This window comes from Numenius arquata, chromosome 10, assembly GCF_964106895.1.
Source record: "Numenius arquata chromosome 10, bNumArq3.hap1.1, whole genome shotgun sequence".
Classification (NCBI taxonomy): domain Eukaryota; kingdom Metazoa; phylum Chordata; class Aves; order Charadriiformes; family Scolopacidae; genus Numenius; species Numenius arquata.
Genome location: NC_133585.1, coordinates 15,926,529 through 16,189,865, shown reverse-complemented (window position 1 = coordinate 16,189,865; position 263,337 = coordinate 15,926,529). Strand labels below are relative to the sequence as shown.

Below are 263,337 nucleotides of genomic sequence, written 5' to 3'. Positions count from 1 at the left end.
GTAAGTCTTATCAATTATGCACTAAGTTATAACTGCTATGCATCTCTGTGTGGTACCCTCAAATTCAAAATAAGGCATAAGGAGTACCTGTAAGAATCCTATTCAGGAGGAAAAACACCCTGCAATTTAACAGAAAAAGTAAGACCCTCATGCCTGCCAACACCCCGAGGGTTACAATTGGGTAGTAAATTCTAGACTAAGCCAGCTATCTCCTGGGTTTTTACATGTCCAGAGAAACAAAAGCTCACCTTGCCATTTTTGTCCTGAGTGTTTTTGAAAGGCACTACACTAAACAGAGTCTCTCTGCAGCACCTGACAGGATTTAGCCCCATTTTGCTACCAGACAACATTCAGATATACAACACCAACCATAACAATCTACATTAAAAGACTACATATTCAAATAATTACAAAGAATACACTTAGACCATAATGCTAGTCTGTTACATGGACAGGGGAGAATGAGGATAAGCTCCTCAAACCAAACCGTATCCTACCTTTTCTTTCACCCCATCTTGGGCAAGGAGCAGGGGAAAACACATAAATCCTATTAAGAGAACATGTCTGCTAACAGTAGCAAACCTTAAACTCAGCAACTCCTTTAGCAGATTACAGTTACCAAAAGGCAGGAATGCGATCAGAAACAGATCTGTTAAAAAATCTTCATAGCATTCTTACATAGAGAATATCCCCAAAAGCCATAGAAAAAAAAAAGAAGTCTTAACAGTTGAAGAATATACCCAGAAGCACTGACAGATCCGAGTAAAGCACATTCTTGAGCAGAGCAAGGCAGCTATTAACCTTCCAGCTTCCTAAGCTGGAATTCTCCAAAGCAACTGCCAGATTATTCCAAAGCACAACATAAACACAAGTAATGCAATTACTCAAGCAGTCGAAAGCCACCTTAAAGTTTTAAGTGGTCAAGCAACCTCCCTACCAATTCCACTAGAAAGCAGGACTTTCCTATGTTAGCAACATTTATTTATTAAGTCATAAGTATAGTAACTACAAGCAGTTTGATAGGAGACAAGCCTTTCTTCCAATGCAAAGCTCCATTAAGTGTATGCTATCCACTCATGTTTATGGAATACTCCTTTATCGACTAACCCAAAATAGGGAAACTGTTGCCAGATATTCTTCAAGTTCCCTCAACACAGACAACAGCCCTGCCTGAACATTAAAAGAAGTCTAAAATGAGCACACCATAAAATTTAGAAAAAATGTATTTTGTAAGGGATGTTCTATACTGGAATCTGTGCAGAATCTTATGGGCAAGATAGATCAGCAAGATTGATTGATTATTCACATACGCTCACCAGGTTTCTCTCAAGAAAACAAGAGAACATACAAACCTTTAACCCATTTTCTCTGCAGAGTCTAAAATGAGGATTTTCCTTTCTTGTTGTTACCTTAAGCAAAATTCACCTATAAATGCATCCTCCCCAAAATTGCCTTTTCTTTCCTCCATATGCTCAAAAAGCACTGAAAGCACTGGAAATGTAGCATTTTCTATAGGTTGCCTGTTACTCTTTCAACTTGCTACTACAAAACCATACAGAACACAATAAATCTCAGAGAGAGGTCTTAATTAACAATTAGCTTGATCCCTGAACGCACATTAGATGTGCCACCTCCTTCAAAGAGTTAACCTTGAATTTCCAACTCACAGCCTACATAACAGCTTGCAGCTTATTAGGCCACTTCAGTTAGCCAGCCATATACCCCAAACAAGTGCCTGAAGTCCCACTCTCCCAGCAACAAACCCGCTGCACGTGTGTGGTAACAGCCCTCTCTCAGGGGCCTGCTTCAGTCTAGAACAAGGTACTGCTAAAAAGCAACTCCAGAAGCAAAATCAAGGCTATTCTCTCTAAGGAGTCAGCCTGGAGACTCTTTCACATGGACGAGCTGCATCAGTGTTCTAACACCACAGCTTTCCCAGCCACTCTCTTCTCAGAGTTGACAGGGAATTACTGGTGCTCAAACCCTGCGAAACAACTCGCCTCTTGTTCACGTACAGATCACATACAGTGCAGAAATACTTGGGGATAAGCTATTGCATATCAAACTTGCTAGAGGAATCTATGCCTACGTCCGGAGACAGTGTCTAAAACTTGTGTTCAGTACCAACCAACTTTTCTTGTGCTGCTGGATAGCCTAGGCATATTTTAACAGAAGGGCGTATGTCTGGAAAAACCATCACCGTGTCATTAAAAAAAAAAAGGGAAAAACACACCCACCAGCTCTCAATCCTGTTCAAAACATACAGTCACAAGGCCCAACAAACCCAATACTGCAGACAATTCCAAAAAGCTTGTACTAGAAAGCAAAACAGAACAAGTAGTAGGAATAGAAATTGTTACGAAACTTAGTCACTTCTCTGCATGCCTACCTATTCATCCCATTATTTTAATGCACGTGTTCGACCACTACTGTAATAGCATCCCAACTATCCCTGTACTATTTCCTGTTTACAGGCTTACTAAGCTCCACCACGTGTGCAGACAGTCAGCAGGTGAGCTCATGACTTTCAAGCACCCACACCAAGAAACTGAAACATGATGCATCTATAACACTTGTACGTGATTAGGAACAAACACTGAAGGCCTTCAATACCAAGCAATCCTTATTAGAGAACTTAAATCTTTCACCTAGCTCTTACCTCGAGCTCAATAGCAGAGTTTTCTCCCGGCTGAAGTAGTATTAATTTCCAAATTAAACCTCAAATAAGTTATCTTCTTTCAAATCTACCTTAAATAGTCCCTGGTTTCACATATTGCTATGCCTGTTTAACACTGGAAGCAAAATATTTGTGCCCTCACAGCAACCACCTGTGCCATCAGGCAGGAGCTGAAGTGAACACTGAGAATTAGCCAACAATTAGGAGTTACAGCACCTACTTCTCACAAAGCGTTTAAGAGAGCCTGGCATGACTTCGTTCAAAGAAAGAGATACGTCCTCATACTGAACTGTGCTTTTCTTTTAATGATCAACAAGGACTGACAGCTGGATTAAAGATGTCAGTTAGAAAAGAACTGGCCAATTTGTTATTTTTCTTTTCTTTTTTTTTTTTTTAATAAAAAAGGTTCAACCAACTCTAGTTTTCAGCAGATGTTTTTGATTTTTATTTAGACATGCAGGAACAGGCTTACTCCATGGAGAAGCTGAGCAAGAACATAATTAAGACTAAATTAATTTTTAAGTTTAAAGATGAAAGCTAACACTACCTACATGGAAGTCACATAGCATAAACTCTATTTTAGGTGATCATATTTTAAAAGAGTTTACATAATAAAGGTGATTGACAAAGAAACACATTTGTGAGCTTCCTTGTTTTTGAAAGTTCTTTACGCTTAGCAGTCTCAGAGGTTCTACAACCTACACATACAGTTCTCATGAGCAATGTGATGCTTTCAATGTAGGACAATTCTGATGAGCTCCTAAAAGACATCACTAATTTAATGTGGATGAAGTGCTAAACAAAATTAACATGAACATTACAAACTAAAGAATGAGGTGTTTAATTTTGTCATGAAGTTTAAAGTTAAATATGCATATGATAGTTTCTCAGCTTTGATAAATTAAAGTAAAAAAGAGTTACTAGCTCTCTTATTTACCTACTTACTACTCTTAGCTTTGTGTCTAGTGTCTTCAAAATAGTTTTGGATGCTCCTACAATTTTTTAATTAGGTCTTCATTTCTGTATAAGAATATGAAGTCCTTCATATCAAGGATACTGTAGAAGAATCCAGGACAGACCTTGCAAACACCTTTCATTTCAATCTAACTGGTACACTGAAAAATTGTTCATTACAATAACTTCAACCAACTCATGTGAAGTCAGTGGCCACTCCTTTTCAAAGGTTTCTCTGCTCCGTGCCACAGCAAGTTTTTAAATAAGCAAAGATAGATGGATGTTTGGAGAGCCAAAGCCAGCATAAAAGAATAAAGCAAATACTGTCATCTCAGTACTGCCAAATGCTGCACAATTTTAAAAGATGTTTAATATTCTTAAAGCTTCAGTTCTTGGAGATTTCAAAGACCCCAAATCCTGGTGAAATGACCAAGTAAGAATCAGATTTGCATATGAAGATGATCTTTTATCCAGTACAAAATTTGTTAACTGAAGAACAGCAATACTAACTAAGCAACAAAAGTTCTGCAGTAGATAGGAACATAATAAAACAAATGCTGTCAAAACCACAGGAACACCAGAATAAAACTCAGCCACCACCCCCAAATACATTCCCATTACAGCAACTGTATTTAGTGTTTAAAGTAGCCTCACTCATTAATGTATCTAAGTCCCAAAGCAAGATAGCTCAGTATTTTAAGTGGCAGTAATCTCTTTCAGTGATGGGAAAAAGAAATTTTTGGTTGTCTCAAAGGATCCAAGGCCAGCTTTTAATTTGCTAGCGCTAACTTGGGCATATTTACCCTAAGTTATAGTATCTTCAATCAATATATGAAAGTCATGATGGGAAGCCCATGAATAATTACACAATATAGACACCCAAGTCTCAACTGCATGAGATGGGGAGAAATTCTTTGTATTAAAGTGTTCAACCACATCTTCTCTCATGTCAGAAGCTGCAAAAGGAAAAAGTGACCTCACATACCCAACACAAACTATGGAAGTTCATACTTCCAATATTATTTTCAATTCTAGAGGAAAAACAGTTTATGTTCTCAAGACTATAAAGCTGTGCTCATTCTCAACCATTTTTGGAATCTAAAGCTTTCTTCAGCTTTGGAAAGTGGCTCTAAAGTTAGCCACTGGACTGGAGTTACCCATCTTGTCCTCAGCCACCGCTTACAGTCTAGACTCATTCCCTCTAATACCTCAGAATTCCACATAGTTAACAAAAAACAGATTTCCACTTGGATTCTTACTTTGTCAACTTTGCTTTTTCACCTTACATTGGTCTGCTACAGACTTCGGTGAATCTCACAAGTTAAAATCTATAATCATGCAATTGCTTGTTGGTCTAAGAGTATCTCAACATTTTTGGAGCACCATCAACACCAAAATAACTGGCTATAGGAAACTAACATTTAAAATAGGAGTGGTCCCAGCTAAGAATCACTTCTACTTGTTCCAAGGAAAACCACATTTTATTTTTGAACCGTTTGTAAGCAAATGGCAAACCACACGGCATGTAACCATACATTCATCATATGGGTTGATGGAAAAAGAAGTGTCCAGCTCTGCTACAGACCACAGTATATGGAATATTAAGCTGGCTGGTTTTAGAGAGAAAAGTGAAGTTCATAACCTAAAGGGCTGGAAAGCTCCTACTTAAAGCATTACACATCCTAAAAACCTAAGGGTGTTGTCACAGACCAGCCTCAAGGTCCTGCCTCTCTGAAGAAAATGCTATAAAAAGACAAGAGTTCAAGCAAAGAAAAAAGTACAACCACAGAACACCAACTCTTGAAGTAAAAATTAGCCTGTCTTCTCTCTTCCCCAGACAGCTAGACTTTTTTTGCTTTTGATCATCAGAAGGTATTTACATCTCAATTTTTGCTTTAAGGTCCCTAATTTTCAAACAATTCTGTTAATCTTATGACCCAGAAAAGCATTTCTGAAGCCTGTTAGAACGTTCAAAAAAACAAACTTCCCCACTGTACACAGGAAAAAGCTTCTTCTATGAAATCTGTATTTGACAGAAACTGTTGAGATAACATCTGGACTTGTCATTCCAAAGTATACGTGTTTCCTCAATTACAATCAGTACTTACAGAACTCTGAATAAGCTGCTAGACACAAGAACTGACAACACGCAGAATCTCTACCAAACTTATTCATGTAGTTGTGTTAGTAACTTAATGTCAAAAGTAACATGCTAAAAGATAGCTTCATTTCCTCCTTTCTGAACCCTAATCATTTCTTGATTTTTCTTTTAGAGACTCATGCATTAAAGTAGTTTGAGGGGTAGCTTTTTTTCTTAAAAACAGATCATGCACACTAGGCTAATTAACCAAAGGTTCATTTTTGAGAGTAGAATTCTGTTAACACAAAATGCTTGATTGGTAATGCATAAACAGACTAAGAAACTAGAAGGTACAGCGGGAATGTATGTGCGCCTCTTCAGAAATGTCATTTGCAAAATGCCAACGAGAGATAATTTGCCTGATTCACATTACCTTCTTTATACGAAAGTAAATTCCATTTTGTCTCAAACATTCAAGGTTAACTTTTATTCATAAGAAAACCTACCAAAGTTCTGTATGCAGAGCAGTAAAACTAACTCTGCTTATATTGCATCTATGGCAAACTAGTGACTGCCAAAGCAGTCATTTAAAACAAGCATTTTATGTTTCTGTGGATAATATTGTCTTCCAAGTAAACTTTAAGCTGTTTGCTGCTCAAAAATGTGAATAGGTCAGCTTCTTCTCTGGCTTCTAAAACAATCCAATAGCAAATACACTTCAACCAAGTAACCCTAGACATGCTTTTAAACATAAGGGAAACAATGTGTTCTAGAGCAAAGTCCTAGTCTGGGAAAAAAAGATTAGCAGACAAAAAAAGTGAGTAAGAGCACAAAGCCAAAGAATTAACTTTTTTTTTTCCTTAAGATTACAGTTTAAGGTAATGTTACTACACTATCAAAACTAATTAAGATCTCTCTAAAGCTAGTGACCATTTTCCTCACACTTCTTTCCATGGTTTTGATCAATGAGTTACAAAAGGAGGCGAGAAGAGGAAATCACAAAACCGGAGAGTGCTAGGAAGGTACAAGCACAAACTCTATTCTGATTTTTCCCTTCAAGCACTGCAAGTTCCAACAGCTTTATTAGCAGAAGAAAGTAAAGCATTATGTCAGACTTCGCACTTGAGGAAATATTCTGCTTAGTGAATCCTTGCATTTAAACACTGGGTTAAAGGCTTTTGAAAGAAACTGCACTTAGTTTTCAAGATCAAATGCAAGTTCCAACTGTCTTCAGGATACGTGAGCAATATTTCAAAGATGATACACTCAGGGAAAACATTCATCTCGTTAAAGCCACTTCCCTGTCAGTGCTTGCAGAGTAGCTATAAAACACAACAGAAATAGAAGTAACGCCCTATTATTTTGTCAGTGATAAACTGAACTGGAAATAACAGTGATAGCTGCCAAAAGGCTCAATATGGAGTTAGCTACTATGTGGTGTTTTATTCCCCCCCCCAGCCCCACTCCCACATCCAAAAGCATCTCATCAGATTATTGGTTATTTAGTGTCACCGAGGCCAGTCATGCTTAAAGTCAGACTGGTCAGGAAAAAACCTGCAATAATCTTTCCTACCCAGACTCAGTACACCTCATCTCAGCTGTCCATTAGCAAGCTGTTACAATCTAGTTTGGCAGGTCTTTAACATCTGAAAGATTCACAACAGAGAGATCATATTGTTTTCAGCTGTAATACCTTCTTCTCTAAAAACCAAGTACTTCCACATAACAGCACAGGTTTTGAAATTCCAAAATTTCAAAAGCAGAATAAAAAGGATCAAAAGGCTTAGATAAAGTTCTTCAACAAGAAGCACAAGAACAGGGGTCTTGCCAGACATGTTTTTACTTACTTTTTTTTTTTAATAAGTTATTATCAAGGATTACAAGTATTGAGCCAAAGCAACTTTTTTTTTTAAGAAAGAAATATAGCAGAATTTGGCTTGGGATCTTCCTCAGCCCTATATGAGCTTATCAGGAGTTGGCTCTATGTGCAAAATTATCAGGAAAGGCAAGCGGTTTTATCTAGGTTGCAGAAATGCTCAAGAGCCTAAAATATGTTCTGTCAAAGCAGACATTGGTTTGTGGAACACACAAGAGTGGAGATTGTTTGTTGTAATTAGAAACATCCTTTTGCGCCAGACCATGCAGCTCTTGGTATTTCTTTATCTACAATGCATAGGACACAGATGTGGATTTCAGCACGTTTTGTAACAGAGCACATGCCAAGATGATTAAGTACGAACGTCAGACTCCACAGCACGCCTCTAGTTGTGCTCCATCTGTTTTGAGCCAGCTTTAGTCTGCCCGCCTGCCATAGGCTATGAACACTGGACCACGCATGCTCTGCGCCTACACAGTCCCAGAAACACGGGAGAGAAGAGAGTGGCTAGGCTGCCTAGCAAGCACCGATTTAAGGAAAGGTGCGCCAGGCAGGCAGTGGGGACACATTTCTAACAAGTGGTCAGAGCTAGTCATTTTGCATTGCACTAACTTACAGAATAGGTATTACAAGTCAAGTTTAGTGAGCAGACACTTTTTGCTGTACATATTAGGATTGCATAAGTGAGAAGCTGAACTATTGGAGAGAAGTGCTCTGATGATTTCATTGTTCAATTATGTAAATAATTTAATCTTTCACACAGACAATACACTTAATCCCTAGACTTACATATGCTTACAAATTTCAACCTATAAAATGTAAAAGCCTTTAAAAAAATTTGACACCTTGTTTGACTAGAACAGCTGCACTGTTACTACTGGAACTAGAAGAAAGAATAAGCAGCAACGTGCAAGTGAAGAATATAGGTTCAGAGTACGCTTTAACCAGTCTGGTAATATGCTGATGCCAAAACCAATGCTGTTCTTGTCCTGCAATTTTTCATTCAACGCACCACTTGCCTAGCAACTACACAATAGCAGCATGAACTGGTACGGTTCACTGCAACTAACAAAAAAGTAACCCCTTTCAAGCATGCTAATTTTCATTTTGGTTGACGAAACAACCAGAGTCACCCTGTGGCCACACAACCTTTAGACCCTGTGGAAGGTAGAGAATGAGAGGAGGCCCAGCAACAGGCCAGCGAGATCTGTTAAAGCATAGCATGAAGCGCCAAGGATAACTGATACGTGGAGACTGAATCTTTGCAGTTCTGTGGCCAGGCGGAGATTTCGGCACATCTCTCCATCTCGTCACTCACACTATGACAGCAACTCATTTTTCCCCACAGGTGCAGCAGCAATTTATAGGCCTGGAAACTGGAAAGATAGCAGAAGGCATTCAGCATCTAACAGCACTCAACATCCTTAATCCTTCAGCTGGAACCATCCCGCCAGGAGAAGAACAGGCTACAAACACTTGAAGAAACTCTCCTACAAACGGCCCTTCTGACCCGAAGATGAGGCTGTAGATAGCTATTCCTTCCCCACAGCATGTGTTGGTACCTTTACTTAATTCCATCTGAATTGTGATTGTTTCAAGACAACATGTTTGACAGCACATTGTTTAGCAAACAAGAGGGTAAATATTTTTGTACTTACTGCTTTGAATTAAAAAACTGTATTCAAGAGCAAGACACAAACCAGGTTTACAAGGAAAGCATACACAGTTACATAAAATATCACCACCACACTAAGCCAGATATTCCTGATGACAATCCAATCAATACGCTATAATAATAAGCTACGGCTTCAGCCACCTGTTCTCATATGTCTAGTAATTCTAGGGGTAGCTGGATGTTTGGAAGTGTTGAAGAACAACAAAAGTATTAAAAATAGAGTAAGAGAACATCTTGGAAACTACAAGGAAAGAAACCGCTCCAATCTGTAAAGTAGCAAAAGCCAAAAAAGAATAATACTACTACCTGCCTTCAAGGTCATCTCCTGTGTGCCTCTGTCTTTGTCCATCTCTAACGTAGTTACAGTTAAAATCTAACACCAGAACCAGGGAATGCTTGCTCACTCTTCTACTTGTGCTTTTTTTGGTCCTTGCAAGGCTTAAAAATGGGGGTGGGGAAGGCAGGCATTATATGGACAGACAGAAAGGCAACCACCAACGCCCAAGACAAATACATCCTCCTGTGGGCCACTACAACTCCCTTCTAGTAGTCGTGACCGCTGACTAACTACACTGAAAACAAAACATGTACTTAAACACGAGGGTAGAGAGAGCATCACAAAGCAACACAGATGGGAGAACTTTCATTTTTAAGTGAGGAGGGGGAAAAAAAAAAAAAGTTAACAGATTACAGCAGACAGTCTGCTTTAACAGATTGCAAGAACAAAATGGCCATCTACTTTGTATTTAGGATGCTTCACATCTTTGCTTGGCACAAGAGGATAGTCTGATCTCATCCATACCAGGCTGTGACTGACAAGTACTCAGCATGTTTACTATTAAATACTGTCTCAGCAACTGATGTGTACACAATTGCTCAGAGCTTACAAATGAGAAGGATGAGCAATCAAAGCAAACTAAAAGTCAGGAACAGGCTCTATTAGAAGTTAATAAGATGGGCAGCCACAAATTTGAAAAGCTATTCCCACCATTAAAGACTAAGAACATGACAAGATGTACCACTTTCAGAAGTTTTCTGAGACTCTGAAAGAAACTACTATCTTCTTGTTGTTTTGGAAGTGAAAAAAAAAAACAAACCTGCAGTAATTACTCTTAAAACTGTTGCAATAGCCAGTGTTTTAGAATTAATAACGACCTATAGTTACTACAGCAGCGCTCCATAAACACAAAACTTTAAAATGAAAGGATGTTTTAATTATGTGCTTCAACTCTGTTTCTCGACAGAAAGAAGATGACATGCAATTAGTACAAGGTATTTCACATATTTAGAGACCTATGTATAATAGCATTTATAGAGCAAAGGGAAAAGATTTCATTAAAATGAAGTTTTGCCCAAGATTATTACGTGGAACAGTAAATTTGAACCACTCCCTGTTTCCTATGCATGACTCTTCAAGACAATTCACATGCAATTAAGAATTCTAATTCTCTACTAGCTCCATTCCCTAATGCTTTAACCAAGTTATTTTAGTGGAGTTGATTAACCCTAAACTGCAAACTCTCAAACTGAACCAGAAGTCGGTTTGCTTGGGACACGCATCAGAACAAGTCCTCCACGTCAAAAGTCAGCAGAGGGCACTGTGACACACCTACAAATTAATATTTTGCTGCTCTTTTGGCCCTGAAAAATAGGAGGTCACTCAGGAGAGGAGAATTCAACCGCAGCCAAAAACTGCTGCTCCTTCTAATCACCAGTCAAGACAACAGGTATTCCTGATGGCTGCCCCAAAAAAACAACAGGGCTTCTTGGACCTGCTACAGACAGCATATTATATCCATAGCTCTCATATGCAACAGAAAGTCACCACACCAAAATTAAAACACTACATTAGTAAGAGAGAACGTCAGGTCTTAGCAGCTACGTAGTGGTTAAAAATATTTCCATCTTTCTTATGGTGTTTAAGGAAAAGGTAGTACATGCCTTCCAAACTCATGACACACAAATCAAGAGAAACAAAGCCACTGGAACAGGTATGTCTGGAAAGGAACCAGGAAGGAAAACAGATCAAATAAAGGAAGATAACATAATGGACACTGAGAAAAGACAACAAGGAGGACAGTCTCAAGACCATTGAATTAAGACCTCTTGTGTCACACCACATCTACTTTTGTGCTACTTCCCACCTTCCTTTTCCACGTGAATTTTGCTCTATTAAGCCAAATTAAACAAGTCTAAAGCTGTCCGAGTTCTCATTGAACATTTCTACCTTCCCGGGAAGCTGAACACCAGCAAGTTAGTTAAGTTCCACAGCTAGGAGACAAGGGCACAAGAAGACGAAGCGGACTTATGAATAATATTAGGGACTCCCTTTTTAAGAAAATAATTAGGGCACACAAATGAGTGACCAGTGGCAACCTGAAAACCAAACTACACAGAACTGTACAATATGTTGTCCTTTTATTGCTTCTTGCAATAAACCTGTGGATAGCAGTAGCTGTTCTCTTCATTCCCTGTGCTATTGGTTAGGCCCATGGAGGACTTAGTCCTCAGAACACAAATACAATCCTTAACAATTCATTTAATGGAAAAAAAAACTAACTTCACAAGAATCTGGTCGTTACAAACTGAGGCGCTCAGCATCATTGGTATCACCCTTACAACCAACACAGTCTAAATTGTTAAAATATAAGTTCTCTGGTTGGTACCTTTACATAAAGTAGAAATAGGTCCAGTTATATTAGCTACATTTGATATACAGAAAACATGTGTGTGTCTCCTCCCTCTAGTGCTGTGTACTGCCTGTGCGAAGACCACATTGATAGAACGCACAAACAGAAATTCTCCCTGCAGTCTCTTTCTTCCAAACCAGCGTCGTCCTTGGTGAATCCTGGAACACAATGCTCTACTTTGCAAGTCTCAATTATCTGACAAGTCTCAGGGAGGGCAGGGAGAGGACTGCTACTTATCTAGGTGACCAGACTGTAGCAGGAAAACGTACATGGGAGCATGAGAAGGCTTCCTGACAACAAATGAAGTTTTCAGATTAAATTACACCAGGCAGCTTAAGGGAGATGTTTGTCACCAACAAAACAGGGAAATTCTATTATGCCCTTTAGGTCATACACTCCTGCTACATATTTTGCACTAATTCGGATGTTTGTTGGACTGCTTTGTGAGCATATTCATTTCATTTGCCTGGCAAAAATTCACACACAGCAAACCTCAGCTCGAGCAACCCAATAAGCACTGAGGCCCCCACAGACACAGAGCTACTCAGCAAGGAGCACAAGAAAGACTCAGCTGCTCAAATATTACTCAACATTTGTTAGGGAATATTATTCAAATGAGCAAAATAACCCACCAATTTCACGATGAAACAGCACAATGTCAAAAAAAAAAAAAAAAAGAGACCTGAGGTTGCACTGGAGTTTGCTCTTTCTCAAATAGAACGTGGACAATGCATAAGATGATACTTTTCACGTAATAAAGTTTGCCCCTCTGGTTGACAAAAAAAATCAACTTTACAAAGATACACAATACCCTGCCAGTCTATCTCTTCGTCAGCTGATAACCTATACTCACCACAGACCCTCATTTTGCACTCACAAGCGTTCTCCTAGCCCTTTCAGCTCTGCTGAGAAGCAAAACAGTTACCAAACAGACCTTATAGGTTAATTTGGCTCAATTTACATGCAACGGATACAATTTACGTGCGACAGGCACCAGCAGCCTGAGCTTCTTGGCTCTGCAGCCTTGGGAAACACTCACTTACGGCGGGAGAGGCACGGTGGGACCCGGGGAGACAAATCTGTGCTCACCAGGAGTCCGGTGCTGGTTTGACGGTGGCTTCTGAGAGCACAACGACCCTCTCAGGCACCCGGCAGCCCACCTGCTGCCAAACCAGCGTCACCCCTAGGCAGAGCCGCCGCTCCCGCCACCTCACGCCTTTTCAAGGCAGGGGCTCGGGGAGGGAGGGGGGGAACCCGCTCTGAAGTGACCGAATTCCTAAAAGCGGAGTGGTTGGGTTGAGCACAGCACTGGCCAAGCCGCCGGTTGATACAGCACGGCGGCACTTCGGCCCAGACACCCGCCCTCCTCACCGCCCCGCCGGCCCCCGCTGCACCGTGGGAAACCGCCTCCCGCCCCACCTGCACCGCCAGCGGCCAGGCCGCACCGGAGCGGCGGGGCCGGCCTCCCTACCGCCCGCGGCCCAACGGCGGCTCGACGGCCGCGCAGCTGAGGGCGACGGGGGGCACGGAGCAAGGGGGGGGGGGCGGGCACGGAGCAAAGGGAGCGCCACCTCCCTCCCGCCGCCCCCGGCGCAGCCCCACTGGGGGAAACCCCACCGCCGCCGCCGCCCACGCCCCGGGCGACAAGCCACTTCCCCCACCGCCCCCCCGCGGGCCAGCTCTGCCCGCTTTCCCCCAGGCCCGGCACTCACACGACGGCCCGCGAAATCATCCAGGAAACCATCGCGGCGGCCGCGGTGGTGGCGGCAGCGCGTCCCCTCAGCCAGCCCGGCCCGAATGGCCCCGCCCCCGCCCCATTGGCTGGGCGCATGCGCCCTGGCTGCCGCGCGAGCTCGGGCGCGGCGGGGTCCCAGCCCGGGGGCGGGAGGGGGTGGCATGGCGGCCTGAGGGTGTGAGGCACGGCGAGGCGTAGGTTTCACACATTTAGGTCTGTGCTCGGCACTGGCGAGGCCCCGCTTCGAACACTTCGTTCAGTTTTGGGTCCCTCACTACAAGAAAGACATTGAGGTGCTGGAGCGCCTCCAGAGAAGGGCAAGGAAGCTGGTGAGGGGCCTGGAGTACAAGTCTTCTGAGGAGAGGCTGAGGGAGCTGGGGTTGTTCAGCCTGGAGAAAAGGAGGCTGAGGGGAGACCTTATCTTTCTCTACAACTATCTGAAAGGAGATCGTAGCGAGGTGGGGGTTCCTTCTCTTCTCCCAAGTCACAGGTAATAGGACAAGAAGAAACGACTGCAAGTTGCACCAGGTGAGGTTTAAATTGGATATTAGCAAAAATTTTTACACTGAAAGGTTTATCAAACATTGGAATAGGCTGCCCAGGGAAGTGGGAGAGTCGCCATCCCTGGAGGTATTTAAAAGATGTGTAGACATGGCACTTAGGGACAAGGTTTAGTGGTGGACTTGGCAGCGTTGGGTTAGCAGTAGGACTTAAAGGTCTTTTCCAACCAAAACCTATCCTATCCTATCCTGTCCTGTCCCCTGCAGTTGGCCTTGCTGACCTGGCCTGTGGGACAGAGGGTGCCAAGCCATGGGTGCGTGGCTGGGGGTGAAAAATACGGGTGTAGTCCTTCCCCCGGCTCTCACAGGCTGCAGCCCTCCCTCCATAGCAGAGCTGTGGGGCCAGCTGGGTTCCCAGGGCTCCCGCACCCCTCTGACCCACTCTGGGAATATGCTTCTCCTCCACATTCCTTTACAAGCGCTCAGTCCCAAGGGGTGTCCAAGGACACATCCCGGTGTGGGCCACGCAGGCCGCTGCCTGCAGGTGGTCCAAAACTTCAGGTGACTGGGAGGACACGTGTGGGAAGGATTAGCGCCTGTGCGCCCTGTTACCTTTGTTCCATCCCTAGGCTCCTTGTTATCAGCAGCTGCCCAAGGCAGGACACTGGGCAAGATCATCCACGGAGTGACCCAATCCAAGCTTATGGTCTGGCAGGTTGAGATACGCAGGAGAAGCTGACTGCTCCCTTTTACCTCAGCTCATCCATTGCTATCGATTTCTGCCTAGCAGCTTTAGACTTGCAGAATGGTTTGTACGCATAAAATGACAGTATTTTCCTTCGTCTTTTCTCAGAAGAGGAGGCTGTAGAAAGTTCTGCTGGTGCCATCACTGGAATCAGCCAACTTTACTCTTCTGATACCAACAAACAGTGATACCTGAAACAATAGACACTAATGCTACCGAACGTGCCACTCAGCAGTCAAGGTAGAGAAAGAGGAGGTTATTGTTTTCAGCATTGCTCTTGCTGACTCTCGTGGTGAATGACATGTCAAGGTCAGCATCACAATCTGCAGCAGAAATTAGTTCTTCAACAGGTCTTTAAGTGGACATGATGCATAGTTTTTCTACCATACAGTGAGAAGAAATGGCCTCAACTTCGTAAGCTGTTGTCTTATTCAGATGAGAGGTGCTATCTGAGGGCAGAATGGTTTCTGTTCCATAGGCAAGCAACACATTTCCTCCTCTACTCGAACCAGTAAAACCCAGTCACAAGCATTGTCACTCCCTGCAGCCATCAAACACAACATGTTTTGAAGGCCATTTCAGAAGGCTGAGAGTGACGTGGGAAAGACAGAACAGGCTAAATAAAGAAGCACAGAACATTTCAACAATGGGAGTGTTTGAAAACTGTCACTATAGTTTTATATGGTGAAATTTGAAGCTTGGAATGGGAAAGTATACAATAATGCAAAAACAATTTTTGTTTTTACCATGCATGGATTTGGGTCTTGAAAATAATGATATTTGCCATCTTGGGTCTTTCCTTACCTCGACCTCTGCAGGGGGTATCTGATGCAGAAATATGTAGAGAGGAATTCGTTTGTGGGCAATTTAGAGCACATTTTTTGAAACAGGCCTAACCTGAATCTATTCTTCATTGCATTCAATGAAAGGAGAAATCTGAACCACTACTTATATGTGCCTTAAATAACAGACCTCTCCAGTGGTAGACTGTACAAAGCATGCTTGCACAGCAAAGCATTTGAAATATAAATTACATGGGAGAGATTACATTTTAGACTCCAGTTCTGTAAACGCTTACGCAGAGACAGATCCTGCTGCTGCATAACACTCCGCTGAAGTTTGTAGCATTCCAGTCCATCTAGAGCAAACTGCAAGATGAGAGCTCTAGTTTATAGCATATTGTCCTGGTTAAATCCTGTATAAATAAGTATACAATAGATTTCTTTACTGCAAGCAATTGTGTGTTTGATATTATCTCAGAGAACCATTCCAGGAAAAGACTGATACTCTTTTTTTACTGTCCGAGCTAGCGTATACATTAAGTCCATAGCTGCATGTTTTATTTCACATGGAGTATGCTTAAGAGAAAAGACACTCTTTATTTTGTATAAAGACATTTATTTTGCTTGCATTTGTTGCCATGGCAATACTGTCTCTGGTGGAAAGCTAAATTTACATTTAAAGAGGCATTTTTTAAAAGGTAAAGGCAGATGGCTCCTAAGAGTAATTTATCTTGCTAAGAAGATTATGCTTTATTTCATAGAATGTTTTGAGACTTAATTCCGTGCAACAAGCTAGGTGGTGTTTGCTGGGCCTCCAGCAGACAGGCACGAGGATGCCACATGGACTTCCCTGTATTCCAGTTCACAGAATGGTAATCCACGCTCCTGCACAGCAGAAACACAGGGAGTGGCATGGCAATTAAATCCATGCCGTGTACTTATTCAAACCTGGAGTGTCTTACTCATATGTCTGTCTATTTTTACATAAGGAAGAGACTTACGGCTATCTCATTATAGGATATTTTTAACCCCCTCCACAAAAGCCACTTAATATAGTTAAAAGTTGCTTTAAATAGTTTTAACAGTGTTTGGAAAATCACTTGTAAATGTCACCCACCCTTGATTTTCTTTGAACTTCTTTGGTATAATATAATGTATGTATACAGACATTAATGTTTAACTTTCACCTCCTTTACAGGTAAACAAATTTTTTTTCTACTTTGCAGCTGTGAAAACAGCAACTGAGCAACATTCAGGAAGATGCTACGTAGCTTCTGACAGAGCTTTTGCTGCTGACTGTGGGATTTGGTCTGCTGCATAAGAAGGATGAGCTCTCCAAAGACAGCACCGTTTTCAAGCAGCTCCCAAAAATGCATGTATGTTAATCGTGGTCCTGGGTTTTTCTTAATTTTGCTGTTTTATATTAATATAGTCTAAACAAGTCTCAAACATAGAACAATTTGAAAAAAAATTACAGAATTCTTTGAGTTACTGAATCATATCAGAGATGTTTGTAGTTTTGGAGCCAGAGTATGGAACAGATGATACCAGTTTATTTGTTAAAACAACAGAATACAGAATGGGTGAAGATGGTTATTTCTTAGAATACTCCAAGCTGGTGTGATTCCCATAACTGGTTATTAATGAATACGGTTGAAATTTATGGTTTATGCTACCTTCAGATGTTTAACTCTTCGTGTATCTTTCCTATGCATGAAGCGACAGCAAAGGTAGGCTCCGATCACCAGGCAAACAGCCCAGTAGTCTTACTGCCTTAATGGGATTTCTTCTGAGAATGATTGTTGGGCAATACTGTGGGCATCTTATGAAATCAAAGCAGCTGAAGATTTTGTGCAAAATTCTGAATGTGCCCCTTCTTGCTCACATGTGTGTTCCAACCTCCCAGTGCAGCATCTCACTGGGGAACATGGCAAAGCCAGTTGGTGTCTAAAACAGGTGTGTCATAAGTGATTTATACAACACAGAGGCAGACAGTATATCAAGAGACCATAAGTTTATTTTTTCAGAGATATGTTTATGTGAAATTTATTAACATTCCAAACTAGGAATGTGAAGCATTCAAATTAATGAAAAAAAGAAAACAAAAAAAGTTTAAAACCGGTATTTCTGCATTTTTTTAAATCTGGTAAGTTTAACCACAGTTGTTCTCACAGTTCTATTACACACAGTATGATGTTCCTTTTAAAGCTCTTGCTTCTGTATTAATGAATACAATTCTTAGGTTTTGACTTACTTCTTCCCCTCTTGTTAGCAGATATACCTCCAAAGGCAAAGCCTGAAAACTCAGATCGCAACACATAGTTAAATTCATGGTTTGGGGGGTTCCTTCAAGTTAGTTTCCTGACTTTTGGGGCCCTAACAATTTCAGTTAGTACGAAGTTTAAGCAATACAGAATTTGGAGTTTAAAAAGTCATCTAACTAGGGTTGTAGGATGACTGAACAACACAGTAGAAGATCCTTGCAAGTAGAGAAGTCAGCAAATGCAAGAACAGGCCTAGAGTATTTTTTCCAAAGAGTACAAAAGAATGATGTCTAGCACTCTTAATTCAGTGAGGTTAAGGTAAGGGAAAGCAGATAAGGCCAAGACAGAGCACTGAGAGAAATCCAGAACAGCCCTCCTGTCAATATAAAGCCAAAGCATTTTTATCACTCCAGCACTAGCCTGCCTTGAGTGCAGCATAATAGAATATAACGAGGCAATTCAAGCAGAATCTAATTAATCTGATTAAAAGTATGTATATTAAAGAGGTACTCCGCTTACTTTTTTTTTTGTAAGAAAATTCACCATGCTGTGAAAAGTCTTATCACGCAACTGTTGATTGTTTGTATCAGTTTTTGAAGACTGGTTGCAATGGATTAAATGGTTCTGGCTCCTTGTTTCTTTGCAGAAACATAAGAGCATCCCTTAGGATTTTTTTCTTAAGGGAAACGTGATCTAAAGAGGAAGGGGAAAGTTCAGAACAGCTCCGTCTGAGACTTGTTCTCCTGGCAGCAGTCCTGTGTCCATCCTACCTTATTGCTTCCATTTAGAGTGGAAGACATATGAGATGCAGCCCCACGTGCGCAGGCAGCAGCAACAGAAGAGCTGACTTCCAGGCCATCAGAAGTACCTGAGGGACTGTCCCAAAGCAGCAGTGTCGTATCTATCACTCCCCTATTTCTGTATTGATAAGCTATAGATAGAAAGGTTTTTGACATTTATTGTACATAGACCTGCAAACGTTACTCTGTAGATAAGCTTTACCACACCACCAGTGTATATACACCAGTGCATCTGAATAGGGCAGTCCGCTGGACAGATTAGTATAGTTTATTTTTCCCCTGTTCCGAAGTCGAGTGGCATGAAAGCTGTTAACTTGTTCAAACGCTGCAGCTGAATGCTACAGTAAATATATCCCTCTCCCATATGAGCAAACCCATTTTAAATGGTGGGCTAATCATACTCTGGTATCTGATGATCCACCCTCTCGCAGGGTTCTGAAATCTGTATACAGAGACACAGACCAAAGCCATATTCTTTCTTCCTGTCTGGGTAATATCATCTCAGCTATATTCCATCACTACTTGTGATGCATCACATTTAATAATTATAGCAATCTGTCGGAGTTTGGGGGTTTTTTTTAATACACTCTCTGCTTTTGATGTTTCTGATCACTATGGAAAGCTTATGCTATTTTATAGTCTGCTGACTAAGCTCATATGCACACCAGCTGCATTTTATCAGGGAACAATGTTTGCCTTTTGAACTGCCTTATAGATTTTACTTAAAATGAAGAGGAGATATACGTTCTTTGGCAACACTTAGAACCTTGTTCAGCACAATATTCATTTGCAGAAAGTCATAGCCTCCAGCTAAACAGTCCACCAGCCCATGGCCATCAGCCCAAGAAGGCAGAAAAAAAAAAAAAAAAAAAAAAAAATCTTAGAACCACAAAGGGCCACAAGTTTATCTGCTGCATAACAAAACCAGGATCAGCCCATGCCATTTGGGCAGATGTTTTGTCCTGCCTGTTGCTGAAGCCTTTCAGCAACAGAGATGGCACACCTTTTTTAGGCTATTTATTTACTAGTCCCTCGCATTATCCTGCTAGGAAGCTTTCCCTAGTACCAAAGTTAAGCTGAGTCAAGGGGTATTCAGGACTTTTTATCCCATCTTCTCCAAGCATGGAAGGAAAATTGTTAACTTCTTTTTGAAGCAACTTTAAAAACTGAAACCAGTACTTAAACGATTACATCTTCCCTTGAAGAAGCAGTCCCAAATTTGACCATTTTATGGTACATTTTCTAGACCTTTAGATTCCCTTATTACATCCAATTCTATTGAAATGCAGAGCCCAAACCCACACAGAGCTCCAGAGGAGTCTAATCAGTACTGAGAACTGAAGGGCTACTTCAAACATTATCCAGCAAGTGAAAAGGCTGCCAGCAAAGGACACCGAGATAGCAGGTTTCCCTTTCCTTCCCTCCCACCCTTCCAGGGCAGCACAGCATGATTATTTAGGAGAGCAACTCAGCTGGACCACTGCCGTGAGCCAGAATAGCCAAAGTTAGTCTTCAGCTAAATGACTTCATTATGCCTTCCACATGCATCCTGATAAAGGTCTAGTCAAAACTACTGACCACCAAATGCATTTAAGGAAGCTGGTTTATTAGCTAATATTCTGATTATTTTTAGAGCAATGCTTTCTTGTCCTTTTCTTCCAAGAATTGTCCTTTCTCTGCATTCTCCCCTAAATTGGGGAAGAGATCTCTTCTTCTAAATCTTAAAACTGAAGGAAAGTATCAAATAATTTAATCTGACTTAAACCCAAGACAGAAATCATTCATTCATGTGTTGTGTCAGATAACCTTTGTTTTCTAGAAGGGGTGCTGCCAACAAAGGATATTGATTTGAAGACATCAGAACACTGAATTATTTTTTTTTTTTTATTTTCATCAGTAAATTGTTTTTCCCTATATGAAACTGGACACGTGCTTTTAAACTTTGAATTTGCCTTTAGTTTTCAGTCTCTGGTTCTCGCTATGCTCTAAGTGATAGATTAAAGAGCTCTTTCGCACTCATTATCTCTTTGCAAGAATTTATGCACGCTTAAGTCACCTTTCAATCTCCTGACAAATTAAACCGCAAGTTTCTTGAAATGACTTTTTTTTTTTAACCTAGTCCCTAAATGCTTTATGGTAGATTTCTAGCTCTATCTCCAGCACTTTTCACATACAGACATTGTAACTTGATTTCTGTTAACTCTATATGACTTTGGCATAAGATAATAAATTTGCCACCTACTTTTCATTCTCATTAATAGAGGTAACAAATGTTATACTTTTGGCCACTCTGTCATATTGGGTGCTCACATCCAGTTGTTTGTGCTCTTTAATCCAGGCATCTTTCTTGCGTGCAGCTTCTCAATACCCTGGCTACCAGTCTGAAGGCTTTGTTCATACGTATATTTAATACAGCAAAGTCTGCTTAGCTTTGAAGAGCACGGGTTATTAAGCACTTACACAAGGATGCTGTTCTCTCTCACTGGAAGTTAAGAGGGTTAGCATGAGGCTCCCTGGGAATCTTCAGCCACCCAGGGAAGAGGGAGCTGGGACAGACCCCAAAAGCACAGCTGGATAGGAGCACCCTTGTGTCCTCACTCCTGCAAGTGACACACGGATTCAGGAACCCAACACTGTATGTGCTGGCTGTCCTTCCTCCCCACCTCTGATAAAGCCTCTCAGGCTTATCCTGGGGTCTGAAACCAAAGTTTAAGGCTTCTATGACATATAGCACAATCATACCCAGTGTGCAGGCAGATAAACAGCAACAGGATCATCAACCCTTATATTGTATCCAGCTTTCACAGTTTACAAAGCTTCTAGAGATAGCGTTCATTTTCACCCTGCAGGAGACACATACTTGCTCCTTCCTATATGGAGAGCAACTAAGGTCAGCACTGAAAAATGACAAAGGTTATATAGAAAATTATATGGAAAAAAAAGTTTGGCTTTTTTGTTTGCTTGCTTAGCATTGCCAAAACCAGCAGATATGCACAGGAAAATATATCTGTTGATCCACAGGTCCCATACTTTAAATGGAAATCATCTGTTTTGCATCAGAAAGATCCTTACCATCTTCTGTGGCGAGGAAGTCACCCTTTAGTCCTTTCCTCTGTTAGTTTAACAGGACATTACCAGCTAACAGGGTACATTTCTATGTAGTCTCGTATCCTTGCAATACAAGTGCAAGCTGTTTAAGACATTAGCAATAATTGTCAAAGGCTTGAAACCTCTCTGGGGAGCAGGGAGAGGTTTGCATAGGAATTTTGTGCACTGCTAGAAATCCCTACCAGACTGCATTACTCTCTACTCGTTTCAGAAGGCAGCCTGAAGATGCTTCTCGTACTAGGAACTCTGCCACCTTCTCTTTCCAAATAGCCTTTTAGTTCTTAGGAAAGTTGATTCTGAAAAAAATGGAGCACAGACAGTCTTTCAGCCTGTCTAGACATTCTGGATGCTGAATGTTTAATGTCCTGGTATAACATAGCTGGACTATAGCAGTGGAAAGTGATGAAGGCAGGAAAAACAATAGGCAGAACTTCTGGTTTAACAGGCATAAAAACACTGCTGCGTTAGCTGCTCTGGTAGTCTGCAGGAGGCTAGGGAACAATTATCTACATTATGTCAAGGAAGCTCTGTCTAGACAAATCAAAACTTCTTCCCACAGACATTTACGTTTTTTTGCATACCTCTTGTCTCCCAGAAGTTGCTAGAAAGAGCTGTTAGCCATCAAAAATTGACACCAAAAGTCACTGTCCAAGAAGTCAAAGATGCGAATCAGGAGCTACTTTGTTTTAGTCCCCTTTCCTACCATCTTCCTGTATGGACACAGTTCTTCCATATGCTTTTTTTTGTAACCTCTCAAGTTTGAAAAAAAATTCAAGGTACATGAAACAAGAAGAGACGCATGGGGAAAAAAACCAAAACCAAAATGCAACCCAAAACTCAGGAATCTCAGCAGATAATCTCTGAAGTGCTTAGGACCACTGACTTCCCAAGTGATGGATGTTTAACAATTAAGCGTGTTGAACGGCTGCATTAAGAAACACAAAGTCACCTTCATGGTTTTGAGTGGCTGTAAAGTTTATGTGGTTGACCCACTTGGTTCTCAGAAACAAGTCAAGTAGTCAAGTTCCATCAGCCTTGGCATAGAACTGGTCTTGTAGCTAATGCAAACACTGGAAGAAAGATATTAATATATTCCTTTACCTTATTTCCCTGTGGGTGAGTTGCATCACAACTGTAACTGCCACTAAGTCTCTTGTAGCAACAACTTCAGTCTTCAATTGGATTAGCATTTAACACAAAATGTGTGCTTTCAGCCTCATTTTTGTATAAAAAAAAACATTAACATGAAACACAAATGTTAAATTGATGGGACATAGCAGTCAGAGAGTTCAAAGCAGGCTGAGAGTTAAGAAAACTGGAGTCAGCACAAGGCTCTGAGGTGGTGTTCATTATAACCATTTCCTTGAACTTCCATTTTGCCTTCTGTTGTCGGTGACTTCAGATGAGAAAGACAGCGGATTTGCATTACATTCAGGCATACAAGAGTCCCAAATTACGGGTTTAATAAGAGCCATTTGAGGCCTCTTCCTGCAAAGGGAATGTCACCTTCCAGTCCAGGACAGCAGTGTAGCTACACAGGCTGGCTCAATACCCGCCTTGGACCTTGACCTTTCTGAATCATCTCAAGTACAGCTCCATGCAGTCATCTACAGGTAAATAACATTACTGGGATTACAGAGCCAGCAGAAATGACTCGCTGGCCTTTTCTGAAGTCTAGGTTACACACACTGCTTTCAGATACAGACTATCTTGTGCTGGGGTATTTTCTACACACTGTATTCTCTCATTGCAGTTACGATTGCAACTTGATGTTTTATAATTTGGGGCCATCTTTCTTTAGGTGTGGTCAAATAAGGACTATTCCCATATAGTTATTGCTGCAACTCAGTAATACCAGAACAAAGGTTTCTGGAAACAGCATTTTGATTAAAAGGAAAAAGATGGTAGGGAAGGGAAAAATAGAGGACTGAGACACAAAGATTTACCTTCACTTACTATTCCTGTTGCCTCCTGTCAGCTACTTCTAATATTAGAGCTAACAAGTATTTTTGCCAATTACTCTTAAAGCATGATCAGTATCTAAATATAGAAAGGCTAGCACAGTACTCCCTCTGGCAGTCATGAGGTTCTTGGATTTAGTACTTGATAGTGAGAGCAAGCCCGTCTTCACACCACTCACTGAAAGGAGGTAGGTCTCCTCCGGACCTGTGCACTTTGTGTTCAGCTCTGTGTCCCACATGCAACCACCCACCCACACATTACTAAATTTTCTTCAGCTTGTGTTGTATTAAGAGTGGTTTTTTAATGTTACAAATCTGCACAATCTAAAGCAGATTGTTCCTTCGTATTCCTGCATATCATCCTACAAAATAGTATGGGACAGGACCAGATAAATCCCTGTATAGATAAAAGTTTGAAGAGACTAATTTCTTACAATTAATAGAAACTTCAAGTCCAGAAGTCATATGCAACAGGAAAATAATCACACAGCGAAGTGTGATTGAGTGCCAGTTACACTGAGAATAACAGCAATGGAGATACCTGCAATTACTGAGGACTGAGCACATCTTTCTCCACTAATCCTTCTTTCCAAGAATGTTTTTCCTAATTCAGTCATGTTTACTATCAGTCAGTGCTTCACCTACAGTGTATGTGCTTTTCTAAATTTTAGACCTTTACCTGTATTTCAGACTTACTGCAAGGGGAGAGAGAACTCCCTGGTCTGTATGCTAGAATAGCTGGTCTGTGCTTGCATCCCCGGAGCTGATTTGCTGAAGGCAAGAGCTATCTGAACTTCAACAAACTAGAAGCCAATTTCTGCTCCTACCTTTTCCAGTCTCAGGTCACAAGCACTATGGGAGCGCAAGAGGCAACCTGAGCAGCAGTGAGGATGCAGGTATAGCGAGCAGGTAGCACTGCTGGGATGGGAACCCAAGGAAGATAACTTGGGGAGGTGGATCTGGACAGAGAAGTGGATGCCTTAGGCACAACAAAATCAATAATGAATATATAATATAGACTTGGTAATAATCAGGGTGTTATTAATACAAATAAGAGTGGTTTCTGGAATCTTTTTTTGAAGATGGAGTGAAGAAGGAGTCAGTCTCTTCTCGGTGGTGCACAGTGAAAGGGCAAGAGGCAACGAGCACAAACTAAAATACAGGAAATCCCATTTACACTTAAGATTTTTTCCACCGTGATGTTGAACACTGGAGCAGGTTGCCCAGAGAGACTGTGAAGTCTCTGGCCTCGGAGATATTAAAAACTTGACTGGACATGGCCCTGATCAGTCCACTGTAGGTGGCTCTGCTCTGAGCAGGGGCATCACACTAGACAATCTCCAGAGGTCTCTTCCAACCTCAACTAGTCCGTGACTCCTAGACAATGTCTTCATTCAATTAAATGACACAGCAACAATCAAACACAATCTTCTGCTCTTAACTCCAAGAAGATGAGCAAGTCCCTTCTCGTCTCTCTGCTTATGTAGGTCTGCGCCTTTTCAGATTGTCATTATAAGATGTAATGTTTCATTACAGTTCTTGCAGTAAGGACAGACTTAAATCAATTCCCTTTCCAGGACTAATTTTGAGTATAGCCTGAACAAATGTGACAAACAGACCCTGGAACACTCCTAATGGGAACAGTAAATTAGTCAAAGAAGTTACTGGCTCAGTAGAAAATTTGTGATTGTTTTAATTGGGTAACAGTGCCAGGAAAAATAAGAAAGTCCTCTTACTTGATCAGCATGGAATCAGTAACATCATTTGTTCACATCCTGTGCCATACAACACTATGAAATATTAAGACAATCCTTACCAAGGAGGTAAATATTGTTAAATAATAGCTATTACTGAATTGCAGGACACAATTAACACTAATTTGTTAGCCTTTCCTGACACAGAAACTTAACAAGACAGGCAGCTGGAATACAAGAAAGAAATCTGTGTATTGGTTTTAATCCAGTTTGGAGGCAGTTTGCTGGCAGGAGGAAAGAAGAACTAGCATCACAGAAAATTAGCAATAAGAAAAGTTTGTTAAAGGGTAGTTACCACATGCGATAGTTACTGGTTTAGACAAAGCTGATAGCAAACAATTGTGTTTAATGATATCTAGATAAAGGGAAAATACTACTGTTACATTAAGAAACTGCAAAGGAATTTGGATAGCAGAGCAGGAAGAAAGTGAGGGTAAGGCAGACAGAAGTAGTTGAGGAGAAAGGATATTACAGAACCTTACAAAAGGAACTTTTTTAAGTGATTGCCTGGGAGCTTTTCTTTCTCCCTCAGTTTCAGAAAGAGCCAGCTACCTTTCTGGCTTTTTCCAGCCAAGGCAGTAGCCATAAGTAACCCTGTCAAGTCACTTTCCCTGCCCACTGCATAGTTTAATGATAGCTAAACTTAGTTACTGCTCAGCTCGGCTTTAGAGCTTTTCTGGACCCCAAAGCATCCCATGAGCTTTTTATTGTGCATTATGCAGCAGCATGCTAAGTCATTTCCTTACCATAACCATTACCTGCTTTAGTTATGTTAGGATAAATAATACCAACATCCAAGTGATTTCAGTCTAAAGCTGCTGTTGGCAAGAGCCCCTGCTTCTGAGGGGGTCACAACCCCAACACAATTCATACAGAAAACGTATGCTCTGTTCAGCAGCAGGAGGGTACCTGGATGACAGCACCAATGCAGTTCTTAATAGCGATTTTTTGAGGAGGTATAAGAAACTTTGAGATAAACATTGAGGAAGTTACGTACAGAGTACTAATCAGATTAAGACTTCAGCCTCCTAAATTAGAGCTGTTAAAGGTGCTCACAGCACCCCACACATGGTGGATTGAAGCACTTGGAATAGAAGGTTCCAGGCAGCTGTAGTTGCTCATTTTCCCTTTTTTATCTTTACTACACAATATACCAGTGTTCTCTAGTGAGGATAAGAGTCCCGATGCAGGTCCCAGTTAATTTAAAGATCTATAGATTTATTTCAGTGCTAAATATATCTTATTATTTTAATCAGTAACGATATCTACTCATACAGTGATCTACTTAAACACCTTTCGTCCAACACAGAAAGAAATTCTTCTGCAAGATTCTGGGAGACTTTTATCCCAGTTTTGAGATGTCCTAAAGTCTGCCATAGAAGTAATAACTGCCTTCAAAGGGCTGTTTATGTTTTCAGGGATGTTTTTAGTTTGGGTTTTTTGGGTTGTTTGGTTTTTTTGGTGTTTTTTTTTTTTTTTTAACTGTTGTCCATCTGCTAATCTTAGAAACCTACTAATTGTAAAAACACAGAGATAGCAATAGCCAAAACATTTAGCATTAGGTAAAAGTAAACAAAAATACCCACGCACTGGATAACGCACCAAGTTGTTGCTCCAGGAACTTACGTAAGAGAAGCAAGCACTTCTATACAGCCAGATATACTGCTACCTCATGCTCTGCCAGAAGCAGCAGCAAAACATTTACGGGCCTTTATACAGTTTTGGTACAAGTGGGAGGAAGCACTTCTAGAGGTGAAGGTTCCTGGGAAGGTGATTAATTCATTTTTAAGGATGATTGGTTTCAGGTTTTATGTGTGAGCAATTGACAGAAGAAGGGAGCATTGTTGCTGGGAGCAGCCTGGTGAAAGACAGGGCTTCCTGGGAGGAACGTCAGCTGTGCTGAGGCTGCTCGGGCTCTGAACATGCCCCATCCCTTCAGGAATGTTGTTCTGTAGGCAGATCTCCTCAGCTAAATAATAACTTGTTTTCAGTTTTGGCTCTTTCTTCTGGGTGTTACAGCATGCATTGTCCCAGGAGAGCTCTGTTAGGGACTGACAGATGCGAATCCCTTCTATAATGCACCTAGTGCTCAGTTCGATTCCAGAGAAGTACCAGAGCATCAAGCTGGCATCCACAGCTCACTGAAAGGTGGGGAAGAAACTTGAATGGAGATCTAACATTATTAGGATGGCCACAAAAATGTTACACTGCTGCAGCTTGTGCATTGTCTTTGCTCTCAATGCTTGCACTGCACTGAGTGACCATTAGCCAGGGAAATGGCATCCTCTGGCTTGAAGGGACAGAGAGCATTTTTCCCTCAAGCAAATTCAAAGAGGTTGTTTTAGATGGGGATATTATTTGATAAGGCCAAAGCAGGGCCCTGAAGTTTCATCTGAGGAATTAAGCCTGTAGGTAATTCAGGGAAAGGTGGAGACTGACAGCCTTATCTCTGTTCCCCCACCCTCTGCTTTTTACCTTTATAGGGTGCAAACACATCAGAAGCAAGAGGGACTCCTCCTTACCAAGGTGTAGTGCTGGTCTAATGATGCTCTGTCCTCAGGCTGCACTTAAATACTTACAGCAGAAAGCCCTTGCAGCTGAAGGGAAGTGGCCCCATCCCCAGCTGGAGGGAGGTGGCCAGCTCTGCAGCAGAGTACAAGGGGTGAATGCATCTCAGCAGCTCCAGGGCAGGAGCCCCAGGGCTCAGCAGAACCCGCCCCTGCAGCTTCACTGGGCTGAGCTGGTCGGCTGTGAATTTAAAACAGATGTGAGATGTTTATGAGGTCTGTTTTGCTGGCTGAAGCATAAGGCAATGGTAAGTGTTTGAGGGTGACAAGAAGGAAGGGGGGGAATATGGATGGGTTAATATCTTAAGATGTCAGCAAGCTCCTGAGGAAGGGGATGTATTGAAGGCCATATTTATTTAATTTGTTCAGCCATCTTTTGGTGATACCTCATTAAGTAGAACAGAAAGAAATGTTGGAATCAGAGTGTGTTGTGAGTATTCATCTGTTCTGGGCTACAAATTGACTGTGAAACATCACATGGAGGCTCAGTAGTGCTCCTTACTGTTGTCAGCGTTGATGGAGTGGCACCCTGTGAACTACAGTGTTTTCTGCTGCAGATATGGCTGGAGTGATTCACAAATGCAATAAACTTAAATCTTCCTCCTTTGTGTCCTGTAGCAACAGTCAGGATGGTGTTGAGGCAGTCCCTGAAGGCAATACCTGGGCACGGTGGGGTGCTGCATTCACCTGTGGTGTAAATATAGCAGTAAATTTGCAGCCTTTTTACAAGTGAGAAAGCCAGGACGCAGGAAAAGATCAGGAGTGGTTGGTCAGTCGACAGCCCCAGATGGAGTTGTCGTGGCTGTAGGCAGCCAGTGATGCCAGTAATAGTAAATAACCGTCTGGGATGTTAGTGGTAAAGCTGGGGACGCAATTCCATGAACCACGACTCTTACTGTCATGCACCTTTGCACCCCCAGGTGTTCAATGCAGCATTTGCACCTGCGTTAGATAGCTGTCTTTAAATAACCATATTTTCCCACTGACCCTGTGTCCCATTCAGTGCTCAAGGACTGCCTCACCACTCAAATAACTGTGTTCAAGGAAGGTGTTTTTGGTAAGATGCCTTAGGGAAAGCCTTTGGACTCTTATGTGGAAGATAAGGCAAGACAGTTAGAAATCAAAAGTTAGCTTTGTAATATAAATAACTGATGTTTGAGGGGAAAATGATTTTATCTTGGCTATGAATTTTCAAGTTAGGAAATTTTTAAACCAAATGATGGAAGTCTGTATTAAATATTGATTCTTAATTTTCTGATGCTGAGCCCTGGAAAACATTAAATATGACTTTCCAAATTCCTGAAGAATTATGAATTCAGAGGAAACTGATGTTTGCTATCTCCCAAGGAAAGGTAAAATAAATCTAAAAGTACGCAACACAGAATTCTAGGAAGAGCTGATTCAATATTCATTCTGCTTAAGAGCAGTGACAGCGACAAGTCATTTTGCCTTCCTCTCTCAATTTGCCTTCCTGCAAAGTGGAAATAACCATTTCTAAATGCGGTATTTATCTGTATGGCGAAGGTGCAGTTACTGCCAATACAGGCTGTGCTGCGTTTCACCCTGAAAGTTAGAAACTCAGTAAAGTTAGAAGCTCTCAGTAAAGATCTTAATTTGGCAACTGACCAATGTGTGTACTTTTCAGGGAAGTGGGACTGAAAATATTTGGGGAAAAGCTCCTTTATTTAGCAATCTGTGCAATTTCAAGGATACTGTTAATACACTATATGCGCGACAGCCTTTTCAGGTGATTAAATGCCCAGCTGAAGTGGGGTATATAGCCACAGAAGCCATTCGTTGAAGATATAAACAGCCCCATCAATATTTTTTCAATTATAGCAAAAGATGGAAGATGCAGTGATTCTTGAAATTGTGGAAATCTCTTGTCTTGATGTTTGAAGCGATAGAAAACCGAGTCTTGTTTCCTCCATCTTCCTATTCCCATGCCTTTACGGCAGGACCGGGTTGCCTCTTCCAGGTGGGCTCAGGTGGTTAGTGCTGGCTCAATGTGCAATTTGGGTGAAAGGATGGACCCAGCAGGCCACGTCTAGCGTCAGTGTTGTTTTTCCTTTGTTGGGATGACTGAACTTTTTTGCTTTCCCTGTAAATCCTGGTGACTGAATTGATCAGCCACCGTATTTACTGCCAAAGCTGCACTGGGGCCACGGAGGAGTGAAGTGGGAAAGTTTGCCCATGGTAGATTTTCCAAGAAAAGTTTCCTTCCCTGGAAGGAAGGAAGGTTCAGCTTAGAGAGGTTTTTCCTTCAGTTTTTTTCTGCACTTCTCCAGCCTGGAAGTGTCAGCTCTGCTTTGGTTTTGCCCATGGGCACCCAGATCTACCTGTTGTTGTTGAGCTCAAAGAGGGCAATTCCTCTGGCCTTCTTGGAGCAATCGGTGAGAAGAGGCTTCCTTACGCCATTTTCTTTAGAAGATGCATCAATTCATACCATCCCTAATTCTTTCAATCCTGCAAATTATGGTTCTTTGAATTTGTGGTTCAAGTATTGCATAATATTTATCAAGAAAATGCTTTGTTTCTTAATATTTTGGTATTCTTTGATAAATTCACAAGTTCGGTCTATTAGAATCATGTATCTTGGCTTTTTTGGCATTTTTTATGGTTAGTTGCACGCTAATGTAATCTACTTAAGTATATCATTCATTAGTAATCTCAAATTACTCTTTGGCTAAACAAGAGGGAATCAAATAAAACTATAAAGACTTTTGATATGATTAATACTTACTTAGTTGTCTCTGTAACTTCTTTTTATACCCTTTATTTATAACTTCTCTGTACTTACATAATTTTTACCCATTCTAGAAGAGCACAGGATTTTTATTGTCGGTTGTAGCGCTACCTTGAAATGATAGAATCATGGAACGGTTTGGGTTGGAAGGGACCTTAAAGACCACCTAGTTCCAGCCCCCCTGCCATGGGCAGGGACACCTCCCACTAGACCAGGTTGCTCAAAGCCCCATCCAGCCTGGCCTTGAACACTTCCAGGGATGGGGCATCCACAGCTTCTCTGGGCAACCTGTTCCAGTGTCTCACCACCCTCACAGTGAAGAATTTCTTTCTGGTATCTAATCTAAATCTCCCCTCTTCCAGTTGGAAATGTGGGTGAAGATCTCATTCAGCGCAAAGGCACTGTGGTTTATTCCACAGCTTCTAAGCAGCCCACCTCCGTACATCCCTCGTCTACTGCCAGTGGGATGCCAGGCAGGTGTAGGTTCTTATATACGTGTTAAGTCTCCGAAGTTATTCTATACTGGGAACAAATTTATGGTGAATGATGGATTGATTTTTTTTTTTTTTTCTTTGTTAATTAACTTCTCTTGTACCAGAAGCTATTTGTTCCACTGAAATACATGGGAATGCGCTAAGTTGGCACTCTTGACTTATTGCCTTTTGCCTCTCCATCTATTTTTCAAAAACCCCACTACTCAAATTTGCTCTCCGCTGCTAGATGAGAGATCATTAACCCACTCCCTGCGGAGCCAGGGGAGAAAGGCAGAAGTTCAGGCACCTCTAGGTAATGCCAAGGAAAAACTCTTTAAAAAAAAAAAAAAAAATCCACAAATATGGCATGACTACAGGCTTTAGGGAATAAAAAAGCCGGTAACCGGTGGTGATTAGAACAGAACATGGCTTCGTTAGGTGTTGCAGCTTGAGCTCTCCATTGGAGCACACGTGTTATGCCTCTGAAAGCTTATGAGGCGACCTCGGCGGGGGACAGTCGTCCTGCGGAACCGGTTCCCGGGCTGGGGTGGCGCCGGGACCCCCACAGGGATCACAAGAGTCCCGGGGCCACCCCAGCCCGGGAACCGGTGCCGGACTCTTTGCCTCGCGGCGGCGGCGTCCGCGTCCGCTCGCCCCCCTCCCCGCACTCTGCCTGGCGGAGGGAGACGGCGCGTGGTGCCGGTCTCCATGGCAGTGGGCTGCGTGGGCGGAGTGGTCGGGGCCGCAGCGCGGCGGTGAGGGAGCGCGCGCCCCCGGCCGCTCCCCCCACCCTTCTCCCCCCCCCCCCCCGCCCCTCGGTGTTTGTGTCAGGCGGCGGCGGAGTGGCCCCGGCCCGGCCGAGGGGCCCTGACCCAGCCCCGCCGCTGAGGTGAGGAGCCCTCCCCTCCCGCGCCTGTCCCGTTCTGCCGCGCCGCTCCCCGCCATGGGCGGCCCGTAGAGGAGCGGGCTCGGCGGCTGGTGCGGTGCCTGCGCGGCGGCCATGGCGGTGGAGACGCGGCCGGAGCTGGTGGGGAAGCGGTTCCTGTGCGTCGGCGGCGGCGGTGAGGAGCCGCCGGAGAGCGGGCGCTGGCGGGCCGGGGTCATCCGCGCCGTCTCCCAGCGGGACTCCCACAGCCACGACCTGGCGGTAAGAGCCGCGTCCCGGGCCGGGGTGGGGGTGCGAGGCGGCGGTGCGGGGCCTGCGGGGGAGGCAGCGGGGAGCCTCGGGTGGGCCACAGCCCCTTCGCCTGAGGGGCGGCGGGTGCTGGGGGACGGTGCGTGTCTTCCCCCGGCGGCGGAGACGGCTGGCGCGGAGCCCGCCTCGCCCGGGGGTCGAGGCGCCTTTCGCCTCGGCCTGTGGGGGGACGGAGACGGCGGCCCCCTTCGTGCCCCTGGGATGAAGCGGATGCGGTTCCCGGCCGTGCAGCCGCCTCCGGTGGGAGAAGGCGAATACCTGGCCTGGCCAGCGAGAGGAAAACCTGTCCGCCGCTGGTAGAGCGGCAGGGCTTAGGCTGGGGGGTGAATGCCTCTGTTCCAGGGGAATGCAGAAACTGTCGTCATGTAGCACTGACCGGCCGGGTCCACCGTGCTGGACGCGGTGGCGAACGCTGTTATTAAAAGAATGTCATTGTTTCCCTTCCTTTTATGTCCGCTGTCACTGTTTTCCTAAGGGGTGTAGGAATGTGCGTGGAGGTTGGCGAAGGAGCTAGGGTATGTTCTGTTGTGCTCAGGCACACTCTCGCTTGGGGGGGGGGGAAACACACCAGGATTTCCTCGGGTTAGTGTTCTGAATGCATAATCTGTAAAATGGAGTTTTATTGTGTTCCCTGAACTCAGTCGTTGTTTTATTTGTGAATTCTGTGGTCAAATGAGTGCTATGTTACTGCAGTGATTTGTCTCCTTCCATGTTTTTATGTTATTTGGTGCTTCTGAAAGCACATTTAAAAATATCACGACTATGTAAATGGGCATTACGTATACTGGAAAAAGGAATCACCGAACTGTGCTGGGCAATCCATATTGCTGCTGGTAAGGGGGAGGCGTTTGCAGCCAAACACGGTTTGGGGTGGAATGTTGCCTTTTTTACAAAGCAAACAACTGCCTGGTTCTAGAGATTATTGTTTGCTTGGTGTGAGAAACGTGATTCACAAAATTAAGAATTCTTGCTTTCATACACCTCAGGCTTTAAGCTTTGATTTAGAAACAGAATGTATGTGACGCTTGAAATGCTACTTTTTTACTGTATTGTGGGGTTTTTTTTTTCTTCCACTCTCCAACTAGAATTCAAGTAGCGTGCTGTTCATGCCCTTCTTTATGAAATGGCCTGTGATTTCAACCTTTGGTTATATGTGAGAATCGTCTAGAATGCTTTATTTTTAGAACCTATTTTGGATGTCATTCTTGCAGGGTAGTATTCTCTAGAATCTATATACAATTATGGAAACACTGAGTAACGTTTAAGGAGATGTTTACTAACATTCACAAGTCAGAGCCATAATTTATAAACTCTCAGGGCAGAGCTGACATAAAGAGAGAAAGGGTGCTAAAAGGAGGTATTTCAGGGGTGGTATCCGTTATGTTAAATGGATAACGTATGCTGCCTATTGTAATTATTTACTCCTCTTCCTAACTTTGGTATCAGGGTGTTTTGCTCTTCAGATACTCTTTTATGTTACAGTTTGTGGTAATTTAGGGAAAAAATGTCATGTTATGGCTGGTTTCTGAGGCAGGATGACTAAGGATATGCCTACATGTTGTAATGGAGCACCATTTGGATAGATCCAAACTACCTGAGAAGCAGGGTGGATGCTCTGGCCTGGGTGCAGTGCAGTGCTAATGTGGCCATATTCCTTATGGTATTTGAGCTAGCTACACAGCACTGCGTTATGCTGTGTAAATATATTCCTAGTCTCACCTAGAAGTGCTGGAAGCCTGGGAAGGTTTTGGAAATACTGCCTAAGTCTAACGAGTCCCAGACTAGTACTTAACTACTGGAGCATCATTGCCCCCTTTAAGTGCAGTATTTGATTTTCCTGTTACCTGTTCTTTGTCCCCAAGGCACAAATGAGTATAAATCATAAAGGGAGCAGGTAGAGGAAGAAATGATAAGGTTTCTGTTAGCAACAGGTAGTTTCGGTGGGTTAGGCTCTCCTTTTGCGTTTGTAATGAGCATTAACCTCTCATTAATTGATATTTGCTAATATGGATATCCTCTTCCCCTGCCCCCAGTGAAGAACAAGGGTGTTTTTCTGTTAGCTCTGGTTCCACGTGTACTGCACTAGCTGGAGTTAGCACTGCTCTTCTCCTTCCCTGGCTTTCCTTTTGAGGTGGCCATCCCTATGAATAGCTCCAGACCCTTCTGCTACTCGTCAGTGGAGTGAAATGGTAATTCTTGTTGACACTTTCATTGCTGCCCGCAGGGTGAGGCATAAAAATGTTGAAATTGACTTTTTGTCAATTTTGTGTATTTCTGGTCCTTCCAAGCTGTATGGACTTGTAGAAATACAGGAGATGCCCTCAGCTGCAGGAAGGGAGGAGGGCAGCAGTGGGCATTTTGAAAATGCTTTGCAACCTACTGGAGCTGAGTTACCTTTTAATCCTGGCTTCGGAAGGAAGTATCATTTACAGTGCCTTTGTGTCTTCTCTTCCTTAGTAAGTGTGAAGCCGTAGTCAGTTTCAACCAATTTAAGAGCAGGGAGAGGTCTGAGAAAGACTACCTTCCTCCATTCTGTGAAAGCTGACATCGGAGGGGCTGTGGGAGCCCTCCTCCTCAAAAGCGATGAAGGCAAGGAGGTCACGGCGTTTTGTGCACTCCTCCTGGAAGCAAAGAGGTGGTCTCCAGCTGGCCAGCCAGCATGCACCAAGCTTCAAACCAGCTACAGCATATGCTGCCTCTTCCTTAGCACTGTACAGATAGGTAAGTGGTGGGGGATGGAGCTGATGGTACGTGAAGGTGGGTTTAAGGACACGAGAAAGCTGAGTGTTAACAAAGGCATGAGAGCAAGCGTGGGCATTTGGATGTGGGAATATATGGACAAATGGAGAGTTTTATGAGGTGAAGGATCTTAGGGAGACACGGGCAAGTTTAGAGGCTACTGACGTAATTAACCTTAACTGGCCACAGGGCTTGTAGGAGCAAATCTGCAGGAAACCAAGCTTCATTAGTTCTGCTGTAAACAGAGCTACTCATTAAATCAGGAACTCCAGACCTGAAGGCTGGACTAGCTGCTCTCCGCTGGTGAGCAGGCAAATGAAGACACCCGTTTTCATATGCTGCTAAGTTTGTTTCATGATTGTATTTTCATAAGTGAATAATTTCATAGTTGCAATTACTGTCCTGGTAAGAAAATGAACAAAAGAACCCAGTTATCCAGTATCTTCTTCCTGATCCTACTCCATGGAAGTATGTTAAATGACTGCTTCCGTATACTTTTCATGATTGCAGCATAGCTGATATGTAGTCTCTGTTTCTAAAATGGATTTAGTGGTTTTTTTATCAAAGAGAATAGTATCAAAGTCTTTTTTTTTTCTCCTACTGTTTTATGGAAATTTTGCCCTGCCCAGCTTTCCTATCAATTTATTGCTATTGGGGAGTACGGTGAGCACAACTGATACTGGTTGCGAGTGCTGTTGGTCTGCTGGAAGATGAATGCTCTTTCCACTGCATGCAGATCCTTCTTGCCAGGATTTGGAACCCATGCCTCTTAGTCATCCTGTAATGTTTACATATGTTTAAAAACACCTGCTATGTAGGTACAATGTATAAAATTTAATACAGGAGTTTTCTCGATGATTTTCATGGTCTGAGTTACAGCTTGATAGTTAGACCTCTTGATCTTTCATTCTTAAACATTCCTGTTGCATGAAAAGCATTTATTTAAAAAAAAAAAACAAACAAGCAAAAAAGAGTTTAATATACGTATATGTATGTGTGTGTGTGTGTTTCACTAGTCATTGAAAGAATTCATAACTATTTTTCCGCTTAAGTAACAGCGGGTGCTGTTAGAGGAAGCTGGGAACTCTTATTTTTCCTTACTGCTAACTGCCTGGAAAAGCCTGTGTGCTGCTCTGATTGCAGTGATAACTCTGGGCAAATAAAGAACCATCCGGGAGGAAAGAGGTGGAGTCAAGGCCATATGATCTTCCTGGTCTTTGCTGTCCCTTAAGAATTGTATTCTGGGCCAGAGGTTGCAAAATGTCTATTCATTCACTACTTCCAAGATTTGACATGGTGATGGCAGAGGTGTTTTCCTATATTGTGCATAAAAATTGCTTATTTAGAAGAGTAATTTTTTAAAAATGTAAATGAAATTATTAAAATTATTTTGCTTACTGGAAGTGCTTCAGAGTTCTGCAACTCTTCAGGGTCCTGCAGTTGTATATTGAATATAGTCATATAATCAGCTGTATATTTTCTCCACATGAAAGAGAAAATGGCAATAAGCTTTTGAGCACATAATGTGCAACCCTTAATAAAAGGTATAGCTGTAAGTTGCAGTAATTTGTAAGTACTTATTTATTGATGTGTGAAGCTTGCTGTCATAACATCCATGGATTGGAAGACAAAATCAAGAATTGAGTACTTTGGTAGGCTTTAATGTTTCGTGATAGGCAGATGTAACAGTGAGTAATTGGGCATAGGGAGATATATTGTGGTAATATATCACCATGTTAGATATCCTGCATAAATACCTAAATATTAGTGATAGTTTGAAGCAGATGTTTGATTTTTATTTAGAGCAAAATAAGTAAGCTATTTTAAAGGAAGCAATATGTTAAAAGTTTTGGTAAATTTTTTTTTTTTTTTTTTTAGTATCTCATCTTTGGTAATTTACAAACAAGGAATTATTAAAAATTCTCTACGTCTGGTAAAACCCATTTGAAGAGAATAGTGACAAACTTTGTATGTCTGTTTTAACTGAATTTGTTCTTGCTTAACAGTAAAATGGAAGTTCACAAAGTGTAATGGAAACTTACCAGTACAGTATTCCAGATAACAGGAAAATAATTTAAAATAATTGCTGATGATTTGAAAGTAAAAGATGTTTTAGAGAAGTGCTCCATATGCTGATAGTTTCTCACTAAAAGATGAAGTTAAATTTGCCTTAGCTGTGTGTGGAGCTCATCTTACCCAGTCTTTTTATGACTTTTAATTGTTTTAATCTTCCTGCTTCTGTATTCCCAAACTTTCTGAATGTGATATGGTTTTGTCATACAGGCACAGAACTGCATTTCTGTAGGTTACATTTGTTTTCTGCCATATATTGATTTTTACTGCAGCGTTTTGCGTGTTGTCCTCTGTTCTCCTTTTACGAAGCTAGCATATAAGGAGAAACTGAATGTATTCATTTTTTTGAATGCGTTTGAGCTAATCTGTTTAAAAATGAAAGTACATGCTCTGCAGCTTTGTCTCATTAACCTTGAAATAAACTGGAAGATGCAGAAAAATCTTCAGTAAAGTTATGGTATAAAGTAAATAAATATGCTTTAAACTGCTTGTGTATAGCTTGTTGGTGATTAATGGAATTTAAAAATACTGCATGTTTCTGTACTAGCATCTGGGTTAAAGATGAAGAGCAAGTTGTTGGTGAGGAGCCTGTCACGGTATTTAGTCCAGCTATTGGAGGTGATGCTAAAAACACGCCAGAGTTTATCACGTCACTGCTGCCTCTGGATCCAGACAAGGAGTGTTGTTGTAGGATGCATTTTGTGTGTGTTACGAAGTTGGTTTGAAAGGAGCGGGAGAAGCTCGAAAGTGCAACAGGGATTTAGATAACTTCCAGTTGTTTCTACTGTTCTGTATCAGTACTGAAGCCAACAAGAGCCTTATAAGTTTTGGTGCATATCAGCTGGGCAATCTTTTCTTGGCTCAGCAGTAAAGAAAACTTCCTATTTCCGTTCTGTGTTTCTAATAAGATTGAGCTTGTCATCCTGTGCCTGTGAATGTCACCTCATCTGTCTTCCAGAGTTAGTTCAGTTAGTGTTCAGGAAGGAGTGTCTCTTTCATAGTAATTTGACAAAAAGATCAAACAAAGTAGTGTTCCTATGAAATTGACTGCAGAGATTCAATGGTTTATACTCTGCTCTTCCCTCCTCTTTGCTTTTGTACTAATCGAAACCTGAATATAATGTAGATCAACAGGTAAATATACTTACACTGATGGATTTTGAGGGAGATTTGTTTGAGAGTCAAGATTGCAAACAGAATTTAGGTGTCCTAAGGTAGGGATTAATCAGTTTATTAGTTTGCTGCATGGTTGCAAAGTATGCAGCAGTGAACAAAAGATGGAAAATGGAAGGTTTGATCCTATACTTTAATCTTTCATGAGGCTTTAAGACAGATGTATCGGGTATTAAGTAAAAAAAAAAACATTCACTTCTGCCTTATATGTGCCGTGCATACAAATAATGTATTAGTCCACATTTCATAGAATCATAGAACGGTTAGATTTGGAAGGGACCTTAAAGATCATTGTGTTCCAACCCCCCTGCCCTGGGCAGGGACACCTCCCACTAGACCAGGTTGCTCAAAGCCCCATCCAGCCTGGCCTTGAACACTTCCAGGGATGGGGCATCCACAGCTTCCCTGGGCAACCTGTTCCAGTGTCTCACCACCCTCACAGTAAAGAATTTCCTCCTAATATCTAATCTAAATCTCCCCTCTTCCAATTTAAAACCATTACCCCTTGTCCTGTCACCACACTTCCTGGCAAAGAGTCCCTCTCCGGCTCCCCTGTAGGCTCCCTTCAGATATTGGAAGGCTGCTATGAGGTCTCCCCGGAGCCTTCTCTTCTCCAGGCTGAACAACCCCAGCTCTCTCAGCCTGTCTTCCCAGGAGAGGTGCTCCAGCCCTCTGATCATCTTCATGGCCCTCTGCTGGACCTGTTCCAACAGGTCCTTGTCCTTATATTGGGGACTCCAAAGCTGGACACAGTACTCCAAGTGGGGTCTCATGAGCGCAGAGTAGAGGGGCAGAATCACCTCCCTTGACCTGCTGGCCACACTTCTTTTGATGCAGACCAGGGTGCAGTTGGCTTTCTGGGCTGCATTTGCATTACATCAGTTTTTTCTTGTTCTAGAACTTTGTGTGAATCTTTGTAGGTGTCTCAAAAAAAAAAACCAGGGCATAGCTAGCTTAAAGAGTTTTAAAGAATGAGTAGTCATTTTGTAAGAAGCCATTCTTTCTGTGCACATGCCAAGATCTCAAAACCTGCTTGACAACAGCAGAACTCTTCATTAATATCAAATTGAGTGAATTTTAATAGCGTTACATCTAAAATTTGGCCAAAAATAAGTTCAACCTTCTTCTGGTCCTATTGTGAGTGAATTGTAGGAATGCTTAGTTCCATCAGTGATCTTGAAGCTCTGCTGGGATCAGGCTTGGCCTTCCCTTTTAGTAGGACTCAGTAAGCTGCTTCTGCTGGAAGAAATTAAGTATTGATCATCTGAGAAGTTAACCTGAAGTTGGCAACGAGGTGGTTGTCTTGGAAGAGATGCTGCTATCATATGCTATTATTGCCCACTTTTGTGCTTTGGGCACTGACATCCAGTGTTGCTGCAGAGGTGGTTTCCCTCCTAGGTAGGGACTGAGACCTGCTCCTCTTGGGGACATGTAACCAGCTTGTTCTTTGAAGCCTGTGGAGAATTCCAAGCTAAACTAGTGCTATGTTGCTTCATTATATTGACTTAGCCAGAAAGTTACTATCGCTAGTTGCTGTTATTCCCACGTACTTCTAATTTTCATGTTATAAGATGGAATGAGAGCAGGGGAACCAGAATAACTTCGGACATGTTGCTGTGTTTTGCTTTCTAGTAATTTTCTTAAAAATATTTCCATTGATTTCTTAACTTATCTTGCTTGAACTTTAAACAACTGTTACTGCTTTGCAGAATTAAGTAAATGGAGCAACTTAATCTGCTCATGAGGAAGTTGCCTCTGTGTACATACAGAAACTGGGTTTGAGCTAATTCATGTGTGCTGCTCACAGCTTCATGGGCACAAAAGATGCAGGGTAAGTGTTAAGGCTTTTAGCTTGACCTTCCCATGGCAACATTTTTAGAAGTTCTGGAGGCTGTGGTTCCACAAACATTTCTCTTGGTGGCACTGCTGGCTTAATTTTTTTAACCCTGAGCAGTTTCCTGATCCCTTCACCATATGGCACTTCCAGCAGTTGTACTGAGGCTGAGGAGATGTTATGGGATCAGTCAGAGGCAAATGGCTGAGGGTAGGAGCAGCTTAAGCTGCCACCGTTTCCAGGAGAAGTGTCTCTGGACCATGACCTGAATGAAGTAGTTGAAGACTAGCTTAAGTATCTTTGTGAGGGTTGCAGTTCCTGTAACTAGTAAATATGTCCTAACCTGCTCAGCTGTAATGCAGGGATTCTGTGCTGCAGTTGAATTAATGATATTTATTTATTCAGTAATTTATTCTTTCACCTGAATAAGGAAATATATGTTCAGAATAACCCATAACATGATCATTTGCTGTCTGCTGATGCTATACTCTACTTGCAAAGGCAAGTTTTGGAAGAATAGTTGTGCAGTTTCTTTGAGGGAAACTTAAGCATCTGTATGTTAAAATGCATACACCTCTAATGCCTTTGCAAAATACTGCATATAATATTTCTGCATAAATGTGATGATCTTTTTGAGTGTTCTCATCAGCACTGTAATTAATGTAAATGTTGAAATGATTGCAGTTAAGCTTCACTGCAAGTGACTTACTGCTATGCAGATAGTGTAGTAGTTGACTCACCAGGGTTTTACGATTTTGCTCAGGGAACAAGGCTCTTTAATAAAATGATGGTTTAAAATCTGGAGTGTGATTGCTCAGTGAAAGAGAGAACGCTCGCTGAGTCATTGCCAGGTGGCCCAAGTCAGATCTCTTTGGTCCTGCATGTCTGGTGAGGTGGGACTGAAAATCTGTATATTGGATGAGTATTGGCAAAGACATTTTGTTTTGAAACAGTCCTCTAGCTTATTTCCTTATTTCTTGCTCTTCTTAGCTTCTTTTCTTTCCTGAAACACAGAATGTAAATTTACTGCCTTTCAAAACCAATCAAAACAACCCAAAAGCCGATATCAAACAGACAAAGTAACTTGTTGGGATAATCTTAGGAAATGCATGATTTAAACTCTTCAGTTAGTATAGAAATCTTGGAGAAAGAGTGACAGGAAATTAGTAGTGAACTCTTAGACTGGAGTTTGTCATTAATGTGTAGTTTTTCTTGCATACTAATTCTTCCTAAAGCAAAACTCAGACTTCAGTTTCACAGCCTTGGTCATTGTCAAAGGCAGGAATGAATATGTGCAAGTAAGGCATGGTGTGAGCAGCTCTAAGAGAAGAGGTTGATGACTTTTGGGCTATAGGCTTATGGTGATATTTAAAGAATTAGGAGCTAACAGTGGTCTAGTGCCAACATTTCAGTCAAAAATACAGAAGCAGATGTAGTGAAAGACAGCATCTGAATGAGGTACCGTGGTCTTAAGAGCTGGTGTTGTGACACTTAGCTATCATACCCCTACAGTTCTGACACATAGCTGCACTTCCTCAGTCTTCCCTTATGGTGATTTGGAGCTCAGAGACTTCGTCCAGCAGAGGTCTTTAGGTTTTGTAGCCCTTGCTGGATTTTTTCTAAATGAATTTGTAGAAAACCTTTTTGGATACCTGTGAACTTGTCAGCGTTCTCTGACAAAGAAGGGTCAGTCTTTAACTGCACATTGTACTCAGAATTGTTGTTTCAGAGATGCTTTGGTTCCTGTGTTGTGAGGTACAAGTCAACAGTCACCCTTTGTTTGCTGTTTTCATGCCACTCATGATTTTAACAACTCTGCTCTTCTGATTCATACTCTTCTCTCAGAGCATATAAATGTGGTAATTTTCCTTTACTATTTCTTAACCTGAGAGACTCGGAGGTATCTGTTTTGTCTGTCAGTCCCTGCCAGCCCTGTCCAAATAAATGTCTGTTTGAACCAGATTATTTCAAAGAGGTGTGCAGTTTGTTAGCATATTTTAAATGGCTGTCTACACTGAGGTGCATATCTTTACATTATTTCCTTTCTGCAGATTGTTCTGAATAGATTAGATTTAATACTGTCAAGTTGAGTTTAATTTTTTTCCAGGAAATAAAGTAATATTTTAAATGAATTTTAAGTTGTAAAAACTTATTTCTCTTCTTATTTTTTTTCCAGTTATGGTGTCCAAATTGTTTATTGCAGGTCCATTTATATTTAGTATACCCAGATGCTGGTCAAACCTCGGTGATGATCTATTTAATAACAGTTAAGCAGTGAGTAAAGCGCTGCTTTTTTTTTTTTTTTTTTAAAGCGGGGTGGTGGTAATGAAATACTTCTGGCTTGCTAACTGTTAATCCAGGTGGGCTGTCCTAAATATACCTGATCCTTCTGTATTCTGTCATATTTTAACATTTGTATGTAGGTCAGAACGTGACGTGAATATTTTTAGACAATGTCATGACCACTTTTCAATTTGATGGGTGGCTTTTCTGTATAACGGGGTACTTCTCTCCTTCTGCATGATCTTTTAAAAGGGATAATCAATTTTGACTCATTGAAAGACATTTCAGTACCTTTATATAAATAGAAAATGTTCCAAGTGCTTTGCTACTTTTTACCATATTTTTCCTTTAGAAATTTGTAGTCTAGATTAATCTGTTCCTTTTGTTACCTATAGCTTTTTACAAAATTTCAATTTACTGAGTCTCAGGCCTAAGACTACATAAAGTATAAAATGAAGAATCTTGTTTGATAAATTATTCATTGACTAACATACTCCCTAATTTTATCAGATGGTTTCTTTTGAAATTGAATGTAGTACTTTCATAAAGCATTGCAGAGATTTTTATATTTTAAAATGGAAAGATTTGCCTTTCTTTTGACACCTGGCAAAATGGCTTGCTGCCACTAAAATTTTTTTTTTTTTTTTTAGTTCTGTAATAGCGTCTTGTCCAGGTAAAGTGAGAGGTGTGTGTACACTTTGGTATATTTTTTTCCTTCTGTCAAATATTTTTTGACATTGAAAGGATTTTCTGTTATCTAATTTTGATTATTTTTAAAAAATATTATAGCTTTCAGGTACATTTGAGTATGGCTCATGTTTCAGTAACATGGCAAAGTTGATTGCTGCTCACTGACTGGTTTCAAATGTGATAAACACAATACAAGTTAAGTCTTAAGTTTGCCCATATGTTATTTTTCTGCTAAAATAATGAGCAATGAAGAGCTAAGTAATGGCAGAGCTTAATAGGGCTCTTCAGTTGTTACCTTTGAAATGGATGAAGTCTGTGTCTCCAGAGGGTTCTTAGGTTCCTGTGCTGAGGAAAAACGATGGCATTCAATACCCTCTTACATTTTTTTTCCGAGATGTGTTTTATGTTATGGTAGTCTACCTATTTCCAGGTACCTGGAACTTGTGGGTTCAGGAATGTTTGCTGGTATATCTGGTATATTTGAAAGAGTTTAGATCTTTAGTGGAAACAAGCAATTAGTTCTATGTTTGCGTTTTTCCTTCCTTTCTTACAAAAGTCTGGTTTTGGTCTAGAGTTTAGCATGCTTGTGCCTTAAGAAGTATGTCTTCAGTTGAGAAGAGGGCAACATAAGGACGTGCAGAACGGCCCTTAGGGATCTTAGGACTGAGTTGGCCAGTATTTGGAGAGGGGAAAGAATGGAAAAGAACTTTTTCATTTATTTTATTTGCTGAAAACCTGTTGATCATTTCTTGAGTTTTCTTTGATCAGTGCTTCTTACGGAAAGACGGGGCAGGCACACATACAGGAACTAGAGTGTATGGGTCAGTCAGCGGAGGAGGCAAGGAAAGAAGAGAGGACCATGATGGTTTGGATGTAGAAACCCATGCATAGTTTGGTATAAATTGAGAAAAGGAAGACTCTTTCTCTCTGCACAAAAGCCAGCTTCCTTTCTTGTGAGGCTTCTGGCTCCTGAAGTAATGGGTCCATTCTCTAATACAAGGAAGTAGTAAGAAATTTGTAAAGAAAAAAAATCTAAATGTTGAAGTTCAATACCTGCATTCACAGTTGTACTCAAAGTTCCTTAAACTCAGAAAAATAAAGTCTCAAAAAGCATTGATTAGTTCAAGTCAGAGAGCAGAGATGAAGCTGGTATTGCTGTTTGCTGTTTCAGTAATCATAGCTTGGGCCATGTGCAGTTCTTGTTCTGAAGAGTGTCAGTTTGGCATTTCTTGGGACAGTTGTAGAACTGAGCTTTTTTGCAGCTCTTCTTAATTCCTTTGTTTCTGTCTCTTTCCAGGACTTACTTGCATCTACTTGTTACTTGGCAGATTTTCAGGGTAAGGGAGACTCATTTATAACGTAGCAGGCACACACTGCTCATCCATGGGACTGCATGTGCAGGATGGAGAGCCTGAGCTCAAACCTTACTTTATAGCAAGATAGCTGGAATACGTAACTAGGCTGGCGATCCAGGTACTGTGGAGAATTAGACAGTAGCGTAATTACGGGAGTTGGAGAGTTAGGTCTTATAAACTGCTTCCCTAATACGTATTGTGGAGGAGGGAGATGTTGCCTGATACCGTGGTAGGTTTGGACTACCTGTGGATCCCAGAAAAGTGATTCTAAGCATGTCTGTGCTAATGCAGTCGTCTCTGAATTTGTGCTTCTTGCTTGACTGACCTTTCAGCTGATCTTTAACTAAGGCTGCTGTTGAATTCTCTTAGTTATGAGAGCTCAAACAGGCAGGTAGCCTTGATGGGGATTAGTTTATCAGATGTCTAGTAAAGTGCAAACTCTTACTGCAGCTTTATCCACCCTCAGGCTATTCAGACTCTATAGTGTGAGCTTATTGTCTGAACCAATGGAGCTACAGAATTAACCTTTTCCTTCAGTGTGGAGGGGTTGTTTTTTTTTTTTCATTTGGAGCTTAGAAGACAATGGTATCTAACTTAAATATGTGAGTGTCTCACTGAGAGCTACTTTTAATTAATACCAGGTGCTTTCTTTACTGTATCACTGTTGACTTTGCCCACATGCCATACCTTTCTTTATTGGGCCTGTCAGCTGGGCAATGGCAGCACAAGGTTTGGAACTGCAGGCGTGTCGATTAGGCAAGCAGCTGGCTCGCCATCATTAAAGAGTACAGATTTGCAAGTCACTTGTTTTGCAAGCCTCTCATAAGAAATTCATATGTGGACAGAAACTTCCAGATCTTCTGAAATTTGGCAGTAGCTTAAAGCTAATGGGAACATCTTGATGGGAAAACATGCTTGAAAAAAATATATACTTAGAAACAATAGTAGAAAGTAATAAAAATAATTGTGTGGTAATGAGATATTGTCTACTAGTATTGGCAAAACTAGGGGTGTTTTTTAAGAAAATGAATATATCCACTTTGCTACAGAACTTGAAAGTTGCTGCTCCACTTGTGCTGTGGAGTATGCAGCACTTTACCTTTGCTATATTTTATTGGTATTGTTGATTGGGAGAAGAGAGCTGTGGTTGTGGGTTCTGTGGTGAGGGCTGTTATGGTGAGCAGTAGTGATGGACTAGGGGCAGTATATGCTGTTAAGTTGCTTCCTTATGCGTCCTTTTAACTGTTTCCCAACGCTTTATTAACATTATTTAAAATGGAAAATGCTCAAATGTTCTAACGAAAGATTTTACTAACAATCTGTAAGAAAATAAAGTGCTTTTTTAGCAGAGTCATGCCAAATCGGTTAACAGTTTGAAGGGTGGTTAGCTTGTGACATTGGCTCAGACTTGCAGTGGTTTATAACTTAAAGTATGTGTACATTATGGGAAATGACACCTGGGGAAAAAGATGTGACAAATTTTCAGGTTGTGATGTATAAAACAAATTACAAAGAAATCTTTGAACATTTTCACAGAGCAGTTAATATAATTGCTGTTTTAACTAAAAGGCATTGTGGACGTGCTTTGAAAAGAGTGCTGTAAAATAACATATCAATGCACCTTGCTGCATTCTGTGTTTTTTCTTCTAACAAACACATTCTGTGTTTGTTCTTCTAATGTTAGAAATACCAAACCACCAAGGTAGCCAGCATGAGAAAATTGGCAATGGTAGGTCTTATGCAGGGAAAGGATATCTTACTGTCATGTAAGTATAAACAGGAGAAGATTAGACTATGTTTTTTTCTGCATGAGTCAAAATTATTGACACTGCTTTTAATCTTCTCTTATCCTGTGCAAAGCACTCGCATCTGATGTTGTGCTAGTCCTGCTTAGCATTTTGTGTTTCATACCTACCCCACTGATGTGATCTAATGGGAAATTAAAATATAGTTCATCTCTTTATTGCATCTTTCCATGGTCAGAGTACTTTAGGCTTCTCATAAACATCTTGTCCTGTCCTCACAGTTGGAAGACTTCCAGTAAACCTCCCTTCTCTCAGGCAGTAAGATATTGTGAGCTAACTAATAACTTCCATTTTTAATGTGTAGCTCAAACCTGATAAAACTGTTGGTCCTCATCTTAAAAAAGACTGCTGCTATTAGCAGTAGATGGTTATGCAGGTCTGTTGGCTGTTTGGTTCTGTAGGTAATAAATGGAGCAAAGATTTAGTAGAGGTATGGTTTTGTTGAAGGTGATCTGAAAGTTTTGGGGGGTTAACTTCAAAAATAAACGTGTGTATGTGATTTTGTTTGTCTGAAGGTAAGACTGAGACTATCTAGGGTACATAAACTGTGAATCGTGTGATAAACTGCTGCCAAGTCTCTGTACTGGAATTGCTGAGATTACCCTTTTGTGTCCATGCAATTCTGTTTACTTTGTAGGACACTCTTTGACCAAGACCTCGCTGTGGTAGGTGCTGTGCAAACACAGAGCTAAAATTATCTGTGCCTCAGAGTTTATGAAATCCGGAAGGACAAGGAGCTGAAATGAGGTTATAATGATGTGTTGTTTGTGTACAGCAGCCTAACCTTTGGGAAATCTTGTGACAGCGGAGAGGTAGGAGAGGTTTTTGACGTGTGTAACAAAATTGCTCTACTGGTGTTTCTTGGTTACGTCTGTCAAACGTGAAGGATAGCCAGAGATAGAACTCCAAGGTGGCAGGTTAAAACTGGCTGCTTTGGAGAAAAAAAAAATTAAAAATCCAACGACAGAGGTTTTTGCTAAGTATGAATCAGAAGCAGGACTTGGCATTCTATAGCCAAGTCAGAAGACTTTGAAACCAAACCCCAGTAAGTCATGTAGACAGAGAGAGGAGGCAGAATGATGTAGGAAAGATGGGTGCTGTCATTGTGTTGTAGTGGAATAGTTATTGTGTAGCAGCATTGTGATAGGATGTGCATGGAGCAGAGTTGTGTGAAGTCCAAAGGAAAAAAATTATGTAGGAAGAGGGGTAAGAACCTAGATAAGACTTAAATATAGGTCTGAGGGTAAGGACCTTGGAGAACTTGATAGAAACAGCATTGGGACAAACACTGAAAACTCAGTCTTAGTCATGTTGTGCTTGAGGATACAAACCATGCAAGTTAGTGTCAGTGAGTGAGTTTAAATGGTATTTGTGACCATAACAATAGGGTTGTGCTAAGTAATCTGATTCGGCTCTTAATTTGGGAATATTCTGGATTATTTTTTTTCCTCCCAGCACAGAGAATGTATTTTTCATTTTCATCACATATGTTCTGTTTCTGCCTTATGAACTCAGGAAATAATTTTTGAAATGGATTACACTAGTGACTTTTGGACTGTGTGCAGACCATTTGTGGTCTAGGAAACTAAGCGGTAAGTGGAACCAGGGTGCCTTTATAGTATTTCTAGTGAAAGTTCAAGTGAGTACTGATTGCAGAAAGCTTGAATGCTAACAATGGCTTTTTAGTTCTAAAGGCTTTGGAATCACTTTATTTGAATGTTTTTCTGATGATTTAGTAGGCCCAGAGTCATTGACATCTTGATGAACAAAGGTTGGTGGCAACTTGAGTTGCCAGCAGGCTTTCTCATATATCACTTGCAATGTGAATTGTGTTTTATGCTATAGATGTGGCAAAGGCCTCTTGGTTTTCACTCTGTTGTAGAGATCTGAATAATTGGGAGTGGCAGAGGAGTTGAGTAATAATCAAATTAACCTGGATTGCCTAAACACATAATAGTTGAGATCCTTTTTCTGTGAGGAACTGACTAATTTGTCAAGATGTCAAATTGGTCACAAGCCAAGCTAATCACTTCTGTGGGTTGCATCAAGAAAGACAGAAGAAATGCTCCATATGTTCTGATTTGTATTCATTCAGTTTTGCCTAACAAAATTTTAAGTGTTAAGTAGGGTTTGTGACACCTTGTTTTAACATCTCCAACCTGTGAAAGTGGTAAAACATGATGAAATCTGGACTGTGCTGTCATTAAATGCCCTCATGATTTAGTTCTTAATTCTTCCCTGGGAGGACAACCTTATGGAGTTGCCAGAGGATGCAAAAGCATCAGTGTGCTTATGGTCCTCTGAGGTTTTATGCCTTTTGAATTGGGAGGGAATAATGATCCTAATTTGATAGATTTGGGGCTACAATGAATATTTTATATTGACCAAGTTATTGGAACGCTTAACTGTGTGAACATATTGGTTTAGTTTAATGGTGAAGAGGAGGTGGAGGTGTCTGGGGAAAAGAAGGCAGGAACAGAAAGATTTTTGTGTCTTGGCAGAGAATTTGAGTGCTGTTGAGCCAGGGACTCTGTCATCCCTTGTTGGTTTTTTTTTTTTCTTTGCTTTTTTTGGCTTCTTTGTTTTTAATTAAGCCTACAGGACTAGTGTTGTTCAGAAGAACCAAAGCTGGATATGTACAAGAAGGTTTTTATTTTTTTTTCACGTTTTCAACTCCCACTCAGAAGAGTGGGTTGTAATAATTCAGGGATTCAGACTGAGATGTAGGAGTCCTGAAAATGGGTGTGCCAGAAAAAATCGAGATAGCCTTAAGTGTCATCACAAGATGTTAAAATAGACATTCTTGAGACTTATTTATCAATCTTTCTCTCTTCTCTGTTTGGTCACAGGTTCCTAAAAAGATCATCTAAAGTATCAAAGTCAGTGAACAAGGTAGACCCACTAGGTGATGAAGGGTACTAATGATGGTTATCACAGGGTTTATGTCAAAGAGCACCACCGGAGGGACTGGATATATGTATAGGTTCTGTTGTATCATCTGAATCCTTGGAGGCAGAAGTGCTGAACCATGAATTACGATTCTATGAGTGGGAGTGTAAGCTAGTTCTGTAAGCTACTTTTCTTCAATTCTTTGCTTGGAGAATCGGTGAAGTTTTTCTGCCTTATCCTGCTATGATGGGAGGGAGTCTGCCTTTGTAAGGAAGAGCCTTTATGAACTGGATTGATGGCAGCTTTTGTACCCTCTGTTTATGGTATATAATATATAATTAAATATATAATAAATAATAAATAATAATTATATAATTATAAAATAATATATAATTATATAATATATAATAAGCTGTCAATTAAAAGGACAACTGAGAGGCAGATCATCTACATTTGGCAAAAGCATGAAGAAAAAATAAGACCCTTTGAAAGATGGATGTTCTCATGTGACAGTAGGCAAGCCAAGTTTCAAAGGTGGAGTAACTGTTATTAAATGTTTTGGTGTAGGTGATGGGGAAGAACTGGACAAACTTTTCAGTGTCCAAGTGTTTGTCTTTGAAATAGACGTGGGAATGACAGGATGGGAAGAGGGAGTGAAAAAAGCGCTAAAGTAAGTTTATCTTCCAGGGAAAGAAAAATAACGTAGTTTGATGTCTGGAATGTGAAAAGGTGAATGGAGGGGAGTAAAATTGCTGGGTTTATGGCACTTTACATCTACTGAGTTCATGGTTTTTGGTATTCGGTGAAGTTTGTTCCCAGGCTCATTTTTTGGGATACATTTTGTAGGTTTCCCTTGTGGATCAGGGCAGAGAGCACAGAGATGATTTTCTGAGTGATGTCCCACTCTGGCAGCTGGATATTTCTGTCCTTTGTAAATGTCTCTTTAATGAGCTTCACTATTACAGCGGCTGCTTAGCTTCCATTAGGCATGTAATGCCTTGGACGAGGAATGTTACATTCTGGAAAGTGCAGGTGCGAGATCCCAGGATTTTGATGTCTGTGTTGCAGAAAGTGTTTACTGTGGTGGCATTAAACATGCTGGCAAGTTATGGTCTGGCACTAATGTAGCTGCTAAGCGTTGGGAAAGGAGCCAGCTTAGTATTTTGTGTTAAAGAGAACCCTCTAAAACAAAAACGTAAACTGATTTATGATCTTGTGCTAACTACTAATCTATTTATTCACCATCAGTTCTACTCACAATTTAACTAGTTGTCATGCATTTACTGAGAATTTTGACGAACTGTTGGTTGCAGTAACTTGCAGGTTTGAATGCTCAGGTCCTGCTTGTATTAGTGTTCACAGATCACTTTGTCCAACTCCTTTCTAACAGTTTCTTAGCTGGTCTTTGCCTGCCTTTCTTCCAGGGTTGGTTTTGCTAATGTGGCACTCTAGACTAATAAATCTGTTGCCAGTTAAGTACCAAAACTCTTGAGTTTACTTAGGCAAATGAACTGCTGCACTGCAGATGCAAGGCAGCTGCAGATCCTGTGTAATTGGCGCTTGCTGGTATATTCTGTTGTGGTTTATTGATGAAACTAATCATAAAGAGGAAAATCTGGGTTTCTTATGTTATAAATGCCTATTTACTTGTCAGTGCAGTATATCGCACAGTGAAATCCTGAGCCATAATTAGTGTTCAGCACTGTTGACAGTAAAAGTAATCCATTTAGATGATCTAGTAACAGCGATCTCTTGAATAATTGAAGCTATGAAGCTTTATTATAGGTTGTCTTGCTGGGTTTTCAAAATACATTTAGCACAAGCATATTTTCAAGAAAAGGCATTTAGGCTTGATTTGAAGGCTCCGAGTAGTGAATCCATCTTCCTTTGTGAGTGATTAATCGTTGTTAAAATAGCATTGTGTTTCCTATTCAGAAGCACAAGAAAGTGAATTTCAAGTCCTACGATTCCCCTCGGTGCTCTGCTGCCTGCTACGAAGTCTCTTGTCTGTTATTGTGAGTCTCACTTTTACTAGTTGAGCAAAAGCCTTGTGATTTACAGATTGAAAAGTCCATGAGATCTTCAAATCCTCCAGTGCTGTCTAGAGGCAGGCTTTCAATAGAAAAGAGATGTAGCTGAGTCTTAAAATGAATAACCTTTTGTTAAAGTACAGAGCTTTTTTAAAGAAACAAAGCCTCAGTGATCATTGCTAGTGGTTGGCTTGGTTTTCAAAGCCAACTGTGTTTAGTGCAGCTGAGAACTAATGGAACAAATTTACAGCCTCAGTTCGTCTGTCAGGGTCTTCCCCGAACTGGAGTTCATGCTGTGACAAAACGTCTTTAATAAAATTGAATGTACATGTTTGCTGTGAGACTTCCTGATGCCCACAGTCTTTGTCATTAATTACTTGAGGATATCAATTTATTAGTGCTCTGCTAATGAAAAGCTGTCTGATGTAGCATTAGGTTTTTGTCATGCAAAGATACTTTTGGAAAAAGGTCTCAGATCCTGGCGGCTCAGAGAGCATTATCACTTGCCTTCTCAGCAGATGATTTGTTTGGATCATGCAAATATACCTTGTTTTCACAAATACCAAAGAAGAAAAGAATCTCATACCATTTTTCTGTGAAACTTAAGTATCTATCTATCTGTCTATAGCTGGTGAACTACTGACTGTGCAGGCTTTTTAATAGTGAAAAGAAATAAAGCTTACTTGTGGTTTTAGGCAGAGAATAAAGATAAGTTTAAAAAAAAAATAATTGGAAAGAGCCCCAGTCATGACTTTGTCATAGTAGCGTATTACTGTCTGGAGTTTTCCTGTCAAGTGTTTCCTGGTAATATTTGCAAGTTAGAGTCACGTTCTCTCTCTTGGTTAGTAATCTAAGCATATGGCACTAAATGGATTTTCCCACCTGTTTTCAGTAACTTTTCAGCACTCTTCTGCATCCTCCTCCACTTTTAGCCTGTTTTTAGAAGTGTGGATGTTGGGAGATGGATCCAGTATCCATCCTTTAGCTGGATCCTTTAGCTTCAGTCTCAAAACATATGTTGGATAAAATAATTTTGTTTCCTCTTTCTGATGTTCCCCAAGGTTTCATTAATCTGGCAATGTGTTTCTCAGAGGAGTGCTGCCCTGCTACAATCAACTGTATAGTTAGCAATCTCTGCTGTTTATGATCATAAACCATTTATCCTCTCCATCACTAAATTCTTCCTGTTTTGCCTTTTTCCATAATGATCTCCCGTACTCTAAATATAACCTTTCTTGTGTTTGAATGCATGACTGCACTTCTCCACTGTGGATATGTTAGAATTTTGACAAACAGTCCCTGAATGTGAGGGCCAAACACCAAATTTGGTCCTCCTGGAGGGACCCTGCAACGTCTGACATGGCAAATTCAGTGTTTTGGCAAACACTGGCTTGAGCAGTGGGTCATATCTTTTAGTGGAAACAGCTCTCAGATACTGATTTAGACTGAGCGTCTCAAAATGTCTGTGCACCTACTGTCAGTCAGCCACAAGGGCAGAAAGCTGTCACCTGGCTTCTGCTGAACTCCAGACTGGCAAAGCTGAGAGCAAGGAGTAGGTATCCACTATCTCTCACTAAGAAAAGATGCTGTAAATCATTAGTGTCTTTTGGTGTCCCGTGTCTGTGAAAGTTGGGCTTTGGGCTCCTGCTGAGTTCCAAACTCGATGGGAAAGGGAAGGCGGGAGGAAAAATGTTATCAGCATGGTTAACTTCAAGCGTAAGGGGAAAAATAATATGATCCCAAACACTTTGAGAAGTTGCCAGCTTCTGTTCTAGAAAAAGAAGTGGAGCAGTGAGCTGTGCTGGTTTCTCAGGCCTGAAAAAGAAGGGTTTTTTTGAGATCTTAACATTTACATTTTTTCCAGGGTTTTTACTTTTACTCCCAGAGGTAGTGAATTGCTACATTCAAATCCCCAAATAAAATAAAACACCAGAAAGAAGCAAGTTAACACTTAAGCACATGGACCATTTTTTTTTATGTGGTTATGACTCCAGATTTATTATCTTTCTTGTTCCATTTCTGTTCTAGTAAGTGGACCACCCTCTTAATATCTGCAGTTTTTGTTGAAGTGTCTTGATTGGCTTTCCACCCTGACATTTCTTGGTGTGGCTCTAGATGCTCTTATAAATAGTTCTCTATTTATGTTTTATTTCTGTATCTCCGACATATTTCTTGTATGGGTTACTTTGAGACCCTGTTAATTTCTAAATTATTTGTGAACTTAAGAATGTCACTAAAAATCTTCTGTTAATAGTTCTTTACCATGTTGTTTTCTGTCTTTATGCAACACTCATTTGTGTGGACAGCCTTCTACATTCCCAACTATGAGATCTACCTCGCTTGAGAAAGGAGAGTATGTAAGTGGTCATGCCCAGCACTAGGGCTGGGCTCTTTAGCTTCTTTTTGCTCCATGGAGCCTGTGACTGAGGCGACAGTAGGGGAAAAGGACTGCACAATTTCAGCTCTGTGAACCAACAGCAGCGAGGACATGGTGAGGAGAGTGGGGGTAACTGCACCACTGAAACAACTGTAGCTCTCCTTCCCATAGATAGCATCCCTGCTCTGCTTTGGCGCTGGCATTCTCATCCTGATTTGCTCTTTACTCATCTCCTCACAGCTCTGAGGTTGCCCATCGTATATTCTGACAGTAGCGCCAGTGTGATCTGGCCCTTCTCCCTTCAGACAGTCTCTCCTGTTTTCCTTTCGCCCTTTGTCCCCTTGTCATTCTGGAAAATAGATAGCGCTTACTCTGTATCTCACCAGAGAAGAGTGCACCTGAAAGGGCAGATCAATACGTTTTGAAATGTCTGTCCAGGGAATGGGAAGAAAGTGGGATCAACTACATAGATTTGCTTAGATGTGAATAGAGAGCTCCACCTAGACCACTAGTGTACTGAACATTAAAAAAACCCCAGCAAACAAAACAACCTCCCGCACTTGGCACTCAGCAAAATCCTCTTGCCATGCCTTGCTTATTAATACAGTATTAACTGCTTACTGATTGCCAGTTTTGTGAAGTGGAAAGAAGTTGGAACCACTGTCTGGGCATAAGAGGCTGGCTTTCACAGGACTCTTTCCAGAGGAAACTTACTCATCGTTTCTTCTTAGTGAAGAAACTTTGTTAGGTATGCATGACTTGCATTTCCTCCCCCTTTCCAATGTTGCTGCAGCCTAAGAAAGATCTGCACTCATGCTTTATTGAATATTGTCTGTAAACTGTTTGGCACAAAACATCTGGTTTCAGAAGGACCTACTTTTAAAATGAATCTTTAACTAGAAGAAATCTTTTTGAATTTTCAAGGAGTTCTCATCACAGTAAGTGCTGTATTGCTGGAAAAATGTGCTATGTGGTTTTCATCTAAATGTATGAATTTGTCACTGAAAGATTTCAAAGTAAGGATTCTGAACTGTGGAGCTATTACTGGTATACTGTAGTATAATGGTCTCATATGCAGTTGTGATTTAGTAAGCTGTACCAGATTTCAAGCTGTCTGCATTGCAGCCTTTTGGTTATTAATAGTTAATGATATTCTTCTCCGGCTGTAAGCAGATCCTTGCTTTCAACCTTCCCTCCCCCCCTAGTCCTTAGGACCTTATGTTTTTTCCTTTTAACTGGGAGGGGGGAATAGCTCTGAAAGCAATTGTAGCTATCAGAGCTGTTTTGTAAATGGTCTGAACAGATTTTGCTTGAGAACAAAGGGAGCTGCCCTCTCTCAGGTCTGTTAGGCTTGCCTTAGCTGCACGGTGCTGGCCTGTAGGCATGCTTATCATCCAAACACTGATCATCTTGCATGGCAGGGCAGTGTGCTGGCTTTAGCCTGCTGATGACCCTGGATTATGTTCTTGTTCATGACATGTCTGCAGCGAGTGCAAGGTTCCAATTATATTTGCCTTCAGGCAGTTCTCAAGAGATGGTGGGGGGAGGAGAGGGCAGGGAAGAAGAGAAATAATTTCTGTAACTTAGGAAAGTCTTTGGAAATAGTGTTTCAGGAATCAGAATTCAGAAATCTGAATTTCTAGCCTAATCCTTATCCCAGATTTGTAAGCCACAAATACAAATAAATCCAAAATTTGAAACGACCTCTTGTATTTTGAAGAATTTTTTTTTTTCTTCACAAAAGGAACGCTGCCAACTTGATCTGGTTTTGTTTTAAAGATAATTTAGGGAGAGACTACATCCCTGAAGAAAGACAAATGTAATGTCTTGTTCTTTAGAAACAAACAAGGCAACAGAACCCTGAACAGGAGCAGTGGAAAATGCTTTGTTTTGCCACAGGTTTTTTTTTTTTTTTTTTTTTTTTTTTTTTTTTTTTTCTGCTTGAATAATGTCACCAAAACTGCTTGGCCAATACATTCCTTTTCTTTACCTCTGTGCTTGCCTGTTATCTTTTCAGTTTCAATTTACTTCAGCTTTGCTACTGCTTTTACTGGTAAGCAATCTCTTTCAAGGCCTGGGGGCTGAGGAGGCGTGAACTCTTCACATAGCAGTGAATGGGTGATATTGTCATTTCAAATGCATGACGGCATAAACTATAATTGAGCCATCAATAAGACTTGGGAAATGACTATTCATAACTTGTACTGCAAACAGATACTAAAAAAAAAAAAAAAGACGTGTTTTCAGTTACAGCAGCAATCTTAGAAATTTGGTTTGTATTTTCAGATAGAAAATTATCCTACTAAAATTTTTAAGAACATGTAAAGAGAAAGACTTTGCAAAACTTTGTTTGGAACCAGTTGGTCATAACTTTCACATTACTGTTCAGGTGAAGGCTGTAGTTCCTTATTTGTATTTTGAAAACTAATTCAAGTGGAAAGATGTTTGCTGCTTTTGATTTTTTTTTTCCAAATATTTTCATTCTTATGCATAGAAATAATGAAAAAATTAGGTTTTTCAGAAGTTACTGTCTTTACTACTGGTGAATTAACCATGCAGCTAGTCTAAGTCAAGAGTCACTCTTGGCAGATAACCTTTGCGTTGGAGGTTTGGCAAGTTTTCACCAGCAATACCCTTAAAGAATTGTGTGTGGAGTCTTCATGTCATCATGCTGTTCACAAGGGCATAAAGGCCATTTTAAACTATCATTATGTTCTACAGTGCTTGGGCAGAGGATTGGAGTGAACTCATTGTGCCTTGTATCGGGAAGGTTTGCTCCTGTAAACAGTGTGGCTACAGTGAGTGTTGTTTCTGCATGTAGTTTTATGTGAACAACTAGAAAGAAACAGCCTTCTGGTCTGTGGCAGTGCACGGTTTTAGTGTACTCTGTTTAGAAGAGAGATCCTTGTGTCAATGGTGGACCCCAAGGAAGCAGCAAGATGTCTGTAAACTTCATTGCCTCTCTATTTGAAACATAATCTAAAGTTGATTAAGGTGCTCTGTGGAAGACGTATTGAATGCTGTCAGTGGCCCAGAACATTTGGGAGCCACTTAAAATAGATAATAAATAATTAGTCTTAGCCAGTTCCCTCAGTGAGTTGTTATTGACTGGTCCTCTTATTGAGCAGGACTCTTATCTCTAAAACAGAGTTAAGAGTTAAACTTGGAGTTTAGAGGTGCATTTCTAAGGGAACAAGTGCAGAAGGCAAAGGAGCCTTGTCTAGAAAGGTACCTCAAAGAGGAGTAAAAATTAAAGAATTCAGATGCAGAGAGTCATAGCCTATTTAACTTGAACTCAAATATTTATAACCGGCATGTCCATTCAAGCTCAGTGGATCAGAGGGGCTTTCAGAAGCTTCAAGGGGTTCTGGAGAAAGGGTTCTGTGATTGGTGATTTGATGGCTTTAATGGATTCTATTAATGATCAGTTTTTTGTAATCAATTATTCTGTTTGCTTTGAGGAGAGACAAGCAATCTTCAATGTTACAAATTTTGTCCCAAGGACAAAGGAAGAAAAGACGTGTTAATTGCAAGTTGCGTGTTTCATTGGCTAAGATAAAGAAAACCTGATCCTCTCGTGAGTGTTTGCATGTGCTTTGGTGTTGCAGACATCAGTATTACAGTCACTGTGTATTTGGAATTGCCAGCAAGGAAGTGCTTATTACTTATTTGCAGTGTATTAACTTGTGACATGCCCTAATCTAAACAACTTCATTCAGCAACAGGACACGCAGCTGCTTTTTAATTTGAGCAGCTTTAATTGGTACCACAGCTCTTAATACCTCAAAATTTGATGTGCGGCAAAAAAGTAATCTGCTTTCCTGACTTTGACTCTACCTGTAGCAGTGGTTTTGTTAGCTTTCAGGCACAGCAGAGTGTAAGGCTAGTGGTATTTGCTGACTGAGGATCTGTACCTTGGGGGAATGTGCAGCAATAGAAAGTCTGGGAAAATTAATATTTATGCAGTTAGGATGTAAGTGGGATGAGATGGGAAAGAAGCTTTGTATATCTGAACCGAAGACAGATTAATAAAAAGAATAGGGAGGAAAATACTGCTAACTTTTAAGGCTGAAGTGCTGTGCCTCAGTGCAGTATTCAAATCAGAGCTGTACAGCTAAGTGACTCAACTTAGAATGTTCCTTGATTGAGGTCTTTTTTTTTTTTTTTTTTGCTTGATGCTCTTTGATGGGAGGAGGATCTTTAAATCCCTCTCTCTTTACAGGTCTTAAACCAGATTTCTGGCTGTAGTTACCAAAGCAAGTTTTTTATGGTTCCCTCGAAGTTTACTGGTGAACCAAGACTTTAATCGTTTGTTCTCAGCTATGACCCCAATTAAGATGAGTGGTATCAGTGAAGTAAAACAAGCGGTTCATCAGAGTTGTTTCTTAGCCCTGTCCTGACAGAGTTGTCAATATGCAGATGACCCCTGTGCTAGGTAGGTAACTTTAAATAGAGGACTTTAAAGAGAGCTATTAAAAAGAGCCAAGGGTATTTACATTCTTTTAGGAATGGTGCAATCCTCCCCAGACCAGTAGACAGCAACCCAAATGCCTTATTAATACCTTTCAATCAGCCGCTTAAAATAGAGTAGTTTTACCATGAAAGACGATATTTTAAAGCCTGCCAAAGATCTGTGGGCCACGTTATCTTCAGTTTCCACATCATCACACCATGCTAACCACATAAATTGGAGACCTTCCAAGGGGTTTGAGTACTCTACAATTCTTTCTAGCAGTCATGGCAATTAGAAATTAAAAAAACACTGCACGAAAGTTTGATCTTGTAGGCAGTTGGATGTCAATGTGTTTTTTTCTCTTCCCCCCCCCCCCCTTATTTTCTACGCTGAACAGTTTATTATTAAGCTGTACTGTCAAAATTTGCTGGGGAAACAATCACTGATTCCTCTGTCAAACCAACAGGGAGCTTGATAGCAAACTTTGCCAGATCGTTAATTGTCAGAGCAACACTTCAGTCTCCTTGGTGGAGGAGATACAGGTATTATTACAAAGATAGATTCCCGATTAGCAGCATTTTGGTATTCCCCAAGAGATACTAGGTGACAATGCAGTAACTCTACTTTGAACAAATTTTTGTGTAGTGCAAAACCAGGTAAAATTTTGGTATGGTTTAAAGACTCAAATAATTTACTCATTGCAGATCTTTGTGGTTAAGCAGCTCACAATTTCATGGGCTATCTTTTGGTAGCAAAGTCTGTAGGCGTAGTTATCCATTGACACAGAGATGCCCGAATCATCCCTCATCAGAAAACAAAGTCATTTGTAATTTGTTTTTGCCAGAAACCTGCGGGTCGGTGTTAGAAGGTCAAATCTAGTTGTCCCAGTCTGTAATTTTTTACAGTGGTCTTGGGCTTCCAGAGTGTGAAAGATTTTCATCAAGGTGCATTTCAAATGCTAAGTTAGTTGTTGTTAAGCTTACAAGCCACCCACAACCAGCAATAAATAAATCTCATTGCATGCATTCAAATGTGTATATATATGATACTACTTTACAGGGGTTGCATTGGTGCATCAGCTATTTGTTAAAAAAGTCACTGTAAGACTGTTTTTTAACTATGAACAAAGTGAGAAAAAAATTGTCTTGGAACTGTATTCACTCTTTCATTCTCTGCCAGTCATTTGATCAATGTTTATTAAATTTCACACGAGCTTTTGTGAAAACAACCAACCAAATATGAAGATCCTTCCATCTGATTCTGTGTGGAAAATGGAGATGTTCTGAGGAACAGCTGGGTAGGTCAGTGTTACAGGAATGGGGAGGTAAATAACTTGTCCAGAGCGGTCCAGGTGTGGGAATGATTGGTTGTAAATCTGCAACATTTCATGTCTGTGGAGAAAATGACAAATTAGCTGACTTTCTTTGTGGTAGAACCTCTGGTTCATAAAATAGTCTCTAAGATGATCTGTTCTGAGCCTGGTGCCCCTCAAATGAATAATCCCTCAAATAGATCTGCTGCTTTTACAGAGATCCATATCCTGGCAGGAGAAAAGGCCCAATGTTGGTTGTGGATCTTGGCTCAGCTGGTGTGTTAACTTCTCTTACGGGAATGTTAAAGGCCCAGGTAATCTCACTGGTTCTGTTTATCAGACCTCATATAGCAAGATAGCTACAGTTACAGCATTATTTTTTGATGGAGTAACAATCACACGATGTCACAAACTGTCCAAGAACCTCTCTTTCTTCAGTCCAGAGCTTGCTCACCAGACTGAAGCAAAATGATGTAGTCTGGCTATTTGAAATGCTGTATTTGTGTAGAGTAAGATCTATTTACTTAATGCCTAGATTGTTTTGTTTCTTTTGATTGTAGGAAGAGCAGTTTTTGGCACACGCTACTGAAGTGGATTACAGACTGAGGCGTAACAAGGAATGATATCAACAAATGCTCCACTGTATATTGGAAGTTGTTCAGCAAAGTCTCAGACTGTCTTCATAGCTTATTTCAGTGAGGTCCCTGTGGTGAGGGGTTGGAGAGAGACTACGTGGTCTTCGTGTATGCACTAACTGAACAATGTGCTGATGGAAGCACTGAGAACAGATGCAGCGAGAGTTAGCTCTCTGATCTTTCAGCTGAATTTCTAGCTTCCAGCTCCTACACAACCAAGCTGCTAAGTGAGAGTCACATGCATGGATACTTGAGCAAAAAGCTGTTACTTAATATAACTATTGTACTTAGAAATGTTCTGTACTTGTCGATCCAGCAACTTGCCCTCTGATCGTGCAGCTCAGTTTTATTTGCGCTGGGGCCCATGTGGCAGTGTGGGTTGCCTTGACCCTTTTGTGATTGAGCTTGGGAGCGTGAGGGCAGGTAGGGTGCTTGTGTGACCCCTAACGGAGGCTGCTGAAGAGAATTTCCTGAACTTATGTAGGAGTATGATCTGTATCTATAAAATCATCTGAACTATAGTTACTACTTTAGCATAACTTTGACGTAATACCGTGATGTAAATGTTTATGGCAGAGATGAAGCAGATGCAAATGTTTATTTCAGTGGATTTACTGAAACTGCAGAATTGTTGTTGTTATCCTTTCATGTGGTTTTTTTTTTCTTCTTTATTTAATATAATCCTAGAATGTGAATTCAATACAAGTGTACCTGAATAAGCCTCTTGCAATTGATACTCTTTACTCCAATAAAAGAATTATGTTGCTTGCTTTAAGTTATGCTATTTAGGAAGTTTAAGCTCACTTTGGCAAGGAAATATGAGCTGGTCCCTAGGGATTATTTAGTAGATGTGGTAGACCATTCTGTTTACAAGTTTGTACAGCAAACACTCACAAATTTCTAAAAAACCAAATGAACCTTAAACTATAGTTGTTTTTATTGTTGTTCACTTCTAGGTCCCCATTTTACCACCTTCTCAATGTTAGCAAGCATTTTCAAAAGAAAATAGTGTTGGTATGTCAAGTCCTTTTTTGATGCATTATCCAGTTCTTTTCAGTTGCATTTGGATATACAGTGTTACAGAAACACACCATTCAAGTAGTGAATTTAACTTGTTTTGCTGACTTAAAATGATACTTGCCTTTCACATGCAAAACCTATCGTGTTTACTACTTGCTTACTCTGTCTTCTAGCAAGGGCTTTCCAAAGCGTATTTAATTCTTTCCACTCAAAAGGACACTTCATAGGTATTTTCCTAGTCATGTAGGCATATATTTTGTTCCTGTTGACTGCTATTGTGTGCCTGTGTTGATTCCTAGCTGCAGGGAAATCAAAGTATCAGCAGACTCTCTTTATAGACTGCTTTCAGCTCTCAAGTAAGGTAGTTTGCAGGCTAATGCAGTGATGATATAACTTTAAAATGCTAGCTTCACCTAATAATAAATTCAGTTTCTTCATCACAAACCTATTGCTGTTGTGGATATTTTTGTTCTCTGGGAGAAAGCTGATCAGTAGTTTCTGTCTGACCCATTTAATTGTTGGAAGAAATCTGATGCCTGGCTCTTGCCATTTTGGCAGTCTCACAAAAGGGCTAAATTATTCTGCGTGTCTTGACTTGCCAGATGTATGAAAATCTCTCTGCACACATAAATCAACAAGCTACTGCAGTGTTTTTGAATCTAGTACTGCTGGGCAGGTACAGTATTCCTAGGTAAAGAACCCCATGTCTTTTCAGAAGGAAACTTGCTAGGCTGTTACTAGACTTGCCGTTTTTCCTGAATTTTATACCTCCTGAATTTCTGGCTTTCTCAGACAACATCCTAACCTATTTCAAAATGTTTTAGGCTGCTGTGTCTGAAGGGGGAAGTGAGTTGTCTTGTGTGTGTGTGTGTATGTATGTATATATATGAGGTGACCTGCTAACAGCTAGCTATTCGATGTTATTGAGAAGAGGCTACAAGATAACCTTTTTTTTTTTTTTTTTTGAGGCTGTGAAAGTTACTATAGCTGCAGAAGTTAAAGTTTTGTTTTACTTTTTTTTTTTCTTGCTGAGAAAGTGTTTCAATCATTACTTTCATTGTGCCCCATATTTTTTCTTGGCGGTATGTCAGAACAACTGAGTGCGATCACTTCAAAAGTGCCTGGATCACTCTATCACCACGTCAGTGACGGTGCAGCACACAGGGGCTTGTGGTTCCAGCTGACTCCCAGCTGCTGTCAACTCAACATGCTGTCCTAGCATTGATGTATCACTCACATTCTTTGTGGGATCACCACTGCTGTTGGTTGACAAGCCCTTTTGCCTGCTTGAAAGGTCATACTTGAATTTTATTGGGTAGAGGAGCCTTTGAGAGATTGTGGAAGATGCTCTGCATACTGCTTATATGTAAGCCTGCGTATAGGTTTTGATGGTTTACAGTTGTTCAATTGTCTTGAAGAAGAGTATTTGAAGTGAGTTTGTACCTCTCCTACCAAGTACAGTCACCCACCCAGGTGCTTCTGATTCTGGTTTTCCAATATATTTTCTTGTAGTATTGCTGCCTGGACATCTCCCTTAAAATTATTAACTGGATGAACCATATCCCCACTCTTCAGGAGAAGAAAAGGTGGGGTTTTTTTCCCCCCTTCAGTTGGCAGAAATGTAATTTTAAAGGTCGGCTCTTTAAAAGTATTTGGGTGTCTGGCCAAGATTTTGTCAAGAATGCACAGAAAATATGTTCTTTCCTGCTCTATAAATGTTAACATAGGTGGGAGGCAGTTACTAGGTAGTAGATACACTGTCCTGGAAAATGGTTAAATAGTAAAAGAAAGGATTTAGACCTATTATGCGAAGTTTTTTCACGTTTCTTTATCCATTTTTACAGGCATTTCAATTTGTAGTAGCATGGTTTGAAGTAAAGATTGCATTGTCTAGTAGATATTGTATGTCTAAAAGTGTTTAGTCTGCTATTGCTGGTTTACCTCTGTTAACTTTAATAACAACTGCTCCATCTCTCCATGATTAAACTAGAAATTTGGGGAAGTTTCTAGACTTCATTGGAAAGAAAAAAACAAATGTATGTACTTGGAGAACCTCGATTGCTGTGCACATCTGTCTTCCTAGATAAGAATTTCCTCTCTCTGCCCCTACTCCTCCAGCTCTACCAGCTTCTTGTACTGGCAGTTTTGGAGGACACTACTGGTGGGCATGTCTTCCCATGTGCTTCAAGTGCAAAGCTCTCCAGCAGTTGTCTCATTATGTTTATTTCAGGTTTGTGTTCTTTTTTTCTTCCAGCCTGATGTTAGGACAGAGGCAAAGAAAATTCAGACAGTGGTGGGGAAGGTTAAACATTTCCATGCTTTTGTCTTGTCTGTCTGTCCCCTCTCACTGATATTTTAATCTTTTGACCATTTTCAGTGGAATATGTGCTGCATAAAACTATGATAACTAAAGACAACTTTTTTTCATCGAGAATTCAATGAGAACTAATGTTTAGGTAAGTGGACAGGAGTCCAGATTAGCACTTGGCATACAAAAGCATAGGGAGCTCAGCAGGTGATGATTTAATTTGGTCACAAACCAGTTGTGTGGAGTCATGCACATGCTTCAGCCACAGCGTGTGCTGTCAGATCCCCAGCAGTCCTGGCTGGAGTTGTTGTGAAGGTAAGCTCATGGGCTGAGAAGCAAAGAAACTTTGGGATGTAGTAAGAGGTTGGAGTGTGTTATGGGAAGGAACTGAATTTTGCAGCTCTATAGGGAGTTGAGTAATGTGATGAGAGTATATTTGGGAACATAAGAAACCATGCACTTGCCTTCTGCTTCTGGGAAAAAAAGTTAGTTAAAAACAGTTGTAAGAAAGCAGTGAGTGCTGTGGAAGGTGTGTCCTACATAAGTCACTGTTAATCAGTATAAACAATGAAGCAAGATCGCATCTCTAGAGCAGTTATGTATATGATGTGGAAAATGTCATCGGATTTTTTTTTTTAACACACACACCCAGGTAACATGGTTCAAAATTAGACCACCACAGGTGGCATGAAAATGTTGTAGAAACTCAGGTTTTACTGTTGAAATATCATGAGACTTCAGGATATGTAATAACAAATCAGAATTGCAGACTTTGTGAAATCTGTTCATCCTGTCTCAGCTGTCAGGTGCTGACTAAATCAAGCTTCAAATTATAGAAACATAAACTAAAACCAGGGATTAAACAATTATTAAATGAGCACAGTCCCAGACCCCCCTCCCCGTCTCCCCCCCCATAGAGTATTGTGTTTGTTAGGTCTTTGATGCTTTCTCTTCCAGGTGGAAGGAAAATTTGAATATTTCATTGGATTCCTGTAAGAGTTGGACTTGGAATATGTCCATCCTGCTTGTTGGGTTTGATCTATGTGCAAACGCAAGCCAGGCAAACCTGCCAAGGTAGCATTCATTGTTGTCTAAGATATGCCTTAGTATTTACATCCATGCCTTTATTTCTGTTAATTATTGAATGCTGAAAATTTTGGGAAGCCTTAGAAAAGGGCTTGAACTACTAATTTTTGGGACTTCCCCCCCTGCTTCAGATTTAGTTTACCATATGATGCTGTTTTGTCTGAGCTCATTTTGTCTGTGAAATTGTACTGGCAGGCCAGCTGATAGATGAATTAAGTCAATGATTACAGTTTGTAGGGTTATGTGATGCTACTCTAAGAAATAACTGAATGCTGCCTGGATATTTAATGAAATATGGAAAGGTGCTAATTCTGGGAGATAAGAATAAAGTGAGCGTTCTGTCAGACTTGGTAATTGCAATACTCTTGCCTGTCTGTCAAGCAATCCTGAATATGCTTGTGTTTCTAGAGTAAGGGAATTGTCACAACACTAAAAACGGTGAGATACTTAACAGATAATGGATGAACGGCAGTGAATCAAGAACTTTTACATATTTTTTAGAAAAAAAAGGCAGGCTCCATTTGAGTGTTTCCCCTCTGTTTTCTGGTGATGAAGTACTTGAGTGAAAGAACTTACATAGCTGTAAAAGTAAGTAGCTGTTGCCATTTGGAAGTTTGCTTGACTAGTCTGTGAGAGTCTGGGTTTGTTACTGGTAAATCACTTCAGCCACTGGGTTGCAAGGGGTAGATCTCTAATGCCTAGAGTTGATCACTAATAGCTTGTGAGTATGATTTGGTATAATGAGGATAACAATTATACTCATTTAAGAAATGTCTTAAAGATATTAATATTCTTCAGTTATACCACAACCATTGCTAGAATGTATGTCAACTGCATTCAGCCTCGCAGATATCAGTAACTTGTCACCTGCATTTGTGCATCTGTTTTAAGAAGATATTTTTTGTACTGTGTAAACAATACAAAGTTGATAATTCACTTTCCTGATCTCCATAAGTGGAAGATGTTACATCAGTCCCATTCTACGTCCAGTGAAATACTCCCTTGGTAGTTTGGAGACTTTGGTGGTTTCTTTTTTTTTTTCTTCTTTCTCATTCAGCTTTTTTATCTTCTGAAGGAGTAAATTGGTGTAATTATTATGTTATATGGTATACTTAATTAACTTTACAGATTGCTTTCTTTGCCAACAGTTTAACTAGAAATCTGACTATTCGTATGCTCATGGATTAGAGTGTAATTATGCTTTCTAAACTGATTTCTTTTTGATACTTCAATTAAATTTTCTTATAACTGAGTATTAATGTCCTTGCAAGTGGGGAGAGGAGGGAGTATTGCAAGTGCTACATGCAAGAATACTTAATGAAACAAAACATTTCAAATTAGCTGGCTGTCTAGCATGCTTCTCAAAACGTTTAAAGAAGTATGGAACTAAAGTGCAAAAAACCTGCAGGCATCTGAGATAAAAGCATCTTGGCAGCTCTAGTTAAGAGTGTCGTTTATGTCATTTCATATTGTCTTATATTCTTTGTTATTCCAGTACAAAATGTAATTAAAGATAAAGGCTGCAAAACGAAGCACTAAAATGTCAGGAAATGGTAATGTATCGACCCAACTGAATAATCCTACCTGCCACACTTTGTAGTTTTAATGCATTGCAGCAAAATCTTAAGGATTACTATATTAAGGTAGAGAAGTTGTTCAGTAATTTAGGATGGAGGAAGAAAGTAGCCATCACCCAAACAACTGGAGCAGTAAAACCATAAACTTCATAATAGTATTTTAAATGGACTATTGCATAGCAATTTTTAACAGAAAATTTCAAGGAAAATTGAATTGGCTGTGTCTGTTGTTAAAGCCTGCATTTACCTGACTTTGCAGTTAATTACGGTAAGCATAATTAATAACGCATTTTAAACTTAGGTTGTTTTGTGTGTCTGTGCTCCCCCCTCCCCAGTCTTCCCCCAGTAAAATGCTTCCTTTGATTCTAAATTAGTGACTTAACTCAGCCTTTATGTAGTTCTCTTCTGGCAATTTTTTGGGCTTGACCCATCTTTCATACTCCATGTCAGCAGTGTTCTTACCCAGCTCATACAAAAGAAAATCCCTGAAGACTGAATCTGTGTTAAATAAAGTAGACTCTTAACAATTCAGAGGGTCAGATTGACTGGCATGTGATAGCTGTTTTATGCATTGTGGGGCTACAAAGCAACTGGAGAATGCAGAGCCAGTTTAGACAGATTTACAGCCGCTTTGCCTCACTGACTCGGGGCAACAGGACTCACAGTTTATTTTCATTCTTGATGTTTTGAGAACTCCTGAATTTTCTCATTTCCTTTTTTTCCACCCTTCAAATATGTAGCTGTTTCCTCCCTCTGTGTATCCTTCGTGTTGGCTAATTCAGATGCAGCAGGTCTGAGGATGTTTAGGACTTGAGATTAATTTTTAGGGAAAGGATCCTACAGGCATGTTTCCCTTCATTGTGCCTGCAACTTCTCATTTTTCAGTCTGATTGAAGCCACAACTGCCTGAACAAAGATGGCCACTACTTGCCTTCTGTTTTTGCTGCTGGGAATGAAGCCAATTGCCCCCAGGGGAGAAAGTGGCTTCCTATCTGTAGGGATATAGATGAGAAAGGATGAAAGCGAGGTAACAGTTTTTCTTTGCTAAAAGGCAGCCTATGGCATCCGTCCTTCTGAGAATGCAAGTAAATGGCAGCTGTTGTGGAAAAAGGGCAATTGTTTTGAGAGGTTCTCTGGAGAACATTATTTTTCATTCTCGGAAGAACCATGAGAGAAAATTGCTGCTAAATCTAAATTTCTTCTCATAGCTTCTCCATTGCACTAAATAAACTGTAAGATATTAGTCTTAAATATACATGCATGGAGATAACTTGGGGAGCAATTGTGGTAGCACATATTTAAAGAACATTTTACATCCTTTGAACTAGTGAACTTTTGAGAATTCTTTAAAAAAATAAAATCCATTCAGTACAGAATAACTAAGTGCTATAATTCTATAGGGGATAACTATAGTTATGCATGACTGGAAGCTTTAAATCTTGGGTTTAAGTACTGAACTTCTTCCCAACTATTTGAAGCTAGGATAGTGTCTATCTAATGGTGACCTACTTGTGCTTTTCTTGGGTTAGTCATTGACTGTACAGCTCTGGTGGAAGCAGCATTTAGGCAGCTTTGTTCGCTCTCTTTCCTCTGCTTACTGAATAAATTTGCAACTTCAGTTCACTCACTGGTACAAGGTGACATCACAACTCAGGTGTGCTGCTGAGGGTTATTACTGATGATGTCAATAATTTGCTTCTCAGTGAATTACCTAAAAGTGGTGTGGGTGACCCAAGAGTAAAGCAAAGCAAGCTGGCAAGGCTTTGGATTTGTGTTGAAGTGCAGAGCAGATGTACTTGAGCTGGGTTTAAGTTGTTGTGGCCACGGTAACATGGAGTTCAGAGTAAATGCTTTGGCATTTGGCCTGTGCTGATAAAACTGGTCTTTGCAGATCTTCTAGCTCACTTCTAACATCTCTCTTCCTCATTCATTGGCTAGTATCCAAGCTGCACACTAAGTCAGTAAAGGTAGTGTAGGTGCACTCTACCTGTGCAGTTCATGTTTATCAGGCATTGCAAGCACCTGCTGTCTTAATTTACTGCTTTGTGGGGTTAATATTATGTCATCGGAAAACCTCTGGAAACTGGCATTAATGGCTTAAAACCTCTCTAATGGAGAGGTGGATCTACATGAACTGGAAAGGTGGAGAAATTAACCCTGTTTGGTGTCTTTTCCAAAAGTGAATTCCACTGACTGACTATAATACAGTTTTGTTTCAGTGCTGAGAGTAAATTAAGCATGCCTTTGTCCTCCTTTCTGTAAAAATGTAAGTAATAGGGATGCCAGGCCAATACTCTCTCACACATGTGTGTAGATGTGTACTAATGCAAGTAATTTGGATGCATATATATTCTATATTCCCATCTGTCCAGGCGGCTTCTTGAGTACGATATCTGTTTAAATAAAAACTGTACTCAAATATGTTATTGCAATTGGTAATGTTTGCATATAAAAGCACCCAAATTCTGTAAGCTGTCATGGTTATAGGATATTGTTCTATGATGCTTAGACTGAATTGCCATTGAAGTGTATGTTGTTACACTTCTGCCCTTGTGGGCGATATGCTGCTTATAAACATACTCCTTTCACAGAGGATAATACCTTTTCTGAACCACAGATAATACACTTTCCTGGCTCGGTAGTTCTGCTCCAATTTGCCGACTGCAAGAGGGAGTGTGATTCACCGTGGGCACTGGAGTTGAGAGGCCGTTTTGGTAGCTCTGTCCCAGCTCCCTCTCCCGGCAAGGAGGACTGGGGATTGGGAGCAAAGCTGTGAGCACCGCGGGGCTTGGACTGCAGCATTGCTCTGCGGGGGCTGCAGCACAAGACTGTTGACTGCGTGGCAACACAACTATCTAGAAATATCTGAATTGTTTTAATTAGATACTGCCTTTGTTTGGCATTGCCCAGCGACCACACCATTGCTATATGAGCTGTTGAGTTAGAAGGAATGCAGAAGAACATTTCTGCTGAATTTATTGGAAGGTCTACTTAATTCTGCTTCCCTTCTCTTATCCGTGTTGGCTCTGAAGTTAAAATGGATTTTCTTTAACCAAAAAAAAAATAAAATTATAGTTTGAGGATCACTTAGTGACCATTAAAAACATAATAATTCCCCAAATTCCATCAGATTGCTTTATTGGCCGTTCTGTGTGCAGAAGGCTTTTCTTGTAAATCAATACCAGATTATCCATATTTTTTTTTTTTTTTAATCTGTAAAATTAGAACAAGCTCAGCTTCTCAGCATCATCGGAATCAATCATTTATTTCTTCTGCTTAGGCTCTTGCTAAAGCACAGGTTTTATGGTATGTGATAAGCTGTTGAAATATAGAGCATGGTTTTTTTAGCAGGAGCCAACAATTCCCTAATCTGTTAGGATATTGGGATTATATTTCTGAGGTTGCTTAGTAAGGATTTTGGGCAGAATTTTATGATTTCAGGCTGTTTTTAAACTCTAAGGTCTGTTTTTTGGAACTCGGTAGGGGTGGGCTTTTTTTGAAGTCACTGAGTTAACAAAGGCACCAGATGTGTGAATAATCAGTTTTCTGAAACTTTTTTATGATAAGCGCTTAACATTTAAATAAAAATCCCCCTTTGTTTAAATATATGTTCATTTTTTCCTTGGTAACGTTTCTCTGTGTGTGGTATCAGCTGCATACTACTTTACAATGTGGAAAAATGGGTTAGCATTAAGTAACTGTTTCTGCTATAAAAAGCAAAATTAGAATAGATCTTAACAGCCATTGCCAGGTAGACGTGTTCTGTGTGGTGACCGGAGTGAAGACTTTGCTGGTAGTGTTTTGGAAGATTTCAGGCTGTGTTTCTTTGCTTATGTAAAACAGTGGTCTTTGTTTGGCACTTCCAATGGCGCTGGGAGTGTTGTGTAGCTTCATTGATTGGTTCCATGCAGTGGAAATCTGACCTTTAGCAGATGTTTGAGAAATTGCCAGCATTCAGTGTGATCAGCAGACTAGACAGTTTTTTCCTTGTTATGTCGATGAGAACCTCCATTAGATAGTAACGTGTGTGACACTGTTAAGCTTTTAAATGATTAGTAAACTTTCTGAAACAAGGCAGATTTTCCTGCAGTGTAGAGCTGCATCAAGTAATTTTTCTTGCAGACGTAGTTTTGCTAATTGGGTAGCTAATATAAATATTTTGATAATTCAAGTGTTTTGGGGTGGTTATTTTTTTTTCAGTAGTAATTTAGATTTTAAGTAAGTTTTGATTTGTCTGTATTTTTCTTAAAAGGTCAGTTTTAGCATGCTGTTATAGCATCAATTTGGGATAAATGCTTTCAAAGAAAAAATGAACAAGCTTAAATGGGCTGGGGAGGGGGAGGCAGCAGTGAAACATATCCCATCTGGAGCATTTGGCTTGGAACAGGATGTTGCATGACTCCATGTGAAGTCTGCTCTCACGAACAGTATCCTAAGTGATGTAGGAGATTCAGCTGCTTAGTGGTGGGAGTTTAGCATGAAACGAGGTCTGTTTTCTCAAACTCCAACGGTTAGAACTACAGGAAAGAGGTGGGACTTAATAAGAGATTTATGTGATGAATAACTCAACAACACCAGCAGTTGCCAGATTAAACCCTTTCCTGCAGGTGCTGGCTTTCCTCAGAGCTCTACAATTGTTTTTCAGTGTGTTGTATGTGGGAAGAAAAATTATTTAAAGGATTAGATCTTTAATATGAAAAAATATAATAACCAAGTTACCTATTTCTGGTTTTAAATTTAAAAATCAAATAATCACAGAAGGATTTTTTTGTGTCTTGGCATTAGATATCTTGCATACTTGTGTGCTTTCTTGGGGGGTGGGGGGGTGGGTTTTTTCCTTTTTTTTTTTTTTTGGTTAACGTCTTGGGTGCAGAAAACATGTTAAGAAACCAGCCTGTACTGCAAGTAAGGGATAGTCTTAACTGAACAACCAGTCCTGCTATTGTGGACTCCTGCGCAAAATGTATCCTGTGAATATATGTTTTCTTAATCACGGTTAGAAAGGAAGGGATGTGATGGTAAGAGAAGCCACACACATTAGAAAGCCTGGAAATCTTTGCCCTTTGCTCTCAGTGCTCAAGAACACTTAATTTTTCCAGTGCTATGGAACTTGTCAGGTATGTTTCTTTATTTTTATGATTCCCATGAATTTGTGCCAAAATTCCTTGGCAGGTCATTTTGGAATCTAATAATCTATGTACCAAATCATATTAAGTTTTTCTCAGTATATGCAGTACTCTGATCCCTTTTTATGAGCCAAACTAGAAAAGTTCTCTTTGCTTGTGTGTAGTGCGTTTAACATTACTTCTGAATCTTGTTTATTCAGCCTTCATTTGCTGATCTAAACATGAGGTAGTGGGAGACGGCTTACTGATTCCCTGAGTGGGTTAGGTATTTGTTTCTGTCTGGTTCATCAGTGATCCCCTCCTTCCCATCCTGACAGAGGGAATTAGGAATGGGTTTTACATGTGGCATTCCGTCTTCCCTCTTTTTTTTTTTTTTTTTTTTTTTTTTTTTTTTTTTTTTAATGCAGTGACTGGGGAATAAAGCATCTTGGCCTTACTGGTTGTGTGGAAAGTGAAATGCATGGGAGAAAAACATGATGCTCTTCCTCCCCCTGTGCAGTTAGTTTTCATACACACAGTGAATAGATATACTGGTATATGTATTTGTCTGGAATGTTGAGAACTATTATCTATTCAAAATATATTGAATATGATTGCAGGCTTTGGCTATGCTTAATACTTTTAATAGATTACGATACATGAGGTATTTTTATCACAGTGAAATAAATGTATCAAAAGCTGTGAGAAAGCTGATCATGAACATTACTTCAAAAGTATTTATTGCATAGTTATTACAGTGTTAATGTTTGTTGACAGGAGAAGACAGACATTGTCTTGCATTTTTATCTTGGATGCTAGGTGAATTTTCATATGAGTAAGAATTGTTCCTTTTTCATTCACAGTAAGTTTAGTGCAGCACAAGGTATATTATACATACAATTTACAAGGAAACGAGGCTGATTACTAGAAATAACATCCAGAGTTTAAGTAGTCTATACAGTAAGGCAGGCAGCATTTGGTAAAGCAAGGTAGAAGCCTAAGTTGTCATTCCCTTGTATGTTTTGAAAACAGATTGACTTCTTTGTCATTATCAATGAATACTTGTTATCTTACACCAGTAAGAGTTCTGCAGCTGGTGACTCCTTCAGTCAAAATCTTCTTACAGTGTGTTCATTTTCCTGAAGGGAACACTTGTCCCTTAACTTGAACAGTAATTTTATTGCTCATTCCCAAGGGGAATGGGAACAAGTATGACACAAGTATGCTCTATCTTATTTTGCACTGATTTATCATAATACAATATAATTTTCAAATGCAGATTCAGTCAGGGAAGGCTGTAATGGTTTGAGTTACATTTGGAGGTTATAAAGCCCTACTTAGTTGAATTTTTTCCAGAGGTCTTGTCTGTATTCCGTGTAGTTATAACAGTGGGTGCACAATATATTGCAGTATGGTGGGGGTTTTTGTTTTCAAGATGTTTCCTCATTCAGAAAACTTGAAGTAGATGAGGTGTCTTAATATTGTTACAAAAGAACTTGCTTTTGTTGATACATTTCTTTAAAGATAAAAATCTAAGTTTACGTGTTACTACAATTAGAAGGACCTCCTCAGAACTTGCAAATGCAGAATGAGTGCTAAAAATTTGGGGTAAGTTGTCCTTCATTTATTGTTTATAGCATAGGTTGAATCAGCTAATGGGTAAAACTATTTCTTAATTTTAAATCACCAAGATGCTACTGGTGAAGTAAAGGGGAGAAAGGAGGAGATGAAGAGTACCAGTCCTTTGTATTTGTACTTCAGGCTTCTTATTTTAGTCATTCACTTCTATAAAGGATTTAAGTAACTTTTATAAATATCAGAGTCAATTCAGTAGGTACGTTTATCATATGTATCACTTCTAGAATTAAAAACTGCCTTGAACATATAGCGTATTTTTTTTTGTTTTTTGTTCCAGAAACTTGCACAGATGGTGAGCAAATATGTACAGTTCTGAATTAATGCTTTTTTTTATTCTCTGTAGCATGCATTTTGAATTGCAGGGAGGGAATTTTTTTTTAATCCCAGGCACAACCCTTATACTTACGGCCTATAAAATCATTATGCATAAACAAACTTTCTTTTAATTTATCATTAAAATGCCATTTATTCAAAAATACTGTCCTTGCTGCTGATACAGGGAATGTCTGATTGAGTTTTTCACTAGTAAATTACCAGAGATAGCTAATGCATTAATTAAGCTTATTAATTTGGTTCATTAGGCAGCTTTTGATGTATACTCATTGCCAGTGTTTCGTTCTTATGTCTTTACTTTCTGGACTTTAAAGCATTAAGGGTTTGATTGTGTTATCTGTTGGATCTATTGTTCTGTTGGTGTTATCAATGCATCTGTTGTTCTTCCTTAAAAGGATCTTTGCAAGAAATTCCTAGGAGAGTAGAAAATGCATAACACTATGTTGCCTTCACTTATTTGTCTGAGTTGTAGTGCACTGGAAATTGCTAGGACAATTTCTAATTTAAAAAAGAAAGACTGTGCTGCAAAAGAGTATGCTTGTAAGCAGGTTTGGTTTTTTTTTTAATCATGCAATTAAAGTAAAGCTGGTAAACATTTCTCTGTAGTTTGCAGAATTGTGGTACTGAAATAAATTTGTTAATACTTAGGATATAAAAGGTTGACCAATCTTCCTCACATACTTGAGAAATTTTGTTGCAGGACAAAAAAATTGTTAGATGAGAGAGCAAAAGCATATCTTCTGAAAAACACTAGTAGACAAACATGTTGAGAGGGAGTTTTCATGTATGTATCATGAGTCATTTTTGTAACCTTAAGTGCTTTCCACCCCTATATTCCTGAAGCTTTTACACATCAATAATTCCGTTTATTTGAAATAGTCCTTCCTGTACTGTTGCTTTAGCAGCAGCAACGACAAAGTGGACAGTTGTTCAGAGGAGCTGGTTGTCATTGTATTTCTGTGGTCCAGCATGGTTTGTGTTGTAACACCTCAGTCCCACCTGAAAACCTGCTGACATAATACCTCCATTACATTTAGTGTCATGTAAATATACAATCTCAGTTCCCAAAGAATTTGTGGTCAAAACAGGCAACACTGGGTTGAAGTGATTGTTTTCCTCTTCTAGAGTATGAGTACTAAAGCACAGATTGCAACTTGACTGCTGTCATGAACTGAGTACAGAAACTCCCAATTCAATGTCAATGTTTACAGGTGTTTGGTTATGGTTTGCCTTTTTTTTTTTTTTTTTGATACAAATGAATGACTATTAGAAGACTTTTGAAACAAACTTACAAAAGATAAGTATTTGGGACCAAACTGTCTGTCTCTGTTACTAATGAGTCTTTATTCTGATATATAACACCTCCATAAGACTGAAATGGAAAAGATGATTGCCTAAAGTACTTATGGTACTGCTTTATTTCTTTATAGTTTCCATTTTATTTATAGAGTTGTAATTTTTTTGGTTGGACATTTCAGATATCTATGACTGAGGAGTGGCCATTATGGTAAAGAGGAGGTTGAGGACATGGATTATGACGGTCAGAAAACCCAGGAAGGTGGGGTTATGTTCCTCCTTTTGCTCCCAAAATGCTGCTTAATTTTGGCAGAATGTTTCTTGATGTCTTGTTTGCTCACATGCACCACTACCCCTGGTTTTTATCTCTTCTGGACTTTTAGTAATACTGGGAGATATCTCAGTTCAGTCTTAGAATGAACCTTGATCACTGTTTGTGGACCTTTATGCGCTGGCATACTATGAACTGTAGTTTACCCAGTTCTCTGTGTAAAGTCTGGCCTTGTCTGAAAAGGGAAATAAAGGAAAGAAAAATAAAGGAAGAACATATACACCTGAAAAATCTTAATGCTTTGAAGCTTCAGCTGTTAGTAGAGATACTATTTTTCTTCTCTAATGCTGCAGTTAATCCATAGGAAAGAAGATTCTACAAGTTTTGTTTCTGAATCCTTTATTAGTGTGTCTTCGAGCTTTTAGCTACATCAGAAAGATTATATGAGAGTCTGTTTTTGAACGAGTGATGGCTCTCCAGTATGAAGGACTAAACAAAGATCAACAATGTGAAGGAACTAGAGATGTGGTGTTGAAAGATGACTTGCAGAGGAGATTGAAACCCAAAGTCTGGAATCGTAACAAGAACCTATCTCTGACTAAACCAACAAAAAAGTAATTCAGCTTGCAAGATGGCACTGAGTCCAATCAATCACAACACTAAAGGGGAAGACTTTAAGAAGAGTGCAACTCAGATTTCCAAAAGTAAAAATCGAACACAACAGCAAAAGTGAAATACCTCTGTGCTTTAAATGGAACAACTTAGAAACTGTCTTTATTATACTGCTTAGAAGTGATTTAGGCAGGACTAGGAGAAACTTCCCTAATCAAATATTCTAGTCCTGTTATGAAAGAATAAACATCTGGAAAATATCTTCTAACATTTTAGTGGATAATCAATTAAGTAGATGAATGTTTCACTAAATTTCTTTTACCTTTTGGAATTCTTGTCTTGATGCTTTTTGAAGATTTTTTTTTTTTTTTAAATTTTCTCATCTTGTTAATGAGGTTTCTTTGGTTGGCTTGTTGCTTAAGGCTAATAATCTTGATTATAAGAGCAAACATTGCGTTGTCATCTGAACACAGAAATTTACCATGTTGTAGCTGATAATTTATATAAAATAAAAGATGGTGTCTCTATTTTGTAGGTGAACTTTTCTCTTGGTTTCCTGATTACTCTTTTACTATTTCTCCATAGTTCTCTTACTTCTTTTAAGCTGACCAAAGAACATCAATGAGTTGTGTGAGGTTGTCTGATTGTATTCCTGCTCTTGGTATGAACTAGGCCTTAGGAAAATGTCTCTGGTACAAACAGAATCTGCTGACTACCTTTCTCTGGTGTTGTCTGTCACTATGCTAAAGCTTTGCTGATGTCCTTTTGGTATTCCTAGTTTTATCTGACAAAAAAAACTGTGAACCCACTCCTGGTTTATTTGGCTTGCTGTCTGGAGAAAGTCGTGGACACACAGAGCAGCTGAGAGGCACTTGGTTTTTTTTCTAGTCTGGATTTCAAAGTAGAGGTATCAAAAGCTCAACTGAAAACCTTGCATTTCTTTTACTATCTCTTTTTTGTTTGACCTCAAAGAAAGATTTGCTGCTGAAAAATACGGTGTTTATTCAGGCTCTGCACTGTGGTTTTGGGAGGATGTTAGTTTTCATACCAACACACAAAACAGATTGAACCTCGGTATGGATAGATACTGATAAATACTTCTAGGTCCAGGACTAATCTAGAGTTTAGTCCTTTGAACCTTGGAAAGGTGACCGTTTTGGCTCCTTCTGTGTTGAAGGCAGCTAATTGCATTATCTTGGTAGAAAATGGGAAAGCCCTGAGCTTTTAGCACTTCTAGTGATTCCCTCTAGCAATGCTTCAGGTTTGGGCTGTTCAGCTGAAGCGAGGCATCAGAAAAGCTTGTGTAATGGTCGTAGTTCTCTGCTTAGGTCCTACTCATGTCCTTCAAGTTCCAGCTGTGTGTGTTCAGACAGTCTCAGGAGGACTGAAGTTGTCTTGTTTCTCTGTGATTGGTTTTACAGCCATACCGTGTTAGCTAAGGCTATAGCCAGGTGATTCGGTGAAGTTCCCTGCCTCAGGAGAGGTAGATTTCTGTTTGTAGTTAACTCATGTTTTGGGGATGAGGAACAGTAGCAAATCACGGATTCTAACTAGGAGGTAACCTGTCCCTTTCAGCGCACACTTTAATTCAGCTTCCTGTACCGCTTTGTGTCTGCTGACAACCTGCTAGACAAACTTTTTCTTCATTAACAAGACATTGCACTGTCAAAATTTACTGAAAGCCATTAACATTTAACAATTAATAATTAGTATTTTAAATGTTCTTATCTTCATTCAGTTGTTTTTTAGTCAGATCTTCAAATATGAGATACATATATACAGTTTAAAAACAGTGTAATCTTTTTTTGAATTGAGACTTAGCAGTAATGATTCCTTATTAAATGACAGGTGTTTGGTCTTTTTAGTGTCACATTAAAAATGTGCATGTATGTACATATGAATTGCTTTTACCTAGCCATCTAAATAGCTAAATAGTTAAATTTTTTGTTTTTTGTTCACCTTACCTAAAAATCACGAAGGTCTGATTCAAATACAAGATTTCCTCTATTTTTAATTTGAATATGTAGGCTTTCTATAGTATATATGCTTGTTAACACTTGTTTTTAGAAATGAATATTTAGAATTTTAAATATAGGGAGAAAAGTTCCTTATGTTGTATTATGATGAAGAGAATTTGAAAGATTTTTTTTTTTTTCCAAGCCTGCAGGACCAGGAAACTTTTGTGTAATGGGTATATTTTAATTAGTTGTTGCTATGATATAATAGTTAATGCTTTCTTAAAATTGTAATGTCACTTTTATTTCTCATTTTAGATGAGTAATTCAGTGTATTTGTGGCATCTAAAACATCTTGAAAATAGTGCTATTTGTCTTGGGTTTCTTTGTAAGTCCAGTACAGTCAGGATTTAATTTGTGGTTTGCATGTTGCTCTACTTTGCTATTAAGATCTGAGTTTGGAAAAAGATTTGAAAAATAGGTATGTCAAATATTTTAAATACTGAAGTGATTCAAACAGCTCTTAAAACAATTTGGCACTCCTGTGGATTGTCTTTTTATCAGGGACAAATCTTTTTTGAAAACCTAATTTAAAAATCTAAATGGCATACAAGTGTGTTTTTTCTTGCAATTCAGTGGAGTTCATATTTTCTCCCTTCAGGTTTCTCTTTAAAATATGCATTTTAAATTGATGGATGGAAGACACGTGTGTTTTAAATGTTTCAAAGATGGTATTGGGGCCTCCAAGTAGGATGCATTTTTGTTCTGTCGTTTTCCCAGCAATCTTACTTTATTGGTGTGCTGGTTGCTTAGCAATCCAAGCTACAGACTGAAGCAGGCTGTTGCAGTAGGACTGGTATTTTTCTTCAGTTTTTCAACCCTTTTTCTCTGCATCTTTTCTGCAAAAGCTACTTTATTGTCAGTTAGGCATGCATTTCAGGGAATGCAGAATTAGGGTTTCAAAATTAACTGTAAACTGTATATGTTGATCATTTCTATGTTTATTCCCCCATAATGTATCTTGAGACTACTCTTTGCTTGAAATAAGTAATTGGTTTTATTTTAAGACCTCTCTGTGTTTATAGGATTTTTATGTTTTAAAGCTTGATATAAGGAAACTATCTTGAAAATTCATGTTTATTGAAGCATGTATTTGCTACATCTGGTCCTGTTCCCTCCTGCACATGGCATATATTTGACATGTCTTCCAGCACGTGTGTATCTCTGGTTTATTCAGAAGCCTGTTGAGACAGCAGGGTTGTCTTCTGTATTCTTCAATGTATGAAGTGCACTGAGCCATATTGGCATTTCAAGTATGGTCTCAGCTTGAGCGTGTCTGTCATTGTGTGTATCAAGAGCAAGGATATAGGCTCCTCTATATACTTTTATAAACTTTGAGCACATGATCCCAAGGCTGCAGATTTTATTTTTTTACTCAGCAATGAGAGTAGTGGTTTTGGAAGGCTTGTCTCTGTATTTCAGAGGAGTGGTAGCTGAGTGCTGTTATGTAGGGTCTTTCAGTGGCTTGCAAGAAATAAGTGTTGGTCCATTCCTGCTGGACAGACCCAAAACCATCATGCCACAAAAAAAAAGAAAAGGAGATTTCCAGGCAGTTCTGAAACAACAGAGACTTATACCATGCAGATAACTAACTACCTAGCCTCTTTTTTTCATACACTTCAACTTCACAGGTTATAACTGAGGACTGCTTCTGGGATAATGTGCCTATTCCATTTTCCTTTGAATAAACAGAGAATTTAAGTCTTCAGAATAACGAGTATGATGTTTCATGGTAGTAGGGTGTGTCTAGGGGGATTTAATCTTTGAGGAGTTGTCCTTTTGACTTCCACGGCTCACCTGAAAAGATGCCCCTTCTGTCTCAAAAAGCGAATCAGTAGCAGGACTTTGTCTTTCGATTTCCAGCTGGACAGGGTGCTGGGCCATCTTGTCTAGACTGTGCTTTTTGCCAAGAAAGGTCAGACCAGATGATCTTTGAGGACCCTTCCAACCTGGTATTCTGTAATTCATTTAAGAGAAAATTAATTTTTATGCTATTAAGCTTTTATTACTACTTGCAAGCTCCACAAATAATCAAAACAGATGTGCGGATTTAGACATTTGTCCAAACAATTTCATGTTTTTTCTTTAAGTGCTGAAATGGCATAAAATAACCAACACTATTAATTTGTCCCATCTTCTAAGGAGTTTTCAGTGTTCTTTCCTGTAAAACATATATCTGATTGTACAGCTTTTTTCCTAGTGCTCGAGAGTTAGATGCAGAGCTCTTGCATTTTTGAGACAAGCTATTATGTTCCTTGTAAAAGTCTGATTAATATACGTATACCGGTTTTATCAAGAACATTTTCAGATCTTCTAAAGACTTACTGTGGCATTGTGGGTGTCCACTCACCCCTGCTGAAAAATACACTGTATATTTAGTATTTCTTTATTTGTTGAAATTAAATACTTTGTTATCTACAATTATAAGTGAAATTTTTGTAGTTAGGAATTAATATGTCTCAGATTTGCAATAGAAATGCTGCCTGTTTTTTAAGAATACATGGAGAAAATAAACTCAATCTTTTAATCCTAAAGCTTAAATTAAGTTAATTCTTAGTTTAAAACCAATCTATTGCCATTATTCCAGCTTTTTAGGCTGTATGGACTGATGCCAATATATTTTAAAATTCTTTTTCTCCTGTACTGCTTTGCTTGAAGAGTTTGTAAAATGCAAATATGTAGCATTTCAATATATAAAGGAAAGGGTATGATGATTCTTTTGTGAGTTCCTTTTAATGTTGAGTGACTATGAAATGCTAATGTGAAGGATTGGGGAAATTGGTAGCATAGAACAACATCACAAGCTCTTTATTAAACACAAAACCGTACTGCTGTCTTTGGTTGCTATTTCACCACTTTTCCATGCGGAAATGGGTAGTACTTGTATAACACAGTAATAATTTTACTGGCTTAAGCTGTTTTGCTTTTATAGTAAATTGTGCTTTGATTGCATTTGATTAGTTAAAGATATATTTAGAAAGACTTGGCTGGTGGATAAGCCATTTCCATCGAAGAAACAATCTGTAAAAACCTGAGAAGGCAAGGATATTGGGAACAGGATGGGAAGATTAAGTTTTGTAAAAATATTCTTACTGGCTCCATTCCCTGTGTACCTACAACTAGCTTAAATTTATACCAGTTAGGTATTTGGCAATCACATCCATCTCAATAAGTAGATAGAGAAGTTTTTTGGAGCCTTAGTGTACTTTGCTTTAATTTTCAACTACATACAATGCTAAAAAATCCTGGAACTAAGCAAGCTGTCCGAATTGTGTGGGCTTCTGACTTCCAGAAACCTTCCTGCCAGTTTGAAACTGGCATCGCTGCCTGTGGTGGTTCACTTTGGGATACCCAGACTCGCTGCCTCCATCTGCCTCTGCAGGCGGGAAGGGGAGGCTCTCGCTGCTCTCTTGGCTCTTCTTTTTTTTTTTTTTTTTCTTCTGAAGGTAGATTTTTCTCTCTCTCAAAATCAGGAAACACCCAGCACCCTCTTTACTGGGCCAAGAATGAGCCATTTTTAAACATCCCGTAAACTGTATATGCCCCAGAATTAAAGTTAGCAGGTTGCAGTTAACACTGGAGAATATGGGGAGGGAAGAACTAACTTAGACTTGCATTTTAATTAGCTAATTTGAAAATCTTGTCCTGACGCCTTGTAATGTACTTTCTGATTCTCTTAGTTACTGTGTGTAGGTTGGAGGCATCAAATGGGAAAACTTCCTTTCCTGTTCTTTCCATCCATCTTGATGATGGTACCATGGATTTTAAAAACAAAATCCAAACACCTCCAAACCCACAAAACTTGTAAAAGATTTTACTTACTGCATTTGAAACATGTTTTTTTTATACTTGGATATTTTCAGATAAACTTCTGCTAAATGGCATACAGTGTTTACGTTCTTGTGTTTACCTGATGCTACATCACAAGGTTGGAAAATTGACAAGTGATTTTTGATGCTTTGATTACATGATAAGAGTTTTAGGTATATCCTTTAAGTTGTGTAACTAAGACTTTTGAATTCCACATAATTTTTAGCACCTTAGTTTTGAGTTCTCAACTCTTACAAATGGTCTATAAAGTATATATGCGTTATAATTGCACATGATGTAATAGTCTGTCTCTTAATTTAAAAATGTTATGAATGAAACTCAATGGGATGTGACCTGGCACTTGCCTTGAAGTTAGTAGCCAAATTTGTGTTGATGAAAGACTATTCAGTGTGGTACAAAAGTAGAAGTGTTTTCTTTGCCTTATTAAAAAATATTAAGAAAAACTGTTTTTTTTCCCCTAGAAATAAATATTTTGCTAACAATCTTCAGGTGATAAAGGGGAAACTGTACACTCCTCCCTAGGGCAGAAAACAACTTGTATTCTGTTAAAGACAAATCAGGCGTATGGATCATTTTAGTGCACTGGATTGGAAACTTAGTAAATAAATGCTATACAGCACTCTATTTCATTGTTACTAGAGATTACTTTGCCTTAAAATGACGCAAGTTTTTAGTGATTCTTGTAGCCGTCTTGCCTAGAGCTCTTGCCAGGGCAAACCTAACCTCAAGTTAGCCTTTGGGTTAATGCTGCAGTTGTCTTCAACACTAACCAACCCATGGGCAACGCGTACACTGCTACAGCATGGGGGAGTTACAAACAGCATCTACCTGCTCAGGTGGTTTCAAGAAAGTGGATGGTGCATGGACTATGCTTTTTAGCATTATATGTCAAACTTACTGGAAGTCAACATTGCTTTCGTGACAGTTTAAAGGGTTTAGGAATTTGTTTGGGCAGGCATATTTATTTGGAGCAGAAGTGACTGGAAAACACTGTATTACAGCGCTGCATGTAGAGAATTTCACCATGATTGTTGTGTTTTGGCTTTGAAACAGCAGTATTTTGTTGCGATTTTTTGGCTGACTTCATTGGAAATTAATTTGTTGCCTTGCTTTACTTGGAAAAGCATACTAAAAGCTTATGCTGCTTCCTGTTGGAAAATAGTAGTGAGTTACAAAATTAGCACATTAATGCCAATTATAAATATAATATCATCCCAGTGGGAATTTCTCCTTTTTATGCAAGTGAGTGCATGTGTGGTGAGAAGAATTCAGCCTCTCTGGGAACACAAACTTCTATATAGCTGACAAGGCAAGGAAGCAAAATTTGGCTAAAAAATCTCTAAATCAACATTTATTCTTATGGAGGCAAATATTGTAGAGTTTCTTGCTGCACAAAGTTTTATCAGTGAAGCAAGAAAGATTAAATTTTTTCAGCCTTTGCACTCCTTAGGGTGTCTAACTTTGGCTCTACGTTTTATTTTGTTGGCGTAGGTTGCTGGATTGCTTCCTTTCTTCCTTCTCTCCCTTTTTTACTCCCTTTCATAAGTTGTGCTGCTTGGGATACTGCTCTTGCCTGTGCGGTACGTCAGTGTGCAGAGAAGGAGGAAGCCTGCGCTCTTCAGAGGCTTTACTGTTGCCTGAGGAAAAATTCATAATGCATTTTCCTGATTTAGTAAAAAAGAGAATGGGCAAAGGATTGGGCTCTGCGTTTCGTCTGTCTTGTTTCTGCCTTTCAAAAATGAACTTGGAAAAGCCAATAGATAGTTAATAGTCTTGGCATTGAAACCTGAATGTGGTGGAAGCTGGCAGAAGTAATTCCCAAGTAAGGTTGTGTGTGTATCCTACTAGAGGAGGAATATGGTGCCCTGGGCAATGGCAGACTGGCTCTGTGCCACGCTCCATTCTCCACTTTTCTTGGAACTGCTCCTTTGAAGATCTAATTATACGGTGCCAGGAGACTCTGCAGATAACTCAGCAATTACTCCCACTGTCGTTGCACCGGATTTCGGTTTATTTGGGGTGCAAAACTTGCACACAAACACTAGATTGTATCACAGTTATCCACAAGTTTTGGCTAGTGTCCAGAAGATACAGTATGTTTTAGTGTGGTGGTTTTGAAACTGCTAACTTAAACTTATCTGTGTTTTTCAAAAACATTTATTCACTTGATTCCCCTTGCCTCTTTTTTTTTTTTTTTTTTTTTAATTTGGTGCTGTGTGAGGTCTGGTGTTCTACCTTTTACACCCTGTTGGAGACTACCCAAGTGAAATGTCTTTCCAGATAGTAAAATAAAATTATTTGACCAGTCCAGAATAATTGAGTGGAATTTGCAGGAGGAGGAGCCAGGAGGAAGGTGACTTTAGAGAATGATTTTTGACTGTACTGTCATTGAAAGTTGTCTTTAAATTTTGTCATTTGATCAATTGCAGAAATAAATTTATCTTTAGAAGTGTTCAAAGTAGCTGCAAGTACAAGATACTGCTGCTAAGATGATTTGAGATATGATATGCTTTCCTGCCAGTGCTTTAAAGCATTGCTATGTTTTACTGTTAACACTGTTTTGATTAAGGAAATGATTATTCTGCAACTTTATTAAGTATTTTAAAATCAATTTATAGATATTAAGTTATTTAAAAGCACTTTTTAATGAAAGATGTCAACTTAATTTTTGGTTTTGAGGTTTTTCTGCTATTTTCTACCTGCTTTGTTAGAATAGCAGGTGATAGCTATAATAACAAACAACTGAAGTGAGAGGATAATTTTATATACAAGCTATTCCTATAGGGCTGATTCTGATACCACTGCAAAGACTAGCAGTAGCTTTCTCATAGTCTCAGTGAGTTAAATGGGCAAAGGGAACAAGTAAAAGAGTAGTTGTGTTGATTAACAAGGTGATGCAGAGATGGAGAATGACTCTCATCAGCAAGGGTAATTGGAATGTTGGAGGAGTGGCAGCAGGCAAATGGCACTGAGTTTCGAGATGGTGAATCCAGAGGGAATCCTCTGCCCTTGGGAAATAAGAAACAGTATTTAATGCAGACAACTGCACCCCACACACTCTACGTTGACCAAGTGATTAAGACCAGGCAAGAAAGAAAATGAATAGTAAGATGAGATGTGAGATAAGGGGCAGAAAGACCAGTTGGCTGTGAATATAATATTGGTGACAACGAGCGTGCACGATGACAGGGATGCTGCGGTGTCAGTATTGGGTAGAGGCGGATGAGGAGTCGGGGGAGCAGTGAGCAACAGCTGTGGTTAGTCAGAACAGTGAGTGGAGCTTGTGAGGAGGGGAGCAGTGAAATAAATGGATAGACTGAGTGTAGCTTGACAGGAGAAGAAACTACTTTCTTCCTTTTTATTTGGACAGATTTTAAGTGGAGATGCAATAATGGGCTGTCATAGAAGAAAATAACTGCAGCAAGTTATCTTCTTAATCTGATGCTTCAAAGGGGGAAGCAAAAAGGAAAGGAGTGTGTAGGAACAGAATAGGAGGAATATGGGTTAAAAAAAGAGTATCTCTGTGGGGGGGAACTGGGATGATGAATTTTGGTACAGGAGTGAAAAGAGGTTTGGAGCAAATTTAAGTTATGTACACAGAAGGGAGAAGGACAAAATGAGAAGGAGCACTATGTAGTACACGTCTGGAAAGTGTGAGACAAAGTCTAGACGAGGAAGTATGTTGCAGGCCTAAAATTAACCTAAGTTAAAAAGACAGGAATTTTTCTGTGACAGTGATATAAGCTCTCAGAAGCAGATAGAGGAAGAAACTCCATTGTCAGAAGTCGCCTTGGGTGTGGTCGAGTTGAAATTCAGAAAGGTAGCCAAGCATCTTCTTTTATCCAGTTTGTGTGACAAGCAGTGACTTCTTTTTATAATGCCAGCTTGTTTTTCTTATGAATTGTATCATAATTTGGAAAAGAAAATAGTTGATTATGTTGATTTTTTTTCAGTTATTTTAAATAAATTCTGTAATTTTGAAATGTAATGCTTTTAGAAGAGTTTGTGTTTGCTAATGCTTTTGGATAACTTTTTGGCTCCGAGTTCCCTCTTCTCTTTTTACAAGGTGAGACAAAAGGTTTGGCATATTTAGCTTAGCAAGTGAGCTGAGGGGTTGTATGGTTGTTCTCTAAGAATGTGTCGGGGAGAACGGTATAACCTAGGACGGGACAGGGATGGCACAAGATCAAATAGTCGCAAGCTGGCTCCAAATGAATTTAGCTGGAAATAAAGTGTGTACCTTTTTTTCCCCTCCAAAGAAATGGGATACCAGCAACGCAGAAATGGCAAGAAACTGAGCTGCTTCTGTTAGGTGCCGTGTGTTGGGCTTGCTTGTAGTAGCAGGGTCTGCAGGCTCAGGATGTCCTTTCTAGTTCTGTTCCACATGGCAATTTTTTTCTTGAAACAGTGTTTCTTTGCTTGGTTTGTATTAAATGACAAGTATTTGAACTGAGATGAGAAATATTCTTAAAACTTTTATTTACTGATATGTAAATAACTGTATGTATTACTTGAACGATACTAATAAGTACTTAGTGTTATACTTCTCATTCATGAGGTAAGATACCCAATGTTAACGGTAATGTTTTAGGAAATGTAACCCTATTCTCTTCAGCACAAGTGCACTGCCAAGAAAAATATCTTCTGTGGTGCAGGAACTGATTATATAATTTCAATACCATAACAGTAGAATGGTAATATTAAGCTCTTGCATTAAATTTTAAAACACATGCTTTCAAAAGTGCATGTAGATCCACACATACTGTGTATATGTAATAACGTATTTCCTTTCCTGTTCTTAAATTTCCCCAGGTATATGTGGAATTTGATGACCTTGAATGGGAAAAGCGAGAATGGGTTAAAGTTTATGAAGATTTTGCAACCTTCTTGGTGGAGTACCAGCTGGTCTGGGCAAAAAGAAAGGACCCAAGCCAGACTCAGGGATCAAAGATCAAACAAATTCAATGGCCTGCATTGGTAAGATACTTGAGTAATTGCATTTACTAAACTATTTTAATCTCTTTAATTTTGTCCTTTTTAGGAAACTATCTAGGTTACTTACATGGTGGTGGAAAGTGGTGAGCATGGAGGGTGATGAGGGTAAGAAAGTATCAGAAAATACTAATGAAGCATGTTTGTGTTGAAAGGGTGGGAGTGATAATAGTTACTCATCTTCCTTTTAGAATCAACTTATAGCATTGCAAAATTAGTCTCTGAGTGACATAATGGAACTAATGGCGCTTTACATAGTCAAAGCATATTACAAATATAAACTTACCAGCAACACATTTTACTGTTCTGTGGAGGATTGAAACTAAGGTGAAAAATAAGCCCTTAGGCTTGTGATTACGCTCTACTCCCACAAAGAAGGTATCTAGAATTCAGGTCAGAGCTCAGAAAGATGGAAAAAGTGAGCAAAGATCAATAAAGTAAGTGATAATTGCTTGCCTGGTTTATGAGATGATACTTGTGACTCTCATTCGTTCTGCATTGATGTCCAAACATTAAAGCTGGTGAGAGAACTGCTAGGAGGTTGTGTCTGTTTTTGATATGCCTTTAGATAGACCTGATGAGATAATCTAATAAGCAGTAAATGTGTATTCCTTTTTTCTCCAAAGAAAGTGATAATGCTGTCAAAGCCTTCAGAAGAGCCAAATAGATACGAGATTTGAGGAACGTACTATATTGGATATATTGGATGTTTTAGCTTTGTAGAGAGTTGGGGAAGATTTCTTACAGACTGGCAGGTGAAAGGGAGTTCCAACAGGTTTGTCAAAATGGTGAAGAAGGGGAGTCTTAGATATATTTGATAGTAAGCTTAGTATCTGTAACTTCAGCCTTGGGTTTTTAGCAACTTGTAGTCGTAATGAATTTAGATTATTCTCTTCCCCGCCCCCCCCCCCCCTTTCCTCCTCAGACTTAAACGATATCTGCTTCATTTAAATATTCCCTTTGTATTCTCATTTCTGAGCACTTGATGGACTTTCTGAAATGCTGTCGCATGATTACTTTTCTGGAGTTGTGGCTGGAACAGTCATGCTGATGGTCATGAAGCAGGCTGTTCAAGAAAGCTTAGTGGTGGAAGAGTTGCATAGATGGTTTAGGATGGACTTACCTCCTCTTCAGGTAACTATCTTACTTGACTCACCTTGTATGTTTGTGCTAACGTGCAAGCTGACTTTCTGGATGTACAAGCTTTTTCATATATTTGCTTGTACAGGCAAATTTTCTGTTTCATGTTAGTATATCCTTCAGCAAGAATTTTTAGTTTTAGGGAGTCATGTCATTGGCTCTTTGAAGCCACCCATCTCTCCTTGATTGAGATGGGTATTTTAAAATCTGTTAGCAACTCCAAACTTATTATCTAAGTACTCTGCTGTTTTACATGCTTTTTAATCTCATCCTCTACGATAGAGATCCTTCTTGGGTTTAGAAGGGTGTATTTCTAGAAAGTATTTTAGTCTGGCTGCTGATCCTGTCCCCAGGTTAAAAGTATTTCTTTGCTTGCTAATGTGTGAAAAAGTTTTAGTCAGACCTTTCTCTCAGTACAGACTTTTCCAAACTTTTGCTGGTCCGGCAGAAAGCAGAAACATGTTTTTTCTTCCATCTCTGTCTTACCAATTTTTTTCTTCTTGTTTTAATTTTGATGTACTTGAGGTAGCAGATAGGTGTGAGAAGGAAGGTTTGTAAAAGATGCACCCCTTGCTTTTGCAGTTAAGAAAATTGAAATCATATAGCCCTAAGTGGGGCTCAAATAGCTTGTTAGGTCACAGTTTCCAGATGTTAAAGATGACAAGTTCTCAGGATTTGTACTTGGCCTGCCTACAAATGTTCTAGCAATTGTTTTCTGTGTCAAACCCTCAAGTCATCCATTCCAGAAAACCCATATCGGAGGGAAAGTGCAGATGCAGAATATTAATTCTAGTTAGAGCAGATTTCTTCCATAGAGACCTCCCAAAGTTCTGCTCTGTATCTGATAGCTGCACTGAGCACGCTAGGCCTTGGGGAACGGGGAGGGTGCTCAAATTGTCATAATACTTTTGGGTTTTGTTTCCAGACTATCTAAACACTCTGGTGTAGTGGAGTCAATAACATCTATGAAGGTTTGTGTTACTTTGTTAAAACAAGACTTAGTAAAAATGGGAAAGCAATGGAAAAGGTGGTAAAAAATTTTTGATTTGCCCAACAGCAAAAGGAATATCTGCACTTCTGTGTGAAATGCTGAGTGTGGATGTGATAATGCACACTTTTTGGAAAAGTTGAGTCTTACTCTAGTTATTAAAGGAAAAGTCTCAATCTTTCCCGTGCATGCGAACTCTATTGAAAAAAATCATCCACGTACTTGACTATCTTGTCTTCAAATTAAATACCAAAATAAAAGTTTCTAGTACAACTTATTTTGGATGCCAATGTATATGCAGTAAAGCAATATTTAAGTATATTTTATGTAGTAGTTCTACAGGATCTTTGCTGTTAGTGAATAGAAAGTGCTTGTTTGTTTAGATGGTTATCACCTTATGTTCTTCTCTTCTTTGATCAACATACTCTGTATTTACTGCATGGTATTCAAACCTGATCAGAAGACAAGGTCTGTAACTTCCTGTGGGGCTTTCTATTGGACAGTCATCAGTCTAGTATCTATGTACTTCACAGTTACTGATGTCTTTTATTACTCAATTTGTGATGCAATGTAATCTCCACTTTATAGATGAAATAGCTGGAGTGCAAATTGGTCACAAATGCGCGCTGTTTTTAAATGCTTGAGGTGTAGCTGTTACTGAAAGCGCAGTGTCCATTGACCTCATGCAGCTTGTGCTTTAAGATTTTAGGCTCTTATGTCAGGTGCTGGGAAAGTGAGGAAATGAGAAGTACTGCTTCTTTCTCCTTGTTTAGAAACTTGGTAACAGAGGAGGAATGGATTATTCCCCGGCTTCAGTTTCTCTCGTGATGAGATTATAATTTCTCTTAGTAGAGTTCCTGTCTCATCCATGCTGAAGATGAAAAGTTGACCACAAGTGAGCCTGGAGTCCTATGCTTCATCGTATCAGGGTCACTCTGATGATGTTGACTAGATACCTGTTTGTGGGCCACTGTGCAATTTTGTGAAAGAGAAAGGAAGTATAGTGCCTCAGCTTGTTCATGCTGCAATCAAATGCTTTTGCTTCTTGTGAGATGATTTTCTGGAAAGAGTGGAGAAAACTTGGCTGTCTAGCTTACTGGTGTAGTTGGAAATCACCCTGCATGTGGGGTATTTACAACTGTAGAAGAAAAGACTATCAAGAAGCATAAAGAAATGGCAATGGTGGTAAGTTATCGCAGTGTAAATGTAGCCTCGACATGATGGAAGAGAGTGTTTGGTAAACAATGCCTGTTAATCACCTCAAGTAATGGAGGTGCTTTACGGGTGTCAATGCAGAATAAAACTTCTTGACCCAAGGGGTAGCATAGGAAAAAATGAAAGTATGGATTTTGAAAGCTTAAAAAATGTAGGTAGTGAAAGTGAGTGGTGTGTCTTTCCACATTAAAGGGTTAAGAAAAGTAACCTATATAAGGTGTTGAAATCGAAGGCATCATCTTAGTTTGCTAAACAAGAGGTGTGGGTATGTCACAAAGATACAAAAAGCGGGGAGTGATAGGCTGAAAGTGATGGGCTAGAGGAAAATTACCAGCACTTCAAAAATGAGGCAAAATTGTTTTTTGAATTCCTTGGGAAACAACTTTGAAGCAACTGAGATGATGGATAAAAATTTTTGATCTATGGGTGGATAATAGTAGTTGTATTTTAGGGGGAGTAAATGAATCTCCCCATTGTAGAAATAGTTTGGGTACTAGGACCAGTGATAAAATCATACCTATGATACAGTTCAGTCTGAAGTCTTAGGGATATAATGGTACCCCCTCAACAGCCAAGATGGGAGATGAAAGTAAGTGTGTGGGCAGGGTGACAAATGGGAGCCAAGGTTTTAATGTGGACAGAACAGAAAGCTTCTGTGAGCTGCCAGTTTGAATTTAATTACTATCTCTCTAATTGCATATTAAAATATCTAGAAATAAAGTGTAGAGGGAGAAAAAGAGGGGACTAAGGACAGAAGCCACTTGAGACATTTTAGAGAATAATAGAATAATGTGGAAGAAAAGTTTAAGGTGATAGACTAACTAGGAGAGGACACCATGGTAGAGAAACTTAGACAACAGTTAAGTTTTAACAGTATTAACTGTATATGTTTGAGCATGGGAAGGTGTAGACTGAGTGCCTTTTCTTAATAATTTTATTTGCCAGGAGGGTTTTGGAAAGTTCAATAGTATGCTGAAGTGAAAATTTGTCATTGAAGGTCTACAGATAGAAATGAAAGAAATAAATTTGAGACGAGCATTTTAAGGGGCATATTCCATCACCTTGGAAAGAAAATAAGGGAAGAAGGGTAATTGAAAATGCAGTTAGGATTAAAGGAGTCTAAGATGGATAGATTATGGCAAGTTTGTATTTTAGGAAAAGGAGCTAGGAGAATACAGGAGGTTGGAGAGAAAAGAATTGCAACTGGCGATAAGGAAAAGTGAATGCATTGAATGGGAACACATGAGAAACTTCTGCACTTGCAACAAGAAAGGAAGAGACTATTGTAGAACAGGGGAAGGAAAAGTATTATCTTATTTTGGCCTTTTCCTTTTGGAAGAAACTGCCAGCCTGGTGCAGGGTAGACGTAAAAGGAGGAAACAGTTTGACTCAGTCTAATATGATGAAAAATGGGACTGGGGAATGGTTCATTTAGCTGGCAGGGCATTTCCAGCTGGGTGCCTGGAAAGGTTACCTACAGACACGGGTGATGGGTCAGGAGTTTCATGTGTTCTACTGGGTATGGTTTGTTTTGTAAAGTATGTGTTGCCTGTTGTTATACCTATAAATAGCGCTGCTTCTGAATTCAATATGAATTCATGTATAATAAATCAGAAGAATCCGTACTGACTCTCTGTTAGTTTGAAAATAGAGACAGTGCTTTACTAGCTTTGCAGTACTTGCCTTGTCAAATCAACAGATTTGCCCTATGGTTTCAAATAATACAAAGGTCTGCAATAACTGTGTCACTCCCAGTTTTGGTGCTGGCATACAGCAGGAACTGGTTCTCCTACAGTTGTATATTTCTGAAGAGTATATGTGTGTGTGTGTGTATATATATATAAACTAAAATATGTTTTGTGAGGAGAAACTGAATATGGTTATCTCCTAAGGTAAGGGTGGCTGCAGGAGCAACTTGCCCCCCCCCCCCCCCCCCCCAGTTAAAAAACAAACCAACAAAATGTGTGTGTTTGTTTGCCCGACTCTCTCTTGGAACAAGTGAAGTCATTGCTAAACCAGTGGCTTGAGAACAATCTTTCCTGGGACTCTGTCCAGGGCTCTGTAAGAATATAGAGCTTTAGCCAGGCTTATAACAAAACAAGGGACAAAGAGTGGATCTTCATTGGCAATGACTAACTCTTTTCCACTGTGAGAGTCTGGAGCTGATTTATCATGGACAGTGCCAGTGGCACCTGTGGGACTGTGGCCTTCAGTCTGATCATCCTGCCAATGAGGAGGAGGTCTTGCAGAAGAATGAGGTGAGGTTTGTTCTGGGTGGTAATGGACACGTTTATTCTGCTATGTGTGAATGAGCCTGTATGGTCATGTGCTGATTGAGTGTTAGGGTACTTGATGGTAAAGTGTAAGAGTAGAAATATTCATGGACATGTGGAGGATAGACTTGTCCTCTGACCTTACATAGCCTTTTCCCCCTTCCTCCCTGTTCCTCTGTTCCAGCTGTCAATTGCAGAATCCTTTTGCTTGACTGCGTTCTGCTTCAGCTGGCTTGATTGTGTTGGATTATAAAGCAAATACTTACAAAGTGCCAGTTTATTGGCATTTGTGTCACGATTCAAGAAGAAAGTGTACCGATTGAACAACAAGCTTCTCTAGAGCTTCCAGGGATTCATGAGACAAATCTAATTCCTTATTTTTGGCATGATGATGGGAAGTAGAACAGGTCCCTCGTTCATTCCTGTTTATACTGTGACGCACTACCACTTTTTCACTCTCTCAAGGATTTGTTTTCTTCCTTGTCTTGATGGTCTAATTTTAGCGTATCTGAGTAAGTTTCTCTTTCATACGTTGGTCCCATGGATCAGATTGATCCTCTTCAAACTCAGGAGTTTCTGTAGATACTGCTAATGTTCCCCCTGCATATTCAATTACTTCACTGCAGCCTGTTCTCTTCCCTCTGCACAATGAAAAATAGAGGTATGCACTGCCAGATATTGCAATTAAATCCTCAGCAGACACTCAAAATACTCTAGCAGTAAAAAGAAATAAGTTCACAAAAGATTACTGTGCAAGGCAGAGAGAAGACTCAGTCTCCTGAGTCCTAAAAATAAGTAAAAACTTTGAGGATATTTCAAATTTGAGGGGAGGAAGTGCTGTAGCTTCCAGTGAAAACAATCAAAAACTAATAGTGGATTTTTCTCAGCTTCTCCATTCCCTGCATCAGAATTCTAGTGCTTGTATACCTTGCTAATCTGGGGCAAAGATGAGATGTATACAACACAGAAAATGCTTGGAAACTGTCAGCTTCTTGGAAAAGATTTAAGACACTTTAGAGCTTGGGGAAGAGAAAATTTAAGTAACTGACTCAGCAGAGCATAAATGACCTGATTTTTGCTGCATTGTGAAAGACAGTAACATGCAGAAACAGCACTTGGAGATGGTTCAAAGATTACTTTGCTGGAGAGTATGTTACTGTAATATTCCCACAGAACACAAACGTCTCAAGCAGTACCACATCCCGCCTGTGTACTTTGGCACTTGCTTTTTTTAAACTAGTGCTTACTGGGAGCCACTGCCTTGTAAGCAGAGGCCATTACCTTCCCAGGACATGCCCCAAATGAGCAGCAATAAACTGAAATCTGTCTCCCCAGATGCTCCATTGTGAAATATGGGTGTTGTCCTATGTCTTCCCACTCTGGGAATAAGTGACGGAGTGGAAAGCCTCACTGCAGTGCTGACTTGTATGTGGCCCTGGTACTTTCTGTGCACTTTACACTACTACATTGTTCCAAAGTTTTTTGTATCAAGGTGTTGGCTAATGGCAAGCTTGTACTTAATTTTAATTTTTTACTTTCTTGTTAAACTTGCACTTCTAAGAAATGGAGATCCTTTTTACTTCAAAGTATTTAGTTTCTAAAAGCATGCTTCCACATATAAAATACATAAAGTATTTTTTGCAGTTAAGTGCTATGCTAAGAATTCTTCTTAATATCAAATTCATTTACAGGAGTGCTAGAATTCCAAACCAAATAGAGTATTTTCTAGACTTCAGCCTTAAAGTATCAGTAAGCACAAGTCATTTTGATCATATGAGCCTGGGAGTTGCCATTTTGGCAGCTCCTCTAGAGAAAGCTGCTTTAGTATGTCACAGCATCCTGGAGGTCTCTATACTTCAGGTTCTTTCTTGCTGGTAAAGCACTTGTTCTCCAAGGATTGCACAAATTAAGAAACTAGATACTGTTTAGCATCCTTCAGGTGCAGCAATAAGCAGGATTCCCAATTGAGTGTGCCTCTGTCACTTGTTCAAAAGACAGGTAACGATGAAATGCTGGTAATAATTTGTATGTGTTTCTGTAAAAGATAGACATAAAGCTTTGTGAGGTTCCATATTCAAGCTAGACAGTTGAAGCAGAGCAGCCACAGTTGCAGGGAGCTCAGTGCAGGATAACTGCTTGCATATCAATTTTATGACTGGTGCTGACTCCTGTTGATATCCCAGTCAGCTTATTCAAATTAAGTGCAGGTGTATCTGAGCTGTATTCACGCTTCCAGCTTCAGCGTTCACCTACTCCACAGCTTCATCAGTTACAAAAAGCATAATGCTATGCTGGGTCCCCTGGAATTGACTGGGAAGTCCAAAGTCTTTGATTTTTGTTCATAGCATTTATGAGAACAAATTTTCCATTTGTGATGAAGAAAACAAATTGCTTTGTAGCTCTCTAGATCATCTGAAGTTCTTCGATGAGCTAGAAGGATCAGCTCAACTTTGGAGCTGCAGTGGTAAGTAGAATATAGACATGTGGATGCAGTTGGTTATTTCAGCACAGTATTTTGGAAGTTCAACTTACAGAGCTTGGGCTTTGGAAGAATGACTGAATCCCTCCAGCGCCTTTTGTGTATCTCCGTCAGTCTGGTCACTCACAGTCTGTTTGTAGCCATTTATCTAAGTTTTGACTTACACATATTATAAATATATACATTTTATATACGTATATATATTTGTGAGTATGTATTTATAGATGTGTGTGTATACAGAAATATACACACACACACATATATAAAATATTTTTCTCTATATATTAAAGACATTAAAAAAAATCCTCCTGGCCTGTACCTGCTGAGAGGCTATACGGTGAGGGAAGGAGGGGTACTTGTGGTACTTGTCCTTCATCTGAATAGTGGCTGTCCAGAATGAGGAAGGCTGTGTTGGAAGACTCCCATCGACAAGCAACTTCTCGGTGTTTTTCTTGTGATGGCGGGGAGGAGCAGCTGGGCTTTACACCTGTCAAATCCACTTGGCAGCTAATTTTGAAAGCCACCCACTGTTCAAATCTCCACTGCTGCTTCTGTGCGTTAATGACTTGTCAGCTGTGCGATAGTGAAGCACAGCTCTCTTCATGCTGACTTAAGTAAGATGAGTTATGGAAGGCGTAATTAGAGTTTTATGAGTTTCCTGTTCTCCTTTCCCAGAATTCCAGCAGCTTCTTCTGGGTTTCGTTGTGAATCCTGTGATCTGCTGTATGAAGTCACAATATCCATCTTAAAACATGTAGCAGCATGGAGAACCTACCCAACATGCAAAGCACCTTTTCTGAAACAGTATTTCAGTAGTTTGCACATTACTCTTTGGATGCATAAGGCTCTGTGTGAATACAGTCTGTTCTCCTGCAGCTGAGATACAGGAGCTTCAGGTGAAGTTAATGTCTGGATGAAGTCAAAATGTTGCAGTCGGGCCCAAACACTGCATTTTGCTAGGTTAGGGTAAAGGCTCTGCCTTTTGCAGAGTACTGAGAATCTGAGGGAAAGCTTTTTTGATGGTACTAAGAAAGCATGTCCCTCACTTCCACCTGAATTTTGGTTATTGGCATAGAAACAAGGCAGCTGTTTCTTCTAAGGTCTCCTTTTCTATGGAGTGACTCCACAGAGCATTTTTGTCACGTCATGATGGCATTGCTTTATTTTTACCTTCTCCTCAGTCTACCACAGCCACCAAACAGGCCCATGAAACAATATTCCCTTGATTTCTGGGAAGTTCGTGTAGCACTTTACTTCTTTTTGCAGCAGCAGCAGGTCTTGTCACTGGGTATGATCTTTCACAATTTTGAATAACCAGAATAAGTGATGCTGGGGAATCTTGTATTGCTAGAGTCAAAAAGAGAATTAACAGTATGGATCAGGGAGAAAACACAGAGGAAAACTTTTTAGTCCTTTGAGCACTTGTGGTGTGCAAAAAGCTGTTAATATTTGGGATTATAAGGAAATTGAGTTGAAAAAAGGGTAGTTTATTCACCTCGTAGGGCGAGTGTGATACTCGTGTCGCTGGTTAGGCTGCTGGGAGGAAAAAGTTACCTCCTTTATATGATTTTGACAGAGCTTGGGAAAAAATAATAATCTCAGTTCTGCAGCTCAGAGGTCAGTAATGCTATGGTAGTAATTTTTAAAGTGCTTCTGCTTTACAAACAGGTACAAAACAAGATGAAACCCTAACTTCCTTTCAGATCAATCTGTTACGGATGTGGTTTCACAGTGAATTTAGTCAATCTCTCACTGATGCTGAAAGGGACAGTGCTACTACCTTCCATTTTTAGTACTTTGGCTTAAAACCCCCTAAATTTCAGTTAAATCTGCAAGCTCTGTTCCCTAGGGTGTATATACATGCTCACACACCCCCATCATTATACAAAAGTATTCTAGGTTATTGGTTACCCTAAGCTCATATGAGAATGAAGTGCTGCTGATTACTATTATGCATTGTCTCTACTTGAATAGTATTGATCACTTCTGTTTTATTATATATTTTGATTTCGTTCTCTGCTCTTAGGGCCCTGCGTTTGAAAAAAGATTTTTGAAACGAGATGTTGGTAGTTAGCTACCATTAAAGAAACTTCTTTTCCTGGCAGCTGTTGCAGGCCTTCAGTTACACTAAAACAAGACAAAGTCGAGTACTTATAGCAAAAGGTTGTCTTTTTTATTTCTTATTTGTCGTAGGCGCTAAAGCATTATAAATGGCTTCTGCATGATCCATTTATCATGAACAATCTATGTTTTCATAATGACAGTTTTTTAGACCACAAAAAGTTGAATTTCTACAGCAGCCTCATATACTGCTGATTTGATGTTGTCCATCTAGTAAATCTACATTTTTAATTGATTAAAACTTATAGGGGAGAAAACTGAACATAGGAAACAAGTTCAGAAACCAGCCTGTCAGCTTCAAGTGTTTAACCTGAATGAGGAGACTAGCTGGGATAGAACCTGCATTTTATATCTTTAGTGTCCTAATGTTTCTGATAACTTTTTTTTTTTTTTTTTTTTTCCCCATGAAGAGACTATCGTTCTTATTTTCTGAAAAACAAACTCTTAAGTAGTAAAACCAGTATGTCCTCTATTCCTGGCTTCACTGTCATAACAGTAGTCTCTTGAAGTACTTGCCAGTTCCTTTCAGGTGTGTGTTTGTATGGCACAGATGTTACTTCCTGAACTTCATGCGGCAGCATTTATGTCAACATGGGTTTCATCAGTGTTTCTGAAGCCCTTCTCAGATTTGGTGGCTCTGCATCTGCCCCAGCTGGGCAGGAGGAATGGAAACATTGGTTGTCTGCAGGTTGTGCTGCATGGTGAGGGTTATGATGTGATTAGGCGGTAACCACCAGTTAATTGGAATTGTGAGGGAGTATTGATGGGGAGAGAAGGGTAGAGAAGGAAGCTGCTGAGACACGGGTTTGTTTCCTATTGAACAGTTTTCTTCTATCCTTTTTTTAATAGAAGAAAAAAAATACAGTTTTTATTTTGCATCCCACATCCAATTGCCTCCAATGGGTTGAAAATTCATTCTCTCTGGGAGCATATTGTTTTACCACTTCCTTTCTTGTGCCCTTGGATTAACATCCTTCCAGCTGCTGGCCAAATCAGGAAGTTGAGTCAAGGGCTAGAAATGGCAAATAGACTTTCAGTGGCTTCTTAAAAGAAAAAGCAAAAACTTAAACTGAAAAAAAATGTGTTTCTCTTCCCAATGTGTGCCCAGTTAGGATGATGTCAGTCTTAAACAAATGATGAACAACACTGATGAGTGTTTTGAAATTCATCAGGTAATGAGAAACAACCATTTTGTCATAGCTGTGTTTTTAAAACACTTTTGCTTTTCTACCTTTTCCTGCACAGAGTATTCACATAAATGGGGGAAGGACATACAGTGAAACTTGGTTTAATGTTTGGGGTTTTTTTCCTCCCTATCTTATTTGCTCTTCCTTGCAGTAAAGCTTGAGGTTACTTCGTTGATAGTTATTGGTAATTCTTTTAGTATTTTATCTTATTTAGTGTGCATTGCATGTTTAAAGCATTATTACATAGAATATCTTTAATACTGGAAAGTGAATCAATATTAAGAACTGTAAATTTAAGGCTATATGAAGTCTTCAGCAACCAAAACAATTTCAGAAAAATACTCATTAAACTGACTTTGTTTTATTTTTAAGCAAAATAGTCTACTACTCATTAGGGAATGGGTCTTTGTTTGAAAATAATATCCTTTAGCAGTAATTAATATTTTACTAAAGAAACATGGCTGGCCTCATCTAACCCTGAGTAAGTCTGACTCATTATTTACAGATAGGTGAATTATTAACACAATTAACAATGTAGTGTTTATTTTTTGTCTACTGACTGTCATAGGGTCTACACCAGTCATGGGTAGAAAAAAGCATTGTATTAAACTTTTTGGTCTTTTATTAGCTGTTTTTGTGTTCCATTTTGATTGCTTTATGGAAAAGACTTGGTCCATTAGTTAAGCAATTGTTAGAAATTTACATGAAACTTTTCAATATTGAATTTTTGAACAGAACTTTTTAAGAAAAAAATTAACTATTCTTATGTATAATGCATCATTTCGAAAAACTCTTGACCGAGTATTTTAATTTGAAATTTCTCATCAATTTTGAATCTAAGGCATTGGGTAAGTACCTCATTTCTTTTAATAAATGATAGAGAATTGTATTTCTGTTAATAGCTCTAGTTTCAGATGGCTTTGAACAATTCTTACATATTTCATTGAAGGGCTTTGGGATTTTAAATGCATGTACCGAATTGCTACAAACTATATTAGTACCATCACAAGAAGAATAAAATACTGATTTGTAGGGCTGACTGAATGGATGCCTTTGGAATCACTAAAACATTTAGCTGAATCCAGAAATAAGAGGAACAGTACTTTTTATCGTTGGTTGATGAATTTAGCTATTTTGAAAGTATAATAATAATGCTCTACAATACATCCAAAATCCATTTATGTGCTTTATAGAATTTTTTTACTTTAATTTTGCGTTTGAGTGTAACTGGCTTTCTAGAGAACAATGTTCCTAGGTATTTTGTTGTATTTGTCTGGAATAGGCTTAATTTTTTTTCTAACCAGTGTTTTAGTGAGCCTCTGTTACCAAGCTAAAACTGGTTCTTTTTGGTTCCAGTATTTCTATTTGTTCTGGTGTGTTTTTGCTTGCTTTTTGCTTACTGTTCTTTCACTATTCTAAAGTACAATGCTTTTAGTACTTGTAGTACTTTAAGTATTCAAAATGATTCCTGAAACTTTTTATTGCTTTTAAATTTAAAGCCAACTTCTCTTTCATATCATGATTATCTGAGGTACTACAGAAATGCCAGGGTATATTTTTGTAGCTTAGAGAAAGAATAGTTTGAAGATGCACCAAAACACATTGCTTTTCAGGAATCTTGTTAGTAGTGGATTATATGTGATAGTAGTGTATGTGGAGAGGTCTTGACACCTCTGTAAACTGCTGCTATAAGTTTACCAGGATCAGGTCCTTACTGAGGTTTGAGGCAAGATGCTAATCGTTTTAATCACAAAGACTGGGCAGCACCTCCTTTCAGAGCATCTCCTGTAGGTTACTTAGGACCGACGTAATTGATACTGGTTTACTTTTTGGGTAAGAAGCATTTACAGGGTAGTTTGAGAGCTAGTAAAGAATTCTCTATAAATCATTTATTGGCAAGTAGAGTGACAGGTATTTGTGCACAGTCGTCTTCTAAGACTCATGGTGCAATTAATTCATATGGGGAGAATGAGAAATATTTAGGGCAATTTACTGATGATTGTGGAGGAATTGAAGTCAGAGGAATCTTTTGGAACTTTTTCGTATTGGAAAGAATGTAAAACTAAATAGAATCACTGTGTGTATTTATTTATGAAGTATTATGGGATTTATGGATGTTTTCCTACTTCCTAGTAAGATACTAGCTTCTGTCATGTGGAAAAAAAGTAGTTACGGGTTTGAGATTGCATCTGAACTTGTTTGTAGCAAACTGACTTCTATCAGGCATCATCTAGACAGACAGAATTGTATGAACTACCACTGAGCACCATCAAGTTTGCTGGTGAAGGTAGCTGCAGACAGCAGCAGTATCTGATTAGTTGAGACTGGTGCAGTCCTAACAGAATAATGTGTTTGACGTGATTTGCAGGTGAAGGGATTGCAGATGATTTTTATAAGCCTGACCAGTATGTGTAGAGAACCCACTGTGACTCTTCGCTTCTTTTCTTCCACCTCCAAAATGTGGTGAGGTATAAGTGCAGCTCTGCTGTCTGTCTGAATGTGCATAATCTCAGACAAGCTTTTCTTAGGGAAGAATTTATGTGTTTTTTCATATGCTCCCTTATTAACAGTTTTGATCTTCTTTTATGTATAAAACCTATATCTTGGTACTTAATCTGCATATATAAGCACTGTGGTATTCATCGTACTAGAAGGTTATGCTTATGAGGGACTTAATGGCGTTCTTAATTGATCATACAGTTTTTCTATGACAAGCTATTTTCCTGTGTTACTATCAAAATACCCATTGAACTGTGATTAATCATATTTGGCACATGGCTCTGAAATTACTGCCACTGCCATAGAATGTCGATTTCGACATCTTTGGCTGCTGCAGTTGCACAATCTTTTAACAATAGACGTACTTGGAGTTCCTTCAATACAAATGACACTATTGGCACATGTAAGATTGTATACTAGATTATTTATTAGAATAACCACTGTACCTTTTATTGGGCCTTTTAAACCCTGCTCTGAATATCAAACCCGAGCTTCTTTTCAAATTGGCAAAATGACCAATGTCATCTCCTTAAATGTTACAAATGCACGTACAAAGTTCAAATGAAAGCAGGAAGGGCGACTGTTCCACGTGTCCAGGCAGGGGAGGTTAATGCTATTGGATGGCATTTGACCGGTCCTCTATCTACTTGCCATTTGGTAATATAGTGTGTAACATCTTAGCTACCAAGAGAATTGAAAACTGTAAGTTGTCCTGTGCTGGCCTGACCCAGGTCTTTCGGTTTGTGTTATTTTAAGCAAATTTTGGATAGTAGGAGAGACACACTGGCTTTTTCTCTGGTTTTACAGGATTCGAAGCACTTCCTTTTATATATTAATGGCATTTTAACATATGCTTTAGTATATTTATTTACAGTGTGGCACTAATTTTTTTTTTTATATTTAATTTAAATCTAAATAATGATATAAAGAAAGTACAGGTCTGTTACTTAGCTGTGGATGTTTTTGTCACAGTGAGACTATGAAAGGTAGTTGACAGCTAGTTACTTTGTGATGGGTAAGTTGTTTGTTTTTTTTTTTAACATGTACGAACCTTTTTCACTGGTTTTAACCAGGATCTTAGCATATACATTGTGAATTTAATGCACTAGCTGCAGTTTGCCTGCTCAGTACAGTTTTGGCTTAGTTCTTTTAACTAATGTAATACAGATTTTTGCTAGTTGCCTTTACAGTTTTGTCTTTGAAATGAACTGAAAGATCTGCTTATTTTCATAAATGAGGGATGGAGATGGGAGATAATGGGAAAGTCACTGCAAGATTTATAAAACACAATAAATTCTGAATACTGTGATGTTGTCCAGCAATAACATTTTGACTATAAAAAGTAAATGAAGAAAACCCAGTAATTTGTTTATATCGAATTTCTTATGGAAAATAAGTCATTAGGCCAAAGCAGATACTTGCTTCTCTCTTGAATTTCTGTTCAACTGTGATCCGAAACTGTGAGCAACCAAAGAATATTGCTAACCACATACACAGGTAAAAACAGTAATGTTAATTTATCAGATGAGGTTTATTTTCCATTTCCATGGTAGATGTGGGAATGTGGGTATGAACTACCCACAAATTAACTGTAATAAGTAACGCTAATCAGTTTTCTTTTGTTCTTTTTTTGAGCAATGTTGTCTTCAAATAGCTTTCCCATCAGAGTAATTGAAATAAGTTAAAAAAAAAAGGCACATGTAAAATGATGTTCAATCCTGTATTTTTTCAACTTTTGTAATTCTTGACCAGTGTTTTTATCACTCTCTTCAAGTAATTTGTTCTGCACAGATTTTTTTTTCTTCTACGATACTTTGGGTGTTTTATGTCAGAGACTGTAGCTTGGATCTACCTTCACTCCCATCTTCCCCACCCTCCCCCTTTCCCAGTGGCTTTGATCAGTTCACTGGACCATAGATTTGTCTCTTCTGCCATGCAGACAAAACCTGTGTTCTCTTTGTTCTTTACATTTTATTGCTCATTGAACTGTCATGCAGGTTAGTCACCCTCTGAGGGACAAGCTCTCAAGTGGGAGCAGTTCTAGAGTGGGGAAAATAACATAGTTGCTGACTGCAACTAAGTGATGAAATTCCTTAGCAAAAACTTCATCTTTATACTGTATGTGGAGAAAGGCCAGAGTTTCCACCACATGGACATGGACTCTGCTCATAGTGCTCTGCTTTGAGATTAACAGAGCAGTTTACAGATCTGAGTCATCTCTTCAGACTCATGCAAGCAATGATTTGCAGCCTGTTAATAGTTCTAGGCTCAGCTCTCAACCACGAAGGCTGGAAATATAATTTTATTACTGAGAAGTCATTTTCTTGAGTAGTTTTGTGGCAAGAGGTGAGTTCAGTTGTGATTTCTTATGATCCCTAGGCCTAGAAATAATAAAGACTTTTCCCCTCTCATTTTAGCTGATACCGAATTTTGGTAAGATCTTATTAGTCATCCAAAAATTTGGCTCTATTTTATTTTGTAATTCCTCTTTTGTCTACTGGGATTGCAGCTCAGCTGAGGAAAGAGGATTCGGTTCCTTCTTCCTTTGCCTCCAGGAAGTGCTGCTTGTTTTGAGATAGGAGGTTGTATATCAGAGTTGAAAGGAGATACTATCAATAATGGGATAGGTGTGAAAGCAGTAGACTTGTCTACTTGAGCTGCTCGTATTCGGTTCCAAGCTATGCCTGGTGCTTGCTTTAATTCTCTGCTGCTGTTTGACAGCAGTACAAACAATGCTAGTGCTTCTAGAGCTGTCTGAGAGGCTTGTGTTGGGATGGATGCTGCTGGCAGAGGGAAAAAGGGGAATTGGGAACTCATCAGCAAAGAACAAAATAATTCAGGTTGCAATGCAAAAAATCACAGTGTAGTTGTGCTGTTTGCCCATTTCATCTCGTTGTTTTTTCTCCTGTTTCAGCATCAGCTTTTGTTTGTCTAGATTGAATTTGTTCGCAAATAAGACTCAGACTCCAGCAGTTGCTGCTTTACTCTTTTCCTACCTGTAGCCAGAATGAGGTATACACTAAAACACAGGTTTTTCAGGCAAGTGACTGCTAGAATATAAGGTCATCATCTTCCAAATTCAGAGAACTGTTGCAGGAGCTCACTGGTGTCAAAAGGGGGAGTCTTTGTTCTCCCTGTTCTATTATCTGCAAGAAGAGGCTGAAGGTGGTTCAAAACGATTCTGCTCTTTTACCAGAGCACATATATCCTACCTGCTGAGATAAATAGAATCGTAGAATATCTGGTGGTAGCTGTTGTCTCTGTTTTACCTTTGAAAGTAGGATTACTGCTGCCACAGAGGATTGCAGATCAGAACTGGGTTTCTGATCCAGTGGGTTTTTCTTTTTGCTCCCTTGTGGTGATGTTTAAATGCTGTCATTTTTGCCATTTCTGGAGGAAAGGATGGGAGAGAATCCCTTGCCTTGATTCCAGGTGGGGTGTTAAATAGAGGAGTGGCTACTGAAAGGGGGTATGTATGTGTGTTTGAAAGGAGTATGTATGTTTGCGTAGAGTCCCAGATTACTAGTGATGTACAGCTTTCATCAGAGATGTTGGAAGAAAAAACTGAAGGCAGAAAACCCCCCCATGCTACTTCTGCATAACAAAGATGAAGAAACTGGAGTGAGGGTCACAGAGCAATGTTATTGTTTCACAAATCCTTATCAATATAAGCTAAGTTTGAGGAATCACTGATTTCTCTTCTGTGATGCCTACAAATTCTTCACTTCAGACACATAGGATGCTGAAGGGATACACTGTTCAGCTCCATTCTGCTCTTCATTCCCAGTTCTCTTTCTCATTTTGCCAGGTCTTGTGCAAGGATCCGTTTCACAAGACCGATAGCTGTAGGGAGGTCATCTTGGCCAGATTGGAGATGTTCTTCATGTAATACAGAGAAAGCTTTTTCATTCCTAGTATGTCCTAACCTTGTAGGAACTGAATGGTGAGCTGCGCAACCTCTTCTTAAGTGATTTTAGAAGAGGCTAACCAGATTTCTGAGGAAATTCACAGATAAGTAAATATATATATACACACACATATGAAAATATATATACACACATAAATCTTGTGATGAGTTTCTTCCTGTGGCTGTAAGAGATAAAAGGTCCTCCGGACCATGCTTTTGAACCCTGTGCACGTAGTGTGCTTTGCCAGAGCAGTGTGTAGAACGTGCTCTTTGAAGTCAGGTACAGGGCTTAGAGTACAGGCACCTCAGTCCTCTGCCACCTCCTGATTGCTAGAGCTTTGTCTTAAAAACAATGCTTCTTAAAACCTCTTCTCCTTAAAGGTTCCTGGCTAGCTTCAAATCTCCCTCCTTAAAGTGCTGCCCTTGTGAGAACTCTGGTTCCACAGCCTGCTGCGAATTCAGCTTCAGTAACCTTAATTTTGTAAAGAAACTTGAAACCATAATGGTCTAGACAAAAAAAAAAAAAGCAGATGTTACAAATGTAGACACAGCATGTCAATGTGCCATTTGTTCCTTTCCCTTTATAGTTCCTGAGGGCCATTTGGTATTTATATAGTGCCCTGGATCCTTTGTCCCATCTTGTGCTGTTCAGCTGTGTTTTCACGGTGCTGGTACCTGCCTGGTGTGTAGGCTGCCTGCCCCTCTTAAGCCTGTGCTTCCCACCTGAGTCAGTCCAAGAACAGTGGAATGAGAGCTTTGCGTTTTCTGCAGAGTACGGGGTTGTTAACCACAAATATCTTGTTTAAGTGGTCTTTGTTATCCTCAGAGGACAAGATGTTTCAATTCAGTCTCTCTCCGCAGCTCTGTTTTCAAAGTTGAATGCCATGTTCCAATATTGCCTGCATGTGGTCAGGCAGTGCAGTTCACCGGGCATGCAGTAGCCTCCAGAAAATGCTTCACTAGAGTGATGACACGCATGTTTACATGAGGCAGCTTGCGTTCAGTCACCTGACAAGAGCGTGGTCTCTAAAATGCAAGCCTTTCCCATGTGGTCTGATGTGCCTTTGTTGCAGCTTTGCTGTCTGGCTGGTAACAAAGCTCCTGGAGGGCCTTCAGTGAAAGGAAGTGGGTTGTGGCTGCTTGAACAGCTCTCCTATCTATAGCTCTGTCCCTACGCAGAGACTCTCGCTTGCTGTGAGTCACCGGCTGGCTGTTCTGTGATCCTCTCAGGTATCCCAGGATGGGAGCTGACTCCTCACAAAATCCCGTTCTGGGTTGGTGGTGCAATCTCCAGCATGCCATGCTCTGACACTCACAGGAATGAGTTACATCTCTGGGGGGGAGCATTCCCTGGAACTTCTGAGAACTTGTATATCACGCTCCTGTGACACTGAACACATTGTATAAACCTCTTGTTCATCATCAGCTCAACAGAGGGAGGAGCATTATTTGGATGGGAGGGAAATAAGTTACTCAATGTGTATAAGCCACTCTCAGAAATACATTATAAAGGTTACTAGTTTTTTGGAAGGTATTTTTCCTACATATTGACAGTTTCTCTGTGTTTTTAATGGAAAAAACATCATAAATTGATATTTATTACAGTATGCTGTTTTAATTTGACAAGGTTCTTATTCATTGTAAAAACAAAGAGGCACAAAAAGGCTCAGTAAGCTAAATACGGAAACGGGATGATGATTTATCACATCTTGAATTTGTGGAGGACAAGTTTGGGAAAGGTATTTAAAAAATATAGAGAGGTTTACAGATAGATATGTAAATAAATGGATTTTTTCTGTTAAGAGATGGAGTGCTAAAGACCTATATGTATTGGTCATGCAGTTCACAGCATCCTTTTATGATAACTTTTTTGGGGAAAAAAATGAGTTTCAAATTTATATTCACGGATCATGGTACAGATCTCAAGTATCACTGGAGAAAATTGTTGTAGCCATGTAAAATGTACACACAATTGTTTGCTGATCTCCATAATAATACCAATCTCAAAATACATTTTCTGTTCCAGTGAGTTGCTTTACCAGAACAAAACCCCACAACTTAAATCACTGAAAGCTGAAAGTTAAACTCCTTGCTAGTGAAACCTTTAAATTCTAGGCAACAAGATGGATTCTTCTAGTTAGAGTCTGCGTATACCATAGGGAGGGACTGATTCATCATATATAAAAACATCAGCAGATAAAAAGACTTGATTTAACTCATGGATTTGTTCTTTCTTTAAGAAAGAAAAGAGTTAGGAAATGCTGCTCAGTGCTGCTCTCTGGACGACGGTATTCTCTTGAAAAATAGTGCAAGTGAGAGGTAAGCATGTAGCAGCTATTTTGAGCGTGGTAATGAGCAGTGGAAATTAATACATTTTTCATGACTTGTTTCCAGTACTGCAGGTTAATGGAGTTGATAGTGTCTCTTTATTGCAGAACCGCATCCTGTCTGGGTGAAAAGGCTGGGATTATTAGCCAAGTCTGTCTCTCTCTGACTTTCTTGTCAAGAAAGGAGCTGCTTCATGCCATGCTGTCTGATGGCATTGCTCAAAAGCTCGTCTATATTGCATGGCTTCCTTCTTACCAAAGGCACTGGCTCCTTTTTTTGAGGGGTCAGGATGGATATTAGATTCTATGAAATCTGAAGGTTTTGTTTTTTGGACACGGTTTTAATGACTTTTGATGTCAGTGCTTTCACCACAGTCTGCTAGTAGCAAACAGTTGATGCAAAACACTGGCATCTATTTACCTTACTTTGGTGTCAGGCTTCTCTGTGTTCCTTTTGGGTGCTTACATGGTCAAAACGGATGTGTGTTTTTACTGAAGGTGGTAAATTTGTAACATCCTTACTGAGGCTGAAAAGCAAGTTGCTATATGCAGAATTATACTAGAGGTAATTTGCATGTAATATTCAAAGAAGAGCAGAATTAGAATTTACTGTCTGCTAATGTTGATCTGTTCTTTTGATTTTGGCAATGTGCTGTTTATGAATCATATTTAATGGCACAGAGAAGGCACTGCGCTCTGCGAGGGAATGAGGCCGTGCGTATTGCATCTGTTTGAGTCAGCAGCCAGCGTGTTCTGCTGCAGCTCTCGTCGGAACAGTCTGGAGGTTATTTGAGGGTACGGTGAGTCACGGCGGTGCCTCCTTCACTGATCATTAGTCTACAGGGTGGCATGTGTCTCTACTGCAAACCTCTCTTCATTTGCTTGTAAGAAAAGGATATAAATTTTTTTTTAAAAAGTGTGATTACTTGAAAGGAAAAAGATTTCTGATTATAAGGGGTGGGAAAGCCCTATAGTATGACTATGTCATATTTCGAGGTAGTGAGAGGACTCATTTGCGGGGTAGAAAGATTTCCTTAATGGTCCCAATGTCTAGCCATTCCGTTTCGATAGGACTCGCCTTTCTTTATATAAAAACAAATCTGGCTGATATATCCCTAGTAACTGTATGTGAACTTACTGCTTGAGCTGAGTTAGTTCTTAAACTGTAAGGCCAGAATTTTGTAGGAAGCATAAGTATGAAATTAATTATGCATTAATTCTGGTTGCAACCACTGTATAATTCTGTGAATAACAGTGCAATTATCAATTCATCTGAGTTTCATATAACCATTACGGGAAAACCTATCAGCAGCTGAAGCAAGAACTACTGTAATTTCTCTTGCTAAAGTGGTAAGAGCAGTGAAAGCAGAAAGAGGCCAACTGGGATCAACCAGGCAAAGGGTTGTGTCTCTAAAAAAGCATACTTCCTTTCAGAACTAAAAATAAAACCTGTGAATCCTGAGTACCAACACTTGTCTACCAAATAATTATGAAGCTCATTTACATAGTCTTTCATCTCCTTCTGCGGACTGGTCTGAACAGTCTTCTGTTAAAAGCTGTTCCAGCTTCTGTGGTTGCCTTGCAGCACAGGTTTTTAGGCTCCTTAGCTTAAAAGACATCTGACAAGGTAGGTTGGTTTTGAGTAAGGTCTTCTGGATTTGTGTTCTGTGGGAGCCTGCCAGAGTTTCTGGTTCCCTAGTTACTGGGAGGAACATAGCTGCTTGGCTTCTGGGCAGCAAAACACTTGGTATTCAGTTTTGGAAGCTCAAGGATATCCTCATCACAGGCTATCCTTGTTTTAGAAGATAGAATATTTTAAAGAGAGTATATGTAGTTCCAGACAGGGGTCCCCATGCCTGCTGCTCTCTCATTCACTTCATTTGGTTAGTAAGTGAAATATAAAAATTAAAATTAGACTTGTGATCTCTGTGGGGTCAGTATACTTTCACATGATGGGGTTTCTGTAATACCAGTTTCCATTTTGAGTTCAGGAGATCACAGACCAAACAACTCATACTTTTAAAGCCATAATTCAGGTTGTAAAGTCAGCCATTGAAAAATTGGATAACATTTTGTTTTCTTCTATATAGATAGGCTGGAGGATTAAGTTGCATGTAGAAATTTTCAATGCTCTGTTCCTGAACTGCAGAATTTTTAGAATTTTTATTTTTTTTTACTCTTAACTGAATAAAATTGTCACTAAAGTTGCATATGTAAACGAGAGGATGACAGTATCTATGCCTAATATGGTTTCTCAGTCATCTCAAAATCCAACTGATAGATGATCCACCAGTTTTTCAACAGTGTGAGATGATCCTTAGTGACTCACTAAGGGTGCATTTTCCATCATTCTCAAACTCTTGAGTATTTTTAAATTTTCAATAATGCAGATGATGTATCTTTATTCTCCTTTTCGCCCGTTACCCTGTGCCTGGTGCTGGGAATTGTCCAGAACATGCTTATTCCTAAAAATGGAAAAGTTTTATCTAATAGCTAAGGTTGGTAAAGGACAAATAAAAAAAATTTCTGTGGAGTTGTACAAAATACCATAGTGGAGTGTGGCAGAGAACATCATAGATTCATAGATTGGTCCAGGCCGGAAGGGACCTCCAAAGGTCATCTAGTCCGACCTCCCCGCAGTCAGCAGGGACACCCCCAACTAGACCAGGCTGCCCAGGGCCTCGTCGAGCTTCACCTTGAATATCTCAAGGGAAGGGGCCTCAACCACCTCCCTGGGCAACCTGTTCCAGTGTTCCACCACCCTCATGGTAAAGAACTTTTTCCTAATATCCAATCTAAATCTCCCCTTCTCCAACTTAAAACCATTGCCCCACTGTCCTGTCCTTTGTAAACAGGCCCTCCCCAGCCTTCCTGTAGGCCCCCCTCAGGTACTGGAAGGCCGCTATGAGGTCTCCCCGGAGCCTCCTTTTCTCCAAGATCATATGAGACCTAACTTAATAACTGTAGCTGAGACGTAGTTGATTAAATTCTGTGTTATATGAAATACTTTGGGAGTGTCTGTTATTCTGCATGAAAGTACTTTCAAAAAAAAAAAAAAAGCTGAGCAGATAGTATCTTGATACCTGGTATATTAAAATTTAGTCAGGAATTGAATTCTTCCGTTCCATCACTGTTGCTATAAAAATCACAGAATAGAAATGATCAGGTAACTTTTTAATATAAGTATCACTTTTTTTTTTAATATTTACTTTAGGTCAAAAGTTATGTAAGACTTATTCCTAGTACTCCTCAAACATAATTTCTGCTCTACTTTCTAATGCTCAAAATAGTTGTCCGGTTAAAAAGCATTAACTATGAAGACAGCTATACCTTGTTTTCCTCCTTTATAAAAATTCATATCAATAATGCTGTGTGTTCACATGAAATTGAAGTCAGGTCAATTGATTGTTTTATGACAGTATAGCACAGAATTCAAGCATGCTTTTAAACTCTGAAAAGAAAAACCACTTTTATTTATACTAAAAGCCATTGTTGGAGAATAAACTCCAATACCTATGTCTCCCTTTCTGTCCAAAACAGATTTGTTGATAGATGTTTGATGGGATGGTGTTGCTGTTAAAAATGCACTCTTACAATCTACAACCTTATAAATGCTGTCTTGAAAAGTTCAGGAAACATAAAGGAAATTTTTTTTCCTCCTTGGCTGAAGTGTATAGGGGTCTTTTGTATGATCTTGAAAAATCATATCAGTCTGTCTATCTATTGCTCAGTCTGCATTTTTACAAGCTGCTTTGTTGGCAAACATCCTTTTGAACAGCCTCAGGAAGTATTTTCATGTGAAGTTCACCCAAGGCAATGATTCAAAATGCTGTTTTGCTGTTTGTGCAGGACACCAAGGTGAGATTTACCAACACACAAAGACTTTCTGAATAAAATAATGAAAGTTGAAAAAGTATGGCTTTTTCTTTGGTAAGAGGTACAGATTTCTGATGATCTAAAGATACTGTATGCTTGCAGATTTCCTCATTGTAAGTCATCAGTTGGTCTACTGTCTTTTTATAGTCGTATCTTTTGATAGTCTCTCCCCCTATAAGCCATGTCTTGCTAATGTTTTCTTCTAGTATTTTGTCTGTAAGACTATGAAAATTTTACAGTAAATGAAGTTTTTGTACAGTAAAAATTATTTCAAGTTTTTAGAATGCATAAAATAAATGCATTTAAAGTATTCATCTAAGCCATCTTTTTTGGCTACTGACAGTAACAAGGGAATTAAAACCGTTACTACAGCTTGCTTTCTGAAAAAATACAGATCTTTACAAATGCAAGCTTTTTTCAGGACCCTGGAGTAATACTGTCAACTTAAAATGTTTTGTTATTTTGGCTTGTACCCATCTCCCAAATGAGGCACACATTGATTTCATACAAGTGTTGACAGTGTCATGTACTAATGGAAACACTGTGTTCCGGTAGATCATCTGTTAATCTAAAATAACATTATTTCTAACTTCAAATTTTTATGAACCTGGAATTCCATAAAATGAAGAAATTCCTTTGTCAAGCTCTTCACTCTGATTTAAGTCTCTCTGTGGAGCTCTTCCATTCAGAAATGCATTGATAGCATTTAAAAAAAAAAAAAAATTTGGTACTGGAATACCGCTAGCTCTCTAAAATAATTAATTCTCAATGCACGTTTGATTGTTTACCAAGCATTTTAGCATCATTCTAAAGAGTAGGTAGTGGTCATATGCCCTTAATTGACCTTAAGTGCAGCTTGCTGTTTCCGTCTTGGTTTTAGCTCTAGTGGTCAGCTGAATAGTAGCAAGCAATAGAAAAAGAGTAAGAAATAAGGACAAAGCGAAAACAAAAGTTATGTCACTGTAGAAGCTAACAGTGCGTGTCTACCTGTCATAGTGAATGCAGTCTGGTTACCTCAAGGATTGTATAGTAGAACTGTAAAATTGAAGAGGGTCAAAACAAAATATTGAGTAGGTAGCAACTTCTCAGGAGTCTGGAATGGGTTTGTGTTCTCTAGCTTGGAAGAGGGCTGATGGTGGGGGGCAGACTTCTGTATGGCAATGAATGCTATTGAGATAGCACATCAAAAATGATTGCCTTGAAGTATTACTGGATGCCCAGTGAGGCATTGGAATAGCAGGCTCAGAACAAGCAAAAGGAAGTACTTTAACCACATAGGGAATAATAAAGTTATTGTCACGTTGCCCTTGCTGCCAAATGCTGTGTGCTATGGTAGTAAAAAATGTACACGGATACAGCAAGCGGTTATGCTGACTCAGGGAGAGGACAATGAAATAGGATGCAGGCTCTGGCTCAGGAAGTCGGTCCGTAAACCACTGTTTGCCAGTATCTGCTAGATCATTCAGTGTGCCCCTTTCCATTTTCAAGGGGCAGAAGGTGTGTGTGGAGGGGAATTGCTGAAACCAGGTGGTGATCTGGTCTGACCTAGTATCCCTGCTTGTATCCTTGTCAAGGAAGAGATGGGAATAACAGTAGCTAGTAGTTCCTTCTGCTATTATATACCCCTCAGACAAGATTTGGTCAGTTATCTTCTTTAGGAAATATTTCTTTTTTTTTTTTGCTTTTAGGTTTCTGATTTTTTTTTTTCTTGTAAGATCCTTTGATGTGGTTTAGGGGGCTGTATGTGTGGTCAGAGAGAGAATTATGCTGTTCCATTTTGATATGCCTTTTTCAAGTCTCTTTCTGCCCTCTTGGAAGTTTCTCATTATGCCCTCTTGTGCCCCGTATTAAAGTAAACAACTCTCTCTGTAGTGATTTTGTCGTCCTCAGTGAAGACAGGATAGACGTTGTTAACAGCACAGAAATGAAGCTGTGAAGTCAAATTTCTGGGCCTTCACAGTTTTCTTTCCTTCCCTTTCCTAGCATCAGAAGTTGATTAGCATTGCTTCAGCAGCTACCTGGGTTGTAAACTCCCATCACTCGTGACCATCCCAGCTTTAATTCCGTAGCATTAGCTGCCCTGCATCGCTGTGGGTATGTCAGCCTAAAGGATTTTGTACCTAAGACTTCAAAGCATGGCATGTATCTGAGAGTGGCTTTCTGACTAGTAAAAGTTTCATCCAAATCTTCTGTGGCTGGTTAGAAGTATACTTTACCAGAAAAAAAACCAAACAAACCCATACAGCAAGATCAAATAATCCATAGTTTTCAGTTTGTGATTTTCATGATTTTGGCAGGAAATCCAAGTAATCCCTACATTTGGATATGGTTAATTCTGGACTTTGGAGATGCAAGGTAACTTGTATTTTCTAGCTTGAATTAGTCTATGCAAAAAAACCCCACTCAAACAATAAAGCTGTTACTGAGGTTTAGCTTCAAAAGTCATCATATCTCAGCCTGTGTTGAGGGCTACCACTTACATGTCTGTGAGGCACAGAGATAAAGCCAGTGTTTCATCAGCTCTCCGACAGCCTTGTACACACACAGCCTCATCAACCTTGGGCACTTTGTATGAAAGAGTCTTTGTTTCGAATGTACGATTATCCAGTGCTACTCTGTGCGCCTTGAAGAGAAAAATGGAGCTACTTGAAGACAACTTCCTGCCATCGGTCCCTGTTAATAGGCATGTGCAATCAGCTGTTTTGCTACCTTCAGGAAAAAAAAAAACAAAAAAAACCCCCCAAAATTAGTGGAGATGCCAGGTGAGGAAGATACCAGCTAACCTGGCCACTGCGTTAGCTGCAACAAAGTCTTGATAAAAAGAAGGCTTGAAATCTCAGGTAGTGAGAGAGTTGATAGGAGGAAGCCATTTTTACTTTTCCAAAAAATCAAAAAGTTCATAGTAGTACAGTAATGTGATAACTGCTACAAAGTTTCCTGAGTAAAGTCTTTTGTCAGCTGTTTTCAAGGAATATTAGTCTATGATCTTCCCATATGCACTTGTTGGCAGCCATATTCAGCCTTCATCTACCCATCTGAATGTTGTCAAATAACAGGAGTGTGCATTAAGCTTTTATGTTATAGACCAGTATTTTGAAGTCTTAGCTATAAGATATAAACTGAGATGTGACATAGGCAGTCCTAAGTTGCACTTCCGTACTTCAAAAATCCCCATGAGTTTGAGCACCCACGTTGAAGGAATACACTAGGAGTACTACACAGCATCTCAGTCCTACCTCTTCAGGTAAACATGGATGTTCTCTCTCAAATACACCATGTTTTCACTGGTTAGAGTTTTACGTACGTTATGGTGGAGGGAAACAAATTTTCATCATCTCAGGTGGGTACAACATGCAAACTCAAAGATGTTTAGGTAGGGCTCTTCAGGTGAGCCCCGAGATGTCTCCCATGCCAGAAGCTGGGCTATGCAGTTCATGGGAGGATCTGCAGGCTACTGCACGTGTGTGCACCGAGGTCGTCAGCACTGGGTAAACTATACCAGACAGTTAAAATTTCATATGTACAATAAGTAAACATGCCACCTGGCGTGCTTTGTGTTTTCTGATAGTAGTGTGGATGTTTTGATGGCAACTCAGTGTGTTGAGACTTGTGATTAAAAGCTGCTTTTCTCTTCAACCCCACCCCAGGTTACTTTTTCTGGTCAGGGCATTTTTCATGTTTGAGGTTTCTTAGCTGGGATGATAATCTTTGTGCGGCTGGAAGAGGTTTCTCTGAACTGAGGGAAACGTGAGGGGGTGATCAGGTAGTGCTTTGGTCTGCTACTTCACACCTGCAGTTCTGAGGAAGGCGGAATCTCTGTTTTTTTTCTTTAATAGTTCTAGAAAAAGCACCTCATGTTTGGAAACGAAGCCCTGAAATGTGGTGTGAATGTAACAAATACAGGGACATCTGCTTGCTTTTTCAGAGAAGCAGAAGCAGTAGACCGGGAAGTTATAAGAGGAACTATATACTGCAATAAAAGAGTAAATGCCAAAACACGTGACTTCTCGGGGAGCCTTGCCAGCACCAGTCCAACAGAAGACTGCTTGTAGGAAAAAAGTGTGCAGTTACTTACCAGCCTAGCCCAGGACTTGCTGGCCTTTGCGATAAGATTAAGATTTCTTCTCATCAAAAGCGTGCTAGTAAAAAGGATGTGAATTTTTGCTTCTTGCAAACAGAGGGGGGCTGCTGATACGTTTAACATAAAGGCCCTCCAATGCTGTCTCTGCTTCTGTAGGAGAGAAGCACTTGCTAAGGCGGTTTCAGGGACCTAGAGCAGCTTGTGACCCTACAGTGATGAGCTGCAGCACTGGAGCCTGGCTGTCAGACAGGCTATGCTTACTGGAGCAGATGATGTGAAGCAGCACAGCAGATGGGCAGGGTGCGATGTCCTCACCGTTCATGCTCTGGGCATTTTCACTGGACCATTGTCATCTCATCTCCCAGTGGGAGCTCCTCAGGAGCACGCCTGGCACGCCGTTTGCGTTCCTGGTGCTGCACAGGGCCGAGCACAGGGTTTTGTTCCTGACTCCCGCAGGCACGAGTGCAGTTCCCTCAGTCTGGTTCTGAGGAAATGTAAATACATTGGCTACATCAGCCAGCTGCTTCCGTTACCTTTGTTATGAGCAACTCTAATGTAAATAGATGAGATCCATGGATAGACTCTTGCTGTTGAACCACAATTGTTTTAAATCACTTCTGTTGAGAATAAAAAAGTAGATAAGGAAAATAATCTGAGGCAGAACTTAGTTTCTTTCTAACTGCGTATCATACGAATATATTTGCATGGCAAGAAAACATTAGTGTCATCACTTCTTTCCAGACCTATGTTAGTTCAGTTCTTAGTTTAGGAACAGGTCTTTTTCCAGGCATGGTTTTCTGAGAAGCATCTAATTGTATTTAACGCTATTCAACACAACCTACCTGCTTTTTCTTAATCTATTAGGGGAAAAAAAAAAGTTACCCTCCTTCACTTACGTGAGTTTTAGCTAGCTACACTGATGTTAGAACACAATAGGGTTTTTAGTTTAATGCAGTAAGTGCAAGGATGCTCTGTGTACTTTAGCCATTAAAAAGTTAATGTTTACTTTAACTTGGTGGTACCTAAAACAAAATTAATATGGGATAATTTTATTTTTAAAAATAAACTCAGTGCTTAGTTTAGTAAGTTTCGATTGGTCCCATTTTACCCCTTTTCTTTGTAAATATGAGAATTTGAGCATTTAATTAACAAAAATGAATGCTTCTGAAATTGATGGTCATCTAGGCTCCACTTCTAGTGTGGGAAAAACTATAGTAATTTCAGATGTCCCGATATGGTAACTGTTGTTAAAACAGACTACCCATGGGAAATCCTTTTTCAAAACTTGGTATTAAAATCTGTTTTCTCTGGATTAGATGCTGCCCTTCGCTGAAGACTGTACAGACTTCAGAGTTGATGGCTGATACTCTCTAAAATTCAGCACTTTTGTGCTGTGAAGAATAATACTCATTGTTCTAATGCAAGTTCTGGGTTTTTTCCCCCCCAGTCAGCTGTAATATGGTAGAGGTAGAAATAGCTTTCATTTCCAACTGAGAAGTCCATTAAAATTAGTAAACCAAACGGGATTAGAGCATCAGCCATTGTTAGATGGTTGAGGTAGCCACAGAAATACACTTTTCGGCAGATTAAACTGTTTCTAAATCATAGAGAAGTCTCATAGAAACCTTCACAGGGAGGTTGTTTGATCAAGCAGCCCCTTTCCCTGCCAGAGCCTAGTTCTGCTGCTGATGCAGGAGGTAGGAGAGGTTGGTCCAGGTTCCTGGTTCAGAGGGAGGAGTAATGAAAACCGCTCTGAAGCAGAGGGAAGAGGATCTTGAAACTGGGCTTCCCTCTTCAAACGTCAGCATTCCTGTGCTCCACAGCTCGCTTGTGCAACAGGCACAAAAACTAACAAGTGATTCAGTAAATGTTAGAGACGCAAAAGTTGTCATGAAACAGGACTGATTTTCAGACAGAAATTGTTTAACATGTTAGCAGATGTCTTTTGCTAACATATAAAACCTGAAGGTATTCAGACTGTGTAGATGTTCAAGAATACCCCTCGCCCCAATCCACCCCAGGGGGCATGGAGGGAAGCCCTGGAGTAAATGCTTAAATGGCTGCACATAATGCAGAATCTGATTTGATAATCTCTATACTGAACTCGCCTGTCAGCAAGCTGAAATTCAATTCTTGCCCATGCTTTTTAATTCCTAAAATGATAGGCAAAATATAGTAAAGTATATTTATCTGAGCTGCATCCCTTAGGAAGCATTCATAGACATTAACCTTTTATGTGGAGCGTCCTCCTCTTGAATGACAGTTTGGTTCATAAATGTTTCTGAGGGGGGTGGGGGGGGGGAGAGAAGAAAAAAGTTAATTCATTGCACTTTCCCAGCTGCATTGAACGTGGTCTGTGAGTATCTGCTGCAGCTCTGGTCAGGAGTAGTGGTGAAAGGGGTACTGGTGCACCATGGTTACTGTGGTCTGTCTGGCTTCTGCTTTCCAGCCACACTGCTACAACGTGGTAGGTGGAAGAGTGGCTGTGCCTCTGCCCTCTGCTTTGTGCTGTGCTCCTAAAGTAGTCAGGTTATGGTCTACCTTCCCACATCAGCACAATACCTCCCAGCAAGGTTTGCATGAATATATATTTGTATTTCTCTTTTTTTTTTTCTTTCCTCTCTTTCCCATCCTCATCAAGCTACTTTGGTCCTTAAAACATAATTTTTAGCCCAATGTTAGAGTTCTCTGTTTGGAAGAGCTATATGGTGCAGCAGAATGCCAACTCCAATAAAGTATAAATTTTATATCATTAAATCTATTATAATCTAGAGTTCAGTGGGATGTGTCTCTGCATCATAGAGAAAGCACATTTGAAAGAAGTCTTGAGTTTTTACACGTGAGAAGTAGAGCTGCAAGGTATTACCAGACCAGAGAACAAAAAGGATGGGTTTAACTTTTTCTCTAAAATAATCATGTTTGAAAGAATGTATATAGAAATTGGAGTTGGCGGGATGGTTTAGCAAGATGGCACACAAATATTTCAGTAACTTGCCAATGTTCTACTAAATATTTAAATGCCTAGGTAACAGGTCAGTTTTTCTTCATGGCTATATGGCTCAATGTTAAGATCACATGTGTGTTGCATACTATTGGGAATTACATTTTGCCAGCCTAATTAATTGTTGTGTTCCAGTCTTGTGGATAATTCAATATATTTTATATTAATAATCTTTTCTCTCCTACTGCATATATATGAACCCAAGTTGTTTCTAATATAAGTCCATCACACTTTGCGTAGCGCAGCTTGTTTGAGTACTGCAGCTTTGCTCAGCAAGTAGCATTTTTTTTCTGCTTATCTGTCCTAGAAGATCTGGTGTCTGGTTAAAATTGAAATGAAAATAAATTGGATGTATTTGGAATGGAACATCTGGAGTTGCTGCATGTTTTAGATGCTAAATAAGTGAGTAAGGGTCACCTTGACTATTTTGAATAAGTGCAGACTGGGAACATTGTAGTGACAAAGAAAATGAGATGAAATGAAAGGCAAAAATGAAGTAGGAATAATTTTCACTCATAGAGTCTCCTTTAAAATATCGTGTTTCACTTACAGAGGATCGGTTTTCTGAAATCTGTGTCAGTGACCAAAAGTAGGGGAGTAACTGAAGCATAACAGAGTTTGGGACTGGAAAATGCAATGGAAGAAAAATCCTTGGTATTTTTGTGAAATAATAGGTGGAGTAAGGCTTGTGGGAGAGCCAATATATTTTATCGGATTGACAGATACAGAAGAAATTAAACTGCTAAGCTTTAATAATGCATATTCTTCAGTTTTGAAATAGAAGCGTCAATCTTCATCCTTAAACCTTAATAACTGCAACACTACTACTATAAGAGATATTTGGTGTCATTATGTTTTAATTCATTTCTGTTTGAAAGGTCATAAATAAAAAGCTGATAATGGAATGAATAGCTTTGTCCTTTTAATTTCTTTAAAGATCTAGAACCTAACTAGTTAAACTTCACTTTCCAATTTCATATGCCTCCCATCTTCTACAAAATTAATTTTAATTTTGATGTTCTAATTACATTCGATACTCATCATCATTACATACAAATTTTTTTCAGTTCACTCTCTTTTGCCACCCATACTCACATTCAGGAGCTTCTGTGTGAACTTCCTATGAGTTCTTTTGCCCTTCAGCTGAAGCACGTTACTGTCCTCAAAAGAAAGGTTGATACTTCTAAATATAGAAACCTAATTTAGGTTCTGCTGTGACAACTAGTGGTCCATTTCTTTTTCATTACAATGATGAGATATTTATTTCTGAAGTCCATTGATCTGTTACTTAAGTCATCTTTTAGCTTGAAGGCAGAGTAAAAGTTGAAAATGGGGGGAAGGCACAATTCTTGTAAATATATATATGAGTTTGAGAGATCTTCCATAGCTGGAATATCTCTACCATGTCCCTAAATTGGATATGTATTTTCTTTTATCATTAAAACCACTATTATAGCCATTTAATACAAAGTGTCTTTACTTCTGCTGAAATAAATTCAAAACCATGGATATATTTTTCTTTATCGCCTTTCTTTTCAGGATTAGACAGAGAAACTTGGGTATAACTTGGTTATAGAGAAACTTACAGAGAAACTGTTTCAGAGACTGAATAATGACTGGGAGAGAAAAATGAAACATTTCTGTGGTATGCCAGGGTATTATTTTTTTTTCATAAGGAAAGATAATTCTAAAAGTTGCTATGCTTCTTTCTCAAAATGTTCTTATCTTTTATATTCATTGGAAAACAGCCCCACTTTTTTTTTTTTTTTTATCAGAACAGGTGTGGGGAGGTTATGTTTTTTTGCTTTTTATAGGCCAAATGGCTGTGTGATTCACATCTGGGATTTTTGACCAGAAATGGGTCATTCATTTTATAGATTCACCTGAAGTAATTCAATGAAATGGGGGGGAGGTGTCCTAGAGATTTAGTGTTTGCCCCGTTGTCTAGCTCCATTTGTGCGTCTTGGTCTGAAAGAGCTCTCTTTCAGAAAAAAATAAAAACCTGTCAGCGAGAGTTATTCTTTTGTTCCCTCAATACCTAGCTAATGTAAGCTTTTTCTTGTTCCTTTGGGGGTGGCGAAGGGAGTAAAGTTCTTAAAATCATTTTACAGGGATGAGAATATAAAGACCAAAGGGAGGCTTTGTTTTTGAACTTCCATCCGTTGCTTGCTTTATATCTTGAATAAGCACAGCTTGAGGATATGTTAAATAGGGGTAAAAAGCCCCCAAACTTCTGAGTAGTCCTAGATTTGATGCTGTTATCTGATTTATTGATAGTTTTGTATCAGTTACACCTGGCTTGTTGGGTCAAAAAAGAATAATTTAATTTTAAAAGTCACGATTAGGAGAATAAAAAAAAAAATAAAAGTTGCAGGATCTGTTCTAAGTTGAAAGGCAAAAAAAAGGAAAGGCAATGTTCCTCATCCTCACATAAGCATGCTCTATCTTGCCAATGGCAAAAGGACTCAGAAGTGGTACAGGTCAGGAAAAAGCCGACGGTGTCAAATAGAACAGCGTATGGGGAGAGTGCAGAGAGTGCCCAGGTGATACCTGCTTTGGCACTGTTGAGAACAGGTAGTACTTTTAGAAATAGGGTGCTGCTCCTTCCAGTGAATTTGGGGAAGAGGGGTCCCTGAAGGAGGTCTGTTTTCAGTGACAGAAGGTAGTGAGGTAGAGAAAAGCTTAACTCCTCAGTTTATTGTTTAGTACTCGAGCGTTTTCCAGAGTGAAGCTTTTTTTTCACACCAGTTGGCTGGTTGGGTTTGTGGCCCAGGTACAAAAAAAAAAGCAGTAAGTCATCTTGGTTAGAAAGCAGAGGAATTGTTGCATGAGGTTTCTAGGTACATTTCCAGCTTCCACGGGGGATGCGCAGCAGTAGTATACAGAGTTTTCTATTCTTGTTAATCCACTGCCAACTATTGTGCCATTCACTCTTTCTTGCCCTTCTGGTGGTTCTTTTCCTGTCCCCCGTGCCTCCTCCTCAATTTACGTCTTCCTTTTCCTTTAGTGCTGGGTGCCAGCAACAGGGAACGCTTTCTGTTCTGACCTCTGAGACCATGGCCCTTGCTAGTCAGGAGCAGTGATTGCCAGGAAAGGAAGCAGCCCCTTGCTTGCAAGCATTTCTCAGTTAAACATCTGTGAACTCTAATTTTTTTTTTTTTTTTTTTTTTTGAGGCCTCTAACTGTGCCAAATTTGGAGAGACTTCCATGGGAATAGCTGAAGCAGACATCTTTGACACATCCAGTTTGTTACAAAGCATTGAGCTTTTAGCAGAGGCCAACAAAGCCAGTGTAGGACCCTTTCCCAAGGGACCGGGAAGCAAATCCTGTTTCTTGAGGATCACTGACTAGTGTTTGATTTGAATGTAATTTATGGACAGCATTTGAGTGTGAGACTGATTCCTGCTGCTAACCACAGCTGAGCTAAATGAAAGGTTGAAGTTCCTTTAGACAAAAGGTTTCCAAAGTCAAGCATCTGATAACTAGTCACTGTGTAACTGGTGAGTATATCAAGGGAGTTTAGCGTGTGTCCTTTTTGAAAGCAAGGACTTGAAAGAGACGAGAGTTAATAATCAGGGAAGCAATGGAGGAAACCTGAAAAATGGCAGATTTAATAAAGACTAAAAATAGCATGCATGAAATCACTTTTAAACTGTATTAGTTCGGGAAGGGGAGGGTGAGGAGAAAATGGGAGAGGCTCAAGATGCAACTGGCAATGAGGCTTGGAACCTAAACCAGATCCAAGAATTAAGAGAAGGCTTATGTGGCTGAGGAATTGCAGACTTCTTGGTGGGACTTTTGATGTTGCTGAATGGGAAGATAAGGCAGAATGAGAATCTGAGAAAGATCCTGAAGGGATTTGAGTGGGAGTGGGAAGGAAAGACTACATCATTAGCCTTCATGATAGGATAAACAACAGCAAATTTTCTATCATGGTGGATTACAGATGTGCATACCCTACTGGAGAAGACATAAGAGTAGATGGTCTGATGATCTTAAGTGGAATTGTGGTCCCTGGAGAGGAAAACCCCTAAGCAGCTCACTCTTACAGCTAGGCTCTGCCCCTAGGTACCTAGAAAAATTGCCTTTAGAGAAGAAGGGTAGCGTGATGGCTGGGAACTTCAATGTAAGGAAAAAAGCTTTGACCAACCTATGCAGCTTCCATTCAGGCTTTAGCTCTCAGCAGAGAGCTGTCGGGTAAACCTTTGTTTCTGTCTCAGCATATGGAGAAGTGCCAGTGGGTAGAGGACTAATACTAATTCAGAAGGAAAAGAGCTCCAAGATTAAGGAAAATGATAGTCATGCGTTGCAGCTAGGGAAAGGTTTTCACTGGATAATGGGATGTGGTTACTAAGAAACAACTGAAATGTTGTGTATACAGGTTGAGAGCCTGGACAACAAAAAGGAGAAATCCGAGCTTCTGATAGAGGTCAGGATATGAAATGGCTGAGTATCAGAAGCATAGCAGAATGCTCTTAATAAGTGGATTAGATTTATTTAAATCTCTTTGTGCTGTTCAGATATAACTGAAAAAAAAGCAAAAGTTGTGCAGTAGTAATTATATAGCAGACTAGAAAAAATACCTTGGTGTAAAAAGGACAGACCAAAATCAGTTTGGCTCAAAATCACTTTGGAGAAAGATGACAGAAGGAGTAAAGAATCTGTTATTAGCCCCAGGTGAGACTCAAATAGGGATAGGGATCTCTGTAGTGTTGTTAGATAAATACTGCTTGTTATGAGGTGGTTTACTTTCCCAGGTAGAGATTAGAGAAGAAATGATAGGGGCCAAGAAATTCCTGGATGTGATTGCTGGCAAGTTTCTTCCTTAAACTAGTCACTGAACCAACAGGAAATCAGTGTTGCTTCAGACTCTCATTTTGAAAAGCAATGAAGATATTCTAGAAAATAATTTTGGACTGGGGATTCGGTTTCACTTTATGCTTAATCAGCTGCTGAAAGGGCTGGCTTTGGCTTCTCTCTTTCTGCCCCTGTCTAGCTGATCCTAGCAGTCACGCAGCCAAGGCATGAGTTACATCAGCAAGGTGACTGGAGAAAGTGGGTCGGGGTGGGGGGGCGAGCTCTGATGGATCGGGCTGCCAGAGGGCAGAGCAAGTGCTTGGGGCTGGTGAGGCATTCAGGACCTTCTCATTCAGTGACAGTTTGCCGTTGATCAGATGAAGTGGAACGTAAAATTACCACTTTAGTAATCATGAGTTGATTCAGTTTGAAATATGTGAAAAAACACAGGAAAGTCGGTTTGGAATTCAGGTTTTGAATCTCAGTGGCAAATTTAAATAAGCAAAGCTGATGACAGGTGTAGGGAGCCGGGGGACTGCATTTCTTGAAGTCACAGATATGTAAAATTTGTCTGGAAACTGAATCCCAAGTAAGGATGAGTTCTCCTGGTCTGCAGACCAAAATGGATGAATAGCCAGCCTGAGGATACATAGTAAGACTAATGCAGGAATCCTGTGAGCAATGGCGGGGGAAAAAAAAAAAAAGGATTTAATTCCAATTTCTTTGCTTCTAAAAGTTGAATTTGATCTTGCAAATGATGTGAAAACAAATGAAAAGAAGAACCTTTTATAGAGTGAGAGGGGTAGAGAATAACAATAACACACAACTAAAACATTAAATATTTTTGGCTTAATTTCCAATAAGGATGATGATAACTTCAGAGAAAGAGATATATAATGAGACCGAGAATGGAAATTACTACAACCAGAAGGAACTTAAAGATCGTAAAATATTCAGACCAAGAGAAATTTCCACCTCGGAATTAGGAAAGAATTAGTATTGTTTGTAACTATTTTAGCTAATCTTTCTTTCAGGGTGGTACCAATGATTGGAGAAAGTAGTGCCAACATAAAGAGGGGGAAAGGAAGAATTATGCAAGCAATTAAAAGACTTTCAGTCTGCCCTTGCAATGTGTAGAGCTTTGGAAGGCATTGGAGGGGGTGCAGGAGGAGAGGGAATAATCAAGGACTTGAGATATTAAAGAAAATGAAGTAAAATACAATATACCTACTTCAAAGAGTGAATTTTAGTGACCTAATACCTGTCTTTCAGAAGAATTAATTTTCTAGACAAGGAAAGCCAACCTGTGGCCTTCAGGTCAGGCATGATCTGCTAGAACTGTTACCAAGGTCTGCAGGTACATCTTCCCATTTGGCTCCATCGGCGGGAATCCACAGGCTGGGATTAGTGCAGGAGGGGGAAGCTGGTACTTCAGAGCTCTCAAGAGTGCAAAAATATTGTGCAGGGAGCAAGGTCTTGAGAGTCTCCCTTTTGCAGTGTGGCCCCAAAGGCCCAATGGTTTGTAGCTGTTGGGAGAAGCCATGAAGTAGTTGATGTTGGTGAGAGAGGAGATGGGCAGAGAGGCAGATAGCATAATAAAAGCAGACTTTAATATAGCATTAATTTGGGCACGTGTTTCTAAATGCTGTTTTATTTGGGAGAGGTAAGTGACCCCGCGGATACTTTAGAATCATAAGTCTGAAAAAGACCGTGTGATCATCTAAATTAAGGACATTAAAACTTGTTGTGTCTGCTGTAGAGATTAAGAAATTATTCCTTGCAGCATCCTGTTTTCATAGCTGGAAACACACCCAGCTCTGTATTCATGCATAGTATTTTCCAAAAATGTGCTCATTTTATTGTTCCCTTTTGAGCACATACTTGTCTCGAAGAACAATATCCAAATCTGCCCACTGTCATAAAGCCTCAGTTGGAGTACTATAATGCTGAACACAGGTTGTCCTAACATTCATATATCCCAGTATTGTGTTTGCATTTTTACAGCATGATACTGTTAACTCATAGCAGTTCATAAGTTGAACATAACCTCTGTCTTTTTCAGTGGAACTTCTCCTTGGCCTGTTTGTTTGATGTTCAATGTTTCTGCTGTTGACTTCTCCTGCCTATGTGCAGTGTTTTGCGTTTCATCTTTTTTTCTCAGACCATTTTTCCAGTTTGTCTTTTTGTCCTCCAGTGTAATTTGCAGTTCCACCAAGTTGGTCGGTTGTCAATTTAATAAATGCAGTCTTTGTTGTATCATCTGGGTCACAAATTAAAATAGTGAGTAAGAGCAGACCCAGTGTAGGTGACTTTGTGAACTCCATTCTAGATACATATTTTGACAGTGAGCTACTGATGTTTTCTGAGTGTGTTTTGGGTGGTTTGTTTCTGGGTTGGTTTTTTTTCTTGTCATGTACCCACGTTAGTTTCACTTGGGTCTAATCTCTAGTTTGTGTACTTGAATATCATAGGGAGGCAGCGTCAAGAACCTTATTTAAGTCAGTATAGAGGTCAGCTTCTCAAATCTGCTCTTCTGTTTGAAAAGGAAATATGCTTCAACACAATGTATTAGTTTCGAATTCAGGTTGGATTTTACTCATTACCTTGTTTTCTTTTAAGTGTTTACAAATAGACTGTGTATATCTGCTCCCCTTAATGATGGGCTGTTCTTGTCATCAGCACCTTGAAAAGTGGCATCATGGACCCACTTGAACAAAAAGGCTGATCGGCTTTGTTCTGAGGCAAGAAAATGCAATTAATGTCATTAATCTAGACTTCTGTAATGCATTCCACAGTACGTCAAGTGATGAACAATCAGAGGAAGACAGAGATTAGTAGCATGAGCAGTAAATTAGATAGCTAACATCATATAAACCAATTCCTATGTAGTGTTGAAATAGGTGGAGCAGTGTAGTGGTGAAATGGGTCTGACCACCAATAGTTGTTCATACATTTTGGGAATGACTTGCTTAGTGCTTTCAATAAAATGTTTTGACTAATTGATTAAATTTGATTACATCTGCAGAAGGTACAGAATAGGAGGAGCCCTTAACACAGAGGGTAAGGGAGTTTTATGCAACTAAAATTCAAAGTCCTTGAGAAGTGAAGTGATAGAAATGGAAGAAAATGTAACTGCATAAAACACAAAGTAGTGGATTTAGGAGCAGATAGCAAACATAGACGAGAGCTTATCCAGCAGGAGCATGGGCATGGAGAAGGTCTGGGCCTTTTGGCCTGTCAGAGGAGGACTGTGAACCTGCTGTGTGACGTTGACTTGATCACAAGTGACTGTGATCCTGTGACTCTGGGATACATGAGACGTATCTTCCTAGAATGAAGAGGCATGCTAGTATCCCCATACAGCCGCCCCAAGAGTGCTTTTAAACTAACTTACAAATTCTGGTCAGCTTTGGTGGAGAAAGATGATTTCAAACCGACCGGAATACATGGGAGGATGATGAGGATAACCAGTGTGTAGAAGTACTGTCTAACACGAGGGACTAAGTCGGAGTAAGTAATGTAGGCTAGCAACATTGTCATGTATGGGAGGAATGAGGGAATGTAATTTGTGCTATAAATAGATCTTGGAGGTAAATACTGTCTCATATACTACACAAATGGATCCAGAAGATCCTGGATTCACAATACAGGCCTGAGACAGAAACTTGAAAAAAAGCAGAGGGGTGCACCGCTTCTTTCTAACAGGCCACTAAGTTTCAACTTGGAAAAGAAATGCATTTCACATTTAGTGGGAAACTTAAAAGTGAGACATATTTGTGTGACCTTTCAGGGACCCTAGAGAAAGGAGATGAACAAGATCTGGATCATTTTGATTTTATCTTTAAACTCACAGCTGTCACAGTTTGAAGATGAGTGAATTTATAAAAAGCGGAAAACTTGTTATCTCAGAAATACTTTCAACACCATCTGTCCTGTGTTTTCCTGAAAGGAAAAAAAAAAAAGTATTTGTCCATCAATGTTGCTGCTGGACAAGCGTGTAGGAGGGCAGATGCAAGAGTCTAGAAGTAACACTGGGGGGGAGGGAATCCATTATCATATCTAGGTTATTTTCTAATTTGTTTACTAGATAAACTGATGGTGTTTCACCGTTATTTCAGCATTATCCTGATGCTCGGATATATTGACTAAAACCCCGTCTGTTCCGCCACACTTTATTATCAAGTGTAAACTTTTAACCTCGACTTCTTGGTGGTTTATGCCTCTAAGGTTTTTGTCTTTGAGTTCTCCCAAACCTTTTACACTATAGAGTCAGGAATCAAACCAGTGTGTTAGCAATCGTGTCTCAGTGTCGGAAGTCTGACAAAGTCACAATATGATTATAAAACAATCATACCAGGAAAAAATACTGGTGAAGAAGGTTAAAAGGTGTTTCTGTATATCGTCTGAAACTAGATGATATCTATCACTGCTTACATGACACACAAAGGTGAGGTGAACAATCTGATATTTTTATTTGAGGAGTATATACCAGCATGTTGTCTCAGTAAGGTGGAGCGTTTTACAAAGATAATTAAAACACAATGCATCGATGTTGCTTAATATTTACGTCAGTGTTTGGAAATATGAAAATAATACTTTTAAGATAAGATACTCTTATGCTTAAAGTGTACATGTTTAGGATGTAAAAGAGGATGTATCACAAAACACACAGAAATGTTCAAGCGCGACCTTACTCCAAACAAGCTGGGACTGAGAGAGCAGAGAGGCACTGAATCCAAAACAAGAATAATCCTCAATAGCCTTTCTATATTAAGGGAATCCAGAGATAGCCAGATAAAAAGTCTGCAGAACTGTCAAATGGGGTTCCTGATTTTTTGGAGTCAGTGGCAGTGGAGAGGGAGGAAGGAATAGAAGTTGCAGCCTTTTAACTATTCACCAAAAAAAAAAAAACAAACCCATTCTGAATATATTGCAAATTGAAGGTGCTTATTCCACAGCTCTTATTCTGCCTGACAAACAGTGAAACATACTGCTGTCAGTAAAAGGGACTAAATTCAAAGCCTGGAGGAACAGCCTTGAGGAGTCTTTTGCTTCTTAGAAACGGAATTCGAATTTATGTATAACAATTTCATTCATATGATAATCTGAAGCAGGTATTTCCCTCTTTCAGTTTCTACAGGATGTGTTCTTCTAAAATACTGCTCTCTGTTGTGGATATTTTTTCAAGATTTTTATACTTCAGTTTTTGTATGTTTTTGAGGCTTTTGTTATTCCAGATAGCTCCAAACAGGAGCTCCTGTTCAACATATCTTTTTTTTCCTACTCCTAGCTTAGTTTCAAGAGCCAATTTACTCCCTGTAGAGACTTTCTACTTAACTGAGTTGTTACAGCCTACTCAAGTGACCATTTTATAGCGTGATGTCAAGAATATGCTGCATGCCCTGGGTGTGGCGACAGGCATATGGGGAGCATTTGATATTACGAGAGTCACTTGGATACTGTCGTAGGGCTGTGGGAATGGAAAATACCGGCATGGGTGCATTCTCAGCACTGCTGTAACGGAGGAAGTGATGCCTGGAGTGAGGCTCCCTCAGAACCACACCCCGTTTCGCCTCCAGTGGAGCCGGTGGCTTGCTTCCAGGAGGGACAGCCCTGGACCGAAGGGCTTGCAGGCAGCCTGAGCAATCAGGGAGCCCAAACTGCAGTGGGAAGCCAAGCTTTCCATGGTGAGGATGCACCCAAGTTGTTTTGGAGAAGGGCAAACAGAGAAACGCAAAGTGAAATACAGTCCATTTAAGAGACAGGAAGCTGACTAAGCTGGTGAATAAGATGCCTTAGACAAAGGAAAGACAGGGAGTGGCTGGGCAGAAGAACTGAAAAAACAGCAGAATTGGGGAAAAAAAATAAAAAAATCTCTGTAAATCAAAGTTAACAAGGATGTAGGGGGTGAGATGGAAAAAGGTGAGGCCGGTATTTAAGCTCTGGGAAATAAAACCAGAAAGGGACCTTATGAAAGCTAAATCTGGGTGACTCTCAGGAAGTGAGATGTGCTTCAGAGAGGCAATTGGGAATGTAGCATGAGAGGGGCAGGAAGTAGTAGGAGGGTGAAAGGTGGAGTCCTGTTCTGTAATGGACTTCAGTTAGTGGGAAGTATGAGAGGGAGGCAGTGCCGGATGCTGAATCAGAAGAGCAGCGATTCCGTGGATGTAAGAAGCCCGAAGCTGGTGCTCTCAATCAGGTTGTTTTTCTGGAGGTGAGGCTGGAAGGAGGCCGGGTAAATGAATGTTACATCCAGTCAGTTCAGGGGGAAAAGGATGCAAGAATGTTGTGAATGTTGGCAGTAGGGTTGGAAGGAAAGAATAAAGCCAAGAAATGAGTTGGAGGGAGTTTGGCATTATTGTGAGGGAAGCAAGAAGGCTGAAGAAGCACGAATACTGAAAAACATGGATGGCACCCAAGTTAAAAAGGGCTTGATGAATATTGCAGAAGGAGTGTGGGTAAGAACATCATGATCTTGAAGCCGTTGTGCTTGCTTTGTGCAAGACAGAACCCAGTCCCAAGGTTAATGACTGCTGTGGCATGTTACCACGACACTTGAAAACTCATATGAACATCCAGGATTTCATTGCGCAGTTAGTTATAGAGCAAATGCAGAATGAAAAGAGTTCCTTTCTCCACGGAGTTAAAATTTGAGAGTAAGTCAAGGGCAGATGACACACGGAGACAGGCAGTGGGAAATAGGAGGCATTGCTTGTGAGGGAAGATGAGGCTTTCATAAAGAAGTGGCCACGCCATTGTCAAGGTTCCAGAAGTCAGTACAGCAAAGCAGAGTTCTAAGGAGAAAATGGAAAGATGTCAATGAATCAGCTTTGCAAATGTTGCCAGTAAGCTGTTCCTGACATTGGTAAATGAGTGATAGCAGGATTGGGAGATGCTGTTTCTGAAAGTGCAGTTTGATGTGATGGGACTTGCTGCGGGAAGGAGTGCAAAGGGTGGACGTTGTGGGCTGGAGGTGTTTGTGACAGCGTTTTGAGTGAATCTGAACAGGTATGCGTTTATTAAGGCTAGAGGAAAGGAGGCTTCAGTAATCAAAATGCAGGATGAGTGTAGGCTGGTGCTCTGAACTATGCGAATGGGTAGAAAAACACATTTTATAAGCTTTATAAGAAAGATCTGCAAGAGTTTCGTGTAACCTGAACCCAGAAGTGAGAGTGAGCTGGTGACACTTAAGGATGACATTGATGTTACTGGACTTGAGTGAGTGGCAGGGTCACAGCATTTCTGCTCAGCCAACCAAGGGAGAAGGGCATAGGAAAACACAAGTCTGTTACAACGGTGCTGGGCTTGAGATGACAGACATCCACAAAGGGATGCCTGAGAGGCTGCTCAGTATTTCATCTTTGGATGTAAATCTGGAGTTAGAACACTGTTCTGCAGGTTCCAAGTCTAAGGATTTGTGTCTGTAACTGGCATACTGCAGAGGCTAGGTAGAGAGACAAACGTCAGCGACACGCTGCTAATAGAAACTGACTTAGGGAAGGTATAGAATGGGCTAGGAAGGAAAGAAACTAGGGGCAGCAATTGTAAAAAATACTATTTGGGTAACATAGACCTGAAAAAAGAGTTGAATCTGTACAAAATATTGGGGTTTTGTAACAGGAGATATGAAAGCAACTTACTCTGAATTTATTTTTGAATATTCAAAATTTGTGGTTTCTGAAGTTTGCAAATCATTTAAACACTGGCAGCAAACTCCAGTGAATAAGAAGTCATGCAATACTATTGCCTACAATGATGTTTTTTTTTTTTTTTTTTTTAATGCCATGCTTCTGTGTTTTCCTTTTACCAAGATTATTGGTCTCCTGTTGCAGCAGGGACACCAATTCAGCCACAAAAATAGTGCAAATTTACTAACAGAGTTTATTCCCAGAGCTGAGATTACAGTACTGGTCTGATGAAGTAGATGGGGATGAAGTAATGGGGAAAATTGCACAGTCATGTTGATGCATGCAGCACTAAACCCTATGGTGCTTGCCCAGGGAAGGACAAAAGTGATTTTAAAAGTTGATTGAAAATATTGCAAAGATAGAAACCATATTTTAAATTGGATTAGTTTGACTTATACTGTGAAGTTGGTTAGCGCTGATACATAAGTGTATGTATTGTCGCTCATGTTCCTCAGCTTCTCAATTTTGAAAAATTGCTAAAGGTGGCCTGGTGAAGTTCTTGCATATCTGCACGCCTCCAAGTGAGATTTCCCCACCTCCATGACCTAAAAGGAGAGTTTAAATGAAGAATTTGCCGAATGAGCTGGCGTGCAAATGCCAGTGACTCTATTTTACGTCTTGCAGCCTTAGTAGTAATGATTGTTTCACACGCATTAGTTCCTCCTTTGGACTTTGGTTTCTGCACTTAAGTGCACTTAAGTACACTACTCAGTTGGTTTGCACAAATGCGTAATCAGAAAGTTAATTTCTCCCCTAATGTGGGACTGTCCGTAGCTCTGCTCTTACACTGTATTATTTCTGCAGGCGTATCACTATGAAACAGTTCTGCTTGCTAAGCAAACGTAGAGCAGCACACACAGGAAGAAGAAAAGTGTAAAAACGGTAATTTAAATGATGAGGACTGATCTAAATAACTTTCATTTCTTTTAGAGTTTAAATATTTACTCATTCGCAATATTTCCGTGTGTTTTTTCCTGGCCAGCAGCACTGCACACAAGGGTTTCTCGGGTGCGGTGCGAGGAAGGAGCGTGGTTCACAGTTAGAGGGGTTTCCTGCCTTCAGGAAACAAAAGGAGCGTTCCAGCAAACCCTATCACTCTGTGTGCGCTTCAGCTTCCCCATGTCCTTGCGGTGTTTCTGGCAGCGCTGTGCCAGCAGCCTCCCAGCAGGGCAGTGGCTGCTGGCCCAGGCGCTGGCTGGCGGCCAGCCCGCAAGGGCTGCAGCTGGCCCCAGCCCTGGCAACAAAGGGGCTGCGGGGGGCTGTGCTGCCCGCCGGCCTCCGCCAGCCCTGCCCAGGCACCCGCCGCCCCTCTGAGCCCGTCCCCTCTGTGTTGGGGCGCTCGAGTGAAAAACCTGCCAGCGGTTTAAAGGGGAAAAAGAAAAGGCAAAAAGAGCAGCTCTTGCAAAACTGTGCCAGCACAACCCGATGCGCCTTCCGCCTCAAAGCAAACATAAAGCAAACTGAAAACCTCCAGCAGAGGAAGGCGAAGCCATACACCACCTGGAATGTTTTGTGCGGTCTCTAAAAATACAAAACCTGCAGTATTGCCATCCCCTCATGCATGGCTGGCTTGAGCCTGAGCCCGGGGCGTGCTGCTGCGGCACACCGGAGTAAGGCTTTGCCATAGTCGTAGCTCGGACTGCGATTTTAGGAAGGGTATGTGTGCGTTTTTCCGTCGATTTTCATGATTATCTGTAGTTCCTAGCGATTATCTGCAAAATAGGGCACACACTGTTGCCAGTAATACATGTATCCTGTGGCAGGGAGCCAAGACAGTAATTGAAGGTCAGGGATTGTTTGCCGAGTGCAGTTCAGTGTGCTGCCTGATTCCATAGGGGACTGGCAGTGCCAAAGAACAAAGGCAGCTCTGTTCCTGCAAGCTTATAGTATGGCTTGTTTGACAGAGTTCAGGCCTGATTGTGAGACGAAGCAAACAGTAGTTGGAAGCGGTGCTAAAATAATGTGACTATTAAATAAGCTGCTCAAAAGTGTAGTATTTTGCAAATGTCATAACTGAGCTTGGATAGCAGTATTTTTCATAGGCTTTGGGAGTCTTAAGACAGTAATTTTTCAAATTGTTATTTAAAAATCAGTGTTAGTACCTTTACGTGGCAAATCTGTGTTTTTTTAAGAATACACACATGCGTATTACGGTAAATTTCATAAGCTTGTAATGATGTAAATGTTGTTTTATGTTGCCCTAACATACTTAACATTTGCAATTGCACCAATAGCAACTTCCTTATTTTTTTAGTACTCTCAAAAGATGTTTTCCCATTTACTGGATTTTTACTGAGGTCGTCTTTAAGTGAAACCCTTGGAAGTAGAGTTGCTGGGTTAATAGTCCACGCGTAGCTGGTGCCACTTGAGAATTTTTAGCAAAATCCCTCTGTGGTAATGAATAGGTGGTGCTGCACTGGGTATTAATATTCTTTGTTACTAAGTTGCCATCTATTAATAAAGCTTTGTCCAAACGGGCAAACTTTCCTGTCCTCCAGACGGTCTTGTGATTTGTATTTTAACAGTGTCTGTCTTGGATGTTACTAAGGATTGCCTGCTTTGACAGTTGCGGTACGTACTGCACAGCTATCACAGCACCATCAGTTTAATGGTCGCATGAAGTCTGTTGCGTTGGGTAATAGGCATAATCGAGTTGTTTGCCCTTCCTGAAATCACCATTAGCGTCAGGACTCGTAGTTGAGGGAAATGGGGAAAACAAAAGCCCAAAACCTTAGGGAGAGGTATGCATTTTGTGGAAGTAGTAGTACATCTTTGGGATGTTCAGTACTTCTTGAAGGGAATCTAAAATGTGGTTTAAAAGATAAATTGAAGATTATGGAAGTACAGAATTAGATTTGGGAAAAATTCTTGACTGCTTGGCAAAGCCTGAGTTCAAGATATTTTCTTGTGTCAGCCATTACTGATGGGTCCGGTTTTATTTTTTTAGAGGTGGTGAGGCTTCTGAACAACTGATCTGTGAGGGACTGCCCCGCTCACTGGACAAGCTGCCCTGTTGCTGATTGGTGGCAGAGAGTGGGCACCATTCTGCGCCAAAGGGGTAAAGGCAGCGCAAACTGCGGCCCCGAACATGGAATAAAGGGGTGTGTTGGTCTCTGCTACTGCATCACCTCTCTCAGTACCAGTGAAAGCGGCTGAGGTGTTATTCTCCCCTACCCCAGGGGGAGGTAGGGTGCGGAGAAGAAGGAACGGGAAGGAAATCATGTCAAAATGGTGTCATTAACGATGTTTGGTTTAATTTTTTTTTTTCTCTCTGGCGATGAGGAAGTGCAGCCCTAGTGTGGCCTGGCTGGGGCAGGGGGTGCGTGTTGGGGGAGTGGAGGGGGTTAGCGAGCCCCGTGCTCTGCTGGTGGTAGAAGAAGGCCCTTCTCTGGCCAGCCCTGAGGGCGAGCTGGTCTGGTTGAGGGGCTGTGCACAGGGGTGCCGGAGACGAGAGGAGCAACTGTCTGGCCTGGGTGGTCAGGAATAGATGGAGGCTGCTCAGGGCACTGCAGTGTTGCTGCCATATAAGGCTGCTCAGCCGCCTCTGGCTCGCCAGGCTGGAAGACCACTTAAAAGGGAAAATCAATACAATAAACCGCCTCTGCTAGTGTCCCTCCAAAGCAAAATCCGGTTTTGCAGCTAGGTGGTTTGAGCGTAGGCTGGGTAGCACACAAAAACCGTCTACAGGTAGCTCGGTTCCTGCCCTGCTTGTCACCAACTGCTGTGGAAGAAACCCAGTTGCTGGAGAAAAGTCCGTGGTGGCTAGAGAGCCTTCCAGTTCAACTTTAATTTTTAGCTGTACTTAAATATTTTATTATTTCAGAGCTCAGTATTTTATGGCATTCCAGGACACCTTCAAGCTTACATCATTTGGAATAATTCAAGATGAGAACAGAGAGGTAGTCATGCATTGATTTCCCATTATTCTCATACTTTCTTGGCAAACTACACGCTTTATATTTTTTCCATGAAGTAAAAAATGTACAGCTGTTTATGTTTAAAGGGTTCGGAGGAAATAAATGCCTCTATCCCAACCTCCCTTGTGATTTTTTTTTTTCCCTTTTTTTTTCTCCTATCCATGCTTGTGTATGTGAGCTAAACTCAAGGAATGCATGGGAGGCGTGATTGCTAAATTTCTCAGTGGAAACCATTTTCTCATTAGTGCACCATGCACTTTTTTCCCCCTGGACTGTTCGGGTGAATCGATGTTTTTATGTAACTATGCTTACTAGTTGGTTAGTGCCATTAACTTCTGTTCAACAATTGGGAAAAGCGTTTTATGGTGGACTTTTTTTCTTTTTGTTATCAAGAACAAAATAGGTTGTATGCTGAAAATTAAAAAAAATTGTGCTTGAGAAGGTTTAGCATCGGTTTATGGGCTGTAAGTACTTGCGGATCCGGGTGAAGTATGCTCTTTGGGGTGGCCAGCGCCTGCCAGGCTTCTCGCTGTCCCCGCCGGGGCCCCGGCGAGCGGAGCGGCCAAGGGCTGCCGGCTCGTCCCCTGCCCTGCGGGGGGTCGCTCCTCTCGCTCGACCCGGGGAAAGGACGGGAGGGATGGACTTAGGCCACAGACCAGGTTTCGGGTCTTGCAGGGTGCCGAGCTCCGGCGTGGGCCGGGCTGGCAGGCGGGAGGCTCCCGGGCCGCCGCCACACGTGGCCCGCCGCTCCGCCCCCGCGAGACGTGGCCGCCTCCCCGCCCCTTCCCGCCGCCGCGCTCCCCTCGCTCGGCTCCCGGCGGCGCGGATCGGCGCTTCCCGGCTCCTCCCCGCCCCGGCAGAGCGCCGGCACCGCGCACCCTTATGTAAGCGGCGGCGGCAGCGCGCCATGACCCAGCAGCGGGGACGCGCCGGGGCCTCCGCGGCGGGCCCAGCTGCGCGCTAACCCGCGCCGGCCCCACAAAGGGCGGGCGGCGAGCTCTCCTTCTCCTCCTCCTCCTCCTCCTCTTTGCCGCCTCCTCCCCCAGCTCCGCCGTCCCCGCCCCCGGCGCGGCCACCCGGCCCGGCCCGACCCGGAAGCGGCGCGGCGAGAACCATTTTCCTTGTGAGTTCAAAGGCGGAGGCGGGCGCGGAGGTCCCGCGGGCCGGGCCGGGCCGGGCCGCGGGGCGCAGAGCGAGGTGCGTACCGACGGGCGGGGGAGGAGGGGGTGGTGGGCTGGGGTCCGGGGTGGGGGGGGGACACGAGAATCTGTCGCCGTGACTCGACGGGGGGGCGCCTCCGCGGCTGGCTCCGCGGGTCACCCCCCCGCGGACATTTTAACTTTGTGAGGGGCGCCCGCATTTCTTTGTTTGCCCTCCAGGGCTGCGGGGGCGGAGCGGGGGTGCCGTCCGTCCGTTCCCCCCCTCCCCCCCCGCCATCCTCCTCTCGTCTCCGCGGTGTGCGGAGCGGCGCACGTGACGCGCGGGCTTCCGCGGGCGCGGCGCGGCACGCGGCCGGTGGCGGCTTTGTGCGCGGCCGAGACGGGCCGGGGACACCGTGAGTACCGGGGACACCTTCCTGCCCCGCGGGAGCCTCGGAAAATCGGGGAAAAAACCTAGTTTAAGAATTTTTGGTGTTGGTTGTTGTTTTTTGTGGTGGGTTTTTTTGAGTTTTTTTTTTGTTTGTTTTGGGGGGGTGTGTGTGTGTGTGTGTGTGTGTGTTAGCGAGGTTAAATTTGTGCCGTTACCGCTGACTGTTGAGGCGTTAGCGGCGGGCAGCCCCGCCGTTACAAAACAGCTGCGGTCACGGTCGCTGCCATGCGGCACCCCCGCCGCCTCCACGGGGGGGGGGGGGGGGACACGACCGGGGGCGGCGGCTCCGCACCCGCCTCCCGCCGGTTCCTGCCTCCGGCTTGGGGGTCCGCCAGCCCTGCCGGGGAAGGGCCCGCCCGTCGTAACGCCTGGGCCGGGAAGAGGCTTTTCCGTGGGGAAGGCAGGCAGAGTACTGCGGCTGCAAAGGAGAGAACTCGATGCGCGATTTTTATGTCGGATCTGCCTTATTTGTCTTCCGCTCTTTTCCACCCGGTAATTCTGCCTTTGAGTACAAACCATGGCAACAAACAGGCGTTGGAAGAGAGCTGCAGCTATTCTGAAGTTTAATGATTAAGTGTCATAATGAAGAGGTGCCAATGTTTGCGCTATTGCAGACTAAACAGCGAGGCTAAAGAACAATACGTGGAAAAGTTTGCTGAATAGCACGTATAAATCAAGTTTACGCGGCCTTTTCATTTTTTTGTGGCTTTAAGAGGAAAACCTAAAACGCTGTAGGTTTTAGTTTAGGAATCGCTTTCTTGAATAAATTTTTAGCCTGTTCTCTTCACAGTATAAATTCCTTTGTAGAGTTTTTTTTTTTTTTTAAAAAAAAAAGGGCAAAGCAGTGTATGTGCATAGGCAAATGTGTCCCCTCTTCCGCCCCCCCCCCCCCCCCCCCCAAAAAAAAAAAAAGCTGAGCAGGCTCCGAAGCGGTCAGTACGTGCGGGATGAGCCGGGCTGTAACCCGAGCGTGTGCCGCAGCCGGCCCTGTGCTGGCTGTCACCCTCACCGCCGGGCAGCACCGCGCTGCGGAGGCTCCCGGAGCCTCGGCCGGTGCCAGGGAACTGCCTGCTGGCACGGCGGGGGCGGCTCACCACGTCTCCAACTGCTTTAATTGCATTAGGCAGAGATAAAAACGCACTATGTGCTTGCTAAGTACGGCTTCCTCGGGAAAGCGGGGCCTTGTGGTTGCCATGGGTTTTTTTTTTTTTTTGGTGGTGGTTTTTTTTTTTTTTTGAGACAATAAATAAATAGATGAGTCGTGTTACTGGGCGTTAGAAAAAGCAGTCCGTGAGTAATCTGCTGGATTCACAAGTATTTGGTGAGTGCCATGGAATAGTTTTGAGATTGTTTGCTGTGAAGTGAGGTACTTAATATTTTCTAAAAATTTGTTCTAAAAATTTCTGGAAGGTCCGAAACCAAATTTTCTTCTCAGTCTCCGTGCCAGATGCCTCCTGTAGGCAGGTTGCTTCTTGCATGAGCTGGGGTAAAATCATGCGGAGATGGGGGGCGGACACAGAGTAAGAAATATATTTTATTCGGTATCAGGGATCTTGGTAGCAAAGCAACCAAAGTGTGTGTGTGTTCGTAGAGCTTATTTTGGGCAAGCAGGGAAATTTGGACGAATAAAAGTGGGATTTTTTTCAAGCAGCTGCTTAAAAAGTCATATGTCACTTAAAATTGAGTGCTTGAGTCCTTTGCTTAATTGTGGTCTTCAGGGAGTTGTGTTAATGTAGGTGGTAAAAGGAAGCTTTATGCAAGTTTGAAAGGGAGATTTTTCTTTGAAGAGGTTCAGTTTTTCCTGGTTTCAGCCAGTATGCCTGATTCTCCCTAGATTTGTCCTCCACTTTGGGAATGGAAAGAGGGAGCGTCTTCCTCTGGAAGTCTGCAAGGAGCTTGTTGGACCTTCTCGCATCTATTTTCATGTCATTACATGCCTCGCATGCTTGTCTCTAGTAGCTGACTCTTGCCTGCTGTGCTCTTACTCTGTTTTTCTTTGTGCATATGCGATGCGTGGTGTGAAGTTTGGTCATGTCTTCTGTCCTAGGATTTTTCAAATCCCTAACCTCTCCCGTTTTGGATATCTCCTTGGTGGCCTGCCTATCTCCTGGAGCTGGTGGAGTCTGGACTTTGCTTTCCTAAGAAGGCCTTCTCTTTTCTCTTTTTTTTTAAAGGGTGGAGTTTTGTTGTTTTTTGATAGTGGGAATGTTTTCCAATAGTGTCTGTAAAATCTCAAGTTGTATTCAGCCGAGCAGCCATCTGCGTATGAAGAGGTGTGTAACATGGCGTAGTTTTGCTTTATTTATTTACATATTTTTCCTCTGTGCTTGTGGGATAGCCTGCATCCTCCACATGTGTATTTTGGGGGCGTTGGCCTGTCTAGAGGCTTAGATCTATGAAAGCAAATGAGAAGGCATTACATTTCTCAGAATAATCGCACTCACAGATCTATATTTGGAACTAGTTCTTTTAATACCAGCAGTAAGATAAAACGGTGGCTGACACGTACCTTAATCTGTAGTGTTGTCTGAATCCTGAATGATAACTGCAAGCCGCATTCCACACGGTTTCGTTTTGGCTAATGATGTGGTACGTCCTGTTGTTTGTAGTCGGAAACGTGTTTCTTGACCTGAATAATAGCACAGAAAGTTAGAAAGGAGCCAGTGTGGAAAAAGTAGAACAGTGTATGTGAATATGCGGGGGCGAATTAAGAACTGAAAGATGACAACATTGACTTTTCTAAAGAAGAGTTTGCTTGTGAGTTTATATACTCAACACTTTGCAATTTCATGATGTGAACTCCACCCTCTCTTGACTCGAACCATTAGCAATACAAGATCCATTACAGAAAAGTGATGCAAGAGCAAAGGGCCTTTCTTAACTATTAGAGGTTAAATAATTATTTACTATTCAGACTCTGTAGTTAGCATATTATCATATTCTCCTGCCCCTGCAGTCCTTTCATCTAGTTACCCTGTTGTTGAGATGGCTGACTGGCTGATAGGGTTGGTTTTTTTTTTTTCCTTGCTGGCATGAGAAAGGGTAACAGCTGAAGTGAAACCTTAAATAAAATGGAAACAAGAATGCAATGCATTAAATCTGAGAATTTGTAGAGTTGGATGTATTTATTAGAAAGTATTGTGTATCTGCAATGAAGTCATTCTCTCATCTGTTTAGCAAGTGCCAAAGCTGAAGCTCCTGAGAGGCTTGAGTTATATTTAGCCTAATCGCAAGGCAACACCTTTGTAAAGTAGGTAATGAAGTCTGATAAAACCTTGAGTGCGTCTCTTAGGCGCTGCCTGCAGACTGGCTGAGGGCAGGTCACTGACTCTGCCACTGCCCTGCTGAGGTGGCTTTTGTCAAGTTATGGGATTGCTTTGTGCCTCAGTTTCCCCATCTGTAAACCATCTGTAAATAGGCGACCGTGATCCTGCCCTTCCCCTGTAAGTACTTGGGGTCTGTTGCTGCGGGGTGTTGCATGGGAGCTAGTGATGTCCTGTTGCGATAGCGGCCTCTTGCAGATGTTACTGTAGCATTTGCACGATGCTTCATGTGGTTTGACCTGCCCTTGTTTTCCTCTTTGTCTTTTCCTCCCACATTTTAAATTTAGAATCGGTCTCAAAAGGCCTTTTTCTTTTCCTGTTTTCCTTCATTACTATTTTTTTTTAATGTCCTTTAGAATAACTTTCCTCTATTTTTTTTTTGCCCCTCCATATTTTTTCCCCTTATATCCTGCGTGTTCTTTCTGCTGGTCTTTTCTTTTGTTCACCCGTGCCTTCCTCTTGCTGTTCCCGTCTGTCTTCAGACTCCGGCATTTTCTCTCCTCTCCATCCGCTGGGATTTCCTTTTCACCTGACTCATCCCTTCTCGGTACATCCCCACTCAGTCACGCTGTCCTTGCGCTTCTGTTCCAGGAAACCCAGCCAGCAGGGAAGGGGACCCGCTGAAGTCATGGCTCCCTCCCCGCTCGCCTACTGCGTCTCGCCACGTCTGGACGAGGCAGGGTGCTTCTGGCAAAGACTGTATGGAGGCATCCAGAGCCCGTTATTCCCTGCTCCCCTTTTGCAGTGGGGCCAGGAGGTCTTGCCGCTTCCTCCCACGTGCTGGGGAAGCGGCGAGGGGCCATCAGCCATCGGCCGATGGCTGATGGCCCCTCGCCGCTTCCCCAGCACGTGGGAGGAAGCAGGAAACCTGGCCCTGCTGCAAAATCCCCGGGACCAGGCACTGTCGTCTCCGAAGCCGTTGCGCCGGAGCAGCCGGTTGCTGCAGGGAGGAGCGCGGCTGCGGGGGCGGCAGGCAGCAGTCAGAACAGATGCAGAGACGGGCAGGGAAATGAGATGGTTGACTCGAGGCAAGGTGAACGATTTCAGAACAGGAAGGGAGGGAGCGTTTTCACGTCTGCAGTCGGTTTCCACTTCAGCGTCCTTAGTGTAATTACCACTGCGCTAGCTAGTCCTGCAGGCAGAAAGAGAGGAGCTGCGTGCTAAGCTGTATGTTTAAGATATAATCGTGCTCCTGTACTTTGAGCTTCTGTGGTAAACACTCTTGCTCAAGCACAATGAGGGAAAGGAAGAATGTATGGTGTAGTTCCCTTTTCTAGCTGGTTTTCCATCAACGGCACAAAGGAAAAACAACAAAACACAAAATCCTCCTTTTCTTCTGTAATTTGTTATTCTGTTTTAACTTGTTTTGATGGAAGAATTACGTCAGTGTTTATACAGTCCTGGGGGTTTGATGTGCTGAGCTTTTTTTAATTGGTTAATTTTCTTTTCTTTTTCTTTTTTTCCAATAGACATTCAAGCCCTTGGTTGGAAAAAGTGTATACAATTCAATTACTGCAGTAGAATTCCTTGTGGACAAACAGCTGGATTTTATAACTGAAGATAGTGCCTTTCAGCCCTATCAGGTAAGAAATCTGGTTAGTGTATAAATGCTGTCCATTTTGCTGAGTTAAAATCCATGTGTTTTATTATTTTTAAGTGCATTTTACAGTCAAGTTCTGTGTTACAGGAACAATTTCCTATTGATTATTGGCAGAGATTGTTGCTTGTTTTGTGAAAGATTGTTGGATACTGTATCTAATTCTAGTGAATCTGAGCATGTCAAGGAGTACCATGCAGCTAATGTTATTGAACCACCTTTAAGTAAAATACCTGACCTCTTTAAAGGTTAATCAGTACCATTAATTGTAGAGCAAATAAAAGACAGTATGCGTCCTTCTGAAGCTGGGCTTTCGTTTTTAGGTCTTTGCACTGCTACAGTGATATTTGACTTGCTGTTTTTTGAGAATGAATAGCAGAAATTGTTAATTTTTTTAAACAGAGAAAATACTTTCTCTTGCTGTTGTTTTGAAGCCTGCTAAAATTTCCAATATCTTGATTTTAATGCATTCTTCCTTAATTAGAAACACGTTAATGTATTAATGTGTGTGTATTTAAAGAACAAGAAAAACAATGATTCTCCCTCCCCTCCTCAAAGGTCTAAAAATCTCTTCTGTGACAAACAGAAAAACATTTGATACTTCAAGTGCTGAACTGATTGCAATTAGAATAGCCATAAGTTCTCTCTTACGGCTGGGGTGGTACATTGCGGTGATACAGAAATAGTACTTTGAGACTTGGAATAACAGATGGCCCTGAATAAATGCTATGTAATTTTGTCCTGACACCCTTTCTTCCCCTCCTCCTTCACCAAGGCTTTTTTTTTCCCAATACCAAATATAGAGCTAGAAAAAGAGAAGTGACTGAGAGAATCCTGGGGAAAGGAGAGGGAGGTTCAGTTTGTGGAAGGGCTGGTGCTTTCATGTGTCTGTGGTGGGAAAGCCAAACGAGTTCAACGCTTCTCATCAGGATGAGGTTACATGTTATGATTCAAGCTGCTGGAACAGCTTGGCTCTGCGGCAAAGGACAGTTCCCACTATCAGACCCCACGCTGGTGCCTTCAGCCTTCTAAACCACCATAACCATGATTTTCAAAAACAGGAGCAGGGGGGAGCCTGTGATGTTAGTGAGCTGAGCTGGATTAACCCAGGGTGCAGCGAGTGCTGTGGCTTCCTCGGGAGGGGGTCAGGGTGACGCAACACAGAGCGGGATATCCTCCTTTGGCAGCAGCGACCTCTTAAATCAGCTGAGCCATGAAGTGTAAATTCACCCTCAGAGTACAGACGCAGTCTTCCAGATTCATCTTACAAAAGCAAATGCTTGTGCTAGCATCTGTCCTTTGCCTGAGATCTATCAAGATCATGTCTCTGATAACGTTCATTCCAGTAACAGTAATCAGTCTCCGTTTGGCAATGGATCATTTCTTACAAGATGAGCTGAGCAAAACAAATTGAATACATGAGAAGGACTGCCTTTTGTAAAACAATCCCATTGCCAGGCCTGGCTGGCAATAACATACCAACACTATATGCGTTTTAGGTCCTTCACTTTGAGGAGTATGTACTGATACAATATTAGACATAGAAGCACCTTCATTTGGAAAGGTGCATAAAAATTGGAGGTGTCGGTTTTGAAAATGTGTCATACGGACAGCTAGATTTAAAATATCTTAGTAGATAATACTATAATTAACAGCATTAGCCACCTCAGTTTTAAGAGGCATTGACCAAAACCTGGTACAAATAGTAGCTTGTGAAAAATAGTTCCAGATACAAGTTTGGTCTCCCTAACTCCTGGCCTCTGTTTTTGACTGTAGAGGGCAACTCTTGTGTGAGAGGTCAGGTTGTTTCCCCAGCTCATGGAGAAAAAAGCTACCTATTAAAGCCTGAGATGGAGGCTACTGATCTGTATCAATCATTAGTTTGGTGACAACAGATACCTAAATTGTCTGCTTATTTTATTTAACATTATGAGAAGGCTGTTGACAGAGATTCCTTTTAAGTACTATGACATCCAGAATTTGCATTTTATCTGGATATTGCTCAGATCATGAATGAAGATACGTGAACTAACATTGAGCTTTCATCATATAAAGATTTCTTTATTTGAACAATTAGAAGAAGTTTTAGAAATTGCTTTCATAGGCATGTCTCTTTGCAGGGCTAGCAATGTGTCGTTGCCAAGTTTTACAAGTTAATTGTAGAGATAAGAACTTCAGTGAGTGATAATGTCTTTAAGAGAACAGGAACTATTTTTTAAGTTCTGCTAACTGAATTAAGTACCAGCGGTGTTAGACAGAAATATTAACTTGTTCATTATGAGACTATTTTCTCCTGAAAGATACCTGACGTGGGAGGATAGGCTGTGTTCGTTTGTTTTGCTTGGTTTTTTTGTTAACGCTGAAAATCACATTTCTAGCCTTCAGTCACTTAATGTAGGGTAGTTTTTACTTATACCTTTTTTTCTGGAAGGCCTTCCTTTTCTTTGCCATGAAAACAGGTCCTTTATAAATCCTTGGTAAACTTCCTCTGAAAATATGCTTTTCTAAAAAGAGTAAAAAAAAGCCTTTTTGCTCCCTTGTTTGATCTGGAATACCGTTAACCTGCTTTTGAGCAGAAAACAGAACTGAGGAACCATTCTTTGCAGAGATGAGTTAATTTTGAGTCTTTCTAAATGTGTTTAGTTTTGATTTAAGCTCTCATGGCTGTACATTTTCAATATGAAGTCCTTAGAGACCATGATGATCTAAACACTTTTTTTATTGCCTTTTGCTGTTAGTGCCTAAAATTCCAGTACCTTTCTGCCAAAACTAACAAAGTTTGAATCTGTGTGGGAAGAGTCCATTTCGCTTCAGATACAATTCTTAACTACTGAGTAAGTTTTCCCATCCTTGCGTACGCAGCAGCAGAGGAGAGCATTTAGTATGAATTCTGCTCAGATGAGTTGTGATCAAAAAACAAAGTGCTGTTTAACATAACTATTGGGACTAAAGGGCTTAATGAATAAGGTGGTGCTGTCCAGTTTAAAGGTGACAACTGCTCAAGGCAAAGAAAACAGCACACTTGGCATCCTTTTAGTCCTGGCAGGAAAAATGAAGTTTGAGTAGGCAAAGAACTAAATTACTGTCGTTACCAGAAGTGCTTCTTCCAGAACAAGAGTAAAGAGACTTTGGCAGGACTCCTTGGAGAATCGTGAACCACGGATTCCCATGCCATGTCTGTTCTTCACATAAATAAACATGTTTCAATTGTTAAGAGAATCAACAACCTTCATAAGAGCTAGTTGAATATCGTTGTTAAAAGTAGGCTATGCAGCTGCACTATACTAGCCTTTTTTCATTCATATCTTAACAAGGTTTTCTATAGCAAGTATTACACTTGTCAGTGAATTTGTTCTTTACAGCTAGATGTATTATGTGATTTTGGTTTTCCCTTACGTGGGTACTGCTTTGAATCCTGCCCTTCTCCATAAAAATTCCTCAGATTCTGTATGTGTGGTGCCTTAAACACCAACCTACAACTTGTTTCCGGTGGCTTTTATCTCTGTTGCTTCATAGAGGATACGAATGGTATTATTGTCTACGTGAAACTTGTGTGTGACTGAGGATGACTCATTCATTAATCTGGGATGGTCAGACCATTTAGTCATGTAGTTCTTTTTATGGCAGTGACAAGGGGATCTTGAGGAGAAAGCAGATTCGAACATTTGCTGTGTGGTACTTTGCTTAGCAATGACATGAAAATTATGTTCCTTTGCAGGAAATGATAGACGTAAAATTTACAACATGCATTTTCTATGTCAAACTAGTATCTGTAAGAAACATAGGCTTGAGGTGTGAGGTGTAAGTCAGGTCCTTAATATTTTTCTTCTTTGCATTCACAGTATATGATGTATATTTTAAGTAAAAATTGACAAATGTGGGAGGTTTTAAAGTGGCTCTGCTATAGAATGAAAGTGAACACACTTTCAAATATGCTTCTTATTGAAATATCTCAAACAAAACTACATTAAGCCTACACAGTTACAAGTGTGACCTAAATCAAATAATGATAACTGAGATGATGTTCTGTAATAACGTTACGTGCACTATTCTGTGACAGCTATGTCTCTATTTGTTCTGGTACCCGTAGTAAGTTAAGCAGCAGCAAAGCTGATCATGCCTTAATTTGTTTAAGCATTGTGGTTGATTTGAAAGACTATAGATGGGGATGTGAAGCAGTAAAGCTCAGCATATGGTATGCGTGACCTCATCAGTGTGGTGTTTTTGTCTGGGTGGTGTTTGGCAGTACCCGTCACGGGCACTATAGGGCTGAAGTGTGTGATTCTGCTGTTACTAGCCAAAGCAGCTGGAGTCAACTGCTTTATGCTTTGGACAAGCAAATAAAGAATAACAAAAAGTGGTTTATGTATTGTTTTTCCGTAATAAAATACACTTATGGAAAGACCCAGAAAGACTCTGCTTTGCTCAAGCTGTCAGTGCGTTTCAGCTGGGTGTCTGGGTTGGGCAAAGCAGGGTGTGTGATAGATTATATATTTCCAAATACACACACGTTTTGTGATAGTATATTTCCAAAGGACTTGTGAGCACACACAGCACTGGAACAAATGTGCACAGCTGAGCCAGGACAAAGAATTAAAATTAAGTTCCTTCACAATCATTAAACTTCCTGCAAAGAGGGTATTTCACCATTCAGTGAAGTGGAAGGATGTGCACACAGTCTTGAAAAATCCTCTTGCACATTCAGTTAAAAAAAAAAATAAAAATAGTCCTGTTAAGACTGAACGAAGAACACACTTCAGTTCTTCTCTACAGTAGAATCTCTCTTGGATCCACACTACTTATTCTCCTTCCGAACAACTTTTTCTTTCCCTTTTTTTTTTTTAAAAAAAAAAAAAGAGAAGCCTTATTGCCTTAGTGTTTCAAAATGGTAAGGTCTGCCTCTGTGCTGAAGGTTGCAGATGTAAAGATAGGGCACTGAGAAATGCCTTGTTGGAGGTATTATGTGCACAGTGATAGGTGTGTGTACTTTGCTCTTTTTCTAAATGTGCATTGCACATGTGAGAGCTGACAGGTCAAATGTCTAACACACCTTCAAGGTTGTTGAAGTAATAATAATGAAAACATTTCTCACTAATCGTGGAAGAGGTACTTTGGATTCATTTAATACTGCTCTAATCTTACTTAATCTACTACAAATTCAAATTCTGTATGCCATGAAGTAAGGTTTGAGAAAAGGGCATTATGCAACTCTGATAACTCTCCTTTTCTGTTTATTCTGGGCAGGCGTTGGGTATTTCAGGCCTGGATGCTTTTGGGTTTCATGATCTGTTTGCTCATAAGAGCAAGCCAGTCATGTAACATGGCTTGTGTAGTAATGACATGTACACATACAAAATTCTTTAAACATATTGAAACAGGAATAAAATAGTATTTTTCTGTCTACGTTTTAAGCACCCCATAATCATACTGTGCACTCATCTTTTAGACTTCTCTTACTTTAAACTTCAAGCTTTAAAATAGCTACTGCAGCTGAAAATTGCTTTTCCCATAAACTTGTACCTCCACTGACCAGGCAGGAGCTTTTGGGTTGGACCCACCCTTTGAGGTTGACAGAAGCAGCTCGGGAACTCCGGGTGCTGGCCAGCTGGCGGCCGTGGCCATCATGTGCTCACCTCTGCTTTCATTTCCTCCATGGGTGACAGAGGTGCACACAACTTTCTGCATCTTCAACTCTTCTCAGCATCATCTTTAAGAGCAGTCTCTGTTCTTTCCCACGTCTCTGGTGTCTGGACCACCCATAAGTAGTCCAGCTGGCTGCTCTGGCAGCGTCGTAAAGAACGATGCTCTAAACAGCTTTTTACCGACACATCTATGTTTGGGTGTACGGTTCCAGCGTGAGGGGAAGCAGAAGGCTGCGTCCAGCTAGAAGTGGGTCAGATGACTCATATCAGTCCTTGCTCCCTGTTACACGTGTGGGACAGAAGAGTTTCATCGGAGTGCTCGCAAGGAGAGAGGAACGAGGGAGGAGGGATTGGCACCCTCCACTTCTAGAGTCAGAGGGAGATGTGCATCATCTCGTCTAAGCCTGTATTTGTGCCTACCTTTGAAAAAGAGCTGCTTCCCTGAGGACTTAATCTGTCTTTATTCTCAAAATGGGTGGAATAAAATGGTTTTACCTTGATTTCTTAAGAAATAAGGGGTTTAGTCACTTTCTTGTCTCTCTCGGCTAGGTTTGACGCAGGAGTGGAGTTCTTCCAGATCTGACAAGCCTTAGGGAAATGGGTAGCACAGAGGGGAGGCCATCAGTCAGCAGGTGGGTGGCATAGCTGCCACAAATAGCGTGGCTCCTCCAGGTAGTAGGGAGTTCAGGTGGAACTACTGAAGGCTGTGGGAAGGTACATGAGGAGGAAGGGGGAAGAGTTGTGATGTCCCTGGGATAAGCTGAGGTTGCTACAGCAGAGGTAGGTCGCAAATCCATGGGAAAACTAGTTTTCTTTCACTGTCATAGAGAAACTTGTTTTACTCTTCCTACAATTTTTCAAAAATGACGTTCGGTTACATGGCTTGACTTCATTAATCCTACTCCAGGAGATAGCATTAAAATAAATAATTTGAAAGTTGGGAATTCAAAACAGAACAGATGGAACAAAACCTTTTTCTTCCTTGAAGGTGAAGATCAAAGCCTTTCACTGAAGTATCTTAGTTGCTTCTCAAAAGCAATCTTGGAATTACTGAATTTACAAATCCATCCAGTGTTTGGAACTTCCTGTGTAATCACAAATGATTACTCTTTCCATCAGTAAATGCCCATGGAACATACTGCTTAGTAGTAAGAGAAGCACACCTTACTCTCAGTTCCCTGTCCTTAAAATTTCCAGTCTTCACATTTGATTTATTAAAAATGAAAGTTTAAAGTATTTTTCTTACCTGATGTTCTTGACCCAACACTATTTTCATAATCCAGACACAAAGTTGGCTCCTAGAGAAGTCTGTTTCACCCTATAACCAGATGGTGCGTTGCCAGTATGTTCTTGTGTCCCCAAATAGTTGCTGTATGTTGGAAATAGGAATCCTTACTTCTTTGGGGAACTCTGGAGCGTGAATGAAGGTAAAAATACCACAGCCATTGCATGAGAGTGCTTACCCAGGGAAGGAAAAGAGTAGCCCTTCCTGCGTTTCAGGTAGGGGGAAACTGCATTTCATTGAGATGTGTTCTTACCAGAATTAAGTGTTGGCTTGATGTGATAAGCACAATAGCTCATTTAATTGAAGTGCTTATGGTTTGTTTGCTCTCGTTCCTTCCTCTGATACAACATGACTTTGTTCAGGGCTGCTACTCTGTAACTTTTTCTACAAAATGTGTTTTTGAAATTACACCTAATAGAAGTACTAATGCATAGTCTAGGGTTAGTGCTTCAGAAGTATTGCTCTGCAGCCTTCAGCAAGCTGCAGTTAGTAGAGGTTGAGTGCTGTAGCAGTTCCAGGTGTGTATATGGAATTCCTTTTCCAGGCCAGACATCTGGGGAGAAACTCAAGTAATTTCATACAAACTTGATGTTTTTAAAGTTAAAACCAAGTATTAATCTTACTATTTTCGTAGACATTGGAATAACTTTACTAATAAAACAAAAAGTGCTGTATTTGTTTTGATGTAGAGGGCTGGTATACAGCACATTTCTTGATCAAAGTTCATTTATTTTTAACAGTATGCTACATAATGAAATATAGTTCTGAAGTTTGGGGTTTTTTTTATACCATTGTTTGTAAATACTGATCCCCCCCCTTCAGTCTAGCAAACATTTCCTGTCTTTTGAATGGCATTAAAATTAACTATTCCTGGTTTTTCCCCTGCATCCCCCTCTTCTTGTGTCTGTCTGCCAGCATTATTGGGAGTAGTATTTTAGTATGCTTTTGCTGAGCAAGGGGGTTTGAAGCACAGTAACTTCTGTGCATCTCACAGGCTGTGTTTTATGATTTTAGTAGTGAATTTTAATCACACCGTTTAGAAATTTTATTTCAACCATAGAGGCTGGGGTTTTACCCAGTGTGAAGGTTTTCTTTCATTTTGCTATCTTTGTACTGCTCCATGCCACTTCGGTATACAGCAGATAAAATCAGGTTAAAGCAGATTTCAGGATGTGTAAGACATGGTGTTTGACAGGCTTCCCTCCCCTGCCCCCGAAGTGATGTAGTTCAGTCTTGAATTATGTTTTTAATAGGAATTTTTTAGTTCTGTGTACTAGTAGATTTATGGGTGGAAAAATATTGCGAAATAGACGAGCATTGTATCAATTTTAAGCACTGAATGACTTTCCGAAGTTTACCCCAAGGAGCTTATTGCAGCAACAACTGAAACATCCCTGTTTTCTGATTAGCAATTTAATCTTTTCCTCTTTGTGAGACCTATTATTCTTCTGTTCTATAAAAGGCACAGCTACTGCTTTCTCGAGAGAGTTGCAGAGAGCTGTAGTGTTAATCCAAATATGATATACATCCCAGCTGGTCAGACCTCTGTTATTTATAGGGAAAATTCCTAAAATGGCTCCAGCAGGTCAGAATGGAGCTCTTCGCAGGAAAAAAAAGCACACGATGATGTCTGCATTGCTTCTGATACTGTCTCGGAGCAGAGACAGCATTTCCATGTTTGCAGAGTGATGGGCTTGCTGTTGAATGCCCAGCCAGACGGTCGGAGAGTCTGTGGACCAGAGTTTTTTCTTCTGAATGAAATTCTGCAAGAAAATGTACTAATTGTTTTCCCAACGCAGATGCATTGCTTCCTTGCAGTGCTGTCTTAAATCCTATTAGGAATTTATTTTGAAAAGTTCTGTGCAAATGCAGTGATACTTACTAAAAACATGAGAGAAATGTGTTCTGAACTACTTTCGTATTACCGGCATGTTGGCAACACTGTTCTGAAGCACCTACTACTCTAAGAAACATGTTTTCAAACAAAGCCCGCAAAGTCACTCGAGAAAAAACATTAATAGTAATTAAGTGGACCAAACTCTACTGAAGCTGGCTTTCAAGAACGTTTTGAAGAGATCTGATGTATTCTTTCCTCTTGACAATAAAAAAGCAACTAAGATATTTTTACTGTTGGGAAGGATTTGTGTTTTGCCCATAATCCTCATGAGTTACTGGGGGAAAGGAGCTGGAAAGCTGTATGTTCCCAGAGCTCCTGGAGAGTTCAGATTTGTTAAAATAGGATTGAGGACATCTGCAGAAGAGACTAGGTAGCTCTCTGGCTGCCGGTAACCTAAGTTGGTGGTAGTTCCAATTACAGAGCAGAGAGTCATTCACAAGAGTGAGACACTTGGATGCATGTTTCTAGGAGGTGGTGTTGACTGTAGGAGCTGTCATCAGTCTGCCACGTATCAGATAGTGTTTTACAGGTTTTTTTTCTGCTGATTTGAATTGAGAGACCTTTGCTCTTTAATCCAGTAAACTTTTAGTTGTCAGTATTCTTGTCAAATAATACTGTGTTGCTGAGTAATGCAACTGATACAAGATTTGGTGTAGGTAACTACCATGAGATAAGAGATTTGGTGGAGGTAAGTACCATGAGATACGAGGTGAACTATCTGGTCTTTCATTATCTGTGGTGGCGGTGTGCAACTTTCCAACTCCTCCAGTTCAAGCTGCCGCAAGTAACTTCTGCTGCCCCTGATACAAGGAAGATGTGTCTCCTTTAAAATGCCCAGACTGAGCAAGAGCTGATCTCTTGGCTTGATTTCTGGGGGCGTTAGACTGCCTTGCTAGCAGCCTACTAGTCCAGACAACTGATGATGATAAACATTATGTACTTTTTTTTTCTCCCTTAAAACACTTCCATCCGTACAGCTTGTCCTTCAGCTGGTATAATGTGGGGAGTTGTTAGATACCTTCTGAAAGCTGTTCACAGGGTGTCTGGGTCTCAGTTTAAATTTTAATATCAACATACAAAAGATTTTTCTCTAATCTACTCACTTAGCTGCTCTCCTTGTTAGCATCAACTTCACTCTGCTAATTGCTTGCTTCAGGGAAACGTCTGCACTTTGAGGTTTCTTTTCCCATAGTGGCATTGAGTTGCTTGGTAAGCGACTCAAAGGCTTGTTCCAGTATCGCCACATGACTTGGGAGTTACTGGCTGAGTGGGGTAGGACCAGTACTCCCTCCCTGTTCCTCTTAGGAGTAGATAAAACAAAATGTAAAATTAGGACAAAGTTGCATAATGCTGAGATGGTGGTGATAAATGTATGGAGGCTGCAGCAAGGAAGGGGAAGGAAGTGTGATTCAGTGGAAAAAAAAGAAAAGCAAATGTATAGCTGTGTCATCAAAATGAGGGAGAAGATGGACATGGAGCAGTGCTATTCACTTGACCTTTGATTTGTTTGTATGTGGAGAAGAACATAAGTAGTGCAACTGGCCACCACAGCGCTCTAAGTGGAAGCTGACAGCCCACCAGGTTTGCGGGTAGGAGCCACTTGTTTGGGGAAGTCTTTGGATCAGATGCTAAAAGATACATCTGTCACTCGAGGAAATTTTTCCTTTCTGTCCCACTCGGTCACACCAAGTAGTTTTCCTGTTTTCTTCCTAATCTGTAAATCAGATCAGGACCCAGATTGGAATTATAGTGACAGCACTTTGTCCCAGCGGCTCAGAGAGGGTGATATAACCCATGAGCATAAAGGTCATCTATTTTTTTTTTTTTTTTTAATCTCTATTTTCAAACATGAAACTATTGTAGAAGTCACTAGAGCAGTTTTTAGGTTGTGACAATATGTGCCCAGCCCAGGTTCTGTTTTGCTTATCCATCGGTGGAAGCTTGCTTCCCCGCTGCGTGCTCATGCCATGTGCTGCTCTAGTTTCCCTTCTGCCTTTCCATACTGGATTCTCATCTTCAGATACAGGAATAACGAGCTGACTTGTAAAAAGCAAGTTCTCCAGCATGCCCGTTTCACCTGAGACATTGGTAGTCTTACAGGAAGGCGAATATCTCTGTTTATTTTTGCACTTGTGAGTTAAAATCAGGGAAAATACTAGACTACGAGTCAGATTTTTTTCCTGTATATTTATATTCCTAACTTTAATGTATTTTCCGTAGCATAATCTTCTTTAAAATAGTATAATTTTTCTGGTATTCTTAGGGGTGTGAGTTATTCTTCCAGAACTGAACTAATTGGTGTAATGATGCTTCTTCAAGCCTGAAATGATGACCTGAGAAGCGTACGCAGCCCTGCTCCCCTAATTCTCAAACCTGGTAATTAGAATTTTTAAATCCACATCAACTCTTTAATTATTGAACAGGTGAAATGAGGAAGGAAGTAGGAGTGTGTGGGGAGTAGTATTAGGCATAGGGAAGAGTGGGGAGCAAAAGAAAAAATGTTGATAGCTTTTCCTGAGAGATGTTATTAAGTTTACTGACAGTTGGAAAACTATTAAATTTTTAGTCTTCATCTTTTTTTTTTTTTTTTTTCCCTGTAGCTTTAACTTTCTACTTACAGAAACGTAATCGTTGCTGTTAGGCACCGACAATAACCCCTAATCTTAAATGTTTGTGGTCCAAAATACCTATAAACGTTTGTTCTCTACAACAACACATCCAGAGCCCCTTGTTGGGAAGGGCTTAGTTATCCCTGTTGCCTGGCCGTAGGGAGAGCGTCCTGTCCCGCCCCTGCCTTTCCCCGTGCCTCCCCGCACGTGTGAGCGTGGGGCTGACCTCGGCTCGACTTTGTTTCTGGTTTAGGGGTCAGGGTTGTGCCTTCAAGCTTGACTTAACTGGTTCAGATGTAGCCCAGCAGCTGCCAGGTTTGAATGAGGTAAATTGTGACCGTGCGCTCAGAACGGCAGAAAATAGGTCAAGTGTGGGTTGGGTTTACATAGAAAGCAGTAGCGTCGCCTGGTAAGCCTAAGCCTCTTCTCTCCGCTCAGACAAAGCCGTTTAAGGTAAACAGGGAAGTTACCATCTCCCAAAAAAACTTTCTAGCCTTCTGTAGCCTTGGTGTTTCTGGCTAGCGTTGCCCTTGGTGAGAAGCCTGGAGCGAGGTTGCCCTCGTGGGTCGGGTCGATGCGTTCCCCCTGGAGCGGCTCCCTCCGGGATGGCATTTCTCCGCTGGCTTGTGCGGAACAGCACAGCCCTGCAGCCTTCAGCGCCTCTCTGACCTCCTGCCCGCCAGCTGCAGCGGCCTGGCAGCTGGGGTGGCCTTTCACTTGTCAGAGAGGAATAAGGAATATACTGTTTACCAGTGGTTTATGCGTGAGTGTGTGTCTAGAAAGATGGGTGAAGCAACAGAAGATCTGTATATTTTAGTCTTGGCTAAACTTGATGATTTCCCCGTAGGGTTTTGGTGTGGTCCCTGTGGCCTCGGCAGCACTTGCCTGGTGATACCCTCAGGGGTGTCAGTTGCTGCCAGTTTATCTATGCTTTAGTTAGATTTTCATCTTTTGCCACTGTAAAAAAGTCTTATAGCAGGGAAGAGGGATACTGCCAATTAGTAAGTGATGTTGTTGTTAAGATCTTTGGTATTCTCCCTACCCAGATTTTATGTCACTGTTTTGTTTTGTGGCTTTTTTTTCCCCTGCTTACTCTGATGTCAGACAATATTAAGACTGATGGTTGTTAAGAAGTTACAATTGGTGAAATAGATTACAGGTCAGTGATATAATCAGATACGTCAGGTGACAGTGAAAGATAAAAAGAGGAAGAAAAAGGAAGGCTAATTATCAAGGAATGAAAATAAGGAGAGAATTTTCTTTCATGGGAGAAAATAACCTCCTAAAAGACGGCATTAGAGGACTAGTATGAATTCTCAGCAGTCTAGATTTTAAAAACAATACTTTTTGCTGCCACTGCTCTCTGAAGACTGTTGAGGCAATTGGTAGGCAGGTGCTGACTTACCTTATTCCTTGTTATTCAGACTGCAGTTTCCAAATTGAATTTCTGTGTTGCTGAAGTTCCATGCAGTTGTAAAATTATTTGGTACAAAAAGGAAAAAAAAAAAAAGACAAAAAAAGGGGAGGGGGGCATTTTATAGGAACTGATTCCAAGATATTCACTCATGAAACAAGAAAACTGAAGGCTCAGGCTTTTTACACTTCGATCTCTGAATTTTTCATTTGCACTGTTTGAATTTAAATGTGATTCCCCTACTGTTAAAGTATTAACAAAATGCTTATTTCCATGTGCAGCACATACTGTGTAAACGTTGTAAACAGGACTCTCAGGTTGGTTATGTACTAGTTTTCATTTAATTCGTGTCCTAAATTTTCAGAAAACCACTAAGCAGCCAGAGGAAGCTATAGTTAATTAAGCCACAGATGGTGAGGACTAATGTGGTGTTGACCTTTGCGAGGACTGCAAAATCTACTTAGTCTTTCTCTGTAAAACACTAGCTGAAATGAATTCCTACTGATATTAAAAAGATGTCCTTGATGCATTGAAGCCAAATGCAGAGGCATCGTGGCCAAGGAAGGCGCTTTCCCACGTAAATGTTTGAAGGTTCTAATGCACGGCTTGTGTTGAAGCTTGATCTTCAGGGTTCCAATTTAAGCGTTTCCGGTGCCAAAAGCCACTGTTATTCCAGGACTGGTTTTCCTGGGAAAAAAATATGCATATAGTCAGTTCTCTTCTTCACTGAAAATCGAGAGTTGACAGCTGACTGGAGTTCCTACACCCTCCTATATGGAGCCTGTGTGATTGTGGGTAGGGGCAGCTACTTGAACCCACTTTTTATTTGTTGTTTTGTGCTCCAGGTTTCATCTCTCAATTTGATGAACTCGTTTCTACCCCGTAAGTTTGTGAACAGTGACTTGGAGAAGTATTTTAAATTGCTGAGGAAACATCTTGCTTCAATAGTGCAAGTCTTGCTGGGAAGGTAGAGAGTTGTGGGAATGTGCAGGCGTTCCCACCACACACGTGCCCAGCTGCGCAAAACCGGAAGAGGGGCTTGTGATCATTTGATTTGTGCCTTTCAGAAGGCACTTTATATGGTCTTTAGGCAGCGTGCAGGTTTGGCTTGTCTAGAGATGCCTCTCAGTATCGTGGACAGTACTTTCTTTGTGCATGGGGCTTGAGTAGGAGAATTTTCTATGTATTTGGCTTTTGACTTGTTTTTCTGTGGTTACTGTCTTTGAAATTGCTGTTTGATGCATGACTTAGAAGAATTTAGAAGTATTATAAGTGATCTACACTTGTTCACCTGTGGCTTTAAGTGATAAATATGTTTGTCTGAATAAGCTCACTGAAAATGCTTCTCTGAGTAAAGATTTGTACTTTCTGGTTAGAGCGGCGTGGTATCTTAACCACCCGATGGTATGGTCGGGAGTTTCCAACCGGTTCCATTATTTTCCACCAGAAGAAAGAACAGTTATACTCAGAAAAACACTGGATCACTTTGTTATTTGGGAAAATTTCATTCTTTATTCTTCTCAGGACTTCCTAGGAGTCAAGCACATCCCCAGCAGGTGAGAATTCTCACCTAGAGAGACATGCAGCTGACTCAAGTATCCTTTGGATAATTAAACAGAAAGCCCACTCCACCAGAAGTGAATTCTTTGGTCTGGAAAGAAGGAAGCATAGCAGCAAAGATCTAAGAAACCTCACATAGATTGGCAAGCTTCTGATAGTCACATTGCTTCATGTGACTGTCTTCCAGAAGGGCAGGAAGGATTATCTCGACCATATCTTTCTAGCCCATACGCCCTTTGTTGTTTTCCCAGTATTGCATATAGTAATTTTGGGGCAAGTGGCACTGCTGTATGAAGTACATAAAGAACTTCCTACAGTAAATTTAAAGAAGAAAATTGCAGTCCCATTTATTTGATTTGCATTCTGATTTGCATTTCATAAGGATTTCAAACCAGCATTAATGTCCTCGTGGAGGAGGTATTCCAGGACTTGTGGAAAATCTAGTCTAGGAGAGGGTACCATACTTAATTTTGTGAATGAAACCACTTTCAAATGAACAAAAGTCTGGAGGAAAAATCCTACAGGGCGTTTAATTCTCCTGTGGGTTACTCTGTCAGTCTTGCTACTTCGACCAAGACGGAGGGGAAAACTGAGGGTCATAATTGCCAGGGTTCAAATTTGTAGACAGAGTTGTGTTTCTTGAGCATTATAAGTACAGGGTAAGGAAAAAACCTGGACAACTGCAGTCATCTGCTCGTCTTCAGTGCCAAGAGAGGGAAGGGACTGCAAGTCATCAGCCTTGCTTGTTGCTCTGTCTGCCTGTTTCTGCCAGTCAGTGAGTGTGTGCTAAAATGACGTGTGTAAGGCCATCTCCGTATAGTTTAATACCTTAGGCAATTAATTTCCTGGGTTTTAGATGTTCATATTTAAGATTAATGGTGGAAAATGGCCAGTCATGGCACACACATTTTCTCATAGATACATGGAATAGGTACACAGAACAGGATTTTTGACATTTGAGGAACCTTTTTTTTGGTATCTTGATACTGAGCTTCAGTTGTCAGTTACAATTTTGCTTTGCCTCACTGATTGTTATTGACTAATGTATAGCACGTTCATGTCTAGAAGCAAAACACTCCCCCCTCCCCAGCCCGTGATTGGTGATATGTTAAATACCTATTTTCTGTGTGTGTGTGTGGATTTAGAAACCCTGAGTTCTCTTTTGATATCCTCTACATAGTTCCAGTCAGATCAGACCTGCGTGCAGTTTGTGCAATGGATATTTGACCTCACTCATGTCTTACGTACCTCATCTTTGAGATGAGCTCATCTTTCTCCAAGTGAGGAAAGTCATATACAAAATGGACTTTGCAGTCTCCTTTTCCGAGTGCTCACACCGAGCACTCTCAATCAAATGTACTGATGCGTCATGGATCTGAATAGGAGATACAACAGGTTCAAATGTACTGTCTGTAGGATCATCAGTATTTTCAGTGTCAAGTTCAAAGAAGGCCAAGATGCTTAGGAAGGATGTGAAATCTGAAAAAAAAAAAAGGCAAAGCAGTGTGTGTTGCCTTCAGAAACAAATCAAAAGTGGCTCAAAACGACACAGAGGCTCAAAAACTTGGCATAAAGAACTTACCGAGGTAGAATAATGTTAAGAGTAACAGGTCTGGCTTCAGGGTACCTAACCAATGTGTATGATCTTGAAATGAAGAGGAAAATTTTCATAGATGGGACTGAAGGAATTATTCAAAATGTACAAGATCTGCATATTAACTGCATTTTTAAGACAGCCAGACTTTCAGTATTGGAAGTGTCTCGGTCTGTTCCTTAGGTCCAATGCTTGTGGATGTGAGAGGGGAAATCTTGGGTACAGGAGTCTCTTGCAGCTGCTGTGAAAAAGACTGCATGGGAAGGAGGAGAGATGAATGACCATCACACAGCTCCAGTTCCCGAGTCTGTTGGGTTCCCCTGGCAAATCGTGTTCTCTTTCCAGTGGTGGTGTTGCTTCTGTTTGTAGGATCAATGCAAACACGGATTTGCACAGGACAATAGAACAGCCAATACCCTTTTTAGATTGCCTTGGGAGAGGATGTGCCATCCTTGAATAAATTTTAGTGCTGACCCTCTTGTGCCTCTGATAATGCTAGGAACATACTTGGTGTTTTTAACCTGGTAGAGGTCCTTTGCTCTTCTCCTTACTTTTACTTTGTTTCATTTTACATATATTAAAACAATGATCTTGACCATTCCTTTTGGGTCCGAGGCCATATCCTTCTCAAAAGCCTAGGGAGAGAGTCATTTCCTCTAATAACCAAAGCATTGATGCATTCTCCATAATGGAGCACAGCAAATCTTCAAGTGTCAGGAAGTGAATTTTGAATTTGAAATAGACATCCTGTGATCAGTGGGTTAGCAGGAATAATCTCATCCAGATGAATAGAGAGAAATTGCTCATGTCACTTGAGGGCCTGGCAGCAATGCACGATTCCCTGAGTGTTGCTTGTATCTTTATTATTCTGTGGCTGGAGCTCTTCATAATAAATTGTGAAACATCAAGGAACTTGTTGGAGATCAAGGAAAGAAATTACTTGATCTCAGCTGCAGTACTGATAAAACATTTTACATTTTGTATGTGGAGAATCGCTCTGATTATTTTAGCTGTCTGAAGTTCTCTCGGCACAAATGAATGTTCCTGCAGCTCACGGATTTTCAAGGCTGTCTTCTGCATGAGGAGTCGCCAGGCAGCGGTGCAGCTTTATTTCTCTGCCACAGCCTCAAAGGCAGAAATAACAAGTTTGCTCTGAAATAAAGAGAAATAGGTTCTAAGAGTCTAGAGATGAATGATGATTTAAGCCACGCTTTCAAGGATTTGAACCAGATTTTGTGCCTAGTTTTCCCTTGTTAAGAGGACAGTGCCACCAAGTATGTCTTAATTTCCCAGATGATGTCCTACTCAAATAGCGAAAAAGGATCTTTTCCAGGAGAACTGAATATAATAAACATAAAAATTAAAGAATGTCTTATTGGAAAATACCTAATAACAAAGACCTACATATTTGAAAATCAGTAATGGTGTTTCTTGCAGAATGTCTGTTTCTCTTATGCATTATTTTTGTGGGTTTTATATATATGTTTATGCGCAGCATGTCCGTACTACATTTTACAGATATGGAGAACAGATTTTTTTTAAAAAAATTCATTTAATAATTATTTAAACAATTCTTTCTGCATATCTGTAAACATTAAAGTCTTTAGAGGGCAATTTTAGCTTGTAGTAAGACAGTATTTATGAAAGTGTGATCCTATTAATAGCTTACAAGTCTGGCCACATGTGGGATCTGACATACCATGTTCCCATGAAATAACTTCTAGCACTATGTTGCACTTTTAAGTTTTTTCTAAAAATAACACAAGGATTTGTAGGCAATCAGTAAAATTAGCATCAAACTACTTAATATTGTACTCTAAAACACATCTAGGAAAATAAACAGAAATGTTACAAGTAAACATAACATATGGTTCTTTTTTTAATCTCTACTTTAGGACGACGTAGACAGTCTAAACCCAGTTCTCAGGGATAACCCGCAGTTACATGAGGAGGTAAAAGCCTGGGTAAAGGAACAAAAGGTTCAGGAGATTTTTATGCAAGGTAATTATGTGGGCAATTGTGTTACTTTTATTCAATGTTAGCTAGTTTAAGGCCATTAGTTGTGTGGGGCTCATCCCATAGTATTCGTGATATAATGAAGAATATATTTCTAACTTGGAAGTTATTTTTTTGAAGTATTTGTTAATTCCAGAAAACAAGACTGTGTAAGAAGCTGTGCATGACTTCTTCAAACTGATCTTTACTTGTTTGATGTCTTAGTGATTATAGCAAAAGCTGAATGTCGTTAGTCTGAATGTAGATTTTGTAAAATTTGTTGTGAAAATAAGTGTGTATGAATGGCAACCACACACCTTTTAGCATGTTTAGAACTGTTCTATGCTCTCTTGATGTTACTGTTACATGTGATAACTTCTCTGGTATCTGTCTGTGCCTGTAGTTCTCCACAGTTCTGTCATAGATGAAGAATCCCCATTCAGATCCCCACCCCACACCCTCACCCCCTATTGAAAAGTGCCTTTCAAATCAGTTACGATTTTGTAACTCAATTCTAATGCTGGAAAGTTGCAGCAAACGCATACGTCTTTTTTTACACTGTAGGTACAAGTTATGTGAAAAGTAGTATGAATTAGAATAGATTTATTTTGGCGCAATCTTGCAGATAATAAAAATATTATATGCATTTGCAGTGCATTCATTAACTTTCTGCAGAACTGACAGGAAGCTCTACAGAGGCATTCCTAGCAATGGGGGGCAGAAACTAACCCCTGTGGGTCTGGGTTAAAATCCCCAGGCAAGCAGTAAAGCAATTTGAGGACAAAAATGCTTAAGCAGTCATTCTGTAAATTAAGATGGGGAGGAGAGCAGTAAATAACCTGATATTATAAGGATGGCACTGAGGTTTGCTTGCTGTCTGGTTTCTTTGATAAAACCAAGATTAGAAGACCAAAGGAATATGGTAAGTATAATACTGAAGTTACAGTATAAAAAATGTGTGTCTTTCCTTCTGTGGAGTTTTTAATTTAAATAGATATGATTGTTCTTATGGGCCACAGAGAAAGTATGCTGAACAAAGCAATGCGTGGAATTGCGTAGATAGTAAGTTGGTATGTCAGTGTTAGGCATTTTAGATTTTATCTTAATATCCTCAGATACAACATGAGTTAATAGTCTGTTGATGAAATTTGCAGCCAAAACTGGATTGAGAGGTGATGTGAAATCAAATAAGGGCTCTATGAAAAGGAAACTAAAATTGAGCTTGTTTATTGTATTTCATTAGAGTAACAATAATAAGACAATTACAAAAGCCTCTGTGTACACTGGTATAGAATCAATACTTGAGCAAAGCCCCAGCAATATAGAAATAGTCACCTAAATGAAACTGCCAGCCCATCATCCACACAACTTATTTATATCTCATCATTCCAGGAACTTTATTTTTGTCTTTATATATGTAATTTTCTATAATTTCTCAAACAGATGTTTAAAAGTTTAGAAGTGCACAAATTAGGAGTATTTTAGATGATGAGATGAATCTAATCCAAGCGTCCTTGCAGACTTGCTCTCTTCGTCTAAGGAGAAGCCGCAGTTAAAATCCACTTGCTTACCTGATGTGACGCAGCATGGCCCAAGGAGAGACGCGCTTTCTCAGGCAGTGACGTGCCATCCACCACGAGGGCCTTTGCAGTGCCATCACCTCTGCCCTGTGGGACAGTGGTCAGCCAGCAGAGACTGCTGTCACGTTCTCCTGGAGCATCATCTGCTCCTGGTCACGGAGACTTTGTGTTTGGCACAAACCTTCCAGTGGCTTAAGGATAGCCCTCTAGCTGTGCTAGCTGCTGTAGTCTAGTCATGTTATCCTCCTTTCCTCCTCCCCTCCCTTCTCTGGTTTTCTTCACCTTCTCCGTTATTACCATTTTCCTGTTCCCTGCAATTTAAGCAACATTTTCACTTCTGCCTTGTCTAGACACATTTGTTAAGGTTGCTACCATATTCTCTTACTTCATCCTTTACAGCATTTTTAGGATCCAGCCTTTTCCTTCTTGTCAGTGAGGCCAAAGCCATCATCGTATGTCTTAGTATTTTCTACTTCGACTATCACCATTAAAACACAGTATATCTGAAGAAAGAGGAGAGTCAGAGAAAAACATTAGCATCAGGTTCTGAATGTTTGAAAAAAAACATGCCAATTTGAGGAGGGGGACTTTTAGTCAAAAACTGGTCCAATTATATACAAGAATGAGACTAAGGGAAAAAACTGGCTCTCGTGACCTATTCTTTGGGCGGCAGTCGCAGCAGCATGCTTTGCAGTAGAGATTGTAGGTTTGGCAGGAAAGTAGTTTATTCCTTGTTTTAAAAAAAAAAAACAAACTCCTCCCAAACTTGGCCAAGTTGAAAGCTTTTGGGACAAATAAAACCAGTTCAAGGAACATAGTAAAGCGTCTTTGATTTTTAACAATTAAAATCCTTGAATTTTTTCTTCCTATTAGATTTATTATCACTACAATCTCTGAGGCTGCGTGTATAATAATCCTCTTGAAACACTGACTGTGCTTCAGCCCTGAAGATATTTCCCGATAGTCCTGCACAGGCTGTTTCAACAATGTGTAGCTGAGCATGATTCAGCCAGGGACTGGAGACAAAGCCAGGCTTTTCCTGTAATGGCTGCTTGTGGCTGGGCTGGGCTGGAGCTGAGCTGTCCTGTGTCGTATGACCGCAGTTTAATCTTTCTCCTTCTTCCTGACACGCCAGCAGCACATAAGAAAAAAAACCTCACTGTTTTTAAAGGTAGATATAAAGTCTCTTTTAAAAATAGATAGGATAACAGCTGGGATGAAGGGCAGACACAGATTAGAACAAGGAGTAAGAGGAAAGAAATTGGCACTGGGTCAATGCAGAAGAGTGTAAGAGAAGCTGGAAGCTGATGGAGAAGGGAGGATGGAGCTTGTAAACTGAGAAGACTTGGAAGCCAGTGGCCTGGAATCGTAAATGCTAAAATGAGACAAGAAGCTAGGGAGAGGAGAGAAGCTGGTTCTCGTTATGCAGGAGACTGAAAATCATTGTGCAGTTAACAGTAGGATGCAAGAGAGGAGGAGCTGGGATAGGAAAGCAGGAACGGGAAATTGCACGAAGAGAGACAGGCAAAATTTTACTGAGACTGTCTGAACAAGGCAGAGCTTTGGGACAGCCACGAAAAGTTTGAGACGTGTTGGGTTGGGTCAGACAGCCAGAAGTGTGGGAGCTGAGCTGGAGGCGTTTTGCAGGGGCATATGGAGAGAAGAGTTGGAGAGAAGCCATCAGGAAATGTGTCCCCATGGGAACCCCGTCTGGTCCAAGACCAGGAATGTGAGACACAAGCTTGTAGATTCTTCCTCGCTTTCTTCCCGTACGTATCGGTGATTGGCAGTGCCCATGCTGGTGCACTTCTGACCCTTGTCTGCAGCTGGAAAAGTGCTCTGGGGATGAGCTGACACTGGTAGATAGCTCAGAGGGCTCATTGGGTCTCAAAGTTTCAGTTGTGCAGAGAATTATGTGGATGTGGGTGAAGGAAGGGTGCCGTTGTGTGGTGTTTCTGTTTCCCAGCTCTTTTAAAACCTAGATAATCACATTCAAAAGATATTTCAAAAGGCCTTGCTAAGGTTTCCAGAATTAAACCCAAAGACCACTTGGAAATGTCTAAATTACTGCTTTTGCACTTCTCTTAACCCCTCAAATGTTGATGTTAAAAACAGTCCTTATGATTGCACGCTGTCTCGTGCAGAGAGTATAATGGACCCAGCCGTGTGAATATGGATATTTTTCACTAGAGAAAGCGAGGTCCCTGACCTGTTTGCTGCAGATGTTTGAGCTTGCTTAATGTCCTGGGCAGGGATTGGAAAAAACGACCTTTAGGAAAGACAGGGGAATTCTGGCCTTGCCTGTGCAGTTGAGCAACTAGGCACTCTTAAATGATTTCAGTTAGGCTTTTTATGGCTTGTCACTGACTGCTTTTGCTTCTGTTCCTGTATGCCTGACCTGGGGTTTGGTTGTGGAAGGAGTGAAACCCACACAGTTGGAACTGAGCTTGGTGGCAGTGTTGCTTGGTCATGCAAAATGCTATATAAACACTAAGTGCGATGAAACTTGGGGTCCCGATGGTCAAGACGGTGAACAGGAATAAAATTGTTGAATCTCAATTTCTGGGGCTTGAAACCACCTATAAAATAAGTACTGTATCACACTATCTCCCCACCCCCACGGGCATTTGGAGGTGAATTGAACTGGTCTTTGCAAAAGGAGCATGTGGGATTTCTTTGCATTTGATATATCTTAAAACAGGAGCCAAAGTCTTCATACCGTGTGTGTTTTTGAATGTTCCGTGTGGCAGTAGCAGGGACAGGATCACTCAGCTGCCTTTCCAACTGCTGTAATGGAGAGAAACTCTGTGGTCACTTATGGGAAAGACTTGGCAGATGCAAAGCCCTAACCACCGAGATGTAAATCTTTTTGCCAGCAAAGCATCTGGGCATGTGACTAGCCTGTTAAATAGCTTCTGTATAACCTGCTGCTGCCACTTTCTAGCCTTTCAGATTACTTTTCTATGGTTGCTGTTCGTAGGCAGGAATTTTCCCATCGTTTGTCATCATGGTTGCAGAAAGATTTAGTTAGATAAGAAAATTGTATGTTGAAGATGTTAGCATAATTGACCTTAAAGCGTACTTAAATGTACCATTTGCATTTCAAAATGTCTTCCGCAATAAAAGTAAAATCCACAGGCAGTGCTGTGCCAGAATTGCCTGTAGTTTGCCGTCTGTGCCATGTGCTCTATATGTTTGCTGTGAAGCTTATTAAAAACAGGAAAGCCCATTTATATGTGGTTTGTGTTGCTTATTTATTTTTTCCTGAATTCCTCAATGGCTTTTCTATTTCTTCCCCTTCTAAAGGTCCCTACTCCTTAAATGGTTATAGGGTGAGAGTGTACAGACAGGATTCTGCCACCCAGTGGTTTACTGGTATCATTACTCATCATGATCTCTTCACCCGCACTATGGTTGTTATGAATGACCAGGTGAGTCTGATATGTGATGTTTGGAAAGCTTCAAGTAAATTACACATTGGGAGTTTTTGTTTGTTTGTTTGTTTGTTTGTGGTACTTTGAAATGCACTGAGTTGTTCAGTTCCAACGGGACGAGTCTGTTACTGTGCTGAAACTACAGCATGACTTTGCGTTGAACTAGCAATTAATACCATCCTGAAGCTGAACGTTTATGCAATGACACGATTAATACCAGTCCTACAGTTTTGCTTTTCTTCTGCTGTCTCTATTTGACTAGTGAAGTCTTTGAAGTGAAGCGATGTAGTTTTAAGAACTGGTCTTCTCTGTCAGCTCTGTTGAGAATTTCTTCTCCCAACACTCAAAACTCTCTTTTAGCACTGCAGTCACGATTACTTTTCCCAAGCAATTGAAATATCCACTTTCTGCAATTTATTGAATTAAGCATTTACTGCAGCCCCGATTTTACTGCGGTGGGTTTTAGTTGTATTTCTGAAGTTGATGTTACAAAAAGGATTAATGCTGGTATTTTTAGTGGCGGTAATGAGTTCTATTTCAGGAGACCAGAGTAATGACTCAACGTTAATATAGTGAATGACCCATCTGCCTTGAAATGACTGACAAAATCATGTGTGACAATAAAAATTTAAGACTAGTCTAATGCTCAAATATATTCTTTCCCTTAATTTGCTCAAATTAATTTTCCCTGAATGTTATTTTTTCGCTTTGTGACACATTGATTAAAGATCTGGTTAGCATTTCCTTCTTTCTGAAATATCCCTCACTAGTAACACTCTGCCAGGCTTAGAGTTCTTCTCTCCAGTCGTTTTGGTTCCTTTCTTTCAACAGTTTTGCTTCTGTTGGAAGCAATATTGTAATGTGCTTCTGCAGTATATTTTATAGTATATAAAATAAATTTTACAAAGTATTTGTATACTGTAATTGCAACTCAAGGGTTACTCTATGAAGAGCTCAGCGTCTTTTAATTTTGAATTTGCGGGTCAGTGAAGGGGAAGGAAGTGGTGGGGTACTTCTTAAAAAAAAAAAAATTATTTATGTACTAACACATTTGCTTTGGTTTCACTCTATTCCCAGCTTTTGTTGACAGTCATATGTCAGTTCTGCTTGTCAGGATTAAGTAGGCTTTTCTCTGATTAGTCTTTAGCACACAAAATAGACTGGTGAACACTGATACAGAAAATACAGACTGGGCAGTGTCTGAGCATCTGATGATTATTCTTTTTTTCTTTTTTTAATAAACCAGGTGTTAGAACCTCAGAATGTTGATCCTTCTATGGTTCAGATGACCTTTCTAGATGATGTTGTTCACTCTTTGTTGAAAGGTGAAAATATTGGCATCACTTCACGCCGACGGTCTCGTTCCAACCAGAACAGCAACACAGTCCACGTAGATACATTTATCTTTTTACCTAAGTATTTCCATGTATTGCGAATATTAAAAATACATGTTTATTAAAGTAGCTAATTAAAATTGCATTTAAGTCCATTAATCACAAAATTATTTTTAGGGTCATTATACACGTGCGCAAGCAAATAGTCCCAGACCAGCAATGAATTCCCAAACTGCAGCACCAAAACAAAATTCTCACCAGCACCAGCAACAGAGGAATACTCGGCCGAATAAGAGGAAAGGCTCTGATAGCAGCATGCCTGATGAAGAGAAGATGAAAGAAGAAAGATATGATTATATAGGTCGAGGAGGTAAAAGCAGTTACTGGAAAGGGAGGGAGAGTTTCTTAAAGCTGTATTAGACTGAAAATGTGATAGACATGTTTTTGTCTTTTACAGAAAACCCCAAAAACAAAAATAAACACTTCCTTAGTAAAAGAAGAAAACCTGAAGAGGATGAAAAAAAGTTAAATATGAAGAGACTGCGGACAGACAATATCTCAGATTACTCTGAGAGCAGTGACTCAGAAATTTCAAATAAAAGATTAACAGATTCGTCCTCAGAGCAAAATTCGGAAAATGAGTTAAAAAGCAAGAACACTTCAAAGATAAATGGAGAAGAAGGAAAATCCCAAACTGTTGAGGGAGTAGAACAGACACTAACAGATAGGCGGTCTCCATGGGATGAAATACAGGAGGATAAAAAACACGAAGAGACAGAAAGACTGAAGTCAGCCGTCTTAGATCAGCAGGAAAAGTCTTCACTCCATGCAGCAGAGCAGCCAACACCTTATGAGCAGAATGCCAAGGATCCACATGTTCAAGAGTGCAATGCAGAAAAACATCATACTGTGGAATTAAAAAATGAGCAATTTGTACCCGGACCTCCTACTCCGAAATGCGTTGTTGACATTACTAATGAAAACAACTCTGAAAAGGAGAGCCAGGATAATGCTGCAAGTACCTTTGGTTTGCAAACAGTTCAGAAAGTGGAATCTCACAGCAGCGATTTAAAACAGCAGTTTGCAAATGCAAATTTCCTTGAAACAAGAAAACAGGAAGCTGATCAAAGTTGGGTTAGCAGTGTTGTTAACAAAACAGATTTGATACAACCTGGAGTTGTAAAAACATTATCGGTAAACGAACACTTAAATCCTGAAAAAGAAAAAGTGCAGTATGGCTCCTTTATGTCTTCGTTAAATGTAGCTTCTCTAGCAGAAGAGAGTAAACTGCATAAACAAAGTCCAGTCCCCGATTCTGTGAAGTCAAAACCTAGTGCTTCAGTTGATCATCCTAAAACAAAGTCACCTGATGTTAAACCTAAATTCACCCAATCTTCTGATACTGTGAAGTCTAAGGTTAGTTCCCAAAACAGCCATGCTACTGGATTAACAAGGTCAGCCAATAAAACTGATCATGATTTGCCTAGGTCTAGTTTTCATCCAGTTCCAGCTAGAGTTAGCGCTCTAGAAGCTACTAAAAGTCCTCTTATCATTGACAAGAATGAACATTTCACAGTGTACAGGGACCCCACTCTGATTGGACAAGAAACAGGAACTAATCACATCTCACCTTATTTGCATCAGCATAATTATCCTCTGCATTCCTCATCCCACCGAACCTGTTTAAATCCAAACGCTCATCATCCTGCATTAACTGGTTCATCCCATCTGCTAGCTGGGTCTTCAGCTCAGGCTCCCTTGTCAGCTATTAACACTCACCCCCTTAGTACCGCATCTCACCATTCTGTTCATCACCCTCATCTACTTCCTGCAGTGTTACCCGGAGTGCCTGCTGCCTCCTTGCTGGGTGGCCATCCGCGACTAGAGACTGCTCATGCTAGCAGCTTAAGCCATTTGGCATTAGCACACCAGCAGCAGCAACAGATGTTACAACACCAGTCTCCACATCTTCTTGGACAAGCTCATCCTTCTGCTTCCTATAATCAGCTAGGGCTTTATCCAATTATTTGGCAGTATCCAAATGGAACACATGCTTACTCAGGACTCGGTCTGCCCTCCTCCAAATGGGTCCACCCAGAAACTCCTGTTAACGCGGAGGCTTCCTTAAGAAGGGTAAGTTGAGCTCGTTTCTTAATGACGTATTTAGCTGGGGCTGGTGTCTCCCAAGAGTGGTTTTCTAGGTACAGATTCAGTAGTTTGTGTTGCACCAAGAGTGCGATGCTGGTGGGTTTTTTGAGTGGGCAGAGAACTAGGAATGGAAATACAGTAGTAACCACTGTCTCACGGCGGATGTGAGTAGGGAGTTCTTCCAGATCATGATTATTAAGTATTTTAAAGAAAGACGAAATGTTCGGGTTTAGTTTATCACCAAGCAAGGTCAGCCAGCTGGTTTGGGACCTCAAGTCCATGGTAAATACTTGCTACCTCAAACTATATAAAACTGCTGTGTGAGTTAAATACGAGGAGAGGTATGATCGTCTTCACAGTGAAATTTTGTGTATGCTCGCTAAGTAATGGAGAAAGGCTGAGATGGGAGGAGTATTAAATCCAGTGGGAAGTTCTGAAGAGAAATACTCCAGCATTTATAAATCTTTCTTGCGCTGTACACCCATTTCTCTTGTCTTTACACCTATCTGTGTACCCCGTCTTGGCATATCTTTTTCTCCCCTTCTGTTCCTGTTGACACACATCCCTGCCTTCCCATCTGCTTTTTACTCCTCTGTATTCAAGTCAGGGTGATTCCTGTGTGTGCTGAGTATAACCACCAAAGTCTCAGAAGAAATGATTTGTGTTTTTCAGCCTAGTGCGCCCAGTGCGGCGGCAGTGTTTGGCAGGCAGACGTGGCAATTTACAGGAAAAGTTTTCTAAGCTCCTGCAGCCTTGGAATATGGCATGCTCATTGCAGGCACCTTAGAGGAACAGACTAAGATGAAGCATGTGTAGCGCAGACACAAACTTTGGAGAGCTTTACTGCCAGCTTCAATCAGACCTCCACTGAGCATGTGCATTCTGATTTTTAGAGGCACAACTTGGCCTAATTTGGGCAGATTTTCACAGGGACCACAAAAGGCATGTCGCTGACAGTGGTCCTTCTGCCAAATTGTAAGCCTTTGCGTCAAAGCTTGGAGTTCCTGAATGGTTATACTTTTTTTCTTTTTCATCATGGGGAAAGCTATTCTTCCCCAGCCTCATTCTTGAGAAAAGCCAAACCATTGTGGCTAAGTCTTTCCCAAACAGTCAGTTTGAGTTGGCCTTGTAATATGAAGTCAGTTTGATCTAAAACGTGATAAAGTCAAATGCAGCAGAGAAGAAAAGCCTAAGAGAAAACTATAGGTGGGGATTTAACTTTTCATGTTTCTGCCTGCTCCACCCTATACTGAAGTCCGTTTTAAAGAACTTCTGATAGACTCTGTTTTCACTTTGGCTCCCTGAAGTATGCAGCCCTGCATACCGAGGCACGTAGCTTTTTAATTATGTTGATATGTGGCAATTGTCTTGTGGTGACTTGTCTTCTGGCTCTTACACTGCAGGCCTTTTTTAAATACGTCTTAGAAACCCAGAATGGGCGTTTCCAAAGTGGGTTTGCATGGATGCCACGATTGCAGAAAGGGATCTGTGTTTTCAGTTGTAATAGCAGCAGCAGCAGCCACCCTCGGCGGAGGGCTGCACTGTGACTGTGTGCTGAAGGAAGCGTGCCCCCAAGCCCACCTTTTCCTGCCATCTGCAGATGGCTGTGGCAGCTTCCTTCTTTGGGCTGGGCTGTAGATAGTTGCAGGTGGAGTCACGAAGCTGTTTGGGCAATGCTTGGTGTCAAGCAGATGTTCCCCAGCTCCTCTAGGGAGAAGGTGACGGGTCTTTTTTGCATAATACTTTAATACAGCTTACAGGCTATTCGTGGGAACTCCCCACAGCGTGGGAACTCTTGGCCTAGGAAACGTGTACACTAAAACTGTTAGCACAAACCCCAGCGGTTGCTTTAAATATTCAAAAGTATAGAAATCAGAACTTCAAAGTTGTAGCACCTGCAAATCTATTCAGTGCTGCGTGTGTGCGTGATGAGAGCTCTTGGCTCCCCTTCTGCTGCAGCAGTTCTCAACTGGTAGTCACCAAGCCAAGACCAGGGAGGAAAGGAGGATGGTCTGGTGAGGAGCAAAGGAGGGGAAGAAGTTCTGGAGAGTGCCAGGAGTTAGGGGTGGAGCACAGCACCGAGAGGCTTTGGGGTACACGAGAGCTGTGCTCACTTTTGTCCTAGAACCTTGTTGGCTTGTCCCTAGCACTTGAGCACCACTTCAACGGGGTGCCCTGCCTTTCTGCTCCTTTGCATGTGGTTCTTGCAAGCAGTCTCAGAGGAGAGAAGGAAAGGGGAGTGAGACAGAGAGCTGCTCTTTGGCTTTTCTGCAGAGGTGTTACACAAGTTTCAGAGAAAACATGAAAATAGAAACTTAAGCAAGTAGTCAATTAAAAAACAGTTTAATAAATTAAGACTGTCATGGTGTGTGTTAATGAGGAGGTTGGTATTGCCCACCTGTTGAGTGTTTAGTTACACGGCACAAAATTGTGCATACTGTGTGTTTGCCATGCTGCAGAGTATGGCAGGCATATACCTTTTTGGTTTTAATAATGTGCTGCTGATGAAATCATGCCAGATAAAAATGCCTGGCAAAATAAAGCAGATCAGTTAGGATTATCATACTTAATCATTTGGTTGGGGAGAGTAGAGAAACTATCCAGGAAAGAGATACTACTACCCCTTTATATTGAGATTTGTTATACAGCTGGAGATGAAATTGTTTTCCAGAAATACTAAATGGTGTTTGTCTTCTGAAAGAAGTACTTGCAATTCATTGAAGAGCTAATGCTGTTTACTAGTAACTGAAGTTAAGTGCTGTCAGACTATCATTGGTTTGCTGATTTTGATGAGCTTGAGATGCTATTCTAGAATTAACTATTCCTGATAAATACTTGAAAAATTAAACAGTTCTAGGAATGCATCTGAAATGTGTAAACTATTTTATATGCTGCAATTCCAGGGGAAGTACAATCGGATGTTCTGGTTATCAAAATGTGACTTAAAATGATAGATTTTATTTACTGTGTATCATTTGATGCTGAAATGCTTCACTTCACTCTGATCATTGGTAAGACTTGATACAGTAACTCCTGTGGTCCCATGATTATTTTGAAGTGTGATTTTATTTTTTTTGGTTGGTGTTAACAGAATACTCCCAGCCCATGGTTACACCAGCCCACCCCTGTGACCTCAGCTGACAGCCTTGGTTTACTGAGTCACATTCCTGTGCGACCGTCCAGTGCAGATCCCCTTCGGCCCCTAAAACTGACAACGCATTCCAGCCCACCATTGTCCAAAAGTATCATAGAGCATCACAAAGAGTAAGTTTGCTGTTTAACTGTGTGTGAGAAGGTACGTTTCAGCAACTGATGTTGTCTTCTAGCTTCATAGAATCATAGAAGGGTTTGGATCGGAAGGGACCTTTAGAGGTCATCTAGTCCAACCCCTTGCCATGGGCAGGGATACCTTCCATTAGACCCGCTGGCCACACTTCTTTTTGATGCAGCCCAGGTTGCGGTTGGCTTTCTGGGCTGCAAGTGCACATTGCCGGCTGATGTTGTGCTTCTCATCAACTAACACCCCCAAGTCCTTCTCTTCAGGGCTGCTCTCCAGCCATTCTCTGTCCAGCCTGTATTTGTGCTTGGGATTGCCCTGACCCACTTGCAGGACCTTGCACTTGGCTTGGTTGAACTGCATGAGGTTCGCATGGGCCCACCTCTCAAGCCTGTCCAGGTCCCTCTGGACGGCATCCCTTCCCTCCAGCGTGTCGACCGCGCCACACAGCTTGGTGTCATCGGCAAACTTGCTGAGGGTGCACTTCCTTTTAGTCTGTTTGTGAACGTGGGTGCCTGTGATAGAGAAAAGCTTGTCAGTGTGCTGCGAAACAGACTCTGCCCTGCTGACTTGGAATGGTACTTGAGTTCCTGAGTCATCTGAAGACTTTTGAAAATTGTACCTAATAGAAAGAAAAGTTTATTTTGTGTTAATAGATAACTTTGTTCGGAACATGGGAAGAAGGGTCTTCCGTTTAGCACGTTGCACTACATTCAGACTAACCTGTGTCTGCTTAACCTTTTTCAAACAGAGAGCTGGAGAGGAAAGCATTTATTGAACCTTTACGTTCTGTTACAACTGCACCAGTAAAGACGGAGCTAGAGCAAAGCAGAACGCAGACAGCGAAGGAGAGCCATATGCACAGACATTTTGCAGATCCAATGTTGAACCAACTGCCAAGGCCACCACAGGAGACTGGGGAGCGACTGAGCAAATACAAAGAAGAACACCGACGGATACTCCAAGAAAGTATTGAAGTTGCTCCTTTTACAGCTAAAATAAAGGCACTGGAGGGAGAGAGAGAGAACTATTCCAGGGTTACGTCCTTATCTTCAAGTCCCAAAAGCCATTCAGTAAAATATGACAAAGATGCTGAACGCTCTGTGTCAGAACTGTACAAAATGAAACATTCAGTTCCACAGAGTTTGCCACAAAGTAACTACTTCACCACCTTGTCTAACAGTGTAGTAAATGAACCGCCAAGATCCTACCCATCAAAGGAAGCTTCAAGTGCATATATTGATAAGCAGACTAATTGTGCTTCGACAGCAGCTAGTCCCCAGTCTCTCCCCTCTTACATTTCTTCTCTTTCAAAACCTCCACCTTTGATTAAGCACCAGCCAGAGAGCGAAGGCTCTGCAAGCAAGATACCTGAGCAGCTTTCACAGTCAGTGCAGTCTCACTCTGTAAATTCTTTTAGAAGCGACAGCAGGAGCCCTACGCAGTTGACAGTCTCATCTTCAAATACACTCCGGAGCATGCCTGCCTTGCATAGAGCCCCCGTGTTTCACCCCCCTGTGCACCAGAACCTGGAGAAGAAGGAAAGCAGCTATAGCAGCCTTTCACCTCCAACTCTAACTCCCGTTCAACCTGTTAATGCTGGTGGTGGCAAAATACAGGAGTTGCAGAAACCACCAACTTTAGTACCTGAGCCTAAGGAAGCTCAGGCTGTTTACAAGGGCACTTCTGAACAGAATTTATCAGAGGTATGGAAGTCCAGTAATGCCCCAAATAACGAAAAAGTGGATTGGCACGTAGAAAGAATGAGTGGAAAGTCACAGTCCGCTACAGCATCTGTTATTGTGCGTCCTCCTTCTAGCACGAAATACGATAGCGTACCAGTAATGCAGTCTGCTTCCAAAGATCGAGTTAGTGAGAGATCTTCAGCTGTGACAAATCAAGCAGATTGCCTGAAAACAGCGGAAGCCAGGGAGACTGGAAGAATCATTCTGCCAAATATGAACTCAGACAGTGCTCGCACACAGTATGAAAAGAAATTTCCAGCTGTCTCGCAAGGCAGCATTCCGCGTGCTGTCACCCCTACCACAACTATGATCTGCAGTACCAAAACGGATGTCACCGCATCAGCAGCAACAACTACCAGCGTGTCGAGCTGGGGTAGTTCAGAAGTGACTTACTCCTTATCGAACACGGTCTTGGCCTGTGCGCCGCTGGAGTGTACGGCCTCGAGAGCCGCAAGTCAGGCGGTGGCACAGGCCCAGGAATGCAAGGTCAGCACTCCAGCTCCGGTTACACCCGCCGCTGGCAAGACAGGCGGTGGTGCTCAGCCCAGCTCGGGATTCTCCACCTCTACCGACTTTGTCCATTTGAAAAAGCACAAGGCAGCCTTGGCTGCAGCTCAGTTTAAAAGTAGTAACACCAGTGAGACTGAGTCCAACTCTGTGAAAAATCAGACATTTTCAACCTCTCTCTCCCTAGACAGCACTATCGTCTGTAATACAATAAACAAAGCGAACTCTGTAGGCAGTGGGCAAACTTCCCAGACGAGTCAGCCAAACTACCACACTAAACTGAAAAAGGCTTGGCTAACAAGACATTCGGAGGAAGATAAAAACACTAATAAAAAAGAGAATTCAGGGAACAGTGTCTCAGAAATTATTAAGCCATGTACTGTCAATTTAATAGCTTCTACATCAAATGATTTGCAAAATAACATAGACAGTAAAATCTTGGCAGATAAGTTTGCAAAGGAAGATAAGCACCCTAGGAGAAAAGCAAAACGAACTTATGAGTCTGGCTCTGAAAGCGGAGACTCTGATGAAAGCGAGAGCAAGTCAGAGCAAAGGACTAAACGGCAGCCCAAGCCAACTTACAAAAAGAAACAAAATGATTTGCAGAAAAAAAAGGGTGATACGGAGGAAGAAGTAAAACCGAATGGTGTTCTTAGCAGGAGTGCCAAAGAAAAAAGCAAGCTGAAGTTACAGAGCGGCGGTAACAGCAGTGAGTATATTAATCTGATTTGGAAGAGACAGACTAATGTGAAGTCTCACAGTGTTAATCCTGGAGGGTTTATCATGCACGACAGCTGGGAAAGGAGTTAAAAAGTATGCTTGTGTAAATGAGTAGGCCCAGATTTATCTGTCTTGAGGCCATTTGAAATATCCTGGTTTAAGAAATTCAGCATTTTGTATATATGTGTTAACAAACTGGTTCTTGGCCTAAAAATAAGCAGTAAACAAACTGGTTTATGCTATCCATCAGAATTCAACAGACTGGTGCATGTAGTTGTGCGACTTGTATTGATTTCTTTTTCTTTTTAAAAAAGACCTAATGCGTTTATTTTTAGAGCACTACTGGAGGGAGGGATTCTCTATTGTTGAACTTTATTTCATCCTTTGATCAGGAAGCCTGAGGCAGTTCCTTGAGAGCCTGATGCCACTCTGTTATGATTTGGTTAATTTAATGAAAGGTTTGAGGGAGAGTCATTTCACACTCCTAACTAGCATGTGTATTACATGGTGTTAACATCCCTCTTGTTTAAGGAATAAAGAAATTTAGGGAAATACAAATTTCAATTTAAATGTAATTCTGTAGCATGTAACAGATTGTAGCTAGATTTATCTGAAAAGAGAAACTGGTCCGCCAACATGAGGGATCTTATTAACTTACCATATTTTTTATCCCAATTTATTCTTCTCCAAGGACTATTCTTTTGTCTTTGTTCTGGTTGAGCATGAGAAAGTCTACCATTAGATTACTTTTTGCAAGAATTTTTAAGTACAGGTAGTAAGAAAAGGAGTACTGCTCCCTGTAATTACATTTTCTGGCTTTACACTGCCTAGTGTTATAAAGTTACTCTTCTGGTATCTGAGAGTACTTGATCCCTAAGTTGCACTGGGTGCTGGGAAGTGTTGCAGTCTGGCTGAGGTATTCTGGCTTAGGTCCAGTGATAGTAGTAGTACTTTTTTTTTTCCACCAGCTAAAGGGAAGATCAAGGAGAACGTGCTATAGTCTTCTTGGTTTCACTTCTTAAAGTAAACTGTAAATATATACATGTAACATGTTAGGTCTTTATGACCTTCTGTATTGTTGCAAAATATTTCTTTTGTGGGTTTGTTGCAGAGGGATTGCTTACCCCAAAGTTAAGAGAAAACTTCTTGTTTTGGCTAGCGGTACCGCAGTATAAAAGTGGTATATGATAATATATTATGGAACTGTTTTGTGAAACTTAGGTTGGGAAATGGGTAGGAGTTGGTATTACGTTCTGTTGTGAGTCACACAGCCTGTGTCCTGCACATGAACAGATCGGGCCTGTCCTGTGGTAGCAGCTTCTTGTGCTTGCCATCTCAAAATCTTAATGGGCCTGAGGTCTTTCTGTCCATTTCTCCTACTTGACCCATTAAATAGATGAGCGTTTCTGATATTCCTGTCAGTTTATCTTGGGGCAGCTTTGCTAGAGTTTCTGAAAGCGCGCTGGTCAGAGATTTTCTTACAAAAAGGACTTTCCACAAAGATTTATACAAAAACATAGTCAACCTTGAGAAGCTTTCAGGAAAGAAGAGGTTCCCATGGGATGATTGCCTGGGCTCCCCATAGGTGGCTGAAGGTAACTGTGCTTCAGGATCTGGGGCTCAGTGGCAGTTACACAACGTGGGTAGTATCTGGATACTGCCAGGGTTGAAGACTGCTTTGTCCAGATTCCGTTTTGGGAAGCGCCGGGAGCCTGTGTGCTACCCAGAGAGCTCAGAGCTCCAGGCTACAATGCTTGCTCCTGCAAAGCAAGGCATTTTACAGTCCTTCAAGCATTGGGGGTCTTCTGAGTCCCTGCCCCCCAGAGCTTGAAGTCCAGCAGCTCCCAGATGACACCCAGGATCTCTGGTTCCAAGGCAGAAAACATTGTTTTGGATTAGCAAACCTGTACTTCGGCCTTTTCTGCTCTCACGTTTTAATCCAATTACCATTGTGCTTCTTGGGTGAGTTGGGAGTGGATTTTGTAGGCCGTGAACTGAGGCAGTCTGTCACTTGCAAAGTTTGCACAAGTCATTTCTGGCAAAATGCCGATCTGAACCCAGGTACCAAGTCCAAAGGTAGCACCCTGACCTCTCTGTCATCCTACATCGGATCCCTGTTTAAGGGACATGAACTTTCAAGAGTAGTGGTAGATGAAATGACAGAAACTTCTATCTACCTGCACATAAAACTGGTGCCGCTTTTAAAAGTCATTAAAATTAAAGACTGGTTAAATAACAACAGGGTTCAGTTTCAAAATGTATATGTGAAAATTGCACATTTTTCCTCAATAGATTTGCTCCTCGTGTTACTCAGCATCAGGTCTGCTGACTTTCGTATCGAAAATAGAATTGTACTGCTCAGCCTTGCAAAGCCAACAAACTTGACAGAGAGTAAATAGATTCTGTTCTTCCTTAGGCTGGATATTTTACATTAAGTTCAGATGAGTTACATGTGAACGGAGCTGGTCTTCCGTAATCATATCTTGTACCCTCAGCAAAAATAAATTTTGAAGGAGTAGGAATTATTTTTTTTTTTTTTAAGCTCTCCTTTCGTTCATTAAATTGTTGCCTTTTTTGCATGCGTCTTCACTTGAAACAAAATTCAAACCTTTCTTTCTTGGGATATTGTATTTCTTTGCTTGTTTTGTAAGAATGAGATTCTGGATACAGTTTTAGTGGAATATTTGGTGATACACCTAATATAAGAGAAAATACAGTGTCCTGGGTATTCCTAGTAGCTCAGCAGGTAGTTAACTGTGCTCCTGCCTGTATGAGTCTAATTGGTAGCTTTGCCTTTTAAACTTTGGTGCTGACAGAGGGACAAGAAACATGTTATGCACATAACAAATGTATTTTCAGAAATGTTGAATGCTGACTGGTCTGACTGGGTTCAGCAAATAAGGGCTGCTAGTACCTCATCTGAAACTCCCTTACTTTTGCAGCTGGTATACCTCGCTCAGTGTTAAAAGACTGGCGCAAAGTAAAGAAGCTGAAGCAAACGGGAGAGTCCTTTTTGCAGGATGATTCTTGCTCTGAAATAGGACCAAATTTGCAAAAATGCAGAGAATGTAGGTTAATAAGAAGTAAGAAAGGAGAAGAACCAACTCACTCACCAGTATTTTGTAGATTTTACTACTTTCGGCGGTAAGTACAGCCATTTTCCTGATAATGTGATGTTTTAACTTTTTAAAATAATACTGACAAAGGCCTTGCATGCTTGAAAGCTTGTCTGATTTTTCTGGCTCAGTCAGTCTGCCTGATAAAAGACACCAGCTAATTTAACAGTATTTACATTTGTATTTCTTACTTCTTTTGTGGATTGACTTCATTGCTGTTTAAAGCTTTATAGCAAAGACATCAGAACAGCTGCCCAGTGTACCTTAGGCAAGCAGAAAATACAGCACATCACCATTACACAGGTGTCTTGACATTTGAAGTGGGATTTTCAAAAGGCAAGCTTCAGTTATTCTGGAAAAGTTGTACAACCGCAGCGTTGCACTTACTTGCAATTGTTCTTATGCCAGTATACAGTGGGAATGCTGCTCAATGTTTTCTGGGAATTCTCTGAGGACAGAGGAGTTGTGACCTCCTTTTTCACTATTAATGGCCAGTCAAGGAAAACTCACAAGTCGGGAAGAAAAATTCCCAGGACGCAGCGTAGCGTATGTGGTGCAGGCAGCACAGCTATCGAGACAGAACAAAACAGCTTTAGTTATGCGTGGGCTGTGTTGTCAGTACATACCCAACTCATTTTGGACAGGAAATTGTTCCCTAGATTGGGTTTAATTTTTTATAATGAAGCTTTTGTTACAAGACTTGGTAGTCCTACAGGAATCATTTCAAGGTTGGGCTTGGAATATCTTCTGTGTATGAATATTTGCTTCCTAATGTGACGGTGTCGGAATCTTGGGGCTTTTTTCTCCTGTGTAAAGGAGAGAACATCAGTGATAAAGTTTTGCCAACATTTTAAAACACAGTCATAGAATTTAAAAATTTGAATGTTTTTACCGTATTGTGGTAAATTTTACAGCAGTTTAATAATTTTCACGGTGTTTAGACATTAGGGCTTGAATTGTAAATTAAGTTTGCACTACTGCTGGAAGTCATTGTAACTGAAAATTCATCATTTCTTCCTGTTCATTAAATATATATCTAAATATAGTTTTTGATACTTAGTGCTGAATTCAGGATTATTTTACTAGCATTGCTGTAAAAATTCTTTAACTACTATAATAGTTGCATATGTATAATGAATTATCCTGTATTATGCAACATGCCATAATTAATTGTTACTGCTTAAAAATAGGCTAAATATAGCCAGGGTTAGTGGAATGATATTGGGTAGCATAACAGGAAAGCCTATAGTTGTTTTAAAGGTCAGAAATTAGGGGACACAAAAATGCTATCTTGTATTGGTGATTTGTTTTGCCTAGAAGGACTTGAATACGGTGGTTTTTGAGTATGAGAGCAGTAGGATAGAAAGTTACATAAAATGAGTCAGACTGAGTGTTGTCACAGACACTCCAAAAATTATAGGTGATGAATAAGTGGAACCAAAATTTGGCCAAAAAAAAAAAAAAAAGAAATTTTCCTGTCTGCAGTTTTAAAGCAGTAATAAATGAGAGAGAATGATGAGTAAACTGAACGCAATAAGTGCCCAAAAAGTTAGTTTTAAAGCTTCCTTACTGTTCATTTTTAAACCATTTTTGGCAGTAGGTTTTATTTTTAAATTAAAAATGTGACAGGATGCTAAAGAAGGTAAAACTTACTTGTTGTAAGACATAGGCAGTAAGGTAAATTAGCAAGTAAACTGTAAGTCACAGAATATGATGATGTATGCAGTTAAACCTGTTTTCATTTTTTTTTCATTTTTAGGTTATCTTTTAGTAAGAATGGAGTGGTTAGGATAGATGGTTTCTCCTCTCCTGATCAATATGATGATGAAGCACTAAGTTTATGGACGCATGAAAACTATGAGGATGATGAATTGGACCTAGAAACTTCTAAATACATTCTAGATATCATAGGTGATAAATTTTGTCAGTTGGTAACATCTGAGAAAACAGCCATGTCCTGGGTGAAAAAAGACGGTAAGGAAGTCTCAAATGCTTTCAAGTGTTCTGCAGTTATACTCGAGTGTTTGCGTTCATCATGACCCAGTTCTTCCTTTCGAGTAGCTCGCTTCACCGGACTGTCGTGTAGGATTTTCATAGGCTATTTTGTAAGAGTATATCGGGAAGGAGCAGGGACCTTGCTCAGCGGGCCAGCCCGTTCCCCCTCCCTGGGCTGGCGGCTGTGCTGAGCCGGGGCCGGGGCCAGGGCCAGGCTGCTGTTGGCATTGGAGCAGCCTCAGTTCCCAGCTTGGCCTCCAGCTCTCCAGCCAGAGTGGCCAGCTCCAAGCCAAGGCCCGCAGTGAGCCAGGTAGCGACTCCTGCCAACAGACGTGTTTCTGACGTGTCTCCTTCCCAAAACAAAGGAGACTAACGCGACAGCATGGGCCCCGTGGAGCATGTGCTAACACCGTTGCCTCCTCCCCACCAAAGCCACAGTGAGTCTGTCCTTCTGGTCCATGGCAGATGGGCACAGGCTGGAAACAGGCTGCTGGCTCCACTAATTCCAGGCAATAGGAGGAGGAGGTGGGACAGGAAGCAGAAGTACTAGCCAGGTCTCCAGGACAGGCACCTCCCTCCCCTCCTGCTGACTTCAACCGTCCACCTCACCAACTTGGCTGCCCTTGAGATTAAGCACGTCCCATAGGCAGTCAGGTGAAAAACCAAGCCCTCTTCACTGCATGGGGCTAAAAATACATATTAAAGAAGTTCTTCGTACTTGCAGCCAACTCATATTGAGCAGGAGTATTCTCTCTGTATTACTTCAGTCTGTGTTTTTTGGATGCTTTAATTTCTTTATAGTATATTGATGATAGCTTTGATGGGGATGCCGTGTAATGCAACTAAGGGGGTAGATGTTGATGGTCTGTTTATGAAGGATCACTTTCCTCTCCCCACACCCACTTGGGTCTGAGGAGAAAATTACAAATGCTTCATCTATAGAGACTATTCATTCTGTGCTTTGCATTTAAATTTCAGTCCTTTTATTCTGCTTATTTTGTATTTCAGCCAAAATTGCATGGAAGAGAGCAGTGAGAGGAGTCCGTGAGATGTGTGATGCATGTGAAGCCACATTATTTAACATTCATTGGGTCTGCCAAAAATGTGGATTTGTGGTCTGCCTAGATTGTTACAAGGCAAAGGAAAGAAAAAGTTCTAGAGGTCAGTTCTTTATGAACTAGAGTATTGTATAGGCTGTTTATTCTCATTTGTTGTAGAGCTGCTCATCCAATAGTGTAACTGCCTTTCTCTAAAGTGTTAAATTACTGTTTGGTGTTTTGGTTTCTCTTTGATCTTTTTTGCCTCGTTTTTTGTCGGTAGATGTAGAATCAGTCATTCAGAAAGCAATTGCTGTGAGGACTTTTTTAGATCTTTGCCTGCTTTTCAGTCTTTTTGTGTGGATTGTCTTGGATTGCTTGCGCCTCGCCCCTCAAGGTTAAATCTTCAGCTGTGGGACTGGCACTCCATTACACCTCCCTGCTTTATGGTAACTCATTGCTGCTAAGACTTGCTTTGAACTTGAGAGTCCTTTCTGGAGTCCTCCCTTCAGAAGTACATGGTTTGTCATATTGACTTAACAGCCTACGTTTTTTATTATAAAAAAGAAAGAGATGCTACATAAAGTACTTTTCTCTATTTAAAATGAGTGTTTCACAATGCAGCAGCCTACACACGTACTTGGTTTAATCTAATTCCTGTGCTTTAATGGCAACGTCTAGTTTAGTCTGTCGTGAAGTATAACAGGACTGACTTGCAAAACCTGTGATTTCTGAGTGACCCAGCCCAGTTGCAATTGAAAGGGGGAATGGCTTGGAAGATTGATCTGGTGATTCAGCCCTCGCCTGTGACATTGGTGCTCAGGCTGCTTGTTGGAAAGGGCTGCCTTCCCCTGGGTGGCAGGCATTGTGCCCTGCACAGTCCTGTGGTCAAACACTGCGCCAGGAACCGGTTCAATAAAAATGCTGTTTTGAAAAGCATTTCCATGTTTGTCATAGCAGCATAATGTCACAGATGTGAAGTGTTAGTAAAATAAATTTTAACTGTTAGATGGCAAGTTTTTGTTAAATGGAGGGACTCGTCCACTTTGTCCTTGGCTTGCAGGGAGAGGCCTCCTATGCTGCGGTTATAGGATGTTCCCAGAGACTTCCATCAAAGCCTGAAGTTTCTAGGGAACTAATGTCGGTGTTTTCCAACGCTCCAACAGTCGTTAGTGCTTTAATGCCAGAGGCTGCTTCAGCAGCTCTTAACTGGCATAAGTCTATGTGTGCGCATGTGTGTGCATCCATCTGACGTGGCTTGGGATATACGCCGAACATTATTTACCCTAGTGGGAACATGCAGTCAGAGGCTTTTTATAGTGTGTGTGTTAACCAGCCAGGAAAGTTTTAGTAAAATGTCTTCAAAGCTTAAAAAAGCAGTGTACAGAAGCAGGCTTCTTTTCAGTCTTCTAACAGGGAAGACTTTCTCCTTACTGTTCATCACAACATTATATGTAAAAGCAGAAGTGTAACAGCTTCCCTCTCTGCTGCTTTATTTCTAATGATGCTATAGGATTTGTGTGAACTGTATCTCTCCTTTGGCACTCTCTTACAAAGTTCAGAACCACCCACCCATCTCTATATAATAGCACTTTATATTACACCATTTTTCCTGGAACTAGGAGTTGTTTTTACAGTTGCTAAATGTAACAGAAAATACACTGGTTTCCCCCTGCTTCAGCAGGAACATTAGAGGTACAAATATTCCATATTCAGATGTTTATTAATGACTTCTCTCGTTACTACATGAATGAATGAACGAATGTGCATCCTTTGTTACCTTCAGACAGTTCATGGCACCATCAAGTGGAACACCATGTTAATGCATTTCAGTGATAAAATATTTTAAGTAGATATATGCTATTTTTTGGGGGTTTTGATTTGATTTATGTTTGTGACCAGTTATCTATTTCCATGTTTTAGGAGTTACAAAAACTACAAAATAGCTAACAAATATAATATTTATCTGAAAGGAACATTTGGTACATTGTGTACTTATTTAAAGCATTATTTTCTTACACTATAATGTGCTAAATGCTTCCTGTAGCGTACTTCTTAGTTTACATTGCTAGAGCTGAGCAAATTAGCAAAAAGATTTGAAGTGTCTGTTAAGACTAGCAGTTCAGTGGATAGGATATGAGACTGGGGCTTGAGAGAGAAATTGCATTCCTATTTCTACCCCAAAATCACATAGCAGATCAGTGACCAGTTGCTTGGCCAGACATTTTTTGCTCTTAGTCTTCCTCTGTCTTGTCTTTATGCTGTCTATTTTTCAGACAGTCTTCCTGAAACTTTATAGAAAGCCTCTCTCTCCTACCAGTTAGGCCCTCTCTGCTGCCACAGCAATTTTCAACCAGTACGTACAGACTGCTTTCATGGTTGCTTTAATCTGACATAAATCCATGATGCAACTTCCCTCTTCTTTGTGCCATCTGTAACATCGGTGCAGCTGCATGGTAGGCCAAATCAGAGAATTGACTTGGTTAAAAGTTCATCTTTTTGGCTTGTTTGACTCTCTGCTTGAAGACAGCCGCTTTCAATTGGAGCATGGATCGTGTCAAATTAGATTAACCGTACAATCGCAGCCTAATTATGTCTCTCTCCCATATTACAGTTCATCAGGAGAGTCTCACTGCCTCAATAGCAACTGTAAAGGATTTCAGCTTATGCTAAATTGGCAACTCGCTAAATGTAATAAAGGGAATATATTTTGAAGCTTTGAGGTTGTTGGCAGGGGTCTGTGTTACAGATGCAGCTATTTCAGATTTCAGAATTGTTGAAAGTCTTTGTTCTTTTCTTTATTGTGAAAAGTAGCTGTTGTATGCAAATCTGTCACGCGGGATACCAGGACAGAAGATGGACAGTATGTGTAAAAAACTGTTTCTAACTAAAACAAATCTGAAAACTGTTAGTTAGCTCTGTCTGTGCACCACTGTGAGTAAAGTAAAACAATTGGCGATGTTATTTTGCAGATAAGGAGTTATACGCCTGGATGAAGTGTGTGAAGGGACAGCCTCATGATCACAAACACCTGATGCCAACACAGATTATTCCAGGCTCTGGTAAGACCACCTGCAAACAAGCAGGATGTGTTTTTTCTCAGGTCTTTTTGTGAAGAGAGGCCAGAGTTGTTTAATGAAACTTCTCGTTTTCCATTTAAAAACCTGCGAATTGTGTCAAATCATTGCAGGAAGGCAAGTGATTCTGGGCAGTTAACAGCAAGGGGCACAGATGATAAAAAGAGAAAGAGGAGTATGCTGACAGATACCTGAAGGGATTTTGGGGACAGGCAGTGAAGAAATTCACTGCTTATTGTAACTTTTTTGTACCTTTTCAGAGCACAATAAAATACCCAGAATGTACTTAATAAATCTGACCTTAGCTGTTAAAAGAAAATCTTAGAATAGTACTGCTGAAGAGCATAACGTGGCAACAGATTTTTGGGGATTTGTTTTTCACTGTTTTCTGTCCCACCCACACACCCAAAAAAGAAAAGATTCATACGTGGTTTTGGTCAGACATCTGAGTGAGCATCTTAAAGCAAAATGCAGTGAAGGAGCTTGTGATAAATTAAAAACTAAGCAGTAATCCTAAACACAGCTAAATTCAGATTTTTTTTCTTACAACCAAGTTTTGCGAATGAGTGCGGTTAGGTGTGGTTGTTTTTAGTGCAACTTGTGATCTCTGGCAGCGTTGATGCAGAGCAGAGAAGAAAAAACTCAAATGTGCTCTTAAACATGTTAAGTAAATTCCCAAGTTATTTTAAGCTGGAAATACAGACTCAGTCATTATTTTATGGGTTGTTGCATGTTAGTTCAGGTAGAAACAAAGGTTGGTTAAATTCCATAATAAATTCAAATTGTGACATTCCCCAGAACAGGTTCCAGACTGAAACTGGTTTTAATTTTAAATTGTGAAGTGAACCACTCATCTGGAAGCAGCACAGTGAAGACTGCCTACATAACCTCAGTTTTGTTCTTCTGTGCGTACCCATTACCAAACAGCCTTAAATTACATGATCACATACTAATTTTTTTGTCAAGACGTGGCTCACTTCAGTCGGTAGTTTGACGGTTTTATTAAATGAAGCAATGATGCACCCGTTGAACAATGAGAAGTAAATAATGAATGACTGGCTTGCTTGATGTGTGCCATGCAATGGGAGTGCAGAGTGAAGGTTAGATTATTCAGTAGAGTAGTGTGCAATTATTTAATTAAAGACCTTGTCTCTTTCTGCACAAGCTTTAAGGAAAACTGGACAGACTTCTTATAGTATTTTTGAGTGTTAAGTTTAGCATTTTTAATAGTTTAAGTTTTAAAAAGGTTTGGAGATAGTGTTATAGCATCACTGTGTGTATTTGTTAAGAGGGTCACGAAATGATTGAGAGCTGCTGATGGTTTTATTCTTAATTGTCTTCTAGTTTTGACAGACCTTCTAGATGCTATGCACAGTATTAGAGAAAAATTTGAAATTAAATCCCATTGTCAGTGTACCAGCAAGCAGAGCACACAAGCTGGCAAGCTCCCTGCAATGAATGGTGTGTCTCAGGTGAGTCTAAAATGCGTGTACACATCGCAGCTTGTTGATGCTTATATTTGAATACTACCAGTTGCATTTTAATTTGTATATATGATGGTTAAATGCTAGCCTTGTCTTCGAAATACATTAAGGCAAAGTTAAATGCTTAAAAATAAATTTGTTCTTTACAGGTTTTGCAGAATGTCCTCAACCACAGTAATAAAATTTCTCTGTGCATGCCTGAGTCTCAACAGCAGAATACTCCCCAGAAGTCTGAGACAAATGGTAATACAAGTCCTAGAAGTGATGTAAGCACAGACAGCAAGTTAACACCGCCTGAATCCCAGTCACCGCTGCACTGGTTAGCTGATCTTGCAGAGCAGAAAGCCAGAGAAGAAAAGAAAGGTACATGTTTGAAATTGTCATATGGTGTTTGTGACTTTGGGGGCACCAGTGATACATAATTGAATTAATTAGGAGAAATTCACACAGTTTTCTGTTCAACAAAAAGAAAACATGATGTTCTCTTGCCCCTTAATTTTAATCTTGAAACTGCAATGTCTTCTCCTGGTGGCATCAGAATCTGTTACCAGAAGAGCCACTAGCGGAATGCGTGTGTAATGTGGCAGTATTTCCAGCTACAGCATCTCTCATTTGTGACAGGTCACGGTCACACTGTTTGACTGCATTTTGAAGGATCTGGTTTATCCTCTGGTGTGTTTCCAGGTGAATAAAGTGCTAGTGCTACAGTGTATTACCACCACTATTAAATGCAGGATACTGGTGCTGTTCCTATGTCTGCATCGTGATACAAAAGTATAAACTTTCAATTACTATTTTTTGTTGTAGAGAACAAAGAATGCCCTTCTGGAAAACATTCAAAGGAAGATAAGGACCAGGATAATTTGGAGTCCCAGAACTGTAAAAGCTCCCCTCCTGCCTCCCAGAACAACGAGCAGGGCTCAACCTTACGAGATCTATTAACTACAACAGCAGGCAAACTGCGTCTAGGTTCTACAGATGCTGGTATTGCTTTTGCTCCAGTTTACTCTACAGGAACAGCAGTAAGTGTTTACAAGATGCACATTTTTTTATAGCAGGATTTGAAAATCTCTATCGTTTGTTTTGATAGGTTGTAGTTAGAGCAGTCTGATAGCTGTAGTGCTTTAAATACTTGTTTATAATTAGAACTTTATATGTACATACGCATTTGCATTAACATTTTATTTATTTGTGTATATATATGGTGATAATTGATACATACTGTGAAGAAAATGCTCATGAAGTTAGATAAAGCTTTAACTTGACAAAATAAAGGAAGATTCCAATATATTGAGTTTTGTAATAACTATATTTCTAACTTTTTCCATGTAAGTGCAGTTTTCTAAAAAGGAAGTAGGTAACTTCACGCTTCCAGTTGGTAACAAAATGTTGTCAATCTCCTGCAAAAGGTATTATATTATCTTTATTTGCTTTTGCGTTGTTTAAGCATAACATTTGTTTGTTTTCTAATAGAGTGGCAAGAGTGGAAGGACTATGCCAAACATTCTTGATGATATAATTGCTTCAGTAGTAGAAAACAAGATTCCACCAAATAGAGCACCAAAGATAAATGTAAAATCTGAAATAAAAGATGAGCCAAAGGACGACAAAAAATGTGTTCAGGATGACTGCAGTAAACTGTACAGTGATATTCAGTATTCATGGATCTGTGATAAGCATGTTTTGTGGCTCAGAGACCATAAAAACAACAACAACGGGAAGCTCTTCAAGGAGTGCTGGAGACAAGGAAGGGTAGGTAGTGAGCTGTTTGTCTGTGAAGTGGCCTCAGTGTGAACTCTGGGGGAGTTGTGTTAAAGGACAAATTTCCTAATTCCATGTTTGATAATGTATTGTTAGCAGTGGGCAAAAGCTTGTCAGTTGTATCCCACATATGAACCTTGTGGGGTTTAAACTTCAGTTAACTGCTAATAATAAATACTGTTGCAGAGACCCAAATTTCAAAAAGCTGTGTGTATGACAACTTGGGTATGGCTGCTGTTGGAGGAAGTGTTAAGAGCTCGGTAGGGCCAATGCCTTCAGCATGTGTTTCAGATGCATTTGTACTCCAGTTTAATTTAAGGAGGTGTTTACTTCCAAAAGCATAACTATTGATTTTTTTATTATACTTTATTTTTTTACAGCCTGTTCTAGTGTCCGGTATGCATAAGAAAATGAACTTCAGCCTGTGGAAAGCTGAGTCAATTAGTCTAGATTTTGGAAACCAGCAAGCTGATATCTTGAATTGCAAAGACAGTATTATTTCAAACACCAATGTCAAGGAGTTCTGGGATGGTTTTGAAGATGTTTCAAGTACGTTACTTTAAATGTATTATTCCATTGATTCTGAACACTGTCAATTCTTGAAACAGCAGTTAAAAAATATTCTTATGGATCTTGAGGCTTTGAAGAAACTTTGATTTAAAAAGAAAGCTCTAGGTAGTCTGTTTCCAGAGAACATGATGGAAACTTGCCTTCTGTACCTTTGCAGAATTAAAAGATATACTAATACAATAGTTAGGTTTGACTAGGAAACCAGACAAATGTCATTGTTCCTTAACTAGTTGAGTTTGTTTTGTATCCTTCTTGAGCCTTGAAATTAATTATCTCCTGTTCCATGGATGAAATCTGTATAGACAAGTTGAGAGTTCTGTTATATGTTTTAGTTGAATAATGTAAACCACCTACAGTGTATTAGTTTTTAGTATTTTCTATTTTACTTGCAGAACGGCAGAAAATAAAAAATGGGGAAACAGCTCTATTAAAACTGAAAGACTGGCCTTCTGGTGAAGATTTCAAGGCTATGATGCCAGCAAGGTATTTGAGTTCAATATTAGATATTCTTAAGTCAATCTCCGTGTTGTTTTTTTCTCTCTGTGTAATGATGCAAATTCAGTTACATTCTTCCTCCTTTTCTCCTCCAGATATGAGGACTTATTAAAAAGTTTACCCTTGCCTGAATACTGTAGTCCAGAAGGAAAGCTAAACTTGGCTTCTCATCTGCCAGGATTTTTTGTCCGTCCAGATTTGGGACCCAGACTGTGCAGTGCCTATGGTGAGTATGCTCTAGAAATGCAGCAGTTACCTCTTCCCTTAAAAGTGTAGAATATTACACCTTATAATGCTTGCTAGAAAGCTGAGCTTGCTTGGAGGATAATTGTTCACTGAAGGTACAAGAAATACTTTACCGACTTGCATATTGACAATACGTCCACCTCAGGCATGAGAGAGTTTATTTGCTTCTGCATTTCTTTCTTTCCTTGTGCTATTATAATCTGAAGCATATAAATGGTTAGCTACTTCTACACAAAGAGAGGTCCTGTTTTTAATACTGCCACGTGACAAAATACTTCATGAAGTATTATTGTGTTCATAATTCTGGTCATAAATAAATCTAAGCATTTTTCTCAGAATTTGTACTGTATATCTTACACTCAAAAACCTGTTTAAAAAAGGTTGTTTCCTTCCAACTTTTTACAGCTGTTCCTTCTTTTGCAAACAAATTTCTTCAATTCTTGTCTACAAATTGGTGTAATGGGACAAGAAATTAGTTATAATTTGTGTCATGATGGCTTTGGTTTAAAAAGTTCTCCAGATGTCCTTTGAAGTAAACATATTAATGATAGTGATCGAGGCATAGGCCTGAAGAACTGAATCATTAATGACACTTTTATGTAATACTGCTGCAAGTCTTAGTGTTCTGAAATGTCCTTTTGAGTTAAGCATGTATGTTTTCACTTCTTAAAACTAAAAATTTTCCTCTTTGTCTGGGGATTTCTTTTGGTTAAGAACTCTGCTGACATTCAGGCATAAAAGCGACACATTTGATTTGATAACCTTGTGTATTCGTTGTACTTGTAACCTGCCCTCAAAAAGCTGAAAGGCTGGGAAGGAACGTAGTCGTCAGGAAATATCTTTGACTATTCTGCTGAAATGTGTTTTGTTCTGACACAACTGCTATGTAGGGACAGTTACCTGGGCTAAGAGATATCTCAAGGTCTTTGTTAAAAAGTAACATTTGTGTATCTCAGTATTTTCACATTAAAGCCTGTCGGTACAGAAATGTCTTTCTGCGACGCTCGGTGTACTTTTAGAAGTTTCTTCCCAGTTAGCTGTTGCACTGAAGGTGAATTTGCTGTTTCTTGAAGGTGAAGATGCAATACAACAAATCTTAATTTTCCCTTGTAACATAGGTGTGGCTGCGACTAAAGACCATGATATAGGAACCACAAATCTCCATATTGAAGTTTCTGATGTTGTGAACATCCTTGTTTACGTTGGCATAGCGAAAGGAAATGGAGTACTTTCCAAATCAGGTAAAGGGAAGCTTGTTGTAAGAAGCGTAGATGGGCTGAATGGATGGTCCTCCACTTGTAAAATCAACATTGTTCTTTTGAAGTGACGGAAAGATGTCCATAACTACTTGCTTAAACCTGCAAGATTCTTTGTCTCAAGAATTTGCACACACATTAATTCTGCATAAAATGCACCGCAGCCCATGAATTATGAAATAATATTTCAAACTCTTTTCACTTCTTTTGCCATTACCTATAATTGATGTACCATTCCTGCGCTGGGGCTGGCAGAGCTAATGAAAGTGCAAGATGAAGGATTTTCTCTGGAAGCTGTGGTAGTTCTAACAATTATGTCAGGATGATGTATTTGCCAAACCTTCTGTTTATTCTGCTCTCTCTGGATGCACTGTGTTCGCTCTATTGAATTTGGACCGTAATGTAATTTTTCAACATCGGAGAGCTTAAATTGGTGTATGTTAGTCCTCTGTATGAGGTTTATTGCTTATGTGAAACAGTCTTTAAATCACTGGAATAGGTTTGTTTGTTTTCCCCTTTTTCTTTTGTCCTCTCATTCCATAATCAACAAATGTAGATTTTGGGTGTGACTAGTAGGGCTGCAGTAAGGTTTGCTGTTCTTTATTTGCCTTGTTTTCACTTGCTTATGCGCTGAGTTAATAGCAGCAAAACTTCAGTGTATTAGGAAAGCTCTAGCTTCTTGACGAGCTGCTGCAGAACAGCATGCAAAACACTGAATTTGCTGACTGCAGGAAAACTCCTTTTTCATCTTTTAATTTTGTGGTGCTAGCCCTGCTTGTTTATTTCAGGTAGGAGAACGTGTTCTATCAAATTTAAGAGATGTAAAAATTTTAAAAAATAAAGGTATTTGTGGCATTCATGTTCTAGCAACTAATTACAAACACTGAAAAAGAGTCACCTGGGGGCTTCTGTTGTATTCAGCAAGATTCTATCTGCTCAGTCTCAACAAGAAATTCAAAAAGAAGGTGTTTAGTTTCAATTTTTCCTCTGTCTCACTTCTAAAGAACATTTTTGTTGAATCTTAGGAGTTTTGAAGAAGTTTGAAGAGGAAGATTTGGATGACCTTTTAAGGAAGCGGTTGAAAGATTCAAGTGAATTACCTGGTGCTTTATGGCACATTTATGCTGGCAAAGACGCTGACAAGATAAGGGAGTTTCTGCAAAAGGTTAGATTTATAATACATATTTTATAAATGTAATCTAAGTAACCGGTAAATCAAAGGGGGCTGGCAAAAACCACAAATCCCACCCCTATGCTTAGGGAAGATGGAAGAAGTAAAATCCTTTCCTTTCTAGCACATAAAATAAATTATAATTGACCTGCTACATCAGTCAACAAATAAAATATATAACATAATACGTACTCACCTCTTAAGAGTTACAGGTAGCTCGCAGAGTCTGAAGGCTCAGGAGGGCATGGAGATCTGTTCTAGTCCTTCTCCAAAGCAAAGGATAATTTAATTTTTTTAATATTGGCATTTGTAGGATAATATTTTTCTGTCGCAAATCCATTCTAGCGTTATCAGATGCAGAAGTTTTTGTGAATTGTCCCATGCAAAAATCCCTGACCTTGTAACCCAGCAGCCACCGATCTTTGTAAGGACTGTGTCACATCAGAGCATGCCTTGGCTCTTAGTGAAGATGAAAGCAGTGGAGGATAATGTACTTAGGAGCAGCAAACTTCTTCAGCTTTAGCTATGGGGCAGATCTTCCTTCGGCAGCATGTGATGGATAAGTTAGAGCCACATCAGAACCTTTCAGGTTGTTACTTACCACATAGGATGAATGTCCACCACTGGGCCATTGATAGTCATCAATGGCATTAAATTTAGAGGTACCATCTTGGAAGCAGTTTTCTGTGCCCTGTCTTTAGCATGTTTTCGTGTTCTAGAAGGCGGTCTTGACAGATGACATAGAAATATCAAAATATCACTGAAGTGGTTGCTTGAGGAAAAGAAATCTTCGCTCTGTTCTACTGTGGGGGAAAAAAATCAAACGAGTTTTAACCAGCTAAACCAAAGGGGTCTGTAAACAGGCTGGAGGCCAAGGTCTGTGCTGTGAGCAGGAAGAGCCGAAGAAATTCAGCAGTAAAGGTTCTCTTGGACAATAAGGCAGTGTTTCAGTCCCAGGGCAGCTGTCCTCTGGTGACTCAAATGCTTGTTCTTTGGCAAGCTGAACTGTGGGGAAAAATGAGCACTAGTAAACAAAATACAGCTGATTCCAGGAGGTTATGAATTATACATCTTGGCTTTTCTATTCATTCAAAAAGTAGGTGCTCATAAAGGAGATGGTGGCTCTTCAGTGTGGAAAAGAGTTGTGAACAAAATGATGAATGCAAGGGAATAAGTAGACAATGAGTATTAATTTGCGTTTCTTCTTTCAAAGCAATTAAGAGATGTTGTGAAACTCTTTGAGCAGCAGGTTTAAAACAGAAGCGCTTAAGATGCTGTGTAATAAAGTATGTAATTTTCTGCCATAGCTTGCCATAGTACCCAAAATTAATTGTGTACTGCCTTGTATTTTTGGTGAGGTGTTATTTTTGAAATACTGAACGGGAGATTAATTGCTGACTAGACCTTGGGACCTCTTTCCTTATAAGAAATTGAAGTTTCAGTACCTCATTAGTACAGAAGAAAGGTGATAATACACAAGAACAGTTTCAAGCTCTGCATCACATAATTTAAGTATATTTAATATCAATATGAATAAAAATCTATGTTTTTAATGAGATAATTGTCTCCTGAATCATGACAGATGGCTTGGATATGTGTTTTTTTCTTTTTAGTCACTTTATTTCTTTAGTTACTGTGATTCCTTAATTAGCAATTGATAAGGGTAATATTTGTTCCCTTGTGGTTAACTCGATGCTTGTTGCAGTTAAGTCTGCTGCTGTCAAGAAGTTTGGGGGATTTTTTGCGTCCATCATTTTTTCCAAATTCCCTGATGGGATGGTAGGAAAATAACTTGTTACCACAGAGTGGTTGAGGTTGGAAGGGGACCTCCTTTTGTCCAGCTCCATGCTCAAGCAGCCTCACTTAGAGCAGGTTGCCCAGGACCATGTGGCCCTTAGTTTTATCTCCTGCTTTTTTCCTGAGCTGAGGTTGCAGTGTTGTTTACCTGTGTCAGACTGAAGGTTGTAAGCCTGAGCAATTGGCAGCAGCTTGAGGTCAGGTTTTATTTTCTTGGTGAAAGAAGGCAGGCAGAAAGTGTGTTGCTTACTAATAGATTATTGTGCCGAGTTCCTTTAAGCTCGGTATCTTGGAATAGAGTTCTGCAGATGTCTTCAGTTCAGTGGGACTTCCCAGTTCATTTGAGGTGCTTTTGAATCCCTAACTAAAATTCGCGTTTGGATATTGGGAACACAGCACTGTTGCTTTGTAAGTTAGATATTCTTACAACTTATCAGCAAAAGGTTCAGCTTCTTTTGAAAGTGACTTGGGGCCTTTTCTGTACTTACAGATAGCAAAAGAGCAAGGCTTAGAAGTTTTACCGGAGCATGATCCAATACGTGATCAGAGCTGGTACGTGAACAAAAAACTTCGCCAAAGACTTCTTGAAGAATACGGAGTAAAGACCTGCACGGTTATTCAGTTTCTTGGTGATGCTATTATTCTACCAGCAGGAGCACTTCATCAGGTAATGTACATTTGTTTAGAGACCTGCAGGATTAAATAACATAAATATCATAAAATAACAGTTTTTTTCAAAAACAAAAGTACACCTGTACTCAAATTAGATTTGATTTTCTTACTGGTAGCTATTGGTGTACAGGAATGTGTAATAAGCTTGTACAGATGACTACCAGTACTAACATACAGCAATTTAGCCTTTTTTATCCTTGAAAATGAAAAATGAGCAGACTATTAAGAACCACTTCTTCCACTTTTCATTTCATTAGCAAATTTCTAAATTAACTGGTGTGAGTTATGGCAAAGTCAGGTTATTATTTTTCTTCTAAACCTGAAGTCAGCTTACCCCCAGAGAGGCAGGGGGAGGAACCCAGGCAGATAAATACCTGGATGTCACTTGTTTTTGTCCTCAGCCATAGGAGAATTGTAGAGACAGCTTGGGTGTAACAAGGTGTTTCTGTAACAGGATTTGGAGTTTGTTTTCCCACTCCAAGTTAAGTTCCTTTTTATACAGAAGGTGCATCGGTCACCCTTCAGGAGTCATCATTGTCCCTTCAGCAGCTTTCCTTACCATCAGAAAGAGTGACACCACCTTTGCAGCAGCTGAACTGATTTAGTTCTTAGTTATGTAAGAAAAAGTACTGTCAGTGGGGCAGCTCTGGAGGAACAGTACCAATTTGTGTGGCAAGCGTCAGTCCTCTCCTAGCACAGAGGGTTTGTTACTTCGTTTTGTTTGGTGGGCTTTTTTTCTCACAGTCTGCAAACTGCTTCTTGGTGAAAAGGGGAAGAAAGCACAATTGTTTAGACATGATTTTGGGGCAATTCTAGATTTATTTATATATTCGCTTCATGAGCCTTTTCCTGTTGAAACAGGAAATGGAGCCTGCTTTCTTGCTGTCTTGCCAGCTGTCAAGCACCACTAATTAAGTAGCTGACTATCAAGGAATGAAGAGCATCCCTACCCTGCAGTAGGGGTTGTAAGCCATCTTCCTGTTAAAAATTTATCGTTGATCGCCTCCCGGGTTCAAGTGAGGCCAGGCCCCTCTGAAGAAGATGCTATTTGGTTTCTGATCTGCAGATCAGCTTCCAACCACTGCCCCTTCTAGGCAGAGAGAAAGCAATGGCTCACCATGTCACCATGACCAGGGCAGTGGGGGTTTCTCTCTGAAAAAAATGTCTGGGTTGTAGTGATGACAAGTGTTATGTCCCTCCCTCATCTGTCTGCTGGCTGTTTCAGTTGGTGGGGCATTGAAAGCAACAGGTCCCTTCCCCAGACTAGCCCCTTTCTCACTCCGCAGAGTCTTTAGATGGATTTCACAGGATGGTATGTTATTTTCTGGCAAAATAAAGAAAAAACACAAAACAACCACCACCAAAGCTGGGTGACCAAATCTTGGGTTGTTGTAGGTTGCCTTTCCCTGTAACATGTCTCCATGGCTTGATGTTCTTTCACAAAGGTGAAGGAACATCTGGTGGTGATGATATTCGTAGCTCCTGTTACAGGCTAAAGCAGTTAGGACTCCCAGAGTTGATAAGATTTGTATTGCGTCCTCCAGTAACCTTACTCTGATCTCTCGAAACAAGGGAGATATCCCAGATTCAAGAGTGAAAAGGGAACCCGTAGAAAATCACAAATGTACTGGTAAATTGGTTTCATGTAATATGTAGCACTATATAAAGCCATGAGGAATATAAAACATGAAATAGTGGGTCTGTTCCAGGCTTCCCTGCAGTTCAGAGGTTTAAGGACCAAAAATAAGACCACTCTTATCTTTATCTCCTTGGCTTTAAACTCCAGATTGCCTTTGAAGTGGTAATGTTCTAGCTTCTGGCACCAAGGAGTTAATAACATGGTGTTTTTAAACCTTAGTGGGTGAAGCTGAGAACCTTTTCATCTTCAGTAAGAAGTTCCTGTGAATCTGCCACGTAGGAGGAAATGAAAGCATCATGTTCTTTCATGTACATGTATAGTACTCTGTATAGAGATGCATAAATACTGACCTTAGGGATCAGCACCAACACTTCATATATACAAAGCACATTTAAACACTTAAAAATAAGTCTGAACAAGAATACATACCAGGTTAAGTTTGCATGTTAAGTGCTTCAATTTACATGCACATCATGAATCTTAATTAATTAAAACTGGATGACAGTTGATACTAAATTTGATTGTAAAGTTTACATTTTTGTTTTTATTTGCTCATGGGTAACGTTGTGGAGCAGAGGAAATCGGGCTGAGGGATGGCGTTAGGGAGCCCGGCTGCCTGTGGTCACTGCGTAGTGCAGCTGGGACACTTCCATCCTGGAGCCAGTTAGGATTGTTGTCACGCTGCTGCTTCTGATGTGTTGGTCTAGAATTTTACTGCTCTAACATGGAGGAGGTTGTGTGTATTTCTTCTGTATATATGGTTTTTTCCCAGCTGCTGTGGATTCACGTCTAGCTTTTAAAGTAACTTGTTCTTAATATTTTATGGTAGCGTAAAACATTCCTCTTGCTTCCCAGGTTTCCCCTCCTCCCTGTGTCCTTGCAGACAGCAGTCACGTCCCCCTTGGGATCATTTCAGTAGGCGAAGTCAAACTGATGCAGTGGTGGGGTGGGAGGGAGAGTCTCTCCTGTGAGCTGTGATGGTCAGAGTAGCCTTGTCAGTACCTTCTGTGGAGGGAATTGCTCTCTCGGGCGGGGGGAAACCAGAAATAGATACAGCATTGGACTGGTCTCCTCTGCAGATGCTTCCCGGAGTGTACCCTGAGTGATGTGCTGTAGGATTGTATCTCATCTCTTCTCACTGTACTAGTAGGGGAGGCTCAGAAGCGACCCCTGCTTTGCTAACGTCTGGGCCGTGCTTTGTCCGGTGCTTGTAGCAGTGAGCCCTCAGCTCTCCTGGGAAACCTCCCCAACCTAAAAAAGGGGGTTGTTTCCCAGGTTGTACCGTTCCTTTAAATGGTTTGTTCTTTCTGCCACTCTGCTCTGGGTCATCCTGTATCACGGTCCTCCAGGGATGCCCTCCCATGTTTTAATTTGGTAACTCTTATGCAAATTTGTAAAATATTTGAGTGATAAATTAAAAGTTAGAAATACTTGAGTTGGTGATTGAGATGTGTTGTTCAGGCTACACGCAAAACTTGTTCATAGTAGAACAGGTTATTACAGTGTTGGTTTTTATAGTGGTATTATCTTGATTTAACAGCAGGATTATGTATTGTAAAATAACACGCTGGAGGTGATGTGACATCCTGGCGATGTTACGATAAGGATGTAGGATAAAGGTCTGGGAGCCGTGTGTGCAGAGCTGTGGGGCTGAGCGCCGGCCCCGGAGCCGAGCCCTGCAGGAAATGGCTGATCCTGCTGGAAGGACAGGAGGGGGACAGACAGGAGGGGGACGGCCCTTTCCTCCCTGCTCACTCGCCTTTCCCTCTCCCGGCCCAGGTCTGAGGCTTTTCCGACCGTCTCGCGGGCCCTGCTGGAAAATCTCCCCTGTGCGTGGGCCGAGGGCAAAGCTGTTCTCTCGGTTCAGCTGGAATTGGCACAGCCGTGGGAGTGCTGTAGTCCTCACCCCGCCAACCTCAGGGGAATCATTGCTAAACATACTTATTTGTGTGTGTCATTGTATCAGCTTGTATTATAAATATTATAAATAGAACTGCCATGGGGCTGTCAGCGGGGTGTTCCCATGTGAAGTGCCAGACCGGACGGGTGAAATCTGACTTCCCCCAAAGACTTGGGTGGCGCTAAGACAGGCCCTGGAAGGGAAGGAGGTTTAAGGTACAGCAGAATGAAAGATCTGAGGGCAACAAATATTGCCTGTTCTGCCACGGAGGGAGAGAGAATCAGTAAAACCTTGTCTTAGTGAGGAGAAAGTGAGAGTGGTGTGGGATTTGCATGGGGTGGAAAGGAAAACAAGGGCAGGTAGAGACTTGAAAGGGGCGAGAAGCCTGCGAGGGAAGGGAGGGGGCTGGGGCTGGCAGCCGGGCTGTGCAGCGTGGAGACGGTTCAGCCGGAGCTCTAGGAAATTCCCCGAGCGCTGGTGGGAGCCTCGTGGTGACACTTCACCGGCTGTTTCCTTGCTCCTGGCTTTCTGCTGTTTGCAAATTGTGTGGCATCAAACAAACCCTCTTCGTCTCTGGAATGGTTTCTCTTCCCATCAATCTGCCGGAGGGACCAGCGCTGCTTTGTCCTGAGTGACCGCAGGCTGGGGAAGCACTGCGTACAGCACCGATGCTGAGCTAGGGGTCACCCCCTGGGATTTCAGCTGTGAAGGGGCAAGCAACCCTTCAAAAATCAGACTCGGGCAGCGTTTCTGAAGAAGAAAATAATTTTTCAGTGAAGTGCCGTGTCCTTAACTGTGTAGGCCCCAAAGGTTTTCTGAATGTCGGGTATCACAACGGAAATTTTAGAGTGTGCATTAAAAAACCTCCGGGTTTAGATAGGCTCCAGCTTAAAATATGCAGATCTTCATCGGTGCAGAGCAGGGTGGGACTGTTCGCTGGGATGGCAAAGGTGCTCCCTCCCCACCCCCCCAGGCTTTGGTAAGTTTGCAAATTGACATCGCACAACTTGATGAGCAGTTAGAATTTGGGGAAGCGGAGGTTTTTGGTGTGCTGAACAAACAGTGTAATTTCTAAGGGTTTTGGGGTGAAAACCTGATGCTGTGCGTTTCTGAAGAGAGCGAAGAGGAGCTGGTGGTCAGGTCACAACCAGGGAGCGTTTTGTCCTTTCCCCTGTCCTCCAGATGTGACCTGGGTGGCAGGAGATGGTGTCTGTTCCTCGTATCAGTAAGAAGTGTTTAGAGAAAAAAGAAAGTGGTTTTTTTCCCCTCCCCTTCTGAACTTTGCCCCTTCGTTCATGTTGTCTTTTTTTTTTTCTTTGGAATATTTCCACCGGGAGTTACTTTCCATTGAACGTGGCCGGTTGTGCCTGGCAGTGTGGGTACAAGCTGCCTGCGTGGCCCGAGGAGCCGGGTCCTACAGGGCAAGGCCACCGTGGAGTCCATGGGTGGCTTGGGGGCCTGCGCGGGGCTGTGGCTGTGCAGCGGCAGCAGCACCAGCACACGGCAGCGGGGCCCGTGCGGCTGGTGAAGGGTGGAACGACAGTTCAGAGACAGGCTGAGAGAGCTGGGGTTGTTCAGCCTGGAGAAGAGGAGGCTCCGGGGAGACCTCATAGCAGCCTTCCAATATCTGAAGGGAGCCTATAGGAGAAATGGGGAGGGACTCTTTGTCAGGAAGTGTAGTGACAGGACAAGGGGCAATGGTTTTAAATTGGAAGAGGGGAGATTTAGATTAGATACCAGAAAGAAATTCTTTCCTGTGAGGGTGGTGAGACACTGGAACGGGTTGCCCAGAGAAGCTGTGGATGCCCCATCCCTGGAAGTGTTCAAGGCCAGGCTGGATGGGGCTTTGAGCAACCTGCTCTAGTGGAGGTGTCCCTGCCCGTGGCAGGGGGGTTGGAACTCGATGATCTTTAAGGTCCCTTCCAACTCTAACCATTCTATGATTCTATGAATTAACATCAGAGCCGGCTACAGGAAGAAATGCCGGAGCAGCGGCAGATGGACATTGCTCAAAGTGTACCTTTTGCCAGAAGCTAACTTAGATAAGTCGCATACACTTAATTGCTCCCTCCATAAAACATACAAAGACGCCCTTTAGTCTGATAAGCCCATGGTTTAATAAGCCCGGCTCTGATAAGCCGAGGCCCACTCAAGTATCTCTGCCAAATAACAACCCCAAAATACTAATTATCGGTCTCTTCTTGTTATTCTGGATAGGTGCAAAATTTTCACAGCTGTGTTCAAGTAACTGAAGACTTTGTGTCTCCAGAACATCTTGTACAGTCCTTTCACCTAACGCAGGAGCTGAGGCTGTCAAAGGAAGAAATCAATTATGATGATAAACTGCAGGTAGGAAATGAATTCTGCTCTGGAAGCTGTTGGGAAGGCGGGGCGCGCTCGGGCTCATTGACATGCGGAGCGGTGCGTGGAGCTACTTCCTCGCTGCTGTTCACACAGAATAACAATGAGCAGCAGCACCAGCGCCAGGGCTGTGAAGGACTCTCCCTCCCTCCAGTTGCTGGTTTTATTTATTTCACGTTACGTCTTAAAATGTGTAAAAAGGTGTTTCGCTGCCTCACCGGCTTGAGGCAGCCTTCCTTGTTTTTTCCATCCTCTTGGCTTCGGGCTCAGTCCGGAACGCAGTTACTTCGCGGAGATCCTCACTGAAATCTGTCTGATGTTCTTGCAGGTTAAAAATATCTTGTATCATGCGGTTAAAGAAATGGTGAGAGCTTTGAAGATTCATGAAGGTGAAATGGAAGATATGGATGAAAACTAAGCGCGCTCTGCTTTTTTTGTGTTAACATCAAACGGAGGTTCTTTTTTCTAATATATGACCAGTATGCACACTAATTTAAGCTTCACAAACCATCAGTGCCAAGAAAACATAGTCATGGTATTTACTTGTTAATGACACTGCAACGGTAGAGCTTCATATCACAGCCACTGTGATTACATGTTAGACTTGCAAACAACGAAGCAGCGTTCTGCTGTCCTGTATTATAATGTACATGAAGTTTGTGAAATGTCAAAGATTTAAGATGATGTATTTATTTTTGGAAAAAAAAAAAACCACAAAATTCTATGCTATATTGTTGATCAAATGTAAATGTGACTTGTACAGTTTGCTAAAATAATTCAGATATTTTTCACTACATTGAGACAGTTACTGTGAGAGTAGGACACAAACACCAGCTATTGCCTGCATTTGGGATCTTGCTGAGTCCGCACAGCAGTCATGTCATAATCTGAAAATTACTGCCAAATAATTGTAAACTTTGTAAAATATAAAGTATATAAAGTAGATATTAAATACAGACACTTCAGTATTTTATTGAAGCTATTCAGTGTACAATTAAACGTTTTCAAAAGGTGTAATTTATTTAAAAATTGTCTCATTTTGGTAAAATTTATGTGAACTTTTAAAGCTAAATATTAAACTTAATATGCTATGTAAATATATACATATATACATTCAATGATGTATTTTTTTAAAACATTGGCTTGCTTTAATTTGTTAAAAGTGCAAGTGTTACACATGCTTTGTACATTGAAGTTGAAAGGGGTTTTACATTTTCCATTAAAATGACTTTATCAAATGTTGTCTCGTGGTGTTGGTTTGTTGTGTGTGTTGTGTTTGTTGTGTTTGTGGCCGCTTCCCTGGGTGACGCCGGAGTCGCTGGTTCCTGGCAAAGGCCTCTCTGCTTCCCCGCTCTGCTCCCGCTCCGGTGACAGACCCGGCTGCCAGGGAAGGGCTGGGGCACAGCCCAGCTGCACCAGGAAGAGCCGCTCCTGAGGGATGAAACAACTCACACCTTGCTTATGTTCTGTCTTTAATAACCCAACGCTTACTTTGGGCAAAGAGGGAAAAGCATTTCTGGTTTTTTATAGCATCTGGGCTCTTTACAGTTCAAGTATTACAGCAAAATAATGGATGTTAACAAAAAATACTTCTGTGTTTATTTAATAATGATAATTGTTAGACAGTTGAGCAGAATTCCAGCTCTTGGAGTTAGTTTGAAAAGTTAAAGCGTACATGGATTTAAATTATTAGAACTATTGAAATGTTTAGGTTTAATATCACCTGCTGGGTGCAGCTGCGAGATCGCTCCCGATGTGTCCAAAAGGGGGTAGTAATTGCCCTGGTTACTGCTCCCGGCCCGACAAAATCTGACTGGTTTTGGGTCACCAAAAAAACCCCCAAACCCCCACACGAAAAACCCAACAAAAACCCCGTATAAATTATCTCAAGAAATAATGAAACACAAAAGCAATTTCTGGTTGCAAAAGTAAAGCTCTTTATGTAGTTGGTTTGAAAGCTTGGAATTTACTTGAAGTTGCAAAGAAATCCGTGGGGCTGATGCTGTGCTGGGCAGCGCATCCTTAACTTGGTTCCATCCAGCGTCTCCCTCCTCTCTGCGTGTGGTGCCGAACTGAGCGGCGCCTCAGGAGGGTACATTTGCATAATGACAAGTGGACTCATGTTGCACATACTTTTTTTTTTTTTTTTAATTCAGGATATGTAAATGAGTGAATTTTAATCAAGTCTAAATATTTCCCCCTACCCCCGAGTTGCGTTTTGGTGTGAGGTACTTTTAACATTTGTGAAATCTGTTGAGGCTGCTAAAATTTGCATTGGGGCTGCAGATGGCCACGTCCCCCCCCTTGGCTTTTTTCCTACTCCCAGAGCGGTTGGTCGTGCCCCGGCCCTGGGCTGCTGCCTCCCCTCGCTCCGGCCGCCTGGAAGGGAAGGGCTTGGTTTCCCCTGGGTTACTATGGGAAAGTGTCACCTTGCTGCGTCTGCCCTGGCCAAAGCCTCGGGCTTCCTGCTCTGCCTCCTCAAAGACCTTTGGGTGTTTCCCTCTCGGTGACCGCCCGGCAGGCACCACCCGCTGCTGCTCCCTCTGAGCTTGGGCACCCTCCCTTGGCCCCCACGGAGGGCCGTCCCTGTCACCCCACAGCACGGACGGGGCCGGGGGGGGGGGACACAACGGGGGACACAGACACGACCCTACCCGTGCATCTGGGGTTGAAGAAGTTCTTGCCTCTCAGATGGCAAATGAAGGAGTCGCTGATCAGAGGGCGATTTGTATTTCCAGGAGTGAATGTTAACGTTCTTCCTTTGTGACCTTTTTCCTGCCACCGTTGCTGATGAACCCTCGAGTGCCTGACAGAGTTGTTAATCTGCTAAAACCTGTGGGTGAAGCGGACAGCAAAGCAGCAAGAACCCTCCCAAAGGAAAGCCTGCGAGACTGACAGGATTTTAAAACAAAAAGTCTTATTTTGGAGAGGCCGAACCGATGGGCTCAAGCTGGTGTCGCCTGCCGTGCTGCACAGTCGCTGGGGTAAGGACGTCTTCGCTGCTTCCGTCGCAAAGATAAATTGATAAATTAGTTTGAACTGCATAAATAGGACTTCTCTGTAGTCACTATAGAGCGTAACTGCCCACTTGGTTTGTTTGGAAGAGTTCACCTGTGGAGAGTTGATACGGTCGTTACACCAGCTGTATAGTTTTACAATTTTGTGGTTAGTGGGTGTACCTGATGGGTTTGCGACGCATAAAAACAACCTGACGCGTTTTGCAAATGGCTTTGGGAACGGCCGCGGATGGGACGGCCTCATAAACCGCCCTCCACAATGATGCTGTTTCCCAGTAACTGATGGGAAGAATCCAAAAGCGAGAGCATGGGAAGGGTGGCACAAGCCGAGCGCGACGGGGAGCAGCGCTGTAAAGCATTTATTGCCATCGACTCAAAAAGACTCTGCAAGTCACGTGCTGCGTTAGCGGACCACAAGAAATTGTTAAAGGTAACAGCTACTCCAAATACCACTAAAAGAGGCCAAAGTTTCTGTTTTTTAAAAATACTTAGTGTACCAAATTCAGCTTATTCAGTGTCTGTAAGATTTCTGGCTGGGTCGTGGTGGAGCAGAGCTCCCTGCTGCCCCATGGGCAGCCAGAGAAGGCAGTGGGGCTTGCGCTCGCTGCCCCACAGGCAGGAGGTTTCATACCTGGTGTCAGACACTAAGGAGGGGCCTGTGGGGAGCTGGTTTGTTTTCAGGTTCTTTTCCCTCCTGACCATTTCCATGCGCTGCAAGGCGTTACTGGGCATGTTTTTCCCATCTTCCTTTCCTAAAGACTCTGGAAGGTTTTCTGGTCTATACTCTCAGCTGTTGTAATCGAGCTAAAAGCATTGGATGACGTCAGCTGAAGCTGTTTGAGAGCAGGAATGCTGTCAACTCCTAGAACAAGAATATGAAGCACCCACGTCATCTTTTGCCACCTTCCTCTTGAGACCGAGCTCTGTCCCGACCGTCTGTGCTCTCCACGAAAGTCTTCCTCTCTTTTGTTCTGTCCTTTGAAAGCTCACGTCTCAAAGTCATCGAAACTGCGGGCCCTGCTCTCCACACCCCCTCTTTCCCTCACCCCTTCCCAGCTCCTTACCGTCATCTCCATCCACTGCACTGCCCCACAGTAAATGACCACAGCAGTTTTCCTATCGTAACTGCAGAGGTAGCTAACGAAGAGTAAGTAATTAGCAAACAGTAAAGAGGAGCTGCTGTGGCCTGAAGTGTTCCAGCATGGGTGGATGGCCGGGTATATGGTTTAGCTGAGACAGAAGTTACTGGATTGCTGGAATTGCTGGCAGTGAAACCGGTCCCCGTCACCCAGGTCAGGCGTAGGGGCTTATAACAATCTGATTTTGAAATCTCTTTATTCTACTCTTCCAGCTTCACGGAAGTTGCTCAGATCTGTGTGTGTAAACCGGCCCCCATCTGATCAGCTCTACGTTCTCATGCTCTCTGACCTTTTCGGTAGGTGGTAATTTTGTTCGTCCCCTCTCCCGTGACATCCTGTCAAGCCCTCTCCTGCTCTTGCAGCTGACAGCCTTCCCTGCCCCGGGCCTGTCACTGGGAATTTCCCTTCCTTCCTCCTTCCACAGCGCCGTCGCCCCGTCCTGCTGCTCTCTCCTGCAGGATGTTTGTGCTCTCCCCCACATCCGCGCTGGCCGAGCCGCCTCTCCCCATTGAGACTCCCGGAGCAAGGCTTTGCTGCTCCTTCCCCTCCTAACCCCGGCCCGGCCTCACACGGTGCCGACTCGCCGCGGTGTTCCCACTTTCCACCTTCTGCCTTGCCCTTTGTTAGCAGGAGCGACGCTTCTCCTTCCGCGCCAGCCTGTTCCCAGGGTACGTGTGCCCCGGGAGGGCAGGGGGTGGCACGGGGACTCCTCTGACCCAGCCTCTACCACCATCTCCCTTTCTTTCCACCTCGGCGGAGCGACCCAGGAAACTGTGACCAAGGAGCAAGTGACAGCGTCAGCAGCGCACACAGCCCAGCCTCAGTGCTTTCGGCGTTTGTTGTCATAGGTTTTGAAAAGGAAGTTACACTCTATATATAGCAGGTAGGAAAATCTTGCCTCACAGCAAATCGAAGACGTGTTTTACCTGATGTGTTGCGTGCAAACAGTTGCATTTTAATCATGGGCCTTTCTAAAGCGAAGTGGCAGACTGGAGGGTTTTTACTGTTACGGTTCACAGTGAACATTTCGGGTACCTTCCAACCATACCAACACAATGTATTCTCAACACAGATGCCTGTTCCTTTTTCCAGTCCCTGGGCACGTGGTTTTATCGTAGCTCTGTGCTTCCTTAGTGGAATTAAAGAGTAGGGTTTAGTAGCTCTGAGGCAGGAAATCCTGTATTTTCACAGCTCTAAGGATTTCACATTGTTTGATCTCAGTAATACCTTGACTCCTGCAGCAAATGGGCCTGAGGGAACACTTCAGATGATTACAAGATAAAAAGCCTGGGTAAGTTTAAGTTGCTTTTGGTGAAACAAACATGGGGGAGAAAGGAGATGGAGGAAAAGATGGCCATAGTTCAGGGTCTGTAGGGAGCAATGAGCTGCGTTTTATACATTTGAACTCTGCAGGCCACATCCTGAGGCAGAAAGGCCTGGCAAATACTGCCCAGCCTGATTTGTGGCAGCCCCCCTGGTTACTCTTGAACAGTTTGGTTGATTTTGTTCTCTACTGTGTTTTCAGTCCAATTCAGTAAGGGATTTTATCAGCTGTTGTGGCTGCACTTGCTTTTCTCCATCTCTTTTGCTGGCGAGCCTGCTTTTGCAGAACCATAGAACAGCCCAGGTCAGAAGGGACCTTGAAAAAAAAAATCACCTGGTCCCACCTTTTGTGGGAAAGGCAGCCGAGATGAGGTGCAGTCCCCACTGCTGACTGCAGGCCAAGGGGAATTGCAGATGGCTCAAGAGCTGCTGCTGACAGGACAGTAGGAAGGAGCTCAAGGCCAGAGGTCCTGAAAACAGAAACGCTCCTAGAGTAAGAGGTCACAAGCTCCTCTTTTCCCTTTACATAAAATCAAAATGTAAGAGCCAACACCTGTATTTCGGTTTTAGCTGTCATTGCAAGTAGCAGCTGGTGGCGCAGCCTGCAGGCTTTATTCTCAGGAGACTCCACGTTGCTTCCCAGCCACCTTCCTTTGGTTTCTCCTGCTGTGGAGATAGAGCCAGAGACTGGGTAATCACAATTTCTTCTTGCAGAACTTACGTTGGCCGTACTCAACAGGGATAATATTGCTGTGTTCCAAGACAAGAGCGCTTTCTGTGGTAAACCAAAGTCTATGAATAGAAGTCAGCGTCTGGACACATGTTTAAAATTGGTTCTTGGTGAGACACTTTGAAATAAAGGACCACAGAAGTTTTTAGTTCTGACCAGTACAGAACAGTATGGATCAGACTCAGCGCCCGTGGGAATCTTTCCGTGTGCTGTGCCAGGCTTTGGTTACGTGCTGTGTCACCACCAGTGACTTACCACCCTGTTGCTGCAAAATCGCTTACTTTCTGCATAGCATCCACATACTGCGCCCTTTCCGTTATTTCGGAAAGGCCTGGGGAATCAGCCAGTTCATGTGATGATGGCAAGAACACGACACCGATAGAGGAAAGCGGGGGCTCCGCCTTTTCGCCGAGCTCGGAGCCCAGCATGACCACCAGATGGCGGTCGGTGGCAACCAAACACTCCGAAAACGGCAACCAAACCCTCCAAAAGCGGTGACCCGCGGAGGGGAGAGCCGGGTCCCCACCGTCCTGCGGGGGCTCCACAGCCCGCGGGGCTGGTCACCCCGGCTGGTGGAGGAGGGAGACGTAGCTGTCGGTGGGAGAAAGGGAGCAGGAGCATAAACAGTAATGCCAACTAACCCAGAGGTGTGGGGAAAGAAAACCATCTGTTTCTTTTTGTCATTTCACAATGGCAGAACTCAAACAAGCTGAAGGGCAATACTCATTTAAAACAGTTTTAAATTGTTGGGGCGTAAACTAATCGTTGACAGATATTGGGAAGAATTCCCTTAGATTTATCACTATGGATCTATAAAACTTGTCCTCTAGTGGTGAGTATTCCTCTGTACAACCTTTCATTCTTTAAATGGACTGTGTGATTGCTTACCTCTGAATTTAGACTGAAGAATTCCTTACTTGGAATTCATCTTATTTCATATGCAGCCTTTTCCCTGGAACGTAAAAAATTGTATAAGGAATAGTCATTATTCAATGGATTCTTAGCTGTAGGATGTTCTATAAACATCCCGTGCTGCTGCTGAGAGGGGTGATCCTACCTGCTCCCACATGCCTGTCTTTCTGTAGGCTTCATGGCTGGCTGACTGTGCTGCTGTGTGGGAGGGAGGGAAAGAAGAGGCTGGCATTGCTCGGCTCTCCTTCCAGCAGGAGCACCGCTGCTGTTCACTGGGCCATGGTCTGATTCTTTACTGGTATGGCTTGGTCCGGCTCTAAGACTGTCTCTGTCTCACACAGAAATGCTCAGCTTTCCACATCACCTTCTTGGGGCTTGTGTAACGCTGGCAGTAACGCCAGCGGTGCTTATGCTGCAGCTCGGAGCTCCTCTCCTATGAAAGGGAACAGTGCACCAGTTCTCCTTTCTGCATCACTCACGGGAGTGGAAAACTCATGCTGAGCCACACTGCCTGGAGTTTGATTTCAGCAGCAGTCATGTGTTGAGTAGGCAGACTGCAAGAGCAAACAAACATTTGCAATGCAGGAAGGAGAAAAGTTTTAACAACAGTTAAAGAAGTAGCCGCTACAGGGAAGAGGCTTTTTTCAGATCTGAGGTTTTATTTATGCAGCTCTATATGAAAGGACAGTTTAGTCTTAAAAACAGAAGGTAGAGCTTGTAATTCCCGTACCCAGCTCTGAAGAATCCTGACTGTTCAGCAGAGGTAGTGGGGCTAAAAATTGCTTCTTTCTCCTATAGCTGCTGTTTGCAGAGACAGCCAAAATGTCTGTCTGTAGCTAACAGCCCTGGGCTATCACCCCCAGCAGTGACATGAGATAGAAATAAAATTATTTAAGCACCTTTCTTGTGAGCAGATGCCATATTCTTTGCTTTACTTACATGGATAGAAACACTACGGTTCCCTGCCTTATTACCTGCAACAGCCAGGCAGGTAACGGTGGAGAACGTAACTTGCCCTTTGGTGGGCACAGCGAGCTGGGGCTGACCTGGACCAGGTTACCTCATCACAGGTGTTCTGTGGGGCCACGTCCTAAATGGCTCCAACTGCAAAACAACTTCTTTTCCCCTAGCAAGATTAGTTTCCTGCTACAATTCTGCACAAGGGACCTCTTCTAATGAGCTTGTCTTACCTTTGTTTCCATAGGCTTTTTCTAACCTCAGGTCCCTGCTTGACTTCAAGCAAGCACAGGAGACACCAGGTATACAGAGGTAAGGGGAGAATTTGCACAGCAGTAAGGTGTCCTTGCTGCACTTCCAAGTCTATTCTGCAAGAAAAATGTACCCTTAGAAAGCAAGCTTACCTTGTAACGGCACAAGAATAAGTTAAAATGGGGTAGCTTGCAAGACTTAACACTTGTCATTAATCAGTAACAGTTAAAGTTAACTAATGCCTCCACTCCACATTGCAGCACCCCCCTTGGGAAAGCCTGGGCTCAGGTCAGGCAGGGGCAGGGGCTGCGCCGCCATCTTCAGAAACCAAAGCCCTGAAAGGGCTGCACAGCTCTGGGGGTGCGGTTTGTTCAGCACCGGGGAGCTTGTCCCCAAGCAAAACCTCAGCCCTTCTTCCTCTGACACTTGGGCGCTCTGCAGATGTCAGAAGCTAGCTCTTTGCCAAGTCACTTCATGTATAGGCAAGGCCCTCTGAATTCATCCCAGCTTTCCCATATTTGCTGGACGATGAACACAGGAGTTCAGCTGTATGTAATATAAATCTTAATTTGTAGAGATTTAACACACATTTAGTGTCAAAACACCTTGCTTTTATTTTCATATCCTTTTTGAATCAGGTTAAGCTGTAAACAATTTCTTTTTCAATCAAATACTGCCAGCTAGAATTACTTCCATTCATGCATCACTGAAAACAAAAAGGGTATTTTTCCTTAAGTATAGATTTTTTTTTTTTAACAATGTCACTTTATACAGAAACCAATAGCTAGATTCGATGCACCCTGATTAGTTATGTAAACAGATAACCCAACAAAAACTCGTCAACAGAACTAATAAGTTGGTTCCTTCATAGAATGGAAATTAAAATCTCTCCTGACTTGAGGTTAACATGGTCAGGAGTATAGAGCGTGGCACATAAATCCATCTAGGAGGTGTATAAATTGCACTGTATCTGAATTAACAAAGTTATGCATAATGAAATGCACAGTTTAAATTCATGCTAGAAAGCATCTTTCAATATGAAGTGGCAGCCAACTGGCAACCGTAACAGTTAGGTTCTGCACCATCATTTATGGCATTATAGATAACTATTACCTATAGCATACTTTAAAATCCTGAAGGATTGTGTTACTTGAAACATTCTCCAGGCAGTCATTTGGTTTGAAACATTAGGAGAAAGACTAAAGAGCTTGCCATCTTATACCGATTATGGTACCTTTAACTTCTATGAAGTAGATCAGATATGGTGTGTATTTCACAGTAACAAAGTTGCTTTAATGCCTTTTCTCCAACAGCAGGATTGTGTTAGATGTTTCTGCCCTCAGATCACCACTGTCCTGGTGGTTTTCCCTTTTCTTAAGTTTGGGTAACTACATTGAGCACTTTTCCTGGTTTCTAACTATTCATCAGTCCTTTTAGTATATCTTCAGAGAGTGCCAGCAGAGGGAGTTCAGGGGACGGGATGTCCAGGGGGGGAAGGTTGGGTATTGGAATGTCCTTTGCCTTCCCAGCAGTTGTTGCAAACTTCTGCCAAGTTGCAGCTGAAGAAGTAGTTTCTGAGTGTTGCTGCAGACCCCACAACTCTGACTTCTCAACAAAATCAGCATCTACATCCAACTCCTTGTCTACTGGAGATTTTTGGAGTTTAGCTCTTTCTGCTTTTAACTGCTTATTCTCTCTCCTTAATCTCTCATTTTCAGCTACAAGAAATTCTATGTGCCGTTTCAAATCTGCAATTTTGGTTGCCTGCTCTTCTATTATTGTTTTGTCATCTTTTGGAGCTTTGCTCCCAATACATGCTTCTACCGGCTCCTTTTTTTTCTGAAGCAGAAATAACAGTGTATCCGGGTCCCTGTCAAAGACACCCTGAATATCCTGTGGATGTTTCTCTGCGGAAGGGCTGTATTTCTGAGTAACAGGAACCAATATGTTTTGATCATCAGAGTCTTCAGCAGATGGCTTATAAGAAGTCTGAAGATGTGCGGCTAGTTCCTTGTCAGCATTCTGCTGGGCTTTCAGCTTTTCCTCCCTCTTTGCCCTTTTCCACCTCTCCTGGATGAGCAGTAACTGTTTCATGTGACTATCCCTTTGTAATTCCAGTGACAGCTGAGCCTGAGTAAGAACAAGACAAAACAATTTAATTGGTGATCCCTAATTCCACCTGAATAGTCATGCAAGCAAAGTTACATGCATGTAAATCTTTACATAAACAACATCACAGCATGCCCGAGGGAAGGGGAGGAGATCTTGTTATTCACATAGTAAATCCAACAAGAAGTGATCTCTGCTTGTACATTGCAATAGATTCAGGTATGTCACCCAAATTTAGCATAACTACTAGTTTTGTGAAGGGGTGAGTTAACATTTGGTCTTTTTGTTCAGTTTTTGGCTTTTGTTTTTAAGTCACTGACCAGGCTATGATAATACCTCTGAGCAGAGGCACTAGAGAGTTTAACTGACCTAGGACCAAAACCAAAAAGGAAGAGATTCACTTAGCACGCACAGCCACACTTTCACTAAATAATACAAACCATTTGTATGGTTCTGGATGGTATTTGCATAAACATATTAATAACAGCCAACACTAAGCAGAAAAGTGCTTCAAGGCCAGATATATTTCCAAATGACTAGCCATATTTATTGAAGGGAGTGGTATGGTGGTTAATAACTCACAGGAACCACCAGGGTAAGAGGGTACCATTTTTCTACAAGAATGACCCTTTGGAGGAAAGACAGATGTCCAGTCTCCAAGGGTTATTTGCTCTGATATTAGTGGCTAAACTCAAAGCCTGCTGCTATGAAAGTGCTGAGCAGGCTACGCTACTACATTCAGAAATAGATTTGTGCAATGAATAAGGAAAGGTGTAGAGCTGTTGTTCAGGAGATTCCCTAGTCATAATGACTAAAAACAAAATTACAGACTGTAGATGAGATGCTCAGCTTTGTGTCTCGGCAGAACAGCCTAAGTGCCTCACAGCAAAAGTTAAACATGAAACTAGTTTTATCACCTACTTGAAGATGCCTTGTAGACTAGAAACCATTGTTGGAGAACCTTTGGATGGGTTAGTAGTTCTCTTGTCACTGCTCCATGTAAACTTGGAAAAACCCTCAAGGAAGACTGGCATCACTGCACTTCTGAAACTGCTGGTGCAGTTGCCATGGGTTCAGAAAACTGTGCGGAGGCTAATGCCCGAGATGGGCATAATGAGTCAGGGCCACAATATGACACACAGGCACACAACAGAGCTGTGGCTGATTCTAGCGCCTGCTGCACTTTGGTCTCACCTGCTCTGACTGGGTCAGCTTCATAGCGTCTGTAAGGTATGCTGCAGAAGAGAAAATTGATAAACACTTAGGACAGGGTTACAAAACCTGAACGTTTCCATGAAAGCTAAGAAAAGGCTTCAGACCTTCTGTGTTCTGAATGCCCATATAAAAGTAGCAGTCTAGAGGCAAAGTATTTACCAAGTTACAGTGGCTGGAAACACCTGTTGTTTTTGAGAAGTCTGAAAAAATTACTGTAAGATTGTGTAATACATGCTACACTATTCCCATGGCATCCTGTTGGCTCAGGTTTTTCCAATTTGTTTTTGAGAGGAGCACAGTAGCCATTTCCAGAAAGTCCCAGAAGAACAACTTCCCCATCAAGGGAAGAAATGCAGTTAAGGACCAGACTTCTAGCATACAAGCATTTTAAGACAGAATACGGTAAGTAAAATCCTCTTGCCCATGGCACACCAGTACTATGAAGTCATGCTTTTTAATTATATTCTTGATGAAGATGTGCAGTCTATAGTTCCCCAATTTTTTCATCAACTTCCCCTCCAAATCAGAAAAGGTGCTGGCTTACAGTCAGAGCAGCACTTCAGACTTTAAGTGTATCTTGCTAGTGCTGAAAATTACAAGACATAAGAAATTCTTAACCAAATTCAAAAGGATGTAAGATAATGGCATAGAATCATTGGATGAAGAAAAGCAAGATACATTCAATGCATCTCTGGGTGTTGTCTTGGTATGTGAAGTGAAGAAAAGCAAAAATAAAAGTCTGCAGATTAGAATACAAGTGCTAGCCCCTGTTGCTGTGAGTATTCATAAGTACCAAAAAACCTATCAATTTCTCATTTTATGGGGTTTTATGAATGGGACGTGAGAACACCTAGTATCTAGGTTACAATGTTCAGACTAGACGCTTATTTTGTCTCCACACAAGCTCTGTCACTGGAAATGTCCTACTTGTTGCACCAATTAAGACCTCCTCTTTCTTCTTCTGCCAAGCAGTTGCTGCACTGTCAGACAGCTGATGGACTCTAACACAAATAATTAAGTGTGACTAGTTAAACGGACAGGTAAATGCACAAAGTCTCACTTAGTTGCTGTCAAATGCAGCATCAAGGCCTGCCATGCAATCTGCTGTTTCGCTTGAGTTCTGGGAAAGCTGAGCTCATCACCTGTTCTTAGCTGTCTTGATTCAGACATTAGGAAAGAGAAGTGAGCAAACATTTGTAAGCAAACATTTGTATAAGTATTTCCTTTATCAACAGAGAAAGCAGGTGACTTCAGCTATGAAAGCAGTGAAGAAAATAAAAGCCTAAAGTTAAACTGGCTTACAGCAGGTCCCCAGCTGCAGTTTGTGCATGACACAAGGTATTGGCTTCATCTTGAGTCAAGAACTGCCTTCACAGTGATAAACATCCCCAATCAGAACAACTTTGGAAACATCTGACTTTAGCTGCTTATATTAGAAAAAAAAATTTCCAAAAGAGTGCTTGATCTGGACTGAAAAACAAGTTCATAATTTAAGAATGAGAATTTTACAAGTAACTAGATATTCTACTTACATGAACCATGCAAACCTAGAAACTGAGTCTAAGTCAGAATGTGAGAAGTACCTACTCACCAGCAGCTTTTTTGTGACAAGAAATTGCTTCTTCATATTTCCCTGCTGCCAACAAACGGTCTGCTTTTCTGCTCTGCTGGTGAGCCTCAAAATAAAAAGAGCATTACATCAATGAGGGTTAACCAACAAATACTTATACCCATTTTAAAAGTAATCAGTACATCTAAGAAACCTGTACCGATTCCAATTCTCAGGCTTTTAGGCTTGGATCTCCCACTCCCTTCCAATGTTTTTAGATTGATTTCTTCTTTAATACTGCCTTACAAGAATCTGTACTGTACAGGTAAGAACTGAAGTCTGTTAATGCAGCAAAGATGGTGTGTACACAACAAAATCCTTTTGAAGCTGTTCCTCAGAAAGTACATGTTCTCCTTTATAGGCAGGCATTTACTGTAGCTGTGTAAAAAGACCAGTAGGCCACAAGAAGTTATGAGAAGCTGTAAGTATTTAGGACCAATTTACCTGGCAGAATGCAAGGTATTTGAATTATGTTACAGCTTACAGCTGGTTTGACATTTTCTGCTGCCCCATGCCCAAGAGGCTTTGCCTCTTGGGTGAAGAAATTGCAAAAGATCTTTGGATTTTTGTTTGCAGCTTAGATCAGTTAATGGAAGCAGCACAGCCATAGTTAAAGATATCAAAGTCATGTTGTTGCTGTACAACAGTTAAGTCTATACTAGCATTTGTAAGACACTAATGTAAGCCACTAACGAAGATTAAGGATGTTGCTGAAAGCAAGTAATTGATGCAAGTATTTGCATATGCTCAGTGAGAAACAGTATTGCATAACCAGCGCTGCAACATTCATGAAAGCAAGTCTTTTTGTTATTACTACAAGACATGAATTTTATGGTCCTTCCTCCAAGACAAGCTGTGTAATATGAAAGGCTACAATCACTAGCTGGCAAGACTGTCAGTAACACAAACTGTTTATCACTGCTTTGCTACATGTTGAGTTTGAAGTAAATAGACATCACTGACTCTGTGTAACAACATAAGACACTTATGAATCTGAATAGTGTTTGCCTGTTTCTTTGTTTAAGATTACTGCTTCTCAAGAAAGCCTTTACTGACTGAACCTGTAGGGGAAACAGCTGAAAGCCTGAAATCTGCCTCTGTAATTCTGTCTCTGACCCATACAGATTCTTTATTCCCTCCCTTCACCCCAATAAAGGCACAAAACATACCAGACTTCAGATGTTTGGTGAATATAAGTCACCGATTCTCTTTAAGCATGTTCCAGGATCAACATAAAAATGAGCGCATTTGTCTGCATCCTAGATGTTAGAGCAGCTGGATCCCTACAGGCCTTTTGGAATTACACTTTTCTCTATCTCCTGCAGCCTTGGTAGAAGCATCAAGGGTCAGATAATCCAAACAGGATGGTAACACGATTCTATCAGGACTAAAATGATACTTATACTAACTTCCACTTGAAAAATAAGTTCCAAAATACAGGTCAATTTCTTTGTCATCTTTGTCCTCCAAATTGACTTATCACCTACAGTGTTACAGTAAGTTCAATTTTCTACCAGAATTGTAGCAGCTCTGGCACCACAGAAGAGAATGACTTCTACAGAAAACACTCTTTTGGGCAACAGCTGTTCTTAAGTAATCCCTAGTACTTGTATGGCTGCATTTAGACATTTGGCTCTTCTAAAACTGATTTCATATGCTAATTTAGTGTTCTTAAAAAACTCCCACAACTCATTGATTCTTCGCAACAAATATTTTGGTTATATTTTTCTTCCTCACCTTCATTCAATCCTCAGAGCATTATCAGCATTCCCTGTTTCTTCTGCCCTAAGGTTAAATAATATCAGAAGAGAAAGTGTTTTTCTATTGGAAAATTATCTATTTTATGGCCTTTTCCTATAGACTCCTACAAAAGACATATGCCAGAAAGATAAACTTACTTCCCATGGGAATGAACAAACAGTATCAGCTCATATAGAGCTATCTTCTCAGTTATTCATGGCAGCTCATCCAGTTACAAATCAGATATGTCATAGACATGAAAACACCCAAGTGAGCTCCTTACAAAACAGTTTTTCATTAAATTAGTATTGATACAGCTGTATCTGCAAACTGCATAGGCAGGTCTTAAAAAAAACCAAAACAAAACACAGGGAAAGAGCAGACAGGGCAGCTAGAGATAGAAGAGTCAAGAGAGCAATTCAACATACCAGGGGCCTGGTTCCATTTATTAGTTTCTACATATAAAAACTTGACTGTGATTGTTTTCAAAGATCATTTTCATGTGTTTTGAACTACTGGAGCATGATCTTACAAATCACTTAAGCACATGCAGAACACTTGAGGACAGTCAGATGTTATTTGGTTGAGCAATTAAATTATTTCCATTCTCAATTAACTCCCAGTGAAGCTGAAGGAAGTCTGAAGAAGCTGGGCTAGACTGTGAAGAAAATTAGGAAAACAACAGTCCAGAGATGCTAGCAAAAATAAAAGCTAGGATACTCTGATTACGAGGTCAAAATGCTTTTCTTGCTGTTACATCAAAATATATAGATGTCAGGCCACCTTATTCTGATGCAGAGCAACCGACTTCCTCAGTGGAAAGAACAGGAAACACAGCAGAGAAAAATCAGTTTGAGCACAGCCTCGAGTGAGAAAGCTAGGTGTTTTGCAGTCAGTCATGGGGGAGGAATTCCTCATTTTGTATCTTTTCCTGCTAGCTTGACAAGGAAATATTTGCTCATTTATTCCACCCTGCAAGTGTTTGTTCCAACTAGTCGATTGTGGAAGGACCAAGGAATTTCTCCCATTTTCATGGTAGATTATTCATCACCAGCAGTTTGAAGAAATTAGTGGTGCTGCTTCCTAGCAGCGGTGATGAAGCTGCAACAGAAGCACTTGAATGCTTAATAGCCATGTATCATGGATAAGCTTCTACATCTTGTTTAGTCTGCTTGTTTACTCTTAGCCACACAGCATCCAACCATTGTTAGCAAATCTATTTTGAACTCAGAGTGGCCTGTATCCCATTATAAAACTGGCAATGAAAAGATCGGTCCTATATCATAAAGCAAAAAAGATGGCTCTCAAGTTTATCCTTGGTCTGATGTCATGCTAGAAGAAGGTGTTTACACCAACAATTCTGGAGCTGCTATGCTGCTGGTTCCCAACAGATTCAAGAAGGACTGCTTTGACTTTGGTCCTGCTGCTGTGATGATTATAGAAACAGCTGCTGCATAACTGCGATAGGTTTATATATATGATTTCTTTTTCCTCTTCCATTTGCAGTGTTGGAAATAAATGTAGGATGTGGTGTAAGAATAATTATAATTTATTAACAAGCTTTGGAATTGAAGGGGAAAAGCAGGTTGACAACTACTTCCAGATGTCCCTCCCAATCCAGACGAGCAGGAATTCCCAGTAGGCAAATGGACAGGTGTAACAACTTGGCTCTCACCAGCGGAAGCAGGTGTGAGTGAAGGATGACCAAGATAAAAAGCTTCCTCCCCTTGCTCCAATGTATTTTGTTCTTAAGGGATTTGTGTGTGACTTACTGTGTCACCAGAACCACTCTGGATCAACTACAGAAGCAGGTAAGCTAGACAGTTTCCTCAAATTTCCCAGTTGTATCCGAGATGTTAAGGAATGATACCTGCATTTGTAAGTTTGTACATTCCAAATAAATGTTTTTATTTGATTCTCCACCCAACTAACCCAAACCATTGACTGTGTAATCTCTGAGCAACAGAATAAAAAAATAATCAAACAATGCTCTGAAACAGCAATGCAGGTCTCCTCTTTACCTAGAACTTTCTTTAGCCGCTCAAAAATTAACACTCAACTTATTTTTTTTTCCCAAATATAAATCAGACAATGATGTGACTGCAGGCCATGAGAAATGAAGCCATAAGGCCCCCTTGCCAGATTTCTTACCACTGCCTCAAACTAAAAAAATAAAAATGCTAGTTTTCTATCTAGAGATAGTGCACCATTACAATTTAAAGGATTACTGCCATATGATCCTAGCTTAGATTGGAGGGAAAAAGAAAAGCTGCTGCTTCTCCCATACGATTCCAGTTGATGGCTAGCTATTATAGAAAGAATAATAACAGTAAAAAGCTTGCTTGATCCTACAATATTTTTAAAAGCTAGATGTAGAACTACTCATTTTCAAATAGAGTAAGTCTACTACCATCTCCTAAGAGCAGTAATTTGCAACAGTTCTCCTGTAGCTGAGATAGTCCTGTGTATGATTTCTTTTAATTTGTTCCCCTAATGGGAACAGCTCTTCACTGGACAAAGCCTTGCACAAGATGTTAAGCTCACAGCCTTTGTTCATCGTTAAGGGACTCTCTGGAAAGTGGTATATTTTAATATTATTATGAAGCACAGTTTACAGTGCCTTACTAATAAAGTTCCAAACGAAAGCAGGAAAACTCAGCTGCTAAAATGACGGGACCTGAGGAAAGTTAAGTACAAAGTTATGTCCAATATAACAGTTTGTAACTGTTTTAAGTGAAACCATTGTTTGCTGCTAACATCATCTATTTCATGCTATGGACTGTGGATACCAGTTATCTTCGCCAGGAAGGATCAATACCTATGCTCTTTTACCACTGAAAGCAAAGATGAAGGTACTTTTTCTTGGAAGATGAGGGATCTTTTTTGGGATTTGTTTCCTTAAGGATACAGGGCTGTTTTTCTAAGAATGTATATGGGAGAAAGGAAGAGTCAAAAAGTACACATTGCGTTGCTTCCACATTGTGCAAAAAAAGTGCTAATTATCTTCCATGTGGATGTTTACAGCAGCAGGCCACAAAGGGTGGGATGAGGTGGTACAGCATTTTTCCCCCCACTCTGCAAACACTCTGTCAGTGCTACACACATAGAAGTCTCTTTCAAACCCATTCTTACTAGGAAATAGTAAGCTTTGAAAGGTTTGAATCCGTATGCCTGCATATGCATTGAAAAACAGAACGAAGACATAATAGAAGTGGAAAACTTGACTTGAGAGGTCCAAAATAAACTATGGCCACCCATTTTTTTTCAATTAAAAAAAAATAATTGCAATCATGATGAATAAAACTCAGGGTGACTATGGAAAACGCTTGTATTTACAGGCAGTAACAGTAAAAGCAAAAATAATAAAGATATGTACTGTAACTTAAGCTAAATAATGGGAATGTATTTGCCACTAAGCCTAAAGAAATGGTAATGTGTAGCTTTATCAATAGAAGCAAGCCACCATAAAAATACTCCTTGAATTCTGTATAGAAAGATAAAGTTGACTGAAGGAGAAACAAAAAATGGCAGAACCCATTGTGGCTGCTCAACCAAGACCACGAGCCACATGTTAGCTCAATTTTCTGTCTTTGAAAGCCTGTACTTAGTAAGGTTGACAGAACAATGACTCAACTGTAAATTACAGGTTAGTGTGACTACAGGGCAAAACAAGTATGTGAAACGCTCATGAGACTGTATTCGCAATAGTAACAGACTCCTCACTCACTTTGTATTAAACTGTAAACATGCTGAAGTTGAACTTTGTTGTGAGCAATACTCTTAGAATTTAAATATATGGGCAGACAAGCAACCAGTTGTTTAGCCAACCAATGTTAATTGACTGAATAACTCTAATTGACTATACGTGTTCCCAACCTATTCCAAATTTAACATAAAATGGTTAGTCTGAGTTCCTCACCATGCAAACGCAATTAAGAGTGATGGAATGAAACCAACTCGCATTTGCACTGCTCAGGTTAGGTGGACTCTTCAAAACCCCATATAGGCATAGCTGCAGCTCTTTCCCTGATCACCTGCAACTTCATAAAGGCATGATATCCTTTTACCTATTGCATAGTCCAATCAACCTCATTCTCTGCCTTTGCATCCATTTAGTATGATAAAAGCACTAAATGCTTCAACTTGCTAGTCAGAGCCATTTGGTATACCTACAAAATTTGTGTTACTACACAGATCTTGCTAATTGGAGGTTATAAGTTAAATAAGAACAGTTCTACTTCCCTGATAATAAACAAAAGCAATTGGGGCTCCTATATGTAGCCCTAAACCATATGGCTCAAGCTGTTACAGCAACTGAGCTAACCCTCAGTAGTGACAAATGAATAATCACAACAAATGGTCCAGTAAACAAACTATTCCAGGAGAAACAATTTCAAACAAGAGGGGCAGAAAGGCTGCAACCATTACTTCAGCCCAGACCTCTAGGAGATGGCTTCATTAGGGTCTTTAAACTGTTAGGCACGCTTACTCAGAGCTGGATGGCATGGCTCGATGATATGCATGTAATGCCAGCGTGATGCAGCAGAAAGGCACTGATGGTAGGTACACAAACAGCATAGATAACAGTGAGGAAATCATGCTGCTGTCAACCACCTGTAGCATAGCTAATTATGGTTTTGACTGGGAGCTATTGCAAATTGTTATATGTGCAACATGGAACAGTTTTGTGCTGTGCTTTAATAGCAGTTATATGACTGAATACAACATTGTTGAGCTTTTCCATGGAGGCTGTTACTGAACAGGCTGTTTAGCTGAGTATCTGATGCATCACCTCAGCGCCTCCCATCACTTCACTCAAACAGATACACTGCTGCCCCTGTGGGTTCACACCTTACAGTTCCCTGAGCTAAAATGAATGGCCCCATGTAGATCATGTTGTTACTGGGAAAACCAAGACAAGGCTTCCACCACTGTGGTAAAAACAGACCTTGTGTTAGGCATACCTATATAAGGATACTTCCACTTTTATTACCTAAAAGCTTGTTTTCTCTAGTCTGAGTTCAGGGTTGAGTGCATCCACCTTTTTTTTCTTTTTCATTTTTAGATTGGAAGAGCAAGTATAGCAGCTTTAAGTTAAGCTTTATTTAAAAAAAAAAAAAAAAAAAAAAAAAAAATCAAAGAAAACAAACTAGGTTCAGTGGATGTTTTTGTAGATTAACATAGCATTCCTGCTTTTCCAATCAAAATAACAGAGATGCAGGCTGGCATTGAGTCTCAAATACATTGGCCTGTGTGGTTTAAATCCTTTAGTCTTTGGTAAACTTTCATAGATGCTTTCTATTTTCTCTTCCTATTCTTCCATATTGCATATTTATTCTGTTGCTATTTTGCGCTTGTGCAAATGTAGTATTCTCCTTACATCTAAAGCAGACCATTGATTGGCTTATGGTTGCTACCATTGTCTTACAGCATTAATATTAAAAGCTTCCATTATATGACACTCTTGAAATATACATTTTGTTGTGTTATTCTCACTCCAGCCACTGGTCTGTGCTTTCTGTTTTTCATAAAAACAACAGCTCTTCAAGCTGGGTCCCTCACACTTCAAGAAACTTATAGGTAATAGATATTCACCAGATTTTGGGTTGCATTTTATTATAAACCATACAAAATGCTATTACCTTGTAGGAAGAATACAAGGTAGAGGTGGTATGGTTCCTTAGCAAATAGTCTATAGGAAGATACTGAAGTATTAAAGTACAATCTGCAGAATTCTGAAGTCCTGGGTGTCAGAGTCTGTTCAACGAGCAAGTTTCCTTTTTAGTCTCTTCTTGAGGTTGATACTATTTGCCTTATATTTTTACTGTGCTAATTCCAAGTTTCTGATGGTCAGCAGTGTGCTGTTGTGCTTCTTAACTGATACCTTTTGCTCCTATACCTAAGGTTAAAATTATGGCTGGATGCGAGATCAGAATTCTTTGCCTAAACCAGATGGCAGTAGGAATTGCCCCTACAGCAGGTAGCACAGAGAAGCTCTTAACTGTATTTTTTCACAGAGCGTCTTTTCTTATGAGACTTATCTTCATCGTCTTGCAGTAAAAATTTCAGACTGCTAAAAAATGTCGAGATGTCTTAGTTTATGGCACTGGATTATGTGTTCAGCCTGACTAGGTATCTCCTATATGGCTGCCTGCAGGGACTGCACTTAGTCTATACCAGTTTTCAGTTCCACAGCACAACCTAAATATTTTATTTGTAGGGTTGAAGAACTGTCTTCCTTATTAGTAAAAGTATAAGGGTCAGGGCTTTAACCAATTATTTCAAGAATTTCTCACCTGCAAAGCACACTAAGTAAGCACACTGCAAAGTACACTAAGCGGGGAGAGGAAAGGAGGGAAAAGGACAAGAGTAAGCAATAAAATGAATGCTCAAGTATCAGAGCTGCCCCAAAACACTTTTCCACGGCTCTAAATTCAGACGATGGCAACAGGTTTTGGAAAAATTGTTTCAATTTATTCCTAAATGAAGTATCATTGGATACAATGAATACCTTGAGAACAGCTCAGTGGAAAAATCAAATCAGCAGTTACTATTGTAGCACAAGCCTTAGAAAGGTTAAAAGAAGGAAAGATGGGGTTAGACTTGGCGTGATTATTTGTTAAGCGTGTAACAATGGCACAGAAGGTATAAAAAAAAAAGATAATAACAACTTTAAAAGGAAAAAAAAGGAGGTCTGAAGAACTGAACCCCAAATTCTAAAAAGATAGGTCCATTTCTCATTGAAGTTATTAGACCTGAAGGTCAACAATTAAAACTTCCATTAAACAAAAACCCCAGTAGTTAATAGATTATTTAAAAAAAAAAACCCAAACAACAAAACAAAAACAAAACCAAACAAAAAAAAACCAACCAAAAAAAACCCAACCAAAACCAACAGATCTGGAAAGCAAATCAGTATTTGCCTAGTGCCATCTACAGAACTAAATCAGCAAACTCGGTCAGAGGATCACCAGCCAGGCTTTAGTCATGTTCTTGTCACTCCTGCAATCCTTAGGAAGTAGTCTCAGTAAGAAACACTACTAACTGGCGACAACTGCACTGCCACAAAATTGCTACTTTCAGCCATTTACTAGTGAATATTCAATTATCATTTTCTCCTTAGAAGCTCTCCTTAGAATTAGATCTACTTTTAAAAAGGGTTTTACAATGTCTGTGAAATAGCTATGATTTTTCCCTCCTGTATTACCACGCTGCAAGTTTGTCTGACTTTAAATCTGTCATATCAACAAGTCACAGGAGCTTTCTACTTCCTACTGTTCTTCATTTCAATCAATCCTCCAGTATACAGAGTAAAAAGTCTAAGACACCATTGGTTTAAATCTAAATAGACCATCTTCCTGCTATGCTGTTAGCCCCGATTCCATGGGTGGTCTGCAATGCCAATTTTCCAAGCCTTTTTGAAACTAGAAAGAGCAATCCAGAAATACCCAACTGACCCTGGGTGGAGCAGGCAAGGGTTTGTCAGGGCTGACACCTTCATGGAGCTAATAAGCCTTGATTAAAAACCTAAACTGACACAAGTCTCCAAGGTTAGCATGGAAATATCTAAACAATTTCTGGATCAGACTCATTCCTGGAAGCACTACAGCTGTATTCCTGGTGTGCTGCTCCTGGCTAATTGCACTGCTAGGACCAAAGCTAGTTTTCTAAGGGAATGCTGTGTGTATCACTGCATCTGAGGTATAGTCAAGATACAGCTTTGACAAAACCCACAAGGCAGCAGAGAGTTAACTGCTCTTGACCCTAGATCTTGTCTATGTGAGAGAAACCTACCAATTTAGGCTGTTTAAAATCTGATTAGCTTTTGCAAAGATGCATTTTTCAGACACCTGTGTTTCAGTTAAAGTTCCTGAGAGGTTTAGTTTAAGCAAAGTAATTACTGATTTAAGATTTTAAAGTGTTTCACCTCCTGAAATTAAGAGAAGCATCTAGTCAGTAGTGGGCCCTGCTAAGTCTCTAAAACTCTTTAAACTCACATAGATATGGCCTGTCTCATCTAAACGCTTCCTTCCAGAACTTCCCTTGTGTTTGCAACTTCAGCCAGACTTGCCCCCCTGCGCCCCCCCAATCTAAACGTGCTGCCACAAGCACCCCTGTGTTGTTTCCTCTCCCTTGTGCCCCCGGGTACGGAGCAGCTCAGCTCCCATAGCTTCCTCTCCACCACTGGAACGGGCTGTGGTGAGCTCAGTTCCCCCTCTAACCTCAGGCCTCGCTCCTCTCCGGACAGGCCCAGGCCCGGGCCCGGTGCTGCCGAGGCAGGGCCTGGCACCAGCCCTGAACAGCTGCTGGGGGGGAGGAGGGGGGCGAAGAGAGGGAGCGGAAGCGGAGACGGCGCTATTTACCGTTCAAACCGCCCTTCTCCACCCGGTTACCCACCGGTAAGAGGGAAGAGGTGTCCCCCCTCTCCCCGCCGCCTGAGGGCCGCGCACCGGCTGACAGGAACCGCCGCCCCCTGGCCTTGCCCCCCCACTCACCAGGTTGAGGGGCCCCTCCATCACTTCCATGGACGGCGGGGGCTGCGGGCACATGGGCGCGGGAGGCGGCCTGGCTCGCCGGTCCGGCTGCCGCCACCGCTCCCCCCCCGCCTCCCCGGCGGCTTGTAAACACGGCGGCCGCTTCCGCCCGGCCGGTAACCGGGGGCGGTGCCTCGCGAGAGCCTCCGGGTCGCGCGAGAGTCGGGGAGGGGTGGCGTCGCCGGGGCAACGGGCGCTGGGCGCCTTGGCCCCGCCCTTCCTCTCCCCTCCAACGGCCGCCGTCCCGCGCGCGGGCGTCCCGCTGAGGGGAGGCGCGGGGGGGCTCGGCCCCGGGGCCGGGGGCAGTGAGGCCGCTGAGGCGGGGCACGGCCGCAGAGCCGTGGCAAGGGGCACGCAGCCGCGGTTTCTGCCCCTTGTGGGGCTTTTTTTTTTTTTTTTTTTTTCATTCAGCCTTGCGTGTGGCACGTCCGTCTGCGGACGCGTGGGGTTTCCGTGAGGAAAAACCCCACCCGGCACGGCCACGGAGCCTGGCGGTAGGAGCGGCCGTCGGTGGTGGTGTCAGAAAGGCCACGCAGGCCAGCCACAGGCAGGAGTGACGGCGGGAAGGGCCCTTCCATTGCCGAGGTGCAAGACCAGGTCCTGCCCCGGAGAGATTAGTGCTGCCCTGAGGTGGGTTGTCCACCGGTGTTGGGGTCCGGGCTGTGGTTTCAGCCCTGGCCATGAAGCTGGTTGGGAGGGTCGCCGGGTCAGTGCTCTCCGTGAGGGTGAGAAGAAAGGGCCGGTGGCTCTTTATTGCAGGAATTGCAGTATGTGAAAACAGGTGAAAACGACACCAAAATCACCGTATCTCCATGTATGTGCTAACGAGGTAGTAGCATTAATTATTCAAAATAAACTTCCTTGAGAAAGGTCAGCTCAGCAGGGCACTGAACAGCAAATACACTGACAAGCTAACTACTGGGTGTTGTGATCATCCTTGTCTATACAGCATTGTGTTCTATGAAGACTACAGAGAAGAAAGCTGCTTTATGGGGTTGTGTATAACTTTCCTAGGTGGAACTAAGGATGGCATGAGTTCATAGGAGCATGGTAGAAATAGACTCAAAGGGGAGCGAGGGCAAGAAACAAAGGGGAGACAGAAGAGGAGAGAAGGTAGTGGGGAAGATGAGACACCTAGAAAACAAGAAGTAAAACCGCTAATTAGCAACAAGTAAAGAAAGTCCAGGATTCCGCTTGTACCCTTTGTAGATGTGATCCTCAGACATGAGTGGCGTCTGTGGGTCTCAGAAGGAGACTACATGGCCTGATAAGCCATAGCTCTCAGCTATCCCTGTGCTTTGGGGACCAGCTTTGCAACACAGAGTGCTGGGGGGAGTTTTCCTTCCAACATCATGTGGTTAGACAAGATAGTCTCTTCAGGCAAGGAGCTTCCAAAAGATACTTTGCTAGTTCCTGTTTTCATTTGCACGAATTTATCTATCACTTGGTTTAATTATATATTACCAAGTCAGATCCTATGTAGTCCAGAGTGGTTTTGATCTAGAGCCCACTCATTGAATAGTAGATAGGTGAAACTGTCCTCTATCAGTTATCGATGGGAAAGGTCATCCAGGGTGAGGAAGAAAAGCTACTTGGCACTTCACTGCCAGTACTTACACTTGGACGTATGAGGTGATAAAACTTAATTGTTTTGTTGTACCAAACCATTGTTTTCCTTCCTCTTAGCTTAGGGACACACACCCATGAAGACGTAGCATTTATCTGCTATCTGTAGGAGTATAGCTCCCATTTTGACAATCCCACTTGGTCACTGTTCCTCTTCATAATGACAAGCCCTTCTCTAACTCTTTGCCCTGTGCTGCCTGGCCTTTTTCTCTCTCTTGCCCTTAGTGCTACAATAGGAAAAAGTTTGCCAAAGGTCTTTACATCTGAGCACAAAACTTGGTTGTTCACTTGTTAATGAAGTTATACTGAGTTGGCATGTCACAAATCACTGATTTTCTTGCATTTGTATGTGAAATCTTAGACACTTAGCTGGTTGATTATCCTTTTCTATACTACATTAATCCAGTGGCAAATTTTGATGATCTTGCTGAATTTAGATATGCTGGCAGTTAAATTGCATACTGTCAAGCTGTTATTTCTAGCCACTTTACTAACCCTTTTTTCATCTTTGGTAACTGAACTGCAGATTTTTGTTTGTTTGTTTGTTTGTTTAAATTCTATTGCTGATCTGTTTGTGTATAATTTTTAATTTTGCATAAAACAACTGACCCATAACAGGTAGCTGCTTAGCTGTTTTTTACTGTGTGCTTATCGATTCTCTATAAATCACACCAATTTGCTAAAATAGATCATTAGGTCAAACACTTTCTTAGAATTAAAACAAACTAGTTCTGAGAAATAGTTTCCATTACTCCTGCTGCTTACTCTGTAAGAACAATTTAACTTATTGGGTTTTAAGAGACAGTCCATGTTCGCTTCAAGACATGGTATCTTTAGTGGAAAAAGAAGTAAGATTCTGGGCCAATTTACCACTTGTGGAATGGAAACCGAAGCAGTGAAGAATATTGTACCAAGAGAATAGAGGTTTTGGGAGCAGTGTTGCTGAGTTGAGGCAATGTGTTCCAGCATGCCTGTTGTCCATGTAACCAGCAGTGGTCATTACTGTGCCTCCAGCAAGGCTGGCAGTGACAGTAAGCCCCTCTGGGGACCTGGCCATGCCTCTTCTTATCCAGGGACTGTTGGCAGATGCTTAAATGGGGCATTTTCCTTGGCTTGTGTGCCAATGTTTTGTTTCCTATATCTAAAGCTGATCAAAAAATGAAGAGAAGTAAAAAGAAACCTGACAAGATTACTTTTTAAAATCTCATGTTTTAAAAACTGCTAGTGATATGCAGGCTTTGCTTCAGAACCATCAGTGTCGCCATTTGCAACGCTGTATTCAACTTATTTAGTTTCTAGCGTGACTTCTTTTCTGTTTTCCTAATTGATAGGTAGTACTTTTTGGCTTTGGTAAAATGAAAATATCATTGTGCCCTGGTCCTTCAAGATGCATCACGTTGCCAATTCCTGAAGCAGCTGTGGAAAGTGAGTAAAACCTATAACATTATCTGTGTAACTTTAGTTGCAATGTGATATAGTGATATTGCTCGTTCAAAATCTAAACTTGTACAGAAGTTCTCCTTTACTCAGAGAATAGTCTTGGGACACTTTGTAGATTTTTGTCCAAAATCCCAGGATCCTGGAGTGCTGGATATCACATATTCATTCCAGATGGTGTGCTAAACTCCATTGCACTGGACTGAAAATAGCTACCATTTTCTACCAGTGTCTACAGAGTTGTTCTAAGAGATTTACAGTTGCCCTGCAGAGAAAAGAGAACCACAGTAAATAGTCTACTACATTATCTGTAAACTCATCAATGAAAACAGAATGATTATTTCTTTTCATCACCACCCTTTCTGTGTTTTGCATGTTTTGCTCCTCCCTAGGGACTATATGGGAATAGCATGTTGACTGTATAAGTATAAATTAAAATGTTTGTCTAAAAGAAGAACTATTAAAATGTAATCCTGGGCAGGATGTGCCTGTCAGCAGGAAGCTTCCTAAAATACCCTGTGTTTTAAGAGTGGAATTTTAGAGTAGGAGGGAAGTGTAGAATTGCTATTTACCTGTCTGATGCAGCTTTTGACACACATGATGAGCCAGCTTCATTTGACTGTCACCTCCTTAGGAGGCAAAATTCCTCAGCCCACACTTTGCTTAGCATTGACTACTTCTTTATTTACTCTTTGTGCCTTTGCATTTTATCTGGACTGTGCATTTTCAGTTAAGCTCCAGTTAAAGACAGGCTTCTCAGTCATGGCATTGTAGGAGGGCCCACAGAGCCTCCCACACAGTGCCTTCCTCAAAGAGAGATGGGGATGTCTGTTTCTTTGAAGAAGCACTTTTGAAACAAAAGGGATTCCCCTATGCCTCTGACAATTTATTTCCCACCACACATGCACAGAGCCATTGGACTGATGGGCCTCCTTCCATTTGTCAGATTTTTCAGAATAACTGCATTTCAGGATCTCCCCCTAGATGTGCCTGTCTCTTTGGGTTGCTTCTGGGGAATGCCTGAGAGGAGCTGTGGGCAAGGCAGTGCATGAAGGAGGGCTTTGACAAGTGGGGCTGAAGGAACCTCATTCAGAGAGCTGGGAGATTCAGAACACTGAAATCTTGGAAAAGGTGTAAACTAAATGAAAACCTTTTCCTGTCGCCTTTCTCCCGTCTTTTGTGCCTATTTGGATTTTGGCTTCTCAGGGTCCTCTGTGACCTTTTCCCTTATAGTTACACATGGTCAGCAACCAGAACCAGCAACCAAAAGAGTGAATCATTAAAATGGGCAGAAAATTTGCAATTAGAAAGCCTTGGCATGAGAATTTTGTTTCTGAAAGAACTTCACCCCGGCTTAGAAATCAACAACCACAGTTTGGCACTATCCTTAGCTACCAGAGCAACTGATAGAATTAGAAACCAGTCAGAAATGCAGGGAAGAATGAACTGGTGAGTTAAAAAACAAGAACACAACCAAGACTATGAATAAATTTCCAGTCATCTGTACATAGACCATTTATTGCGAAAGATAAGAAAAGAAAAACTAAATTTTCATAATCCTGATTACATGCAGAGGATTGACCCAGATGCATGATTTTAGCTGTATTTATTATATTTAAACACAATGTATGCCTTCACATGTGTTTACTGAAAAGAGGAACCACAACCGTATAAATTAAATGCATTTTTAAATATTACTGTTTAAAAAAGAAACTATTGGATTCCTGCATACTAAGAAGTAATGTATATGACTGTGGTGCTCTAGAATTAATTAGGTCTCTTATTTTAGTTTTAGAATCAAGAAGATATTTTCTCATTGCTTGCAGAATAAAATAGCTAAATCCTCTGCTTAGATCTGAAAGTAGTTTTGCCCACAGCAATCAAACTAATATTTTCTTTATAGCTCATTCTCTTTGTAAGCTTTCTGCTGATTTCATTAGGCTTTAGATCAGGTTCCAAGTAACTAATTATATTTATAGTGTGATTTCTTTGCTCAGTACAACTAATTTAGGTAAAGGAGTTGGTGGGAATGGTGAAAGGCTAAATAGTATTCCTTTGCATTACTTTGTCCAGGTGCAAGATACCAGGAAAACTCTGTTTGTCTTTGTATTCATAAGTTCTCACTACTAAGCTGGGTAGAAACTTTCCTACTTTCAGTATTTTGTGAGAGCATAATGATGAACTGTTGATATACTGACTTTCCTCTTTATACTGACTAGGGCTGACATATTTCTGATCGCAAAAATGGGGGTCAGAAAGAGCTGGCCATTTGAAAGTGATGATGGAGAATCAAACTTCAGCATGCGAGATGTCCATGTTTTTCGCTCATGCTCTGTTCCCCCAAGTTTCTTCCTAACATTTCTTAATACATATTCTCTCCTACAGCTCTACTGTAAAGCCACCACCCTCCCTTTCATCATTTTCCCACCCTTGCCACAAATCCCTTCTCACCTATAACCCGCAGGCCTGCCCTTATTTCCCCAGCTCAGATCTGCTGCTCCACTCATGCTCATCTTTGAAAGGACCAGTGCTGCACCATTGCTTCTGTTACTGCCTTCCTGAATGCTGCCATGGGCAGCTGAATAAGGCTTCTCTCAGCTGGCCCTATCCACAAAAATAAAAGACCCTTCAGCTTTGGTTTCTGAGGATTTTAAAAGCCTGGACAAAAGTAGGTTTGTTTAGCAGCTTTCTTTGCTATTGGATATGAAGGTTGTGTTCTTGCATCACTAGCACAGATTCCTTACTCTTTTTCTAAACTGGCTCTCTTATCCTAGCTCCACAGCTGTGTTTTTCTATCTGAACAGGAAATTATTCCCTTTCTTGCCCGAACAAATTGCCTCTTTTTTGAAATCCAGTGAACATCACCTGTCCTGAGTGCTCAGTCAGAAATTTTCTTGTTTGTATTGTTTTTCTTCTCTCAAACTGAAATGCAAAGAAATAGGCCCATTTCAAGTTGACTTTCTGACAAGAGGTCTGGTAGACCACAAGGCTATGTTGGATCTCTAAAAGCTGGACCTTGATTTTAGCAGAGGAATCTAGCTGAAGCCAGCAGTTTTTTGGAGGCCTGAGCCATCACATCACATTCTGCGATCTAAAGTTTACTGAGGACCTCGAGTTACCTGGTTTTTTTTTTTTCTGTTATGTTTCCATTCCTGAGAAAAGCAAAAGCTGCAAGACTGACTTATAATTTACTCATTCAATTAGTCAAGTGAGAGTGAATCAAACCTTTCCAGGCAATTTTGTTTGAAGTGTCTGCACTCTTCTCTGCATCGCATGAGGTGCCAACACCAGTGGGAGTTTGCCTGAGGTAAGAGCTGTGGGTTTGGATGTATTCTTCCATTTTTATTAGGTCTTACACTCACAGGAATTTTGTGCTTTTTAATCTTGTAACTGTACAAAACTTATCTGGATATGGAGGAAGACAACTTAGTAATTTGCTTTAATTATTCTCATAACTGTTCACATTATGTTATATGAGCTAGTCACACTTAAATTCCAAATCCACTTTTACAGCAAGAAGGTGTTTAACTGAAATCCTCATGCATAGATCTAACCAGTTTGAAACAAGTAGCTCAACTGAGCTACCAAAATACATCAGTACTCAGAGCTTCTTCCCAGCTGATTCCAATTGGTCCATTAATTTCATTGTATCCATTTTAGCATTTTAAGTTCCTTTTCTCTCTCCCTTTATCATCTGTATGATTTCCCTTAAAATACTTCATATGGAATAACTTCTAGCAAAAAGCAAGTTGTCAAAAAAAGTATTCCAGCTAAACTGTTATTAACTCTTGTTAATATTCAGAGTATAGCTGCAGAATTGAGTGCTATTTATTTGGAGTGCACGAGTACTGAGATTTCCCTTGCTGGTAAACATGTCCACATAACACAAGGCAGTCTTACACCCTTTATAATCTTCCAAGGCAAGAAAAGTGAAACCAGAACATGAAGAAGCAGGCAGACTTTGGAAAGGTCTCACTGCAAGTACTATGCGATGCACTACATTTTTGAATACAATTAATTAAGCGGTTAAGCAGGACTTGTACACTACTTCACATATTCAAAATAAGACCCAATGATGTTTGGTATCTTGGCATCAGAGTCTACCAAAAAGATGGTCATATGACATGACTGTTTTCATTTCTCTTTTTTAAGGCACAAACAAATGAAAGAAGAGAGCTGTTTAGTCCGTACCATGGGACTGAAATTTAACGCAAGCATAGTGATGGATTATAACACTGAAAGTTTAGAATCAACTCCTGAGAATGTCAATTTTAGGAGCTCTAAATACTTTGCAATAAGTTTTTTTCAGTACACTTTATTGCTTGAATTGTTTTGTTGCAGTTTTTTAGCTAGTATGCCCTCCAGTATTGGTATTTAGGATTCATCATTTAGCTTCTAAAGGGTCATCTAACTCATAAGATGGAGTTTATTCTCTGGGTAAATAACTTGCTCATTATAAAAAAGAATAATGCTTCAACATTGTAAGTTGAATCTTTCAGTTATGGGGGCGAGGGGAAGGGGAGATGGATATCCAAGGCAGGCATAGCACAAATCCTACCTGACTTTTCTGTGGAACGGGAAGTGTAAGTAGATAAATAAAATTAGCTCTCTTCCAATTCCAAACACAGCAGTAAAAAGCCAGTTCAGTGTTTTATGTCCTTGCTGCCAGTTAAAACTGCAATATAGAATTATTGCCAAGTACAACTTCCAAATTTTCAGATTAGCAGGTTCATTACTGACTTAAAGCTGAAAAGAAAGCTGCTGTCTGCAGCAGTAGAGGCAAATTGTCTGTTCTTCCAGGGTGAAACCATCTTACATTTGCAGATCTAGGCTGTGAACACTAACCCCCATCTGTCTCCCTGTCCACCTTCTGCAAACGACAATAGCGTAATTCGGGTAAAAATGAACAGACCAAGTGTATTCCATGAGCCTTACACCCTGCTTCTCAGATCATAGCAAGGTTTTAAATTGGGCTATTTTTTCCCCAACTTCAGTGAGGAATAATGTGGGGGTTTTTTTCACTCCACAGGCCATCATTTTTTTGGGGAAGGCCCTTGTGCAGTATATATATTAATTCATGCTTTTGAAAGAACGAGACAACTTTCAGGAGAAGAAAACAAAACATTCATATCAGTTACAGACACTGGAATACTTTTGATGGATCTAATATTCAGCCTTTGGCTGGAAGGCAATTTTAAAAGAACCAACTAGTTAAACTTGAGATACTTTTATTTCCTCATAAGATTTACTTCTCTTCCTTAATCTGTAACTCTCTGTAGTGAGTTTCTCCAACCATCAATATGACAGTACAGCAATATTGCCTCATCAGTCATGATTTACTTAATGTTTTCTGAATTTAGTAATATTTGATTAAAATTTAATGTGAACATATCATATCATGCCACATATATTATTGCATCCATTAATCAGGTAACCATAATAATGAAATGTCGGAAGATTGGATGAAAAAGGAGCTGAAGCCTTTGATATATGTTTGGCATGGTTTTGTGAGTGATTAACGAAAAGATATCCAGTCGATTGTGTAAAGCTTCATTAATATACATTTACAATCATCTATGTACTGCATCATCAGATATTTTTAACCTTAGTTAAACTTGATTTTTTAATTTACTGAACGACACTAAATATTAATAATCCTGAAAAATATATAGTATTCTATTAACTCTCATAATGCCAGAATGATTCATAATGTGTCTTAATGCTTTTGTAATAAAATATGTACTAAAAATATTGTCAGAGTTAATGGATCAGTTTTGTTAAAGGTGGAATAACAAATGCTTTATGCATGGCTCTATAAAACTCAAATTACACAATTGTATTAAAATAAATGTAAGTCAGTCAGTATTTCCATCTACTTTTTTAATATGCAAAGGTAACATATGACCTAATCTAGCAAAGCATTTACTCCAGTTTGCTGGGGAGGTACTAAAGACAGTAAGACTTTAGTTTATACTCGTAAGTATTTCATTAAACATGTAAAGACTTTCCAGATTTAAAAAATCCCAACCTTTAAATCCTTAGGCTTCAGTTCCTGAAGCAAGATAAGAATGTGTTCTTCAGGTAAACCTTGAGACATCTGTCATTGTTTTCCTGGTATTTGTGGCAAGAAGCAACTAAGGCACTGATCCTACAGCCTGTATCTGTGTAGGAAATGATTGTGCGATGGATCTCAGTGGAGCTGTTTGTAGTGGCAGGAGTGCACACATGGATCTTCAGCCATGTGTGTTTTTGCACTCAGAGCTGGATGCAAAATGGATCAGAACACGTGTGCTTCATTTGTGTTGTGGTTTCAGTTGGGATAGAGTTAACTTTCTTACTAGCAGCTGATACAGTGCTATGTTTTGGATTTGGGATGGGAATAGCGTGATAGCGCACTGGTGGCTTTGGTTGTTACTAAGCAGTCAAGGCCTTTTCTGCTCCTCACACTGCCCTGCCAGCAAGTAGGCTGAGGGGCACAAGAAGCTGGGAGGGGACACAGCCAGGACAGCTGACCCCAACTGACCAAAGGGATATTGCATACCATATGACGTCATGCTCAGCACATAAAGCTGGGAGAAGGAGGGGGATGTTTAGAGTGATGGCGTTTGTCTTCCCTAGTAACTGTTACATGTGATGGACCCCTGCATTCCCGGAGATGGCTGAATGCCTCCCTGCCAATGGGAAGCAGTGAATGAATTCCTGTTTTGCTTTGCTTTCGTGCATGGCTTTTTCTCTACCAATTAATCTGTGCTTGCTCTACCTATTAAATTGTCTTCATCTCAACCCACAAGTTTTTCCTCACGTTTACTCTTCTGATTGACTCCCCCAACACAACTGGGGGTAGTGAGCGAGCGGCTGTGTGGTTCTAGCTGCTGGCTGGGGTTAAACCACAACAATTTGTAACATGCTGAAAGTTCCCAGTGATTTGTGATATGTGTCACTCATTGTATATGACATGAAGTGCACTTACATTGTGTTCTGGAGTCCTATGTTGAAAAGCTGCAGCCGTTCTATGCCTGTTATTTGCCTCGTATCTTCTCTCACTTTTTGTGAGAATTTAATTTCTTTAGTTTACATTTATTGATTACTGTGAATCATGAAGAACACTATCATTTTTTTGGTGCAGCTGCAGGTAGATAAGTGCATTTTTACACTACAACAGCTTCAAAAAACACATCTCTTCAAAATATTTTCAGAGCAGGGGTGCCATGTGTTTTTTAACATGGCTTGTGATTTTGAAACGTATGGTTAAAAACTGTACACTGGTGTCTAAGCTGAAATATTACCACTTTAGAAGGCTGCTTGGAGATCCTGGTTGTGTGGTGTTAATCTGTATAAGCACTGTGCAGTATATCAGCATCCAGTCTATACTTTTATCCCACGGTGTCTTGTCTTCAGCTGATTCAAGGACGATTTCTTCAGTAGTGTCTAGTGGGCAAAAGCTGATAGCAGTCATAGGCTACTTGATAACAGCTTAGTTCTGAGCAAGGTGGATGAGCGTACTCATCAATCTACTGATAAAGGGCATTAAAAACAGTCAGGCCAGGATCTATGAATCTTCTGCACTAAATTCAGCCAAAATAAGTCCATGCAGCTCCATCTTGCACCTATTCTGTTAAAGGTGAAACTATGCATTGAGGAAAAAATGATGAGGCTGGTTACGACTAATTTGATACAAATGTATTTGTAAACAATCTCACTGAACACTAGCCTCTTTTTCCCTCTAGCCTGCTTACTTGGAGATTGACAGAGACATAAGTTAAATAATCATCATTCCACCTATAAATAAAATTATTCACCTGTGAATACAATATTTTTAATACATTCTTTATGTAAAAAAAAATAATCAAGTGTGAGTGCACAAGCCCTGTATAGTGTTGCACCTTTTAGTTCACATGCTACCTTTAGCACCAGTAGGTCTCAGCATGTGTCTTGAGTGTGCAGACTGGTGATGAAGAAAAACACATTGTGTACTTTCTTTTCATAGCTGTGAGGAAGAATTAAGAAGACATAGGGTGCAGAATTCTTTCCTGGGCTTAGGTGGACTTCTGAAAATGAATTTTCTTCTGAGCTCCTGTCAGTTAGACTAGTCATAACTCATTTTCTGTGGCTGTTAATCCTGCCTGTGAGGGGGTAGGGATAGTCATTTTCTTTGTAGCTGAAGGCAGGAACAGCATCATAACAAATAATGACTTTAGGATAAGACTAAATGGATGAACTGCAATTGCAGTTGTCCTTCAAAATTAAGAACGAGAGGACAAAAAAATGCAGAAAATATGATCTAAACTAATATTACTTTCAGCTTTTGTGAATTCTCTCTAGCCTAGGACCTGTAAAGGCTTGCAAATACAAAGGCAATGGGTGTTGAAACATCTGTGTTAAGCAGTTACTATTCACATTTTTACAGGTGAGGATATCAGGAGCACTGGATACAAGTGTCCCTTGTCCAGCTGGTGGGAACAGAACAGTGGGTTGTACCCCAGAGACCTGTGCTTTGACTTTTAGACAATGTAATTCATCTATTATATAATAGCGCATTGCATCTAAAATGCATTTCCAATCTTTTCTGTAAAGCAAGCTCTTTTCCTTCACATTCACAAATCTGGGGTAGGAGAAAACCCATCAGAGATTTGCTGACTTTAAATACTCTTTCATCTTTACATCTTTAATTATAGCTAGACAAATGGTGTCAAGTGTAGGCATGGAAAGCCATGGATAGGAACTCCTAAGAATCTATAGGAAGATTTTATTTCGGTCACTTATTTTTGGTGGGAGGGATGAGAAGAAGTTGTCTTTGGGAATGTGGCAATCGCTGTAGAGCACTTTAAGTTTTTTCCTCCTAGTAGCATCTGTTTTTCAGGAGAGGAAAAAACTAAGATTATGCTACAGCCTCGAGCTCTATCATGTCAATCAGGTAGGAGTCCAAATAAATTAACTGTTGTCAGACTCTGATTCTGGTGACTAGGATTTTAAGTGGTTGGGAGAAAAAGTTCCTGTGTATTTGGAAAATTGTAGCCTGTTTTGGCAAGAAGTGAGTAGATCAGAGCCTGTTGCTTATGTCATTGCAGTGTTTGAGAACCTGCCTTCTGCTGAGATGGAAGGGAACTTTCTGCAAAATTAAAAGTGTTTGTTACATCTATCTAAAATCTGTGGCTCTTTTCTTAACGTTAAGAAGCTTTGCATAGCTTCAGTCTGCTCTTCTGGGCTGGAGAAATCTGCCTTATAGCAGTCAAGGGGGATTTCTTTCAGGAGTGAATTCTGACAGTTCCTTGTTTCTATGTTGCTGGATTACATAAATATTGGTGTGGGGCTTGAGCAAAAAGAGCAATGTGAGTTTTCCAGTGCTAATGTTCTTGTGTTTTCTCTCTGCAGCAGTCTCTGATATGATGAACGAGTTGCTGCAAATACATTTAGTTATTTCTTAATATTACGGATGCAAAAGAGGGAAGGGGGGGTGGGTGGGATTGTTTATGGTAGACTGCAGCTTCCAAGTTGGGAATGACCTGCTTATGTTCATACTTCTACTTTTTTATGTTCGATCCAGTGTCTCCCTGGTGGGTATATGAGAATGATAGGGAAATGCCTCTTATACTAAGCTTTGGATGTGAAGATGAACTTTATTCTGTTCTGTTCCTTTCCATTTTTATATACTTGTACATTTCTGTTTTCAGCATTGTATTCGGGAACCTAATGGTGTTTTAAGCACAGGTGGTATCTTCTCCTCACCCTTGCAACTAACTGGGAGAGGAATTACATGCAACATAGATTCTTGTGTACAGCATAGGTAGGGCTTTAGATAGGTGCCGTAGGGCTTTAGTTTGTTTATTTGGAAATGAGGGTGCTGCTGTATGTAAATAAGGGAGAGTAAGATGATGAAAGGTTACTTAGCAGAGGGCAATTTAATTGGGATAACTTGTAGATAACAATTTGCGCTGCATGCTGAGTACCGGTCATTGAGAAATTTCTGTCTCTTCTATACAAGCACACAGCCACTCAGTAGAGGTCCCTTTGTGCAGCACTGAGCTGAGTTACAGTACCTGAAATTTCAAATGACAAAGGAATCTTGCTGTCAGACTCTCTCTGCTGAACTGCTGATACAAAGGGCTGTGGGAGGCGAGTAGGAACACCAAAGCGTCTTCAATTGTTATCAGATAGCTGTTCATAGAAAGGTCTTCCCAGAGTTGGCTGCATAGAAAGCACAACCCACACATCATTGTTATTCATTCGTTCAGTTTAAGAGGCTTGTTTTTCACAGATGTGCTCTTCCTGTTTGGCATTTGTAACTGAGGATTGTTGTTAGTTGAAGAAAAGTGTCATCCAACTATGAATTGAGATTTTCAGCTGATTCATGAACACCTTTGTTAACTGCAGCAGAAAAGGAATATGGCTGAATGTGAAATGTAGGTTAAGCTGTATTTCTACCTCAATATATTATACTACTCTGGAAGGCTGAAAAAGAAATCTTAATTAACAGTTATGCAAAAACTTCCTGCCCATTTTCGTCTCAAATAAAAATAGTAAAGCAATTAGAAGATGGAGGTAATTGTTATGTATTAGCCTCCCTTATTCATAGGAAGCCTATATATAAAGAAATGTATATATATGGATTTTAAAATAATTAACCAAAATTGCTGTACATGGCAAGTAAAGTAAGCAATCGGTATGTTTTAGTAAGGCTTTCATGTCAGAAAATTGGCCAGACATGCTAAGAAAGGGCGGTAAAACTTGGGAGAAGGGAAGGAAATTAATTATCTCAGAATAATGGGACCAGAGCCACTCGTGTGTATAGCAGATTATTTGTGGATCTTACATTAATGTGAATCTTGAAAGTTTTGGTATCTAAGTTAATGCTACAGCCAAGTAGCATGATCACAGATAAGCAGCTGTTTATTGTTGTTCCAGGGAATGATGATCAGATATGAGTTATTTCTGCCTAAGTTTTTTTCAGCATATATATGTCACATCATTTCTAGCTTTAGTAAAAGCATCTAGATTTTTTTTAAAAAGTAATAAAAGTGCTTTTTAAAAGTAATTTAAAAATAGTTCTTCATACCAAAGTGTAACTGTGAAAACAGTTCTGAATTGTCAGGTCTGATTTGACAAATCAGCTTCCTTTTGGCAGATGGATGAAATGTGCTCTCTGACAGTCTCAGTCACATCTGTATCTGGCTGGGTACTCCATCTCTAGCAATTCACACTCCTCTGAAACAACATTAGGCATGAATCTGGCTACTCTTCAGAAGGCTATCCTTGCTTAGGCTTCCTTAGATCATAGTGGCTTTTTAAATGGTAAAGATATCTTTCTAATCCTAAAAAATTTATAAGCACAGAGAAAGTGCTCACAATTAAAACAAAAAGCATCTGCCAATACAACAAACTTCGAGTGCAATTTTGCAGCAGAGCAAGAACCCAACATATATCCTTTGAAAATCAGTTTACTAAATTAAGTATAAAATAATTATTCTGAATTATTTAATTAACTTTTCACTCTCAAGGTTTTATTTTATTTTTGCAAGGTTCTTTTTAAACCTAATATCAAAGATCTAATTTCCTGTACCTGAGCATTGTCAACACATCGGAGAGAAACATCCAAATGGGAATCAAATTTATTCACTCTATAAATTAGTGCTGTATTTAACATTGAGTGTTCTGGTATTCTTGGAAATCTTCCTTTTCGGTGAAGTTATCTCTAAGAAGCCAGCAAACCAGTTTTAGTGGTATTGATATGACATGTGTTCAGTTGGAAAGAATGAGCGGAAGAGAGAAGAGACATCTGGATGGTGTTACTTCTGCAAAGAAAATATATACACTCCATCATATGGTAGAATGAAGCACCAGAGTGACTTTCCTGATGCTGCACAAATGGTGGTTGTTCCTCAGCACATCCAATTTCTGTTCTGAGAGATGATTCTTAAGATCTCTTTACTACTAAATCCAAATATATCACATGAGTTGCTTTTCTTCAAGACTCTGAAGATGACTTGGCTTAGGCTGAGATTTATGATTTACAGGGGCAGAGGCTGTAAGCTTCCTGGCAGCTGCCCCCAGCTAACGGCCTCCTGTCTGTCCTGGGGTAGAAGGCCACTGGCTGTGTGCCCTTAGCCCCAGTCATTCCTCCCGTTACCCAGTGTATAGCTTCTGTGCTTCCTTCTCAAATGCCCACAGTATGTGTCTGGGTTTCATGCTGGTGTAGTGTAAAGAAATAGTCCAGGTGTGCTCTCATGCCTTCAGCCCACAAGCCAGGATGGCTATGGGACCACCCTCAGGACAAAACATGAGACCTCTCTTTGCATTAATTTTTCTCACAAGGACTTTCCCAAATGTGCAGAGCAACAGGGAGCCCCAAAGCAGCCTGTCTCCTCATCCCTTTCCAAAGTCACCTCCTTAAAGGATCATCTCATAATGGGGACTGATTGCCCATTTGATCTTGGCAAGCCTCAATTTCACACTAAACCACACAGACACCTCAGGGCCACCACAGTAGCATTTGTGACTGGGAGTAGTTGTGCATACACGGATTCCCGCACAGTGTCTGTTCTGTAGTTAAACACCTTAAATAACCCTTGAAAATTATTCTGGCTGTATTCAAAAGTGGTAGCCTAGCAACTGATTTTTTTCTTTTTTTTTTCTCTCCTTTTTTTTTAAATCTTCTTTTTTTCCCAAACAGTGAAGGAAGTGAGTTCTAATCCTCTTGAGGGTGCTGTTTATTAAAATTTCCACCATGGAAATTACAGAGTATTTTCCTCTTTCCGGAAACAATTCTGAACTAGTTGCAACAGAAACATTTAATTTGATTGAGATGTTAGAAGTAGATGTCACAGACAAAAAACAAAGGAAATTTTCTTTTTTCCCAGGAAACTAGAAAGTCTATAAGCATGAGGTTTGTTAGTGCATGTATTAAATGACGACTTTATAAAATGAGGTTAAATAGGAGAGGATATAGGCTGTTTGAGTGCTCTTCATAATGGATCAGGAACCCATAATGTGAATTAGGGTGCCTTGTAAACATGTTGCAGTCACATTATCAAGATTAAATGGGATTATCCTGTCAGCAGTGTGGTGACAAGGAGTTAAAGTTCTTTAGCCTGTTCTGGATGGCCCTTTCCTCTGGTTGGTGAGGGCCGCACTCCATAGGAAGTGATCTGCTTGTAGCCCTTGTTACTGGAGCTGGCGAACGAGGTGAAGGTTAATTGGCATTTTAAATTTTACCATCTTAGGTGCCCATCTTAGAAAAGGACAATTATACAGATTGTACACAAAAACCTACAATTAAATCCGAGTCCTTGTACTTTACTGTGTTGCACCCTGAGAGGCTTCTGTGCAGACAAATATGTACTTGGCTATGTATTTTGAAATTTGTAATTTCACACCTGAATTGATGATATTGACTCATTTTCACTATATGTGTAAGATATTTAGAACTGTGTTCTGTTAATGATTCCTTTAATGTCTAAGACATGGAAGTCAATTAGAAGTCCTTGTACATTTTTTGCATATGTTTCAGACTTTGGTGATCCTCGAATGTCACAATTTGATCAGTTAGTCACTGCCACCTTCTTTTCTATAGTGTTTTATTGGTGTTTCCTATTGCAGAAATTATCCATTGATGTTCAGTTTACTCACCATACTGTAGCTGTTCTTCCTCTCCCTTGCATTGTACTCATTGGCAATAGATTATTCAGAAACTGCTTTAGGGAAGGAGATGCCAGAAAAAAGTAGTGAGAGAAAGATGTAGTGACAATGGAAATTCAAATGCTCAGTGGTCCCTGTTGACCACTTTAAGTGGAGACAATTACGTTAATCATACCTACCGTAAATATGCTGAATATAGCAGTAGGTTAATTTTATAAAATTGTAAGGATTATCTGTTGATAGCTGAGCCATGTCCAAATGTATATTAACAACCTTGTTACTCTGAGAGCTTCTACTGTATCTAGAGTGCCCCTTTTTTTTTCCACAGCGCTAACAATATGCATCCAATGTGTCAACCCAGGCAGGTTTTGGATAATTCTGTCAGCAAAGGTAAACCAGGAGTAGCTATGGGCCTGAAATAAATATGTAGATGCACACAGATACGCAGCTGCAACATGGGACATGGTAGCACACAGTCAACTATTGCTCTCTAGTGGGTGGCAGACCCTGTCCAGCCTCAGATACTCACACCTGTGCCAGGTCAAGGTACAAATTCAGTGTTTCATTGTGGAGGCTTGACAGTTTCTGAGTTTGGAGGTGAGGAGGGGCAGCAGAGGGCTCCTGGAGAGTTTCTCCCAGCTCTTTCTGAAATGTTTAGTTGTGATACCACACTTGCATGAGTGTCCCATAAACACATAGGGTGTAAAGCATTGAAGGCTCTGGCCTTGCACCAGCAAAATATGTATGCCAGTCTCACTGTATCTCATGCTCTGAGCTCAAGACCTCACAATGAACTCGTGTCACTAACTTACCACCTGAAGGTCTGTAGTTCATAGTGCATAAATTCCTGGAGTGGCCTGTCTTACGGCTCAGGCTATAAAGCAGGAGAGACAGCATGGCATGATGCTGTTGCTGAGGCCACAGTACTGTTCAGCTGGGCACAGTGTCCAAAGGAACTGCGTGAAGGATACGCTTCCCAGCTCCAGATGAGCAGAGTGGTCCCTTTTATTGTGCGACCTGACAAATGACATGCTGCAGGTCAGAGCAGAAGACACGTGAAGGATCTGCGTTAGGTGGTGCTTAACTTTAAGAGCTTGTATAGTTACTAATGTTGCTATGAATACTGTGAAATAGTGTTGAAGCTCCTTGGTGTTTCAAGCCCACACTGCTTCACCCCCTGCAAGCCCAAGCCCAGGAAAAAATTATTCTTAATCCTCCCATGTCCAAATTCCAGATTTAAGTGAAATGAATTACGAAATTGCATGCAAATGTTTTCCAGGATTAAAACAGTTTTTTAAAATGAAACCTTAAAATTATTATAAAGTAAGCATTATAAATGAACAAATTGTTTTAAACTAGTTTGCAATACAAGAAATCCAGAAGTAATGCATTCACTTGCGCTTCAGAATCAGAAAATGAACTGAGGATCATGGTTTTTGACAGACTTTGCTGTTCAAGGGCTCAAGGGATCATGTTCCATTGGGCACCATCACCTGAAAAGCAGGGCAAAAGACAGTCATTGAACTACCCACCAGTCAGCAGGACAAGGATGCTGGCTGTGTGTCACCAGGAGGGAAGAAGAGAAATATCTCCTCTCCCCCTAGCAATGGTTCGTGCTGGTTAGCTAGAACAGGCCTTTCCATTTGAACATCTCCATAACCACATGCAAGATGAGAGCACAAGATTAAAGGAGAAATCTCGTTCTGCCATCTCAAGAGCAAATCTGTCGTCTGCATGGCTTGTCTTCATAATGCAAGCATAAGTGAAATTTTGTAAATGCTTCTCATTTTAATAGTTAGAAGTTTATCTAAGTGAAGGATGGCTTTTTTAATAATGATTTTGCTTTTTAAAGGGGAAGATAGGAATATGCCAAAGGCCAAATGAATGGAATTTTTTGTGACTAAAAGAGGCATGAAGGATTTGATGGTCCAGCCTTATCAATGTTACAAAACATGGGATAGGTACTTGTATTAGAAACAAGCAACATCAACTCAGTATAGGCCAAGTCATATTTATAAGGGAGGTGAAGTAGTATAAATGTGACAGAGAACCACATACTTCTCTAAAATGTTTGAACTTTAGAAGAATCCATTAAGCTGTATTACAAACAGTTACAGAGCAAAGTGAACCCCATTACGGAAAAGTATGCTTTGCTGTCTATCCCTGTAATGACACAAGTCAGCTTTGGATTTATCATATAAATACTATATAAGAAAGATTTTAAAACCATGTGCAATTTAATAACAATATTTCATGTAAAATCACACGATGAATTAAAAAAGGGAAGGATTGTGTCCTTGAAGAAGCTGTGAAGAACAGAAAACTTCACAAATTCTTGTGTTTAACATTACTTTTTAATATCCTTGCATTAAAAATGAATGATTACTTTTTAATATTACTTGTAACCAACTATCCCCTACCGTATAGATACATTTCTTGTATGATTTTATTATATGCTCAATAATAGTACCTATAAGCTCAGATTTCTTTTGAATATAAATGATTGGAAACAATATCTACCCTAAAGCATCTTTAATGTCATTATAGATGGGTAGGAGTAAATTAAGCGGTATTTAGCCACCAAAGTCTTTAATTTCATTGCATTTGAGTAGGAGTTAGACATTACGAGGTCCAATTAAAAAAGTCACTAATGTTTTTACATCTGAGTAGGAGTAAATTAAACAAAATCACTCCTGAGCTGCTAATATCATTTTAATTGAATGTCATTCAGTTTCTAACTGCTGTTACAACACAGTAGATAATGAGTCAAGCTCAACAAATCATCTGAGCTCCAGGTACCATGGCTACTAGGGGTGAAGGTAGAGTTTAGGGATGGAGAGGGAAACTGTTGGAAGTTAAGAAGCTGACAGGAATGATAGCAGACCTGACATCTCTTGGTTGATGAGACCTATGTTCATCTAAAAATATCACCCTAACAAGAGCTAATCTAGCAAGGCTGCAAGCTAGGTCATTATTTCTAGTGTTCAGACATAAAAAAAAAAAAAGAAGAAAAAAAAAAGCATTTATCCAGAAGATGCGATTTACAGAGTGAATGCTAGAAAGGCTAATTCCATTTATTCACACCTCATGAATAATTCATTGTTTGATTTAATGTTAATCTTGATGATGAGACAATGGTGAAACAATACTAGACAATATATAGACTTAAATATGTGAAAAATAAAAAATCATATCCTATCACAAGCATTATTATTTTTTGATCTATAACAGATAATATTGCATTTTCCTCATACCTGGAAATCTTTTCACTTTGGTAAATAGCAGGTTTAAGACAAGCTGTGGCACTTCGTATAGAGACTGTTAAAGAGACTAGAGTGAAAAATACCCTTCATTGAAACTCAAATTACTATAAAACAGTAGATATTTTCCCCTAACAGCAGTTCAACCCATTATAGAATGCTAGGCTTCCATCAGGAAAAACGGCAGGGTTTTAAACCTGTTATTAATTTGTGAGCATCAGATCTCTTCTGGTGTTACAGTATGTGTACATGCCTGGCTGCTAAGAGCAAATATTCCTTTAAAATATGCATTTAATGTAAGACGCAAGAGACCGGGATCTTCTGAATGAAGCTCAACACCTTGTTCTGAACTCAAGCTAGGCGTTGGCTTTGTTTATAGTCACACACTTTCGTTTGGCCTTTGTGATCAAATGCTCCTTTCTCTTTGCAGAAAATGGTGAGAGCAAAGACACCATTATGGTCTATGTGTGTGCATGTATCTGGAGCTGTTTCTTCCTCATATTAGGTGTTCGGAAAGTCCAATCAACTATCTCCTGGCTATGTAATAAAAATCATATAGAGGGAATCTTGCAGTTCTGAGTGTTTCTTATATGTGGGACAAGTGGAACAAGTCCACTTTAGCAGATACCATAAATCTGTCTTTCCTCTTGCCTCTCTGCAAGACTGAGGCCCCTTTAAAGGATCTGAGACACACTGCTTGTTCTTCCTCCACAAGCAGGGACAAAGTCAGTGCTGCTGTACAGGGGAAGGAACTGCAGAAATGCAAAATGTCTTTCCAGGGGCTTGAGGATACCCTGTTGTAAAAGGATGGGCTGCATGTAGCCACAGCAGCCCCCTCTTTCTCAGGGCTTCTCCTGCAGCCCCTGTCTCCAGATAACAGGATGTACCAACGCAGCACAGTGACTAGAGCAGTCACAGGAGAGATGTCTGTGGCTTTCCAGGACCAAGTGCCCCTTATTTGCCATCCTAAAGCCCAGGCACTGCTAGGTAGATTTGAGGTAAACTCCAGCAATGTGCTTTTGGCCATACACCAGTTTTTGCAGGGAGCTGTCTGTGTTGCTATTCTCGTAATGAAAATATTGTGCTGAAACTGATCCTGTGCCAATTCTGAAAATTGTCCAGGCTCTGAGAGCAGCTTGGGTCTGTGGAGATAACTGCAGATTTTCTATTCCCTCTTGGCAGAAAGGACAGAATTTCCCAGCATGAAGGATACTGTCTTTTCCACCACTTTGAGTATGATGCTTTGACAAAAATGACTGTTGTCAAACTCTGCTTATTCCTAAGTATTTCTCTTATTTAATTGTGAGATTCTCCATTGACTCTTTCAATTATAACTCACTATGTGTCAGTCTGTAATTCTGGTATCTTTTACTTGTCTTGCAATAAATGGATGTCTAACTAGACATTCTGCACAACTTGAAATAAGTAGATGAAGAAAAAGGTAACTGTCAGTGGATGGAAAGAGGAAGGCAATCGACTGGACTGGTGAACCTCTCAAATGAAAGGCTGGAGTTTGGGTCAGTTAGGGAAAGAGGATGGGAGGTAGAATTGTTCATTTAAGTAGATTTTGCTTTTAGAACCAATTTTCAAATGAGCAAATACGAGCAGAAATTCCTGCTTGGGATTCAAGTCTCGCTACTTTTTGCATTCACCTTCCATGAGGTGGAACACCAAGGATCCCCAGTCCTGAATTTTGGTTCAGTATTCCCAGCAGGCAAGAGAGCAAGGTCTGTGAATAAAGACTTTAGGCTTTTATGCAGGGTGTGTGAAGAAAAGTTTGAGATTGAGCGTGGGCTAAGATCTATGTGCAGATGTATTGTTGCAAACATGCTCTGGGACATACCGAATTACATTGTTACTTGGGGGAACAATGATGAAATGTTTTGACTTAGCCTTTTGTCTTTTCTGTGTAGATTGCACTTGAACATGTTACAGCTTGTTTTAACAAATATGTTACATAGGTTGGTTGTGTCTCATGTCTGTGAAGTTCCAGTGATAGCACTGCAAAAATAATCACTAAAAAAGCCCTCACAGCATCTACTTGGGGAAGACTAATGACTACTGAAGAACTTAATGACTTCTGTCATGTTAAGATTTACTAAGCAGGTAGGATTTTAGTTATTGAAATGCAAGGATACAGATCTCACTTTGGAATACTGCTTAATGCCATGGCTGTGGCTAAGTGGCAATTTGTGAAACATTTTGAATCTGCACACAAAGTCATTCCAGTTGCTCTCTGCGTCTGTCAACCATAGAACAACAAAACTTCTTCAAGAGGTCTAAGAACTACTAACTTGGTATTACTTTCCTGAAAAAAAATAAATCTCATTGCAGTCTTCTGTTGCCATTCTTCTCATTCTTCCATTGTACTTGTAAAATCCCAGAGTTGGGAAGTTTTAATTGCACTTACAAGCACTATAGAACGAGGATGGGTTCCCAGGTAAAGAGCAAGTATCTTTTACCCATACAAGAATTACTGGGTAGAAGAATGCATGGCTGATGCTTCTGCTTGCAAGGAGACTGGTTTGGCTCAGTGAAGAAAGTTGTCACAGTGTAATAGAAGATAAAAGTAATAAATGTTTTCAACTATTACTTTTTTTTCATTCTCATGTCAATCCTGATTTGAGCACTTGCTTCCCTGAATTGCTTTTGGTTGGTCAGGGAAAGTTTCTTAGCTATTCAAGAGTGCACTCTCTCTGGTTTAGCGGTCCTTTAGGAGGCTTTTATCTTAAGCTTAAAAACAGTTATCAAAAGCATCTTTCCTTTCAAATGGGCCACTTTAAATCAGAATGTATATATTTCTCAAAGATTCTAGGTGTAGATATGGTTAGGCATGTCTTATGTAAATTTAGATTACTAATGAATCAGCCTTTTGCCTCATGTTGCTCTTACAGTCAAGCACTTAGTTTCCTATCTCAGAAATATTTGTATCCTTCATATCTGAAAAGTCAAGTTTTGCTCAGTATGTATTAGTTGAGAGCCACGGAACTCTTTCCTCTATGACTGGAACATGTAAGCTATTCTCAGCATGTAACACGTAGATACCTCTGAAGTGTGTGGGCACAAAATCAGGTAGAAGAGCTCTTGAAAATGCATCTGGTTTCAAACAAGGAACTTTAATTTTTTCTGCAACCATAAGTTATGGAATTAGTTTGATGGTAAGAGTTATGTTTACAGCGTGTTCTTAGTTCTTGCTTTGAAGTGTGGCAGTAAATGTAAAAATCAAACTACTCATTGAATTAATCACAGGTGAATCTAGTTTGACCTTTTGCAAATGGCAGTACATTCAGTGCTAGCTGAAGGCAGGAACGGTGATCTTGAGAGAGCTGTTTGTTCACAAAGTTAGGAGGAAATCACAGAACTGGCTCTTTATGCCCTCTGCCCAGCAGTGGCCTGCAGAAAGCTGAAACAATGAGGTACTGAGGACTCTGGGCCTGAGCCACCTCCCCTCTAAAATGATGTGCCAGAGTTGGTGAAGGTTTTGCACAAAATTGCAGGTTTTGCACTACTGGCAAGTGAAAAAATCATTACAAGTTGTAATATCCATGCTATCAGCTGCAGGCATTCATTTTGTATATATTTCAGAGCACTTACAGCTGGAGCCACACTAGGCCAGCCTGATTTTCACCTGGGCAGTCTGGGTGTCTATATGCTTGTGAGGTGTTTGGGTTAGAGAGAAACCTGGGCCGTTAAAGATCTTTATATAAAGGGCCCAGAGCTGGTACTTTCAAGAAGGAAGAAGGACTGCTAGTTCCTTTCTCCTGTGCTCTGTGGTTCCTATAACTCTACCTACTTGGGCATGGTAGTGCTGCCTGCAACCCATTGGCATGGCTGAGTTTCAAGGAAGAAGAGATGTAACTTTGCCTATGCAAGCAGCTAGCAATTGTAAGTGGAACCTTGTCTTTCCTTATGGGTACTCTGGGGAACATGCACATACCACTTACATCCTAGATTTGAGCCCAGACAGGCAAATTCTCTGCATATTCAGTTGAAGAAAGATGCCCTTAGAGTACAATTTATGGCATTTAAATCAGGTGCTTAAAATTAGACAGTCTGTATGCACTTTGGTTGCCTTCTTCTGTCTGTATTTTGTATACTAACCTGAAAACCTGGATGATAAAAATCTAATGCTTCCTGAGCCTGTGAGCAAGACTGGCTAGATGATCCACTGCATGGATACTCACACACAAATGCACTATATTGTCTTTCATCAGCTCTGCCAGGGAACAACGGGACTGAGAGTTGTGAAGTCTGCTGTCTCTGCACCTCTGTCTTTCCCAGGCATGCAGTCATCAGAAGTACTGCTCAGATAGTGCTGTTTTGCTTAACATCCTACAGGATGCAGAGAAGCAAAGTTTTGCCTCTAATTTGTTACCCAGTGTTTTCCTTAGCAGTCAGGGGTTTGTGATCAGCTTATGACTATATGACTTAGTGGTGGCTTTGCTTTTGGATCTCTAAATCTACAGAAAAGAAAGAGAAGCTTTTAGTACTTTTGTCCTGGTGTACTTCTAACAGTTACTTATTTTAACCCTTTAAATAAAACTGCAAAACCACCTTTTAAACTGGATCAAAACAGAGTACAGTGTGGAGTAGTGCATTCTGATACAAGTTAAATTAAACCCCAAATTTTTTAATCAAAATCAATAGTGTATCACAGATTGAAATAGAGCTCTTTTAAAAGTAGGTCAAAGCTAGAGCTTCAGATTAGTTTAACAACTTGCATAGGAAAATATGTACCTATACTTGCCATTATTTTCTCTCGTAGGATCTCAAATTTCACAGTCTATGTACCTGTGTCAGAAACATGAATAGATGCTGGCAAAGGGACATCACAGCACAAATGCCCTTTTCCTTGTTATGAGGTTTAGATGGATTCGTTCTTGTTCAAACTGAGAAAAGTTGAGTTCAGGCAGCCAACTCAGAAGAAATGTAGTTGTCAAAATGGGTTTCCAAATATAGTCTTCCCATGTACAACACACGAGACTTAACTGTTCTGGCATCCAGGTGGAATATGTCTGTGGTTCACTGGTATAAACCGAGTACAATACATCGCTTTTAACATCTTGTTCTGAGTATCCTGGATATGTTTAGAAAATGTTGGTGCCAGCTGGCAGATTGCTGGTGAGGCTGAATACATGAGGCTGCCGTTCTTTCAGTGTCATTACAGCCCCACCATTCCTTCATCAATTCTTCTCATCCGTGTAATTCAAGAGATGCTTCGCCTGCACCTTCTCTTGTCTTAAGGATCACAGGCCTGGCTTTCTTTATCAACCCTCACCTTTGCTGCAAATTTTTGTTGTAGGATTTTTTAATTATTTTTTTTAAATCAAATTCAGGCAATTAGTTTCTTTTTTTTTTTTCCTAGCTAATTGCTTTTACGTTAGTCTCATTAATCCATAAGTGCCAGTAGTCTCTGAGATACTGGATCTCATTTAATTTCCAAAGAAGCAGAAGAGAGCTAAAACAAGAAAATGTCACAGAATAAACAGACAACAGAAGGGAAGAAAAAACTAGATAAAACAGTTTCTTATCCTCCTACTTTACATTCATTCACTCAGCCATATCACATGTAACATCAGAGCATAATCATCTCTTGAAACTTACTTATCACAAGGAGAATGATAAGTAGATTCCCCTTAATTTGCACAATTGCACAAAGTCCCAGAGCCTGAGGAGAGAGGATTGTCTTCCCGCCCAGTAGCTAGTACAGGTTTAAAGGTCCCATTGTTTGTTAGTAGAGGCAGTCAATATTTTTTCAACATTTTTGTCCCCAGAAAATGAGAGTATGAAATCAAAGTGCTTCTTTGGTGGTTTAGTTTTTTTGTAGAAAGAATGATTTTTAACACACTATTTGTTTAAAAAATGCAGAAGAAAAGCTTTGAAACTATGGAAATCTTTCTTTTGGTATTTTTTAAATTAAAAGTTACATTTTTAGTCCAAGTGACTTTTCACTTAGGAATTTAAATTGATTTTAAAAAATCAAAGTGAAATGTTTAAAAAATCTTGAAGGATTTTGATTGACTTAATCTGTGTTGTATCTGGGTCTCCATTTGTGGAAAGTTTCATCTTTTTATTCTGATTCCATTATTTTCTAAAAATAGAGGGCATATTGAAGAAACTTAAGTATTATAATTTGAGCCATTGAGAGGAAGAGCTAGTACTCAGACTTGAAATTATATTACCCCATTTACTTGAACAGGTAGCAAAAAAAATTAGGATTTTGCACAAATTCTAGTTAATAGGAGTACTTGGCAATAAGAGTAAAAAAAAATCTCAGGTTATGTATATAGGGAGTTTCACCAAGAAAAGACGAGATCGAAGAATCAGAACATGATTTCCTTGTTCAGAGGCACAAGTCCCTTCTAGCCAATGTGACCTCAAAATATTTGCTTTCTTTGAAAGGTGCTTCCATTAGCTTCCTGGATTAGCTCCACATTTCAGAGCAGATTTGGATTTGTTTTTGCTTGGAGGAAGTGGGATATGCTTTATTGTTTCCTACTGGTTAAGTGAAAGACTGATCTATTTTATTCATCTCAATCATAGTTAGCGTGATTCCGAGGTTATCTGATAGCCCAAGGTAAAAAGAACATAACAAAGGAGAAACAAAAATTTGGAGCATAACATTTATTAAACTTTGACAAAAGCACTAGAACTTTGGATTTCAATCCTTGCATTTTATAAATTAATATTAGTAGCACATTTCTTACAGTTAAAAAAAAAAAGTTACCAAATTATTATTTGACTGGAGAAATAACATGATACTTTTTTCTGTGTCAGAGATTTGAGTAGGAAAACTTCAATTTAAAATAAAACAAACCAGACTATTATATCCTAAAGCCTTGGTATAAAGTAGAAGAAACGAAACAAAATGGCTCACTGTCAAAGTCTATAGCACCACATTAACTTAAGCAGAACTCTGCAATAGGGAAATTTGTTTTCAAGTTATCACATGATATAATTTAGACAGTTTTGAAACGTAGGTTTTGGAACTTGTACATACACTTTTGCAGTTTATTTGTAAGATTTATGTTATGTTATGCTATGCTATTTAGTTGCACGTATCCATGTTAACCTGATATTCATAGGTTAATATTTAAAATAACATGACTGCAGGTGTTATGTATGCTGTAATTGTCCCTCAAGATTGATATACCCTATATGAGGAACATTTACAATCGTTTGAAATAAAATAAATAATTAGAAGAGACAGTTATGAAGTTTTAAATAAAATATTTCCCTTTCAAAACCAAACCACGTGAAGTGGAAGCTATATGATAGGTTGATTTGAACAAATTTCTCAATCTTAATGAATATGTGTTCTGAAATTAATTTTTCATTCTGTAAGATAGACTATTTTAATCGGTGCTGTTGAAAAGAAAAAAATTAAATTCCAAATCAAATGTGAAGTAAAAATGTAACAATAAGATATTGTCCTTTTTAGAAGTTAATGGAATATTATAATGGCATGATGGCAATTTTGTACTTTTTTCATTGAGAAAACGTGTCAAGACTCTGGCATTTTACTTGCATTTGAGACAGGAACTGTTTTTAGATCTTATATCCTCACAAAATGGAGAAAACTTTTCATTCTGAGTAGAAATTATAAATGTAGTGAGGATATCTCTGTGATATATCCTTCCCAGAAGCATTGACCTGGTGGATGAGTCTAAGAGTGAAAACTTAAAATCAGTGACAGCAAATGTAAAGACAGTTCTTTATCCAGACATTCATCTCTGAACATTGGTGTAGTGGAGAAACTATTTGGCTCACACTTGCTTGAGGCTTACCACATCCACTGTTGCCCTTGATATTTTGTAAGCTATTTTTCCAAATAATATTTGCATACGGAAGTATTCTGTTGCCCAAAACTCACTATCATATAAATCTCAGAAAAATGGTGAAATCGGCTGATACACAAAATTTCAGAGCTGAAAACCAGGGACAGTTTCTGATAAATCAAAAAGGTAAATGCCGGAGAATGGGAACAAATATAACTTATACTATAACTTATACTATATTTTGAAGGTAGCTATTTTACTGTGGGTCTATAGATTGAGGAGTTTTTGCCTGCTGTGGATATGTTCATCATAACAGAAAATTATTTTGTAGTCAAACTGTTAATGATATACAGCTCAATGCTAAATGGCTCAAAGATTCATAACTGAGAGGAACAATTGTTAAGCACGTATGTAAGGGAAAATACTTGTATTTGCAAGCCTCTGCTCTCAGAGAAAGAAGCCAGCTGTAGTGTAGCACTAATTCTTAGTATGGAGCTGCTTTTCTCATACCAGTATAAATAATACTGGAGAGAAATACAGTGGCTTTGAATTTCTTTTGGTGATTACCTACGCAGTGGGTAGCAATGCCATCTCTCTCTCCTCCAGTCCCCACACAGTGGTCCCCACAGTGGGTGGTCCCCACACAGTGATTTTATACAACAGCCTGTCATGGACAGGATTAGACCATCACAGCAAAGCAGACAATTTTGTTTATCTCCACCAGCAAGAAGATGGTTTATAGGGCCCTCAGTTCACAGGCTGTCATACAGACAGTCAACCTCATCCTCATCTTGCTACTCTGACTGGAGGGTTGGTCTTGTGGTCATCTTGCTATGGCTGCACAGTTAGTGCAGCAGAGGATGCAGCAGATGAACGTGGGACCGATACCTTTCGTGGTAGGGGGAAAAAGACTGCTCCTCCAAAAAGCTGAGTATTTCCCTCCTACCTGGGAGCAGTTTAAGGCATTTAGAACCTCAAAGGAACATTGCAAATCCAGCCAGCTAGTTAACATTGCTAATACTTTTGAGGGGGTCAGCTGAAAATGGTGATTACTTGTACAGTGGATGAACAACTGACAGGCTTGCTGGTTTTATTTTAGAGCATATTTTGTGGTTTAAAGGTTTCTGACAAGCAATATGAACAAATGCTAAATTGAAAAAGGCAATAATATATGGAAGCTCACAAATGTGAGTGTCAGTGGCAGCAATTCGTTCTTTCTTGTTTGCTACCCAGCCACCTCTCATTATGTTATTCTTCATGTCTTAAAGTCGACCAATTCCAGGAACAAATCAATACCAGGGAAATCCTTTTGTCTTCTTGTAAGGCACAACATGTAAAGAAAGCTCAGTCAATATGTCTTTTAATAACATCTCATGGAAATGCCTGGATTTCCCTTCATGTTCTATAATTAATTGAGCTCCTTGCCACCCACAACGTATAGCTGTTCCCCTCTATAATTCTCTTTTGGCTTAATTGTCATTTGTTTTTCTGTTCTATTTGTCTTTAGCTATTTCTTTTTTTTTCTTTCTTTTTTTTTTTTTTTATGGTGTTGGATGTGCTTTGTACTTAGTTTTATCTTCCTGTGCTTTTGCTTCTAAATGTCAGCATAATTTTTCTGCCTTATAATATCGGAGATGTTATAACCATCAATCAGTCCAATAGAAGAGCAGAAAAGATTAGATACCATTTATCTGTATTGGTTGCCCATTGTAATGACCCAGTGGACAACATGAACAGATAATCTGTTGCTTTGATGGAAACTAATTATTCTTAAGAGTGACAGCGTTGAAATAGCTTTTGTGACATTGTTTTTAAAAATGATGACTACCTAGTCATTGCTAGTGTAAGACTGCAATTCTGTGCTGTTCCTCAATGATTTCCCTATATAAGCAGCAGGAAACCTAGATTTTTGATTTTTTTTTTTTTTTTTTTTAAGGAAATAATCCTATTTGCAGAGACAAAAATATCTGACATCCCATGTAAAATGCCTATTAAATTTAATACAGAAAACACTGCGGTAGCTGCTGAAAAGTAAAAGTGCACTGCCATCTTATTTCTGTCGCGTGTAGTTGATCTTGTTGTTCTGTGAATATGAAGCCTGTTTTATTTTGACAGCTAATAGTTCTGCTAGTGTACAGTGCTGGCATTTCACCTCTTGAAAAGAAAGTTTCCTGAAGCTAAAATATACGTCTAATTGAATGATGGAATTCAAAGCAAGTGATACAGTTAAAAATAGCTGCTTCCATCCTTGCCAGGCGCATGTAAATCACACAACTTTTACTCCGTGTCAATTAAAGGACTGGGAGGAAAAAAGGCAAAAAATAACTGTGCCTTGCAAAAACTTTCAAGAACCTCCTTAAAAATTGCCTATGTGAGGACTTGGTAAATGGCAAGATTCTTCAGTGCGTCCTGAAATTCAGTACACTTAAGTTATTGTTGACTAGGGAGGCATGAGGGAAGAGTTTGGGAGTGGGGTCTCCTCACTTGTACAGATAATCTATCTGGGACCATAGATCATTATGTAGTTATAGGGCTGTGCAAGCCATGGAATGGATGGGAAGTGCTTGCTTTGCAGGTGCCATGTGCGTTAGCCAGAAGACAGTATCTTCTTAAGTGTCCTACAGCTGTTGCTAAGCTTATGAAACTGATGGCCTTTGGGGCAAATTGAATAGCTGAAGTGCTCTTCGGTAGGTTTGCATTCAGTGGGCACACTGGGTGTGAGCTGAGGCAGCTGAAGGGCTGATGCTGCTCCTACTCCCAGAGGTGTGTGATGGGCTGCTAGAGATGGCAGTGTTTTCATCCCTGCTGTCTGACAAATTATTGACACATCTGGGAGGAATCAGAGGGATATCCCTGTGTTCCTGAACAAATTAAGTGAGACGCTAAGTTGAAAAAGTTAAGCTGACTCCTTTTAGGTAGATGAGTGCTTTTTCAGTGCTATCATCTGATTTCTCTGGTCAATGGGAGTGGAATGTCTGAAGACACTACCGATGACCTGTCCTGGTCAAAACATCACGTTGGCCATTTTCATGGTCAGCTCTGACATGACTTAATCTCACTTGGGCTGCTGTAAACCAAGATGTCAGTTCCACCATGCTGCAGTCTCCTGTAAATGGGATCATGAGACTTGAATCTCTGCCAGCACTAAGTGCAGATCATCGCCAGAAGTCTGCGCTCTTCTGTGATCTCAGTGGTCTTAACACAAATTGAAATGGCTGGAGAAATTTGAAGGCTTTGCAGCAATATCAAGGCTGGATTGCTGTACCCTCCTCTGCAATGCTGTCATGAAGTGATCAAAAAAGAAAGCTCACAGGTCATGAGAATGGGCTTACCAGTTAAAGCTGATGCATATTGTGAATACTGAAATACCCAGCACCATACTAAAGCTGTTTTCATGGGCACTAATGAAAATTTCTTACTTGCATAGTTATGTGGAGTCAGTAGCAAGGGGTGGGTATAAAAGTCTAGATTGTTAACTAACTAATAACTTAATGCACAGCCTAACCTCATAAAGAAAATTAAATACTCCACAGTAGAACTCCTAGAAATCCTTTTGAAGCATCTGAGAATTACATTGTGGTGGTATTTCAGGATGGAAAGAGTCAAAGGTACGAAAGGTTTCAAGTGGTTTTGCAGTGAACACAGCATACTGGAAATCCATATTTTAAGAAGCACACTTACTTCAGTGTGGTCTCTGCAGCCAGTTCTCTGCTACTCAGACCAGTCCACCTCTACCTTTCATTTTCCACAAGTCTCTCTTCTTCCCTCTGGAAAAGCAACATAAACCTATGGACTTAAGAATTTTGCTGATTGCTAGAAAGTGTTTTTGCAGAAGTTTTCAGCAAGGTATGCTTTAATCCTGTACATGTATTTTATTAGAAATACGTTCAATAGAGACATTCCTATACACATTTCAAATGTGCTTGTGTGTGTGTATGTATCTTTTAAAAAGTCTCATAGAAATTCCACCATCTCTTCCTATGTTTTTCTCATTCTTAAATTGCTCTGGTGGTAGAGCCTGCTGTAATCAGCCCTTTTTAAAATATACAAAGCAATCTGTCATCTTCTACACAGCATTTCAGATCTTTCCAAAGTGTCCACCTTAGCATCACTGAAAGAAAAAAACCTGATGTTAAGAATTGCAAAGTTAATGGTTAATCAACAGTGTCTGGTCCCCATCCATGGGACATCTTGTAGAACAATCAAGCCCTGCTCTGTCATAGTCCCAAGCAGTGATTGCTTTTGCATCCTATGAGGCATGAGGCACTAGGGATGAAGATGGAACACCTCAGTAGCTAATTAAACAAGGCAACTTACAACTAAAGTACATGCCTGGCTAAATAGGTTGGAGTGCAGAGTCTGTCAAGCTGATCTGTCACTAAGTGTTTTGCAGCCTTCACTGTACCTAGTTGAACATTAACATCCCAAATTTGCTGATTTTCACCAATATCCTGCCGCATGCAGAGAACCAGCTGAAAGGAAGCTGGTATTTTTTGTAATGTAGTTCCTTGAAGCATTATCCTAAAAAAGACATCAATCTTCACTGTTGCAAAGAAACAGTAGAAGATGTTTTAAACATTTTGAAGGGAAAATGCACTGTCTGTACTTTCCTATTTCTCTTCTACTATTTCCTCACTCACTGGGATGTATGTTTTTATAAGAATTCAGGAAAGAACTGTCGAAAGAAAATGAAGGAAGATAACAAAGTAAGTTATCTGCTCTTCCCTGCCTGTTCACAAATTTTCTAACTTTGTCTGTGGCTGAGCCTTTTAATATTTTCTTATCTGTACATTTCAAAGGTCATCAAGAGCCAGTGAAGAGAGCTATGCAAAATAAAAAGCAGGAGTAAATACAGAGGGAAAGCTTTTCCTCAAAGCATTTTATCTTCATCTCCTGATCCTGTCTGGATGAAAAGAAATATATATGCAAAATCTAAAGGAAATAAGCAAAATATTTGTTGGAAGTAGACAAGGAAAAAGGACTGGGGGGTTGACCAAAAATACAGATGTAGAAGCATGAATGTGAGGAAAAATAGTGTCAAGAAGCTGCAGTTAGTGCTGTTGTGAATAATGGTTATCTCTGAGAAAGGACAGCAGAGATCACAGACTGGTATTCCAAAAATCTGTGGAGAAGTCTGTGCTGTAATAGAAAGATGTCAGTGTAGAGAAAAAATATTTAGCAAATTTGGCAATAGTTACTAGTGTCTGGGCAGAGCTGAAAATGAAATTTTTCTTTCTTTAGGAAAGGTTGTAACTTTAACATTAAATGGTCTCCTTAAATTTATGCATTGTCTTGAAGAAAGGAACATGCAAAGCAGTTGGAAATTGCAATATTGCATAAGAATATATGCAATATTGGGGCCCAAGACTCCTAGATGATTTTGATAAATATCTCAATTCTGGTTAAGAGTTAAGACTCCTCAGAATAACTGGAGAGTTTGGAAGGTTTGGGCTGAGCACCCAACTGACATGGGAGAACTTTGACAAGAATTAACTCTGAATACTTCTACCAGTGAAAGAGAAGGAATGATTTTTCAGTGGAGGATTTTACCCATCTACTGTGAGTGATATGAATTTTAAGGGATAAAACCAGTTAACTTGAAAAATGAAGATGCTTGTGCAAATAGCTGGTGATAATGTACAGAATAGCTGTCATGAGGAACTGTTTGATATGGTGGAGGAATGGAACAAATATGGCAGGATGGAAGCATGAAAAACGAAGACGTACACACTTATATTCAGGAGCCCTTCCAGGGTATGTAGTGGCATTCCTAGGAAATACTGGCAGTCCCGTAACATTGTAATTAAGGGCAGATAAAATTTCTGAAAGTTCACGAGTGAGACTGGGAACCAAACCCTCCCTTCACAAAGGGTTTGGGCCACAGAAGGATCTGCAGTGTCTGAGCTGAAATCAGGATGTTGTATGCAGAATACACAACTAGTCCTTGGGCAACGACTGGGCTCTAAGCCTTAAGGTGCTATGCTACAGTTCATACTCTCACTTTTCTCTGCCTCACTCTTGTAAAGCGGCTTAAAGAGGAACACTGGAAAGTGCCCATACTGCTGAGGTGGTGGGGTGATGGAAGCTTCTCAGATGGAGCCGAATACGGTTTCATACATTTGTCAACTGCAAGCTTGTTGCATAGAAGTGCATGTTACTACATGTAGTTAATCCACCTCCTGTGCTGAGAAGGGGTATCGTACAGAAGGAATAGTCTCTGCATTGCTTGTTACAGAAAGACACTCCAAGCAAGTCCTCTGGGCACTGTGACAAGATCTCAGTTTTGTAATGATAAAAGCTCCTGGATGATTGTTTCTGCCCCCAAGAAATTACTTTGGTTTTGTATAAATGTCTCAGTCCTCAAATGTCTATTTCTATTTATTTTTTTTTCAGAGCTACAATATTTCTAAAGCTGCATTTGGTGACTGAGGCCTCTTATAGCAAAATGGTAGGGGAAAGCTAAATTTTACTAAACCATTGGCTAAGGAAGTACACTATAAAAATACTGACATAGGCTAAAGTCTGGAAGTGCAGATGCATCATTACAGTAACTCTCATCTTAATTGTCTGTTTTCTGTTAAATCAGTGAGAAAATGCAAATTGCCATAATTGGAATGAGATTGGACTTAATTTATATTCTACATAGCTGAAGTGTTTTGTGAGTCTTTTCCCCTACAAAAAAATGCCTTTTGAGATACAGAAAATATTCACAGCAGTTTTTGGATACGTGGAAATATTCCTGCTTTCGCTAATTCAAAATGGAAAATGCTCTAACTGCACCTGAAGCTAAAATAAAAGCATCTGGGATTTGATTTATCCCAGTACTTCCCTTTTTCCTCTTTTTTTTCCTTATAGGAAGAAGGGATGGGGCTTTGAGACACCTGGTCTAGTGGAAGGTGTCCCTGTCCATGGCAGGGGGGATGGAACTAGAAGGTCTTTAAGTTCCCTTCCAACCCAAACCATTCTATGATTCTATATAAACGAAAAAATCCGAAAAGCAGAAAAACAAGCCATCAAAACTTTTTTTGATTTAGTTTGTTTCAAATCCTCTTTTGTACCTGTGCTACATTCCTAAGATCAAAGACAATCACAAAATAAGTGGGAAAGGATTTACTCCTATTGACATTATTTGAATTTTGCCACTTGTTTCATCCAGTGCAAAACTGGCACAAGACTGAGATCAGACAATCTTTCTTTGTTCAGCAGAAGCACCTTTCAAATCAGGTGAGGTATCAGCCACGTTTTCAAAGGCAGTAAGGTGCTTAATGCCTGTGTATCTCCTGAGGGGTGTGAAGATTTACCTAATCATTCTGCGTTAGTGTAAATAACTGCCCAAACCATGATTTATAGTGAAATTTGTCCCTAAGGCTTAATTTTATAATGCTTGCATTTCAACTTCAGGGAGAGCATTATGTGTGTAAGGGAAGAAGAAGTGATGCCCCAGTTGTACACTGGAGCTCAATTTTGGTGTGAGTACTAAATGCACGGAGTTTGGCTAATAGCAGTCAAAGTTTTCTCGTTACATTGATATTCACTGAAACACCTAAACTAACCCTGAACTGATAAAATTAGAAGTGGAATCAGCAGAATGCTGCAAGACAATATTTCATTTCCTGCAAATGTTTTTCCTGCTAATAAACATCTGCCAGAAAGGACTCCATGGGGGCAAGAACATCTGAAAAAATGGAAAATTTAAAGAAGTATTCTTCCATGTTGCTAATGACTTGGTCAATTGAGAGTGTGAAACACAGCTCATTTTTGGTTGTTGTTAGGCAAAACATGCTTGATTCCTAAGTGCAGAAAATATGAGCTTTTGATATCACTACTTAGTCTAATTGACTCATCTGAGTCCTGTTTGAACCCTATGATTCATCATTTTTCAAATTAGTAGGGACATAGGTAGGATAATCTGTGAATATCATCAGTAAAACATTCACAATGCTTTCCACTGTAATGGATTATCCTGTCATTTACAGTATCTCTTATTTCTGTTATTATCAGGGCTTCACATCCCAATTAAAAGCCTCATTAGTTTGTTCCTGAGGAAGCTGCCCCTCTGCATTGCTGCTGACAGCTGAAGGAAGTGTGTCAGCTTGTTGTGTAGAGCATTATTTGCTTGAAGTTGGCAGCTCGCTTTAGCATAGCCGTCCTCCTGCTACATAGGAGATACTTAAGTGTCAAGCGTTTTCAGGCCATCCATCTTCTTTGGCCATTCCACCCACCCATGCTCGAGCCACATCCACCAGTGCTGGTGCCCCTCTCTGCCTCCCCTTTGTCATTATGTCATTGTCAGTTGTTCAGTTTATTCAGTGATTAATCATCATTTGGAAGGTTCTGCTGGGAGTAAACAGAAAAGGGAGTATTCCTGCAGGTGGTTTCTCTCTGATTAGTTAAAGCCACAATGGCTGGCTGCTGAGCCTTTGTTTCGGTTTCTTCTGAAGATTGCACGGGCTTTTTCCTTACCAGAATTTAGCTGGGCTGGTAGCTGTGGGCCTGCCTTGGGTATCCTACTGGTGCATGCTGAAAATTAGACCTGTTAAGCTCAGCGGATTTGTGCCGGTCTAAAAGAAGAATCAGCTCTTTTGCAAAGATTGGTGGAGGGTTACTGCAAGTAGTCCCTTGCTATGTGTTCACACTAACCCTGTTACAGGTTTAGCAGCAGAGCTTCATGCTATTTGTTCAGAAACGCCCGCCTGGCTGCCTTGTGTGTAAAAGATAAAATAACACCCAGAAGATGATGGGAGTTCAGCAGCTCATTTCTCCTTTCCATTTGGACCAACTATTTGACGAAGTAAAGAAATAATAATTTTCAGTAAACTCCTAGAAGGGGGAATGATGATATTCAGAAAACAAGGGAAACAAGGGAACTTTTCTAAGCTTTGCTTGTGTCTTCTGCACAATGGCTTAAATGCAGCTATTTCACTATCTAATACAGCATAGTTAGTTTTGCACCTCTTTGGGTCACATGAAAAGTCATATAAATATTTCATGTGTTCTCTCTACTTTTGTATTCTTTGACAATCATAACTTACCAAAACTTATGTTCAGTTAGAAAGCTGGTTGATGACAGTAACAGCTATGCCATGGTTCCAGATCTGTTAGCTTGCCTGAGTATTAAATTGCTCTTCATATTTCTCTTGCAGATTAATATTTCTTTTTATTCTGTAGCAGCTTTTAATGTCATCAAAAGGAGACAAGATGAATAAGATATGTGTGGGAGGATGAAGCAGTGGTCACTCAAAGTATCCTGCTGTTTACTCTGGCTGCAGAGTTTATAGTCCCTCCCACAGGGCAGCTGGCACTGGGCTATGATTTTAGTACTTGCGTTATTTGCAATTCACAGCCTCCAGTCATAAAATGACAAACTCTGAGCATTCAGGTAAACTTGCTGCAGCTGTATTCTGACAGGCAGACCTGCGAATGTGACGGGGTAACTCTGAGTGACATGGTGAAAGGATACTTTTTTTGCATGCTTACTGTTTGTTTTATTATATGTGTAAGAAAGGATGGATGGGTGGGTTACTGTGGGTGGAAAGAGCTTGAAGAGCAGCACAGCTAGACTTACCGAAACCTGAAGAAGATGCAGTCAGGGGCTTAGCTGGCTGTCTGTTTCACTGACAGTATTCTCAACTTTTGTGCAAAAAGCCCTGCTTTTGGTGTTTTTTACCCTGATTCGCAAGGGCTCTGTTCCACACCTTCTCCACATGCAGGAAGTGAAAGGCAAGAAATCTGAGGCAAGCAAATAGCGGTGGTGAATGGGATAGCTTTAAGAAGAGTTTTGTCATGCAGACCTGCTATTCTAGCTCGACTGGGTATGGCCATAGTGAGCATTCCTCTGCCTGGGAATGATTCTCCGGGGGTGTTTCAAAGAGTAAAAAAGCAGCCTGCATGCCCTTTATTGTCCCAAGGCCTAAGCTAGGACATTTCGGGGGAGGGAGGAGAGATAAGGCAGGCCAGCAGTCGCATGTATAAGTCTGTACACGGCCCGTGTCCCCACCAAGTATGCAGGCATGGGTGGTAGGTAATGTGCCAACAACTGCTGTTCTAAGCTGCACCACCATGTCTCCAATTGTGCTGTCCCTTTCATCAAATGAAGGGGGAAAAAAAAAAAGAAAACACAAGCTTAAAAATCATTAATATTTTGAAAACAATTTGTTTGAGGGTTTACTTGCCCATAGTGCTCAGAGCTTCCTGAAAATCTGTCTAACGTTTCTCACCAAGGCCAAATTTGCTGCCTAGCAGCATTTAAAAAAATGAATGTAGGGATTTTTCCAGAACCAGAAACCTCTAAGAGGGAGCAGCACCTTGAGGAAAAGCACTGAAGAGAGGTGCAAGACCTCTAGCTATTGCTACGAGATGGGTCACCCACCTGGTTGCATATGCAGAGCCTGTTATAGTTTGGGTCTGTGAAGCACCTCTTATTCTTGTCCCGCAGTGTACCTCCACAGATGGGGGTGTGTAGATGCAAACAGGAGCCCTTTGGCCTTTGTAAACTGCAGTAATTGTACGGCCCAAAATGGGAGGCTTGGACTAAAAGTGTAGCAGGACGAAGCCTTGAGAGAGAGATATCTTGCCAATCAGCAAGACTTTTCTTCCAGGAGTTGCCTGGGACACACAGAGGAGAAGCCTCCTCTGGCAGTTCTAGTCTTGGCCCTTTTTTGCACTTACTTTTTTGCATTATCAGTAAAACCTGGCTGTAAAACACTTGTCACTCATAGTGTTCATGTTTTGCCAATTAATATCTGACTCATACTATATCCCAGCTGTTTCAGTCTTTTGCAACTACACTCTTATTGGTGTACATAAATAAATAAATAAATCTATGAAAATGCCTAGACAGTAATGGAGCTTTATAGAGACTTATTCAGAACAAAGTGCATTTTTTAGGGCTCACATGGGTGCTTCTGATAAAGTTCTCAAGATGTTGGCAGGCTGGTGCCCTCCTGGTGCTTTCCCTCCCTTGTCATCCCACAGCCAGCATGGAGGAGGAGCAGTCAGCAGAGGGCAGGGGCCAGGTACTCCTGGGGATACAAGGGACCTTTCCCCTTTGGAGCAGCAGGCACCTTCTCTTTCTCCCCCCAGAGCAAAAGCCTCCAGGAGGTGTAGCCAAAAGTCATCCTAGCTGTCGGGGTCAGCATCAGCATGTCAGCATGGGGTGCATTTACTTTTACTGCACCCAGTCCTGTATTTGGTGGTGTGGTGGTGGGTCCCTAGGGCCATGAATGGTCCCTCCATCCTGGGGACCTGCAGCCTCAGGAGCTGGGAGGGCCACAATAGCTGATTAATGCTATTGGATACTTTTTAACATTAAAATTTTCCCTTCGCTGTTATTTTTGTTTACTCAAGCTCTACTCAGTGCATCATAAAACTGGGTTGATATGTCTCCACCATATTGTAATGCTTATTGTTTTTTAACCAAGCTACAAAATTAGGTGGACTTTGTATGCAAGCATAGGCTTTACATTTTTCAGTGAAAGGTAATCTAATTTTTAAAGCATGGAAATTAAGTTGGTGTGTCGGCCATAAAAGGCACCTAATTTACCAAGAATTTATTTGAAAAGTAACCTTATTCTTTAATTAAGGATGCTGTGAAAAATTTTAAAGGTTTAATTTAAAAGAAAAATACTTAAAGAAATGAGGTGACAGAGAATGGGAGATCCATGAAGCAAGCTGACTACAGGCAGCAGACATTCATTTAAGAAATAGCAAATTATCATTACGTTAAATACACAAAATAAAGTACTTATACTCTGGCTTATGCTAGAGAATCTGTACACACTGAGGGATTTCAGAAGGTGATTGTTTTTGTTAATTGATTAATGCTGATAATATGCCTGGTACTGTACAGTGAGCTCTACCCGGTTGTTAACAGCACAGCCCCATCAATCTAAAGATTGTGCTAAATTAACATATAGCTGCAGGTGACATGGCATCGTATTTTTACATAAATCAAATATGCACTCTGATCCAGCTCCTTCAAAACTCTTAGATGCTTTTCCTCAGACCTTCTGTCACTGGAGCCATTTTGGGAATGGGGCATGATGCTGTGATTAATTCTAGTTCAAGCAGCTATTTTTGGCATTTGCATATTTCCTATAGAGCAGCACCCAAGACTTCACTCAGATAGATGAAATCTGAACTCATCTGGTCACATGCAATCTGTGTCTGAAGGATTCTGGAATAGTAAAGGAGTGTCATGCTTCAAAATGGCAGAAAAGCCACTGATCCTTGTCTCCTCTATTTTTAAACATGATTAAACCAAATATATATATATATAATTTTTTTTTTACATGTGTGTGCATGTATATACACACGCACACACATATATAACATAGAAGGATATCTTTTTGTGTTCTTGTTGGTTTGGCAGAGTTTTTTAGATCTTCGGAGCCACAGAGTAACATCCAAATTATATCCTACCCTTCCTATACTGCTGTGATTTTTGGAAATAAGATCTTTTTGGAAACCGGATTTAATTGGTTTTGCCCACTTAGACCTCTTGGGGTGTTAAGTTTTCTTTATGTCGCAGTGGGTCAGCAGTGCAGCTACATTATTGAAGAGTTGAGGGTCTTCCTCTTTGTAGCTAATGATCCTGTCTTCTCACCACTCACTCTAAACCAAACTACGTTGTTAATGGCACTGAATTTTTCACAAATGGGAACATCTTAATCAATATTCTGAAAAATTTCATCTATTAATATTTTACTTCAAGGAGATTTTTTGCCCCAGTTGTTTTCATTGTTTCCAACAATGCCTTTTATGATCATATAATGGTACTGCATAAATCCTCAAGTGAACTCATTAATGCGTATCGGGTTCATCAGTACATAAATAGCTTCCACTGTGTGTAGTAGACAGACCATGTTTGTGTGATGGAGCAGGCAAGTAATGTCGGTTGTCTTTATTCATTCTCACACTCTCACTTCTTACTGCTCTAAATGTTTCTACCTACATGTTCTCTCCTGTTGATGCAATTTTGACTCGAGTGATGAGTGAAAGGACCACTTTTGGTTTCTCAAATAAAATAATGAAGAAAAATCATTGCTTCACTAAGCATTGTTACTTTTATTATACATGAATTATTAAGGAAAAGATTGATATGGAACAAAATTACAAAGGCTTCTGAATTAAGGGCAGTTAAAGGAGCAGTTTACTGGGAACAAGAGAACAATGAAACGTAAATGTGGCCAAAAATATGGCCCAGAAAAGATTTGCAAATGTGCTCATTGTGAAAAAAAGGAAGTGCATTTAGCTGAGAACATGGAAGACTTTGAACTGCATGAGGACTATTTCTATATAAATACTTCTTCCTATAATGATGAAAAGGGAAACAGACACTGACTGGCATCTCCTTTCTAGCCCAGTAAAACTGATGAAAGCTGCTCAGCCAACTCGATATCCAACTGGAAAATAGAGTTTTGTTCAAAATTATTTTTTCCTTGCGTAAAGGGTGTAGATTCTGATGGAAAATTTTCTTATCATTAAATGTAAGAATTTTAGTACCTTGGATTTTTTATTCAGAACCAGTGATTACACATCTAAGTCTTAATTTTACTTTTTTGATTTTTTTTTTTTTCTACTTCTGTGGTGACTTTTCAAGGCACCTGTCTTCTCAGATCTCAGAAAAATGGCAGGGAGGGAGAAAATGAAATTAGTTCTCATTCTGCAAGTCTTAGTAGTTGATGGTAGCAAAAAAGTATTTTTGTTTCTGTAGGCTCAAATGTCCAGCTGCGAGGCCAGATCCCTCTCTAGACTGGACACAGAGATTGGCCTGCAATGGCTTAGAAGCTGGAATAAATAAAAAACCTAGTAAAATTAAAAGAATTACCTGGTTAACTAAGAATCATTTATATGAATATATATTGCAGCTTGGGGTACTGTCCCTCAGCTGATAAAATGTTTTATAGCAGTGATCATAAAATCACATGTCATTTCCTTTGTTTATTCTTTTTGAGCTTTGAGAATATGCTCAAGAGATCTTGAATTGTGTCTCCTGAAATGACAAACCTACACAATTCAAGTATTGTCATATGATAGGTGTATGAAAGAGCGGAAATCTTGCAGATCCCGCTGGCAACATTGATGCCAGTAGCGTTGGCTGGAGGTGCAAATGTTCCTGCCGGAGCCGTCGCGGTGGAAATGTGCACCAGATGAACAGCTGCCCTCCTCGCTCAGCAGGCAGATTCGGCATGCCGAAATAGCTGCTACATAAAGCACGCGGAGAAAAGAGCAGATAAGCACTATTTCAGCTGTAAAACACAGGAAGATGTGTTTCCCATTGTAACTATAAAAAGTATTTTAATATTTATGTAGCATTTATTCTCATCTCCATGAGTGGGGGATTTATATAGATAACCTTCTGTACATAAAGGTAAGAAAATACCCCAAATATTCCATTATGTTTTTTATTCCTCCACAAGCATCCATTA

General features: G+C 40.6%; 2 protein-coding genes across 4 annotated transcripts; one reads left to right on the top strand and one right to left on the bottom strand.

The window, feature by feature from the left end:
* Positions 1-32,216: 32,216 nt before the first annotated feature.
* Positions 32,217-198,873, top strand: JMJD1C (jumonji domain containing 1C). 3 transcript variants are annotated; one of them, XM_074154804.1, is made up of 26 exons: positions 32,217-32,534; positions 86,135-86,299; positions 140,193-140,306; positions 158,217-158,322; positions 163,203-163,327; positions 164,577-164,720; positions 164,842-165,034; positions 165,122-166,797; positions 169,904-170,076; positions 170,841-173,047; positions 176,004-176,205; positions 177,937-178,151; positions 179,181-179,333; positions 182,182-182,271; positions 183,631-183,758; positions 183,920-184,133; positions 184,578-184,792; positions 185,244-185,522; positions 185,912-186,080; positions 186,494-186,584; positions 186,692-186,822; positions 187,961-188,083; positions 189,124-189,263; positions 191,557-191,733; positions 197,495-197,626; positions 197,967-198,873. In XM_074154804.1, exons 1-26 carry the CDS (start codon positions 32,388-32,390, stop codon positions 198,054-198,056), a joined length of 7,599 nt encoding a protein of 2,532 aa, XP_074010905.1. In that variant the 5' UTR covers positions 32,217-32,387; the 3' UTR covers positions 198,057-198,873. The 3 variants fall into 3 exon arrangements, with proteins under 3 accessions (XP_074010905.1, XP_074010904.1, XP_074010906.1); XM_074154803.1 differs by having other exon boundaries at positions 170,841-173,050; XM_074154805.1 differs by lacking the exon at positions 140,193-140,306 and having other exon boundaries at positions 32,388-32,534.
* A 7,687-nt stretch (positions 198,874-206,560) lies between these two features.
* NRBF2 (nuclear receptor binding factor 2) lies at positions 206,561-221,300 on the bottom strand. Its single transcript, XM_074154941.1, has 4 exons — positions 221,137-221,300; positions 210,884-210,968; positions 209,272-209,312; positions 206,561-208,098 (listed from the first exon to the last, which is right to left on the bottom strand). The coding sequence occupies exons 1-4, from the start codon at positions 221,188-221,190 to the stop codon at positions 207,382-207,384; spliced, it is 897 nt and encodes a 298-aa protein (XP_074011042.1). The 5' UTR covers positions 221,191-221,300; the 3' UTR covers positions 206,561-207,381.
* Between the last annotated feature and the right edge of the window lie 42,037 nt (positions 221,301-263,337).

What these genes read in the sequence shown, in the direction of transcription:
- JMJD1C (XM_074154803.1), top strand. Translation starts at nt 32,388, where the DNA reads ATGGCGGTGGAGACGCGGCCGGAGCTGGTGGGGAAGCGGTTCCTGTGC. An exon ending in AAGGCTATGATGCCAGCAAG is followed by an intron (nt 186,585 to 186,691) that starts GTATTTGAGTTC and finishes TTTCTCCTCCAG; the next exon opens with ATATGAGGACTTATTAAAAA. An exon ending in ATTATGATGATAAACTGCAG is followed by an intron (nt 197,627 to 197,966) that starts GTAGGAAATGAA and finishes ATGTTCTTGCAG; the next exon opens with GTTAAAAATATCTTGTATCA.
- NRBF2 (XM_074154941.1), bottom strand. Translation starts at nt 221,190, where the DNA reads ATGTGCCCGCAGCCCCCGCCGTCCATGGAAGTGATGGAGGGGCCCCTC. An exon ending in TGGAGGGGCCCCTCAACCTG is followed by an intron (nt 210,969 to 221,136) that starts GTGAGTGGGGGG and finishes TTTTATTTTGAG; the next exon opens with GCTCACCAGCAGAGCAGAAA. An exon ending in TTGTCACAAAAAAGCTGCTG is followed by an intron (nt 209,313 to 210,883) that starts GTGAGTAGGTAC and finishes TCTCTTCTGCAG; the next exon opens with CATACCTTACAGACGCTATG.